General features: G+C 42.0%; 11 protein-coding genes across 20 annotated transcripts in view; 5 read left to right on the forward strand and 6 right to left on the reverse strand.

The window, feature by feature from the left end:
- Window positions 1-1498, reverse strand: part of rptor (regulatory associated protein of MTOR, complex 1) — a 256743-nt gene extending 255245 nt beyond the window's left edge. For both annotated transcript variants that reach the window (XM_084044061.1, XM_084044060.1), the window contains exon 1: window positions 1030-1498. The gene's annotated coding sequence lies outside the window, so the exon portion shown is untranslated. The remainder of the gene's footprint in view (window positions 1-1029) is intronic.
- A 20966-nt stretch (window positions 1499-22464) lies between these two features.
- On the forward strand, window positions 22465-28064 carry LOC311061329 (neuronal pentraxin-1-like). The gene is made up of 5 exons (XM_084079929.1): window positions 22465-23099; window positions 23456-23663; window positions 24825-25069; window positions 25261-25440; window positions 27157-28064. Exons 1-5 carry the CDS (start codon window positions 22671-22673, stop codon window positions 27376-27378), a joined length of 1284 nt encoding a protein of 427 aa, XP_083936055.1. The 5' UTR covers window positions 22465-22670; the 3' UTR covers window positions 27379-28064.
- A 21609-nt stretch (window positions 28065-49673) lies between these two features.
- Window positions 49674-148571, reverse strand: LOC311035788 (endonuclease V-like). The gene is made up of 9 exons (XM_084044236.1): window positions 148450-148571; window positions 146665-146836; window positions 141315-141449; window positions 140613-140652; window positions 139846-139958; window positions 128365-128433; window positions 128119-128247; window positions 100909-100993; window positions 49674-49997 (listed from the first exon to the last, which is right to left on the reverse strand). Exons 1-8 carry the CDS (start codon window positions 148494-148496, stop codon window positions 100937-100939), a joined length of 762 nt encoding a protein of 253 aa, XP_083900362.1. The 5' UTR covers window positions 148497-148571; the 3' UTR covers window positions 49674-49997; window positions 100909-100936.
- A 14372-nt stretch (window positions 148572-162943) lies between these two features.
- On the reverse strand, window positions 162944-207845 carry LOC311035772 (SEC14-like protein 1). 2 transcript variants are annotated; one of them, XM_084044204.1, is made up of 17 exons: window positions 207716-207845; window positions 205136-205225; window positions 183998-184147; window positions 183050-183181; window positions 180683-180811; window positions 178168-178423; window positions 177250-177359; window positions 176301-176490; window positions 175337-175425; window positions 175169-175239; window positions 173419-173590; window positions 172829-172963; window positions 170407-170541; window positions 168525-168767; window positions 166861-167039; window positions 166381-166407; window positions 162944-164492 (listed from the first exon to the last, which is right to left on the reverse strand). In XM_084044204.1, exons 2-17 carry the CDS (start codon window positions 205196-205198, stop codon window positions 164393-164395), a joined length of 2181 nt encoding a protein of 726 aa, XP_083900330.1. In that variant the 5' UTR covers window positions 205199-205225; window positions 207716-207845; the 3' UTR covers window positions 162944-164392. The 2 variants fall into 2 exon arrangements, with proteins under 2 accessions (XP_083900330.1, XP_083900331.1); XM_084044205.1 differs by lacking the exon at window positions 166381-166407.
- A 2868-nt stretch (window positions 207846-210713) lies between these two features.
- rasal3 (RAS protein activator like 3) lies at window positions 210714-223722 on the forward strand. Of its 2 annotated transcripts, XM_084045120.1 has the most exons (19): window positions 210714-211562; window positions 214441-214568; window positions 214898-214967; window positions 217045-217112; window positions 217447-217532; window positions 217704-217833; window positions 217939-218037; window positions 218263-218937; window positions 219031-219175; window positions 219493-219637; window positions 219747-219983; window positions 220233-220434; window positions 220974-221068; window positions 221175-221288; window positions 221503-221686; window positions 222050-222160; window positions 222252-222442; window positions 222793-222877; window positions 223505-223722. In XM_084045120.1, the coding sequence occupies exons 1-19, from the start codon at window positions 210968-210970 to the stop codon at window positions 223586-223588; spliced, it is 3444 nt and encodes a 1147-aa protein (XP_083901246.1). In that variant the 5' UTR covers window positions 210714-210967; the 3' UTR covers window positions 223589-223722. The 2 variants fall into 2 exon arrangements, with proteins under 2 accessions (XP_083901246.1, XP_083901247.1); XM_084045121.1 differs by lacking the exons at window positions 210714-211562; window positions 214441-214568; window positions 214898-214967 and adding an exon at window positions 215654-215960.
- Window positions 223723-225467: 1745 nt separating this feature from the next.
- On the forward strand, window positions 225468-235900 carry LOC311036696 (E3 ubiquitin/ISG15 ligase TRIM25-like). 6 transcript variants are annotated; one of them, XM_084045552.1, is made up of 13 exons: window positions 225468-225591; window positions 226979-227696; window positions 228044-228139; window positions 228461-228694; window positions 229180-229348; window positions 229895-229921; window positions 231482-231553; window positions 231870-231941; window positions 232379-232594; window positions 233506-233544; window positions 234140-234310; window positions 234559-234657; window positions 234751-235900. In XM_084045552.1, exons 2-13 carry the CDS (start codon window positions 226998-227000, stop codon window positions 235281-235283), a joined length of 2427 nt encoding a protein of 808 aa, XP_083901678.1. In that variant the 5' UTR covers window positions 225468-225591; window positions 226979-226997; the 3' UTR covers window positions 235284-235900. The 6 variants fall into 6 exon arrangements, with proteins under 6 accessions (XP_083901678.1, XP_083901679.1, XP_083901680.1 ...); XM_084045553.1 differs by having other exon boundaries at window positions 234559-234618; XM_084045554.1 differs by lacking the exon at window positions 231482-231553.
- A 5040-nt stretch (window positions 235901-240940) lies between these two features.
- LOC311065266 (E3 ubiquitin/ISG15 ligase TRIM25-like) lies at window positions 240941-252030 on the forward strand (the record flags this gene model as incomplete). The annotated part of the gene is made up of 10 exons (XM_084085519.1): window positions 240941-240954; window positions 241544-242207; window positions 242456-242551; window positions 242795-243028; window positions 244714-244882; window positions 245548-245640; window positions 247061-247102; window positions 250333-250509; window positions 251352-251411; window positions 251498-252030. Exons 2-10 carry the CDS (start codon window positions 241563-241565, stop codon window positions 252028-252030), a joined length of 2049 nt encoding a protein of 682 aa, XP_083941645.1. The 5' UTR covers window positions 240941-240954; window positions 241544-241562.
- Window positions 252031-254133: 2103 nt separating this feature from the next.
- dgke (diacylglycerol kinase, epsilon) lies at window positions 254134-267319 on the reverse strand. The gene is made up of 12 exons (XM_084045613.1): window positions 266692-267319; window positions 265437-265648; window positions 264408-264564; window positions 263666-263785; window positions 262725-262868; window positions 261508-261665; window positions 261237-261285; window positions 260912-261025; window positions 260620-260691; window positions 258886-259013; window positions 258110-258221; window positions 254134-257480 (listed from the first exon to the last, which is right to left on the reverse strand). Exons 1-12 carry the CDS (start codon window positions 266959-266961, stop codon window positions 257259-257261), a joined length of 1758 nt encoding a protein of 585 aa, XP_083901739.1. The 5' UTR covers window positions 266962-267319; the 3' UTR covers window positions 254134-257258.
- A 1866-nt stretch (window positions 267320-269185) lies between these two features.
- cUnh17orf67 (chromosome Un C17orf67 homolog) lies at window positions 269186-273001 on the forward strand. Of its 2 annotated transcripts, none has more exons than XM_084083836.1 (4): window positions 269186-269299; window positions 270897-270997; window positions 272065-272201; window positions 272543-273001. In XM_084083836.1, exons 1-3 carry the CDS (start codon window positions 269245-269247, stop codon window positions 272179-272181), a joined length of 273 nt encoding a protein of 90 aa, XP_083939962.1. In that variant the 5' UTR covers window positions 269186-269244; the 3' UTR covers window positions 272182-272201; window positions 272543-273001. The 2 variants fall into 2 exon arrangements, with proteins under 2 accessions (XP_083939962.1, XP_083939963.1); XM_084083837.1 differs by having other exon boundaries at window positions 272546-273001.
- Window positions 273002-274831: 1830 nt separating this feature from the next.
- Window positions 274832-278106, reverse strand: cbx8b (chromobox homolog 8b). Its single transcript, XM_084081121.1, has 5 exons — window positions 277960-278106; window positions 277791-277834; window positions 277428-277493; window positions 277253-277319; window positions 274832-276457 (listed from the first exon to the last, which is right to left on the reverse strand). The coding sequence occupies exons 1-5, from the start codon at window positions 278026-278028 to the stop codon at window positions 275618-275620; spliced, it is 1086 nt and encodes a 361-aa protein (XP_083937247.1). The 5' UTR covers window positions 278029-278106; the 3' UTR covers window positions 274832-275617.
- Window positions 278107-286871: 8765 nt separating this feature from the next.
- Window positions 286872-288358, reverse strand: part of LOC311055633 (E3 SUMO-protein ligase CBX4-like) — a gene marked incomplete at its 5' end in the record, with an annotated part of 4622 nt that continues 3135 nt past the window's right edge. The window contains one exon of the mRNA XM_084071882.1: window positions 286872-288358. This exon is cut by the window's right edge and continues 1358 nt beyond it. Coding sequence (XP_083928008.1) covers window positions 288259-288358 — 100 coding nt within the window. The 3' untranslated portion in view covers window positions 286872-288258.

Raw genomic sequence — 288358 nt, forward strand, 5'->3', positions numbered from 1 at the left:
TCTACACATCTACAGCCATCCAATGAGCATACTGATCATGTTCTACTGAGGAGAGTTCAATGCTCCTACTGTACTAGCTGGCCACGTGAACACAGCTCGAATCAAGTATATATACATATATATACCTACTCTGTTCGGCGAACCAACGTGTGCTGTTACTGTAAGTCTACCAGGCCGTGACAGCCATGTGAGCTGCTATGGAAAGGGGCACAACTTTAAGAATTACAGCTGTCCAGACAGACACGACAGCTAGCAGATAGATAGATAAATCCAGCCAACGTTAACATTATGGCTAACCTGTTAGCTAAAGCTAGCAGTCCCCCGGCCCGGCGGCTAATTGTACAGTTCTGTCTGCAGCTGCTGATATTCCGTTTCCTGTCGACTGTCTCATACTACTAGTATTGTGTAAACATTCCCAGTTAGCGGCTTGCAAAAACACCCCAATATAGTAGTTATGGTGGCCACACACATACATACTGATAATAAGATTACATGTGCAAGAAATGGCGCTTCTCGTGGAAGTGAAGCGTGCAAACAAGGGAACTGTAGGGCATTGGTTCTCAAAGTGGGGTCCGGGGACCCCCAGGGGTCCTTGAGGGAGTTCCAGGGGGTCCCCAGCTAAATGATGGATAGTTAGGAACCATATGGACCCTTATGGTTCTGTAACTCTGAGAGCGTACAAATGGAACCAAATGGACTCTAACGGGTCCATTTGGTTCCATTTGTACACTCAAGAGTTAAATTGACATTGATTTTACTATATACATTGGGGTCCCAGCGATAGAAATGCCATTAAATGGGGGTCCGTAGCCCTAATGCATGTTAAACTGGGGATCCTTGATATTAAAATGGTTGAGAATCACTGCTAGAGCCGTAAAAACAAATCTTCTCTTATGGGGGTCCCTGGCATATCTTTTCAAATGGGGGTCGGCGGGGCTAATAAGTGTCAATTTTGGGGTCCTCGACATGAAAAAGTTTGAGAACCACTGCTGTAGGGAAGGCTGCAGAGAGAGTCACAGACAGACAGACCTGGTCGGCGCTGTGTGGTTTTCCTCAATCCGGGCTCGGGTTCCTCTCCGTCTCCGGACGATGACAGACACGGTCGCGCAGACGATTCGCGTGAGGAAATGGTACGGCAGCGCCCACAGCCTGGTCAGGATGTCAAAGCCGTCGAGTCCGAGCTCCACGGGGATGTGCTTGCAGGGGAACTTGCGGGTTCTCTCCCCACGGCTCTTCGCTATGGGAAGGGGCTGGAGACGAGGCCCATCATCTTCGCACGGACACTCTGCCACAACAGCCACTACAATACAAACAAACCGACGCCGGCGACTCGAGCCCGTTGTTGTCCGTTGCTTCGGTCACAGCGTGCGGGTCCTCGTCGTGTGCGGCGGTGCGTCGTTGCAGCTGATTATGTGCTGAAAGTGTTTTAAGGTCCGAATCGGGCTGAAAATTCCAACAATTTCTCAGAGAGAGGCACTTCTTCAGCACTTCTGCAAGGGCGCAGCCATCTTGGGATAGACCCAGAATGCACCACCGCTCGCGCTGTGGGCGGTGGATGTGTCATGAAACGTCATACATCCATGGGCTGTCCCTGACTGATCAAAATACAAACACATGTAGCAGTACACAAAAATGCAAAAGGTAAACAGTGGTGGGAAAAGTACTAAAATGTTTTACTTAAGTAAAAGTATCAATACTGGAATGCAGAAATACTCTGTTACAAGTTTGCTTGAATACTTTATTAGCAGTTTGTAAAAAAAAAAAAAAAAAGCACAGCAAAGTTCAGTTCAATACATGGTCTGCTAAGAGGATTTTAAACCCAAGAAAGCCTATGGCTTGTTTCAATTGGGGTCCTTTGTACTCATTTCATAGAAACATTTAATGACAGACAAATATACACTACTATGTAAAAACATCATATAAGTAGTTGGAAAACTAAAATATGTACAGTAAACAGTTCGGGGGTGGGGGGGGGCTAGGCTTTGACATTTACAGGGGTCAGTTTCGAATTGCAGCCACCTGTAAGTGCTCCTTTAGAGCGGTTTTGAAGGAGAGTAGGGTTTTACACTCCTTCACGACTTTTGGTAAGTCATTCCACATTTTTGTGGCATAGCAGGAGAACACATTTAACCCCTTGTTAGAGCCAAATCTGGGTTGGATGTGATTAGTGGAGCTTCCCCTGGTGTTGTGATTGTGGACTTCTTTGACGTTTGTGAAGTATTTTGAGGTACATGGGTGTCTTTGTGGTGTAGTCTATCTTGTAGACCAGGTCCATTGCACGTTGCTACGTATGTACTCTGTCCTCTACCCTGAGCCATCCGACCCTAGCAAAGCGAGCAGGGGTTAGATGAGTTGTAGATGTAAGGCCAAGAAGTAGCCTTACCAGTTTGCTTTGGTATCAAAATGTACTTAAAGTACCTAAAGTACTCATTATGCAGAAGGTTCCATTTCACAATTTTTCAAATGTATAAAAATCTTTTGAAAATAGCAGATCTACAAGCTCACAATGTGCTCACGATGTGTCACAATGTGTCGCATCGTGACACATTGTGAGCTTGTAGATCTGCTATTTTCAAATGGCTTATACAATACATTTGACTTATACTTTTCATATCTCAACAATATATGGGCAAATGTACATAAGGGTCAATGTGGTTACTATTTGGTAGTTTGACATTATGTCCAGTGGTGGAGAAAGTACTCAACCCTAGTTGAGTCAAAGTAGCCTTTATCCCTAACATAGCAGACCTGTGTGACCCAGATCCGGCCTCATGCCGGCAGGTCTGGCTCAATAATGGCATCGGCAAGGTAGGCTATGTGTGCCAGACGTGGGCCAAGTAAGTCTGGCAATGATGGCACTGTTGATGTGACGGCACATCAAATGTGGGACGCTTATTGTGGTTACGTTTATGTGGCCCAGATTTAACTTATATGAAGTGGCCCACATATGGTCTCTACAGTGTGAGCCATACAGCAGATCTACAAGCTCACAACATGTCGTGATGTGACGCCTTGTTAGCTTGTAGATCTGCTATTTTCAAATAGCTGATGTGGTAAAAGGTAGCCTAGTCGCTTTTCTGGGAGCTTGTTCTCATATATCTGTCCGCTTGTTTCTCTTGCGAAATCTGGGAACACACTGATTACCTGCATTACACCCAAGACGGAAATAACAAGACTCACCATCTCCGGTTTATTTCCCGTACCTGCGGGAAGTGGGCGGACGCCTTTTAAGGAGACGGGAAGTAGTTTGGAGTCTATTGATTCCAATGGAAGAGTGAACATGAACACAGCTTCTGAACCATTCTTTAGCTCATACATGGGCAACTGGCGGCCAGGGGGCCACATGCGGCCCGCACCTTCACTTAATGCGGCCCTTAGGTTAATATCGGAATAGTGATATATTATTGATTTCAGCTGTTACAATTCCAAGCATGCAAACAAACATGACCCGCTTTAATAACTTCAGTCTGTATTAGTAGCTTAATGACTAGTATTAAAATGGTATTGTCTTTTTTATGTCCAATGTATTTGTTCATAAAGTTAACAAGTATAACTAAATGCATTTGAAATTAAATAAAAATGTTACTTTTCAGGATTCAAAAATTCCCCCCCAAAAAATCAGGATTCCAATTCAAAAGTAGCAAAAATAGCAGATCTACAAGCTCAAAACGCGCCGCGTTGCGACGCGTTTTGAGCTTGTAGATCGGCTATTTTTGCTAATTTTGTGTGACATAGAATGGCGAAGTACGGCATACATTTACCAAAAAAGTTAAAATACGGAGATAAGAGGTGTCTGCCCGACAATATATGCAATGTGGCCCTCTGGAGTGAGTGTGGAAATATAGTGGCCCTCTACATCATCAAGGTTGCCCACCCGTGCTTTAGCTCCATGGTCACTGAACTAAATATTGGACCCAATCGCCACAAGCCACACAATATTCTGAACATTTTGACACTAAAATGGCTTTTTTCAGAGCGACACATCAGGAGAAAGTCAACTTTATCATCGACCTTTATCTGTCCCAGAACATCCCTGAGGGTCATCAAAGACCCCACACACCCGCACAACAGTCTTTTCACCCTGTTGCCATCAGGGAAGAGGTATCGGATCCTCAAAGCTGGCACAACAAGCAGACTGAGGAACAGTTTCTTCCCCCAGGCTATTCACCTTAACTTTATTATCGACCTTTCTCTGTCACAGCGACACCCTCTCGCGGGATCTAGCACCAGTAAACAGAGAAACATTGGGAGATTGTGAGATTTGGCGTCAGACGCCGGCGCCCACTTTAGGAGACCATTTGTAGGATTTGTGTACCATGTCGCCTCTAGTGGCTCCAATTGGGATGGTGTATCTTCCTAAATTAACAATCTTTGGTTACACCTGTAGCATAGACCAGTGGTTCTCAAACTTTTTCATGTCAAGGACCCCCAAATTGACACTTATTAGCCCGCGGACCCCCATTTCAAAAGATATGCCAGGGACCCCCATAAGAGAAGATTCTTTTTACGGCTCTAGCAGTGATTCTCAACCATTTTAATTTCAAGGACCCCCAGTTTGACATGCATTAGGGCTACAGAACCCAATTTAATGGCATTTCTATCACTTGGACTGCAATTTATATTGTAAAATCAATGTCAATTTAACTCTGAAAGTGTACAAATGGATTCCATTTGTACACTCTCAGAGTTACAGACCCATAATGGCCCATTTGGTGCCTAATCTATCATTTAGCTGGGGACCCCCTGGAACTCCCTCAAGGACCCCTGGGGGTCCCCGGACCCCACTTTGAGAACCAATGCCATAGACATATAAAGGTAGACGCCTCCTCCGGCTCGGAGGCGTCTTTATCTCGGGCGCGCACCATCTTCCGCCCTCCCTCGGGGACGTTTCCGCGTGCGTCATAGAAGGGGACGTTCAGTTGGCCAATCAGAGGCCTACCAAACGTCCCCTTCTGTGACACACACAAAAACTTCCCGAGGGAGGGCGGAAGCAATGCAAGGTATTGCGATACAGGTTGCTCCAATGTACTGCAGAGGTCAACGAGGTATCTAGGTTTCTATATCTATGACCTGTAGCCTACTAGGGAGGAAGTGGACAGATATTGAATGAAGCAGCCGAAAAGGGCAATGGCGCCGCACGGAGAAGGGCCAAGAATAAGGTGGGCGAGACTGCTAAATAAATATGTTGCATTATGGCCTTGTATGCTGATCTGGGTTTTTAACGTGCTTCTATTAATTGCATTCAGGGCTGTTCTGATACTGTTATTTACGTATAGTTGTCTCCGCCAGGCCGAAAGGCATGGCGAGAGAGTATGTTTTACCCCCTGTCCGTCCGTCCGTCCGTCCGTCCGCGTGTGTGTGTGTTTGTGTGTGTGTGTGTGTCATTCTGTCTTGTCTGTGTACAGCTAATCTCTGGCACCGCTGGCTTGATCACAGCGAAACTGTGCACACACAGTCCCTGGATGCCAAAGCCGAACCTCTGCTCCAAAGTTTTCACATGGGCCTTTTATAGCGCCACCAGGAGGCCGATTTGTGCAAAACACATTTTTGAACAGTACTCCTACAAATTTTGGCCAAAAATCCCCCAAATCGGTACACAGTATCTCTATAGTCATTAAAAGAAACGTCTCATTTCAGATTTTTCATATTCCATCCTGATTGGCAAAAATTGTCTTTCAAAGTTTGCAGGAGTACTCTGTTTCGAACAAAATGCCTCAAATCATGAACACAGCATGCAATTTCCGTGAAATTTTGCACGCACATTCCCATTAGGCCGAGGAAGAAATGCCATTTGAAAATGTTCAAATCAGCCTCATGGTGGCGCTGTAACAGGCCGATTCGAGTTTTTACCTATAACTGCACCGATCAGTGTAAAACTTTCTATGCACACTCTCTAGAGGCCAAGGACAAACCTTTGCCCTGCATTTTTCACATTTGCCTTTTATAGCGCCACCAGGAGGCAGACTTATGTAAAACACATTTTTTGATATTAAGCCTTCATATTTGATCCTAATTTCACGCAAATCGGTACACATGATCTCTATAGTCATGTGATCAAGACGGATCTGTTTGATTTTTCAAATACATTGACATGTAATGTTTGCAGGAGTGGCCCGTTTTGAACAAAATGCCACAAGTCATGAATGCAGCGTCCGATTACGGTGAAACTTTGAACGCACATTCACACTATGTTGAAGAACAAATGCCACCCTTTTAACATTGGCCTGTTATAGCGCCACCAGCAGGTCAAATTTAGCAAAACACATTTTTAGAACAAAATGCCTCAAATCATGCATGCAGTGTCCGATTGCCGTGCAAGGCCTAGGAATAAATGGCATCCTTTTCACATTGTTTTTATTGTGATTTATGGAGCACCTCAAACCAAGTTTTTCACAGTGCATGTGACTCTCTTGAATGCTGAATGTTGAACCTGCTCTAAAAGACGGTCAGGCCGAAGTCCTTCCAAAAAGGCCTGCATTGCTATCTCCTCCTGGACAGTTACACAAGTCTCTCTTTACAGATCCGGGCTATGGAATTTTTCTATTGACATCCATTCTGGATCCCCTGTGAATTCAGTTTGGTGATTATCTTCGCTATCTTATCTATTAGACCGGGGGCCGACAAAGACACAGCACTGAAGGAATTACACCGAGCTATCAGTGAACAGGAGAATCGTCAACCACATGGTGCTATTGTAGCCACGGGAGACTTTAACCGGACTGACCTCAAAAAGGTTTTTCCAAAAAAAAGACCACACTCCTGATCATTTTTACACACCTTTCAAAGATGGATATAAAGCTCTAAGCACCTTAACCTTCATGTACATGCACTGATATTCTTCCTGCAATAATGTCTAGGAACAGATACCAGCTGCTACGCTCATACACCTTATTTCGAAATCTCATGTACATAAATGTTTGGATATGCTATGTGTAAATGTGTAGATACATTGTTGTCCCTTTTTTTCTTCCCTTGCCCCCCCCCCCCCCCGCTCCCTTCTCTCTCTTCTTTCTCTTTTCTGGAAACAATCAAAACAATGGAGCTTGCACAAAAACAAATTTCACCCACTGTTTTACACCTGTAAACCTGTGATGTGAGAATAAAGATGATTCTGATTCTGACTGCAGGGTTCTAAAAGACTCTAACAATAGGTAAGCTCTTGAGCAACAGAAGGGAGGGGTTCTCACGGCAACTCGCCCACGGTTTCACAGCATTTAGACCAAATAAAACAACATTAAGGACAATAAATCCATAACCCATCTTCCAACTCAATAACACATGCAATAACAACAATAAACAATGAGGGTGTGCACCCCGAGGCATACTGGGGAAGTCCTTCCTTGTCCAATGGCACACCCTGGGTTACTACAGTAGGTCGCTTGCAATTTAAAGGCAACCTACAGGCTACACACTCTGATATTTATAACTCATGAATGACAAGCAGTTGTCATATTTTTCAATTGCACAAAATTCAGGGGGAAAAAATGTTTCATTGGTAGAATGAAACCATACAATAGTACAGAGCAATGAATCAACTTGAAAATGGCCGCTCGGAAATGTGCCGTTAGACACGTTGCAAAACACAGCTCAATGGCTTGTTTTTTGTATTTTCTATGTGATATTCATGACATCTTTGCCTTTGGTTGTTTGGGAATATATGACGTCTTCACCATGTTGCTAATGAACAGATACACCTTTCCCCTTGAATCCTCTGTTGTCACACTTCACCCTCATTCCTCAAACAGTGAGAGAATAAGGTGTAACTGAGAGGAAAAACAGCAAAAGTTCAGTTGGCTCTGATCCAGGGGAACAAAAGTACAAATTAAAAAGTTGTTACATTACCGAAAGCCATTTAATTGATGCAGTAAATAGAACACAGATGTGTTCACACACAACAACAAACCTTCTTTTTAAGGTGTTGAAAATCAGCCAGAGCTTCAATCAGCCACAACAGTCTTTCTAGATTAGAACAATGCAGCGCTGAAATCTCAAATATGTTTTTTTTCTCCGTGCAGTCATCTCATCAGAAAACATGAAAATGCTACACCAAACTGATGGGGCATGAAAATGTCCCTCATTGCATTCACCAGCACAGTATTCATTGCAGTGGCCTTTTGGTTTGCCGTACTATAGTAACAGCTCAGTCGCAATCTGGTGAAACCCATAGATACATCGCGTCAGATCTGCTGCCCCCCCCCCCCCCCCCCCCTCCCGCCCCCGGTCCCCCAGTTTCCACTGCAGTGGGGAAAACAATCTAATCTCCTAGGTGTGATGGAGGTTGGGACCCTGGGATATCTGGCAAGGGGGGAGGTGGAGGAGGAGATTAGTCTACTTTTCCCCCCCATCTCCCCTCCTTCAGATTGGGAGCAGGGTGACATGATCAACTGGGCTGGACCCCGGAAGTTGGACCTGTTCCCAAAGCCGAATCAACAGTGGTGGAAAGTAACTAAGTACATTTACTTAAGTAACATTTTGAGGTATTTTTACTTTACTGGAGTATTTCCAATTTCCAATACTTTTACTTCTACTCCACTTACTTCTCAGAGGCAAATATTGTACTTTTACTCCACTACATTTACTTGAAAACTTTAGTTACTAGTTACTTTTCAGATATAAACTATGATATAATGAAACATACATGAACCACTTTAGCCCTATTTTATACCTAGGCTATTTGAAAATAGCAGATCTACAAGCTCACGACGCGTTGTGAGCTTGTAGATCTTTTCCACCACTGCCTGTTCCCAAAGCCGAATCAAACAAGAGGAAGAGAAAGGAAAAAAACTCTCAGATGACTAATTACAACAAGGGCGGAAAGATGGAAGAGAGAGAATGACATGGTTGGAGGGTTTATTTCACTATACTGTAGGAAGTTATGCTATCATGTGATCCTCTAATGGGATGCCAACAGAACAGTGACTCCTCTCGAGGAGGAAACTGGAGACGCATGAATTGCAATGGAGCATTAAAGCCTCTTCTCTTCTCTAATAGGCCAGTCACATAACGATACATATACACAGATCAGAGTTCATAGCTTTCCGGCTAAGCATTAACTTTCTGCATAACATGATTTAGAATGTTTAGCTCTTAGCATTTCAAGCTGCTTTGAGGAAGTCTGGGAGAAGGATAAAAGGTTACAGGATGAAAGGCCAGGCTCTCTCCGTCGTCCAGTTTTAATTATGCATGTCACTGCTGTTTTCAAGCCAAGTTTACAGTCTATCAATAAAAACATTGGTGCAGTGATTAATGGTTGGGATTCTTCCGCAGTATATGATGATCAGTATTTTCCCAACGTACAGCTACTTTCCCAGACAGCTCCAGTGAATGGTTCTGTCCTCATAACTCTCGTCCGAGGTTGATTTGGTCATAAATTAAGTCTATCGAGTCTGCACCTCAAAAGGTGATCATTGCAGCATCATTTACTTAATACACGCATCAGAGTATTTTCACGTATAAAATACAAAATCAAAATACTCAAATACATACATTTTCAGTCAATGTGGGGATTAGACATCAATATATCATTGTCCTACACAAGGTGAATAAAGATATGTTGTTGTCATTTTCAAGTCATGGCTGAAACGTATAATCATGAAAAATGTAACATGCCTTGTAAGCAGGTTCTAAAGGATAAATGCATCTATTAGAACAAATAGCTTTTCCACTAATTAGCTTTGAGAGATACACAGATAGCCTCTGTGTTCGTGTAATTTCTCTATAATCACTAGTGGCCCCAACAGACAAGACAATCAATAGCCATTTAGACATGTGTCCTGTCTTTCATGGCCGTACAGGCATCATGGATCACGTGTCCACGTATCCATTTGCACTTCATCAACACTTCCTCCTGGAGCTGTATGAGAAGCGGTGTGTAGTGAAGCCCACCGTATCATCAAGGACATGTACTGTACCACCCCAGACACACTGTTCACAGCCCTACTATGACCGCGGCCAGGCAAGGAGGCCTACCGTAGTATCAAGTGCAAGACCACCAGATTTCTGAACACCATCTGACTGCTGAACAAGGCCTCAGATCACCGCCTATCACCAGGCTGGCTTGGACTTAAAAAAAAAACTTGAAACAGACAGTTCTTTCCCCTCCCTGTGGATTTTCTTTTACCTGTAAAATGTCTTCTATTTTGCACCTTATGTCTAATCATGCACATAGCCTACTTAGCCTGCTGCTATGTGGACCTGTACCAATGTGTTACCACTTTCGCACCTTATGCTATGCTAAGCGTATATAGTGTATATACTGTGTGTAGATATCCTGATATTTTTTATGTTCTCTTTGAGATGCTTATTTAATGTTTGTTTTGTTTTGCTCCCTGCACTCTCTTTTCCTGCCCCCCCGCCTCTTCTTCCCCCTTTGTTGGAAAACAACAAATGATGGAGCTTACACAAAAACGAATTTCACCCACTTTTTTTACTGTCTGTAAACCAGTGTGACGGACCCCAGGAAGAATAACCATGCTTAGGCAAGTGCTAATGGGGATCCATGATAAAGTAAAGCAAAGTAATAAAGTTCATTCTGATTCTGATTCTTACCAATGTGAATGAGATACACCACACACGTATCTTCTATTCACTGTCAGTAAGCTATAAGCTTTAAGCTGTTATATTGTTCTACTTTGAAGAAGAAAAACATGCTTTTGAATAATAATGATGCTTATTTGAGCTCATGAACAGTTAACTACCAAAAGTGGATATTGATATATGGCTATGTTAATATCATCTGCCTGTTTTAAGTAAAAAAAAACTACCAATCTACATTCATACTGCTTATCAAATATTAACCACTATTCACTAACCCTACAACAATGTGTGTCTGTGCCACATAAAAAATCAAAACAAAATAATGGACAGATCACAAACTAGAAGAAGGACAGTCTTTGACATCAAATCTAACATGTTAAAATTAAAACTGGTGCATAATTCAGCTGGTAAACTACTTCTAACAAAAGGCGGAAAATTTGGTTCGCACACAAAGGGCTCCAGTTGAAACATGACGATCATTTATTGCACCCACAAGTGTCTGCGTGATGTTTCCAGCTACAACTAATTCTAAGAAACATTTAGTATATATACTGTATTACACCCATCCTTGCTTCTCTTTCTTTACATGGTTACTGGTTGCCTGTGAGTTTCAGAATATATTTTAAGATTTAAAGCTTTACAGTACCAGGTTCCTAGTTACATTTTTAGATATGCTGGTCTTGTACTAGTCTGAGTGCTGGGAGATAGGGTTGTTTCTTTTTTAAAAGATATTTTTGGGTTTCTTTGGGATTCTTTTCTGCCTTTATTGATAGTATAGTTCAGACGGTAGACAGGAAACAGGGAGAGAGACGCAGCAAAGGTTGTCGGGATCGGGAATCAAACCTGTGACACGCTGTCAGGCTGTATTGGAACCTATTATGTGGTATGCGCCTGGACAGCTAGGCCAGCGGGCGCCCCGATAGGGTTTTTTCTAAACTTGCCTCATTACAAGACATGGTCAGACTTTTGCGGCCTGGGGAGTAAAGCTTTGGAACACCGAGCCTGAGGATCTAAGGTTCCCCAGGCATAAATTATAAATAATCCTCAGGCAGATAATTTATTTTAATTTGTTGTCTCTCTTCCGAGCATTACTTGTCATCTATTTGTTTTTATTTGAAGTTCAGTATTTTTTATTTACTTTTATCTTTGATCTCTTCCAAGTTATGGACTTGTAACCCTGTTTCAAAAAGTGCCATACAATAATCAATATGATTATTAATTATTATCATTATTATTATTATTGTTGTAGGTTGCTGACACTTAATAAACTCATGACATTTTTTCAGAGGAGGAGTTCCTAATAGGTTGATTTGTTGATCAATAGAGGTCAGGCAAGATCAAGTAGAACAAGAAAAGAGAAGAGGAGAAAGCAGATGAATTACATTAACCTTGAATCAAAGAGGAGATATTCTAAGTGACACCAATGTTACTGTACATTTAACAAAAGGACACAGCTAATGAAAGGATATTCGACAGGCTAACATGTGAATGTCACAAAAGCAGAAATGGCTATTTAACAAGGCACAGATAAGCCGGCCACTTACATAGCTATGAAACCATTTAAATTAAAGGATAAGTCAAGTTGTTGCAAACAAAAGTTTTACTGAATAAAAGATTAAAAACATTGGCAATTAGACTCCAGCTAGAAGAGCTCACACTTCAAGCTGTGAATGACAAGGTGTTTGTGAAGCATCCCCACATTCCCCAGCAATAAAGATGAAAGTGTGGGAGAGAGAATTTCCTTATTGAATTTACGCTTAGAGCTACATGTCACAGTTTGTCACCTTAAAACATGTTACAGTTATGTTGATTTATGTGACGTGATGTTATGGATTCTGGTGATGATGATCGATAAACTAAAAATAAAAAAAAATAAATATGTAACCATGTGTTCACAATTAGAACACAGGTGTAGGGGATGTAGAGTGCTTTGTTTTGAGAGCTCATTTCAAATCAGTGTTGATTGAGATGTATTTTAATTGTTTAACTCAAAATGCATGGCTCCCTAAGCCTGCATACTATAGATGCCACTGCCTCTGAATAAATCGAAAACAATCACCGAAGATGACATGACAAACGCAAAGATCCATTTGATTAAAATAACTGTGATCATATATTCTTTGACCAATAGACTTCTTACACTTTTTGATACTCACATTGGATCTAGGAATAAGGAATGTTCGATAACATGCTTGACATTAAAGGCAGGATAAAGGCACCAGGTAAAACCATTAGTATATAACTTACATGTATTTCTCAGGGAAACAAGCGTATTGGTTGACAGAATTAAGAGTGTGATGAAGTGTGTGCTTTGTATGATATCAATCGAGAATAATGAGACGTGAAAGCAGCAAAGGGTTACGAGGAAGCTCTTCACGGTGAGTTTTTTTTACAAGGGTTCCTTGTAAAAGATGGGAGAATGTCAAGTGGCCTTTCATATCACATCAAAGGGACATGATGGAGTCAGGGACTCAAACAGATATAAAAGAGCTGCTTTTGATATTCAAACACTAACCCACTTGTCATTCAGGGTCTTTAATGCGTGCACACACACACAGTACAGTAAAAACATGTGCACATCAAGAGAAGAACCTTGTGGCTTTGTATCAAGTGAGACATTGAATACTACAGACAATAGTAAGATCTGACGAAGGGTAACAGCTGGATGGGCATATGTTGGCTGATTACAGTGTGCATTATACATGTAAACATAATACAAATATTATGGGGAAGAGCGTGACTATTCTTAATTACAAGCTGCAGCGTCTAAAGATATATTTATGGGATTCAGGGATCAACCATATAATATAAACAAAACTATTTGTTTAGTATTTGAGTCTGTATTGTTTCTCGCTGTGTACATTGTGCTGAGCGTTGGTCTCTTTGCTGGTGTTTCCTCATTGTTGTTGATGTAACTGTGCTTATTTTATATATTATGTGAAGCATATCGTGTAGCCTTTAATTGTATGAAAGGTGCTATATTTATATATATATTTGACTGACTGATTGATTGATTGATTGATTGATTAGATATATTTTTATTAAGAAATAAAATGTAGGAATCTACAAAATGACAAGGGCAATCACTAGCGCAAGTGTAAATCCAAAACTAATGACATATTTCCATTCTTGACACAATTGCTCTGCATCATTGTCACAAAGTTAATATCTGACAGATGTTGTAGAACTGTACAATTATGTCCTACCACTGGTAATAGCAGTTTAACTTTCATACAGAAAAGGAAAACCTTTTCTACGTACTAACCTTCTAAGCCTTACTATAGTTGGAAATACTGTGCACAAGTTGGTCACTGTGGCAAAATGTTCCCAGTAAAAGTAAAAGATGACATCATGTTTTCTGCTTGGCTAATTTGTCTTCTCACATTACATAAGCAAAGCAGCACAATACTGGCTCCCCTTTGGAAGACACCCTAAAGTGAGCCAATTCTCTGTGAGACGGAACCCGACTCACGTCTCCAAACGTCACAAAACAAGAAACGGGGCCACCTCAACACCTGCTGCAGGCCCAGCCATCTGCTGAGGTGCATCCTGCTGGGGTCTGTCTTCCTGGCAGGGAGGCAGTTAAGCTACCTTGAATAAAGCACTGCCTTTGGTGATGCAACTCATGTCCAAACAGGTGCCAAAACAATGTGCTGCTGAAGTTATTGAGGTGTTTTCTCCAGCAATGAAGAGGAACATGGCATGTTCATGAATCATTCACCATGGTACTGGAGCCCGAATCTATGTAGAGAAAAGTCCAGTCTGGCTTTCTCTCTCTCTGTATATTACTGACATTCTGGCCTCTCTGGTTTACACATTCTGTCTCCACATCATTACCAAGCCCTAAAACACATCTGCTTCCACAGGCCTTGCTTGCGCTTCTCCTAAATATAAGTGCCTCAGCTTGTCTTTAAAGAGCACCTCTATGGGAACTGTTGCACACTGTTATAATGCTGTATAAAAAATCTGGAGCGCTTTAGCCCATTTTTCTACATGGGCGATACTGCAGTATGCAGCAGGTTGTGAAATTGTTATGAATATGTGAACAGTTCCATATAGCCACATAGTTACGTTTTTTGCAATGCCATTTGGCACATTCAAATGCATAATACAATGAGCTGTAAGAAAGTTAACAGATCTGACTCACAAATACAACACAACTGTGAGCATAATCCCTAAGATATGAACTTTATTAAAATGTTATTACCCAGGAGACTGGAATAAAAATGTAAAGCTTGTAGAAGCAGTCTACTTATGCCAGTTTCTTGTGAATGCGACAAAGAATAATAGAGAACAATAAGGAATTGTATTTTCTTAATATACTCATTTATCTATTTGTTGCTGTAGAGTTTCTTAGCAAAAACCCATGCAAGAGATGTACTCTCTGTCTTTAAGCCAGTTTGTACCAGTTAAACTAGTATTATTTTATATGCTCTGTCTAAACAACATCATCGAAGCAAAGGAACCCAAAGTTCTGCTTGTGGTGAGGCAGACTGTTGGGAAAAAAGTACTGAAGCACTCCGTCTTCCGGTGAAAATAAATTATAGATTTATTGGGGAAGGCAACAGCTGACTGACACGTTTCTACACTTGGGTCTTCAACAGGGTCTGACAATCAGGGTGTTTAGTCACGCTTAAGTAAAGGCTGTGGGTGGCATTCAATGAATACATCACACATCAGAGGATGCCTTAACTTCCACATCAGACGTCATCGTATGCAGATCAATCAATACATAATACATAATGCACACCATAAGTGATCATCTGACCAACACCAACACCAATAAAAACTGGGGAGACAAAAAATCCCAATCATCACAATATCAGAGAATCAGCTATAAGAATGGCAAAAAGTCAACTTCAACATTTTTGCCTGGAAATGTAGTAGCATGTGGAGTGACAATCCAGAAAGTCTCCCTTGGGAGCAGTTTCTTTAATCTATCACTACCTCTATTGTCATTAGGGATGACTTCTAAGACTACAGCTTTAAGAGAGGAGGGGCTCCTATGTCCTTTTCCATTATAGTGAGGGTAATTTGGGTTATTTGTTCGGACGGCAGTTTTATGCTCACCCAAACTATCTTTAAGCCGTCTTTTTGTTCTACCTACATAGAAACAACCAGACGGACATTCAAAACGATATACTACAAAAGTAGTGTTGCAATGAGCAAAGTGATTGCTTTTATATATCTTGTCAGTGAAGACATCAGTAAAACAATATCATCATCTGTTACATCCACGGTTCTTCAGTTATCTCAAGGTAAATCGCCTATGATATACGTACATATCTTTCACATGGACCCACTATAGTGCAGAATTGTCTTTTAAATCGGTGATGATTGATGAATACTCTACCTGCTTCTACTTCTACACACATTTTGGCCGTACACTTGTTGTTGAGGTGAAGGCCTAATGGAGAAGATGTTGTTTTTGGATGGAGTCCAACAAGACTAGCACAAGCAACTTGATGAACTGCGCTGTCATAACAAAAGCGCTAATATGCAAACTCAGGAGAATTATGATGAGGTTAGCTTTAGTGCTTATGGATGCCACACAATGCCACTGGTATTCGTTAGTTTTATTTGGTATTTTAATGTGCAGGTAATAAGTTACAGAGTGACTCTCTTGTGTGGTCTGTCACATCAATAAAACAAAGCCCTGTTCCAATGTGAGATATTGTGAGTAATTGATTATAGAGTTGAAGTTTGAATCATTCACCCACATATCCACACATCTACACACATGGACTGCCAGAAGGAAAGACTCGTTTACAAGGTCTAGTTTATACTTTCCCATAATGGAGAAAAAGTAAGATTTTTTTTATTCCATCAAAGTTTTGTCATCTTTGCATTTTATTACATTTTAATTTAGAAATTGACTTAAAAAGTCTAGTTGAAAATAGTCCATGGAGGAAATATTGATTTACAAACTAAAGTCAAACAACCAATACTTATCGACTCATGTTGATTTAATTATTAAATGAAGTTCATTAGAATTTTAATATACATTGCTGCTATGCTCAGGCACCTTAGTTTTTATTATCTCAGGTACTTTGTAAATATGTAGATAACCTGTATGGCCTTCTGTTGTTCTCTTGTTTGATCTCCTTCCCACTTGCCCCCCACCCCTCTTCTTCTCCCCCCCCCTCTTCTTTCTATGGAATTTAACGTTGCGATGGGAACGATGTACAAAAACGAATTTCACCCACTTTTTTACCTTGTAAACCTGTGATGTGACAATAAACCTGATTCTGATTCTGATTCTGAATAACTTTGTACAACGTGTGAACAAATGCGACGTCTAGAAATAGAGCCATTAACGGGGAAATGGTCTATAACATACTGTATGGCCGAGGCTGTGCACAGACAATGATGTGTCCTGCATCGACTCTGTTAGTCCTTTAAACTCCTATTCTTCCAAGCCATCTCCCATGGGTTTACACACACCGGGTACCACTCCGTCAGATAAGACACTGGTGCTGATATCCGGTGGGACAGCTCTTGCCTGGCTGTCTCTTTATATTCCACCCTGTGTGGCGTGATGGGAAGGGAGATAACAATGCAGGAGGGACAAGGGAAGGACGGTACAACCTGAAACCATCACAGTGTTCTGATAGACTTCAGCTTCACTTCGCCTGCCAGGAAGACTAATGCGATGCAATGAGAAGTGCACAGATATAGTGTGGTGTGTATTAGACAGTGACAATGTCACTTATTTTGAGCTTCATGAGCAGGCCAAACGATGTGTGCATATTAACCACTTAATCACAAATCGAAATAAATTTGAAAATAACAAGCTCACAACGTATCGTGGTGCAATGCGGTACAGTAGCATGTAGATGTGCTATTTTTGAAAAATACAAATCTGAACACTCAGCTATATAGGAAGTCACTATTTGAAACCAATGCTGTGTTTTATTAACATGCCCAATGGTTACTAAAGATCCATTTTGAAGGGGCACTTTTTTTCAACCATATATACAGTACCAGTGCTCACTAATAGCCACTACAGGATGGTGTAGCCTACCATTTCCATCAACATGAGTCTGAGACACAGGCCGAGGATATCTTGAGCTTAAGTAGACAGAAATGGTACCATGATGATACCATCCTATGGTGAACATGAGGACCCATATATATGGAGACTGAGAAGTGAGAACCCAAGTACGGATCATAAATAGATCCTACTCTGTGCTTCATTTTCTGTGAATAGTACTCATATTAGCCCATTAAGACCTGGAACTGTGTCATTTTTAGATTTGAGCTAAAAAGCATTATTTTACACTTTGGGCTATTCAAAAATAGCAGATATACAAGCTCGTAGCGCGGCACCGAGTGCCGCGCTACGAGCTTGTAGATCTGCTATTTTTTTTTAATTGTGAAAATGTGTGCAAATCTTTGAATATATATATTTTTAAAGCGAACATTTTTTAACTCAAATCTTTGCTTCTGGGGGGTCCCTGGAACAAAACATTTTGATGGGGGTCGGTGGCCAAATACATATCATTTTGGGGGTCCTTAACATGAAAAAGATTGAGCACCACTGATATAGAAACATACGTTTTTCAGAAAACTGTTGAGATCTAGGAGACATGTAGAATCGGCTTCAGGTCTCAATGGGTTAGTGTATAGTGTAGTAGCTCCGTACAGTATTTTATTTAGCTCACCCCAAATATAATATAATCTACATTCAGCTGCTGCCCTCAATAGCATGCCTCTTGTTTTCTTGCTGTGTTTGCGCTGTAGAGTCTGAGTTTCATAGCCACCCTCCCTCCCTCCTCCCCGTCCTGCTATGCTGCGGATGCTGGATAAATAAGCAAGTAGAGCTCTGCCAGTGTGTGAAATGGTCCTTATCTATCTCTGCCATCAGAGAGTGGGTTCTATTATAAAGCCTTGCATTATTCAGTGAGCCTGAGAGACTGATCATTATGGATCGCAGCCCTTTTTCCCACACAGACCCTCGGGAGTCCAGCTCGGCTAAGAATGAGTGTTGGCTGAAGCAAACTGCATTGATACTGGCCCGACCTTGTGCTCTGAGCTGTGGTGTGTGTTGTAGAGCATCATCCAAGGTTCTGTGCATGTGTAAATAAAACAAGACAGTGTCTAATAACAACAGGCTTCCCTGTGCAATCTGTGGCTATAGCAAGCAGTGGTGGAAAAAGTACTCAAATGTTTTACTTAAGTAAAAGTATCAATACTGCACTGTAGAAGTACTCTGTTACAAGTAAAAGTCCGGAATTCTAAATTTACTTGAGTAAAAGTACAGAAGTGTTGGTATCAAAATGTACTTAAAGTACCAAAAGTAAAAGTACAAAAAATGTTTGAAAATAGCAGATCTACAAGCTCACAACGCGTCGCAAAGCGACGCGTTGTGAGCTTGTAGATCTGCTATTTTCAAATAGCCTATGCATAAAATAGAGCTAAAGTGGTTAATGTATGTTTCATAATATAATAATTTATATCTGAAAAGTAACTAGTAACTAAAGTTTTCAAATAATTGTAGTGGAGTAAAAGTACAATATTTGCCTCTGAGATGTAGTGGAGTAGAAGTAAAAGTATTGGAAATTGGAAATACTCAAGTAAAGTGCATATACCTCCAAATCTTTCTTAAGTACAGTACTTTAGTAAATGTACTTAGTTACTTTCCACCTCTGCTAGTAAGTTGCTGCAATTTGAAGTAGCCTACAGAAAGTACCATACTAAACCCTTAAAGGAAGTTAGAACTTAATGCTGAGCAGATCTGTTTACATTCCCAGGTCATGAAAACTGTGTGGTGATTGGTCAGGGTGGGAAAAAAAGACCAGGGGAAGTACATATGGATGTCCTGCCCTTGACACTTTTGGCTGTAATTGTTTTCCAGGCTTTTCTCCTGGCTGGGAACGTTAAATAACTGTTATGCTAACAGCTGAGTTGTAGTTCACTGTGATTGGTCTACTTTCCTTGGGGCAGACAGATGGTCTACTCAGGGGACATACACACCACAGCGTTAGACAGTGGTGGTAAAAGTAGGCTCCTACATTTTTTTTTATTAATAAAAAAGGATCAATTCTGCAATGTAGAAATAAGCCTACTCTGTAATAAGTAAAAGTCCAGAATAAAACATTTACTTTAGTAAAAGTACAAAAGTATTGGCATCAAAATGTACTTAAAGAACCAAAAGTAGAGAGCACTCATTATGCAGAATGTCCTATTTCACAAGTTTTCAAATGTATAATAAAAGTATAAAGATCTTTTGAAAATAGCAGATCTACAAGCTCACAATGTGTCGCATTGTTTTGTAATAATAAAACAAAACTACAAAGTAACTACTTACTGAAGTTTTCAAATAATTGTAGTGGAGTAAAAGTACAATATTTGCCACTGAGATGTTGTGGAGTACAAATAAAAGTACAGAAAATTGGAAATAATACTTCACAAAAGTACAGTACTTGCCACGCTGTAAAAAGAATATCTTGGAGAAGAAAAAAATAGAAAAATAGTAATGTTGAATCTGTTTGACTCTGAGAACTGCGTGTTCAAGAATGTGAAGAAGTTCAGGCTTTTTAAAGGTAGAACAATTCCCATGAGGGTAGCGATCTTTTTAAGACACTCCTTGCATCATGGTACACCTTTCTGTCTGGCTGCATCTGTGACATGTCTCCAAGACAGACATTTTTTTTAAGTTCCTGAAAACAGAGCGTGTTACTTGGAAACATTCTGCAGCATGCTTAAGAATGGCAACTATTGATTGGCATTTAGTGCAGTTTCCCCTCAACAGAATACTGGAGCAGAGTGAGAAACACATGGTGTAAGAGAGAGGAAGGCATGGGGCTGAACATATGGTGCTGCTGGCTTTTTTATGCAGTAGCTAGAAGATGAATATTGATAAGATATACTTAATATGGCAAGCTGTCTACTGTATAGTGTAGGTGTTGCTGTAGAAGTGGTGGGCTGTGGCTGTGGGTATACAGTTTGAATCCTACAGTATATCTGAACGAGGGATTATTTGCTTTCCTATGTTAAACTAACATTATATTATTCATAGGTAATGGGGGGGGGGGCGGTTTAATGAACCATTACTTGATGATCTGTGCGGCTTCAGTGCAAACTAATGGAAATAATTGAATGTGTGCATGTGCTGAGATACAGGGGATAATTTGTTACATGTATGTCTCAGGCCAGCAATTAGACTTTGCCATTAACTATTTGTTATCTCGTGTGTTCCTCGCCCTCAGCGTGGCATCTAGCTGATTACAACGCGCGTGCGATCGATAATTCAACAAATTAAAATGGACTGATGGGTCAATTTTCTCTTATTTTAGCCAGCGGGCCAGCAGCTCCACCAAGTCCTGCACACGAGCCTAATAAACGTCTTGAAATGCGAGAGGAAAAAGACAAATGACGGGGTTAGGGAAAGCGCTTAGATTGCAGACTTGTTTCCAATGTCACGTGTTTTTACTGTAATGCTGATTTACGCACATGCTGTACAGCCTACTGGGCAACTTTAAAGCAGATCTAAGAGCAGGCTAACAGCTCTATAACACTGTAATTTATGGTTACTTATACATTCCACTGGCCTGCAAGCCTATAGGCTATACTGACATACTGTTATACGATATAATATTTCCAACATCATCCATACTAACTGTTGCTGCATGCCGCGCTTCTCTGGCTGTATACCTTGTAAATATTAATGTAACAGCCTGGGGAATAGTTACATAACAGCCTGTTCAATTATTTCAAAACATTACATATTCCTGTAGCGTATGGCGAGGTTTCAGCATAATGACAGTCTACACAACCATTTCTGTTCCCCAAGCTGCGGAGACACGTCAGACGAGACAAAAGCTAAACCCAGAGGCTTTATAATGTGGTTGCTCTCAATAAATCAGTGTTTGAAATGTGTTCCACAAAAAAAAAAGAAACTACTGCAGGCCTACATTTAAAGCATGGAGGAAGCAGGGTATAAAGCATTTAAACCCGAAATGTTAGAAATGTAAGAAAACAAAAGTTATCACTATACGGCAAAATAATTCTATTCATATGGGACATGCATAATGGTATGCTAATTCAGAAATGTGGAAACTTGTAAGCTTGTCATAACATGGACCGTCCGTCATGGAGAGTATAGCCAAGGATTCAACATGATTATGAATGACATTTCACGGTACAGTAAATGGAATGGATCGGTTCACCAGACAATGGTGGGCAGTGATATTTTATAGTATTTTACAGATTGAAACTGGGGGACAGAGAGAGAGAGAGAGAGAGAGAGAGAGAGAGAGAGAGAGAGAGAGAGAGAGAGAGAGAGAGAGAGAGAGAGAGAGTCTGACTGTGGGACAGGAATGCCGCCACGATTGCTTCCTTTTAAGGTATGCCTTGTAAGTTCACTTCACATAGCCTATTGTATGGCTTACACTCGCATATTTACACAATGTACAAGCATTTAAATCGTACAAAAACTGAAAATAAATACTTTCTGGGCTTAATACTTTATATGTATTTTATATGAATACAAACATTTTCAGCGACCAGATGAAGAGGCATCATTGGAGTAATCTCTAGTGAGTTGATCAAAAACGAATTTCACTCCAGTTGCAGTCAATCTAGGACTATCAACAACACACATTGCACTGAAGTTTAGAGTGTACATTAGTCTTTAACTTCTCTTTTTTATAAAGGGAATTCCATGTTGGCCATCCGCCAATTCATGGTCCACCTTAAATAAGGGGCTGGACACTTAAGCAAAACCCACTGCCTCCCCACTGTGATGCAGTGAACGTGCGCGGGGCTGTCTCTGCTATAAAAACTGGGATGAGCGACGGCAAAGTCTCACAGTATCCTATCAGTGGACAGCTCCGTGCATGGTGCAGCTCCGTGGTGCTCACTCTTCACAGCGTCGGTGGACAGCTCCGTGGTGCTGAATTCACACAGCATCAGTGGACAGCTCCGTGGTGCTGAATTCACGCAGCATCAGTGGACAGCTCCGTGGTGCTGAATTCACACAGCATCCGTGGACAGCTCCGTGGTGCTGAATTCACACCCGCATCAGTGGACAGCTCCGTGGTGCTGAATTCACGCAGCATCAGTGGACAGCTCCGTAGTGCTGAACTCGCCCGCACTCACAGCGACCACAAACTCCACTCACGTCGTCAAACATGACTGGAGCCATGATGGACGGAATGTCTTGGAAACTTTTTTTACTTTCCTGCCTGGTCGTGGAAGGGTCTGCTCAAGACTTTGGACAGACCCAGTTTATTTGCACGTCGGTGCCCAAGGATATGGACTTGTGCTCCGCAACGATGCAGAATAGCGGTCCGGCGGAGGACCTGAAAACCACGGTCATGCAGCTGAGGGAAACCGTGCTACAGCAAAAGGAGACCATTATGAACCAAAAGGAAACAATCAGGGAACTAACGTCCAAGTTGAGCCGGTGTGAGAGCCAGAGCCTGCCCGAGGCGGGACCGGGCGGCAGGCGGCCGGGTGTGAAGAACACTATGGGGGATGTTTCTCGCGGTCCGTCGGACACGCTGGCCCAACTGGGGCAGACTTTACAAACCCTCAAGCAGAGGCTGGAGAATCTCGAGGTAGGAGAGCAAGGGGTTTAATGATCAGGTCAAACACTTGCGTTTCTTACTGTATGTATAAAGTTGGTTGAATTAGGACCTTATTACGGTATAGCCTCTATTCTGTCGAAGTATTCTGCCCATCATGTGCAGTACTTTGTCATCTCTGTGCATGGCATGCCACCGGGGTCAAATGCGTTGTCTTTAGAAAGCTAAATAAACCATGTGACGCCGAACACAACTCAACAAATAGGCAGACCAACTAATGCAAAAACGAACCAACACAAGAAAACAATTTAAGCGTTTGATTAAAAATAATACAATCGAATACAACCAATTTCCCCATCCTTTAACCGAATTCCCTCTGTCCCATTCAGCAATACAGCCGAGGTAACACTACCGTGCAAGCGACTAGCCTAAAAGATCTCCTACAAAACAAAATAGATGATATGGAGAAGCAGGTCTTGTCCCGGGTCAACACTATAGAGGACACTAAACCGGGCCAGAGGAACGACACGGACCAGCGGAACAGAGTGGAATCCACGCTGACTTCTATGCATCATCGGATAACGGACCTCGAGAAAGGTGCGTTCAGAATGATTCATATAGAAACATTAAGACATGAGAATGGACTTTAAACTCCACAACATTCAGCTTAAACAGGGACCTAATAGGCAGCTCGTTTAACTGGCCACTTAAAGCTACGGGGGCTTTATTAGGCAAGATGTCTTGACTCTCTTATTTACTCATGTAACTGGCTGCACATGTTCACAATGCCGCAGCCTTCGCGCTGCGCACACAACTGAGAGAGAGAGAGAGAGAGAGAGAGAGAGAGAGAGAGAGAGAGAGAGAGAGAGAGCTGCAGTGCTTTGCATAACTCAATGAAATCCCGATTATCACTTGTGCGTTGACATTTTTAGTTTTGGCTGTAATTTAATTAGCCTAAATTATGTCGTGCCATAAAATGGGAAGCATAATTTACGTGCATAGCTGAGAAACTTTAGGTGCTTGGTTTAACATTGAGCGCCCCGTGTCCAGCAGTAATTCACACAGAGAGGTGCGTTGTAGAACATCGATCAAGGTTGCAGGCTTGTTCAGCTCCCTGTAGGTCTACGAAGAAACAATGGAGCAACGTGTGTGTTCGCTTGTGTGTGTGTGTGTGTGTGTGTGTGTGTGTGTGTGTGTGTGTGTGTGTGTGTGTGTGTGTGTGTGTGTGTGTGTGTGTGTGTGCACACACACACAATACACACACACACAATATGCCTGTTGTGACATGGTCTTCAGCATCATGGAAAATTCAGGACCCATGCATGCACATGCACACACGTCTATACAGTATACAGAGATATACAGTATAGAGTCAAAGGCAGAAAAATGTAATTGAATAGTATATAGAGACATTTAGTGTCTATGTGAAAGGTGTGTGTGTGTGTGTGTGTGTGTGTGTGTGTGTGTGTGTGTGTGTGTGTGTGTGTGTGTGTGTGTGTGTGTGTGTGTGTGTGTGTGTGTGTGTGTGTGTGTGTGTTTACGCGTGCATGCGTATGTGCATTTAAGACTAAGAGCACACATGCATTCCTCCTCTAATTTCTAATTTCCCAAGACCATGTCTGTGTGATAGCCATGCGACAAGTAAACGTAATAAATATACTTCCCAAAGCCTGGTCTAATGGGGTTAAGAAAAATAAAAAAATCTTCAGATGTTTACACTGAATCTCTGCGATGGACTGAACATGATCTTATCTGCAGGCAAAGACACCAACAGACCAATGGACAAGTTCCAGCTAACCTTCCCCCTGAGAACCAACTACATGTATGCCAAAGCCAAGAGGACCCTCCCCGAGATGTACTCCTTCACCGTGTGTCTGTGGATCAAGTCCAACGCGTCGCCCGGGGTGGGAACACCTTTCTCCTACGCTGTCCCAGGCCAGGCCAACGAACTTGTACTGATCGAATGGGGGAACAATCCCATGGAAATTCTCATCAATGACAAGGTGATGGCAGTCTTACTTCTGAATATAGACCATTTTTATTACATTTGATGATGCAGCAGTTTGGTCATTTGAGTAGCCTAAGATAAGGAATCGAGTTCATGCATAATTGCCAAGATGCCCCTAAATGTTGATTTGATGAATACATTAATGTCAATGAGTTTCAGATTAACTGTAATTTGCCACTGTTGCAGGTTGCAAAGTTGCCATTCATTATCAATGATGGCAAATGGCATCATATTTGTATCACCTGGACCACACGTGACGGGATGTGGGAGGCCTTCCAGGATGGAGTGATGCGGGGAAACGGAGAGAACTTGGCACCATACCACCCAATCAAACCACAGGGAGTGCTGGTTTTAGGACAAGAGCAAGTAAGGAAGCCAGATACTTTCTAATATTTTCTGGTGGGGGCGGCTGACGTAATATTCACTTAGTATTCACGGACATACTATTCACTTAGTATTCACTGACTTAGTATTCACTTAGTATTCACTGACGTAATATTCACTTAGTATTCACTGACTTACTATTCACTTAGTATTCACTGACTTACTATTCACTTAGTATTCACTGACTTACTATTCACTTAGTATTCACTGACTTACTATTCACTTAGTATTCACTGACTTACTATTCACTTAGTATTCACTGACTTACTATTCACTTAGTATTCACTGACATACTATTCACTTAGTATTCACTGACATAGAATTCACTGTCTTAGTATTCACTGGCTTACTATGCACTTAGTATTCACTGACTTAGTATTCACTTAGTATTCACTGACTTAGTATTCACTTAGTATTCACTGACTTAGTATTCACTTAGTATTCACTGACTTAGTATTCACTTAGTATTCACTGACTTAGAATTCACTGTCTTAGTATTCACTGACTTACAATTCACTTAGTATTCACTGACTTAGAATTCACTCTTAGTTATCACTGACTTACTATGCACTTAGTATTCACTGACTTAGTATTCACTTAGTATTCACTGACTTAGTATTCACTTAGTATTCACTGACTTAGTATTCACTGACTTAGTATTCACTGTCTTGGTATTCACCTAGTATGCACTGACATACTATTCACTGATTTACTATTCACTTAGCATGCACTGACTTGGTATTCACTTAGTATTCACTGACTTAGTATTCACTGATTTACTATTCACTTAACATGCACTGACGTGGTATTCACTTAGTATTCACTGACTGAGTATTCCCTTAGTATTCACTGACTTAGTATTCACTTAGTATGCACTGACTTAGTATTCACTGACTTACTATTCACTTAGTATGCACTGACTTGGTATTCGGTTAGTATTCACTGACTTAGTATTAACATTATGGCCCTGGCTGTATATCAGTGGGATGTGTAACGCCCATGGGCATGCTCACCTTTACCATAGAGTCTGGGTTGAGTTGTCCAAAATTAAGGATATTTTCAGGAGATATTACAATTCAGAAGCGAAGGATTCTCCTGCTAAATTCAGGGGTGTTGGCAGGTATGAAGGAAGCCGTGGACAAATGTATTTTTGATTGTCTGTAATCCCCCTCTGTGTGCGGCTGAGTTTCATTTCACACAAACTGAGAAACAAGGCTGAACAAATTATGGTTTTTATTTAGTAAATACCAGAGTGTCATTGAAGCAAAGATCAAAGGCAGGAATATTCATGTAATGGGACTATTCCGACATTGATGGTTAAGGCCTACCAATATAATTAGTGCCAGTTATATCAGACCATCAATAGAAATCCCATTGGAATCTTATCCAGAAAAACCTAAGATTTTGGTGGAGACACACTTTCCCAGATATTTCAAAGAGAAAGCCATTTCTGCGGAGAGCGAAAACAACACTCATGGGGTTACCGGCAGAGACGTTAAACCATTAAAGTGATGGAATAATGGTCCTGTTAAATTATAGAAAGTAAAACTTTACGGAATTGTTTTTATAGACAGCAACCACTCACCATGTCCCCCCACCCCCGACTTCTACTACCACAGCCACCAATTCAAGCCTTTGTTGTACTGTGCCCGGACCAAATTAAAATAACTGACAAGCTGTAACTGTCTTATTTCACAGGACACCATTGGAGGGGGGTTTGATGCCACACAAGCGTTTGTTGGTGAGTTGGCCAACTTGAATATCTGGGATAGGAAGCTTTCAATAGGGGAGATCTACAACTTGGCCACCTGCAACAGCAAGGCGCAAGCTGGCAACGTGTTCTCTTGGACGGAGGCCAACATCGAAGTATTTGGTGGAGCGACCAAATGGACATTTGAGCCTTGTCGTTCCCTCAACTGAACTGCATTTTGCCATTTGGCCAAGGCCTCAACCTATTTCTGAGCTTTTGTCATTCCTATCTTCATTTGACATTTGTTAGAGACAATTTGATCTTTATTTGTCGATAAGCTTAAATCCGGGATTTCTATTCACACCTACTTAGATATTTGTGGGCAGCATAAAAGTTTTCATCTTGAGGGGGAAAAAAATCACATTCGTCATGGAAACCTCAGTGGCAAAGTGTTATCTGTTTCTCTTTCTTTCTTCTTGGAGGTTTCGTTGAAAGCACACCTGAGCTTTTCATTTAGCTTATTTTGTCTTGGACTGGCAGCTGGGCAATGTGTTCCTTGTGTTGGACAATTCACAACCTAAGTGAGGAATTACATGACCACTCTCTCTCTTCCCCTTTTGAGAGTGAGAGATTAGGCTGTCCATCCAATTCTTGTCAGTGTTTGGCGCCGTAAAGTGATGTTTGACGCGGTACAGCTCCCAGACCTTTCCCTCTCTCCCCCACCCTTCCGGATCTTGCACTGTGACTGACGAAGAGAAAGCCAGAAGAAGAGGAGGCTATATGTTGAAGGACGCTGCAAAGTCAGACTGTGGGTACAAGTCAGTTTGTAATTGTTCGCTTCAAGTGTTTCTGTAAGAATGTCGTTACTTGCCAACATGCTACAAAGCCTGGGTGCCTTGGGCTGGTACAAATATTCTGCACATTCATTCATGTTCTTAAGTTGCAAATTTAAATGTATTGGTTCATGTTTTCTGGGCGGGTGGAACTGAGTTTCTCGTTCTTCTGGTAAATGTTACTAATTTGTTTGGTTTGTTATCTGACATGATGTGTTTTGGCAGGCGTTCGTACTATGTATTAGGAATGTTACAGTATCTGTATAGTAACAGCATGAATGACAGAGTGCTGTGAAAGCATTGTTGGAGTCTGCTTTATGATCTTCTTTGGGTCTGGGTTTTTTACTGTATTGTTATATGCTCCAAGCATGGCAAAAAGGAAAGTTGAAAAGTTTAATTTTTGTAATAAAATTGTGATACTAAATGTTATAGTTGAGCATTCCTGACTTTGGTGGTGTGTCAAAAGGTGTGATAAAGCAAGAGGCGCGAGGGAAGATGAGAAAGAGAGCAGAGAGCAGAGATTGCAGCGAAAGAATCGCTAATCAGAATTCGTATCATGCCAAATGGTCAAAAGGGGATAATTGCTGGATAAGTAAAACGTATGAAGGCCCTGAAGGTCATTTGGGCACAGAAGCAAAGAAATTAAGAGGTGTGTGTGTGTGTGGGTGGGGAGCGGTGGGTGGGGGCAGATTTATCTTTCTTGCTGACTGCAGATGATAACCCACTTGGCGATGTGCTTTAGGTGCTGGTGTGAAATGCATTGCCTGTGTTCATGGAAGGGTGGTTGTCAGGAGAGGAAAATGCCTAGTCACGTCTCTCATTTGAGTCATCACGTTCAAGGCAACCTCAACTAACACTTCTTTCCTAATCAGTAGACTTTTAAGTCATCCTGATGAGAGTGGGGGCGTCCGCACCCAGGACCAAAATGGCCATCATGTGAATATGGTCAATAGCATACATGTTCGCATGTACCGATGGTTCACTTCACATGATATTTGCTACAGTGATGTCACACAGTAAAAACCTGATGTTAATTTAACTCAGAGTTGAATGAACATCCTTTTCACAGTGTAGTCGGGTTTTCTGGCGCACTCACACATGCATCGGATGGTATAGCCATGCATATATAGCAGGGGTCTTCAACAAACACAATTTTATATAATATAGAGGGGGTCCCTGCTTCATCTCTCTCTCAGCTAGGGGGTCCGGGACCCCTAGGGGGTCCTCAGAGTTACTACAGGGGGTCCGCCAAATCTTTGTGTGATAGGATTTTCTTTTTTAACCACTTGAACCCTAGCATCCCCTTTCTATTTTTGGCAAAGAGTTATAGGTGTAGAGGGAAAAAAGAGCTGAAAAAGTTTATCTGAAACACAATTTTATATAATATAGAGAGGGTCCCTGTTCATCTCTCTCTCAGCTAGGGGGTCCTTGTTCTGAAAACGTTGAAGACCCCTGATATATAGGATATGCATTTCTTCCAGGGACAAGTTGACAAATGAAACCCATAGTGGTTTGTACAGTTAGGTAGGCTGCATCATGTTTCAGTAAAGCTGCTAACAATAGACATCTGTGTAGGTGGTTTTGTAAGAAGGATGCAGTTCTCTTGATGAACAAGTCTACATTTAATAAAAAAAACTTAAAGTCCAGGAACAATAGTGGTGATATCAAGGCATGGTCGTTGTTGACTTTGAAGCACACTTTCTTAGGTGATGGGGGGGCCTGCAGTACCGCTGACCCAGACCTCAGGCTAGCAAATGACATACACAATATACAGTACTTTTTACTTAGCAACAGAAACATGTGCAGACCGTTTTGGGTGACGTGGTGGCACATAACTGATTTGACTCCAAAGATAAGGAATGTCCCTTTACCAACTGAAAACAAGCTAATTGTGATTCTTCCACACCATAGGCAGCATTCAACCATTACGTCATCCTAACAAACACAGTCAAAAGCACAGTTATCTTGATAACATAACACACAGTACACAAAACGTTTTGTTTCTATGTGCATCCTGCTTAACTATCATGATTATATAAAAAGTGATGGTTGTTCACCCCTGACCTACTTCAACAACAACAACAACAAACAACAACGAGAGAAGTGTTCTGCAGGTACTCGACAAATATTGGCTCAGACTCCAGCTGGGAAAGCTGATCCACTGTCAGATTAAAACAGCCTCTCCTCTGACATCACCACACACGACAGCCATGAATGGGGAGCAATCATAATCACAACAATGCTAATACCTTGCCTGCATAATGCTACTAAGCCGTCAAATACATTAGAATGTGTTGCTGAAGAGTAGGATTTGAGCAAATGCATTGTTTTGTCTTTCAATAGATTTAACCCCTAGGGACCATCCCAGGGGCTTTTATACTGTATTGTCACTGTCGGGCTGAAACCTTGTACCTCCATTTAATCATTTCGTTTTTTTCGTAATTGAATGCTATTTTATGCTTTGTCGTATGACAGTGAATCAAGAGTCAATAAGCTTTTATTTGCCACTAACTTATACAAGTGCAAGCAGCGAAATGTTGTTGGTACTTGTTACGCCAAACCTTGTGCAACATTCTAAACGTAATAATATATTCAGTAAGAGAAGAAAAATAATATAATAATAAAATATATATATGTATATATACAGTGAGAACAAATCTTGTCACAGGTACATTAGCTTATCAATATGCAGCAGTTCCACAAGTCTGCTATTTTCGCTATACTTTTGAATATTTTCGCCTATAATGACTCGCCCAACATAGGGACACCAGGTTGAAAGTTGTCTGCGGGTTTTAAATATATTTAACCAATGAAAAGTATTAGCAAGAGCTTGTGAATAACATTGGATCCATTGGATCACAGGTTAGGGTTAGTTTTAGGACATAGCCTACAGGGTTTCCACCTGACAGCAACAATATAACAAGTGCTTAACCCTGGAGCCATCTCTTATGGATCCAATCTGAAATGACTACATTACATGATGAAATGTTTGCAGTGACTCTGACACTGGTTACTGTATCATTAAAATCCATTACATTACTTTATCATTGTACTTTATATATATATTTATATATCATGAATAACCCATTAAGACCTGAAGCCGATTCTACAAATGTCTTCTAAATACCAACAGTATTCTGAAAAAACGTATGTTTCTATATCAGTGGTTCTCAAACTTTTTCATGTCAAGGACCCTGAAAAATGATATGTATTTGGCCGTCGACCCCCATCTCAAAATGTTTTGTTCCAGGGACCACCCAGCAGCAAAGAATAGAGTTAAAATGTTCGCTTTAAACAATATGTATTCAAAGATTTGCACACATTTTCACGAGTTTTCAAAAATAGCAGATCTACAAGCTCGTAGCGCGGCACTCGGTGCCGCGCTACGAGCTTGTATATCTGCTATTTTTGGATAGCCAAAGTGTAAAATAATGCTTTTTAGCTCAAATGAAAAAGTGACACAGATGCGTTCCAGGTCTTAATGGGATAAAGTATAGAGGATATGATTCACTGTAAGTTCTAAACAGCACAGTTGGTAACATATTTTGTAATTATATTCCAAGGTACAGATGATTGCATAATATTTTGCTGGCAAAGCAGCATTTTCTAGGACATCTCCTCACCTGGCAAGATAATGAGAAGGTGCCCTACTTCACTTTAAAAAGACAAACCTTTCATATCAGAAAAAAAAGTGCTTTTCAAACAGTTTTCATTTCCAAGAATCATGCCAGTATCCGTCAAACCCAAGGACCAATATTCATATGTCAGTGTCAGCTTTGCATATTTTGTATTTAGAGATTGATGATATAACCGTCTGGTGATTTGAATATATTGAATGCACAATGTAGAAAACAGCTAATAATAATACTATTGGTTAAGAAATGCAATACTTCAGAAACATTATGCACTGACCTTGCGAGACATGAGCTTCCTTCCGTGCACATTGAGTCATTGATCTAAATACAAAGACAGATCATGTGTGGTATACTGTAGGTTGCTCTTCTATACATAAACACATACACCCGTGATTTCGAACATATACTGAGCTCATAAATGTATACAAAACGCTAAACAACCATCTGCCATCGGGTCTAATTTATAAACGCTTCATAAACAGCAATTTTATGTCTCCATATTCAAATCGATATAGAAAATGCCTTGATGCCAAGAATCAGGTGGCATTAATTTACTCCATTGTTCTGCGAGATACCAAAAGATTAAGCGATTGTTATCAAGTATTCAATTTGTAAAAAGACACTTTTTGATACATTTAGAAAATGTGCCTAAAATAGGGACACCAGGGTTAATGTAGTTGAACATATATATCAAACATATCAGACAGTCTACATTTCTCAAAAGGAAATGCATGTATGGCCAGAAACAGGGATAAAACATATCCCCACCGGCCATAAAAAATGAGTGACCAAAGGTTAGGAAGGAATCAAAAGCAGAGGCATGGTCCCCCCCCCCCCCCCCCCCCAGCAAATCAAACCAAAGAATTCAACGTTTGTGCTATACAAGGCCCCCATCACATCACAACGTCGCTGTAAAATGACACCTCCAGAGTGAAGCCACTTGATATCGACACGATCCAGACAAGATCCATGGCACAACATTGTGTCACCTCCGAGGAGGAGGATTATTATTTTTCTTTTTTTTTGTGTGAGATTGAGTGGATAAAGAGATGACATCTCTGACATCTCATTAATTCATAAACTGTCCCCGGTGGCACTTGTTAGAGAGGAATAATTCCGGTGGTTTTCGAGGAGAAAAGCCATGCCTCTTGTTGACACCGGGGTATACACAACGCCATGTAACACGACTATGCACCATAATGAGAGCTTGGGGGGTACTCTGTCAAACCCATAAAATGAAAGGAAAACCCTCCTCTGAAAGATTTGTTTTTCCCCCCCTCAACCTCATAAACAATGCAAGGTCTTTTCATCTAATTCCTGCCTCTACAACAGCTTGTTTTTGTAAAGACGCCCAAGCACCTGGCTCACAGTTGATGTATGACAGTGTCGCACTGTGAAACCCTGAGGGTTAAGCTTAATTTATACACCACTGCACGATGGTGACGCTTGCCGAAAAGAACTGATTCAACAGCAGTTCTTTTCAGCAAGTAACATCGTTGTACTACTGAGTAAAAACATGAGGCTTCAGTTTAACTCTGATAGTGTAAAAATGTACCGCATTCCAGTGTGTTCTAGTTTTTTTTTGGAGGGATACGATAATCCAGGGGTCTTCAACAGGGGGTCTGGGACCACTAGGGGGTCCTCAGAGTTACTATAGGGCGTCCGCCAAATCTTTGTGTGATATGATTTAGTTTTTTTACATGAACCACTTGAACCCTAGAATTCCTTTTCTGAGGGGAACATTAGCCGAAAATAGTAAATTTTTTGGCAAAGAGGCTATAGGTGTAGAGGGAAAAAAAGAGCAGACTAAGTAAACAAAAACCTTTAATCTGAAACGCAATTTTATACAATATAGAGTAGGGGGTCCCTGCTTCATCTCTCTCTCAGCTAGGCAGGTCCTTGGCCTGAAAACGTTGAAGATCCCTGGGATAATCATTCCCTGCACGACATGCGCGTGGTCGTGGAGATACACCAGCGCGTTTTCAATGGATGAAATGGTTAGTAGAGGGCTACGCTTGGCTGCGAAAACACACTACAGTACGTATATATAGCGTAACACGGTAGAACACACCACTGCCCCATTCTTACACTATCAGTTAAATGAACACACAGGAGTTTGCTGTGTGTGCAAACATCACCTCACTCACACACACACACACACACACACACACACACACACACACACACACACACACACACACACACACACACACACACACACACACACACACACACACACACACACACACACACACACACACTCTTCCTCCTGGCCTCTCCCCCCCTGTTCTCTCAGGGAGTGTGTGTCCCCAGAGGCATTGGTGTGATGAACCCTGTGGTATTTAACAAGCAGCAGAGCCTTTTCCAGGATGGAGGCTTGTTGGATAATGAGGCTCCTTGGAAGAAAGTGTGGGAGCCCAGGTGGTGGAGGCCCACAGCAGGAGACTCCTCTGACAGTCCAGCCCTATACTCAGTGGTGGAAAAAGTACTCAAATGTTTTACTTAAGTAAAAGTATCAATACTGCTATGTATAAGTACTCTGTTACAAGTAAAAGTCCGGAGTTAAAAAATGACTTGAGTAAAAGTACAAAAGTATTGGTATCAAAATGTACTTAAAGTACCAAAAGTAAAAGTACAAAAAATGTTTGAAAATAGCAGATCTACAAGCTCACAACGCGTCGCAGCGCGACGCGCTGTGAGCTTGTAGATCGGCTATTTTCAAATAGCCTAGGTATAAATTAGGGCTAAAGTGGTTAATGTATGTTTTATAATGGAATAGTCTATATCTGCAAAGTAACTAGTAACTAAAGTTTTCAAATAATTGTGGTGGAGTAAAAGTACAATATTTGCCTCTGAGATGTAGTGGAGTAGAAGTAAAAGTATGTAGACAATTGGAAATACTCCAGTAAAGTAAAAGTACCTCAAAATTGTACTTAAGTACAGTACTTGAGTACATGTACTACCCCCCCCCCCCCCCCCCCCCCAAAGGGTAAATCAGCTCAGGTGTTGGTCCCCCACCAGTTGCATTGACCTAATTCTGTGGGGTAGTTTTTCCCACAATAGAACCCCTTCTTTAATATTCATGTGCTTCTAAGATGTTGTTGCGCCACAATAAGTGTTGACAATGTTGACAATTCAAACCCTTGTACTGTTTGAGAAATGCAAGCCTTTGAAGTGCGTGTTTGATCTGAATCCCTGCTGAGTTTTAAGCCACTCGATGTGGTTTCTTTTCGTATATAAAGAGCTCTCATTGCTGTCCTGGTCCAGCTGGGTGGTTGTGATCAGCTGTTCCCAGCTGTGTCCACTCCACACTGAATACAGGCACGTCAGATGGCCAGCTGTGTGCCTGATGACTGCGCCTGAAGTGTCAATAGGTGATGTCATCCAAACACTATATCTTCGAAAAAGATCCTTTATATGAATGCGGAATATGATGCTGATATTTTTCTGTTGAAATTATACAATGCAGAAGGTTTCAGAAGGCCTGCAGCACACCCTTTGTATACTAAATGTAGGTAATCGATTAAGTTAAGCAATATTACATATTATATTACGAGAGGGTTATCGTGATTATTGGCAAGCCAGTGAAAATAATAATAATAATAATAATAATACTACACTTTATTTGTATAGCACCTTTCATGACAGCTCAAAGTGCTTTACAGAAGATCTTTTATTTTATTTGTATCTCTGCTTCTTGTGTTTAACATTTTAAACACATTTCAAAATGTATTCATATTGCGGGACATTTCTCTCTCAAAATAACAACCTTTCCGCCAATGTTATCTCTGTTATCCTGGAAATACATGGGGTCCGTCTGACAGAGACAGACAGAGTCCTCGTTTACTCAGCCACGCATAGACAACTTTTCTCAGACTGGACACATAGAGAAACTAAACTTAACTGTTAGCTCAATCTCGTTGTATTTAAGATATGCGATAGAAATTCAAATTATTGTAATGCCAGATTTAGCTGCTACGGTTGCAAACTTCCCATGCAAATTGCTAGCCTAGCCACTTCTCTGCTCTTCGAGACTCCGTCTGATACGCCCAGCTGATTTTTATATTTTGATTAGGTGTGCTGTCATGCTTGTTTGAAGCACGGCTAGATAGCTATTTCAACCAATCAGATTGCTTCGTCGGAACTACCTATTGCATAATCAAGTTTAAACAAAGTGTACAAAACAAAAACAAAAAACACAACGTAGGCCTATTGACATGCAGTGCCAAGCTGGAAAGCTAAGGTTCCTCGGTCCAATGCCATATGAAATCCCATGATGCCACTTCTTATCTGTTTTGATTTATTAATGAGCTTAGCCGTAACCTGCCACCACCTTGGGTGATCAAACTCAATTATCCATGAAATATGCATGACAACGCATGACGACCGCATGACGACCGCATGTCGGATGGGAAGAGGGACGCACTCTGGGAGGAGGTGAGAGAGGCTGCATCCTCATGGGTCGTGACCCAGTTGAAAAGGGTGTCTGTGGCAAACATCGCTGTGGATTGTGATCAGACTCAGAGTCAGCAGCCCCAGAGTGTAGATTGTGCAGCTGTAGCCTAAAGGCTAGTGCAGGGGGGTTGCTGTGAATGAAAAACACCCTTCTCTCCCTCAAAAACAATCAAAGTGGCTTTATGCAAAACCACCAGAACTCCGGCGGAGTGGTACAGAGGCCCTCAGAGAGAGAGAGTAAGAGCAAACTCCCCTCCCAGGTGTGTCTGATTTGTCTGACAGCGGAAGTGAAAGTTTCATGAAGTTGAATGTTGAATAACAAGCATGCCCGCTCAGTAAATAGAAATACGCTTCCCTGAATACAAAATGATGTGAAGATGATGCACTAGATTGATGGATGTTCCAGAATACAGTAGTACTGCATACTAAACATACTGCATATGGAGTCATCTTCTTCTTCCCCTCTTGTACTCTCTTTTTAGCCTCATGATGTTTTTTTTCACCACACTTCTTTCACCAAATATATCTTTCACCATATATCTCTGCTGCCGGGCAGAAGAAACCTAGCCTGGTAAACCCTCCCTCCAGAAATTTCATTTCCATTTGATTTCTGGAGTGAGTCTGGCATGATCGCCCATTCTGCAATATTGGCTGCGGGCTGGAGTTGGGCGGGAGTAATACCGTTGACTGACAACCCCTTCAGCCAATGATCGTTTTTCCCTTCAGCCAATCAGCAGTTTGTTTTTACCACCTCCAGACTAATGTGACGCAACGGGACTTTTGAGACATGCCCAAAATAGGTTGCCTTATTCGGATACATGCGTGTCACTCCCCGCCCCTGCCGGTTCTCTAAATTTTTATTTTTAAATAGGCTCTGTCATGATTAATTGACCACATATATGAAGTTAAACAACTAAATTCTATCCAAACGATATCTTAATAGTAAATTCCGTGCCTCAAAAAATACGTTTGAGACCGTTTTAAGAACGAAACTAAGAAGTGACGGCACTCGGACAACAACAATGGCTGCCGTTCGTCTTTTGTCGGCGGCACTCAGGCTGCACTCGGCTTCATTCGGGCTCACTCGAACTCGCCACCTGATTGGCCAACTGTCGCTGTCAATCACAGAACGATGTGCGACGACGCTGATAGGCTCGCCAGTTTGGCGTACAGAGCCAATATTGCAGAATGGGCGTTCATGCCAGACTCACTCCAGCAATCAAATGGAAATGAGATTTCTGGAGGGAGGGTTTACCAGGCAAGAAGAAACCAGCTATGTCCAAAATATTTACTTTTCAGGAAATGAAAAAAAAAAGCATGTTCTTAGAACAACAGAATACAGCCTCATCAAAGTTGGCATGGTGACTTTATAAATTGCAAAAATGTCGAGATTCTGTCATTCTTATCAATGATGGAAAAAACAACCAATCTACAAAGTTGGAGTTAGGTGGTTTGACCGAGAAGTTTGAGGATCCAATGGAGTTATAGGAGGTTTAGTCAGAAGTGCTTTTTAAAACTTTCCATTTGTTCAATATTTGTAAAACCCACACACAGACATAAGGGTGTTCAATAGCACTGATATATATATATATATATTTAACCCATTAAGACCTGGAACTGTGTCATTTTTAGATTTGAGCTAAAAGGCATTATTTTACACTTTGGGCTATTAAAAAATAGCAGATATACAAGCTCATAGCGCGGCACCGAGTGCCGCGCTATGAGCTTGTAGATCTGCTATTTTTGAAAAATCGTGAAAATGTGTGCAAATCTTTGAATATATATATTTCTAAAGCGAACATTTTTAACTCAAACCTTTGCTTCTGGGGGTCCCTGGAACCAAAAATGGGGGTCTGCGGCCAAATACATATCATTTTGGGGGTCCTTGACATGAAAAAGATTGAGCACCACTGATATAGAAACTTAAGTTTTTCAGAAAACTGTTGAGATTTAGGAGACATGTAGAATGGGCTTCAGGTCTCAATGGGTTAAAAGTTTAAAAATGCCCGACAGCGATTATATGTTTTTGTGGCCAACCGCGCAAGAATTGTCTTCATTCTGTTTTCACCATAGCACAAGTTTATTTCTCTCTCCGCTATCTCTTCTATTTTCTCACTCTCATCATGCCTCATCCTCACCCCATCTCCTCCCATGAGAAGCAGTCCATGATTTCCATGAAGAAATACAATTTGAAAAAAGGCTGACGCCGGTCTGCCGTATTAAACTACACAGGAGAAGAGTGCAGGGAATAGAAGAGTGAGATGAGAGGAGACAAGGAGTAGGAAAGGAGACATGGAGAGGAGAGAAGAGGAGAGGAGAGGAGAGGAGAGGAGAGGAAAGAGGATACATGGATGTACGGTATTAAGGAGAAACAGGACAAGAAAAGTGATCAAAAACAAGTTTTGAGATCATCAGGTCATATAGTATTCTCTCAAAACAGATTATATATATTTTTTAAAAAGGGTATATACCAATATACAGTATAAAGGATATTTTACAGCATGCATGGGTTCCCAGATTGCACAGAAGACCAGAGGACCATTTTGATGGTAATGTAGTAGGCGATCTACAACATTGGTTCTCAAAGTGGGGTCCGGGGACCCTCAGGGGTACTTGAGGGGATACCAGGGGGGTCCCCAGCTAAATGATTTATAGGAACCAAATGGACCCCTGGGTATGTAACTCTGAGAGCGTACAAATGGAACCAAATGGACCCGTTAGGGTCCATTTGGTTCCATTTGTACACTCCATTTGTACACTCTCAGAGTTAAATTAACATTGATTTTACAATATGAATTGGGGTCCCAGAGATAGAAATGCCATTAGATGGGGGTCCGTAGCCCTAATGCATGTCAAACTGTGGGGGTCCTTAAATTACAATGATTGAGAATCACTGCTAGAGCCGTAAAAATCTTCTCTTATGGGGGTCCCTGGCTTATCTTTTCAAATGGGGGTCCGCGGGCTAATAAGTGTCAATTTGGGGGTCCTTGACATGAAAAGGTTTGAGAACAACTGGTGTAGGCTATCTAACAAGTCATAACGTAACCCGAGGCGTCTGTCTGTATAGGGAGGGAAATGATCACAACGTCAAGGTCACTGGTACCAGCCGTGACCTTATAGGTGAGTGCACAGCCCTCTGGGGGGGCTCAGTAACACTCCCTCTGAGTTGTCATAGTTCTAATGGCAGGGGGGGGGGGGGTCCCAGAAGACGGCGAGGGGCGGAACAGAACCGATAAAAGGACAGAGACAGAGAAGGAGGGAGGAGGAGGAGGAGATGAGGCGATTAAGAGGGAGACCATGCGGTGAAGGAGAGAGAGATGGAGAGAGACAGAAAGAGAAAGTGAAAGGGAATGAGGAGAGGAGAGAGAGGAGGGAGGGAGGGAGAGAGAGAGAGCGAGCGAGAGACTAAAAAGGTGTGCACAGCTAAGCCCAGCGGGATAAGCACATCACACAGTGGAGCAGAATAAAGAAAATGCAGCCGGTGGGCACACACACACACACACACACACACACACACACACACACACACACACACACACACACACACACACACACACACACACACACACACACACACACACACACACACACACACACACACACACACACACACACACACACACACACACACACACACACACACACACACACACACACACACACACACACTCCATCTCCAACTGACAAAGCTGCCTTTCTCAGGGAATACCCATGTTTCTGCACCCTCCCTCCCTCCCTCCTCCCTCCATCTCTCTGCCTACTACTCTCTCTCTCTCTCCCTCCATCTCTCTGCCTAATACTACTCTCTCTACCTCCATCTCTCTGCCTACTACTCTCTCTCTCTCTCCCTCCATCTCTCTGCCTAATACTACTCTCTCTACCTCCATCTCTCTGCCTACTAATCTCTCTCTCTCTCCATCTCTCTGCCTACTACTCTCTCTCCCTCTCTCCCTCCATCTCTCTGCCTACTACTCTCTCTCTCTCTCTCTCTCTCTCTCTCTCTCTCTCTCTCTCTCTCTCTCTCTCTCTCTCTCTCTCTCTCTCTCTCTCTCTCTCTCTCTCTCTCTCTCTCTCTCTCTCTCTCTCTCTCTCTCTCTCTCTCTCTCTCTCTCTCTCTCCCTACTACTCTCTCTCTCTCTCCCTCCATCTCTCTGCCTACTACTCTCTCTCCCTCCCTCCATCTCTATGCCTACCACTCTCCATCCCTCTTCTTGCTCGCTTTCTTCTTTGCTTAATCTTTCCTATCATTTGCTCTCCAACTCCCTACCTTTCTCTCTTCTTCTCCCTCTCTTGCCCTTCCCACTTCCCTCTCCCTCTCTCTCCCTTTCTTTCTCTCTCTCTCTCTCTCTCTCTCTCTCTCTCTCTCTCTCTCTCTCTCTCTCTCTCTCTCTCTGAGCGCTGCAGTATCAGTATGAATAATTGAACAAGCCCAAGTCAGGATTGAGAATTTCTTGTTGCGGGGGTCTGCCAGTGTGTCAGCAACTGCTTTTTTTTCACCCATGACTGAAAAACAAGGGCATGCAAAGACACACACACACACACACACACACACACACACACACACACACACACACACACACACACACACACACACACACACACACACACACACACACACACACACACACACACACACACACACACACGTCAGACCATTGCAAAACCTTGCAATTCTATTTTTACAATCTGTTCTGGACTGATCTACGTACATAGTGCGTAGGGCCAGTTTTTTGGGGCTCGTTTTTTTACACTCTCAGAGTTAAATGGATACTGAAAATTGTATTGTGTAGACAGCTCATGTAGGGTCTCCTATGGGAAATGCAGAGGGGAGAATATTCCAATGCAGACGGGAGCATTCAAAGAATGGAATAACACTGAGATGCTGTTTGGGATTCAATATACTTCTTGAACTCTGTCTCTGTGTGTAGAGAGAGAGAGAGAGAGAGAGACAGAGAGAGAGAGAGAGAGAGAGAGAGAGAGAGAGAGAGAGAGAGAGAGAGAGAGAGAGAGAGAGAGAGAGAGAGAGAGAGAGAGAGAGAGAGAGAGAGAGAGAGAGAGAGAGAGAGAGAGAGAGAGAGAGAGAGAGAGAGAGAGACACAGACAGACAGACAGACAGACAGACAGACAGACAGACAGACAGACAGACAGAGAGAGAGAGAGAGAGAGAGAGAGAGAGTACTGGCAGCTGCATTCCACTGGAGTATGTCTGCTTATTATTAGATCATCCCAGTGGAGAAGATTTTGGAAAAAAAAACTAAAACAAAATAAACCCACACAAAAACAACTCAAGGCAGACAATCATATGTGGAAGAACTGCTATGGAAGTACTGCAATGTGTCTGTGTGAGACAGACATATAGACAGACAGACAAACAGATAGACAGATAGAGACAGATAGAGACAGATAGAGACAGATAGAGAGACAAATAGAGACAGATCGATAAATAAAGAGGTAGAGAGAGACTGACTGCTAACTAACGGCAATAGCTTATCTACAAGTTCCCAGCGTGTCGCATTTTGTCGCGGTTGTGAACTTGTAGATCGGCTATAAAGTGGTTAAGATGACCACAAATAACATAAAAGATTGTTATTTAAATACCATGTCGTTTAGACAGATGCTAGTTGATGTTTACCTGGTATCCTAGTTTCTTTAACCCATTAAAACCGGGTAAAATGATCATTTTATGAGTCATTTTAGATTTTAGCGTTGGCTATTAAAAAATAGCAGATATACAAGCTCACATGTGCTGCAAGCTTGTACATCTGCTATTTTTGAACATTTTAAAAAAATCGTGAAAGTGTGATTTGGTAGAATCGGCCTCAGGTCTTAATGCACTAAAATGTTGTCTTTGCACTCTTCTTACTCTTCTTCTATTGACTAGGGTAGGGGTCTTCAACGTTTTCAGGCCAAGGACCCCCTAGCTGAGAGAGGGATGAAGCAGGGACCCCCTTTATAGTATAACATTGTGTTTCAGATTCAACTTTTTTTGTCTACTTGGTCTGCTCTTTTTTCCCCTCTTCACCAAACACCTCTTTGCCAAAAAATAGCTGATCTACAAGCTCACAACGCCTCGCGCTCGGCTATTTTTTTGGCTAAAGTTCTCCTCAGAAAAGGGATGCTAGGGTTCAAGTGGTTAAGGTAAAAAAAAAACATTATCATATCACACAAAGATTTGGCGGACCCCCTGTAGTAACTCTCTGAGGACCCCCAAGGGGTCCCGGACCCCCTGTTGAAGACCCTTGGACTAGGGTCCATGCCAGCTCACTCTGATTCCACACTTGGAATTTGCTCCGGATAAGAGCATTTGCTAAATGGCTATATCGTGTATAAGTGTATGTGCACAGTATTTATATATGTTCTAGTTCTGGTTTAATTGGCCCAAATCTGTCATTCAGTGTGGATGTGCCCTCTCTGGTGGGAGGAGACATGGGACATATTAAACCAGCGCTTCTCTCTCTCTCGCTCTCTCGCTCTCTCTCTCTCTCTCTCTCTCTCTCTCGCTCTCTCTGCTTCTCTCGCACGCACGCACGCACACACGCACGCACACGTTTTTTTGCACTGGCAGATTCATCTGGTTTCCAGGTTACACCTATCCCACCCACCCGCTATTTGCCATCTGGGAGCAAACACGAGGATGGGCATCGTAATTAGGTCCCCTGTGCTCAATACAGTGCTGCACACACACAGGTCAATGTGACGTCAGCTTACTGTAACATGCACACCCACACATATGTCATGGTGACATGAACTTACACATACACACCCACAGGAGTCATGGTGACTCATGTTGACCATAATACTGCACGTACATGTGAACTTAATTAAAAGCTGACCATCACTTAATGTTAACCTACCTACAGTACTTACTGTATACACTCTTGATCATTTATGTGAGAGGCTACCAGTGGTGGAAAGTAACTAAGAACATTTACTTACAAGTACTGTACTTAAGTACAATTTTGAGGTATTTGTACTTTACTTCAATATTTCCGATTTCCAATACTTTTACTTCTACTCCACTACATCTCAAGAGGCAAATATTGTACTTTTACCCCACAGCAATTATTGGAAAACTTAGTTACTTTTCAGATATAAATTATTATAAAACATACATTAACCACTTTAGCCCTATTTTATACCTAGGCTATTTGAAAATAGCCGATCTACTGTACGCTTGTACAGTACCCTCTCTCGCTCTCTCGCTATTTCAGTACAGTTACTTTTGGTTCTTTAAGTACATTTTGATGCCAATACTTTTGTACTCAAGTCAATTTTGAATTATTTAACTTTAACTTGTATAAAAAAGTCTGGTGTATATGTATGTTTGTGTGCGTGTGCGTGTGCGTGTGCGTGTGCGTGCGCGCGCATGTGTGTGTGAGTACGCGTCCGTGTGCATAGTACTAGCACTAGCACTGATCTAATAAAGTAAAATCAGTTAAGGAAGGCACACAGACAAAACAGAAGGTGATGGCACAGTCATTATCATATTAGCTGGTGTAGCATAACTTGAAAAGGTGCTCCTCGGAGCACTGCCAGACCCCTAGTGGTTGAAATCTGAATGGCCGGACTTCGCATGACGTGTGTGCAGAGGAAAAGAGGGACAGACCGACCGACCGACCGACAAAGCCTCCTGTAGGCCGACCCCCTGGGTCTGGCAAAGATATATATCTGTTCTATTGCAGTAGTCAGGTAGGTAGAACTGACAGTTGGGGAAATGGAGGCAAACTCACTTTCAGCATGATTAGTGGTCAAATGAGCTTTGCTGAAATGGAGTGCTATAAATCTAAATCAACATAGTGAAAGCCCAAAGAAATAGATAGCATACCAATGAGTTTTTTAACAAAATACCCTCAAGATGCTGACAAACTCATTAAGTATGACAACTGTTCAATGCGATTCATTTTTATTGTAAGACTTACTGGCAGGGATATTGTTTTTAATGCTGCCACACAAAAAAAAGGGAAAGTATCATAATATTGATTCAGTTAGCTATTTCTTACATCAGTGGCTGGGGACTGACTGAGAGCTGGTGGATGATAGAGAGAAACTAGTTCAGCCAGGCCGACTTCCAGTGGTGGAAAAATAACTCAAATATTTTACTTAAAGAGGTGGTGCCATGGTTTTGCACTTTTTCTGTTTTTCATGTGTCTATGAGGTTGATAGAACTTCATTAAGCCCCCTGGTGGTGTTTTTATGGTGTTTTATGTCTTCTCTGACTATTTTGAGTTTCTACCTGGAGGCTGAAACCTTGAGGGTCAAACGTGCCAATAGAAAAACAGCGCTTTAGTGACATAGTAAAAATATATCCTCCCCCTCATTATCATAACACAACAGGTGTGGGCATGAGGAGGAGGGGGGACTAGGACAGGTGGGTGGTGCTAAGGTGGTGGAGGAGGTGCTGAACCAGGTATACTTAATGAACTGGAGGCGTGTCCACATAAAAACATAATTTTAACAATTTAAGTACACTTTTTTGAAAAAAATCTTCCTCCTAGTATAACCATAATTCCTGATGATTATGTTTTAGGGGGGGGGGGGGGAATCACTGAAAATCACGGCACCCCGTCTTTAAGTAAAAGTATCAATACTGCAATGTAGAAGTACTCTGTTACAAGTACAAGTCCGGAATTCAAAATTTACTTGAGTAAAAGTACAAAAGTCTTGGTATGAAAATGTACTTAAAGTGCCAAAAGTAAATGTACTAAAATGTTTGATAAATAGCAGATCTACAAGCTCACAACGCGTCGCATTGCGACGCGTTGTGAGCTTGTAGATCTGCTATTTTCAAATTGCCTAGGTATAAAATAGAGCTAAGTGCATAACAAATATATATATATATATGTGCAAAGTAACTAGTAACTAAAGTTTTCAAATAATTGTAGTGGAGTAAAAGTACAATATTTGCCTCTGAGATGTAGTGGCGTAGAAGAAAAAGTTTTGACAATTGGAAATACTCCAGTAAAGTAAAAGTACCTCAAAATTGTACTTAAGTACAGTACTTGAGTAAATGTACTTAGTTACTTTACACCACTGCCGACTTCCCTCCTATTTGTGATCTAATCTCTTGTTCTTCCTGAACAGAACACACACTGGAAGTTGAGACATTCTTTCGGAAATTAACCCATTAAGACCTGGAACGCATCTGTGTCACTTTAGATTTCTTTGGCTATTCAAAAATAGCAGATCTACAAGCTCATAGCGCGGCACTCGGTGCCGCGCTATGAGCTTGTAGATCTGCTATTTTTGAAAAATCGTTAGGATTTAGAAAATGTTTAGAAGCGGCCTCAGGTCTTAATGGGTTAATCAATTACATTTTGATGTGTAAGCGTTCACCTTGCCATAGCCAACTCATAACTAATGAAAGACTCTCCTGCTCGACTTGACTTGACAGCTGAATTTACGCTCGTTGTAAAAATGCAGAGCGAGAGAGAGAGAGAGAGAGCGGGAGAGCGAACGGTTAGTTGAATAATAGATTTATAGAGGCAACAGGGTAGGAAAAGAAGACTAATTACACATTTTACTGCCACCACTGGGAGAACAAATCACAAAAGTTGGACGAAGCGAGTACATTCCAGAGCCAGCCATGTCTTTGTTTTGTCTGTTATAAAAGCTTGGCAACTTTCTGTCCAGTTATTTGTTAGGGGTTTTTTAACAACTTTGTCTTTCAAATTTCCTCCCAATTTATTCACAGCTGTTGCTGCCAGCACTGTTGGCCTAGGGGAGGGTGTAGACACCTAGCCACATGATCAGAGATTGACACCTACTGTTTTTGTTTTTCTCTCCTTTTTTTTTTACTATTATTATTATTATTACCCATTCTTCAACACCATTATCCCCAGCAAAGCTTGACACAAAGCTCCGAGACCTAGAGCTACACCCACGCATGTGGGACTGGACACTAGACTTCCTGTCAAACCGACATCAGGTGGTGAGAATGGGCACATCTGACCCCCTGACCCTCAACACTGGAGCACCCCAGGGATGCGTGCAGATGAATATACCTGCTGCAGATGCATCAGTGTCAGTGACTACCTTTTTTCACTGATGAAAACTAAATAAAAACGAAATAAAAACTAAGCTACAATGACTAAAACTAAGACTAAATATAATTGACAATTTCGCCAACAAATAAAAACTAGACTAAAATGTTAGTGAGAGACTAGTGGAGAAGAGATCCAGTAGAACCAAAAGACAAGTTGTTTTAAGTTTGGTTGCGCTAGGGTGAGCATGCTGAAAATAGCCGATCTACAAGCCCACAACGCGTCGCAGCGCGACGCGTTGTGGGCTTGTAGATCGGCTATTTTCAGCATGCAACCGAGTGTAAAATCGACCATTACGACGCCATCAAGGCACCGCCAAAATACATTTCAGTCGACTAAATCAACGGTAGATTTAGTCGACTATAATCTTATGATATTTAGTCGACTAAAACTAGACAAAAACTAAAACATTTCAGATGACTAAAATATGACTAAAACTAAATGGAATTTTATTCAAAAGACTAAAACTAAATCTAAATTTTTCTGTCAAAATCAACACTGAGATGCATATAGGTTTCCATGTTGAGTTAGTCAGGAAACCAGAACGAGGACATGGGATGCTGGCACGTCACTGGCTGTGGGAGGGATTGTTGTGCACGCATGCTTCGACAAACGGGTAATCAGTGAATGAGTAATTCAACAACATTGACTAGCCCCACCCCAAGATCCAGCAAAAAGGGAGAGAAAGAAGAGAATCAATAGCACGATTATGCACCTGAATGAAAGCCAGACAGAAACCACAGGACCTCAACCAAGACGAAGGCGGACCAAGTCCAACGGGCCAAGGCACGCTCCGGACGTCTGAAAGAAAAGGAAGACAGAGGGAAAGACATGAGACTTTCTTGTCTTCTCATCTACATATCGTGTCTGACCTCAATTCTATCGTGACCGATTTCAACTCTAAGAAGATCTGCAGGTGCAAGATGGCGAGACGCATTCGCTGTCTAATGAGAGGAAAGGTGCCCGATGGAACCCGAAGAGAGCACACCCAGGACATGACCTAATGACCACTCCATGACTCCACATGGGTCGAGGGCAATGTGATCCTTTGAGCCATTGTCTCCTAAACAGCCTTACCAATTACTCCACTGTTGTCCCCAGGAAAGAAATCTTAAGCCCCTTGCAGAGTTCCACAAATCCCTTTCCTCTCTCTACCCAGGTAGCTCACAGATTCATTAAATAGCCTTCCTTTGGGGGGTGTGTGTGTGTGTGCGTGCAAGCGTGTGTGTGTGTGTGTGTGTGTGTGTGTGTGTGTGTGTGTGTGTGTGTGTGTGCGTGTGTGGGTGGGGGTGTGTATGTGTGTGTGTGTGTGTGTGTGTGTGTGTGTGTGTGTGTGTGTGTGTGTGTGTGTGTGTGGGTGGGTGGGTGGGCGGGCGGGTGTGTGTGGGTGTGGGTGTGTGTGTGTGTGTGTGGGTGGGTGGGTTGTCGGGGGTTCTCCTGGCCTTCAAGCTCTGATGTCTTCCCTTGGGGGTCTCCCGAGTTCGGCCTCGCTCCTCCAGTTAACTAGGCCTATAACTGACCTTCACACTCATGAACAAGGCCTGGAGTTTCGTTCCAGAGCTATTTTTGGTATATCAGCCTCAGTGAGACAGATCAAAGGATGTCTTAGAAATTTCCAGATGCTGCACAATTTCTAGACTAAGTAAACTTGATCTATTGCAGAACATTCCATTGACACAAAAACATAAGGTGGTGATGTTAAGAGGATGGCAGAACAGAGGATACAGTGTTGGTCAGGGACGTGCACAGATAGACTCTAGGTGGTGCTTGAGCACCTGCCCTTTGCCCTCTTGACCAGAAGTTTTTTTTTTTTTTTCAGTTTACAGCAGGGGTCTTCAACAGGGGGTCCGGGACCCCTAGGGGGTCCTCAGAGTTACTACAGGGGGTCCGCCAAATCTTTATGTGATATGATTTTTCTTTTTACCATAACCACTCGAAGCCTAGCATCCATTTTCTGAGGAGAACTTTAGCCAAAAATAGCCGATCTACAAGCTCACAACGCCTCGCGCTGCGAGGCGTTGTGGGCTTGTAGATCGGCTATTTTTGGCAAAGAGGTATAGGTGTAGAGGGAAAAAGAGCAGACCAAGTAAACAAAAAAAAGTATAATTTACTTGAATACCTGCCCCTCAAAATGTCTGTGAACGCCACTGGGGGTTTCTATCTGTGGCACCACAAAATGGCCCGGCACTGCTATGCCCTATATAGCGTCTCCATGAAGGCACAGGCAGGCGGTTAAGACGTATGTCCCTGGAGGATTTCCACTTCCCTGAGCGGTGGGGACACGTTTGAGATTGTTTGAAGGTTAAACTACTTTAAAGCCTGGAGATCTGAAATCAACATGAGACTCACAGGATGAAAGGAACTGAAAGATTCAGAAAGAACTTTCTCTTCTGATTCTTGGAAGTCATTCATCTAAGCCATTTCTTTTTTTTTTTTCATGGGACATGCACTCACTGTGATTCTGTGCCGCAGTGCCTTTCTTTTTTTAGATTGAAATAGTACAACGGAGAATACAAAAAACATGCTTTTGTGCTTTTCAGGCCCACCGATGACAGTGTGCGGGGTTGGTCAGTGTGTTCAAACTACTTTGGTCCTGTAGCTAGAACCTATATAACTTTCTATTCTTTTTTTTTTTTTTTCCCACGATTTTGTAACCCTTTTTCACCCGGTGCCAATCATCTAAGTGATCCTGGGCACTACACTCCCCCCGCCAGCCTAGGGAGCCCAGAGCCGAACTCATGCCTCCTTCAATGCATGAGAGCCAACTGAGCTTCTTGTCACCTGACAGGGGGGGGGGAGTTTCCCCGGTAGGACGTAGCGCGTGGAAGGAACACGTTATTCCAAACCAGTTCCTTTCCCCTCCACCAGGCGCCCCGGCTGTCATGGGGGAGGCGGTATAGCGACCAGGATTACTGCATGTTTTTGTGAGGGTATTAACTACCCTAGGAGACACGGGGAGAACATGCAAACTCCACACAGAGTAGGCCCTTTCTATTCTAAAAGTGATCTTTACCTATTAAACTTGAGAAACTTAACAAGCGATGCTCTGTTTAGGTTTACACACACATACAATCACAGTTCAGTGAAGCAGTTTAACCCTTTAAGACCGGGAACGCATCTGTGTCACTTTTTGATTTGAGCTAAAAAAGCATTATTTTACACTTTGGGCCGAGTGCCGCGCTACGAGCTTGTAGATCTGCTATTTTTTTTTAAATAGTGAGAATTTGTGCAAATCTTTGAATATTGTTTTAAGGCGAAAATTTAAAACTACATTTTTTGCTTCTGGGGGGTCCCTGGAACAAAATATTTTGAGCACCACTGATATAGAAACATACGTTTTTTTTTGTTGGGATTTAGAAGACATTTGTAGAATCGGAACCTCAGGTCTTAAAGGGTTAAGGACCCATGCTTCACCCGGTGGCATGTGCAGCATCTCTCAGGTTCCCCCAAGTCATTTAATTCCACTGTAAAATATAAATTCTTTCTTCCTATTTCTGCACAGAAAACAGTGAAGGTTGGTTTTTAAATATTTATTGGAAACAACTGTGGGGCCTGCTCTGGTGCATTTAGGTGCAGAGGGAGAACATTTTAGAAGCATAAAATAAACATTTTATGAAACATTATGGAGAGCTTTCACAGGCAGGTGAGATGAAGCGCAAACAACACATAATGAATGTAATCAACTTCATCGTTGTTTGCTTCAAGAAATACAGTAGCTCAAAGTTCATTGTTGGATTTATTGATGTTTTTATTGATAAAAATGCAAATACCTGTACATGAACAATTGCGTTTGTACATAATCTGTCAAAAGGATAAAACACAATAAAGCTATAAAGGGCTTATTTCCATTGAGGTACTTGGAGCCCTTCTCTCGTGTTCAGCAAATCTGAAAGAGATGGAAAATTATAACTATTAATAATGATAATTATTCACTTTATTTATAAAGCACGTTTCAAAACAGGGTTATAGACAGGGGTGCACACACATAACTTTTTTGGTCTAGTTCTCAGGGGAGCACCTGGATATGTTACTTGGTGCGCATGCACCAAATAAAGAAATGAATACATTTTGCTGCGACACGTCTCGCAGGATGGATAAAAGAGGGATACATGGATAACTTGTCTGTGCAATAGTCTGCATGATGCGGGACCCCCCCTTCTCGTGAATGATAGGCACTCCCGACATTAACTCCAAGCCTCTTGAATGGTGGAATGTCCTCTTCAAAAGGAAAGTATAGGACGTGCATGTTTCGCTTTGTGGAAGGCCAACAGAAATATATTACACAGTGCTATTTTGCACCACATCGTGGTGCGTTCATCATCGGTGACGAGTGCCTGTAACGCAGCCAGCAGCTTGCTGCTGTGTGCGACTGACTGTGTCAGGATTCGAGGCCACACTCACACATTCACGTGCAGCGTGCGTCGCCTCCCCCTCCGCCCCATGGGTGTGTGTGTGGGGCGCGTATGGGGCGGACGTGTGCGTCACCGTGAATGTGTGAGTGTGGCTTCAGGAAGTAAATTCCTGTCCCAGCGGTCCCAGCTGTTGGTACGCGCGCGAGAGCGCCCTCCCTTCGTTTGATGTGCCGCGCAGCATGCATTTTGACGACGCATATGCGCCCTTGCGCACCAGTTATGTGCACCCCTGGTTATAGAGTGCTTTACAGTACTAAGATAAAATAAAGCCGTATGACGCAGACGTTGCATGTTTCCTCCAGCTTTTTCCTCCTCCTTGCCCAAATATCATGCTTACATCACTACGACATTGTATCAAAGCACAATAACATTGATTGTTGGGCATGCATCATTCATCCATTTGGCTCGTTTCAGCACAGAACCTTCCCCAGAGCTGTTAACCCATTAAGACCTGAAGCCGATTCTACAAATGTCTTCTAAATCCCAACAGGTTTCTAAAAAACCTATGTTGCTAAATAAGTGGTTCTCAAACTTTTTCATAATTGTCAAGGACCCCCAAAATCAATTGTATTTGGCCGCGGACCTCCCCCATCTCAACATATTTTGTTCCAGGGACCCCCAGAAGCAAAGATTGGAGTAAAAAATGTTCAATACATACACATTTTCACAATTTTTCTCGGCACCGACTTTGGCACTACAAGCTTGTAGATCTGTTATTTCTGAATAGCCAAAGTGTAAAATAATGCTTTTTTGCTCAAATCTAAAAATGACACAGATGTTTTCCTGGTCTTAAAGGGTTAAAGTATGCATCATTCATCACTCATCACTCGTCAATAACAGAGCCTTGTCCAGTACTCGAATACCACACTCTTAGGCTTACACTTTCAGCTGAAGATAACCCTCACAGCACAGTCCCTGACCTCCTCCTCACAACAGCAGATATAGCAACAGTCTAGACAGAATCACTGGACTGCATTACCTTGCTTCACAAACTCACCAGAGCATCAATAGTGTTCTGAACCCATCACCCCGGAGTGATTGCTGCCCAGTCCCCTATTGATCCAGAACACCTTCTATCTTACAATAACTGTTGAAACATGTCGTGTCATCGGGTCCTGGATGTGTTTATAAATGTGTTTTCTAAATCCTAACAGTTTTTAAAAAGAAAATCAAAAAAAATATTTTCAAGATTTTTAAAAATAGCAGATCAAAAATCTGCTATAGATCAAAATAGCAGATCTACAAGCTCATAGCGCGGCACCGAGTGCCACGCTATGAGCCTGTAGATCTGCTATTTTTGAATAGCCAAATTAGGAAGTATTAGGAAGTACAGCTTGATAGATAAATGTTATGTGTTAAAACCAAGGCAGATTGTGTAATCCATTGTGTTGACTCAGTCTTAGGCCCAGCCCAAGGATCATATGGTTCTTAAAAGCTTGTTTGCGAGTGGTCAGAAGCAGTTGTGTAAGGGGGACGGTTCTATGTCAAATGTCTGTCTGTATATAATGTGATGTTGTTTTGACCCACTTTTGGGTCTTTTCTGTTGTTTTCGTCTGATCAATGGGACCAGACAAGACAGAACACGTTACCTGTATTAACTACTACCAAAACAACGACACAAAGCCAAATGAAGGCCGTTTCTCAATGCAGAAAAAAACGGTCACAGAACATCGGAATGACGGACAAGGGAGAGAAGGCAAGGTGTGACGCAGATCAGAGTTGTGGGCGAAAGTAAAGGGCCAACACATCATTCATTCATCATTTTTTTCTATGAAAAGCACCGTTAAGCGCTCGGGTGGCGCAGTGGTAAAGTCACTGCCCACCAGCAGAACTCGAACTAAATAAAAACTAAGCTATGATGACTAAAACTATGACTAAGTATATTGACAAGTTCGTCAACAAATAAAAACTAAAAATGTTAGGGAGGGACGAGTGGAGAAGAGATCCAGTAGAACTAAGACAAGTCATTTTATGCTTGGTTGCGTCCGCATGCACTGTCACACTCAGAAAATAGCTGGTCTACAAATCATGCATTACGACGCCACCAAGAACTGCCAAAATAGATTTTAGTCGAGTAAATCAACTGTTGATTTAGTCGACTAAAAGTAAAACAGTATATATGACAAAAACTAAATGGAATTGTATTCAAAAGATTGATTAAAGACGGATAAAAAGTCATGAAAAAAACTGCGAGAAAAGAGATCAGAGTCTAAAAGCCCTTAGAAGCTGTGCGCCTTCGACCCAGACATTTTGGCCTACAGAATAAGATCAATGGGGTCACCAAAATCAGTAGGGTTCAACCTCCTGGCAAGAATGAAGTTGCACAGCAAATTCTATGGCAAGCAAACCCGTGGTTTTCGATATCTTGTTTGGAAGTGTTGGACGGACCAATGGACTGACCCAATGTAGCAATCCTTAGCTGGGCTAAAAATACATAAGGAAGTGGGGGTGGATGGGGAGCTGTCTTTGTGGAAGAAATTAATGAGATCGCTGCCCTGTCAGGCAAGTGAGTGTTTCTGGGAAGAAACCAGCAGAGCTGCTGCTAACAAGGAAGAAACGGAGAGACAGTTCAGAGAAAGCTATTGGGAAAATGGCGGCCGAACAGGCAGTGAATGAACTTACGATCAATGCACTTGTTTCAGAGGCTTCAAACTCTGACTGGAGAGAGAGAGAGAAGGAGTGTCGACCACACTCTGCTGATGAGAGGGGAGATAGAGCTGCAGTTAGAAGAACGGCAGCGCACACGGAACAGATAGCTGCTGTTGTTCTTGGATTGTTCCCTTTCCAAATGAATGTTAATACTCGCTGTAGTGTCATGTATGTCAAGAAATGTATTTAACTACTTCAGGATTTTTGCACATTTGGAAGGCAATCGTAGCCAATCTGGGAACCTATGGGCAAATAAAACTCTCCTTCAGCCCTCCTCATCCGGTGGTGCTACTTTGTTTTCATTCCTAATAACAACAACTCTACACATTGTAATGAGATTAAATGTAGCCAATTGGAATAAAATCTGGAAAATCAAACTGATGCATCTTGATCACATGACTCCAGAGATAATGTGTGCCAGTTTGCGTGAGTTTTGGACAAAACCGTTTTGAAGAAAACGCAAAAATGGTGGAAAATCTTGTCAGGTGGAAATGAACAGGGCCTACATGGGGAGTTGCATCATGATCCAAGGAATCCATAGAATAACCTTTTTGATTGTACGACCTACGATTCAAGAGTAATACTACTGGGATTGTGCATACCAATTGTCATGGCGCTTGGTCCCGCGCCAGCGGTGATTAGCTTCTCACAGATGCAACACGGGCGGATGGGCGGATACGGATAGGGGCGAAAACATCATCTCTGCCTCCGGGCCGTTCCAGCCTGGCGGAAATAATAAATGCCCTTAAGGGGGAAGATGGCAGAGGAGAGAGAGAAGAGAACAGGGAGAGGTTGCACTGCTCTTCAAACACTCCTTTTTGCCATTGATCTTTCGATTCAATTACTACAGTGTCGTGCTTTGCTCATATTGATTATGTCATGTTTTGTCCAAAAGCAGGCCCTTAATTAAATGACATTTGTTCAATTAATGTGTTATTACTGCATGGTAAAACACAAAGTACTATTGTTAGACATTGGCGGTGCATTTAATTTAAGCCAAAAGTTTTCTAAGTGGGGGGCCGCCAGGGGGTGTAATTGGAAAGGAGGGGGAAATAAATAAGAATTGATATAAATATAAAAAATGTCAATTCAAATCCAACATAAAAAAAACCCTCAGTGTTGATTAATTGAACTCTGAGAGAATGAAATAGAGCTCAGCAATTGTGTCTGGCAGAGAAGACATCACCGGTGATATTTATCGCCAGTCCAGGCCAGATGGCCGAAGGCCGAAGATTATGTTTCACCCCTTTTGGTCTGTGTGTCTTGTCTGTGAACAGCTAATCGTTTGCACCTGAGAACCCCTGATATATATATATATACAACAGTTCTTCACTGTCACTGTCCTGAGCCTGCTGTGGATCAAGACCTGATCCCCCAGTGTCGTTTGTCAGACAAGTAGAAGTTTCCTTTTGAAAACATGCAGGGAAATATACGGACTGGAGCAGGTCATGTTCGAAAATAACTGTAAAAACATCTGCCAGTTGGTCCGGGCACGCCTTAACCAATTAAGGCCTCAGGTTTTGATTCTACAAAATGTCTTCTAAATCCTTACAGTTTTTTCGAAAAAACTTATGTTGCTGTGTCAGTGGTTTTCAAACTTTTTAATGTAAAGGACCCCAAAATGTATATGTATTTGGCCGCGGACCCCCATCTCAAAATATTTTATTCCGGAGACCCCCAGAAGCAAAGATTTGAGTTACAAATGTTCGCTTTAAATATATATATTCAAAGATTTGCACACATTTTCTTGATTTTTCAAAAATAGCAGATCTACAAGCTCGTAGCGCGGCACTCGGTGCCGCGCTATGAGCTTGTAGATCTGCTATTTTTGAATAGCCAAAGTGTGAAATAATGATTTTTAGCTCAAATCAAAAAGTGACACAGTTGCGTTCCAGGTCTTAATGTGTTAAGGACTCAGCTGAGGATGCCGTCTGGGCCAGGTGCCTTGTGCGGACTCATCATTTTCAAGGTTTTACACCCTAGAATCTATTTCAAGTGGGCAAGGGGTCCTGGTCTATATTTGCATAGCCGTGGCAGAGGTCTTATCCCCAAAGCAATCCCTTGTCACCTTCCAGAAACAAAAACACACACTTCCGCTGCCCTCTTACCTGGCCCAGTGTCCCATGCTGTCAGCATCTCTCTGACCCAACGTCCCTATAAATGCCCCATCCGTAGACTGGTCCCCCTGACCTCCCTCTCCCCCGCTGATCAATACTGGCAAACACGACCGCTTCTATTCCTGGCTAGCATTCCTGCAGAGTCAGTCCCCTTCCGGTCCCTGTCCTTCCTCAACGCTCAGCTCTGTGGGACCAGCCTGGCACCATGGTGCCCCATGCCAAGTCTTACTCATTTAACCCATTAAAGACCCGGAACGCATCTGTGTCATTTTTTATGATTTGAGCTGAGAAGCATTATTTTACACTTTAACTATTCAAAAATAGCAGATATACAAGCTCATAGCGCGGCACCGAGCGCTATGAGCTTGTAGATCTGCTATTTTAGAAAAATCGTGAAAAAAATAAAATACATTTAAAACGAACATTTGTAACTCAAATCTTTGCTTCTGGGGGTCCCAGGAACAACATATTTTGAGATGGGGGTACGCGGCCAAATACATAGAATTTTGGGGGTCCTTGACATGTATATATTAAGCACCACTGATATAGAAACATACGTTTTTCAGAATACTGTTGGGATTTAGGAGACAAGTAGAATCGGCTTCAGGTCTTAATGGGTTAACAACGCTCATAGATAGAAAATAACACAAACTGTACGATGGACCCAATGCGTCCTCTGCCCCCTTGGTCAGCACATAAAGAAAAACAATTTCAGTATACACTGTAAAAATCCTCTCTGTTAATCAATGTAACTCTGAGAAAACGAATAGAGCTCGTGAATTGTGGTTTATTTCAAACAAAAGTGGCTGGCAGAGAAGACATCCTCGGTGAAAGGCACAGCCGAGAAGGCCACAGCTCTTGGAAGTTAATTTAAACTAGAAGCAGTTGAGTCTAATAAAGGTTTCCCATGCTATGGATAGCAAGTAATTACTGGGTGTGTAGCATGTGAACGAAGAACCATTGTGCTAATGTTCCAATGTGAGCTTACTGTAGCAGTGTGTGAGGTGAGCTGTATTTGGCATATCAGTGTGTCAGCTGAGCTGACTACATGCCAGCCTGACCCATAAAGACAGCACATTCATTCATTATAGATGTAACAGTATAGCAATAGATTGATATTCACAGTACATTTATATATTGATAGACAGTACATACTGTATGTTCACTCATTCAGAGATCTAGTGCAGATATCTTGGGCCAGCAAATCAGTATTCTATTTTATCTTCATTCATTTGTTATCTAATTATTATTGTTGTTTAACTTTCCTTGGCTCTTGACTCTTACCTCCTACCACCTAGGTTTATCTTATCTCAGATAGAAAACATCACACCCACACGCACACACACACACACGAGCGATGATCGACCCGATCAGTTGTGTGTCTAAATAATCTGATTTTAGTGTCGAAATGCCCAGGGCTCAATGCTCAAGAAGAGCTTTTTCTTTTCTCGGTGGCTGTCAGAGCCATAAACAAGGATGTTTTTCCACTGAAATGATTCCCGTACAGATTGCTCAAACCGATATTGCACCACGTCAAATGTACCTGCATACACGGTTATGCCTTATTGCTCACTTTATACATCCAGACACAAAGCTATCCCCCCCCCGCCCCTTGCTGCTAAAGCAGTGGTTCTCAAACTTTTTCATGTCAAGGACCCCTAAATTGACACTTATTACCCCACGGACCCCCACTTGAAAAGATATGCCAGGGACCCCAATAAGAGAAGACCACACTCACCACACTTGCATTTCGTTGCTTGGACCTGTTAGCAGTGACAAATAAATTCATTGTGTCCATACAATGAATCTATCAGTGGGTAAGAAGGGAAGTCAAATAGTAAGAAACACATTAAGAAACCTACGCCACATACTGCACTACTAAAACATAATGGATATCTTGTAAAACAGGCCCCTCTATGAAGCAGCTTTGCGTACTTTACACCACCGTGTCTGAGGAACTAGGAAGCCTCCGATCCCCACCGACAAACACTTATCCAATCTGTCACTTGAAATGGATCTGCTTCAAAACACAGAGAGGTGGTAATATTTAGACTTTGGAAACAGTGAGTTTACACCAAGGTGTTAAGACTTCCATCCCCAATATCAACCCAATTACACAAGTATATAACAGCCTGGAGCTAATAATGTAATGACTGAGCCTGTTCGAGAAGTAAGTGTCTGACATCAGCTGCCCCAAGTTCCAGACGCCTCTGTTTGGACTTCTAACCGAGCTCACATTAAGCTACGTGCTCTGATTAGCCACCCAAGATATCTTCAGCATATTTGGGCAAAAGGACAAGTACACTGGGTGGGAGAGGGACAATGAGTGTGAGTGTGATGGTGAGACCTAACAGTAGAAAGAGAAACAGAAAAAAGAGAGGGGTCAGGAAGACTGCCAGACAGAAAGAAAATGAGTTAAGAGAGGTGATATCTCATTATAGGAAACCACAGTGCCGACGGAGGTGCTGAGGAGGCAATAAAGGGCAACATAATGGACTTGGAATGGCCAGAGAGCTAGAAATCACATAAGGCTGACCTGGGATCAGGCAAGACCAATGATGAGATCTCCACGTCTCCACATCAATGGATTTGTTGTTAACCCATTAAGACCGGGAACGCATCTGTGTCATTTTAGATTTTTAGATATCTGTGTCATTTTAGATATAAAAAATATTTTAAATATTTTTTTCAAAAAACTGTTTTTGAATCGGCCTCAGGCCTTAAAGGGTTAATATACTGCAAGGTAGATTAGCTGCTCGAGGGCGGACACATTACTGTATATCATTATTATGGACCATACCTGGTTATTAGGGGGAAGTGTCATTGGCATAGCTCTGCGACAGTGTGACCTTCTGTGCTTTGCGCGCGCGTGTGTGTGTGTGTGTGTGTGTGTGTGTGTGTGTGTGTGTGTGTGTGTGTGTGTGTGTGTGTGTGCGCGTTTGCGTGTGTGTGTTTACCTCTGAAACCACAGATTAGACACGGTGAAGATTATTCAGCCAGTCATATTTTCTTTCTTTTATAGCTAAACCATCAGAAATGCTCTCATCTCTGCTAGTGAATATCCATTATACAATAGCAGTTATGACCGACAGTACTGTAATGGAGTCACCAGTGTGAGTCTCAGAAACAGAATCAGAATCAGGTTTATTGTCACATCACAGGTTTACAAGGTAAAAAAGTCTTCATTCTGGATGAAGTGTGAAGGTATGATATGTTATGTTCCATTTATTTCATAGCACTTTTTGGCTTTGATGTTATTATAAAAGTTTTTTTTCCCCCTTTGTATTAAATCATACTTACAGTTAAATGGTACAACACCTACGGTGGCAATTAAGCATTGTGTTATTTTGTGCTTTGTTTACACTTGAAATGGATCTCTCCCCCCCCATTCCCTCTGTGATGAGTTATTCATACTCGACGTACTGTAAGACCCTTAAGTAAGTATCATTCATAGTCGGACGTAAGGATACGTAACAAGCGCCGGCACTCCTTGCGTTGTCGTTTTTTACTCCCCCTCCGTCACTTATGGCTCCAGTTTTTCCGTCCGTTCAGTCGACATTCACCATCAGGCCGACGCACGTTCACTACGTTTTGCCTGTTGTACCACTGGGCTACAATGCTAGTTTCATAGCATTGTAACCTGTTGCCAGGTTTTGTGAGAGAAATAAGTAACCAGGTCTATGAAAACAAGCCCAAAAGAATCGACTAGGCCACATATGATATGAAAATAGCAGATCTACAATATATATTTGAGAATCACTGGTTTAAATAATAATTGGCCCAAATAAGCAACTACACTTTAGAAACAAGTCCAAATAAAACCGCAACCACCGATAAAAAATAGCTTGTTTGTTTACAAGCAACTATACAGAAGAATAAGCCCAAAGTCGCTTATAATAAGCAGACATGGCAACATTGGGTACGGCGTATCTCTCTCTCCTAAATAACGTGAGCGACTATGCATGTGTCCGTAAAGAACGGACGGAATCCCTCACCTCCTGATGCACGTTTCAGACCCATCTAGGGACTTTGAACGGGCCTTAAGTAAGCATAAGGAACGGAGGGGGAGACCAAAAAGGGGAGGGGGGATGGGGGGTTTGTCCGTCGATTATGTCATCCGTCAGGTTGAGCTCTGAGCTCAACCTGGCGTACGTTCACTGCTTCCCTCTGGAGGATACATAGCCTCTTGTGGCCCTAATCACGCATAAGAAACGTGTCAAACTATGAAGGCACTGAATGCGCTGACGTAAAGAACGTACCAGTTCCTCACCACCGACGTACGTCAATCCCCATCTCCGTCTACTGTAGTATGTACGCCACTTAATTAGCCGGGATGAGGAGCACATCCACAGTCTCAGAAATTCCTTGTGGGATGAATTATCATAGACTTGGAGGTATGAGTAAGAGCTTGTCTCTTGACGCGTCGTGTCATTGCATTAAATCCTCGTAGCCACGTGAATTCGGCAAAAATAGGCAAACATTCAGTAGTAATAGCACATGCGCGCGAGATTATACAGTAGATGAGCTATTTTTGCTATTTGGTGTACAACAAAGTGTATATATATATATATATATTAATATATATATATTTTTTTTATCCCCCTTTTTCTTTGCTCTTCCTCGTGGACCTACTTGGGGATTATACCAGTGTTAGTCTACTTTATGTGGATTATGCGGTCGACACGCACTGACATTTTGCAACTTAATCCCATGTTTAAAGCACTGACTTTTGTCTTTTATCGCGCCTTTTTTTCCTAAGCAACTAACGTCTATAAGTATATCATGCACAGTATAAATTGCTGCTACGCTCATGCACCTTTTATATCTTATCTCAGGTACTAGTGTAAATATGTAGATCGTTGGTTCTCAAAGTGGGGTCCGGGGACCCCCAGGGGTACTTGAGGGGGTTCCAGGGGGTCCCCAGCAAAATGTGTTAATATAGCATCACAATAATTATGACCTTTTATACTTTGGCTATTCAAAAATAGCAGATATACAAGCTCATAGCGCGGCACCGAGTGCCGCGCTATGAGCTTGTAGATCTGCTATTTTTGAAAAATCGGGAAAATGTGTGCAAACCTTTGGATATACATATATTTTTTTTTAAAGCGAACATTTGTAACTCAAATCTTTGCTTCTGGGGGGTCCCTGGAACACAATATTTTGAGATGGGGGTCCGCGGCCAGATACATATCATTTTGGGGGTCCTTGACATGAAAAAGTTTGAGAACCACTGATGTAGATAACTTGTTTGATTTTTCTTAGTTCTCTTGTTTGATCTCCTTTTCCATATGCCCCTCCCCCCTCTTCTTCCTCCCCTTCTTCTTTCTATGGATATAACGTTACGATACTATGCACAAAAACACATTTCACCCACTTTTTTACTTCAGTAAACCTGTGATGTGACAATAAACCTGATTCTATAGGGTTTAAGTGGCTTTAATGTAGCCTTGGTTCTCAAAGTGAGGTCCGGGGACCCCCAGGGGTCCTTGAGGGAGCTCCAGGGGTTCCCCAGCTAAATGATACATAGTTAGGTACGTACCAAATTGACCCTTATGGGTCTGTACCTCAGAGACCCTAACGGGTCCATTTGGTTTCATATGTACACTCTCAGAGTTAAATTAACATTGATTTTACAATATAAATCGGGGTCCCAGAGATAGAAATGCCATTAAATGGGGGTCCATAGCCTAATATGCATATCAAACTGGGGGTCCTTGAAATTAAAATGGTTGAAAATCACTGCTAGAGCCGTAGAAATCTTCTCTTACAGGGGTCCATGGCATATATCTTTTCAAATGGGGGTCCGTGGGCTAATAAGTGTCAATTTGGGGGTCCTTGACATGAAAACGTTTGAGAACCACTGATCTACAGTATAGGATGAATTAGCTTACCGTATCTTATTTCCTAACTTATTTCTTTGTACGGTAGGTAGCCTACTGCAATTGGTAAAATTGAGTTTTAGAGTAGCGACAGGACTGACAGTTGTTATGGCAGTGTGATCTCACCCATTACCCAACATCACCTGACAAAGCAGGTGTGATTCTGTCCTGACAGACTTGGGAAGGTGAGATAAGAACAGAGGAAATGAGAATGGCACTGAAAATGTCATTTATTCTGCTTGATTTTTCTCAATGTCAGGGACTACACCATGAATTTGAACTTTTCCTTCTTTTTTTGTGTGCTTTTGGTCTCCCCTACCTCTCTTCTATCCCAAAAAATACCCCAGTTTGAACACTCAGGCTTTCAGAGCATATCTGGGGTTTTCTGTAAATTGGTCTCAAAACAGACCAAACTGATTTTCACCCAGACATGACGTCACGTCTGGTAAAATCTTTCAGTTCCAACTTTTTTCTTCTTTTTCCACACAGAATCAGGAGATAACATGCATACAAACTGACTCAATAGCGGCCCGTGCCAAACAGGACAATGTGGTATTGCAGGTGAAAGTGCTTTATAAGCCAGAGAGAAGTTAGTTGGAATGAGTATATCTGAGGCTTGATTTAGGCTCAAACCTTTTGAAAAACGTTTGAGGGACATAAACAATATGATATTAAATATTATTTTTTTCCTTTAATAGGTTAAGTTCAACAATAAAATTGAAACGTAATGAGATGAATGTGGAACGGGATGGGCAGAGAGAGATAAGACATGGGAGACAAGATGCAAGTCAGATTCGTACTTGGATCCTCGTGCCTACAAAGAGCATATGGCACCAACTACCTGAGCCACCCAAGAGATGATTCACTTTTATGTTTTATGTTCACTTTTATGTGTTTCGGCTCACAGAGTCTTCAGCCCGTGGACCCTGACGATGGCTCTGCGAGCCGAAACGCGCTGGCAGCTGTAACTATTTCTAATCTTTGCCTAGCCATGTCGTAATAAAGGTTTTTATTTTATTTTTTAACCCATTGAGACCTGAAGCCGATTCTACATGTCTCAAAATCCCAAAAATCCCAACAGTTTTCTGAAAAACGTATGTTTCTATATCAGTGGTGCTCAATCTTTTTCATGTCAAGGACCCCCAAAATTATATGTATTTGGCCATGGACCCCCATCAAAATATGTTGTTCCAGGGACCCCCAGAAGCAAAGATTTGAGTTAAAAATGTTCGCTTTAAAAATATATATATTCAAAGATTTGCACACATTTTCACAAATTTTCAAAAATAGCAGATCTACAAGCTCGTAGCGCGGCACTCGGTGCCGCGCTATGAGCTTGTATATCTGCTATTTTTGAATAGCCAAAAGTGTAAAATAATGCTTTTTAGCTCAAATCTAAAAATTACACAGGTCTTAATGGGTTAACTGAACAGTGTGCCTTGGACTCTTTTTTTTAAAGTCTACCAGTACCTACCTATTTGGAAATGAACTTAAACTCTGGTTGTTATGTCATAACCCAACGCAGTGCTCCTAATTTTCTATTTTGAATCAAACTCAACTTTAAACCTAGTATACTATAAAGGAGTGGGTGAAATAATGTTTTTTTATAGACACCAGACCACCATAATAATCAATGTAGGTATAGTAATAGAGCTACAGCTGGAAAAAAAAGAAGAAGAAAGAAAACATCATCTGTGAGGAAGTGCACAGTGGTTAACTTGTGTACAGTATTTGTGTGTATTAACATGGTACTCTATGGAAATAATACCAGTCAGAGAATCCTACCAGAGAGTTGCATATTAAATGGACTGAGTCAAGCAAAGGCTACAGGTAATTTGGCAGTTATATCTGTAAATAGAAGGTGGGCTCACAGATCAACAAATTGTCAACAGACAACACTATAAATCTACTGTCACCAGTATGTATTTATAAGCCAATAAAACAATTCAACTAGCTGACAGTCGCAAAGTAAGCAAAACAAACAATGTAACAAATAATGTGTCACAGCTTGCTTATTATATCCCTCACGCAAATGTAAGGGTGATGGATAAGACAGTCCTTATCATTTTAGTTTGAAACATTTTCAGGAGAGGAAAAAACTATGCTTCTGCAGAGATCAAAGAGAGCTCCATCAAATTCAGATTCAGATTCAGATAGATCTATTTACAGTAATGCCACTTGTATGCAAATGACAATTCCGTATGAGAACTCAATAAATAGCTAGATTAATCATTTAATCAATAGATTCATTAATAGATATATGAAGTAAAATATGTTTTTATTAATCAAAAGATCCTATAAAATCACCAGTGGCTGCCAGTGCCCAGAACACCAAGGATTCTCACAACCAAGAATTTTTATTTAATGTCTTATAATTATCACTCACCTTAGCTCTTGTCCTTATTCCTTTACTGGCACCTTTGTCTTATAATAGTTTGAGAATGACACTAATATTGTCTAAAAAATATTTTTCATTTCAATGAGTCTCTTTGTAAGACTGGAGATCAATGACCTGAACCGTATTCTATGGTTTAGTTGACCTTCTTGTATCAGCTAAATATAAAACAACAACAAAAAAATATGTATATATGTTCATATTCCACATGCGCGCGCAGGCACACAGGCACGCACACATGCACGCACGCGCACACACACACACACACACGTTTGTATTACTATACTTGTGAGGACATCAACACTTTAGGACAGCCATGTTATGAATGCCATTTAAAAACAATTATTGCCATTTTTAACCGTAAGCCTGAAGCCGAAAAACAGCAGATCTACAAGCTCACAAGCTTATAGATCAGCTATTTTTCGGTGAATGACACTGGCGCGCAACTAAGTATAAATCATGTTTAACTCTAATTCCAATCTCTGATTCCAACTATAAAACAACCATTTGTCTTGTGAGGACCAGAAAAACGGTCCTCACAATGTATATGTCTTCAAATTCGACTATAGTTGGTCCTCGCAAGTATAGTAATACAAACACACACACACACACACACACACACACACACACACACACACACACACACACACACACACACACACACACACACACACACACACACACACACACACACACACACACACACACACACACACACACACACACACACACACACACACACACTTTTAATGAAGGCTTCAACTTCATACCACTTCATACTGTCTAGAGCAGGTCAAGTTCGAGTTCTGCATGGCTTGCTGCCTTGGTTACTAATAGATATATCACCAATGAAGCACTAAAACACCCTCAATCACATATTAACAAGAACATTCCATGTGTTTGAGTCTGGCTGGAGGCCTGTGCTGTATATCCTTCGCCCTCTCTCGGCCAACAATTTCCTCTCTCCTTCTAATACTGACAAATCAACGACTACAAAAGACCATTACATTTTATATCACATGGGCACTAAAGTAGAAACAGGGGAAATAATTGCTGGTGTGAAAGTAAATCTCTCCATTTAATCCAATAAGACCTGAAGAAGCATCTGTGTTACTTTTTCATTTGAGCTAAAAAAGCATTATTTTACACTTTGGGCTATTCAAAAATAGCAGATATACAAGCTCATAGCGCGGCACCGAGTGCCGCTATGAGCTTGTAGATCTGCTATTTTTTAAAAATCGAGGAAAATGTGTGCAAATTAATATATTTATATTATTTTAAAGCGAACATTTTTAACTCAAATCTTTGCTTCTGGGGGGTCCCTGGAACAACATATTTTGAGATGGGGGTCCGCGGTCAAATACATATCATTTTGGGGGTCCTTGACATGAAAAAGTTTGAGCACCACTGATATAGAAACATGGGTTTTTCAGAAAACTGTTGGGATTTAGAAGACATTTTGTAGAAATCGGCTTCAGGTCTTAAAGGGTTAATTAAAGTTATTAGTCCCTTTGACAAAACATACATCACGTATTGCATGGGAATAAAACCCCTGCTTCTAAATACATTGCCACAGTAAACAACAGATAGAAAGTATGCGATGGCAGCATACCCTTTAAATTAACTAATGCCGTAAAAGCCCTGACTGTCATCTCTGTATCTTTTCATATCGAAAGAAATAATAGTGTGGAGTCAAAACATCAAAGAGTACTCAAATATTTATGGTCCACCCCCCCAAAGGCATACAGGATTCTGTGATGAAAGACTTCAATGCTAAAGTCAAAAAGACACCGCATCTGAAATCTTAAAAAAAATAACCTGTACAATAGATGGAGAATTCCTGTCTCTCTCATACCTCTCTCTCTCACACACACACACACACACACACACACACACACACACACACACACACACACACACACACACACACACACACACACACACACACACACACACACACACACACACACACACACACACACACACACACACACACACACACACACACACACACACACACACACACTATGTTTTTGTTCTCCTGCACTGTAATTTTACTCTCTACTGTACATTTTCTGTTTTATTTACTTTTCTGTCTTATTTTTGGCGTTTTCAAATGTTCTTTTATAATGTGTTTTTTGTGCTCTGTGTCTTGAAGTCTTAATGCTTGTTTTATGTAAAGCACTTTGAATTGCCTTGTTGCGGAGATGCACTACTATACACATTTGCCTTGCCTTGGCTTATATGAAAAACTGAGGGAGAGTCAGAAGCACTACATGAAGAACTGGGGGAGAGAAGCAGCAAGGAGGGGAGAGAGACAAAGACACACTTCATTCATTCAATCATCATGTCCATTAAACCAGTGGTTCTCAAAGTGGGGTCCGGGGACCCCCAGGGGTCCTTGAGGGAGTTCCAGGGGGTCCCCAGCTAAATGATGGATAGGAGCCAAATGGACCCTTGTGGGTCTGTAACTCTGAGAGTGTACAAATGGAACCAAATGGACCCTAACGGGTCCATTTGGTTCCATTTGTACACTCTCAAGAGTTAAATTAACATTGATTTTACAATGTGAATTGGGGTCCCAGAGGTTTAAATGCCATTAAATGGGGGTCCGTAGCCCTAATGCATGTCAAACTGGGGGTCCTTGAAATTAAAATGGTTGAGAATCGCTGCTAGAGCCTTAAACAATAATCTTCTCTTAGGGGGTCCCTGGCAAATATTTTCAAATGGGGGTCCGCGGGCTAGTAAGTGCCAATTTGGGGGTCCTTGACATGAAACACTTTGAGAACCACTGCATTAAACTGTTATTCAGGTACAAATATTTTCTAATGTGCAAATCTAATATTATGAAAATGTGTGTTTGCACTGAGTGAGCCCACAAACCCTAATGTTTTGTATGTTGTAAATGAAAAAAACGAATCAATTCATGAATGAATTGATTGATTAAAAAACGTTCTGCAACATTCTTCAAACAGAAGGGCGAGGAAAGATCGAGCTATCCTCACACATGCTAAAGCTGTGTCAGAACTGAGAGAGCAGTGTAAGGTGCTCAGACATACAGTATACTGTAGGTCAGACATTATGTAGATGAACATACAGGTATAGATTTTCACTTAAAGGGTTATTTCACTTTCAAACATGTTTGGGGTCATTTTAACGTCTACTCAGGCTTTTGTGAGCACCCCGGACGGTTTTTAAGTTACTTGATTCAGTATTTAGATATTTGATATTCATTTCATCAGACACGCCCCTTTCCTATACAAACCCATTGTAACTTCAAACCTCATTTTACCCGGCGAAACCAGTGTTTTTCAGCAAAAACACCCGTCCTTGGTTCTGGTGACTCATACTGCCCACCTGATACTTGAGGGGGCCATGTTTTTTTCAATTACTTTTCTCATTAAAAAAGTGAAAAGTGAAAATGATTTAAAAAAAAGAATTCCCCCCCAAAAATCTAAAACATAAATAAAAAAGTAAGTAACACGGCCACCTCACATATTAGGAGGGCAGTATGAGTCACCAGAACCAAGGACGGGTGTTTTCGATGAGTACTCACAAAAGCCTGAGTAAATGTCAAAATGACCCCAAACATAATTGAAAGTGAAACATCCCTTTAAGTCTCTAAAAGCCATCACAGCAAAGCAGTGAATGATGATAATCATACTCACAGTTCCTTCTGACTTCACATTTTCAGTGAGAGGAATTGACTGAGAGGAATTTTTAATGAGTGCCAATATCTCCTGGTAACAGCACTCAGAGAACTATTAAAGTATTTAATAGCTCTATTAAAGTGTTTACCTAACTAGTGCAGGAGCCGTCAGCAGGCACTATGGACTATGAAGTCTGTACCCGCTGTAAGAGTACTTAGATGCCAGTCTATGACGTCAGTACTGCGGCATCAGTCATTCAGACATGTATGATGCATCAACTTGGGAGAGATTGGGGATCATATGGGCATTAAAGGGACACAGACAAATACACCTATACCGTAGATAGATTATACAGTACCTATAGCAACAGCCGCCAGCTGTCAGAAACAACATATTGTTAACCAGCATCAGTTTTCTGCTGAGAGGAAAATTATTACAACTACTTTGTCAAATGTACTGGCTTTGAACACATTAGTTTTATTAATTACATTTTTGATGATGATAAATGAAACTAAAACTCAAAACGGGCTTGCCCCACTTACAGTTCAAGCAAGGACCTGGAATTGCTAGAAAAGGATAGGAATGAAGGAACAATAATCTAATCTTTTCACCATTGCATTTACATCCAATCATAAATATTGATAATGAAACTGTGGTATAATGGCAATAATACACAAGTGTTTGTAGGCAGTAGGCATTCATGTTTATTGTTTAAATATGCCATGCTTTCAAAGCATAAATTAAAGGGATAGTTCACCCCCAAAAATCCTTTTTTTCTATCGATTTGACTTCATGGAGATGTTTTACTTTTTGTCGCATTCATAAGCCACAAAACTGAGTCTCCTACCGGAGACATTAGCATCTTTCCGCCGGTCATCAAATTATTCACTTAGGAATGCGACAAAAACTAAAAACTCTCGATGAATTCAAGGCTTCATGGGGTGTGTAATTGATAGAAAATAAGTCATTTTTTGGGTGAACTATCCCTTTAAGGAATTTGTGCTACATTACAAGGGAGGATGAGCCTGCATGATCTTATCTCCTATCTTCTTACATAAGTGAATGAAAGTGTATTGGAAGAATTAGGCCTAAAGCATGTTACTTAACGCAAGTAAGTATGCATTATGCATATGCAAACGGTTATACACTGCCAACATGTGTTCCTATGTCACTGTGTGTGGAGGTAATAAACAGATAAAGTTGGTTCAATTTAAAACTATAGGCCACTATATTGTGAAAAATAGAGCAGAAGAGAGCACAAGTCGAAGGAGACAGCTTCATCCTATCGTTGCCTGCTACAGAAACCCTCACTGCAAGGCAGGGCAAACTAGCATTTCAAAGTGAAGCATTTTATAATGCAACAATCTGTGAATTCAACTTATAACATGAAGCGTCTACATACTTATATCATGTTAAGTATTTTCAGACCATACTGTCCACTGCTCTTGGTGAAAGTCGTCAGGGGTAAAAAATAATAGGTTGGCCATATCTCAGTAATGAGCTGTTTTAATATCCAACGTAATAAAAGTGCATTGAGCCGAGTTGTTGATGTCTGCAAATAAAATTGCATGTGAAGCCCACACGCCCACACACACCCCCACATACACACACACAAACACACACAAAAGCCCTGATCTCAGCACATTTTCTGATGGTAAACCAGCTGGCGAGCTGCTTAACCATGCTGGTCAGGCTTTGAGCATTAGTCTACATAACATAAATGCATACACATACCTGTACACACACACACACACACACACACACACACACACACACACACACACACACACACACACACACACACACACACACACACACACACACACACACACACACACACACACACACACACACACACACACACACACACAGTACACACACAGTACACAGGGGCTGTAAACATTATAGGCATATCTTTCCCATTTCCTCTGCAGGCCAGGCTGGAGAGAGCAGTATGTCTTCTTGGGGGCCGGGCCCTTCACTGATAATAATCTCCTTCACACTTCACACTGCCATGGAGATGAATCATGGTGGACGGGCTCGCTGTGCATATATGATAGCACCTCTAATGCACCATATACGAAGGCTGGCTTTTTATGACCTGTGTGAAGAGTATTTGTGTGTGTTGTGTGTTGTTTAGAATCACGGGGAGAATAGGCCACAGTCCCTGTTCATGCACCGTAATGTCAGTTGATTATGGCTGCAGGACTGCTGGCTGATAAGAACCTGTGGACTTATAATGCTGAAGCAATAACTCACGAACAGGCTGTGGTATATTGTGATTTTACTCACATGTTACCTCCTTATTATGCTCTGTGTGTCTTGATCTTAAAGGTTTCATGACGTTCAGTTTTACCACACATTAAAAGTCTTTGTCATGGTCCTTCAAATGTGTATAAAAAGTTTTAACAAAAAAAATCCACTCCATTGATCCATGGCAGGTGTTTTTCTCTCACATTTCTAAAGCCTTTTCAACTGCAATGAAAAAAAGAAATCTTTGCCTACGGGTGTCGCTGTTGAGGGATTTTGCCTGTCAATCATCGCCTCTGCTCCGCCCCCCCCCAAAGGAAAGGAGAGGGGAGGGGAGGGGCGAGGAGGAGAGTGGGCGGGATTAATCGCCTGTGACCTCACTGCCGAAGGGCCAAGCTCAGATTACTTTTCAGCCTAATTATTCAGAAAACCCGAGACCACAGAAAATCCACTGAATGTTCAAAGTTCCGATTTTTGGGGTGTAATTGAGGTCATAAAACCCCCCAAAAAACATAAAAAAATAAAAAAAAGTGAAAATGAATGTCATAGAACATTTAACATTTTCTCTGCTCCCCAGAGGATGCCCCCTTACTAATTTTGGCGACAGCATGGCGCTTCATTTACTGTGGCACCACCGTAAGGCCAAAAAATTGCATTTGCAAATACGAGATCCCCAATTCTACTGGGAGGATTGCCTGCCATGACACGTGTTTGAAACAAACTCATGCTCCCCAGAGAAAAAACCCTACTGCTTTCGGTGAATCCCATGGCCTTTGCTCTAGCCCAGGGGTCTTCAACAGGGGGTCCGGGACCCCTAGGGGGTCCTCAAAGTTACTACAGGGGGTCCGCCAAATCTTTGTGTGATTTTTCTTTTTACATTAACCACTTGAACCCTGGCATCCCTATTCTGAGGAGAACTTTAGCCAAAAATAGCAGATCTACAAGCTCACAACGCTGTGAGGCGTTGTGAGCTTGTAGATCGGCTATTTTTGGCAAAGAGGCGTAAGAGGTAAAAAAGAGCAGACCACGTAAACGAAAAAATGCTGAATCTGAAACACAATTTTATACAATATAGAGGGGGTCCCTGCTTCATCTCTCTCAGCTAGGGGGTCCTTGGCCTGAAAACGTTGAAGACCCTTGCTCTAGCCCAAAAGGCAGTTTGTAGCAAAAAAAATCTTGGTACCTTATTTAATTTAACTTTTGCTGTTGTCTATAATAAGTGTTGATCCTTCAATGAATACACAGTATATACACCCCTGTACTCGTGGCGAGGTGGGATGGATTAGGCTGAATATAATATATCTCTGCGGTTGGGCAGAAACCAGCTATGTCTAAAATATTACCAGTGTACTGCTCTCAGTGTGCAGTGGAGAGTACTGGCAATGTCCACGGTGCAATGAAAGAAAAGCCATGGAAACATCATTTCTCACAAGAGCAAACTGATGCTCTTGTGCGGGAGGTCTACACCACCTCAAACAGACTGCCAAGGGGAGATGATGTGAAATTATCTTGGGAGGAAATTACAAAAGCCTATGAGAGGCGTTTATCAGTGTAAAACCCAGTTCATGAGCCAAATTCATAGTCGACAAATAAACTATGCAGACAGACGTCTGCAAAATAATGGCTGCATGAACCTACTAGCAAGGAGCCTATCCTTGACATCATACTGTAGGCAAGGCTGCGGCTGTGGACTGGTGTTATAGTTATTATTACTTAACACACTTGGAAATACAAGACAAAATTAAAGATAATACGTTAGATAATGATACAAAAAAAGATGTTTTTACCTCATATGGTTACTTTGAACAAACGTACATAGATAAGTGTACCGATAAACCGTATACCAGTTACGCATCTGTGTCACTTTTCAATTTGAGCTAAAAAGCATTATTTTACACATTTGGCTATTCAAAAATAGCAGATATACAAGCTCATAGCGCGGCAACGAGTGCCGCGCTATGAGCTTGTAGATCTGCTATTTTTGAAAAATCGAGGAAATGTATGCAAATTAATATATTTATATTATTTTAAAGCGAACACTTTAACTCAAATCTTTGCTTCTGGGGGGTCCCTGGAACAACCTATTTTGAGATGGGGGTCCGCGGCCAAATACATATAATTCTGGCGGTCCTTGACATGAAAAAGTTTGAGAACCACCGATATAGAAACATACGTTTTTCAGAAACCTGTTGGGATTTAGAAGACATTAGCAAGAATCGGCCTCAGGCCTTAATGGGTTAATGCACAGATGTGCCTGTGAGTGACAAATAAACCCCTTTTGATTCTATCTGGATTCTTATTGTTGTCGTCATAGTTGTTAAAGTAATGCTGGGTAACTTTTTCAATAAAACTAAAGTTAAATTGTATATCTTTTGCGAGTGGCAAATGTTTCACAACACCCACTCCATGAATTTCACCCCCGAAAGCCTTTTATTTATATATTTTCTATTGAACGTGGTCGGGGTTGACTGTCCCGCGAAAATGACGTCATCTGGCCGGAAAATGGAAGCGGAAATGCACCGGTTTCCTGTTTGGCCAGGAACTACTGCACCGGTTTCCTGTTTGGCCAGGAACTACTGCACCGGTTTCCTGTTTGGCCAGGAACTACCGTGCTAATAACAAAAAGGAAACTCACGCTGATTTTAACAGATTGTATGATTTGAAGAACGAAAAAAAACAGAAAAAGAAAACACAGCTCACGGTAACTAAAGCTCCACTGGCTAAGAGAAACGATCCACAGATCGTATAAAACAATTAAAAGAACGCTTTTTGAAACGCTTCCGTCTTCCGGTGAAAACGAATGGAATTCTGGGTAACGCAGTAATAAACAAACGGCCTGCAGTGACGGTAATGACCAGCAGAGGCTGCTAAAAATCGTTTTTTGGAAATCTGCACTGTACAACTTTAATTATTGTTGTTATTATTATAGTTGTTGCTGTCGACCTTGTGTCTCCCTCTCTCCCTCACCACAACACAGTTGAGGTAGAGGTTGACCTTAAAGCCTGGTTTTGCTTGAGGTTTCTTCTTGTTAAAGGGAAGGTCTTCCGTTGCCACTGTCGCTAATTGCTTCCTTGGGGAGTTGGGGGGGGGCGGCCGGATATTGTGTCTCAAGACAACTTGTGATTTGGCACCATAATAAAACAAAACATTGAATTGAATGAGTTGAGCTGCCCGTTTTATAGCATAGCTTTAAATACAGGTATGTAGTGGAAGGGAAACTGATATTCATGAAAGCAGATTAATATGACTATTTGATTTATTTTTGGTTTATTTGATTTGCACAGAACAGAATACATATACATATGCATAATATACTAGTTCTTTTCTGGGAAAGGTGAGGTAAGAACCCCTAGGAGGGCTTATAGGAGAACCTTGTCGTTTACATTACACACAATTTCTTAGTTATTAACCCATTAAGACCTGAAGCCGATTCTTTCTCCTAAATCTCAACAGTATTCTGAAAAACGTATGTTTCTATATCAGTGGTGCTCAATCATTTTCATGTCAAGGACCCCCAAAATTATATGCATTTGGCCGCGGACCCCCATCAAAATATTTTGTTCCAGGGACCCCCAGAAGCAAAGATTTGAGTTAAAAATGTTCACTTTAAAAATATATATATTCAAAGATTTGCACACATTTTCACGAAGTTTCAGAAATAGCAGATCTACAAGCTCGTAGCGCGGCACTCTGTGCCGCGCTACGAGCTTGTATATCTGCTATTTTTGAATAGCCCAAGGTGTAAAATAATGCTTTTTAGCTCAAATCTAAAAATGACACAGTTCCAGGTCTTAATGGGTTAATATAAAAAAAGAGACTAGAAATTAAAAAAAGGACTAGTGGTTGTGAAATTAAAAGGTAGACTACCCACAAAGATACTCAACCTTACACCACTGCTTAGAAGGCTGCTGAAATGTGGTGCATTTGCTTGTTTGCTGTGTTTTATTTCCAGGCTTTCCAAGCCTATTACTGTGTGTTATTAACCTAGTTCCCTTGTTGAGAATGTAGGCCTTTCTAAATCCGTTGTGATGATAAGCTTATTCAAAACACGCACACAGTGTTTGTGATTGAAATGCCTTTCAAAGTATTCCTCAAAGAGAGATTCAAAAGCCTGATCGCACTATTGACTATTGTTTTCTTTATTAGGCTCAGTTTGGTTCTATTGTGAAAAGAACTAGTAGAAAGTAGAAGACCACTGGAGACTACTGTACTTTACACGTGTGTGTGTGTGTGTGTGTGTGTGTGTGTGTGTGTGTGTGTGTGTGTGTGTGTGTGTGTGTGTGTGTGTGTGTGTGTGTGTGTGTGTGTGTGTGTGTGTGTGTGTGTGTGCGCGCGCGCATTTCTGTTTGTGTTTTAGTGTATTCAGTACAATATGTAAATGCATGTGTGACACAGAGATAGCTTATTGGTTTTTTAAATGTGTATGCATACTCAGTCATGGCCCCAAGGACAAATCCAAACCCTGTTGACTTGCTCAATCTTCATACCTTCTATTTTATTCAAGCCTTTGCCAACGCACGGAGAAGGAGAATTATTTTAATTTACAGACATTTTGTAAACGATGCTGGCAAAGTGAAAATGAAATATGTTTTGGACATGCACATGACCCTGAGAAACCCAAACTGATCTAACACTTATATTCTGCCCATTATCTGGTTAGATGTCCTCTGTTGGGTTCTGTGTTAAACTATGGCTTGCTTTTCTTTTTCAGAGATGAGATATTCTCTCATCTCTGCCACACTATTGATGGGAATGTATTTGTGTGGGAGAGAGAGAGGAAGGGTAGGGGAGGGGTAGGTAGCTATTCAAACTCGGTCACGACTGAGAGAAATAGCTATTGATAGAAATGAAAACATAACAAGACTGGAGGAAACTGACCATTGGTTGAGCAAAATCGAGCTTAACTCATTCAGTGCCAATGAGATAAAAAAATGAACTGTGCCAGCAATCTTTCAATGTTCTTATACCTTTTTCAAGTAGTCACAGAATATTTATGTCCAGTATAATCGATCCCCTGATGGGTGCTAATCACTGAGGGTTGCACTGTGTGGTTTCACAAATGTCAACGAGGTCATTGGACCTTAATTAATTGTCTGCCTTTTGAAAATAACATAATAACATTGAAAAATACATAGTAAAAAAGAAGCAAATCTATAAATGATGATATCTTGGGTTCTGAACGTTTTTTTTTTCAAAAAAGAAAAAAAAAATTGTTAACACATTGAATGCCTAAAACGAATTAACTCGTTTTTAGCTTTTCATCACTTGAGTGCCAAGATCTGCTAAAAACGAGTTAACTCGTTTTTAGTAAAAAAATAATTTTTCAAAAAAAAATATTTTTTTTTTTTTTTTTTTTTTTACTTTTTTTTTTTTTAATTTGACCCAAAGACCAAGGAGATATGAATTTTCGAAGATCTTTACTCTCATCCACTTCCTTGTTAACTTAAAACTTTAAAATTTTGTATCTCGGCTCCTGAGTACTTTTTTTTTTTCCATTGAAAAATCTCTGGCATGAATAACAATAGGCAGTGAAAATAATTCAGGCAGTCAATGTGTTAAGTTGTACTTACGTAAGTATGTAACGCAAGTGAGGTGCAAGGCATAATGTAATTTATTTTCAATATTTGTCTTCTGTGTGTGTGTGTGTGTGTGTGTGTGTGTGTGTGTGTGTGTGTGTGTGTGTGTGTGTGTGTGTGTGTGTGTCCCTTACTGCAAGTAAAAAAATATATATTACAAAGACAAATGTTTTCACAAATCTGTTTTTGATATAAAAAGAACATTTATGAAAATGTATTATCCCCCACCACATATTTTCTTCAGCAGTATAATTATCTATCACATACCCAGCCTTTATTGTCATGGGTAGGAGATGTGATAAGAGGACCAAAGAGGGTAATACTCTTGTGCCATATACGTAACCCAGAGGGGTTAAGACAGCAGAACAACCCATTCAGCACTACTAAAGTGGCAAGGCAGGCAGAACTGAGTAACCTCTGCTTAACCTTCAATAGTGGAGCTCAGCCAGATTCATTTAAGGAACTCGTCATGTCAAAGTTTCTGTGGATTGTTTTTGAGTGGTGCCAACCACTCCTACATTTGACTTTGTCCGTGTGTCCGTATGTCCGTCTGTCCGTCCGTCTGTCCGTCCGTATGTCCGTCCGTATGTCCGTCCGTATTTGAGCACGGCTGATTGGTCAAGCTTGACGTGACACGTGACAATATGTTGTCACGTGTCACGTGACAACATATTGTTGCTGATTGCAACACAAGGATGAAACCAGTTACACTTTCAAAGGCACCACTCTCTTCACACTGGGTGTGATTTCTTTTATTGTATAATTCACGGCTGAGGAGACGCTCAAGTTTATCTGTGTGCACAGACAGAGGAACAAAAACACGGAGCAGAAAACAGCGACTTTTGATATCTCATAGAATGGCTTCTTAACAACAAAGGGCAAGGCACACAAGCAGAAGCTTGTTATGCAACGTTAAGATCATTTCACAATGCCGCGGGCGGGCGGGCTTGGCCGGGGTGAAGGTGGGAAGGCGACAGGGTTTCATGTTATTTGTTGTAGCACTAGTGACTCCTACAGGTGGTCACCTGGTCCAATGCCTGTTCAGCGAGGAGTGTGACTATAGGAGGGATAGCACAATGGGTCTTCAACAGGGGGTCCGGGACCCCTAGGGGGTCCTCAGAGTTACTACAGGGGGTCCGCCAAATCTTTTATGTGATAGGATTTTTCTTTTTGCCATAACCACTCGAAACCTAGCATCCCTTTTCTGAGGAGAACTTTAGCCAAAAATAGCCGATCTACAAGCTCACAACGCGTTGTGGGCTTGTAGATCGGCTATTTTTGGCAAAGAGGTATAGGTGTAGAGGGAAAAAAGAGCAGACCAAGTAAACAAAAAAAAGTATAATCTTAAACACAATTTTATACAATATAGAGGGGGGTCCCTGCTTCATCTCTCTCTCAGCTAGGGGGTCCTTGGCCTGAAAACGTTGAAGACCCCTGGGATAGCGTGTTCCTCTACACTTGCTGTGCCCTCGCTATGAAACCTCCTCACTGTCAGGGGAAAAGGTGTTTAGCTCCATGTATATATCTGAAGAGTTGTGGGTGTCTACAGTCTCTACACCCTCCCCAGACCAACAAGTGGGGGGTTAGCTGCAACAGGGATGGAGCTTAGTTCATTGTTTGATTGAGGGGGGAATTGGGAGTAAAATAGAAAAATAACACAAAAATGTATAAATGGCTGCCTTTAGATTACTAGATTACTACTAAAGGCTCCATATAAGTGATTGTTACTTTTAAAAAATCACACCCAGTGTGAAGTGGGCGGTGTGTGATCATCACAACATGACTCACTTAAAAAAAAGGATAAGTATCTTTATTTTAAGTCTATACTGCTATTCATAGGGCTGCACATGTGTCATGTGTTTCGCTAGCCAATCACAGTCCTGAATTTGCAAAGTCAGCCAATCACATTACAGCTAGTGGTGATGACACTAGCTGTAATGTGATTGGCTGACTTTGCAAAAGTATAGATTTGCATTGAGTGTGGAAGGGTTAGGGGTGTAGACTGCGTTGTAGACTATTGGCCAATCACAGTGCAGGATTGGTCAGTGTCCAAAACTCACTTATAGGGGGCGGTTACACCGCCCCAAAAATCACACCCAGTGTGAAGTGAGCAGTGTTATTTAGAAACAACAGTGGTCATCACAGTGATGGAAGCTCACTTAAAAAAAAGAAGGATTTTTTTGAAGTGCGTGGTGATATTTATAGGTTATTATTTCATCATGCGTCTCGCTAGCCAATCAAAGCAAAGGGTCTGAATAGAGTCAGCCAATCACGGTACGGCGAAAAGGGTGTGAATAGAGTCAGCCAATCACAGTACAGGGAAAGACGAATTCCCAACCCCACTTATAGGAGCGGCTACACCGCTCAAAAACAAAGTCCTCTAATACAGTGGTTCTCAACATGTGTGTCGGGACCCCCATGATTTGGGGGGGGGGGGGGGTGTCCCCAGAGGATAGTGAAGTGACAATTTAAGGACTTTTAAGACCTTTTTAACTCTTTGACTGCCAGAAATAAAACATTGTTTGCTACGCCACTGCCAGCGAAAATCAGCGTTTTCCTTACCTTTCAACTAGTCACAGAATATTTATTTTCAGTCTGATGTCTAGTTGTGGGCTCTGAACGTAGCCTAAAATGTTCACAAAAAATACCTATCTGTGGAACCAATAAATATTGTGACAAACTCCTACAATTCCAAGTGCTTGTCAGGCTGGCTGGGGGGTCCCCCAGTTGAAATAACACGATTATTTTGGGCGGTCACGGCCTGAAAGGTTTGAGAACCATTGATCTAATACCCTGGGTAATCAGGGATTCTGTGGACTGAACCCTGAACAATGATACGTTGATCCCCCGTTGCCTCATTTCGCTCCGGCTCCCAGAGTTCTGTTCCAAATCAGCAGCTTACCGCTAGACCGTTAGCACAGCACGACTGATGCTTTGAAGATGCTAGCCGCATGCCTCATATTGAATTCCGATTGGGTTAGCCCGTTAAGACCTGGAACGCATTCGTGTCTTTGGCTATTCAAAAATAGCAGATATACAAGCTCATAGCGCGGCACCGAGTGCCGCGCTATGAGCTTGTATATCTGCTATTTTTGAGTGGTTCCAACCACTCCTATATCTGACTTTGTCTGTGTGTCCGTATGTATGTATGTCCAATAAACAAACATTGATGACAACATCAATACGGGTCAATACGGGGCTCATCAAAGGCACCACTCTCTCACACAGGGTGTGATTTTTTTTTTAAACTTGATTTTTTTTTGGAAATCATTATATATATATATATATATATATATATATATATATATATATATATATATATATATATTTAAAAAAAAACTGGTCTCAGGTCTTAAAGGGTTAGGGAAGCAATCTGAATAGCTGCTGAGTCTGACAGTCATGTACCGGAATAAAAAGGGCAGTGATGGAGAGGAGAGGGGCAGAGAGAGAGAGAGAGAGAGAGAGAGAGAGAGAGAGAGAGAGAGAGAGAGAGAGAGAGAGAGAGAGAGAGAGAGAGAGAGAGAGAGAGAGAGAGAGACAGAGACAGAGACAGAGACAGAGACAGAGACAGAGACAGAGAGAGAGAGAGAGAGAGCAGAAAGAAAGAGGAGAGAGATGCATAAACAAAAAGGTGTAGAAACCAATCAGCAGAACTTGATGTGAGGGGGGGGGGGGGGGGGGAAGGAAGGGAGCATAGCTAGAAATAGATGGAGAGGAATAGGAGTGGAAGGTAATGTATAATTGAGGATCGAGTTCCATAAGGAGAAAGAGAAATGGAGCTAAAAGAGAAAGGAAGGAGAGAGTGAGGAAGGAAGGAGAGAGTGAGAAAGGAAGGAAGGAGAGAGAGTGAAAAGGGAAGTGAGAGAGAGGTAAAGGAAGGCAAAGAGAGAGGTAAAGGAAGGGAGAGAGAGAAATTGCCCAAGAGGGGGACAGGAAAAGTGAGAAGAGGGCGAAAGGCAGGATGCAGACGGATGTTAGAGGAAGCCTGTCTGACTTCAAACGAATGGGCTTGAGATAAAGCAGCCTTTGACATTCGGGGGCCATCAGAGACAGAGGAGGTGGAAGGGGGGAGTCAGTATGGAAAGAGAGAATAAATATGAAGAATCCCTTTGATCTGCCACATCAGGAGAAGTACAGTACGGTCCAATCTCGACAGACACGTATCAAGCGGAAACCGTGGCGGATGTCAAGAGTCCATGTTGTTTACAGCCAATTTAACACTGTACACAATATGTGGGCAAAGCAGCTATGATGCGCATATCATGTGCAATTTACATACCGTATGTATGTATGTATGTATGTACATATTTTATGTATGCGCAATTGGAAGGGAAAACACGTTGATATGATCCATCAACTTGAAATTACATATGATCAACACGGATTTTCCACCTCTGTCTGGCCCACTTTAGCCCATGAAGACCTGAAGCCGATTCCATCCCAACAGTTTTCTGAAAAACGTATGTTTCTATATCAGTGGTTCTCAAACTTTTTCATGTCAAGGACCCCCAAAAGGACATGTGTTTGGCCACCAACCCCCATCTCAAAATATGTTGTTCCAGGGACGGCCAGAAGCAAAGATTTGAGTTAAAATGTTCGCTTTAAAGTAATATATATTCAAAGATTTGCACACATTTTCACGATTTTTGAATAGCCAAAGTGTAAAATAATGCTTTTTTTCCCTCAAATCTAAAAAATGACACAGATGCATTCCAGGTCTTAATGGGTTAGAGACCGAACAAATCACGGTTTCAGATCACCCAGGGTAAGAGAAGCCATCTCACATCGATGCAAATGAGCTACGCCGTAGCCGGGGATGATGCATGGAATTGGATTTGCCATCTTCAGAAACTCAGTGGCGATACGGGCAGTCACTATTCACACGGATCTACACTCCACACCAACACACACACACATTACAGCTCATGAATGGCTTCGGGAGGAGAAGGCATTATGGTGGGCTGCGATGAAATTGCCCCATAGCCACTGCTTGCCTATGGTGAGTAATGAGTGTGTGTGCGTGTGTGTGTGTGTGTGTGTGTGTGTGTGCATAAGAGTAGGACAGAGTGTGTGTGGGGGTGTGTGGGTGGGGTTCTCTATGAATCAAATGAAACACACACACACACACACACACACATTCCCTTAACCCATTAAGACCTGAGGCAAATTCTACAAATTTCTTCTAAATCCTAACAGTTTTCTGAAAAACTTATGTTGCTATATCAGTGGTGCTCAAACTTTTTCATGTCAAGAACCCCCAACATTACATGTATTTGGCCGTGGACCCCCCATCTCAAAATATTTTTGTTCCAGGGACCCCCAGAAGCAAATTTTCACTTTGCGCTATGAGCTTGTATATCTGCTATTTTTGAATAGCCAAAGGATAAAATAACGGCTATGCAGATGCCTTCCCGGTTTCAACGGGTTAACACACGGTCAGCGCACCTACCTACAGTATACATACAGTATGCATCTCCCACAACCCTGCACGCCACGGCATGCTACAGTATTGTCTAGGGAACACAACGTGGTGTAACTGAGCCTTGGATGGAACGCGAGTGAATCAAATCACCTGTGACTCAGAGGCACAGGTATATACATGACACTATACATATCCAGGCTGAGATAAGAGGCTGATGCTGCAGATCAGCATATGATTACTTCAGGACTTCAGTGTGTGTGTGCGCTGCATTCCATATTTCCACCGGGAATAGGATGAGTGTTTGCCGGCACAAGATAATTTGTATGCGTGTGTGCGTGTGTGTGTGTGTGTGTGTGTGAGAGAGAGAGTATTAACCCATTAAGACCGGGAACGCATCTGTGTCATTTTAACTTAATTGAGTGCCATTAACGTGTTTCACGTGTTTTAGCGCTATGGTGTTGAGTGCCATTAACGTGTTTCACGTGTTTTTGAAAAAAAATAGAAAAAAAACTCAAAATAACCCAAGATATCATCATCTGAAGATTTGCAGCTCCATCCACTCCTTGTTTAACTTATAACTTAAAAAGGCTGTATATCGCTTCCTAAGCACTTTTTTTTTTACTTTGAAAAAATAAAAAAATACAAATTGTAATGGCCAGAAATAGATAATAATAATTTGGGCTCTCAATGAGTTAAGATTTCTTTGGCTATTCAAAAATAGCAGATATACAAGCTCATAGCGCAGCACAGAGTGCACTATGAGCTTTTTGGAAAAATCGAGAAGAATGTGTGCAAATCTTTGAAGATAATTTTTTTTTAAGCGAACTTTTGTAAAATATTTTGTTCCAGGGACCTCCAGAGGCAAAGATTTGAGTTTGCTTTAAAAAATACAATACTCAAAAGATTTGCACACATTTTCACGATATAACAAAAATAGCAGATCTACAAGCTCGTAGAGCGGCACTCGGTGCCGCTCTACGAGCTTGTAGATCCGCTATTTTTGAGTAGGCCAAAGAATAAAAATAATGGTATTAGCTCAAATCTAAAATGACACAGATGCGTTCCCGGATTGAATGGGTTAAGTTGAGAAAAAGAGAGATGGAGTGTGCATAAATCACTTCATTGTAATGCTTAATATTTAATCCGACGGACGGACGGAGAAGCAGACAGATAGAGCGAGAATTTACCTGAGTGAGTGATGCCTTGGCTAGTTCATGGTAATGAGACCAAAAAGTGCCAAGGGCAGATGAGTATCTGACGCTCTCCCTCGACTCACACAAAATATGCACGATTGTACATGAACGTGAGCAAATGAAATCTTTCAAACTGTTGTTGTGCACCATTGACATTAACGGGACTAGACCCTGACACCAAGTTTAGGCAAAGAGCTGATTACATTCCACACCACATACATACAAGTTCTTTAAAAAAAAGCCTGCTCTGATAGACCACAATATGAGATGACAGAATGTCTTTGTATTGGTATGGGGGAATAACAAGTGTGTGTGTGTGTGTGTGTGTGTGTGTGTGTGTGTGTGTGTGTGTGTGTGTGTGTGTGTGTGTGTGTGCGCGCGCACGCACGCGAGAAGGCTTGTGTGTATGCGCAAGTGAGTAGTCGTGTATGTGTGTATGTGTGTGTGTGTGTGTGTGTGTGTGTGTGTGTGTGTGTGTGTGTGTGTGTGTGTGTGTGTGTGTGTGTGTGTGTGTGTGTGTGTGTGTGTGTGTGCACGCAAGCGAGAAGGCTTGTGTGTGTGTGTGTGCGAGTGAGTAGTCATGTGCATATGTGTGCGTGTGCGTGCGTGCGTGTGCGCGAGCACACAACCACACGCACGGCTAATTTGTAAAATCCACAGTGACTTAATCCTTACGACAAAATGTAGTTCACAACACGGAAAGCAGAAACCTCTAGCAATGTAAATGACTTGTACTGCAATGAATTAATCATTTATGATCACAGATGATAGATGCTTGGCCAAAGATCATACTGCCAAATGCAAACTCCAGGGTAATAAAAACTAAAATAAAAAGGAGACAGGGAGTGCCTGGTGGTTCAGCCAGTTAGTGCGCAGACCCGTATGCTCCTTGTGAGTGCGAGAACCCGGGTTCAAATCCAACCCCCCCCCCCCCCCCCCCTCTTGTCTCGCATCTTGTCTCTATTAGCTCTGCCATTCGTGTGCTGTCTCTCTACACTGCACTATCTGAAATGAAGCATAAAAGTGGTGCCAGACACAAAAAAAAAAACTTTCAAAAGGGAGAAGACAGGGATCTTATTCATCTATCTATGTAACAGTTAGTCATTGGGGGAAAGAAGCTATTGAGCCGTACTAAAGCACTCTCTCTCTATGAGCTTGGCATTGCTGCTGTGCTGACTGAAGTGTCCTGAAAGCACAGGACAGCAGCATATTAGCCCAGACACACTGCACTGATGGACTTACCAGAGGACCTTACACAACAGCCACTCAATGGGAACAAAAGCCGTGGTCTGACTGCTGAACTCCCTTTCGCCTAGCAGAAAAACAAATCTAATAACCAGTCTTTGCTGCATCTCCTCTGCCTCGTCTACGAGGCTGACGCGTTCTCATTACAATAGATCGGCCTCCATTGATTTGCCTTTAGAAGCTTGAGAGGGGGGGAAAGGGCCCCATTGATTTTCTAGTTTACAGTGAGTGTATGCGAGGGTTTTGAGCTCGGAGTGGAGTAGAAGGCAGGACGAGGGAAAATGCTGTGTGTGAGTCCGTACTGTACGTATGAATCCATGCATGCGCGTGTGTGCGTGTGTGTGCGTGCGTGCGTGCGTGCGTGCGTTTGCTAGTTTCTGCTAGCTAGTGTGTTTGCGTGTGTGTTTGGATCAGAGATATACAGGGCTATTTGTCTGGCCTTTGTGGCAGCTCACCTGTCATGACACTATAATTCAAGTGTCAGCCTGTGTCGGCCCCAGTCATTTATCAGTCAAACGTTGGGGTGGCTACACCACCCAATGAGAGGCTTCTGCCATTGGCAGAAATTGGGAAAACTACTTGGTCAGTTTTAGAGTGACTAGAAATGCTGAACACAGAATGCACAAGGGTCTGCAGTGCACCAGGGTCTGCACCAGGGAGTGTGGGTTTCTATTACAAAATAATGTAGTACCAGTTGATTCTCAGCTCACCAAAATGAATTAATTGTCATTGTCCTAATCAAGACAAAATGACATGGCACATACTGTAATTCAGTCACTTCTATTCTATTCAATCTTAATTAATGCTGGTAATAGTATTTATTTATATAGCACATTTCATACAAAGAAATGCAGATTAGAGTGCTTTACAATGCAAAAATAAAGATGGAAAATACAATTATACCACTGTTAGTTCCAACCCCGCACTTTGATTGGCTGAGAGTGGCCTAATGGTAGGCAATATCTCCTGATTACAGCACCACGCCTCATTTTAAGACCAACACACCCCTACGTGCAAAATCAGCACACGGCGCTGTGGTATCTAGACAACGTGGGCCGCAAAGCAGCGACGCGTGGGGAAGATACCATAGCGTTGGCGCTAAAATCCGTTCAGTGCTGCTGGCAGATAGTTCTCCTTTAATTCTTTTCATAATATATTTTAGGCTGGGCCTGTTTCCGATTAACTTTGTATCTGTACTGATGCACTCTCATCTGTGTGAGAATACAGATATCTTTGTGACGCCATTCGGTCACTGCTTTATCGGGACAATTACGTCACACAGGATGCAACTGTTGGAAGCACAGCTCGTCTACATTGTGGAACATCATGTTGTATTGTTTACTTATTCATATCATACTCTGTTCCTTTATCTATTATGACTGGCACATCTTCTGATCACATAACGTAACCGGTACTAAATATTCTCTACGTGTTTAATAAACATCAGAAGAACTTGCCGCCATGTTAACACTGCCTGGTGTCATCTTGTTCTCCGAGCTCGCTGATTGCCTACAGAGAAGTAATTCAACTGAATCATCCAGTGCACCAGTGGCGTGCACAGACATTTTGAGGGGCAGGTGCTCAAGTAAATTATACTTTTTTTTGTTTACTTGGTCTGCTCTTTTTTCCCTCTACACCTAGCTCTTTGCCAAAAATAGCTCTACAAGCCCACAACGCCTCGCAGCGTGAGGCGTTGTGGGCTTGTAGATCTGCTATTTTTGGCTATAGTTCTCCTCAGAAAAGGGATGCTAGGTTTCGAGTGGTTATGGTAAAAAGAAAAATCTGATCACATAAAGATTTGGCGGACCCCCTGCAGTAACTCTGAGGACCCCCTAGGGGTCCCGGACCCCCTGTTGAAAAAAACGTTTTTTTTTCTTTTTTTCAAAAGGGCACTACTGGTCAAGAGGGCAAAGGGCCGGTGCTCTAGCACCACCTAGAGTCTATCTGTGCACGTCCCTGTCACTCACCATGCCTTCATAGAGGGGAAACTCTTAGGACTTCAACAAAAGATAACTTAATTGACAACAGTTCTACCCTCAGTCCACATCACTCCAAGCCTTCTTGAACACAGAAACATGCACACACAGCCTGGGTAGGTACCTCTCTTTGAGCAACCCAGCAAAGAAATAGAGAGAGAGAGAGAGAGAGAGAGAGAGAGAGAGAGAGAGAGAGAGAGAGAAAGAGGCATGTGAAAAGGTCAAAGCGTGATGGGAACCTGGAGAAAGAGACAATACTGCAGATAATATTGATTACCCGTTGTATGGAGCTTGTTAAAGCCTTGAGACATAGTCTATAGTGCAGACATACTGTCAAATGCATGGTTTGATTCAAACACTGACAATTAATGTAGCCGTTTCAAGGCCCGGACAAAACTATACATGTTCATTGCCTCCTATAAATAATGGTCTGATTAATTAATAATAAAGTATGTACGGTATGTGGAAAATCACAACATTTAAACTACACTGTAGTGTATTGAATTGACGACTCCTGTGTCTCGTCTCACCGTGTAAGGTTAATGGCGAGGTGCTGTGGACCTCGCCATTAACACTCCTAGTTTGTCAGACACTCCTATTTGTCTACTTTCCAACATACTCTCAACACATCTGTTTCTGTACCATTTCTTGCAGGTACTGTATCATCCTGAAAATAAGTAGCTGAGTAAGATAGTAAACTGCTAATATTTGTAATCCAGAGATTTCAGGTTTTAGCATCTTAGCTGTTTTGGCCTCTTTGTTCCCCCCTGTGCAAGTGCAATTTAAGTTAAACTGAACTGTCTTCTTTTTTTCCCCCTCGCTGCAGGGATGTTCTGCGCTCGACGGCAGTGGTCATCTGGCATGGAGTGAGCAGCGTTGTGTCTGTCTCCAAGCGTCAACAGCAGCCCTGGACATAGCTTCCATTAGCAAATGTTTGTTTTGTTTATCCCTTCGCTTCAACACCACCACCACCACCACCACCCGCATGCCCTCCTTGTCTGTCATCTCATCTCTCAATTCTTGGGCGTTCAGTGATGGCTCTTGTTATTGCTGAGGAGTGCACAGGAGAATAAGTGCTGTCTCGTTGTGTGTGTGTGTGTACGTGTGTGTGTGTGTGTGTGTGTGTGTGTGTGTGTGTGTGTGTGTGTGTGTGTGTGTGAGTGCATGCGCGCGGCGTGCACACGTTTGAATATGAGACGGCGATCTTGAAAAATGGGGGCAGGTGGCAGCAATTTATCAACACTTCAACGACACTTGGCGGCATTCTGGTGGAGGGAGACGAGGCGACGCGACGCGACGCGACGCCATGTAACACAGAACAGAGAGGAGAGGGGGGTTTTCTGCGGCGAAGAAGCCAGGCGTGATGAAACGGCTGCGGCTTTTCTCTGCAGCGTGAGACACAAGGATAGATGGATGGAGCGAGAGATAGAGATGAAGTGAACGAGAGCAAGAGACGGAGAGAGAGAGAGAGAGAGAGAGAGGGAGGCAGGGAGGAGTTTAAGGGTCTTTCCTCTGCGCGCTTTTTGCCTCGCATCACGGAGCGGCTTTTCTCCCTCGGCGCCTCCCTCCCTATCGTCTATCCTAACATCCCAGATCACCCCCATTTAAGGGGCTGCCTCTGCAAACACGCAGCCCCCACCCTCCCCTGTTGTTCTGGATGTAGATCGTAGCTCTGGTGGTTGTGGTGACAGAAGACAGAATGCCAATAGAGGGGTGGTGGTGGGGGGTGGAGAGGAACTCCTTCAGAGAGCCCTGTTGGCTGCCTCTCATCTCTCTCTCTCTCTCTCTCTCTCTCTCTCTCTCTCTCTCTCTCTCTCTCTCTCTCTCTCTCTCTCTCTCTCTCTCTCTCTCTCTCTCTCTCTCTCTCTCTCTCTCTCTCTCTCTCTCTCTCTCTCTCTCTCTCTCTCTCTCTCTCTCTCTCTCTCTCTCTCTCTCTCTCTCTCTCTCTCTCTCTCTCTCTCTCTCTCACCCAGCCTTACCCACCAGCTTTTTATTCTTCACTTTTCCCTATCCGTTTCATCACCCAGCCTCTTAAAAGGCCCCCCCCCCCCCGCCCACAAACACACACACACACACACACACACACACACACACACACACACACACACACACACACACACACACACACACACACACACACACACACACACACACACACACACACACACACACACACACACACACACACACACACACACACACACACACACACACACACACACACCAGAGTCCCTGTGTGTGCAGTCAGAGGGATAGACAGGCGCTGGGTTCTCTGCCAGCCAGGCCTCGTTCTCTGAACAGGCCCAGATGCTCTGAGCTGCCCCAGGCCCGCTGTGCTACTCTTTCCCAACTGTGGCTCTGGCAGGTGGGGGGGGGGGGGAGAGGAGAGGAGAGGAATGGGGAGGAGAGGGGGACCTCATCACAGATGGCATCTTTTATTTCTTATAGACATCCTTAATACAGCGAATGAGATTGCCCAGAAATCCGTTTAGTGTAGTTCCGAAAATATTGACGACTTTGTCACCACAAAATAAAGATTTTTTTTTTTTTATCCAAAGGCCATCTTCTCAAACTGTGGACAACTGATGGAACTAACTGAATATATACTGTTCTCGCCACTGGGACTATGGAGGAACTCGCTCAAAAGTGTTACTACTTTACAGTTCAGGGTCATGAAAATACCTCAGGAGGTTAAATGTTTAAATGTTTTATATACAGGGGTGCACATAACTTTTTAGGTCTAGTACTCAGAAGAGCACCTGGAGATGTGACTTAGTGCGCAACAAATAAATGGTCAACGGGGGGGGGGGGGAGTCAGCACGGTGCCCACTGGATAGTTTTGTCAACGGGGGGGCTGCTGCGCGAGAGGAAAAAAAAGGACGCTCTGCTCTGCTTCCAAATTCCAAATTGTTTTTTTTTCTCTCACACCGTTTGGTCAAGCCCCCAAGGTTGGTGCCCTGTGCCGCGCTACTTTTATCCGCCAGATTGGGACGTTCACGGCATATTTTGCACCATTACGGTGCGTTCATCATCGGTGACGAGTGCCTCTAACAGCCGCTGCTGGCTGCGTGCGAGGCGATGTGAGACACTCACACAATCACGTGCAGCATGCGTCTTCTCCCCCTCCGCCTAATGGCTGTACATGGGGCCGACGCATGCTTTAGCGTGATTGTGTGTGTGTGGCTTCAGGAAGTAAATTCCTCGCCTCGATCTCCAGGCTTTTATTTTTTAGTTTTGCTAAAAAATAAAAGCTTGGAAATTCCTGTCCCAGCTGTTGGTGCGCAAAAGCGCCTCGCGTCGTCTGATGTGGTGCGCATTTTTTATTTTGGGTGTGCATGCGCACCTGCGCACCTGTTATGTGCACCCCTGTATATATATATATTTTTTTAAAGGGGTAAGGGTTATATTTAGCCCCGTCAGACATTCTGTACTGAGATGAAAGAAGCTCACAAAGCAGCAAGCAAGTTTACCATACTTTAAGAGGCACTGACAGCGGCACACGGGGGTTGAAATGAGGCGAGTTCAGGAGGGACGATGAAAGAAGAGATAATGAAAGGAGAACAGGTGTGAAGGAAGAGAGGAAGTGAGGCAGATGAGAGGAGGCTGCAGGGGATTCTCTACGCTGAGATCAATCAGCCTATCACGTCTTCACTTTCAGCTTCAACGCCAAATGAAACGGGGGATTCGTTACCTTAGGGCACACAGGCATATATACGCATTAACTGGCCACCTCATGCATGACATTATTCCCTAAAACAAAACAGCCTGGCAAACACATACAGTAAACAGTAGGGGAGTGGAACACTAAGGGAATATCATTTAATGTGTGTTTTGGTAATGGTTGCCATCTGTTATGTCTTATCTTTAAAAACACAGCAGAAAGACACACTGACATCCTGACATTGATAGCCAGGGACTGATACCATCGTCCTATAGAAACAGACATGCTCACACCAACACGTACTGGGAGGCGCGTTGCATACTACACATGACACAGAACTTGGAAGTGATGCTCCCACAACCCAGCATGAGCTGAACATGCATTGACAATCTCTCGTTGGCTCTTGCTATAATAGGTCACATGTACTCCAATCTGGGAACCCATCACCAAATAAAAAAGGAAAAACAGCGCCCTCTGCTGTTTTTAACTATTTTACTTAGCTCTGGGGGGAACAAAATGGCGCACACGTGCGCAAGGTAACCGGGGTTTTGGTTTGCCTTCAGCCTTTCACTTCCGGTGGTGCGACTATGTTTTCATTCCCACTAACAATATTTCTACACGGAACACTAACACCACTTCTCCCAGAGAACATGGATCGTTTTGGTTATAAGCCCACTTGTTTCTATGATGAAAGAGCAAGTTAAAATGTGAATATCTTTCCGTGGTTTTGTCTGCTCCGAGGACGCTATTGTTAAATTAGTTTCGGATTGTTTCTAGTGGGGAAGGATAGGTACACACGTAAATCCCGCCCACTACATTTGGTTGGGTAAAGCGCGACCTGCTTCCTGATCTGAAGGCACGCCCACTTGTAGGCCAGTGCGTACGCGATATGACGAACCCCGCCGACAGATTCAAGCGGAGAGCAGAATCTGTTCTTGAGAGATTACGTGTACTCACACACACGTGGGGTATTTTGGGGACGTGTGCTTCTGTGGGAGGAGAGGTGCTATAAGGGGTCTGTCATTTGCAAATCATCAATTTTGGGGTCAATGAGGACCACGATTTGTTGACAACTCTGCACCTTCCGCACAAGATGAGGTCGGAGGGACTTCATCAGTCCTTTGTGCCGTTTGCTATATGAGAATATACTGTATGAGAATGACTTTCCGTGACTCAGCAGCAACTCGACGTATTGTAACATCCACTCTGTCGTCATCTCTAACCTTACCTTGTTTGTACTGATGTAATAATTATGCTTACAGTAACTGTGCTAACTTGCTTTCTTGTTCCGCATCAGGCAGGAGGATTGTATAGGGTGGGTGTATAGTATACAATCAATTATATACGTGTATATGGGAGAAATTACGCTTGAGGCTTTTCTTCCATGACAATGTGAAAATGGTCAGCACGCCACTGCACAGAGCACCTAATCCTATTCGCCTTCTCCACTCCAGAAAATACCAAAACGTCTGTCGGCCATGCCCCCACCTGCCACACCATTGACTTGCCTGTTTCTTCAAAACAAGGCCCATGCAGTCAGCCTGGTGTTACAGTATTCAGTGTTTTACAAAAATGTTTGAATGGGCGAATGGGAGAGCGAGGAACGCTTAATGTTACTACTTTACCTCTGAGTCCCAATCCTCCAGGCAATGAATGCTATAGTACTATAGCAGTGGACACTTCCTCCCCAAAAAGCCATATCCTTATACCACGGGGGGAAAAAAGATTACTATAACGTTTTATGTGGGGACTCCAAGGTTGGACCAGCACCTGCACAACCCTTTACCTGACCTTTTGGAAATGTTTGAAAAAGGGCAGCATTAGTGGGTTTAACAGCATGAACTTAATTGGTTTATTAATTAACTGTCCCACTGATGGCTTAGTGCTCACTACCAGAGACGAGAGGTATTGAAGAAAGTAGTTTAAATGTAGCTTACCCCATTAAGACCCCGAACGCATCTGTGTCACTTTAGATGTCTTTGGCTATTCAAAAATAGCAGATATACAAGCTCATAGCGCGGCACCGAGTGCCGCGCTATAAGCTTGTAGATCTGCTATTTTTGAAAAATCGTGAAAAATATTTTTTTATATATTTTTCCGAAAAACTGTTAGGATTTAAAAAATGTTTAGAAGCGTCCTCAGGTCTTAATGGGTTAAAAAATAATGCAATTATCTGCAGGGGTCAATAGTTTAATGTGTATCTACTGTACGTTGAGAATGTAGGTATCTGTACCTTTGCTGTCTGGCTTTTGTCTTCAACATCTGATGGACACGTTGAGCAAAATGGTGCATTTATATATATACATATAGTACGGGCAAGGTCCCTGTCCTTAGGTCGTCTTTCTTTTTTTTTTTATAGTTTTCTTTTTCTTTGTACAGTGTGAGTGATCAATACAGCAAAATGGAGAGGAGGTTGGAAAGCATGGAGGAAAGTCACAGCTTTACTGACTACTGCTGCTGAATCCACTCATATACGGTGTAGATCAACCCATCATCAATGAGCATTATGGCCATTTCTACAGCAGGAGTCACATCTGGACAGCATTAAAACGGGAATAGCCATTTAAATAGAAAACTCTCAACTCTCTCACTTTAACGAAAGTCTTCTCGTTATCTGGTTCTTTCTCTCTGTTAGTTAGACACATTGATTTTTGCACATTCTATCACTCTTCTCCCTCATCTCCCTCATGGACTCCTGCTGTTTTCCTCCTGTCTTCAGGTCTCTTCTTCTCCTCTGCCACGCCATCTTTCATCTGACTTTTCTTTTTTTTTCACAGGGATAGAAATCCTATTTCTGCCCAGAAGGGACACACTGACGACAGACAGTTATCAGGTCGTCTCGTCTCTGAGAGTCTCTCTCTAGACCAGTGACTCTCAACCTTTTTAATTGCAAGGACCCCCAGTTTGATTTGTATTGATTATTATCTTTGGGATCCCAATCAACAATGTAAAACCCTCAATATTACTGATCGTGTACAAATGTAACCATATGCGACCGGGTCCACACTTGTACAGTCTCAGAGTACAGACCCATAAGGGTCCATTTGGTTCCTAACTATCATTTAGCTGTGGACAACAACCATGGGGACCCTCCTCAAGGACCCCTGGGGTCCGCTGACCCCATGTTGAGAACCGTGGCTCTAACCCAACAGTGGAATGTATAATATAGATCAGGGGTCCTCAGAGTTACTACAGGGGGTCCGCCAAATCTTTGTGTGATATGATTTTTCTTTTTACCTTAAACACTTAAACCCTAGCATCCCTTTTCTGAGGAGAACTTTAGCCAAAAATAGCAGATCTACACGCTCACAACGCCTCGCAGCGCGAGGCGTTGTGAGCTTGTAGATCTGCTATTTTTGGCAAAGAGGCTATAGGTGTAGAGGGAAAAAAGAGCAGACCAAGTAAAAAAAAATAATAATCTGAAACACAATTTTATAGAATATAGAGGGGGTCCCTGCTTCATCTCTCTCTCAGCTAGGGGGTCCTTGGCCTGAAAACGTTGAAGACCCCTGACTGCTGACTATACACAGTAGAATCCTCAGTGTTAATTTAACTAACTGACATTGTAAATATGGACCCATAAGGATTTTTACTGTGTCCGGTTGAAGGTTAGGTCTCACGTTTCCTATAGAATGTGTGGTGTGCGGCCTTGATCTTGGTCGGACAATGAGTTGTACATCAATAGAGAGAAAAACAGGCATAATGTTAGAATGGTCCCTGCCCAAGCTTTAGCTATCAATAATAGCAGGTTACTAGGCGAGCAGATTACAAATGAATCATGTCCAGCCGGGGATTTTTTTTTACCACTGAGGCAATAGAGCAAGCTTGCTTGCTTGCTCAGGGGAGATATAAATTAGAATGTTGACCTTCAGGCAGTACCACTTGTCAAACAGTAGTGGTCCTACCAGACCAAAGGATCTACAAACCACGCCAACGTCACTCTGACATAACCATCACCCTGGGCAAGACCTGGGATGTTGGTTGTCTAGGAAGTTGACAACCAAAAATGGTTGAATTTGGTGGAAGTACAGCCCAAGGAAATGACGTTGATGCTTTACAAATCTGTTAACATTTTCCGTGAATGAAATGAGTGTTGTGATTGGTCAAAAAGTATCGTTTCCGAGGAAAACGGAAATCCTGTCCACTCAGGACTTCCTAGACACTCGCTGCTTTAGGTCGTGACCAGGCTCTTCTTTTTGCAGATGAGTGAGGCTGGGACCGAGGTTACATAACCATAAACAAACTACGGTCACGTCACTATGACAACATAAACATAAACAAACCACGGCACTATGACAACATAACCATAAACAAACCATAGCCACATCACTATGACAACATAACCACAAACAAACCACGGCCACGTCACTATGACTACGTCGTCGCCGCCCATGTCACTACGATTCAGCCATAACCATAATATAAAGAGTTCCCAATGCAGCTACGCCCAAATATGGAGTGTTGTCTAATCTCTCTTGTGTCGCCATGGCATCAGGCGCAAACAAATCCAGAGAGAGATCCAGTTGTCCAGAGCCACTGATCCGACCACTATGCCCATACATGGTCATGTGCATACTGTATATGGGAATGGGACCGACCGACTTCAAACTCGGCGTGTGCAGCGGCAAGGACTCGAGGGAGTGTGATGCACGCCGTCGAGTAGTTGTCTCCGCCAGGCCGAAGGCATGGTGGAGAGTATGTTTTCGTTTGATTTTCGTTGGTTCCACCAAGCTAACATTGGTCAAGCTTCACGTGACACGTGACAATATTCCAAGATTGGAACTTTTTCCAATCTCTGCTGCTGGCGGAGACAGCACTTTCCAGTACAAACTGAGATTACAGCTGAGATCACAGCTGGGATCACACAATGCAACTAACTCTCATTACGCAAACTGAAGAAGCAGGAAATTATCGTCTGAAACCTCATGAAGAAGCAAAGGCGCAATGCCGACAGCAGAAAGCCAAAGCTAAGAAACAGAGACAAAGAGCCAAAGCTAAGAAACAGAGACAAAGAGCCAAAGCTAAGAAACAGAGACAAAGAGCCAAAGCTAAGAAACAGAGACAAAGACCACCAATAAGAAGAGATGCTACAGAACAGCTAAAGAACAAGAAGACGTTCAAGCTGATGAAGCTGGTGCCGCATTCTTAAAGAAGATGTCAGAAAGTGGACCCAATTATGTCTGTTTCTCCTGTGAACGTTAAAACCTGCAAAGTACACAGCAACAATAGATACTGTACATGTCATCGCTCCATTAATGTGGGGAAACTCCCTCCACAGGCTTGGGCTAACAACTTATTACTGGACGCCATACCCCGAGAACTGCAGGATTTGCACCCGTTAGAGGAAAGGTTGGTAAGTCAACATATTGCCTTCATGAAACTTGTTGGCTTGCCAAGAGGCAGACAAAAGGCAATCCACGGTAATGCAGTCAATGTGCCATCTGACGTACACAATATCATCAAAGTTCCAATCTTGGAATAAATTCCAATATTTGTTGGCGGAGACTTGTGCTCCGAGGAGCACATTTTCTAATTTGGATATGCAGTTGTCCAGAACCGCTGATATGGGCTTTCAAATATACTGTAGGGGCATATACAGTACTGATGCCAGGGATCTCCATATATGGGCATAAAAGGGACAAGGACTGACAGATACAGAGCTCTCCATATACTGTATGGGCATAAAGATAACCATAAGATATATCTCTAGATGTGAGGCCAAACCTCCAGTTCTTTAAAACTGACACTAAACAGGCATTTGTATTGCAAGTGATTCGTTTGTTTTTTGCTGATGGGAAAAGGGAAAAGGACTCGTGCTGTGATCCTACCCTCAAGTTGCAAGCAAAGAAGATCTGACTGCTGCCCCCAAGAGGTTCTGCTGTGGCAGTGAGGGATGATCCACTGAAGGCTCACATTAACCCTTTAAGACCGGGAACGCATCTGTGTCATTTTAAGATTTCTTTGGGCCATTCAAAAATAGCAGATATACAAGCTCATAGCGCGCCGCGCTATGAGCTTGTATATCTGCTATTTTTTTTAGAAAAATTGTGAAAGTGTGTGCAAATCTTTAGTTTGAATATACAGTATATATAATTTTTTTAAAGCGAACGTTTTTTAACTCAAATCTTTGCTTCTGGGGATTTTACAAATGTCTAATAAATCCTAAAGTACTTTTTTCCGAAAGTTTTAATTTTGTATTTATTTATTTTTACGGGGCCAGAGCTCTGCTCTGGACACGTATTGTTATTCGCATTATTCTGTCACTTCTTCTTCTGCCACTTTTCGCAGTTCTGGCTGAACCGCGCTGTCGCTTTTTACGAAACTCGGCCATATGGTAGATGGTCATGAAAAACGATCAAAAAATAATTCTCACAATCTTTCGTCCAAAGGTGGCGCTATAGCACTCAATTGAAAATGCCAACTTTGACCAGGTACAACTCATGCCCTGTTTGACCTAGAGCCATGAAACTTGGATACACATATGCGTCTCCTCATGCTGAACAACTTTCACCCTCTGACTTTTGACCTCTGACCTTTAGATCTCCCACCATTTTGAATTATATGAAAAACAGTCATTGGCTCCTAACTTCTGCATTTTTTCACTTATGGAAAATCCGTTGGAAATTTTTGTAGAAAGTGGTCCAAAGTTCAAGTGTGAAACGTTTCGTGCAGATTGCTCAAAAATCCCAGGAGGAGATAGATTTTAACTATTACAGTTTTATGAAAATTATTCATCTGTGCCTAAAACATACATGCAGACTCACATTTCTTTGAAACTTTGCAGAAATGTACAGGGTCATTCCAAATATCACTGAAACCAATCTTACTCCAATTGGCCAAAAGGGGGCGCTATAGCAATTTTTTGAAAAGGCAGACTTTAAACAGGCATAAGTCATGCCTCGTTTGGCCGAAAGTCGTGAAACTTGCTTACACATGTGCCTTGACTCATGAGGAACACACGTATCGATTTGACCATTAAGCTCCGCCCTTAGATTTTCCGCAATTTTGAGCAGTTTGAAAAATACTTGTTTTTGCCAGTTCTGGCTTAACCGTGCATACGCTTTTTACGAAACTCGGCCATATGGTAGATGCTCATGAAAAACTACCAAGAAATAATTCTCACACTCATTCGTCAAAGGGTGGCGCTATAGCACTCAATTGAAAGTGCCAACTTTGAACAGGTACAACTCATGCCCTGTTTGACCTACAACCATGAAACTTCGATACACACATGCGTCTCTTCATGCCCGACAACTTTCGTGGTCTGACTTTTGACCTCTGACCTTTAGATCGCCCACCATTTTGAATTATATGAAAAACAGTCATTGGCTCCTAACTTCTGCATTTTTTCACTTATGGAAAATCCGTTGGAAATTTTTGTAGGCAGTGGTCCAAAGTTCATGTGTAAAATGTTTTGTGCAGATTGCTCAAAAATCCCAGGAGGAGATAGATTTTAAATATTACAGTTTTATGAAAATTATTCATCTGTGCCTAAAACATTCATGCAGACTCACATTTCTTTGAAACTTGGCAGAAATGTACAGGGTCATTCCAAATATCACTGAAACCAATCTCACTCCAATTGGCCAAAAGGGGGCGCTATAGCAATTTTTTGAAAAGGCATACTTTAAACAGGCATAAGTCATGCCTCGTTTGGCCGAAAGTCGTGAAACTTGCTTACACATGTGCCTTGACTCATGAGGAACACATCTATCGCTTTGACCAGTAAGCTCCGCCCTTAGATTGTCCGCAATTTTGAGCAGTTTGAAAAACACTTAAACCCAGAATTTTTCAGCTATTTGCGTGAAACTGTATCATCTGTGTGATCTCCTTTTTCACAGTTACTTATCTGTTGGGCCAATGGCGTCTCCCTTAAATGAAGGCCTCACAATCTCAGGGTCGCCAGTTCAAGCCTCACTTGATGCAGACTTAATTTAAGTTGAATTGCAAACAACATGACTGTATCATTGAATACATGTGCAACTGTTAAAGGTAATGATGAAATGCTTCTTGGAGAGAGTATGTTTTTTTAATGTATGACAAACTTCATTGTGAAAATAACCGATCTACAATCTCAAAACTTTTCAGATAGCAACATGTTTCTGAGCTTGTAGATCGGCTGCTTTCACTGGTTCACTTTTATCTTCAACAGATGACCTCAGCCTGGACAAAGCTATAGCCCTATAGGTAGTGTCTCAGCCTGTGAATCCAAAGGTCGAGAGTTTGATTCCTGTCAATGGCAATAGGTTGAGATGTTAATGGGTGAGGTTTTTCACCTGGGATCGCCCCCCTGCGTCCTATATATGACCACCTCAGCTGGGTTGGGCTGAAAAGAATATTCGCCTGTTGGAATCATTTGCTTTGTCTCAATTTCAATCTATTCCCTTTCCATGTCTTATTGTGCTATTATTACGGGGCCAGAGCTCAGCTCTGGACCTGTTTTGTTATTGGCAGTATTCTGTCACTTCTTCTGCCACTTTTCGCAGTTCTGGCTGAACCGTGCATACGCTTTTTACAAAACTCGGCCATATGGTAGATGGTCATGAAAAACGATCAAGAAATAATTCTCACAATCTTTCGTCCAAAGGTGGCGCTATAGCACTCAATTGAAAATGGCAACTTTGAACAGGTACAACTCATGCCCTGTTTGACCTAGAGCCATGAAACTTGAATACACATATGCGTCTCCTCATGCTGAACAACTTTCACCCTCTGACTTTTGACCTATGACCTTTAGATCTCCCACCATTTTGCATTATATGAAAAACAGTCATTGGCTCCTAACTTCTGCATTTTTTCACTTATGGAAAATCCGTTGGAAATTTTTGTATGCAGAGGTCCAAAGTTCAAGTGTTAAACGTTTCGTGCAGATTGCTCAAAAATCCCAGGAGGAGATAGATTTTAACTATTACAGTTTTATGAAAATTATTCATCTGTGCCTAAAACATACATGCAGACTCACATTTCTTTGAAACTTTGCAGAAATGTACAGGGTCATTCCAAATATCACTGAAACCAATCTTACTCCAATTGGCCAAAAGGGGGCGCTATAGCAATTTTTTGAAAAGGCAGACTTTAAACAGGCATAAGTCATGCCTCGTTTGGCCGAAAGTCGTGAAACTTGCTTACACATGTGCCTTGACTTATGAGGAACACATCTATCGCTTTGACCAGTAAGTGCCGCCCTTAGATTGTCCGCAATTTTGAACAGTTTGAAAAACACTTAAACCCAGGATTTTTCAGCTATTTGCGTGAAACTGTATCATCTGTGTGATCTCCTTTTTCACAGTTACTTGTCTGTTGGGCCAATGGTGTCTCCCTTAAATGAATGCCTCACAATCTCAAGGTTGCCAGTTCAAGCCTCACTTGATGCAGACTTAATTTAAGTTGAATTGCAAACAACATGACTGTATCAATGAATACATATGCAAATGGTAAAGATAACCTGAAATGCTTATTTGAGAGTACGTTTTTTCAACGTATGACATACTTCATTCTGAAAATAGCTGATCTACAATCTCACAACTTTTCATGGTTTGTGAGCTTGTAGATCGGCTACTTTCACTAGTTTTGGTTCTGAGGAGATGTACAATTTCTTCATTGGTAAATGGTTTGTGAACGAGTGATCTTAGTGTTAGTGAAACAGGGGCTTGGTTCATGAAAGAAGGCAAGAGTTTATGATCTTCAACAGACAATATCAGCCTGGACAAAGCTATAGCACTATAGGTAGTGTTGCAGCCTATTAGTCTGAAGGTTGAGAGTTCGAATCCTGTTAATGGCAGTAGGTTGAGATGTCCAATCAAACCATTATGTTTCCATCTCTCTCTCTCATCAATCTATTGTTTCCATGTCACTCTCTCTCTCTCTTCAATCTATTCCGTTTCCATGTCTCTCTCTCTCTCTATTCACTGGCCCCGTATTATCGCTGCTTGCAGCTATATTTTTACTTATGTTGCTTATCAATGGTTTTCAAACTTGTCAAGGACCCCCAAAATAATATGTATTTGACCGTGGACCCCCTCCCATCTAAAAATATTTTGTTCCAGGGACCCCCAGAAGCAAAGATTTGAGTTAAAAATATATAAAGATTTGCACAAATTTTCAGGATTTTTCTAAAAAATATCAGATCTACAAGCCCATAGCTTGTGAGCTTGTATATCTGCTATTTTTGAATAGCCAAAGAAATCTTAAAATGACACAGATGCGTTCCCTTCCCGGCCTTAAAGGGTTAAATCATCCACAGTCACAGTTACTAACTGATGACACACTACTGTGTGATCATGGTCACATCAAACAATAAGGTTTCTTTTAAAGGACGGAGCGTGACAACATTGTAATGAATACAGTATCTTTCAGTTTAAAAAAAACGTATGTTACTATGTCAGTGGTTCTCAAAATGTTTTGTGTCAAGGACCCCCAAAATGTATATGTATTTGGCTGTGGAACCCCCATCTCAAAATATTTTGTTCCAGGGACCCCCCAGAAGCAAAGATGTGAGTTACAAATGTTCGGTTTAAAAAATATATATATTCAAAGATTTGCACCGATTTTCACGATTTCTAAAAATAGCAGATCTACAAGCTCATAGCAGATCTACAAGCTCATAGCGCGGCACTCGGTGCCGCGCTATGAGCTTGTATATCTGCTATTTTTGAATAGCCAAAGTGTAAAATAATGCTTTTTTAGCTCAAATCTAAAAATGACACAGATGCTCATGTTAGTACACAATCAGAAGAATACAAAGCGCAAATTCCTGTACCACAAGCTTATTTAGTTGACACTGACGCAGAGAGTCACAAGTTACAGTTCTGCTACTATATAGCTTCAATTAACAGGCCACATTATACATAATCCATATATGGAGATTCTATAGTGGACGAGCCTTTGCAGAAATTCTCAGGGGTGAAACACGAAAGGGTAAAGTTCGGTTACGGCCGCCAAGAGGAATGTGGTGGTGCAGCCCCATGCCTACTCAGCATAAAGCCTCCCTACGCTGTGTGAGTCTCTGTAGAGAGGTTGATCAAAGCAGAGAGAGACCGTTCACAGGATTCTGCACGTCAGAGCAGATTCTGAAGGGATGAATACAGACATACCATTATGTTTCACAATAGGATATGGGGATAAAAAAAAGTAATAAAATGTGTGTGTGTGTGTGTGTGCATGAGTGTGTGTGTGTGTGTGTGTGTGTGTGTGTGTGTGTGTGTGTGTGTGTGCGTGTGCGTGTGCGTGTGTGCGTGTGTGCGCGTGCTAGAGAGACCCATCATTGGTAGAAACCAGTTTGCATGTGTGGGCAAAAAAACCTCCGAAGTTTGTGTGCAGTGAGATTGATTATACTTTATATTATACTGGGAGTATTTGTGAAAATGAGATTGGCTGAAGGCGTGTGTGTGTGTGTGTGTGTGTGTGTGTGTGTGTGTGTGTGTGTGTTTCTACGTGCATACTTTATGGTCTGCAGCTTTGATGAATAATGAGGAGGGTGGGTTCGCTGTGGAGTTGGGGCGGTGCCGACTGTTATTCCGGAGGAAGAGATGGCGAGATCAAACCTGTTCTTTTTGCTGCCCTTTGCTGCTTTGTTTCATCCCTGCTTCCGTCTCTCTCTCTCTGCATTCAACATCAGGTGCCTCTGCCTCACCTAATGCCTGACTTATACAGTATACTGGGTTGGCTGCGCATCGCGTCGCGCACCGAAAATCTACAAGCTCACAACGTGTTGCGCCGTGACGTGTTGTGAGCTTGTAGATCTGCCATTTAGACAAACTTGGTTGATCTATCATTGTTTTCTCCAAAGACACTGGCCAGTCCATCAAGTTAATCTAGTGGTTTCTCTGTCTTTAACCAATTGAGATTTTTGATTTGAGCTAAAAAAGCATTATTTTACACTTTGGCTATTCAAAAATAGCAGATATACAAGCTCATAGCGCGGCACCGAGTGCCGCGCTACGAGCTTGTAGATCTGCTATTTTTGAAAAATCGTGAAAATGTGTGCAAATCTTTGAATATATATTCTTTTAAACCGAACATTTTTTCACTCAAATCTTTGCTTCTGGGGGGTCCCTGGAACAAATCATTTTGAGATGGGGGTCCGCGGCAAAATACATATCATTTTGGGGGTCCTTGACATGAAAAAATTTGAGAACCACTGATATAAAAACAGTTTTGATTTCAGAAAACTGTTGGGATTTAGAAGACATTTTGTAGAATCGGCTTCAGGTCTTAATGGGTTAAGACAAACTTGGTCGGTCTATCATTTTGTTCTCCAAAGACACTGGCCAGTCCATCAAACGTAATCTACTAGTTTCTCTGTATTTCAAAAGTAGACACCTGGTGCAGTTTCCTATACAGTGTTTTTGTACGCCTGTACTTACTTACTTGTAAAGCACAGACGTCTTCCATTCTCTCACGCGTCTTCAGATGGGAAGTGTACACGAAGGTATTCTCTGGAGCGAATGTCAGCCTGCACGGCAAAATAGAGGAAAGGGAGAAGAGAGACAAGGAGAGGAAGAGGGAAGAGAGAGAGCAAGAGAGAGAGGGAGGTGTATTTAATAAGTTGTCACAAAACCGTTGTTTGACAATTTGTCGTGAATGCTTTTTCCTTGTGGATGTGCACCCTCATGACCACATATAAGAGCTCCACAATGCAAACTGAAAGCCCACGCTGTGATGCATGATAATGAGCACAAGCACAAAAGCACACTGTTCAAAGACACAAAAAAAGAGAGCTCCAGGCAAGAGATCCTCGACAGTGGCGGTCAATCCAGCCATCAAATTGCTTTAGAGGAAGTCCTTTTGAATGTGTGTTTAAGCAAAGCCCCTGTGTCAGATATGCTGATGACAGCCATCTCACTGCAAACTCCACAGGGGGGGTTTCTCAGCGCACGAATCAATCAACGCTATGTGAGCCACTGCATTTAGAGGTGAAGCCCAGGGATTACACACACAAAATGCATGTGCGGAATTCCACGCACGCACGCACACACACACACACACACACACACACACACACACACACACACACACACACACACACACACACACACACACACACACACACACACACACACACACACACACACACAAAACATAGCCTAAGTCACTATAAATCATCAAACTGTGATGGACTTTCTCAACTACATCGTTAATGTAATTAGCATGGATCGGTACGAAAATCGTTCACTTTTTCATAAAAGTATGAAATTTGGGCATTTTACTTTCCGCCATTACCAAGTAATGTATTTTGCATCAGAACTCCTGAACCAAACATGATAATACAGGATATGTGATGTCAACGCTTACAATAATATAATCTACAACATCATAAACTGTTCAGGTGAATAGTTACTGGTCAATTATACCTGTGGAACGACGACATGGCCACCACTGCTATGCTCCACTGGCTGAGAATGAGGGTGTCTGTTCCCAATTCAATGCGCTAGACCCCTAGCTTGCTGAGGTGGTGTGTAACGCCAACCAACATCTCTCAGTACTTAATGCACGTCTTAGTTATCCAAGCCATGCTACTCATACGCCGAGGTTCCTTGGGATAGAACCCAGAACCTTGTGGTCCAAAGGCAAGTGCTCTACTGACTAAGCCAGTGGTTCTCAAACTTTTTCATGTCAAGGACCCCCAAAATGACACTTATTACCCAACGGACCCCCATTTGAAAAAATAAGCCAGGGACCCCAATAAGAGAAGGTTTTTACGGCTCTCTAGCAGTGATTCTCAACCATTTTAATTTCAAGGACCCCCAGTTTGACATGCATTAGGCTACGAACCCCATTTAATGGTATTTATACCTCTGGGACCCCAATTCATATTGTAAAATCAATGTTAATTTAACTCTGAGAGTGTACAAATGGAACCAAATGGACCCGTTAGGGTCCATTTGGTTCCATTTGTACACTCTCAGAGTTACAGACCCATAAGGGTCCATTTGGTTCCTATAAATCATTTTCCTGGGGACCCCCTGGAACCCCCTCAAGTACCCCTGGGGGTCCCTGGACCCAACTTTGAGAACCAATGGACTAAGCTACAGTACCTGAACACAAACAACGTAATTGAATTCACCATTAACAATTCACCTGAACAGTTTAAGATGTTGTATGGTATCATTGTAATCCTTGACCATAAAAACATAGAGGAAGATAATAATTTGGTTATGGCGGAAAGTAAAATGGCCAACCACGAGGCGTTTTTGCAATGGTTTTATTTGGTTCAAATGTTCAGGACCCCAAGTGCAAGTATAACAACTTTCATGCTTTTATGAAATAGTGAACCTGTCACATATTCTCTGGACTAACTATCAACCAAAATAAATATTTATTGTGTACAGTACACTTACATAGTAGGCAATTCTGGCCCCAGTTAGGGGTTATAAATTAAATATTACAGGAAATAATGCTTGCAATGTCATTCTGCATAATCTCATACTGCGATTTCATTGTAATTCTCACAATGTCACTCTATTCACCATGAACTATTCACCTGAACGGTGATGTTACACATGATACTATGCTTTGATGATCTAGTAATCCTAGACCATCAAAACATAGGTATAGACATCACATATTATAAAGTTTGGTTCAGAAGATACGATGCAAAATACATCATTTGGTTATGGCGGATAGTAAAATGGCTGCCATGGACACCAGGGGGGGGGGGGCGCTTTTACGATGGAAAATGTTCAGGGTCCCAAACTGTACAAGTGTCATGCTTTTATAAAAAAAAAGTGAGCTATTCTGGGACCAATCCACCTGACAAAATGTCATTTTTTGGTCGAATTCACAACGTAAGCTGATCGATAGCATATGAAGTTCAACCTTTAAATCTAGCATGTAATTTATTGCTATGTCCTCTGATACCAAAACCCTGGTGATGATCACAGCTCCGTGTAGCCACACAGATCCTTCCTCCGTCAGCCAGTGAGTAAAAATATCCCATAACTCTGAGGAGAGGCAAAGCCAGAAAAAAAAAGTTGGGAGACAAGGGTCTGTGTGTCTTGCCAAAAACAAAACAGAACAGAACAGAGCAGAACAGCAGGTGTGAGAACACTCATTTGCATATCACCCCAAATGTCCCTTGATGCACACACAAATACTGTGTACGGTCACTCATATACCGTGTACACGCACACACACACACACACACACACACACACACACACACACACACACACACACACACACACACACACACACACACACACACACACACACACACACACACACACACACACACACACACACACACACACACACACACACACACACACACACACACACACACACACACACACACTTGACAAAGGCCACATTGTGCTGTCTTGTAGATACTTTCAAAGAATAGTTACCACTCACAAATTAGGCTCAACAACCTGGAACCAAAACAGAAGTGTTGCATTCCACTTGTGCTTCATGCCTTTGAATGTTCACTGCTGTACATTCATGTGTCTGATTTGCACCCATAGTGACCGCAATTAAAGCCTCATTAACCCTTTAAGACCGGGAACGCATCTCTGTCATTGTAAGATTTCTTTGGCTATTCAAAAATAGCAGATATACAAGCTCATAGCGCGGCACCGAGTGCCGCGCTATGAGCTTGTAGATCTGCTATTTTTTGAAAGATCTTGAAAATGTGTGCAAATCTTTGAATATATATTTTTTAAATATATAAAAAAAATCTGGGGGTCCCTGGAACAAAATATTTTGAGATGGGGGGGTCCACGGCCGTTTTTGAGAACCACTGATATTATAGCAAATATATTTTTTCAAAAAACTAAGGATTTTGAAGACATTTGTAGAATCCCCAGAAGCAAAGATTTTAGTTACAAATGTTCGCTTTAAAAATACATACATCCAAAGATTTGCACACATATTTCACGATTTAAAAAAAAATAGCAGATCTACAAGCTCATAGCGCGGCACTCGGTGCCGCGCTATGAGCTTGTAGATCTGCTATTTTTGAATAGCCAAAGAAATCTTAAAATGACACACAGATGCGTTCCCGGTCTTAATGGGTTAATACTCACTCGCGTAAATAATAGATTTTCCGTGACGGCACCATCGCACGCGGAAGAACAAATTGGGCTGTAGTGTATAACACGATGTAGATTGTCGACTATTGAACTAGCTAGAAACTAAACACAGCAAACACAAAATGGGTGTGTGCATGATCTGTGGTATTTCATCTGTTGGAGGCAACAGCTCTGTGGAGAAGAGAGTTACTCATCACTGCTTTGGGAGATTGCCTCATAATAAGCAAGAGAATGAAAGGGACAGGGAAGTGAAAGAATAAATGAGTAATGTGGTAAAAAAAAAACGTGGAAAAAGTAAGACAGCTGCACTGGGGGTTCATTTGGCTAAAGGCAGAGAACTTGATTGAATTTTTTGCCCGTCGGTTCCAACCCGGATTTCCTTTCTCTTCTTCCTGAGCGCGTTCCCTGGCAACTTGTAAATCCGCAAGAGGACAGGTGCGAGTCACTGGTGTGGAATGGGTACCTTTGGCACACACACACACACACACACGCGCGCGCGTGCATACACACACACAAACATATGCACGCTTGTCTTAGTATACTGGCTTGATTCCGATGGCCTGGGGCAGGACTTTGCCTCTTTCCCCTCTGAGCCCTGAACCCCTGCAGCAGAACCTGTCTGGCCCTGTCCTAATCTTTATAAAAGTTCTCTCTTTTTTTTTTTCCAGTTGTCTCTTTTGCAATGCTCCATCGTTTCTCCACTTTTTTTCTGACAACTTTTATTCCATTCTGGCCATTAATCCATTATGACCGGGGAACGCATCTGTGTGTCATTTTTAGATTTATTTGGCTATTCAAAAATTGTGAAAATGTGTGCAAATCTTTGAATATATAAACTTTTTTTTTTAAGCGAACATTTGTAACTCAAATCTTTTCTTTTGGGGATTCTACAAATGTCTTATAAATCATAACAGTTAAAAAAAAAATCAGTGGTCCTCAAACTTTTTCATGTCAAGGACCACCCAAAATTATATGTATTTGGCCGCGGACCCCCAACTCAAAATATTTTGTTCCAGGGACCCCCCAGAAGCAAAGTTTTGAGTTACAAATGTTCGCTGTGAAAATATATATATAAGATTTGCACACATTTTCACGATTTTTCAAAAATAGCAGATCTACAAGCTCATAGAGTGCCGCGCTATGAGCTTGTAGATCTGCTATTTTTTTTGAATAGCCAGAGAAATCTAACAATGACACACAGATGTGTTCCCGGATTGAATGGGTTAAACTTTTACCTTTGTTCGACATATTTGCTTCCCTCCCTCCCTCTACGATTTCATCTGCTCATGTCCGCCAAAGTCTCAACCTCTCTCTCTCTCTCTCTCTCCCCGATACCACTTCAACCTCAGTGTTTGTTCCCACCGTGCACGTATCTCACTCAAACCTCCATCTCTGTCCACTCTCTCAGTCTTTGCCAGTCTGACTGTAGTGGCCCAGGGAGACTCAGAGAGAGAAGTACAACAGCGGAATGTCAGACAGTAATATATTAACATTTAAAGAGCCTCGAGGGGCAAGGGGACCGCTACAGCTTGAACCACTTGAAAGAATAGTATATAGTACTCTGATGCATGTCAAATAGCGAGAAAATGCCAATCTACAAGCTCGCAATCGATCTACATTGCCGTACATGTACTGTACAAGCTTGTGAGCTTGTAGATCTGCTATTTTCACCAAATATTTGCTGAATGTTCGCCTATTTTTGCCAAATGTTTACTGTGATAAGTGGTGGAAATAACTAAGTACATTTACTTAAGTACTGTCCTTAAGTACAATTTTGAGGTATTTGTACTTTACTTGAGTATTTCCAATTTCCAATACTTTTACTTCTACTCCTCTACATCTGGCAAATATTGTACTTTTACTCCACTACAATTATTTGAAAACTTTAGTTACTAGTACTTTTCAGATATAAATTATGATATTAGGAAACATACATTAACCATTTTAGCCCTATTTTATACCTAGGCTACTTGAAAATAGCAGATCTACAAGCTCACAACGCGTCGCATCGCGACCCGTTGTGAGCTTGTAGATCTGCTATTTTCAAACATTTTATTTTTGGTACTTTAAGTAAGTAAGTAAGTAAGTAAGTACATTTTATTTGTATAGCACATTTCACAGAGAGGACTCCCAAAGTGCTTTACATAAACAGAAATAAATACAGCAAAAAACAATCAAATGAAAAGAAACACAGAACAAAAACACAATGCATCTCAGAGAAAACAAAAACAAAAAGCAGACATATTTCAGCATTGGAGGAGAACCTCAGTGACATTACCCGAAAGCATGTTGAAACAATAGAGTTTTTAGCTGATTCTTAAACATAGTCACAGAAGCTGCAGCTCTCAGGCCAGGCGGGAGGGTATTCCAGAGTCTATAGGTGCTACAGACTGAAAGGCTCTGTCACCTTTGGTGATTAACCTGGTACGAGGAATGACCAATAGACCCTGGACTGTTGACCTCAGGGACCTGCTGGGCACATATGGTTCCAGCAAGTCAGTTACATATTCAGGTGCCTGGCCATGCTGAGCCCTAAAAGTGAGCACCAGGACCTTGAACTGAACTCTGAAAATTACCGGAAGCCAGAGCAGAGATGCCAAAACCGGAGTAATGTGACACCTTCTGCTTGATCTACACTGCTCAAAAAAATAAAGGGAACACTTTGATCCCTTAATTCTTTTGAGTTTTTTCATGAACTGTAAAACTCAAAAGAATTAAGGGATCAAAGTGTTCCCTTTATTTTTTTTAGCAGTATAGTTAAAAGTCTTGCAGCAGTGTTTTGAATGAATTGGAGGCGGTCTATGGATGTCTTATTGAGGCAGGTGAGAATCGAATTGCAATAATAAGGCATGTATAATAATTTCTAGATCAGAATGGGAAACAATCGACCTTAACTTCGCAATGTTCCTGAGATGGAAAAAACAGGTGCGGGTCACCGATTTAATGTGCGTGTCCAGGTGCATGGCCTGATAAAAAAATGACCCCAAGGTTCCTGAGATTGGGGCTCACATTACTTTTGAGGGACCCAATACAACTAGCCACCTTGGATGCAACACCATCAGAGGCCACAATGAGCACCTCGGTTTTGGCCTCATTCAACTGGAGGAAGTTACTTGCTAACCAGGCCTTAATGGCAGGCAGACACTCATTTAAAACAGCAAGGTTAGAATTAAAATCGTCAGTACATTTTGATACCAATACTTTTGTACTTTTACTCAAATACATTTTGAACTCCAGACTTTTACTCGTAACAGAGTACTTCTACATTGCAGTATCGATACTTTTACGTAGTAAAACATTTGAGTACTTTTTTCACCACTGACTGTGATATTATTCTCCAAATGTTCTCTTGGTTTTACATGCCCAGAATAGGTGACGCTATGGTTCACAACGTGCTTAAAATAGTGGCCCTTCTGCCACGCGCTGAAAACACTCACATGGGCAGCGTTGGCTCAGGAGGTAGAACAGCCGCTCCTACTGGCTTTGTGCCGAAGTGTACTTAACCCATTAAGACCGGGAAAGCATTTGTGTCAGATTTTATACTTTGGATATTCAAAAATAACAGATCTACAAGCGCATATTTTGTGCCGCGCTACGAGCTTGTACATCTGCTATTTTTGAAAAATCGGGAAAATCTGTGCAAATCGTTGAATATATAAATTATATTCATTTTTTTATGCGATTTTTTTTTTACTCAAATCTTTGCTTCTGGGGGTCTCTGGCACACAATATTTTCTGATGGGGGTTCGCGGCCGAATACATATAATGAAATGTTGGGCGTCCTTGACATGAAAACGTTTGAGCACCACTGATATACTATAGCAGTGGTTCTCAAACCTTTTCATGTCAAGGACCCCCAACTTGACACTTATTAGAACACGGACCCCCATTTGAAAATATATGCCAGGGACCCCCATAAGAGAAGAGCTTTATGGCTCTATAGCAGTGATTCTCAACCGTTTTAATTTCAAAGACCCCCAGTTTGACATGCATTAGGGCCACGGACCCCCATTTAATGGCATTTATATCTCTGGGAACCCAATTTCTATTGTAAAATCAATGTTAATTTAACTCTGAGAGTGTACAAATGGAACCAAATGGACCCGTTAGGGTCCATTTGGTTCCATTTGTACACTCTCAGAGTTACAGACCCATAAGGGTCCATTTGGTTCCTAACTATCCATCATTTAGCTGGGGACCCCCTGGTACTCCCTCAAGGACCCCTGGGGGTCCCCGGACCCCACTTTGAGAACCATGGTACTATAGCAACATAGTTTTTTCAGAAAACTGAAGACAACATTTTTGGAATTGGCCTTAATGGATTAAGCAAGACAAGATGTTGCCTTGCATGATTACCTCCTCCATCGGTGTGTGACTGGGTGTATGTAAGGTACAGTAGATTGTAAAGCACTTTGGATAAAAGCAATGTAGGCCATTTAACATTTACAAGCACACGACAGCAGAGCAGGGTGTTAAATGCAGATCATCCGTCTTCCCAGACATTTCATGACCTCTTGAACTTTTGATTGACATAGGACATGACACTGAAAGGTCTTTCTCCTCCCTCCCTCCCTCCCTCCCTCTCTCTTTCTCTCTGTCTGCCTCATCTCTCTCGCGTTCCTCTCAGATTACTGGCTACGAACCACTCTCAGTGTTGTTCTGTCTGTGAAGTAGATGTGGTGCAGGCGTCTCGAAGCAAAAAAATGCTCTTGAGCTCAAGAAGTGGATAAAAAGTACTTACCACACTAATTCAATCCATTTTATGCTTTTATACTTTTAGAGGCCTTTTACTGTAAGTAATTGCATTTATTTTTTTTGCCTTACATAAAGCAATTGTGTGTGAGATGTGCTATACAAATATACCCGTCTCGCTTGGCCTAAATTAAACTACGTTTTGACTTTCAACACATAGCCGTGACTCCGTGAGTATATCATTTTAAAGTCACAAAAGGTAAAAGGATGAATTGCTATGATCTGTATAGGACAGTGGTTTTCAACCAGTGGTCCGGGGACCACCAGTGGTCCTTGAGGGAGTACCAGGGGGTCCCCATGCAGAGAAATGAGTTAACATATAGCGTCACAATCATTTCAAGCACTTAGCTTTGGCTATTCAAAAATAGCCGATATACAAGCTCATAGAGCGGCACCGAGTGCCGCGCTATGAGCTTGTAGATCTGCTATTTTTGAAAAACCTTGAAAAAGTGTGTATAATCTTTGAATATTTATACTTTTTTTAAAGCGAAAATTAACTGATATCTTTGCTTCTGGCGGTCCCTGGGACAAAACATTTTAAAATGGGGGTCCGCGGCCAAATGTATATCTATTTAGGGGTCCTTGGCATGAAAAAGGTTGAAAACCACTGGTATAGGACAGAATGATAACATGAAAACCATAGAAAGAATAATGTTCACACGTCTGCAGCCTCATATACTGTACTATGCTTGCAAGTGCACGTATTGCGCGTGTTGCTATAATACAGCATGTGAGTATTGTGTTAATGCAGAGGTAACAACAAACAGTAGTACCATACAGTACAAACTCTGTGCATTATTCAATGAGTAGACAGGAGAACCAGCAGGGGGGTTAGTGATAGATGGATGAATAAGACAGAAAGGTGGAAGACAGTATAGAAGGATAGATGGATGGATATGACAAGAGAGAGGGTGACACAGTTAACCCATTCAATCTGGGAAGGCATCGGTGTCATAATTTCTTTGGATATTAACAAAAACTGCAGATATACAGTAAAAGCTCATAGGCACCGAGTACCGCGCTATGAGCTTGTAGATCTGCTATTTTTTGAAAAATCTTGAAAATGTGTGCAAATCTTTAAAAATATATATTTTTAAAGCGAACATTTGTAACTCAAATCTTTGCTTCTGGGAGGTCCCTGGAACAAAGCATTTTGAGATGGGGGTCCGCGGGCCAAATACATATCTAAAAATGTCTTCTAAATCCTAACAGTATGTTCCTATATCAGTGGTGCTCCACCTTTTCCATGTCAAGGACCCCCAAAATGATATGTATTTGGCCACGGACCCCCACAAAAAAAAGATAGTTCCAGGGACCCCCATGAAGCAAAGATTTGAGTTACAAATGTTCGCTTAAAAAATATATATATATTCAAAGTTTGCACACATTTTCCACGATTTTTCCAAAAACAATCTACAAGCTCAAACGGCATGAGCTTGTATATCTGCTATTTTTGAATAGCCAAAGAAATCTTAAAATGGCACAGATGCGTTCCCGGATGGAATGGGTTTTAAAAAAAAGGATCCACTCAAAAGGTCCTGGTAATAAAATAGAGGGCACCTGGCCCAGGCACAAACAAACAACAACAGACATTTGTTCCGGTGAGTGGCTGTCCCCGTGGGGCAGGCTGGCGCTTTGTTGCATCTGAACTGTCTTTCTGAAAACACGCCTCGCTGTTAAAACAAACTCAGTCTCAACAGGATACCTTGCGTACAGTATACAGTATGATAAACCTCCGCTGTCACAATGTGGTTCGTGAAGCTGTAGGACTCATAAATGCAGAGCGAACAGGCACAGGCAGAGAGCAGTGAATTTGCAAGGTTTTGTTCTCAAGAAACCCACACTGGGAAGTCACAAGGAATCAAGGAACTTCACTCAGATGCACTAGAAATTACACAGGGAACTGACCACATCACGTACAACCGACAAACAAGGTATCTAACACACAAGACAGGGGCACAAAAATAGTCATGGACTAACTAGACAGTAGACACAGGTGATCACAACTGACAATCAACACTGGGATAGGCTAGGGCAGGGGTCTTCAACGTTTTCAGGCCAAGGACCCCCTAGCTGAGAGAGAGATAAATGGTAAATGGTAAATGGTGCATTTATATAGCGCTTTTATCCAAAGCGCTTTACATTGATTGTGCCATTCACCCATTCACACACACATTCTTACACCGATGGCGGAGGAAACCATACAAGGCACCAACCTGCTCATCGGGAGCAATTAGGGGTTCAGCGCCTTGCTCAAGGACACTTCGACACTAACTCTAGGGGAGCGCCCCAGCCCGGGATCGAACTGGGAACCTTGCGGTTTCCAGTTCACACTCTAACCGGCCACTCTCAGGGGTAGCTCAGGGGGAGATGAAGCAGGGACCCCCTCTGTATTGTATAAAATTGTGTTTCAGATTTAACTTTTTTTGTTTACTTGGTCTGCTCTTTTTCCCCTCTACACCAAACACCTCTTTGCCAAAAATAGCAGATCTACAAGCTCACAACGCCTCGCAGCGCGAGGCGTTGTGAGCTTGTAGATCTGCTATTTTTGGCTAAAGTTCTCCTCAGAATAATAAAAAATCCTATCACACAAAGATTTGGCGGACCCCCTGTAGTAACTCTGAGGACCCCCTAGGGGTCCCGGACCCCCTGTTGAAGACCCCTGGGGTAGGGGACGAAGAGGACACAGGTGGAAACACCGGCAAATCACAGGACTGGTTAGGCAAGACCAGAGTGTAGAAGATAGAGTAACGTCACGCTTTGATCTCGTCGCAAAGCGGGCTGCTATGGGCTACAGTTCCAAACATTGGAAGTATCTCGTTGAGATAGACCAGTGGTTCTCAAACTGTTTTGGGTCAAGGACCCCCAAATTGACACTTATTAGCACGTGGACCCCCATTTGAAAAGATAAGCCAGGGACCCCCATAAGAGAAGATTTTTACGGCTCTCTAGCAGTGATTCGCAACCATTTTAATTTCAAGGACCCCCAGTTTGACACAGGGCCGGACTGGGACCAAAATTCAGCCCTGGCATTTTGGTCCGTACCGGCCCACCCCCCCATTTTGTCAACGGGGGGTGGGGGGGGGGGGGGGGGCGTTTCACTGAGCCAGCCCAGCCCTGCACATGAACTCTGCGGCCGCACTGAGGCGCCTGCTGGAAAGCATCCCAGCCCAAACATTAACATAACTAATAATTGGGCCGCGCGACTCGGATATGACCGTAATAACCCTAAGACATTTTAAAAAATATATTAAAAAAAAAAAAAAAAATGTTTTTTTTTTTTTTCTTTTGGCCCAGTGGCCCACTGGGCCAGCGGCCCACCGGGCATTTGCCCGGTACGCCAAATGGCCAGTCCGCCGCTGGTTTGACATGCATTAGGGCTACGGATCCCCATTTAATGGCATTTATATCTCTGGGACCCCAATTCATATTGTAAAATCAATGTTAATTTAACTCTGAGAGTGTACAAATGGAACCAAATGGACCCGTTAGGGTCCATTTGGTTCCATTTGTACACTCTCAGAGTTACAGACCCATAAGGGTCCATTTGGTTCCTGTCCATCATTTAGCTGGGGACCCCCTGGAACCCCCTCAAGTACCCCTGGGGGTCCCCGGACCCCACTTTGAGAACCAATGAGATAGACAGAGCACTTCCGCATTTCCATTCTGAAGACATTCCTATATGAGTCCTATTACCACTGGGTCCTCCTATCAGTGTGTGCATGAGGTTAATGAGAGGTCAAGTATAGAGTCTGGGCATAATGTCCAATATAGAGCAGCAGCGGTAGACAACCACACACACTCAAGTCTAGAGACACACAGCATACTAAAGAAGTGTCAAAGGTGCACACACACACACACACACACACACACACACACACACACACACACACACACACACACACACACACACACACACACACACACACACACACACACACACACACACACACACACACACACACACACACACACACACACACACACAGCATGTACAGATGATGTGAGTCACGCAGCGGTTACATCAGTGTGGTGTTTGTAGAAAGAACCCTCTCCATTGTCCATTGTTGGTGCGAAAACCCTGAGGTTGCCAGGGTAACTAATCTGGTTGTCATCCTTGCTAACCCTGGTGTCTGTGTTTCAGAATGATTGGAGCCGGGGCGGAGTGTGTCATCAGTGGAGATCTGGCCCACCTGGATTGTCCTCTATAAAAGAGGTGGGTGGGCCAATATTTCTCTCTCACCATGCAGCTCACTGGGGGCACTCGAGCCTTTTGGCTGAAAGGATTTTGGTTGTATAGTTAGTTTTAATAAAGTGATTTAGACGCTCTTTGTTTGCGTGAGCTTCCTAATTTTGTTGAAAACTGAGCCATTTGTAACATTGGTAATGCCTTCTCCAACTCACTTGTGGTGTTCCACAAGGGTCTATCCATGGACCATTATTATTTTTTGATTCATATGCTCCCCCTAGATCATGTAAAAAACTCCACCTCCATTTACCTAGCTTCGCTTAAAGGAGTAGTTCATCCAAAAATGACTTATTTTCTACACACCCCATGAAGCCGTGAATTGATGGAGATGTTTTTGTCGCATTCCTAAGCCAATAATTTGATGACCGGCAGAAAGATGCTAATGTCTCCGGTAGGAGACTCCGCAAGTCTCCTACCGGAGACTCTGCCGGACAAATGATAGGATTAGGAATGCGAAAAAAACAAAGAAATCTCCATTCATTCAAGGCTTCATGGGTGTAATTGTAATGTATTTTTTGGGGTGAACTACTCCTTTATGGTCTGTCCTAGCCAATGCCAAGAGAATTGTGTAAAAATGATGTCTGTGGTTCTCCGGTTTGGCCCATTCCAGTTCCCATATAAAAGATAGGCTTCATGTCAGCTAATGTGAAACTCGTTGCAAAAAAACCTAGGTGGTATATTATTAGACTCTGAACTTTGATTTAAAGGAGAATTCCGTTCATTTTAAAGACGCACTGAAGTGACATTTTCGGTCATTTTATTTTGAAGGTTCAGCCCTAAACGTCGGCTCAACGACTCTAAACCAATCAGAAGGTCCCATCCCTTCAGGCTATGGGACGTTGGATCTCAATCACTTCAGCCGTGTTGGCACACGGCTAGTGTTTGTTTACAAGTGAGAGAGAGACGGCCAGTGAAGCACGTTTGCTACTACCTGGCTTATTTCTAACCTATAATGTTTTCAGATACATATTTTAGTGTGCAGATGAAGTTTAAAATGAGTAATACACTCATCTTCAATGAGATTCAAAACGGAGTATCTCTGTAATTAAAATCAGCTGTGTTTGAAGAACGTGCAGCTATGGGAATCAAACAGGTGCATGTAATCAAGATTCATTTATATTCGTGAAGGCTGTATTATGTCATCACGCAGCACGTTTTCGTTTACAGGAAGTAATTAAGATTGGCTTTTTAGGGACTTTAGATGTAAAAATACACAAAAATGGGTTTTTTTCATTTTTTTTGGCATCTATTGTAAGGTATGCCCATATGATGACCACGGATATGCTCTAAAAGTGTGAAAAACATATTTTTCATTTCACTACACCTTTAAGTGTTATGTTTTTGTGTATGGGGCTGCTTATCTCTCTGCATGGCAGCCCCAGGTTGCCAGGTCGGGAGAGAAACAGGCAACCAGCATTAGCTCGTTCTGTTATTAGCCGTTAGCTTCTCAGAGTTTTAGCGCCTGTTACATTATCATGGGACTCAACAATGAGTACTAGAAGCAAAAAAACAGACTTTGCATTTGTTAAAATAGGCGAATTTGGGCTATCCAGCATCCTACTATCATGACAACGGTGGGGGTCGATAGGGGGATTTGTGGAGTCACGCGATTTTCATTTCTACGTTGGTAAGTGATTTGACGCACATCAAACATAACACTTAAAATGAACGGAATTCTCCTTTAAGGCTCAAGTAAAGAGGGTTGTTCAATCTCAATATAGTTGCTAATGCCCTCTGTCCTCCGTTATGCGTGGCATATTATTCCTGTATTTAGATACTGTGTATCATCATCTATTTGATAACATTAAAATGGACATTTGCCACAAAGTGAGGGTGGAGGCCGACTTTTATGGTTCAACTTCAGAAATTAGATATCCATAAATAGGGCGTTGCACTGGCACAGGGGTAAAGTACCTGTCCACCATCACAGAATCAATGCGTTCGAATCCACCTACGTGCATCTGGCTCGCCAAGCATCTACTACACCATACATGGGCAACTGGCGGCCCTAATGCGGCCTGCAGGTTAATATAGGAATACCGATATATTATTGATTTCAGCTGTTACAATTCCAAACATGCAAACATGACCCACTTTAATTACTTCAGTCTATATTAGTAGCGTAATGACTATTATTACAATTCTTTTTGAAATTAAATAAAAATGTTACTTCTCAGGATTCCAATAAAAAAAATAGCAAAAATAGCAGATCTACAAGCTCAAAACGCGTCGCACTGCGACGCGTTTTGAGCTTGTAGATCTGCTATTTTTGCTATTTTTTGTGTGACATAGAATGGCCCGACAGTATATGCAATGTGGCCCTCTGGAGTGAGTGTGGAAATCTAGTGGCCCTCTCCATCATCAAAGTTGCCCACTGCTCTACATCAACACGATTTGCCGGGGCAGGGAGGGCAATCTTTGTTTGCTCCACCAGTGACTCCCAACAGCTGGGGCAGGGGGTTGGTGAACGGCAGGAGTAGGATGGAGGTGCTACGTTCTCCTGCTTGGGGGCTCCTCACAAGGAGGTGGGTTAGTAGGGTACGACAACAGTGGCAAAACACAGGAACGTGTGGGAAAGACTAATAGGCAGAACGCCTAAATTAGGAGAAAATAGGGGTAAAGAATTATTGGCTACTCTATATTTAAGGGGAATATTATATACGTACATATATATATATATATATATATATATATATATATATATATATCCTGAAATACATATTTCTATGAACTGAAGTGTGGGCTATCAGTGAAGTGTGAGAATTTAATGGAGCGAGAGAGAGAAGGAGAGAGAGAGAGATACGGAGGAGACCACAGCTAGTGTGGGTGTGAGTTACAGTGTTGGTCTACTCTGCGCCGCGCGTGTCTTCACATGTGTGGTAGGCAGCTCTTCCACTGTGGGTGCGTGATATTCTGCTGCAGTGCATTCACACCATCAACCCTTCCCTGCAGAATTCAACAATGATGTCATCTTTCCCTTTCATCTCTCTCTCTCTCTCTCTCTCTCTCCCTCTCTCTCTCTCTCTCAGGCAGTGAACGGGTTTTTTCCACCGTGATGAGAGGCAAGAGAAGAGAACCACATTTGATTTGGACAGGGGAGGGGAGGAACATTTTAAAGAAAACAAGATTAAATGAAAGGAAAAGTAGAAAAGGGATAAAGTGTGTTGCATGAGATGCTTTCGGTGAGAAGAAAATCTAATCCCTAGTTAAAAAAAAACAACTGAAAAGACGTTAATTCTGTGCTCTATCCATTGAGCTACACAGAATCACAACCTCATATGACAACACAACCCAGGTACCTCCATCTACGGATGCAGCATCACCTTTTCAACGGCCCAGTTTGCCCAAAACAGACTCATTATTTCACTGAACTACAAGTACATTAATTTTTTATCCCACGATTTTGTAACCCTTTTTCCCCCAGTGCCAATTGTCTAAGTGATCCTGGGCGCTACACTCCCCCCGCCAGCCTAGGGAGCCCAGAGCCGAGCTCATGCCTCCTTCAATGCATGAGAGCCAACTGACCTTCTTATCACCTGACAGGGGGGAGTTTCCCCGGTGGGACGCAGCGTGTGGAAGGAACACATTATTCCAACCAGTTCCTTTCCCCTCCATCAGAGTACATTAATTTTTTAACACAATAATGCTTTTTCTTTCCAACATCCATCCATCCAGACATTTTTACACAATTCTCTTGGCATTGGCAAATGCTTAATTCTATAGCTTTGGTTGCCTTTGGTTGATATAATACCAGTAACACATTAGTATAGGGGAACGTCTGTAACACTGACCCCCTGTTTCTAGCTAGCATTGACACTCTTTATTGGTGTCTGTTTGTTTCCACCATCGCCACATCTGCCGTTTACATTGATACCTGGAACGCATCTGTGTCACTTTAGATGTCTTTGGCTATTAAAAAATAGCAGATATACAAGCTCATAGCGCGGCACCGAGTGCCGCGCTATGAGCTTGTAGATCTGCTATTTTTGAAAAATCGTGATTTTTTTTTCCGAAAAATTGTTAGGATTTTGATTTTTTTAGACGCGGCCTCAGGTCTTAATGGGTTAACCCCCTACTCCAGTGCCCTAGTGCTTTAGATGCCACCATCATATAAACACAATGTGTTCCTCCTCTACTGAATGCATAAACAGTAACGCTCTGCCCTGGCAACTCACAGCCACTGCTCCCAGTGGTGAACCTCAATTAGACACAGGCAAACCACCACAACATACTGCTCTGCTGCCAAGAAGAACAGGGCAACCTTTTGCTGCTGCTGGCGGCAAGCAGGTGTGTGTGTGTGTGTGTGTGTGTGTGTGTGTGTGTGTGTGTGTGTGTGTGTGTGTGTGTGTGTGTGTGTGTGTGTGTGTGTGTGTGTGTGTGTGTGTGTGTGTGTGTGTGTGTGTGTGTGTGTGCTAAACGCATCAACCCAGTGGCTTGATGAAATGAACACACAGTGGAGGGGTTGAGTTGACATTACTGCAGCTCCCTGGCTGAAACTGATAGTGGCGTGCGTGCGTGCGTGCGTGCGTGCGTGCATGCGTGCGCGCGCGCGTGCGTGTGTTCCACAATGTGTGTGCACGCGTGCTTCTGAGTTTTATTTGTGCATGCATGTGTGTGAGTACACCACAGTATGTGTGCTTGTTCACGAGTCAGTGGGTGTATTTAAAGTGTGAGTGTGTGCCTACACACAATGATTAAGCGCTAGTTGGCATCCGAGTGGCCTGTCAAGAGTTGGCCTTGATAACCGTCTGGTGAGAGGGACAAACAAAAGTACAGCACAGATAATGAAAAACATGTCAAGTGTTCAGTTCATTTGGACAGTCATTTTACCAGCTTTAAAACCATCACCAAGCCTTAAAATGCCAAGAAGAGAACATGAGCAAGAATCCCCTCAGCCAGCTGGTCCTGAGACTCACCTCCACCAACCCTCCCCTAACTCAAATAATCTGGACCAGGGGCGGGCAACTTTGATGATGGAGAGGGCCACTATATTTCCACACTCACTCCCAAGGGCCACATTGCATATACTGTCTCTCTGTATTTTAACCTTTTTTTCACCATTCTATGTCACACAAAAGTAGCAAAAATAGCCGATCTACAAGCTCAAAACACGTCGCACTGCGACGCGTTTTGAGTTTGTAGATCTGCTATTTTTGAATTGGAATCTTGAAATGTAACATTTTTATTTAATTTCAAATGCATTTAGTGAAACCTATGTTAACTTTATGAACTTAAATACAAATAAAAAAAGACAATAGAATTGTAATACTAGCCATTAAAGGGGCTACACCATGAATTTCATTTTTTTTTTTGGTTTTTAGTATTTTTTGGGCTCCCCAGTGTCTCTTGTACCCAAAAAAATATTTTTTTTTAACATTCAGTCATTCATGCTCATTTCATGGATTTCCTGAATGGGCGTGTCTGAACAGGCCATTTCAGAATGGCAGGGCAAGTGATGTCACTTGCCCTGATTTTGCATTGATGATGGCCAGACAGAATTGCTCAGTAGCTCCCCCCTGCCCAATAGGACGTTTTGGTATTGCAGCTGAAAAAGCTTGGAATGACAGACAGTCAGATTGTGAGAAAAAATATCTGGATGTTTTTTAGGCTTACAACCTGTTTAAAACGTATTAGGGGGCAATATTTATATATAATATATTTTTTTTTAATTCATGGTGTAGCCCCTTTAACTCTCTCAGTGCCACGCAACGAGATATCCCGAGTTTTTTCTGAATGCCCTCAGTGCCAAGAACGAAAAATCCTGAGTTTAAAAAAACTAAAATTGGAAAAAAATGTTCAGAACCCAAGATATCATTATCTGAAGATGTGCAGCTCCATCCACTCCTGGTTTAAGTATAACTGAAAAAGGCTGTATCTCGCTTCCTAAGCACTTTTTTTTTACTTTGAAAAACAAATAAAAAATTGCTGGCACAGTATGAACATCTTTTTTTATTTCATTGGCACTGAGAGAGTGAAGCTACTAATATAGACTGAAGTAATTACACTTCATGTTTGCAAAAGCAAAATTAAATCACCTATTGGACAAACACAACAAACCCCCACAGTAAATTAGAATGCTATTTGGCCCTGAACCGAGAATTCGCAGGGGCAGATGTTGACTATGTACAGACTCAGTGACCGCCACCTGGCAATAGAAACAGGCAGACACAAACAGAACTGGCTGCCTAGAGAAGACAGACTGTGTTCACTCTGCTCTCAAGGGGAGACAGAGCTACACGTCCTGTTACAATGTGACAAATATAACTAATAGAGCATCAGAGTTATAGAGCATCAGAGTTATAGAGCAGGGGTCTTCAACCTTTTCAGGCCAAGGACCCCCTGGCTGAGAGAGAGATAAAGCAGGGACCCCCTACTCTATATTGTATAAAATTGTGTTTCAGATTAATGTTTTTTTTTTTACTTGGTCTGCTCTTTTTTCCCTCTACACCTATAGCCTCTTTGCCAAAAATAGCCGATCTACAATGAGAGCTTGTAGATCTGCTATTTTTGGCTAAAGTTCTCCTCAGAAAAGGGATGCTAGGGTTCAAGTGGTTAAGGTAAAATATATATATATCACACAAAGATTTGGCGGACCCCCTGTAGTAACTCTGAGGACCCCCTAGGGGTCCCGGACCCCCTGTTGAAGACCCCTGTTATAGAGCATAGAGTAATACTTCCTGTTACAATGTGACAAATATAACTAATAAAGCATCATTCTTCCCTAAAATTAAAGAAAAATATAAAGAATTTGAATCCACCATGAATAAGCCATCACTTCAACATGTTCTAGGAGAATAGTCTAAATGGACCTTTTTGACTGCACAATATGTGTGGAGTTAGGGACAGCCAGTGGATAGAAGAAGAGCCAAGGCCATCTGGCTAAACATTTCACTGTATCACTGTTATCATTGTCTCATTGTTTGTTATTCACTTGTTTTCATTATTACTATATTGCTTGTTATCCATTATCCCATAATTAACAAAACCTCTGTGGACAGGATCTGTCTGTTCAGAATCTCTGTCCTGCCCGTTTCTCCTCAATGGCTGGAGCAATTGATCTGAATTTGCACACGGCAATTGTCTATTAGCATATGCACCAAATAACGGCGCCCGTTTTTTAACTTTCCCAGCAGCAGTTTATTAGCATTTTTATGTAAAAGAATTCGACGGCCGTCGCCATGGTTACAGCCCCCCAAGCTATGGGATGAATGATTAAACTGCGCATGCGTCGACACACTCTGTTAGACAGAGAACGCTGCAATCTTATGAAGGACTTTCATTTACGCCCCGTGTCCACACACACACACTGCATTTCATGAGAGGGAGGATGCTTTGGATATCATCTTCATGCCACAAGCATGCAGATTCACACGCGCCACGACGGCACGCGCGCGGCATGTGTGAACTGTTGCAGGTAGGTACCAAGTACAAAGTCACTTTCCATCCCTGATATACTGTCTGTGCACAGCGCATAACCCAAACTGCACCTACTTTGGGTGCTCATATCCCCAGACGGGTAAGGTCTAGTTGTTAGCGGGCCCGGCGCCACGGGGGTGCCTGAGGGGGCCTGGCACCCTCAGTTGCAAATTCTGCCCCCTCAGTTTATGCTTGACCAACCTTGGGGGGGGGCACCAAACGGCGTGGAGAAAGTGAAAGAAGACAGAACTATCGCCATTTTTAACCAGCGGCTGCTGAAGGAGCGCTAAAACAGTGAAACGCCCGGTGAAGCGACATTTTTTTCCCACGCTGCACCCTACCCATTTTTGTCCCTGGCCAAGGAAGAACCTCCACGCCAAGTTTTTCAACTCGGCCTCATGGCGGCGCTATATCAGGCCACTTTACGTTTTGGCCTATATCTCTTGAACCGTAGGACGTACAATAAAAAACATTTCCAAAACAGGCCATGCTCATTTGCCATTTCCTTCAAAATACACTTTTTGCTACTAGAAAAGATTGTGTCCAAAACAGCCCACATTATCTCTGGTGTCATGTGATAAATATGTATCACTCAACTTATGATGTCCTTCCAAAGATTGTGAGAGGGGCCTATCTAAAAGAACTGTCCGATCTACTCCAAATTTCAATCACACATTGAGGTGCTTATAAATAACATATAGCCAAAAGTGACTTCACTTCCACCCAACTGGAGCGCCACAAGTACTATAAATGTAACTGTTGAAACATGACCTTTTCTCCTGTTCATGAGTCATAGTAAGTCATGTGACAATTTCTGTCAAACAGTGGTTTAAAAGATGTGTGCGTGGGCCCTATTTCTTACAAAAAAACAATATACTATGGAGTCAACACAAAATTGGAATCACATGTTGAGGGGTTCTCTATAGAGCACACCTCCAACAATTATTTTACTTACTACTACAAATGCATAAAGTTGAACTGTACAGTATGTTGTAGAAATGCTACCCCCCCCCCAGCTTCCTCATGCCCTGATGGCCGCAACCCACGGCTTACACAGCCCTCGCTAAGCAACCCAGTGGAGATATGCGCTCAAAGGAGTGAACTTTTGTTGTGGGATATATACTGTATACTATGTACAATATACAGTATATTATTTCACCTATAGTCTATCAAAGATCTTCACCGCCAAGTAAGAACACCAAATGGAGTCAGCTAGTTTGCAAATAGCTGCGTTTACAGGGTTTTCCCTTGTGACAGCAGCGATAGAGAATAGAAAGTGAATGTGATACAGAGAGGTCACAAAGTAACTGCAAGACACTGAGAAAGAAAGAAAGAAAGAAAGAAAGAAAGAAAGAAAGAAAGAAAGAAAGAAAGAAAGAAACAGAGAATGTAGAGGACATAGACAGGAAAAAGGAAAGAACGTTCAGAGGGGACAGGGGAGTTATGTAATATCTGTGTATTATTATACAGAGTGAAATGTGTGTTGAGTAAAATGAGTGTTAGTTTAACTCTGAGAGTTTAACAACTAACATTTATACTGTCAGTGTTATTTTTTACTGTGTTCGCCTCCATGGTGTCCACAATCAATTCCTACTGCAGGTATAACCCCTCGCCAGCTAAACGCATCAACCCAGTGGCTTGATGAAATGAACACACACACAGTGTGTGTGTGTGTGTGTGTGTGTGTGTGTGTGTGTGTGTGTGTGTGTGTGTGTGTGTGTGTGTGTGTGTGTGTGTGTGTGTGTGTGTGTGTGTGTGTGTGTGTGTGTGTGTGTGTGTGCGCGTGTTCAGGCAGGCACGAGCATGCATGCATCGATTTGTGTTTTAGCTCGTTTTGTTTTTTTCAGTTTTTTTGCAATTGCGTGTTTGCGTGTGAGATCAGAGTGATGGATTGCATGGGTATGAATGTCCTCAGTGCAGCTGGTTGGGAAGAGAAGACAAGAGAAGACAAGCCCATAAACTGCAATCAGCAACAAACATACGGACAGACATACGGACACAGTCAAATGTAGGAGTGGTTGGCACCACTCAAAAATATAAAGAATTTGCATTCACCATGAATAAGTCATCACTTCAACATGTTCTAGGAGAATAGTCTAAATGGACCTTTTTGACTGCACAATATGTGTGGAGTTAGGGACAGCCAGTGGATAGAAGAAGAGCCAAGACCATCTGGCTAAACATTTCACTGTATCACTGTTATCATTGTCTCATTGTTTGTTATTCACTTGTTTTCATTATTACTATAATTGCTTGTTATCCATTATCCCATAATTAACAAAACCTCTGTGGACAGGATCTGTCTGTTCAGAATCTCTCTGTCCTGCCCGTTTCTCCTCGCCCGTTTTTTAACTTTCCCAAAATGTAAGCTGTTTATTAGCATTTTTATGTAAAATAATTCGACAGCCGTCGCCATGGTTACAGCCCCCCAAGCTATGGGATGAATGATCAAACCCACTCTGTTAGACAGAGAACGCTGCAAACTTATGAAGGACTTTCATTTACGCCCCGTGTCCACACACACTGCATTTCATGAGAGGGAGGATGCTTTGGATATCGTGGCGGTGACGTCATGCGCGCGGCATGTGTGAGCTGTTGCAGGTACCAAGTACAAGGTCACTTTCCATCCCTGATATACTGTCTGTGCACAGCGCATAACCCAAACTGCACCTACTTTGGGTGCTCATGTCCCCAGACGGGTAAGGTCTAGTTGTTAGCGGGCCCGGCACCACGGGGGTGCCTGAGGGGGCCTGGCACCCTCAGTTGCAAATTCTGCCCCCTCAGTTTATGCTTGACCAACCTTGTGGGGGCACCAAACGGCGTGGAGAAAGTGGAAGAAGACAGAACTGTCGCCGAAAAGCGGCACATTTTTTAACCAGCGGCTGCTGAAGGAGCGCTAAAACAGTGAAACGCGGCGGTGAAGCGTCATTTTTTTCCCTGGCCAAGGAAGAACCTCCACGCCAAGTTTTTCAACTCGGCCTCATGGCGGCGCTTATCAGGCCAATTTACGCTTTGGCCTATATCTCTTGAACCGTAGGACTTACAATAAAATACATTTCCAAAACAGGCCATGCTCATTTGCCATTTCCTTCAAAATACACTTTTTGCCACTGAAAAAGATTGTGTCCAAAACAGCCCACATTATCTCTGGTGTCATGTGATAAATATGTATCATTCAACTTATGATGTCCTTCCAAAGATTGTGAGAGGGGCCTATCTAAAAGAACTGTCCGATCTATTTGCTTATAAATAACATATAGCCAAAAGTGATTTCACTTCCACCCAACAGGAGCGCCACAAGTACTATAAATGGTCAACACAAAATTGGAATCACATGTTGAGGGGTTCTCTGAGTCTATAGAGCACACCTCCAACAATTATTTTACTTCTGTTCATAGGGGGTGCCACAAATGCATACAGTTGAACTGTACAGTATGTTGTAGAAATGCTATCCCCCCCCCAGCTTCCTCATGCCCCGATGGCCGCAACCCACGGCTTACACAGCCCTCGCTAAGCAAACCCAGTGGGGATAAGCGCTCAAAGGAGTGAACTTTTGTTGTGGGATATATACTGTATACTATGTAAAATATACAGTATATTATTTCACCTATATTAATATAGTCTATAAAAGATCTTCACCGCCAAGTAAGAACACCAAATGGAGTCAGCTAGTTTGCAAATAGCTGCGTTCACAGGGTTTTTCCTTGTGACAGCAGCGATAGAGAATAGAAAGTGAATGTGATACAGAGAGGTCACAAAGTAACTGCAAGACACTGAGAAAGAAAGAAAGAAAGAAAGAAAGAAAGAAAGAAAGAAAGAAAGAAAGAAAGAAAGAAAGAAAGAAAGAAAGAAACAACATTCAGAGGGGACAGGGGAGTTATGTAATATCTGTGTATTATTATACAGAGTGAAATGTGTGTCGAGTAAAGTTAGTTTAACTCTGAGAGTTTAACAACTAACATTTATACTGTCAGTGTTATTTTTTACTGTGTTCGCCTCCATGGTGTCCTGAATCAATTCCTACTGCTGGTAACCCCTCGCCAGCTAAACGCATCAACCCAGTGGCTTGATGAAATGAACACACAGTGTGTGTGTGTGTGTGTGTGTGTGTGTGTGTGTGTGTGTGTGTGTGTGTGTGTGTGTGTGTGTGTGTGTGTGTGTGTGTGTGTGTGTGTGTGTGTGTGTGTGTGTGTGTGTGTGTGTGTGTGTGTGTGTGTGTGCGTGCGTGCGTGCGTGCGTGCGTGCGTGCGTGCGTGCGTGCGTGCGTGCGTGCGTGCGTGCGTGCGTGCGTGCGTGCGTGCGTGCGTGTGTTCTGGCAGGCACGAGAATGCATGCATCGATTTGTGTTTTAGCTCGTTTCGTTTTTTTTTTTTTTTTTTGCAATTGCGTGTTTGCGTGTGAGATCAGAGTGATGGATTGCATGGGTATGAATGTCCTCAGTGCAGCTGGTTGGGAAAAGAAGACAAGAGAAGACAAGCCCATAAACTGTGGGAGAACAGCCCCGCCTAGTGGCTGGAGGACAATCACCCATCAGAGATGGAAAGAAGAGAGCTCGGTTCTAAACATAAACACTTAGTGGGTGCGTTTACATGCACAATATTTATTCATTCAGAATGAACTCATTCCGAATAGAAATGTATACCCAACTGTTTACATGGCACCTGAATAAAAATATTCCTGTTCCTCAATCGTTTACATGAGCAAAGCATTCATTCGGAATAGAACTCTGGTCATGCGCAGAGTGCTTCGGGCCGGGTTGGGGACGGGGGGAGGGGGAGGGGGGGGGGAGGGGGAGGGGGGGGGCGGGGGTGTTTGACAGGTAAACATATGTATTATTTACCTCTGGCAGCCTTGGTAATGAATAATAACAATTTTGGCTACACGTACATGGATCTTTTTCTAAACGCACATTTTTGTGTGCGTTTGGGCCTTCCAGCCACACGCAAACGGTGTTTTTGGCCGCTAAAACGGATATTTTTGTAAACGGATAAATAAGTGAAGGTTTTCCAAAACATGCGTTTCAGTGGATCTGTGTGGACATGTAATCCGGAGATTTTGAGAAACGATGACGTCATCGCGCATTCGCACATGGTCATTATAATAATAAATAGTACAATAATAAATAAACCGGACCGCTCATGGTCATTATAATAATAAATGAAGAGAGAGAGAGAGCAACACTTACAGTCTATGAAACAAGGCACGCTCATTTATGGCTAAATAATGTCATACTTAATAATAAGACAGTGGTGGGAAAAGTAGCTCATTCACTGTGTGACGAAAACCCTCTTTCTCTGCGCCAAGTAGAACACACGGCGCGCACACAGATTGAATGTGGGGTCTGTCGTCCTAAAACACAATCGCCCCGGTGCCGAGAGTCCCTGCTTTATAGTGGTGTTCGATGTTTTTACATTGCCAACTCTCACATGTACATAAACGTTCAGATTTCAAATATAAAGTGCTTACCCCTGAGCCACGGACATTACAAGGCGATCCGGACCGCGATAAGTACCCGTATCTCCCGTATTGTTCAATAAAAAGCATTTTAATCCGATCGTCGGCCATTTTCTCCAAATTTTCTCCGATGCTTTCAACCATGCGACACCAATGGTTGGAAGGTGTATTGCACTCTGATACATTACCAAAATAAAAGAACAGAAAAAGAAAATGGCTGGCGATGGGATTAAAATGCTTTTTATTGAACAATACGGGAGATACGGGTACTTATCACGGTCCGGATTGCCTTGTAACATCCATGGCTCAGGGGTAAGCACTTTATATTTGAAATCTGAACGTTTATGTACATGTGAGAGTTGGCAATGTAAAAAAAAAACGAACACCACTATAAACCAGAGACTCGACAGCGTCATGTGAACCATGGCTACTGTTTGCGCTGCAGCTGAGCCCTAATAATGTTGTTTTCGTTTATGTTCACGTATGCTATTAAAATAATGCAGCTATTGTATTTGGCCCCTCATATATATAATTATAAAATCAATGTAAATATAAAATCTGATATAAAATTGAAACATGCAGCTGATCGATGCGTTTCTGCGTCTACGTGTGGACAGGGATTTTTGTTTATCTTTGTCATATGGCCAGGGATTCTTTTTAAAAACGGAGGACTAAAATATCCGTTTAGTAAAAGATCCATGTACGTGTAGCCAAGGCCTTAAGTCACGGCTGCCAGAGAGAAATAATAACAAGCCACAGCTCACACTCAATCAAAGCTGCCAGCTATATAGGTAAATGAGGAAGAAGAGAAGAGAGACAATAAAACAAGTTAAGATAGAGAAGGTAGAGAGAAGGTTTGATAATGGAAGCACACCGCATCCTGGCTACGGCCATTGGTCTGCTATTGATGAGTTTAATGCAGCAAAATCAGCTCCTGTTATATTTGCTGCTGACCCGGAGGAGGAGCCGGTCGGCGGAGAACTACGCGCGTCTGCGACTTGGGCTTGGAGCGCCAGACTCCACATGGCTTGCGCCTCTCCCCCCCCCCACCCAGAAGCACCGCGCTAGCCAATGACACATGCGCAAAAGAACAAATGTATACCAGTCTGATACCAGTGCGTTTACATGGGCAATGTAGCCCGATTCTATCGGTATATACCAGCCCTTCAAACCCGAATGAAATTTCATTCGGATCAGACCGGTATGGCCATACCGATGCGTTTACATGAGCAATTATATTCTGAATGAGCATTCATTCCGAATTGAAGTGGAATAAACCTGTCCATGTAAACGCAGCCATTTTTTTTCATGAAGGAAGTACAAAATCTGATGAATACAAAGTAACATAAGACTGCAGATGTTAGGACAGCTGTGTGATCTGAGCAGACCAGCTGTGTGAATGTTGGAAAGAGACAAATGTCTCAAGACATATTGTTGCTTTTGTGAAACTCATCAAGCACCAAATAATCCTTCATAAAGTGGAATGCACAGAAGAACACATGCACCGATCTCTCTGTCACATGTCACTGTGAGTGATGGAAGACCAAACAGGCACAAAGAAATGACAGTGTGTGTGTGTGTGTGTGTGTGTGTGTGTGTGTGTGTGTGTGTGTGTGTGTGTGTGTGTGTGTGTGTGTGTGTGTGTGTGTGTGTGTGTGTGTGTGTGTGTGTGTGTACCTGTCTGATGGGCTCAGGAACTCGATAGCGACAGCACGAGTATGTGAGGCGCACTGCTGTGTCCAGACTGATCTTGTGGCCGACTGACACATACACCGGTTTAGTACTGCTGTCCGAGCTACGCAGGGCCTAGAAAGAGAGCAAGAGAGAGAGAGAGAAAAAGAAAGAGGGGGGGGGGGTATATTGAGGTCAGCAACAACTCCATTAGAGTTTTTCTTTATTGTTTGTGTCTGTCAGCTTACATACCTTGCCCAGTATTTTTCCTGAGGCTGCTGTGAGTGGGAAGCAGTCCCCTCCTTTCTGCAGGGCAGCTATCTGTGGAGGAAAAGAAAACAAAGTAATGCTGCTGTCATAACAAAGCAAACATCCACCGTCTCAAGACACTGACTAAAAAGTTACAATCCATTAAGTTTTATTATTTAGACTCGGCAGTCGAACCCGGGTCTCCCGCATGGGAAACCAAACATCTCAAACAAGAGGGGAGTTATTTTGTACTAAAACACTCTACAATGCAGAGTGTTAAAAAAAAAAACATTTTATTCCATAAAAAACAAGTTCTGAATTGAAGTTTAAAGGACCATACCGGCATTCATATACTGTAGATCATTGCATATTCACAGCGAGTGAATAAACCAGGAAAATCCTAGCCTGGGACTAGACGAATCTGCCAGTGCAAAAAAAAAATTGCCCTCGGCGATTTGGGTTTGGCCCGCTCCGTTGTGAATCCATTTCCCGCTCCCGAAGTCTGGGGTGACCAATCAGGGCCCAGTATTCAAATATGGGAGACTGTAATTGGTAGTTGGTTGTAGGTCTAACCAATTGCGTCCAGAGCCATTCTTTTGATCACGCCCCTAGGAAAAAAAACGTCCGACTCCTCATAGAAGCACCAGACTCATATCCATGCAGTGATATAGTCTGGCCACACAAGGCTAGGAAAATATGACACTTTTGCCATGTCACAATATTGTGACAATATTGTATCGTCCCACGATATATCGCGATACGTTTTCGTGACGATATGTATCGTTTTGGGGGAAAAAAATATCGTTTTGAAAAAGAAAAAATGTTTTAACTTTTTTTTTTACAATCATTATAATCAGGCATGCAAACAGCCCCGAGGTGAAAAGGGTGACAACATGTTTTGTTTTTTTCGGGTCAGGTGTCACACTATTGCCCTATTTGGATTGAAAACGGCTATTGTAGCTGAAAAGCTACAAGTTTGCATGTCTGAATAATGCAAAAACAGAATTATTTGTTTGCATTTACTTTTTTCCTCCCCCATATATTTTCATAATAAAAAAAGTGTGTATCGTATCGATATCGTATCGAAGTTGTGAGCCAAATATCGTATCGTTTGGTGAAATTAGTGTATCGGCACACCCCTATATACTACCATAATACTGTATATTGCCCAGCCCTAGCTTGAATGCAGTCAGCAAAATAACACATGCCAATCTCTCCATTAGATTTTGAGATATCTTGTGTGCAAGTGGAAATTTTGTCCTAAAGGGGAACTAAAGGAAAGGCCACTGGGTTATCAAAATCACTTACATAGCATAAACCTTGACAAAACATAACTTCACAATGATATGAGTGTATCGGATGGATTAATTATCTCAAGCAAGTTCCCAATCTCTGCAAGCTGCATATTCATACTGTACTGAAATGAATGGAATCCAGTGGCTTCCTTGAAAATCAATCAACCCTCAGTATATTTTTGGCTAGACTTAGCAGTAAGGCCAAGTGTACCATGGGTCATAGTCAAGGGATGAAACATGCCACATATTGTCCTTAAAGTCTTTCTTCTCATCACTTTACACTTGCCTGATGGCAAATATTTAAAAACATAAATAAACAAGTAAAAAGACCAGGAGACCTGGTTCTGCCAGACCCAGGCTAAGTCGGACTTCACATGACGTGTCAGCCTGTGTCTATGCCCATGTATGGACGAAAGGGGTACAGACCTTTCTGGCTGGGACCTAAGGACAAACGGACGGGGCCATGTTTTTTGCCCATGTATGGAGAAAACAGGTACAAAACATGCCCATGTATGGACGAAAGGGAGACAGACTTTTTTGGCTGGGACCTAAGGACAAATGGACATGCCCATGTATGGACGAAACAGATACACGCGGCCCGAACGTCTAGCGTGACGCGTCGTTCACTTTGCAGTGCCACCTTACAGGCACCTCACAGTGTGAGAGAGAGTTTTGTGCTCTCCTAAATCCACGGCAGGCTTTGAAAGTACCCACTGCTGTCGTGAGATTACGTCACACTGGCGTTGTGTCCATATTCGGGACGACCGTCTCATCGTGATGTCACGACCGTGATGTCATGCTGTCGTGAGATGACGTCACACTGGCCACATACAACGTTACAACGTACATACTGACAACCGACATGGCGCAGGATTCAAATTGTATATATAGATACCCTTCGGGTCTGGCAAAAATCACACCCAGTGAAGTGAGCGGTGTGGTCATCACAGTGATGGAAGCTCACTTAAAAAAAAAAAGTGTTTTTTTTTAAGTGCATTGTTCCAATTATAGGTTATTATTGTCTCCGCCAGGAGACTATGTTTTCACTTTCCGCCCCCCCCCCCCTCGGCCAAGCTAACATTGGTCAAGCCTCACGTGACAATACGTTGAAAGAGTGTGCTCTGATTGGCTAGTGAGACGCATGACGTATAGCGGCCTATAAATAGATGTGTCACTTTGAAAGAGTCTGGGTCTCTTTCAAAGTGAGGTAAGACAGGAATAATCACGAAATGGCTGAGAAATGGCGGAGTAACACTTAAGACAGGATTAATCAAGTAACACTTAAGACAGGATTAATCAGGAACAGTACTGGCTCCGAGGAGCACATTTTCTAGTTTCATCATGTGTCTCGCTAGCCAATCACAGTGCTGAATAGAGTCAGCCAATGAACTGAGATTGGACATGACTTGAGAGGAGTCTTTCTTTTTCTTCAGTAGAAACTTAAAGCTTTTCTTCTCCACAGTCAAAGGCACACATCGCAATGTCAATGGCACCACCATGACCAGACTGGCATTCACAGGTGTGCTTGTGCATTACGGGCCAGGAGGATGAAGGCAGCTTAGCCTCCATGATGGATGCGATGTCTACACCTCTATGACTGATTACAACCCAGGAGCCACTAGGGAGGACAGGCAGGCAGGCAGACGGTGCCAGGAGCAGCCACAGAGGACCTGGGGCCATGGCTGGTGCTAGCAGTGTGGTGGAAGAAGTACTCAGATATTTTACTTAAGTAAAAGTAGCAAAACCGCAATGTAGAAATATACAAGTAAAAGTCAAGAATTCAAAATGTTACTTGAGTGCAAATACAAACGTATTGGTATCAAAATGTACTTAAAGTACCAAACGTGTAAAGTACTCATTGTGCAGAATGTCCCATTTCACAAGTTTTCAAATGTATAAAAATCTCTAGAAAATAGCAGATCTACAAGCTCACAATGCGTCGCATCGCGACGCATTGTGAGCTTGTATTTCGGCTATTTTCAATCGGCCGAAATGTATATAGGGCATAATAATAAAATATAATAATAAAAATCTACAAAGTAACTAAAGATTTCAAATAAATGTAGTGGAGTAAAAGTACAATATTTGGATCCGAGATTGTAATGGAGTAGAAGTATTGGAAATACTCTCAAAATTGTCCTTAAATACAGTACTTGAGTACATGTACTTAGTTACTTTACACCACTGCTGATGCTAGTGCACATCATCGCTGTCGGGCAGGAAACCTTGTATGCCCTCAATCGTTCCTTTTTTATTGTTTAGTTTTTTTTTTTTATAAAATAGTGAAAATATCTGATCCGCAAGCTCATCACACGTCGCAATTCGATGCGTTGTGAGCTTGTAGATCTGCTATTTTCACTAATTTTGTGTAACAGTCTTGAATGATGAAATTGGGCATTCATTTAAATATGGAGAATATGGAGATACAAGTTTTCTGCCCGAAAGCAACGATGTGTCTTTGAGAGTGTGTGTGTGTGTGTGTGTGTGCATGCGTGCGTGTGTGAGAGAGAGAGCCATTATCAGAGAGACACTTAACCACTTAAACCCTCTATACTTAACTCATTCAGTGCCACTGGACGTCTAAGACGTAAAAAAAAGAAAGAAAAAAACTATTTATTCTTTTTTTGAAAAAAATGTTCAGAACCCAATATATGATGATTTGCTGCTCCATTCACTCTTTGTTTAACTTACTGAAAAAGGCTGTATCTCGGCTCCTAAGCACTTTTTTTTTACAAGGACTTTTGGCTGTGGCACTCAGAGCCAAAATTCCATAAATAAGCTGGGCACTGAATGAGTTAATAAACTAGCACTTAGTTGATTGGGGTCGGCTCTGTACTTGGTCCGCTCTTCCACCCACCCCACTCTACACCAAATCTCTTAGCCGAAAATAGCCGGTCTACAAGCTCACAACGCGGGTAGCTGTTTTCGGCAAATGTTTCCCCCAGGGTTCAAGTGGTAGGTCACTTAATGCCAGTAAGGATCGTTTTAATTGAACTGAGAGAGTGTTAACCCTTTAAGACCTGAGGCGATTCTTAAAAATGCTTTCTAAATCCTAACAGTTTTCCAAGATTTTTCAAAAATAGCAGATCTACAAGCTCATAGCGCGGCACTCGGTGCCGCGCTATGAGCTTGTAGATCTGCTATTTTTGAATAGCCAAAGAAATCTAAAGCGACACAGAGGTCTATCTATGGCGTCAGTCCTCTGTGACTTTTCTATGACAAGGTTACAGCCCCATCCAACTGCCATTGACTTCCATAATAAAACAAAAAACGTGGCACTGATCAATTCAGCATGTTTGAGAGAGAGTGAATGCATAAATAGGATTGACAGTGGATAACAATGCAATAGGGGTGTGCCGATACACTAATTTCACGAAACGATATGATACGATATTTGGCTCACAACTTCGATACGATTTCGATACGATACGCACTTTTTTTATTATGAAAATATATGGAGGAGAAAAAAAGAAAATGCAAACAAATAATTCTGTTTTTGCATTATTCAGACATGCAAACTTGTAGCTTTTCAGCTACAATAGCCGTTTTGAATCCAAATAGTATGACACCTGACCCAAAAAAAAAACATGTTGTCACTCTTTTCACTTCGGGGCCGTCTGCATGCCTGATTATTATGATTGTAAAAAAAATATATATATATATATTTTTTTTTTCAAAAACGATATTTTTTTTCCAAAACGATACATATCGTCGCGAAAACGTATCGCGATATATCGCGGGACGATATATCGGCACACCCCTACAATGCAATAACAACAGTGGTGTTAAGTCTCATCTCATCCATTAATAGCAAAATCCAATGCATACGCATTAAACAACATCAATCAATGGATCAGCACCATGGAGAGCAGTACTGGGTTGACCGGTCAATCCCAAAGCAAAACATTTTCAACACCTCCTTCAGGTCCAACGTTTACGCATGAAAACAGAACCAGAATAAGAATACACTGGGTATGTACACCCTGGGGCTTTGACCAGGCTTAAGGACCCCCACCCAGAAGCAAACATATCATGGAGTTTCAGCACCAAAGACAGCGCGCCTTCATTTTAGCCTGACAAAAGGCAGAATAGAATCCATTCGGTTACATTAAATGCTTGTCATATACAGCTTAACAAGTTCTCTACAATAATATATGCACATTTTAACAATCCTATTAACCCACATGCGTGGGTGTGGACCTAAACTTTCAGTCAGAGCTGAGAAGTCTGCAACAGCATCACTGAATCCCAGTTCCTTTAACAAATAACTTTCCAAAGACATGCGAGTCAGATGACTTATTCGCTTTTGTCCCATGGTTGATCCAATTTAGTTTCTGATCAATGAACGTTCCCCTTAGCCTGGAAAATATGGGGTGGGTTTATTACCACAGGCATTTTTTTAATTTGCCCCTTGGATATGCAGGTTCCACGCAAGTGATATTAGTCTGGCCATGCCAGGCTACGTTCGACTGCCAACATCTGGGAAAATGTGTGTGATATTCCTTTTCCTTATCCGCAGATAAAGGAAAAACATTCTTCACTTAAAAAATTGTTTCAGGCCCGGACCGCAGGCGTAGCAGTCCGGGCACCTAGGCTCAATGTAGCCAGACAGTGCGTCGCAGGTTCGAGTCCCGTTCCCGGTCACTGGTCAATTTCCTAATATGCTTGATATCTTCTAATTCTGCAATAGTTTCTCAACTATTACACCGAACACATTCATGGAAAAACTTTCTTTTCCGGACATATTTTGTTGACCATCAGGCCCTGGCGGACTGTTCATCAGCCTGCCTTGTGCCCGCTGCTCTCTTCGTCCCTGCCCACGCGCACACAAACACCCACAAACACATGCACGCCACGCACACACAGTCGCAAAGACCGCTTCAGTTTGGAGCGCAAACAAATATAAAAGATGAGTGTGCGCCAAGCCTCCTGGAGCTTTTGGCTCCTGGGCTGCAGCCTTGCGAGCCTGTGGATTAATCTGGGCCTGCATGAAAGAGTCACTGGAAGAATAAGTGAACAGGTGATTGACAGGGAAGACATGAAAAACAGAGACACAGGTGCTGAGAGAACGCGATAGAGACAGACAGACAGACAGACAGACAGACAGACAGACAGACAGACAGACAGAGAGAGAGAGAGAGAGAGTGAGAGAGAGACCAGAGGACAGAACAGCTCCAAAGTATGGGGAGAAAATGGTAGGTGCTTTTACCAATGCTCAGGTCCATAGCATACATGCATGACTGCATACATTTAGCCACAACCTCACCCATTCACACACACCACATTTACTTGTTGTATGCAACACACTCCAAACCACACCAGAAGCCAGAAATGGTGGATGGTTGGGCTTTGGGCTAGCCCTAACTTCTAAAAAATCCCATATGTTATTATAGAAACAGAACCCCCAAACCCCAAAGTCTTGGAAAGGAAGACTCTTCAGTGTCTCACGCCCCCCAAAAAAATGACTTACATGGGAAACTGCAAGTACTGTAGACTGACCCCTACACAACTTATCAACATTTCTACATGGAACGTGAGGACCATGTATGCAAGAGGAAAGACAGCAGTAATAGGATTGGAGGGCACAAGACCGGAGAGGATAGAGGAGTTTCATTAATGGCCTATCTTTCTCAGAGAATGTGAAGGCCTAAGCAGGCCTAAACACGAATTATAAGAAAAGACGAGCAGGAGTCCAGGGTCTTCCTCAAAGACACTTTCACTGGACACGTGACCGTTGACAGACAGATAAACCAGATTACACAGATTGAACCTGTGACCTTCAGTACATTATAACCACTAAGCCGGCTACAGATCAACCATGCCTCAGTATGATGTGTCAATGTGTGAGCCTTAATCCGTAAAATGGATCTACCAATAATCAGTCCACCTTTACGTTATGTAAGACATCTTCCACACGAGAGGGATTGTTCGAGGTTATACAGATGTGACATTTTCAACAAGCAACTTATTTTCACAATGGCAACATCTTTTACAAAGAACAGGAACCTTTGAGTTCACATTTTCCATTCCATGACCCACGTTTCCATAAGGTGTTGTGGAAGCTTCCCAGATTGTTACAGTACCAGCTAGTTTTTAAAAATGAACTGACACAAACTGGTCGAATACATTTTTGTTTCAGTTGTCACTAGTGTCTGGCTATGTGTGTATTAAGCTATTAACCCATTAATACCTGGAACTGTGTCATTTTTAGATTTGAGCTAAAAAAGCATTATTTTACACTTTGGGCTATTCAAAAATAGCAGATATACAAGCTCATAGCGCGGCACCGAGTGCCGCGCTACGAGCTTGTAGATCTGCTATTTTTGAAAAATCATGAAAATGTGTGCAAATCTTTCTATATATATTTTTTTAAAGCGAACATTTTTAACTCAAATCTTTGCTTCTGGGGGTCCCTGGAACAACATATTTTGATGGGGGTCCGCGGCCAAATACATATAATTTTGGGGGTCCTTGGCATGAAAAAGATTGAGCACCACTGATATAGAAACATAGGTTTTTCAGAAAACTGTTGAGCTTTAGGAGACGCGTAGAATCGGCTTCAGGTCTCAATGGGTTAAGCTATTAAGAACTGGTTAATCTTATTTGAAAATGGCTAACCTTGTGATAGTGCTCGGGAGACGGATATGGCTTGTGAGACATAGATTAGTCCAAAACTAATTTCACACAAAACAGGAAAATTCTATAGCTGCCGTCGACGTGTCACACACTTGCACACGCCTGTAGACAAATTGCATGGAAGTCCCTTGAGGAGAGACAATGGTACTAATATGAAAAGGAAATTGTGTTTCATTTAGAAAGGCTGAAAGCCAAATCCCAAAGGGGCAACATGTACATTACTGCTGAAGCCACATATAACCCCAGAAACATTGGAACAAAGTGTCTGAGATGCTAGCTTAACAGTGCAACATAAATGCCTCACCATGTCTCATATTGATGCAGGGGCGCCGATATTTATAAGCGCGAGCGGGTGCCCAACAAGGCACACATGCACGCGCGCGCAGCGCGCGTGCATGTGTGAAAAATTGTGCGGGTTTTGGTCGGTTAATTGACTTTTTTGGGGGGGTTTTGTAACTTTATTTCGGTTAATTCGGTTGTTCAGTGACGATCTGAACCAGGCGATCTGATTTTGAAAAATATTTTTTTTTTTAAACTTTTTTTTTTTTTTTTTGACCAGCACCCAGTGGGTGCTCCTCACCCACAGTGGGTGCTTTAGCCCCCGGGCACCCACGGTTTCGGCGCCCTTGTATTGATGAGATATTGATCTACATTTTCTGGTACCAAAGTCACAGAAGGTAATGAGGAATGAAGTTACCCGTATAAACTTAACATGAGCAGTTTATTGCCCGAGTTGACTGTCAAACTCATTATGTGGCATATCCCACATAACATGCTGTCATTGGTCTTATGGAACACATCCATCATTATCTTGTCTGAATGGATGATCTGCATCCATCATCTAGCCACTGATATCATATTTTTTGCCTTTACATTCAACCCTTCGAAGACACCATTCGCCTTTATCATTCAATCTGTACTTAGCACACTCAAATGAGTTTTTGTTAGAGCAGCAATATCCCATTTCCAATCTGTCTGAAGGCTATTCGTATGCTAAGGACCGCCAAATGTTCTTATTAACGGCAAAGACACCATCCACCTTTATCATTGTCTCCACCTGTGTCCTATAAACCGTAGGTCGTACAATCAACATTATTTCTTTTCCTGCATTTCTTGGATCATGACGCAATTTATAGGCCCTGTCTGTGCCAGATTACATTTTCTGCAATAGTGCGTTTTCTTCAAAACACACTTTTTTTGCTACTACTGCCATTCCAAGTGGCTATGACCAAAGTTTGCGAGCCCTGTCTAGGCAACCTGGCCTGGCGGAGACCGGTGCTCAGAGGAGCATACTTTTTTTAGTTTAATATCATAATGTACTCACCAGTGCCAGTGATTTATTGTTGTTTTTTTGTTTTTTTCACGTCACCACAGACCTTGCTAAATACCTTAAGATCGCACGTTAAACTGTTTGTAGGCACACAGGGTAGCTGTGTGAGTGGCCCAGAGAAGACCGTTTCAATCGGCGACATTCCATTTTGCGGTTTATGTTAAACAGCGTTCAGCGAGGAGAAAAAAAAAGTCAGAGATAATGGCGGATTAGGGGAAGATTTAGAGCGATGGTGGGTGGGAACAAAAATCTCCGGATGCGGATATTTCCATTTCCGGGTGTGCTACAATGAAATGTGTCACTGCGAGGGAGGCCTACAATGAAATGTGAACCTGCGAGAAAAAAAAAAAAAAAAAGACCACTTCGCGTAGATCTACGCGATTGGCACGCAATGTGTTAGGAGTTCACCCAAAAAATGACTTATTTTCTATCAATTGCACACCCTATGAAGCCTTGAATCCATGGATTCTTTTTTGTTTTTGTTGCATTCCGAAGCTAATAATTTGATTGCCGTCTCCTACCGGCTAATGTATCCGGTAGGAGACACAAAGTAGATTATTTGTGTCTCCTACCGGAAATACACACGGTCATCAAATTATTGTCTTAGGAATGCCACAAAAACAAAAATAAATCCATGAAATCAAGGCTTCATGGGGTGTGTAATTGATAGAAAATAAGTCTTTTTTTGGGTGAACTCCTCCTTTAAACTATTCTTGCATCAAGGCTACAAGTGTGACTGCCTTCCTTCACACTTGTACTTTCATCATGGTCAGTACCTCTCTATCATTGGCGTGCGCTCCTCCCCTATCCTCCTGTAACCTCAGAAACCTCATCACGGACAGTGTCCAGGGTATGTGCTACTCTGCTGGACACTGTGTGCTAAACTATGTGCTAAACAAGAACGAGCAGAAGTTCATTTGCAGAGCCTGCTGTCATACCTACAGCAGCCAGACATCTGTTCATAACACACAATTAACTTCTACTTGTTTTTCTTCCTGTCCCCGACAGGTCATTGAAGCTCCAGACTGCAACAAAATGAATATTTGCATATTAATGAAACCCAAATTTTTGCTTTCCCCACAGGTATGCTTTGGCTAAGAGGCATTTGTTCCAAGTTGATTTGTATTCACAAGTCACATTACAGAGAGAAGCCTTGGCTTGTAACAAAACTATCAAACAGTAACACATGAATGAACACAGAAACACACACACACACACACACACACACACACACACACACACACACACACACACACACACACACACACACACACACACACACACACACACACACACACACACACACACACACACACACACACACACACACACACAGAAATAGAATTTTCCGTCCTTTGTTTGTGTACAACACTTCTCAAATTCTGAGTGCAGTACACAACTAGAGAAGGGTGCTCCGCAGAGCGCATATCTCCACCAGGATGGGTTGCCTACCCAGGGCTGTGTACTGTTAAGTTGTGGGTTGCAGCAGTCAGGGCCAGAGAAAGCTGTGGGTTGCCAACATATACGGTTCAACTTATGTTGAACCGAGGGGGTGCCAAAGTGTCCCTGTTTGTACTGTCAAAATGTCCTTCATCATGACCGTGAAACCCATCTATTCATTAGTTACCCAGGATATTTTTAATACAGTATATATTTTGTGATTTTATGTTGTTTGGGAGCCCCTAACCAAAGACAATTTTCTATTACTATGTGATGGACAATACAGTTTTTAGCTTCAATCTTCAGCTACATGCCCAGAGCGGTACAGCAAAAGTAAATGGTCAACTGGAGTACTGATGCTCAGTGGCGTGCACAGACATTTTGAGGGGCAGGTGCTCAAGTAAATTATACTTTTTTTTGTTGACTTGGTCTGCTCTTTTTTCCCTCTACACCTATACCTCTTTGCCAAAAATAGCCGATCTACAAGCTCACAACGCCTCGCGAGGCGTTGTGAGCTTGTAGATCTGCTATTTTTGGCTAAAGTTCTCCTCAGAAAAGGGATGCTAGGTTTCGAGTGGTTATGGTAAAAAGAAAAATCATATCACATAAAGATTTGGCGGACCCCCTGTAGTAACTCTGAGGACCCCCTAGGGGTCCCGGACCCCCTGTTGAAGACCCCTGCTGTAAACTGGAAAAAAGGGCACTTCTGGTCAAGAGGGCAAAGGGCAGGTGCTCTAGCACCACCTAGAGTCTATCTGTGCACGTCCCTGCTGATGCTCTCACCTGTGACAGGTGCTCCTCACTCCTGGTCACGCCATGGACCTGCAGTAGGTTCTTGGCCACACCTACACAGGGCAGTTCTGACAGGACTCCAAGATGACACGCAAGGCCAAACTCTAGAAGGTTACATTAACAGCATTCTTAGTTCCAAATATGTAGTTAAGACCACTTCAGTCAAGGCAGCAAGGCAAAACTTTTAAAGACAGAAACACTGAAATAATTTGCAATCAAGCCTTTATTGGAGCCTATATTTTGAGTGGGAGAGGGGAGTGATAAAAAGGTCAGAGGTGATCATCTGTATCAGCCCTGAGGGCTGACAACAGTTATCAATCCCAGGGCTTATCAAACATGGATGACCACTGACCAACATACGGTACATGTGCAAAGGAAACAAACTACAGAGTAAAAACTGCTTCAGTAAGTAGCCACCTTTGACAGTTCACTGAATGGCAGCAGGGTACAAACAAGGGTGCCCACCAGCAATACAGTACATTATATTACAGTACCTAATTCAAAACATCCCAAATTGTCTATTATTATACTGAGGGCTACTACTGTAGTGTGAGGACGAATTCTAGCTAACTAATAGTGACGCTCTAGTTTGTAAAGAGTACAACAGTGCTGTCTGTCTGTCTGTCTGTATTTATGCATGAAGAGACCAGTCTAAAACTGAGAATGGATTATATGAAAGCCATGCTTAAATCAAACAGAGGATATCAGGAATGCAAACCTATACTAAGTCAGTGAAAAACATTAACAGCCACACTCACCTCTGTAGTGGAAGATACCATTTCCATCTACTAAGACCACCTGTGGAAGGACAAATGACGAAATGAGAAATGGATGAACAGATAGTAGAACAAAGAGTATAAATAGGTCATAAGCGCCCCTTCTGTACTTCTTTGGTCACAGCCACTGACTTTGCTGGGACTCCCGATGGCGCTTATTGCTGTGTAAACCGTATAGCCAACACATCTTTATATCGAACAAATGCGTCACGAAGGCCTCCTTAGATTGATTACTTCAGACTCTCGGCCTTTCTGGGCGCCGTCTTACCCATTATCCCTAAAATTCTTTGCCATTTTTTACTATTTTCAAAAACATTTTTGTGAAATAGCAAATCTTATCTTAGGGATAATGGGTAAGACGGCGCCCAGAATAGGGCCGTCTGTGTCTGACATAGCACAGTGTTGCTATGAATGGACATATCCATTCTATACATTTATTTCTATGGGATGAAGTAAATGGATGAAGTAAGTGAACAAGGGAGGCATATATGGTCTGGATCTGGATACTCTCTCTAGCACTGCACTATTTTTATGCCCACTTTACAGTGTGCTGACAGAAGACATACCCTAGTTATGTCTAAAACTAACATCAAAGACTGACAAAAATGCAAGACAGATGCAGTCCACTCTGCATGTTAAAATGACTTTTAAATAAGAGATGGTCTCTCCACTTTGTTAGCAGACCTGCGGCAGAAGACTGGGCTGGCTCTTCTCTAGACGTTGCAGGGCCTCCAGGAGGTATGGGGTCTCTCTGAAAGCCAAGAAGCCAGCGATATAAGGTGCAGTAAGGGTAACCATCTTCGTGTCCTCATACAGCACCTGGGAAGAGGGGTGGGGGGCAGATTAGAAACATTTTTTATATGCAGTTTTGATATGCGTACACTGCTAGTAGCTGAACTGCCTAGTGCATACACAGTTACGATGTTAACTTTATCCTGTTGGATTTATCCAACTAGAGGTTCGGGACGCTACGCGGCCCTCGCGTCTAGAGTTCGAGACGCTATGCGGCCATCACACCTACGCTGCACAGCCGATCCGACTGATATGGCCATATATGGAGATCTCTGTATCTGTCAGTCCTTGTCCGTTTTATGTAGGGCATAAATCGAGATCTATATGGCCATATATGGACCTGACCCCTTTTGTGCCCATATATGGAGCTGAGGGATTTGTTTGTGCCTGATGCCACGATGACACATTGAGGTTAGACAACACACTCCATATTTGGGGTGTAGCTGCTTTGGGAACTCCTTAGTATACGGTTATGGCTGAGTCATGGTGACATGAGTGTTATTATGGCGTGGTCTGGCCCGCCTGTCCTCCCTTAAGCCAAGTGTATTTTATTATTATTAGTAACTTTTAATTGAATAATAATTATAAATAACAAATGAGAATCTAGAATAATAAAACGTTTAACATATTAATAATATAAGCTTTACGTTTTATCAGCTGTCATTGACATTTTCAGATTCTTCTTTAAAAAGATTAGTTAACATTCTTTGAAAAGTTAAGATTTTTTCCCATTCTAAGTGGCCATGACTGCCTTCCAAAGTTTGCGGGCCCTGGGTAGACAACCCGGCCTGGCAGAGATTGGCGGAGATCTGTGCTGAGGAGGAGCGCACCATTCTAGTTAAGGCAATCAATTCTACATGGTTCAGCCCTTCAGTAACTGTTCCCTTGCCTTCATTTCGCATACATCGCTGGCACAATTTGAGCACACACTTGTGCTCAAAGAGGATCACAGCTTGTAGTGGTTCTAAAACGCTGTTTGAAAGTTTAAATCCGGCCTTCTCCACCACAGAAAATGCGAGTCATTTCACACGGGGGGGGGGGGGGGGGGCAACCTCTACGTAGCTGTAGTGCGATGGCTGTTCTTTTTGGCGAATGACACCGACGTACTACAGAAGTATAAATTAAGGTATAGAACTGCAACTCATAGAATGTGGACTAGCTGTATCGTGATCTATACGATTTCTCTGAAAAGGCAGATCGCATGCCTTAAAGTTTAGACTGTTTTCTGTTTGGAAAACTGTATTGACTTACAGCTGTAAGAACTGTGTCCCTCTCTCTCTGTGTCTCTGTGTGTGTGTGTCTGTGTCTATGTGAGACACACACACACACACACACACACACACGCTGTGAACTGCAAAAATGTGACGTATATCGCATCATAGGACTTCCGGCACTGGGGTGCTAAATTATTGCGCAATCATGGAGTTTCAAACGATTGTACATCGTGCAAGTACATTAACGGTGCGGGAAGCAGCTCTAACTATAGGCAGAACACTGAGCAATAAGTGTGCAAAATGTGGAGTCAGTAGGAGCACCCGTGTGGTGTGAGACCCTCTCCAACACTGACTCCGAACTCCATGGGTGTCGTGCCAGTCGTGTAGTTCTACGCGAAGTGGTCTTTTTCTCTTTTTTTCCCCTCGCAGTGACACATTTCATTGTAGACCTCACTCGCAGTGAAAACCGCGACAACTGCAAAATGGAATGTCGCCGATTGAAATGGTCTTCTCTGGGCCACTCACACAGCTACCCTGTGTGTCTACAAACAGTTTAACGCGCAATCTTAAGGTATTTAGCGAGGTCTGTGGCGACGTGAAAAAAACAAAAAAACAACAATAAATCGCTGGCACTGGTGAGTACATTATTATATTAAACTCTGGCGTAGAATGTGTTAAGGGTAACGATCGCTTTGTATTCTACAGTACATATAAACAGGTAAGTTTCATTTTTGTTTGTTGAGACTTCTAGTATTACCACACAGCAGTAGAAAAACATTTCCAGAAAGACAGATGACTGCTTAACTTTATTTGGACACTGTTCACCTCATCATCTCGCTCTAATGAGACTGCTGCTGGCATCGCTGTGTTCAAACAGGCTACTGGCGTCAGCTGCGCTACATACAGTATGATACCGTTGGTGTGTGTCCCAGGCTCCTGACATGCACTGACAATGTTAATTTGTTTAAATACGTGTAACCGCGTTTAGCCCCGGAGCGCTCCACGTGTATACGTTTTAACCCATTAAGACCTGGAACTGTGTCATTTTTAGATTTGAGCTAAAAAGCATTATTTTACACTTTGGGCTATTCAAAAATAGCAGATATACAAGCTTATAGCGCGGCACCGAGTGCCGCGCTACGAGCTTGTAGATCTGCTATTTTTGAAAAATCGTGAAAATGTGTGCAAATCTTTCAATATATATATTTTTAAAGCGAACATTTTTAACTCAAATCGTTGCTTCTGGGGGTCCCTGGAACAAAATATTTTGATGGGGGTTTGCGGCCAAATACATATAATTTTGGGGGTCCGTGACATGACAAAGATTGAGCACCACTGATATAGAAACATACGTTTTTCAGAAAACTGTTGAGATTTAGGAGACATGTAGAATCGGCTTCAGGTCTCAATGGGTTAAAGAAAAATGCCCAAACTCCCATCCCAAAATAAAATGTTACTCTCCATGAAAAACTGGAGAGCAAGCCAATAGAATAATATGGAAAACGGAATATGGACATTGTGCTGATACAGTATCTAGGTTTTGAATTCAACAGCATTGCATATAATAGACTGTACTTTACCACCAGTAAATGTGTTGCAAATGGACTTTGCTGTCAGAGGTAGAGTAGATTACACAGAACCTAAGAACAAATCACATATTTGGAAAGCCCTTTCCAAACTACATTTCATTAACCCATTAAGAACCTGAAGCCAATTCTACAAATGTCTTCTAAATCCCAACAGTTTTCTGAAAAGCCTATGTTTCTATATCAGTGGTGCTCAAACCTTTTCATGTCAAGGACCCCCAAAATGATATGCATTTGACCGCAGACCCTCATCTCAAAATATGTTGTTCGAGGGACCCCCAGAAGCGAAGATTTGAGATAAAATGTTTCGCTTTAAAAAAATATAAATATATTAATTTGCACACATTTTCTCGATTTTTCAAAAATAGCAGATCTACAAGCTCATAGCGCGGCACTCGGTGCAGCGCTATGAGCTTGTATATCTGCTATTTTTGAATAGCCAAAGTGTAAAATAATGCTTTTTTTAGCTCAAATCTAAAAGTGACAAAGATGCGTTCCAGGTCTCAATGGGTTAACTTTGTTGTACAGTATATTACCATGGAAATGAATCATGTACTAACAAAGTATGCTGACAAAAGTCATTAATTATGAATGGCTATGCTGCAGAGCACAGCAGCAGAACCCCGTCATAAGGTGCACATAGAGGGAAGGCCGGGGAAATGGGTCTGTAAGGCTGCCTGCATTACAAGAACATTAAATACAAATGGAAACTCTCAGGATTACTTTGACTCAAGATTGAACAGGAATTTAGACATGAGCTTTAGGGCTTCATGTTAAATGTTTATTTAGCTGCTTAGGCTGTAATTGAGATTAGGGTATATATATATGTTGATATGGACACAATCAACATATAGTTGGTACCAAATACCTACATATTGACCATTTTTATTGTGACGATATGACTATTGGTGATTTCACAAAATATTGACAATGAGATTTTTTATAAATAATCATAAGTGATGCCTATATAATAACTAATGACTGGGTAAAGGTAAATAACAGGCACATAACAGCTAGAACAGTCAGGTACAATAAGTACTGAAAATTACTCCCACTTTACTTAAGTAGACGATAGTTATTTTCATAATATGATATTGATATTATATAAAACATATTGCCCGGCCCTACTGTAATTGAGATAGGCAACTAATTAAATTAATATTTTGAATGTCTTTCAATTCCTATTTGGAATTCTGTGAAGGAACATAATTTTTTATCAAGATATAACCATGCACCCTACTGTATGTATGCATATATCAGGCATATTGTGTATGGAACTTCTGACCTGCCTGTATATTTCACTCTAGTCAAATCAGAAATATTTGAATATCTGACCTGTTTTCTTCGTTCTTTCTTTCTATTTTTCTTCCCTTTATTATTTTTTTTAAATTAGCAAAAGGTCAAGATCACATCACACGGTCAAAGTTTATCCATATTAGAATGACTCTAACAAAGCATGTACATCTCTCTGAGTACTTTTCTAGTGGAATATACGATGGGATTGTCCTAAGACTTTACAGCGATAACAATCCAAAACCACACTTGACAAAAATAATTCTAAATCTTTTGACTACTTCTACTGTGCAATTGAACGTTTGTATGTTTCTGTCAATAAAAAAGACAAACGATAAATCAATCGATCAAGTCACGCACACGGGCACACACACACACACACACACACACACACACACACACACACACACACACACAGTTGTCATCTGTAACGTCACCTGTTGCTCATTGTGTGATGTCATATTAACTATGCGTAACTATGCTTGCTTACTTTCTTTCTTGTTCCGATTCATGTAGGATGACTGTATAGGGTGTATTATGTTTGTATACTTTTATTGTATAGGGTCAGAATCAATCTTTATTGTCACATCACATTACAAGTAAGGTGGGTGAAATTCTTAGTTGTGCAGGCTCATCATTGCAGTTAAAAGATAGAGTCACATCATAAAAAGAGAGAGGAGAGGGGGAGGCATAATATATGACTAATCTGCATAATAAATTAATCATTAGTGTCTACGTTCGTATACTCTGCATTAATAATTGATAGTGTCTTTTTATGATGTTACTCTTCCTACGCTTGGATCTTACTGTACTCCTAATGCCCTGTATCTGTAACTTAAACTGCTGTGCTCTCTGGCGCCTGAATTTCCCCGCAGGATCAATAAAGGTAGGTAGGTAGGTAGGTAGGTAGGTATCTATCCATATACACACACACACACACACACATATACATATACATATACACATATATATATATATATATATATATATATATCTGCTATTCAAAAACAGCAGATATACAAGCTCATGGCGTGGCACCGAGTGCCACGCTATGAGCTTGTAGATCTGATATTTTAGAAAAATCGTGAACATCTTAAAGGTCTTAATGGGTTAAATAGCAGTGAGGCTTTAGTAGTGAATGGTTCTCACCTCCAGGTCAGGGTAGCTCAGTACCACAAGCTGGGCGCAGGCATTGACATCGTCCCCTTTGATGAAGGACAGGTCCACCCCACCGATCCTCTGAAGACCTGAGAACTCTGGACTCCTCTGCCAATCCTCTGTGTCCTCTTCCACTAGCTGCTCCCTCAAAGTGGCCTGCTCACTGCACATGAAACAGGAGTGGACAATTATGCATCCATGAGCACTTGGTGGAGTGGTGTGTCTCCATATAAAGATGTAAACAAACAGCTTGAATGTTTACACACACCAAGTGTGAGTCTTGAGTTTTTCTACGCTTTGACCCTCTCGTTTTCGTTTCCTTCCATTGTGGGCCTGTAAAGCTATGAGACTGTAACCGTGACTGAGGGTTACATCAAAAGGGGGTCCGGGACCCCTTGGGGCTCCTCAGAGATACTACAGGGGGTCCGCCAAATCTTAGTTTGTATGATATTGGGGAACACCATCCAAAAATATCAGATCTACAGTACAAGCTCACAACGCTTCGCAGCGCTATTTTCGGAGAGTTGGGGTAGAAGGGAAAAGAGCAGACCAAGTACAGAGCCAATGGTCAAGGGTTAGGGTAATATTGAGGGTTTAAAAGGTTAACTGTCTGAAAATACACATTAGCATGAATCCAACTATCTATGAAAACGTTTTTTTTTTAAATGTTATACAATATGTTCTGGGGGTCCCTGCTTCATCTTTCTCTTAGCTAAGGGGTCCTTGGCGTCAAAAACGTTGAAGAAAGTTGATGAAAGAAAACACGATTGCACATGTGCAAGGCTCTACTTAGAACGCATACAGGTCGAGTGGGCACCTAAACCTAGTGGGAAACCTCAACTATAATTCACATTTTTTCCCCAAATGTAAAAAATGTAATATGTGTATGCTTTGGAAAATGGTCGTAAATAATGTAAAGTATACATGATTTTAACAAGCACTGTACATCATTACTAGACCTAAATTTACCCATCAACTTCTTGATTATCCCCGAAATGTCTAGATTCATCACAGTAACAGGAAGGGTGGGCACTAGGACAAACTGGGCACCTTGGATGAGTGGATACTATGGAAATGTGGGCACCAGGTCTCTGAAGAATGGACGCTAGGGAAATTTGGGCACCAAAACAGAGTTGGCACAGGGAAAATGTGGGCACCAAAACACAATCACAGGTTTTGTAACAATGTGTAGACATATTGGTCGTTAAATGTGATTACAAAATATTACATGTATTTGACCCCTCATTTGTAAAATACATGTAGACATAAAATCAAATATAAAATAAATAATTATTTATATTTTTTAAATGGTGCCCAATCTCTTCTCTATCACAATCACTGTTCTGGGGTTACCCTTATAATTAGGTGATTCCTGCTTCTTCTGCTATTGAACCTATAGCTTCAGTCAGACAAAAAGATGATTACATAACATGGAATCATATCTGGACTGGCAGGGTCCGCCTGCTGGCTAGTGACTCCATAGCTGCTGGCAGAGAATTGCATCAGCATGGGGAAATAAAATAAACCTGCTTATTCCAGGACATCACTGACCAAAGCTGTCTTTGACAGTCGCCTATTCAAGCGCTAGAGGCGACAACTTTCACTACAGCTAATAAGCACCTTGTGTGACCAACAGGGACACGTCATTAAATCAGACCAGAACGCAATGGGTGTGTGTGTGTGTGTGGGAAGCGGGCAGGACTGAAAAGTTGCTGCCATATGATTCCGTAACTAATTGTGGTACGTGTGCCTACACAAAAACAACCGTCTTCTGACCTTTCCCATTGCTTGACCAACTCTTCGTCGGCTGAAAGAACAGACATGTGATAAATGTATTGGCGCAGGAGAGGATTCTATCCATAGAGTTATTCTATATCAGTCACCAGCTTCTTCCGTGTTTACTAATGTATGGTGACGTGTCTGCAGGGGCGGAGTAACTCAGTCTGGAATCAACTGTGGCGCTGTGATCATAGGTTGTGATGGTTGTGATAGACTACACTGCCATCTAGTGGGTGTTATTGGCACTGGCAGGCAAATATGTACTGAGCTAAGTCCCCTCCCTTCAATCAGTGGGGTCAAATAGTGCTGGCACTGTGTCTGTGGGGCTGTTTCACAATTTAGGTCTAATATTTCTACAATTGCTACAAATACAAAACCTGTATATCCAATCATTTGGAGCATAAAGTAGTTGAAGGGCATAATTTAACGTCTGGTGCATGTTCAAATCATGTATACTTTCAATGACCCAAGACCATTTTTTAAGTATATATATTTTTGCCTTCATAGTTTGATTCCATGTTAACCTGTTTTATGAGTTCCTGTGAGGTCTGGTGTTTGCTGTTAATATGTGAGCTGCAATGCTGTGTGTGCACTGTACATTAAAAAGGAAGGAAATATATACTGGTGGTTGGTGTGAGTTGAAGAACCAAACCAACCCCAATAATAATCAGTTTGGTGGAGGGGGGGGAGAGAGAGAGAGAGAGATGTCCAGCTCACCACTGTCCAAGAAGCGCTGCTTGTCAGGAACAGAGATGAAGACGGGATCCCACTGCTCCTTCCCTCACTCTGTCAGAACAGAAGATATATGCCACACACCTTGCCAACGGCATGGCCAAGAATCCCGATGCTGAGATTGATGAAGGCCTGTTTACACTCGGACAATTTTATGTGTGGGGCCATGATGCTACGAAGTGCATCTCCAATGTCCCCTCTCATCTGTGGCATGAGCTTGGAGTGGAGATCACCAAGAATGTCATCCTGGGAGCAGTCAAAACTGTCATTGTGCAGGAATGTACCACTCACCTGGTCTGAGAAAAGGGGGGGGGGTGGACATTTCCTGGCATTTTTGCTGTATTGCCGAATAAAGTTCCTTTAACTTCTGTGTTGCACAGAGTGGAGAGACTTCACAATAGGCTCTATGCACAGCAGCCATATTGGAAAGAAATTGGGCCTCTTCTTACTTCCTTCACAGGTGTTACCAATGATACTAACGAAGGCTCTGTTCCATTCTGGTCAGGGTGCTGATATTGTGCATGTTGGCTCACTAGAAACACTCCATTTTGGTTCCCAAATGGCCCCTTATGGTGGGTGTGTAACTCTGAGAGTGTACAAATGGAACCAAATGGACCCGTAAAGGTCCATTTGGTTCCATTTGTACACTCTCAGAGTTATGGGGGCCTTTTCAAATAAGACAACCACTATGCCACACTAACTGGAACAGAGCCTTAATTAGTATTATTGGTGACACCTGTGAAGGAGGTAAGGAAGGGGCCCAATTCATTCTCAATATGGCTGCTGTGCATATAGCCTATTCTACCTGCGGAAAGGGGACATGGTGGATTTAAGCTCCCATCCATTGATGGCCTGCCTAAGTGCATAGTGACTATGCACAGGGGTGCAACACACCCCTGCCAGGAGGATGTCGAACTCCTCAATGTTAAACAAGAAGGGGGCTCGCAACTCCCTTTTAAAAAGCTCCAATTTTATTCACAGCAACTGTTGCTGCTGTGAATAAAATTGAGGCTTTTTTTAAAAGTGAGTTGCGAGGCCTCTTCTTGTTTTGCATGATTCTGCTGTTTTGTAGTTTGGCTCAGCACCAAAACATGGAGGATGTGCACGATAAAAAAAAAATCTCTGAACCTCAATGTTACCAACTGGGAAAAAAATATTTCACCCATAGTTTTTTTTACACCGGTAAACCTGTGATGTCCACTGGCGAGGGAGTTGCCGATAGAGCTGCTGCCATTAGTGCATTTTACTGTAGAAATTATTAGCCACAGAAATACAGCACGTATTATGCAACTTACAAACCAACTTAACCTAAAATACGACTTATTTTCTATCAATTACACACCCCATGAAGCCTTGAATTTATGGAGATTTTGTTTTTGTCGCATTCCTAAGCCAATCATTTGATGAGCGGTGGAAAGATGCTAATGTCTCCGGTAGGAGACTCAAATGCAGGTCATTTGAGTTTCCTACCGGAGAGTCCGCCGGTCCTCAAATTATTAGCTTAGCAATGTGACAAAAACAAAAAAAATATATCCATGAATTCAAGACTAATTGATAGAAAATAAGTCATTTTTTGGGTGAACTACTCCTTTAAAGTGAAATTTAAATGTTTTTTTTTAAGTTTTGACTGCAATATTGATGAAAAGATTGTATGCTTAGAAACCACTCTCCTTACTCTCCTTTTTTACCAATCATGACCAAAGATTATACAATGAATTGGACATGAACATAGAAGAACACACACACAATAGAAAGTGCTTTTTGGAGGTGTGCTCTATTGATAACTCTCAACTTGTGATTCCAGTTTGGGGTTGACTGGATGTTCATGAATTATAGCGTTTTATAGGCCCCAGAATATCTTTTCATGGTTTGACTGTCATTGTCATGTTTCTGCAACAAACAGAGACACTTGTATAATTTGTGTCACTCCCCAAATTTGGAGTAGATGTTGCCTTTGTTTTTTCTAAGTTTGATGCCGATCAGTCCAACAGTGTCTGAGATTAGCTGTGCACAAACACACACAGGCGAAAATGTAGTCTTCACCTCCTGGCCTGTCGGCTAGGCGAATAAAAAAAATGCCAAACACATCTACACAGCTAATTACCAGATATAACCTTTTGGTGTTTGTGGTGCCAGTCGTGACAGAATATCTCAGGACAATGCAGCAAAGCTTGGACGTACAGTAGTAACTGAACACGTGCACCAAGTTTGCTTACATTAGCTTAAGCCATAAGTGTAAAATTTTACTTAACATACAGGTTTAAAGAAATATTAAAAAGTCCTCAGAATGTTTTTTTTCCCGGCTTGGTCCAGATATGCTCAAAAGTGGTAGTAGCAAAAAACAGATGACAAAATTAGAAAAACTAGTAGATGGAAATGGGTGTGGCCTATTCAGATAGATGTGGAACAAATCTAGGAATCCACATTCTAAGACCTACGGAAGTTTTAGGCCAAAATGTATAGCGCCAACATGAAGCCAATTGATATGGATTTTGTAACCTGAGTAGTGGCAGAGACTTTGGACCTATCTGCTAAGTTTGCTAATTTTGGTCTTGCGGTTCCTGAGATCCAGATACTTTTAGGGATGGACAAATCCTTACAAAAACAATAAGGTTCCAGGACCTTTGGTTCTTAGAACCCTAAAAAAATAACAAGTTGTACAACCAATCAAACAACAGACAATCTGGGGCAGAGATGGCCTGGAGCTGAGAATGTGCATCCTACATTGGCTGGAGAGATAACGTAAAGCCCTGGTGCTAATTGTGCTCCAGTCCTGGGATCCTTCATGCACTGGGGGAGTGGCTGATCGCATCCTTGGCACATTTATCCACCAACTAGCGCAGGTCAACCATGAAGGTGCCCATTACTCTTCTTGGCCATGAGGGGCAAAAAAAGGATTAAAGTGGCTGAGCCAGGAAGTTACTGTGATTCTGGCCTTGGCTTCAACCGCTCTCTGGTGCCGCCTGCACCACCTGTGTGGATGGAGCCAGGTTGTACTCTACTGCGAGATGTTTTTCTGCCTTTTCTTTTAGGCCTGCGTCGGCCGCTGGCCATGGCCATGACGGGGGAGAGAACAGCGAAGGGAGGTTTACCAAACCGTGAGCACAGGGCATTTCTCTCCTCCTTTTGACGAGACTGCAGGGTCTGAATCTCCACCATGTGTTTCTCTCGGAGGCTTCTGACTTCCCTTTGGAAGGCCTCATCCTCGGGACCCAAGTTGTCGCCGTCTTCGTCACTGCTGCTGATGTAACAGGGACATGGGTTGTTTGGATCCGAGGGTGATGACGAGGGACCATTCTGCACACTGGAGCTCTGGGAGGGACTAGAGACCGCTGCTGTGGCCTGAGTCTCCATTACTGAAAAATGGCCCACTTTGAATTTGGGCTTGGTGCTGGTGTTAGCACTCATGGACACCTGAAAGCGTCCATTGGTGGTAGGCTGATTGAGACGAGTAGCGGAAACCCCCTGGACTCTTTTGGACAGAGGGGTTGACCAATGGAGGAGGTTCTCTGGACTGGAGAGAGATGACGATGAAGAGGAGGATGTGACAGATAAAAAGGATACTGCATTTGATGGGTGTGGGATGCTGCTGCTGGCGCCATCAGGAGCAACATTGACTTGGAAGCGTCCCAGCCTGCTGAAGCCTGTTTCAGGAGGAGGAACTTGATTGCATCCCTGAACATTTTCTGGGTTCAGAGCACTACTCAAATGGGCAGCTAAATTACCCAGTGGCTGTTGGACCTGAGCTGGTCCAGGGTATGGAGGTATAAGCTGTGAGGGAGAAACCTGATTGAAACCAGCTGAAGTCACTGTTGCTGCGAAATGGCCCACTTTTAGGTTGGGCTCAGTGCTGCCGCTAGCACTCATGGATACCTGGAAGCGCCCAGTGATGGTAGGCTGAGAGGGAGGTGTAGTGGAAATGGGGGGGACTGCGTCTATAGTGTCGCCTCCCTGGACTTCTTTGAACAGAGGGGTTGACGGATGGAGGGTGGTCTCTGGACTAGAGAGAGGAGACCGCAAAGATAAGGTTGAAGATGTCCTGCATGGGTCTGGGATGCTGCTGCTGGCATCATCAGTAGCAACAGAGACGTCCTGTCCTGCAGCTGAGGTTGGGACCGGCACTGCGGGCTGGGGCACATAGGTCTGTGTTATGGGTTGGACCAGTTGAGGAGTGTTATAGATGGGTGTCTGAATGCCCAGCTGGGATGTGGGTTGAGGAGCCATCTGCTGAGTAGGTGGTTGGCTCAGCTGAAGTGGGACATAGGATGCAGGCTGCTGCCCAATCTGTGAGGCTGGTGGAGGAGCTTCTGTGCTGGGTGGTGGGCCTGGCTGTTGTATTGGTGGCAACTGACCCTGCTGTTCTTTGATTCTCCTGTTCTGCCTCTGTGCTCTGATGAGGGCCACCCTGTCCGTTATGGGCGTGGCTATAGTTTTATGGTCACCTTCACACACATAGCCACCCTCCACCATTTCCTGTGCCACGTCCTCCGGCAAGTGCTTGCTTAAGGTTGAAGATGTCCTGCATGGGTCTGGGATGGGATCCCAGACCCATGCAGACTCCTGCAGCAAGCTGAAGCCTGCTGCAGGAGGATGAACTACATTGCATCCCTGAACGGTTTCTGGGTTCAGAGCTCTCAAATATGCATCCAAATTACTCAGTGGTTGCTGGGACTTAGCTGGTCCAGGGAATGGAGGTATAAGCTCTGAGGGAGGAGTACTAACGTGATTAAAACCAGCCGATGTCAACTTTACTGAGAAACGTCCCACTTTGAAGTTGGGCTCGATGATGCCTTTAGCAATCATGGACACCTGGAGGCTCCCAGTGGTGGTAGGCTCAGTGGGAGGAATGGTGGAATCAGGGCAGACTCCATCTATAGTGTCACCTCCCCACACTCCATTGGACAGAGAGGCAGACTGATGGAGGGTGTTTTCCAGACTAGAGAGAGAGGTTGAAGATGTGACAGATGATGAGACTACGTTGCATGGGTCTGGGGTGCTGCTTCTGGGACCATTGGTAACAGGAGGAGGAACTTGATTGCATCCCTGAACATTTTCTGGGTTCAGAGCACTACTCAACTCAGCATCCAAATTACCCAGTGGTTGCTGGGACTGAGCTGGTCCAGGGAATGAAGGTATTAGCTCTAAGGGAATACTAACCTGACTGACAACAGCCGAAGTCAACGTTACTGAGAAACGGCCCACATGGAAGTTGGGCTCAGTGCTGCCGTTAGCACTCGTGGACACCTGGAAGCCTCCGGTGGTGGTAGGCTGAGCGGGAGGAGTGGAGACGGGGCGGACTCTGTCTATAGTCTCGCTTCCCTGGACTCCTTTGGACAAAGAGGTTGACAAATGGAGGGTGTCCTCTGGACTGGAGAGAGAGGACGACGAAGAGTAGGTTGAAAATGTGCTGGATGGGTCTGGGACACTGCTGCTGGCATCATCACTAGAAACAGAGACTTGGAAGCGTCCCAGCCTGCTGAAGCCTGTTGCAGGAGGAGGAACTTGATTGCCTACCTGTACAGTTTCTGGGCTCAAGCCTCTCCTTAATTGGGCATTCAAATTACCCAGCAGTTGCTGAGACTGAGCTGGTGGAGGAGTACTAACATTATCAAAACAATTATGTAAAAGCTGTGCTCTGGGCTTGGTTGGAAGAGTCTGAGCAATGCCCTGCCCTGGTGTAGATGAGGGGCCAAGTGTACTCTGTACTCCTGGGGTGAGGAGATTGGTTGGAGGTATCAGGCCTGCTTCAGGTGGAGGGGAAGTAGTTAAGCAACTTTCCACGGAGGGTGGCACTAATACAGACGTTCCTGCTGTCTGATCAATACTCACAGGGGTCTGTAGTTGCTGAGCTCCAGGCTGTGTCTGTGTTAGAGGAGCGGAGCTCTGAAGAGAAGCGCTGCCCTCTGGCGGATGTGTGGGGGTGGCACTTTGTGCTTTAAAAAGGGATTGGAGCTTCTTATCCAGAGCATGAATGGGATCCTTACTCTGGGGCTCAACCTCCTCTGGCTCCACTGGTTGGGCCTGGGACAGGGGCTGGACCTGGTTCTGGCTGGTAGACAGTGGTGGTTGGGCAGGCTGAGCAGCGGGGATGGAAGTTGGAACAGGCTGACAATAAGAGGTGGTGTATTGGGCCACAGCACAGGTGGCAGGCTGTTGCTCTGAAGCAGACACAGTCCCAGGGGTACTGGCTGTAGCAGTAGCTACAGAGGAAATGGGGACAGCAGCACTGCTCAGCAGAGGCCCAGACACAGGAGGCATAGAGGCCTGCTGGGGGATTTGGGACCAAGCTGAGGGGGCGATGGTGGAAGAGGGGGGAGGGATGGTGGCAGATGGTTCTGGCTGGGAGGGGACCGTTTGGTGACAAGGCTGCGACTGTGGGCTCAGATCATCAGTGGCGGGTGTGGAGGCTGGGGACAATGTAGGGATAACCCTGCCAGCTGATGGGGAGAGAGAGAAGCTTGGCGTGGAGGTGACAGACCCAACGGGCAGGGTGAAGGTAGTGATGGTGGGAGAAGCGACCTGCGGAGAAGCCATGGCATGGCTAGAATTTGGGTCGAGTTCAGCCTGAGAGGACAGAACACTCAGCTCTGGCTCAGTGGGAGGTGGGGTTACAGTGGCGTATTTTTCTCCATGTGTCTGTCTCATCTCACTGAAGACTTGCTGCACAGTGCTAGATGGAGCAGACAGGGAGAGACCCACCCTCACTGGGCAAGCTGTAGGGGGACCCATTCGGAGATATGAGTCTGGAACAGGGCTGACTATGAACCGGCGCCCAGCTGAGTGAAACACCTGGGCTGGAATGCTGGTAGCAATGCCTGTAGGAGTTAGCTCTGGTTGCTGCTGATCACTCATCTGAGTGAAGCCTTCTTTCATGCTCTCTCTTATCTCATCAGCCATTTCTATGACCTTGCGGACCTCCTCAATGAAGTAATTCCGCTCACTCTCCAGGAGGAAATCATTCTCAACCATGACCTGTGCAATTTCCACTGGATTATCACCATCAAGATCAAATTTGAAGGTCACCATCTTCATGTTGTGCGTTTCCAACTGGCACTCTGCGACTCTGTCTCCTTTAGAAATATTGAGAACATTGAGCTTAGCCTTGGCAGTCTTGTCATGGCGAGAGCGGCTGCGCACGGACTGCCGTTGATGGCCCTCATGGCGGCGTCCTGATGCAGAATTCCCCTCATAGCCATCGCTGAGACCTGAGGCTGCATCTGACAGGCAACTTCCCAAGGTTGTATCTGACATGCAACTTTCCCCAGGCGGTGGCATTAACACAGACGTTCCTGCTGGTTGCTCCACTGGAGCCTGTAGATGCTGAGCTCCAGTTTGTGTTAGAGGAGCAGCACTCTGCAGAGAACTGCTGCCCTCAGTCGGAAGCCCTGGCCTGGCACCACTGTAGGGAGGATGTGGGGCGGTCAAGGGTGCAGTGGGGCCAATGGTACTCTGTTCTCCTGAGCCGAGATTGGTTGGAGGTACTATGGCTGCTCCAGGTGGAGAGGAACAAGTCCCAGCAGAGGGAGAGAGAGTGCCAGCATTTTGAGAGGGTTCTGCTGAGGAAGTGGTGGTGGCAGAACTCTGGTCCTTAAAAAGCGAAAGGAGCTTCTTATCCAGAATGTGAATGTTATCTATACCAGGGTCCTTGTACTCAGCCTCCTCTGGCTCTACTGGCTGGGCCTGGTTCTGGCTGGTAGACGGTGGTGGTTGGGCAGGAACAAGCTGAGCAGCAGGGATGGAGTTGTGAACAGGCTGACACTGGGAGGTGGTGAGCTGTGCAACAGCACTGGTGACAGGCTGCTGCTCTGAAGCAGAGACAGTCCCAGCGGTACTACTGGCTATAGCAGGGGCTACATGAGAAATGGTGACTGCAGCACCACTCAGAGGCCCAGACACAGGAGGGATAGAGGCGTGTGAATGCTGGAGGATCTGGGACACAGCTATAGGAGAGATGGAAGTGGGAGGGATGGTGGCAGATGGTGCCGGCTGGGAGTTGACCGTCTGGTGACAACATTGCGATGGTGAGCTGTGATCACTGGCGCCAAGCATGGATGCTGAGGACAGCTGTTGCTGTATCTGCTCTGTTTGAGTATGAGTGTAAGATGCCTGGGAATTAAGCTGCTGATTGGGCAGAGAGACGTATGACATCACGGTCTGAGCAGGCTGGGGCTCTGGGAGAATATAGGAAATCGGGGGTCTGTCTGTCATTTGACTGGCTCCACTGACATGCTGTGACTGTTCATCCAACTTAGACTCCTCCGACTCTGGCTGGATGGGGTCCACGCTTTGGCCCTGTCCTGCAGCTGAGGTTGGGACCGGCACTGTGGGCTGGGGCACGTAGGTCTGTGTTGCGGGTTGGACTAGTTGAGGAGTGTTATAGATGGGTGTCTGAATGCCCAGCTGGGATGTGGGTTGAGGAGCCATCTGCTGAGTAGGTGGTTGGCTCAGCTGAAGTGGGACATAGGATGCAGGCTGCTGCCCAATCTGTGAGGCTGGTAGAGGAGCTTCTGTGCTGGGTGGTGGGCCTGGCTGTTGTAATGGTGGCAACTGACCCTGCTGTTCTTTGATTCTCCTGTTCTGCCTCTGTGCTCTCTTCCAACAGATGAGGGCCACCCTGTCCTTTATGGCCTTGGCTATGGTCTTATGGTCACCTTCACACACATAGCCACCCTCCACCATTTCCTGTGCCACGTCCTCCGGCAAGTGCTTGCTTAGGTCAAAGGAGAATTCGATAGCCTCACTGACATTGTAATTACCCTTCAGCTTCTCAGAATCCTGAATCCTCAGCCGCAGCATGATGGCCTCCATCTCTCCATCATCCTCCTCTGCCAGCTCCACGCGCAACCCCGTCTCCTCTTGGAAGAAGGCATGGTTCAGGAGGTCCTTGATTGAGTACCTTTCATTTTTGTTCTGGCAAATGCATCCCTCAATGATCTCCTTCAACTCAGGAAAGGCCACCTTGTCAAAGCTGCATGGCTTCACCCCACTGGTGACTTTGCGGTAGATCTGTGCAGCATTCTGACACTCTTGGTAAGGGAACTCGGAGGTGGCCATCTCCAGCAAGCACATTCCAAAGGCATACACATCCACCGACTCGTCATACTTCTCTTCATACATTTCAGGTGCCATGAACTCAGGGGTTCCTATGACACTCTTGGCGAACGATGCCCGCTTGAGTGTGGCCAGTCCGAGGTCTCCTATCTTGACAGACCCTGAGGGACCTGTAATGAAGATGTTGTCACACTTGAGATCCCTGTGGATGATAGGAGGAACCCGAGTGTGCAGGAAGTGTAGCCCCTTGAGGATCTGTAAACACCATTTCCGTAGTGGTTTAATCTTCATCACCTTGAACCGCTTCAGATATGTTTTGAGTGTGCCAGAAGTCATGAGTTCAGTGACCAACACAATGCACTTCTTGCCTTTAGTGGGGTCCTCCCAAGAGTCACAGAAACGGACAATGTTTGGATGATGCAGTCCCTTCAACATTTCTGCCTCCTCTTTGAACCGCTGTCTGTCTGACTTGGACAGCTTATGATCGTGCAGCTCGCACCACGCAACCTCAATGTTCTCCTGAGAGTCCACTCCCTTATAGACAGTCTTGAAGGAACCACGACCAATGTCTATGTCAAACTTCAGGAAGCGCCCATCTGGCGATGTTCCCACCGCTTTGGTCTTGGCCTCCTCGATGTCTTCCTTAACTTTTCTCTCGTGTTCTTTGGTCTCTGCCTCTGCCTGTGCCTTGGCAGAATCCTTCTCTTCGTCCTCTCCCTCTCTCTGTACTTTCACCTCATCTGTGCTCTCTTCTTGTCTGGACTGACCCAGCGCTTCTGCAGCTAGACTGGGTGCCGAGCCTTCCTCCACATCTCTGTCACAGGTGTCTTGCGCTACAATAGCCTGTTGTTCATTGGTGGCCGTGTCCACTATAACCACTTCTTGTCTGTTTCCTTGATCACTGATTCCCCTGGCAGAGTCCTCTGTCAGGGGCACGCTGGGTTCAATCTGAGATATGCGAGCTGTGGCAGCAGCCTGTACCGTTCCGGGAGCATCTTCGTGGAAAGGAGGACGTTGGGGAGCGAGGACAGGTATGTTGCTGGGTAAAGGAAGGTCCAAAGCCGTAGCAGTGGAGTCGCTGATGACGTTGCGGCGTAAGAAGCGGTGTTCTGGGTTAGACCGGTTCCTAGGTCGTCTCTCTCTAGGTTGTCCACGCTCCATGGTGTGGTGGCTACTCTCTTGACTCTCAATTTCTTGACTCTTACGTCTAACTTGCTCTTTTCTCTCTCTCTCGTCTGTCTCACTCATCTGTCTCTTATCTCTTTCAGTCGGTCTGTCTCTTATCTCCCTGTCTCTGTCAGTCTATATATCTGCCTCTGTCTATCTCTATCCCTAAGACACAATAAAATAAACCCTATATAATGGGCTGGCTGAGATCTAGTTGACACTAACCGTTGCCTAACAACACCGATTTGTGCAGGCCTGTCCACGGCTTACAAGCCAGCACAGTGGGAAAGAAATAACCTTCCCTTCAGTCAGTTTGTGATTTAAGTGTAATGGCTCGTCAGCCATAGCAATGTCTTCAAGTTTTTGAATTCAGTTGAACACAACCTCCAACTATAAATGCGCGAAATCTCTGTGTATGTTTGTGTCTGTAGTTACCGAGGGAGTGCGGTGATCGGAGTTATTCGGATCTAATCGATATGCCCATATATGGGTACAAGGGGGCACAACAGCTACAACGTAGTGGGGCATGCATTTCCAACTTGCATCGCAAGTCAAAAACTTTAAAGGCACCATTTTACATAATGATTGTATGTCAAAAGATGAAGATACAATGTGAGAAAGGAAGCAAGAAATGAAAAACGGGTACGTTGGACAGTGTAACGCATTATAGCACTCATCTGTAAATGAGACTCGATCGGAGATCGCCCCCTACCTATTGGACTCTTTTAAATGCAATGAATGGGCTAGAACAACGGCGAGAACTGGCGCAAACAAACCTATGAAGGACCGTTCTAAAGATGTGTACAGTCACATCTACATCACCTGCTGAAAATGACAAATCTTCAAGCTAGCAATGATATGAATGTGTCAGCAAGTGACACTGGTGTGCGACCAAGTATACATTAGGCCTTATTTTGGCATATGACTGTCACCTGACAAAAACAAACAATAGACCTACTTTGTCACATGACTTTATTTTTATTTATTTTTGTGACACGAAAACTGCTCAAAGGATTAAGTGATCAAAGTATTCCCTTAATTTATTTGAGCAATGTATGATGCATGTGCATTGTGCAATATGACTCCATATTCGGGCAAGGTTTCAGCCAGATCCGATCCCCATCGACTTCCATTATAAAATCAATCAATATTTAAATATTTCAAAGAATATACACACTTTTGGCCCACTGGCACAAGAAAGTTGGTGATGGTCGGTCCAGCGATTTGCAAGGATTAGCCCTGGACAGACAGACAGGGACGAAATAATAATCTCCCCATTACCTTTGTCATGGCGGAGATAATTAGCCATGAGGGACAGCTAGGTAACACATGGGGATTTAGCTATGGCTTCAATGCTACACTTTTGTAAGCCAACTTTTCCAGAGCATGTACCCACACTACTTGAAGGCCTACATAAAAAGTTACTTGAAAGAAAGTTGGAGTGCATGTGTGGTAAAGACAGAGATAAAAAAAAAAAAAAGATTTGAGTGATTGTGTTTAGAACTGATGCCACTTATTGGTTCATGAGGAGAACCAATGAATGAGATCCACCAACTACTGATCAAATCCCCTTAACCCTTTCAGACCGAGAACGTATCTGTGTCATTTTAAGATTTCTTTGGATATTCAAAAATAGCGGATCTGCTATTTTTTTTGAAAAATCGTGAAAATTTTAGCAAATCTTTGAATTTTTTTTTTTTTTTTTTAAGCAAACATTTGTAACTCAAATCTTTGCTTCTGGGGGGATTCTACAAATGTCTTCTCAGTCCTAGTTTAAACAATATATATATATATGTTGCTATAATAAGTGGTTCTTTTTCATGTCAAGGACCCCCAAAATAATATGAATTTTGGCCGCGGACCCCCATCTCAAAATATTTTTTTACAGGGACCCCCCAGAAGTTGTAACAGAGTTAAAAATGTTTGCTACGGTAAAAAAGATATTCAAAGATTTGCACACATTTTCACGATTTATAAAAAATAAATAAATAGCAGATCTACAAGCTCATAGTAGATCTGCTATTTTTGAATAGCCAAAGAAATCTTAAAATGACACAGATGCGTTCTCGGCCTGAAAGGGTTAAAGAATTGTAAAGAGAGGGGGAAACTTTAGACTTAGACGTTTCAGAAAGTTAGATAAAAGTAGTTTAGAAGCATATATTCTCACCGTTTTGAACATACATCCTCCTCATCCTTTCACTCCCTCAATCAACAAACAGCCCTCATTCTAAGCAGCTTTTCTTAGTAAAGCATTTCATGTTATTGCGAGTAATGACAGATTGGATATCACAGAATCATCAACCACTGACCTTTTCATTACATGGTTTGAAAACAGCAGCGTTCCTGTATAGGAGTTAAGAACAAGCTAAGAGGGAATGATTTATGGAAATGAGTCCCCTATCTGGGAAAATCCAAGTCCCAAAGTTGCCGTTACATAAGGCGGTGATACACAAGAGAAATGTTTGTGTAAGTTTGAGGGGGAAGGGGGATTTCCAATAAAATGTAAATCTGTAAGCACAAAATGTTTGAACCAATTTGTTGTCCATTGCAGGGACCTGCAGATAGACTCTAGGTGGTGCTAGAGCACCGGCCCTTTGCCCTCTTGACCAGAAGTGCCCTTTTGAAAAAAAAAAAAGTTTTTTTCAACAGGGAGTCCGGGACCCCTAGGGGGTCCTCAGAGTTACTACAGGGGGTCCGCCAAATCTTTATGTGATATGATTTTTCTTTTTTACCATAATCACTCGAAACCTAGCATCCCTTTTCTGAGGAGAACTTTAGCCAAAAATAGCAGATCTACAAGCCCACAACGCCTCGCGCTGCGAGGCGTTGTGGGCTTGTAGATCGGCTATTTTTGGCAAAGAGGTATAGGTGTAGAGGGAAAAAAAGAGCAGACCAAGTAAACAAAAAAAAAAGTATAATTTACTTGAGCACCTGCCCCTCAAAATGTCTGTGCACGCCACTGGTCCATTGTAAGGAGTACACATCGGCATTGTCTTCAAAACTCCATTATCACAGTTCTACTGTTGAAATGGATGTTTAGCCCAGTGTGATACGATGTGCTTAACTTTAGGCTTCTTTGACTGAAACACATCATGTAGGCAACTGTGTATAGATTGACCTAGTATTTATGTTTTGCTTAGACGCAGTATCATTTATTCCACAGTTGATCTACCAAAGTAGTAATCCACAAGAGAGAAAAACAAGTTTGGCTAAACTCACACATGGCTCTCAAATCACTAGAAGTATTTCGGAAATGTAAACCCCCATTATCGTGTCCGCATACAGCAACACACAACACCGCATCAACCTCCCAAAACAGTAACAAACTTAATTAAACACTAGTACATGTACAGTATCAATACATTTCTAAAAAGGCGCAGTAGCAAATGATAAGCTCCATCTAAACATAACATTCGTTTTATGCATGCTCAATCTACATTGGCAAACCAATCAGTAGCACAATCATATAAATCAATGACAAGGTTGTCTCTCTCTCCTTAGCATCTTTACAGGAACGAAACAGTGGCCATTCCAATAATGATCTGGGTTAAAAATATATTTTATTAATAAATAAATGTTATTTCCCATTCAGTTCGGATTCAAATGGAAACCGCATGATAGCAAATTTGAGATATCTACATCACATAATGTATCCATTTTCCACATTAGCTGGCCGACCTCTCTGCCCATCAGTCTGCCTGTGATTGCCACATGACTGGAAGGTCTCTGTTCTAAGCACCCAAGTGAACAAGCCTCTCTGGACATTTTTCAAGATAAATAGAAATATTTCACAAAGTACAAACTCAGGTTATTGCTTCTAGCAGATTACCTCGTCAAGAACCATTCCTGGGTCAAACAGCATTAGAAAAAGCATTTCATCGTTGATTTTTAGCCTACTCCTACTCAGCTGCCAAATGGTTGAGGTTCACCACATGAGACCACATTATGAATGCCAGGCTTAAACTCTCACAAGGAAGTATTGATTTCTTGTCATTTTTTAACAACTTACTTAACTGTATTGATTTGTTGTGGTAAATTCCTCCAATCCGGTACTCTGTGTAGGTTTAAACAAATGCTAAAAAAAAGTATTAGCAAATGCTATTTAGCCCAAGAGTGTATACCAACCACCCAAACCCAGGTTAAACACACCCCACTGGTGATATGGCAAAGACTGTGGATTTTTGCACGTGTAGCAAGTATGTACAGTATCTGTGTGTGTGTGTGTGTGTGTGTGTGTGTGTGTGTGTGTGTGTGCGTGCGTGCGTGCGTGCGTGCGTGTGCATAACATCCCATCCAGTCTTCTTAGTCCCATGCACAATGAGATGTGTATGTGTATGTGTATGTGTATGTGTATGTGTATGTGTATGTGTGTGTATGTGTATGTGTATGTGCATGTGTGTGTGTGTGTGTGTGTGTGTGTGTGTGTGTGTGTGTGTGTGTGTGTGTGTATGTGTGCGCGTGCGTGCGTGCGTGTGTGTGTGCGCGTGCGTGCGTGTGTTTAAGTGCAGATGGATACACGTAACAGTGCCTCCTGTTTCTTCAACGGGTCCCACCGTTTTCCGCAGAAGAACATATTGCTTCTTTCAGTGCCCTGAAGGCACCAGACTATCAACTAAGTTGATAGTCAATAACTTGTTAGCCTTTCTCTTGGCAAGAGACACAAAGCAAACTTGTCCCGATTATGTTCAGATTCTACCTGTATCCTGAAAGAGATGTCCAGGCGAGAAAAATACATGGCCTTTGTGCAAAAGAACAGCCCTTTAAAAACGGTACACAGTCCGTGTTTTAACTTGTTTCCCTCTGGATTTGTTCTCTTTCTCCTCTGTTTGTGCAAGCATACTTCAGTTCCACATTGTGACTGACTAGAAATACAGAGTCATAAGAAGGAGGGAGGGACGGAGAGTAGTTGGCTTGAGGGTGAACTAGAAAAAAAAGGAGAATGGGTTTGCGGGTGTCGCAGTCCAGAGGCGTAGTACTCCGCTTCCATTATCTATCTGGAGACCAGGGAACTAGACTGCGACTGGCTGGAGGAGGTGGCGCTGAGTTGAGAGAAGCCGCTGTGGCTCGACTCCAGGCTGGTCATTGAGCCCCTGAGGACAGATGGAGAGGATGGGGGGGAGAAAAGGAACGACGGGAAAGAGTGCCGTTAGTTTGCATGTTACCACTTTAGCCGTTTACATTTCAAATGTCTCCAAAACTTGAGCTACAGTACCAAGTCTGCCAGTGAACCAACTGTGTGCATTTGTTCTGTGCACAGCCCGTGCTCTATCCCATTTGGTTCTCGAAGTCCAGACCAGAGGTCCTTGGCGGGGTACCAGGGGGGGGGGGGGTCCCCAGCAGAATTAGCTGATATAGCATAACAATCATTTTAACCACTTTAACCATGTTTTATACTTTGGCTATTCTAGCAGATATATAACTGAGTGTCGCACTATGAGCTTGAGCTGCTATTTTTGAGAAAAATCGAAAATGTGTGCAAATCTTTAAATCTTTTTTTTTTAAAGGCGAACATTTTGAACTCAAATCTTTGCTTCTGGGGGTCCCTGGCACAACATATTTTCAGGTGGGGGTCCGTGGCCAAATGCATATAAATTTTTGATATCATATCAAAAGTTTGAGAACCACTGCTCTATATCCAACCCAGTGATCATGGTGCAGGCTGAGAACCATGCAGCCACATTGAAACAGAAGAGACATTCAAGGTTCAGGCTCTAACAGAATATGGATACCAAGACAAAACACTGGTATTGGGTGAGATTGGATACCAAAAGAGTCTCAGGTTTGGACCTCAGGCAGACCTTTGCTGCCTGTCACTCCCAACTTTTTCCCTGTTTCCGGGCAATCTCCACTGTATTATCAAATGATGGCAGAAAAGGCCCAACAAAATTTAAAAATAAATAAATAAAAATGTATTAGGCCTACACTGGATAATTAACATCTATATCCATTATGTGCACAATCGTCTATTTTGAAACAAAACAAAAAAAACTTGATTTAAATTGTGAGGAAAATAATCTGCCATATCAGCATCCTTAGCCACCGATCCTGATATGGTGCAAAATGCAAATATCTGCCAGATATATCGGTCAATCTGATATATCAGACAACCTCTATCAAAATACAGTGAATGAGAGACTTGGGTTCTGATTGAATTCATTTATCAACAATACCCTCATGTAATACCTCGTTATATAACCCATTAAGACCTGGAACTGTGTCATTTCTATTTTTGAAAAATTGTGAAAATGTGTGCAAATCTTTGAATATATACTATATGTTTTAAAGCGAACATTTTTAACTCAAATCTATGCTTCTGGGGGTCCCCTGGAACAAAATATTTTGATGGGGGTCCGTGGCCAAATACATATAATTTTGGGGGTCCTTGACATGAAAAAGATTGAGCACCACTGATATAGAAACCTACGTTTTTCAGAATACTGTTGAGATTTAGGAGACATGTAGAATCGGCCTCAGGTCTCAATGGGTTAACATTGTCAAAATATCCTGTTGAACGAGTTACATGGCACTCACTGTTTGTAATAGTGCTAAAACAGCAAAGTGGGGTTTGTTAGGTTGGTAGTGCAAATTAGATGGTGGCAGAACAACAAATACAGTTGATATAAGTGTATGTGGGTGGACACACATAATTGACTCAAACCATCAAGTACACTTATATTGTTAGTCATGCAAGCAATTTGGCTTTAATAGGCCAGCAAGTGGATAGTAAGACCATAGCCTCAGTGCGAGGACCTTTTCTCCAATGCAAGCAAGGTGCATTGAGAAAGCATTGAGAAAGGCTATGGCAGGACTCTTAGCTGACGCTAATGAGCCATTTGCAACAGGGATGCAAACGAGCATCTCCTTTCCTGTAAACTGCTAGAGAAGGGCCAATGAAATTAGCAGCCACAAAAAGCAGCAATGACGCTAAGCTAAAGATAACGGGGAACAAAAAGGGGGCAAAGTCACTGGGCCACTTACAAACTCTGCACATCACAGCAAGCCGTTCTTCACAGGAAGAGACAGAGAGAAGGAGGGGTTGGTTGGTGAGTGAAAGAACAGAAGAGCATTGAAAAGAAGAGGCTGGTGGTGCTACATAAAAATAAGTCTTACAGGGAGGGGAAGGATCCTATTTCATAGGTCAGGGCTTATGGACAATTCCTGATGCTCGTGAATTTGTAAAGTCATTTTGCAGATTTAATTCATGGAAATATGATATTTCATAATGGTACTATGTGGTAGATTGTAACAAGACACAAGTGAGAAATTAAGAGTCAAAGAAGCCAGTGTCATAATGTCAATAATAATAACACAATAAAAACAGCTCTACGACACCATAGTGAACAAATCTGCATAAATATATTACCAACGTGTGGCTTAGATATAAAGACACATCTTTTCTCTCTCTCTCTCTCTCTCACTCTCTCTGTCACACACAAACAAAAACACACAGTTACCAACCTGAAGTCCTCGGACCCGAGCACCTCGGTATAGTACATGACTTTACACTTGTGCGAGGAGACCTGCAGGGAGGCCAGCACCTCGTCCACACGGGGGAGGTTGGTGGCGGCGCAGGCTGCCATGTTATGGAACTTCCACTGCAGGATGTAGAAACCTGGCCACCGGGTTATGTGGGAGCCCTGGGGACAGCATGGGGGGAGAGGGTTCATCGTTATGTCTGAAATAATCCCACTACTATCACTTTTTTTTTTTTTTTTACAATTAGTTTACCTTAGTTTTTAATTACCGTTTAACACATTGGGTGCCAAAACCGTATATATACTTCTTTTAAATTACAACCATGGAGTGCCAAAACCGTATATATACTGTTTTTGAAAAAAACAATGAAATCCATACCAACAGGAGATATCATTTTTCGAAGATTTAGACTCCCATCCACTTCCTGGTTAACTTATGACTTCAAAAGCCTGTATCTCGGCTCCTGTGTACTTTTTTTTTTACAATGTATTTTCAACTGGCTGCAACTATGGAACGGATTTCCGAATGTTTTTAATTTTTTCCCCCCGATTGTACGAGACCTCTATATAATGAATGGATGCTTTTTTTTACATGGATTTGCTCGTCGTGGATTCTAGAGCTTTAAACAGTAAAGCGCAGTCAATGGGGAGAATGCTGGCACCCAACGTAAGTTGTTATGAAAAAATGCTGGCACCCCATGTGTTAAGTGAGCTTAACACAACGTATCTCCGAGGACCCCCTCAGAGATACTGCAGGGGGGCCGCCAAACGCCAAATGTTTGTGTGATAGGGACTTTCTTTTTTTAATTTAATTTACATTAACCACTTGAACCCTCGCATCCTTATTCTGTGGGAACACTAGCCCCGAAAATAGCAGCTCTACAAGCTCACAACGCGTCACAGACGGGACAGCATCGGCGAAGAGGTTTGGTGTGGTGTACAGGGAAAAAAGAGCAGACCAAGTATAGGTCAAGTTTACAAAGTATTGAAGGTTTAAGTTGTTAAATGTCAGAAAATACACATTTAACACAAATCCAATATGTAGTGGAGGTCCCTGCTTCATCTCTCTCTCTCTAAGCTAAGGCCTTGGCCTTGGCCTTGGCCTGAAAAGCGTTAAAGACGCCTGCATTAGAGGGTTCATGCTTTTGCCACTGCCGCCCTTCTGTGTAACAAACTCTCTAGGTCTACTATCCCTACCCAATGATATAAATCCAGCTTAAAAGCCCATCTACCGTATATTCCCTAACCTCTGAGACTCCCTGAAGGTCCTGTTTGTTTGGCCCTTGTGTTCTCGTCTCTGTTGCTTTGCCATTTAAATGTAATTTCACTCTGCAATTTATGTTGATTTTGTAATCCGTCACAAGAATGTGACAAAAACAAAACAAATCTCAATTTGAATTCAAGGCTTCATGGGGTGTGTAATTGATAAAAAAATAAGTATTTTTTGGGGTGAACTACTCCTATAAAGCCATCTCAAGCTCAGGCTGATAATTATTCATACAACACAGAACCAACACACACACACACACACACACACACACACACACACACACACACACACACACACACACACACACACACACACACACACACACACACACACACACACACACACACACACACACACACACACACACACTCTCTTACCTGAACACTCTCTCCCTCCTTGCAGCTGAGTGGGGACTCCACCATGCTGTAATCCTGGCCCAGGGTCCACGACCTTTCGATGAGCTGGACATTGTTGCCTCCCGGGGAGCTGACCCCCACGGGGTCCTTGCGCAGTGGCTGTGGGGCCCGCTTGGAGTGGAAGATGTTGAACACCACGTCCCCTTTGCACACGTCAAAGTCCCAGGTGACCACCGAGGAGGCATCGATGATCTCTATCAGCAGCTGCAGGAGGTGGAGGGAGGAAGTGGACATAGGAGGAAAGGAGGGAAGGATGAAAGAGAGTAGAGAGAGATACAAGATGTGAGCGATGAGAGTAATGCATTTTGAAAAAAGGAAAGATTAACCCATTAAGACCTGGAACTGTGTCATTTTTAGATTTGAGCTAAAAAGCTTTATTTTACACTTGGGGCTATTCAAAAATAGCAGATATACAAGCTCATAGCGCGGTAGCGCGGCACCGAGTGCCGCGCTATGAACTTGTAGATCTGCTATTTTTGAAAAATCGTGAAAATGTGTGCAAATCTTTGAATATATATATTTTTAAAGCGAACATTAACTCAAATTATTGCTTCTGGGGGGTCCCTGGAACAACATATTTTGATGGGGGTCTGCGGCCAAATACATTGGCCCTTGACATGAAAAAGATTGAGCACCACTGATACAGAAACAAACGTTTTTCAAGAAAATGTTGAGATTTAGGAGACATGTAGAATCGGCTTCAGGTCTCAATGGGTTAACGACCAATTAATGCCAGAATATGTAATGAGAGACATGTTATACAAGAGAGAGAGAGAGAGAGAGAGAGAGAGAGAGAGAGAGAGAGTGAGAGAGAGGATGTGGACGGCAAAGTGAACAGAACAGAGAGATGGGAACATCTGTTTGAGAGGTCATAAGCTCATTAACCTGAAATAAAACAGGTTTCCAGCAGAGTGGATCCATATGGCGCACGGCGGCAGCACGGACCGTTATGGATTGCATAATGCTGCCTATACATTACTGAGGGCAGTCTGCGAAAGAGGGGGGGGGGGGGGCATGCTTTTAATTGGTTGCGTAAGGAGTCAGCGCCCCGTTAAAGGCTGAATTCAAGGTCCCATTTCTCTTAGGGCATTGGTTCTCAAAGTGGGGTCCGGGGACCCCCAGGGGTACTTGAGGGGGTTCCAGGGGGTCCCCAGCTAAATGATGGACAGGGAACCAATGGACCCTTATGGGTCTGTAACTCTGAGAGTGTACAAATGGAACCAAATGGACCCTAACGGGTCCATTTGGTTCCATTTGTACACTCTCAGAGTTAAATTAACATTGATTTTACAATATAAATTGGGGTCCCAGAGACATACATGCCATTAAATGGGGGTCCGTAGCCTAAATGCATGTCAAACTGAGGGATTAAAATGGTTGAAATCACTGCTAGAGAGCCGTAAAAATCTTCTATTATGGGGGTCCCTGGCTTATATTTTCAAATGGGGGTCCGTGGTCTAATAAGTGTCTATTTGGGGGTCCTTGGCACGAAAAAGTTTGAGAACCACTGTCTTAGGGAGCAGGTTAAGAACCTTGCATGCAAAATCCACAAGGGGTTACATGCTAAATCCACTAGGGGGCAGTCATAGACTAGAGAAATAAACTGAAGCACTGGACCACTGAAGCGCTCTCTGGACAAACCACAGTGGCCATTATTGTCATGAACGATCAAAACTGATCTACATTATACATTACCGCCCCCCGCCCACACACAAATCTGGCTCGTGTGACATTGTTACCTCCCCTCCCTAGTGATTCCCTTCACAGTTTGAGACCCGTGTTTTATGCCCCCCCCCCCCCCCCCCCCGTGTGCTAAGAGGAGGTGTTCTATGTTGGGCCTGACCTCGTGTGGAGCTCCCTTGAAGACGCTGGCAGTTTGGTAGATGGTCTCGGTCCACAGGCGGACATCCTCGTTCTCCAGCTCCTCAGCTGTGCGGTACATGGACTTGGGAACCAGGCCACCCTCTGGCACCTCACACTGCCAAGGACAAAATGATCAGAACACACACACACACAGGTTTGTATTACTATAATTGTGAGGACATCAACGCTTTAGGACAGCCATTTTATGAATGCCATTGAAAAATACATATATTTTGCCAGTTTTAGCCATAAGCCTAAAGCCGAAAAACAGCAGATCTACAAGCCCACAACGCGTCGCGCTGCGACGCGTTGTGAGCTTATAGATCGGCTGTTTTTCGGTGCATGACACTGGGAGCACAACTAAGTATAAATCATGTTTAACTCTAATACCAATCCCTAAACCTAACCTCTAAATGTCTAATCCTGACCTGAATGTTTTTCTTGTAAACGTATCTCTAAAAACTTTTTTTTTTAACTATAAAACAACCATTTGTCTTGTGAGGACCAGGAAAACGGTCCTCACAATGTATATTTCCTTCAAATTCTACTATACTTGGTCCTCGCAAGTATAGTCACACACACACACACACACACACACACACACACACACACACACACACACACACACACACACACACACACACACACACACACACACACACACACACACACACACACACACACACACACACACACACACACACACACACACACACACACAATCAGGTCAGTAAAAGACATTCTAAGGTGGTTGGTATTCTACACTGTACTGATTGCTTCTCCCTCAGCGGCAAATCATTTTACAAAGTCTCCCAGTGTGCGGCAGATGTAAGTTGCTTAAGGTACTTTCAGTATTCTGAAAAAAACGTATGTTTCTATATCAGTGGTGCTCAAACTTTTTCATGTCAAGGACCCCCAAAATGATAAGTATTTGGCCGCCGACCCCCATCTCAAAATATTTTGTTCCAGGGACCCCCCAGATGCAAAGATTTGAGTTAAAATGTTCGCTTTAAAAGAATATATATATTCAAAGACTTTATTCAAAGATATTTTCAAGATTTTTCAAAAAATAGCAGATCTATTTTTGAATAACCAAAGTGTAAAATAATGCCTTTTTAGCTCAAATAGAAAAGTGACACAGATGCGGCCTCAGGTCTTAGTGGGCTAACCCACACATTTTGGACATGTCTTGTGTTTCAATGGTAATCGGTGTTTCACAAATACAGTAGCTCCTCACACACAAAACGCTTTGCTTGGACAATTCACTGTTCTTTGAAGCACTCGACCCCAGCAGCAGTACTGTACTGTACTGTATGGTATGAACATTGCCAAGAGATGCATTCTGACGCTGTGGAAATCAGACTCTGTGCCACAGTTTGACTCAGGGCTGAGAGAGCTAGTTGGCATTGTAACATGTGGAAAGACTGAGTTTCCAACTTTCTGGTAGAATTCTGTGGAATATGGGTCCTGGTGCTACAGAAGAACATGATGTTGTAAATGAGCAGTGGTGTAAAATGTCAGTTTAGTTTTGTTATGTATTTTTTTCTTATAGTTGTTTCATTGTTACCGTTTGTGTCTGTTATGTACATATTGGTTACTTCTATTGGTCGTTTCTTTCCTATTGTCTACCTGTTTAGTTTTTTGTGTGAGGTGGGAGGGAGGGACTGGTTTACGGTTGTTTATGTAATTTTGGTTGTTGTACTTGTCCTTCTGTTGTGTAGAAAAATAAACCATACATTTTAATAAAGATACGATAAAAACAACAAAAATAATTACACCTCAATTGTGTCTCTTGTCTCATCAATTAAAGCTTTTGAGCAGCGATGAATCGACCTAATAGTGGGTGTTCGACTAGATAACTACATCTCTGACCATGGAACAAGTAGTGAAATTACTAATGCAATAGCAAAACTACAAGTATATTTATCAAGAAGTAATGCTGTTATTATCTTTAACACTTAACCTGCCTGAGTTATTTCAGATGTTTTGCAGTTGTCTGCCAGAGATTTTTAATTGAAATTAAGTCATTTTCTGCCAATCATCCATATATGCGTTCTATTGAATCCATCACTTGCCTGCCAATAGTACTTTTTTAATTTCAATGAAAAATCTCTGGCAGACAACTGCAAAAAAATCTGAAATAATTCAGGCAGGTTAAGTGTTAAAAAAGTACTCAGGAGCCGAGATACAGAATTTTTAAGTTTTAAGTTAACAAGGAAGTGGATAGGAGTCTAGATCTTTGAAAAATTATCTCCTTGGTCTTTGGGTCAAATAAAATTAAAAAAATGTAAAAAAAATAAAAAAATAAAAATTGTCAGGCAAGTGATGGATTCTAAAGAACGCATATATGCGTTATTGGCAGAAAATTAGTTAAACACACACACACACACACATACACTCACCATGCACTCTCCCCCCAGGAAGTCAGGAATGATCTCCTTGTCAATGTAGTCCACCATTCCTCCAGGGCCCTGGTAGTCATTACCGGCGTAGATCAAAAACTTCTTGCGGGTGTTCTCATCGATGAACGGACTCACCTGGCATGGAGGAGGGACAGAGGTTACTCATGTTAACCCATGAAGACCCAAGGCCGAATCTACAAATTTCTTTTTTCTGAAAAACGTATGTTGCTATATCAGTGGTGCTCAAACTTTTTCATGTCAAGGACCCCCAAAATTATAGATATTTGCCCGCGGACCCCCCCGTCTCAAAATATTTTGTTCCAGTGACCTCCAGACCTTAAAAAATGCATAATTTTCATAAGTTTGATACAAATTCAAAGATTTTTCAAAATAATTGAATACGAAAAACAAAAAAAATCCATGAATTAGAAAACAAGTGTTTCAGAAGTAGTGAAAATAGCCGATCTACAAGCTCACAATGCGTCGCATCTTGTAGATCGGCACTTTTTTTTGGGGGGGGGGGGATTTGAGCTAGAAGGTTTGGGAACCAGTGCTGTACACGGTGCATGCATCTCCTTCCTGGGTCTCACCAGTGTCCAGAGGACGGGGAAGACTCTGGGAGCCCTCAGTATCAGCAGACGGCCCAGTGTCTCAGGGTAGTTGGCCTCCACCACCTCTATGATCCTCAGCAGGGCCTTCACCCCTGGCCTCCATAGGTGACGCATGTTCAGACCCTCCAGATCCACCACACATGTCCAACAGCTATATACACACACACACACACACACACACACACACACACACAAAACTATGAATAAAACTTTAAGTACTGTATGAGCCAGTGTTGATTTCGTCGACGAACTGCCTTTTTTTCACTGACGAAAACGAAATTAGGGACTAGTGCAGAAGAGATCCAGTAGAACTAAAAGACACGTCATTTTATGTTTGGTTTCGCTTTGAAAATAGCAGATCTACAAGCTCACAACGCGTCGCGCTGCGACACGTTGTGAGCTTGTAGATCGGCTATTTTCAACGTGCAACCAAGGATAAAATCTGCAATTACGGACTGCCAAAATACATTTTTGTCGACAAAATCAACTGTAGATTTAGTCGACTAAAACTAGACAAAAAGTTAAACATTTCTGATGACTAAAACTAAACAGAATTTTATTCAAAAGACTATGACCAAAACTAAATCAAAATTTGCTGTCAAAATCAACACTGGTGTGAGCAATGTCACAAAAAAGAAAACATGATTTTTTCTATTCCATGTAGTACCAGGTTTTCAAGCCCGTTAGTTCAAGACGTTAAACAGCTTCATCAGGAACAGAACACAGTGTACTATACAGTGGCCAGTCTTAACCAGCCCCCCCCCTCGTACCACTTAGTAAACATGTCAAACAGACATGAATTTTAAGTGTTGAAAGCGCCTCTGGCTAACACTGTAAGCCCCCCCTCCCTCGTAGCTCACTTCACATGCATTCCTGCAAGGCTTCTCTTCCAGCCACCTCTCTCACTCACTCCATTCTGATACTGTACGATCTAAGAGATACCATCTCCATTAGGTCTATCTGTCTCTCTCTCTCTCTAGTGCATACTTTAGATTTTTGTAGCAGTTCAAACTCTTCTGGACTTGCTCACTGTAGATGTTAAAATCATAAACCTGGGATGAACCCAAATAGCTTAAAGGGATATTTCTTCACTTTTCGCTTTCAAACATGTTTGGGGTCATTTTGATGTCTACTCAGGCTTTTGCGTGCACCCCAGACAATCCTTGATTCAGTATTTAGATATTTCATATTCATTTTATCCTTCCTACAACACCTATTGTAACTTCAAACTCCATTTTAACCATGTTAGATTGATTGAAAACACACGTCCTTGGTTCTGGTGACTGATATTGTCCTTCTAATGTGTGAGGGGGACGTGTTTTTTCAATTACTTTTTTCATTTATGTTTGTTTGGAAAATGAAAAAATAGAAAAAGAAAAGAAAAGAAAAAGGCAGTTAAAACAGCCCCCTCATGCATTAGATGGACAATATCAGTCACCAGAACCAAGGACGTGTGTAATACCATATTATTGTTAACATTGTTTGTATTTGTACAATTTTACAGTCTCCTGACAGTGAGAAAATGTATATGCCAATCGTATATCAAGATTCACAAAGATTTAAAAATACTAAATACATCTTTGGATTTGTTTTGTTTATTAAGTGAACAATATGTGGTTTGGATTGGATTAGTCTTTATTGAGCGACTGTCAAGTATCTACACCAATGCTACATTAATACAGCTCTAAATCAAAATAGTGTTAAAAAGGAGTGAGCACTGCAGGTTTACCTGATGGGTCGACCAAACACCTTGGTGTTTTCCTCGCACCGTCTTAAGCCCTCTTCATTGATGGACAGCACCTGCAACAAGAGAACACAAGAGGGTGGTTGATGTTCATACAGCCTTACGGGATCATTTGGGTCAATTTTTAATGCACGTTGCAGAAATGTTACTCACATGTCTAAGCAGAGATTCCTCCCCCAGCGCACGGACCAGTCCTTTGGTGTCCATCTGGCCCAGCCTCAGGATGTACATTGGACGGCCATCTGGCAGAACACACAGTTATCAGGCTACAGTATGTAGTGCATACTATAGGCCCTTAATAGAGGATTTCAACCAAACGCTGTTTGACACAAGCCAAAGCCTTAACACACATCCGGTCGGCTGTTGGTTGGTAACTGCTGTATATTATCTTGTTTTTCCGGCACCCAGCTCTAATTGTGCATATCACAACTTTTTTTTTAACCCATTAAGACCTGGAACTGTGTCATTTTTAGATTTGAGCTAAAAAGCATTATTTTACACTTTGGGCTATTCAAAAATAGCAGATATACAAGCTCGTAGCGCGGCACCGAGTGCCGCGCTACGAGCTTGTAGATCTGCTATTTTTGAAAAGTCATAAAAATGTGTGCAAATCTTTGAATATATATATTTTTAAAGCGAACATTTTTAACTCAAATCTTTGCTTCTGGGGGTCCCTGGAACAAAATATTTTGATCGGGGTCCGCGGCCAAATACATATCATTGTTGGGGTCCTTGGTGATTGAGCACCACTGATATAGAAACATGTGTTTTTCAGAATACTGTTGAGATTTAGGAGACATGTAGAATCAGCTTCAGGTCTCAATGGGTTAAATAACCTCATCAGTAGAAACCATGTAGGCTGGAGGAAACAAGAAAACGAGGCTAGTCTTGATGCATTTCTGAGTGTGTGTAACTCGAGCCTTGGAGGGTATTTGGAGATCATCGTCTCCAATTACGTCTCCATATCCATGTATGACAACATAGACATGACCAGCTATGAAGTGACCTATATCCACACACATGCATAATATTGTTAAGTATGTCAGTGTGGGTGCAGTGCACCCAAACAGCAACACCCCATCCCACCCTCTCACGTGTTGGTGCAGCTGCTGCCTACCTCTGTCGTGGTGGTGCCAGCCTCCGGTGTAATAGTCATGGAGGACCTGTGGTGAGGTCCAGGTCTCCAGCAGGTAGTCCACCTGGTGCTGTTTCCTCCAGGTCAGAGACTGACACAGGAACTCCCTGGCCTTGTCCATGTTGAAGTCCCTGGCCCGCAGGAAACGCAGGATGTGCTCGTCCTTAGGGATCTTGACAAGAGTGTTAAACAAAGATAGTGGGATGTACAATATACAAACTGAGGTAAACATACAGAAGTCATTTAGAGGCTTAAAGGAGGAGTTCACCCAAAACATTACTTATTTTCTATCAATTACACACCCCATGAAGCCTTGATTTCATGGATTTATTTTTGTTTTTGTGGCATTCCTAAGACAATCATTTGATGAACGTGTGTTTTTCCGGTACGAGACACAAATAATCTACTTTGTGTCTCCTACCGGATACATTAGCCGGTAGGAGACGGGAATCAAATTATTAGCTTAGGAATGCGACAAAAAAAAAAATCCATGGATTCAAGGCTTCATAGGGTGTGCAATTGATAGAAAATAAGTAATTTTTTGGGTGAACTCCTCCTTTAAGCAGGCAGGGGTGTCAAACTGACGTGTAGATTAAGTGGCTTCATTAAATGAATCCTAATTCATTCAGGTGTGTGTGTGTGCTATAACAAGCTTTTTACAAAATAAAATAGTAAACTCAACTTCTGTGGTCACATGGTTAGGACTTAAGCTAAATTCCAGTGCATAGTCAAATTGTAAGTGTAATATAATGTTCATACATGTATTCAATATTGTCATTGAAAACTGTGTGTGTGTGTGTGTGTGTGTGTGTGTGTGTGTGTGTGTGTGTGTGTGTGTGTGTGTGTGTGTGTGTGTGTGTGTGTGTGTGTGTGTGTGTGTGTGTGTGTGTGTGTGTGTGTGTGTGTGCGTGTGTGTGTGTGCATGAATTACCTTGCCTTTGTGCATCTCCTGCAACCACTGGCGTAGTCTGATCAAACAGCTCTCCTGTAGAGGGGTTAGGTCGCCCAGGTAACGTTTAATGTAGTCTGCATCCAGCTTGTCTGCACCACACACAAATATCATGAAATATCTGACGTGATCATAGCAATGTCAAACACCGCAAGCAAAAGGTAATGAAATGTGATCCCAGTGCAATTCTTCTATTCACTTGACTAACCAAAAGAGAGCATTACGTTATATTACCCATAGCTCTGGTTCAGAGCGTTAGTGAGTTCCCTCTAACGCTCTGGTAGACCCCTCGCTCTGGCCATGTACAAGGAATTCCACTGCCCTGCCAGCGCTCTAGAGTAGTGAAAATAAACTAAACCATTTCGCTACTCACCGAAGCAAAGGCTGTGTTGTTGAATGTCTATTCTCCAACCCTGCACGCCTAAACGCACCCCACCTACTCTGTAAAATACACTTTTTGGGCAGAAAATAAAATATGTCAGCGAGACGGACATTATTTGTATTTACTCCACAGTGCCCTCTACATTCTGGTTAATGGTAAGTTCAAATCCCCCAGATCTGTAGAGGGCACTGTGGAGTAAATACAAATAATGTCCGTCTCGCTGACATATTTTATTTTCTGCCCAAAAAGTGTATTTTACAGAGTAGGTGGGGTGCGTTTAGGCGTGCGGGGTTGGAGAATAGACATTCAACAACACAAAACAGCCTTTGCTTCGGTGAGTAGCGAAATGGTTTAGTTTATTTTCACTACTCTAGAGCGCTGGCAGGGCAGTGGAATTCCTTGTACATGGCCAGAGCGAGGGGTCTTCCAGAGCGTTAGAGGGAACTCACTAACGCTCTGATCCAGAGCTATATTACCCATAGATAAAAGAGAGAGCCCATTCAGCAGTGATTACCAACCTTCAGCCTGGCCCTCCGTTAGGCTGTCTGCCTGGCTGGCATTGACCTCCTTGGCGGTGTCCTGGGTGGCGCCGTCCTTGGCACTGGCAGGCAGGGGGGTGGCGATGTCCGGCGTGACCACCAGGACAGGTGGGCTGGTGGAAAGGGGGCTGGCAGGGGGGGGTGTCAGGGGAGGGGTGGACGGTGCCCAGCGGGGCACGTGGGTGATTCCCTCATCGTCCAGTTCCTTCAGGTAGAATTCTATGATCTCTTTGCCCTGAGGTGAGGGAGAGGAGGGAGGAGTGGTGCAATGGAACAGTGGAGGAGGTGGCGATGAAGAAGGATTTAGAAGTGGGAGGACAAAAAGTAAACAACTATGTCAGACAAGCAAGGGCACAGGTATGTTAACAAAGATCAAGTTTTCTTCATCTACTACATCCACTATGATTAAAGACTTTTCTGGCTCTTACTGAACACACCTGTGGATTATACCAGGGAAAAATGACTTGGACTTAGCTCCCCCCTCGGACATACCTGTAGACTACACCAGGTACATATTACTTTTTTTTTTGTTGCTCTCCCTCATGGAGCTACTTGCGGATTATACCAGGGTCAGTCCACCCTTAGGTGAACACGCACTGACCTTCTGCACCTTAATCCCATGTATAACGCACAAACTTTTTTTATTGCGCTCTTTTCTCTCTAAGCACCTTAGCGTCTATAAGTATATCATGCACAGTATACATACATTGCTGCTATGCTCAGGCACCTTAGTTTGTTTCTTTATCTCAGGTACTTTGTAAATATGTAGATAACTTGTTTTTGGCCTTCTATTGTTCTCTTGTTCGATCTCCTTCCCACTTGCCCCCTACCCCTCTTCTTCTTCTCTCTCCCCACTCTTCTTTCTACGGAATTTAACGTTGCGATGGGAATGATGTACAAAAACGAATTTTACACACTTTTTTACCTTGTAAACCTGTGATGTCACTGATGTGACAATAAACCTGATTCTGATTCTGATTCTGATTCTGACAAGAAAGTCCTGTGTGCTCATTCAGTCAAGTGGTTGTAGCAAGTAATGGGGACATAGAGGTAAATGACAGGAGGTGTAATTATATTACCAGTATCCAGCTCAAATGAGATCAGCAGGCGGTTACACAAGCTTGTTTAAGCTATACGACGGCATGGGCCAGATTATCTTATGCAACAAGTAACTCTTACACCAGTGCCCAGTTGCAGAAATTACATTACGTGTCAAACTTAAGCCTCTCTTCGGTTATCTTTGTTTTGACCAAGGCTTTCATAGTAGATACTGTCGTACGACGGCACAGGTACACTTCAGTTACTATGGTTACAACAAGTCATTGGCAAAAAAAGAAGAAGTTCTGCTTCACTCACATAATCTTTAAATGTTAACGTACAGTACGTGATAGAATCATTAACAGTGTTAGTTAGCATCTGAAAAACTGCCAACAAAGAGCACACAAAAAAATAAAAATAAAGCCAAACTGGACAGAAGAGGAGAACGTTTTTCTACTCGAAGAATGGAAAGCACAAATCAATCATGAAAAGTCCATTTAATCCAGCCATAACAACTAGTAACGGACAAAATCAATGCTAGAAATGCTGCTATGTGATTGGTGGTATATGTAGGTCTCTTAAAATATTCTAAGGTCCTTCTATCAAGTATGGACAAACACTTAGATGTTAAAGGAGTTTCCTTTACAAACGTCCTAAGGAAATCCTTATGGTGATTTTATGCAACTCATTTTGTCTCCAAGGCATCCTTGAAAACGTAAGGGCCTCCTTAGACTAAAGCCTGATTTATGCTTAGTTACACACCTGTGATGCACGCTGAGAAGAGCCGAGCCAGAAGCTCACACTCAACGCATCACAAGTAGATCTGCTATTTTTTGACACGTGACACTGGCGTACAGCCAAGTATAACCGTGCTTTAAGTGGTTTTCTGCCACTGTGCTCGGGCTTCTCCACTTACTGCACAGCGAAGGAGCGCTATGTCTGCAATAACAATGCTGCTGCACTCAAAGTTAGGGAAGGAAATAATAAATATTTCAAAACATTTGGTTTTCCCGCTTGTTGTTTTTTGGTGTGTGCGTGCGTGTGCGTGTGTGTGTGTGTGTGTGTGTGTGTGTGTGTGTGTGAGAGAGAGAATGCCTGGCAGTGTTGAAATGTTAGAGGTACCGTACACAGTAAAATCCTCAGTGTTAATTTATCCGAGTCCATGTAGTTCCATTTGTACACACTGAGTAAAATTAACACTATAAGGATAATTCCTTTTAACAGGTCGTTCATGAAAGTCCTTGCGGTCTTGTTTCCAATGAGAACCTGTGAGCAATTAGGGGTTAAGAGTCTTGCTCAGGGAGAAATTTCATTTCATCGACACATATGCTGGCCTGGCCTGGAATCGAACCTGTTAGTGAGCCCAGCTCCCTAGGCGGGCTCACTAACCACTCAGCTATGGCCGCCCCACTGCATGATTTTACAACGTAGGTAATTAGTAGTTGTGTTAACGGACCTTGTTGATGCTAGTAGCATACTGCTTCATAGCGATCTTCTCCACAGTGCTCTCGAAGCCGAAAAAGGACTTGATGTCCAGGCTGGCAGTCTGCTCGAAACACGTCCACTCTTCATTTTCAGGGTGAACCTGTGTACCACACACACACACAGTGCACAAAATGACCATGTTACTATGGTAACCACAAACACGCAGCTTGACTAAATGATGACTCACAGAGAGAAAATTACACAGTGGGAGCTGTGAGTGGGAGCAGCTATCACACGCGCACATCTCCGCATGTAGTCGTGGTCGCAGCAGGTGATTTTGTGTACACACGCCATGCGTCTGAATGCACACAGTAAACTTTTGACTGTTAACCACTTTCAACCTGGTGTCCCTATTTCATGCATGTCATTATAGGCCCACAAATACCAACAGAAATAAGACAATTTAAAAGAAAAGAAAATAGAAGATCTACAAGTTCACAGGGTGAGGTGTAAGTGAGCTTGTAGATCAGCTGATACTTGTGTGTGGACAACGTCATCTCCAGATTAAAAGCACCAAAAGCTAGTCGAAATAATAAGAATCCAACAAGGCTGGGCTGGGGAAAGCCACAGAAGCTTTAGCCTAAAGCACCTGTGAAAGGAAGAATTTGGTTGTCACGGAAGACAAGTTCTTTGTAAAGTCTGATGGTGATTGCCAGCAACGCCAGTGGACAAAATGGAAGGGCAGTCGACCAAGTTCAGTGGGATGTAAGTGACCTGTGGAAAATGCCTCTAGTGTGGTGCCGGGACGATCCCATGCCCAATCCAACTGCCCAGGCCCACACAGAACATCGCGCCTGGCCCCAGAGAGTGACTCGTCAATGAGAGCGCACCTCGACAACAAGCAGCTATGTTTCACGACATCACCGCCATGCTGAGACCTGACATCGTCCTGTTGTTGTTGGCAACTTAGAACCGTGTCCCTGTGTCGACAGTTCCATGGGAGCAGAAGGGCATTCAGGAAGTATACGAGAGGAAAAAGTTGCGGTATGGCGAGTTAGTGGCAGAATGCCAAGACTTATCTAGTCTTTCTGTGTATGTCTCATAACAATTAACCAGGGTTCCCACACATTTTTAACAATGAATTTTCAAAACTTTTCCATAACTTTTCCAAAGTATTTTCCCCATTTCCAGGACTATAGAAATCATACAGTGCAATAATGAGACTCTTAAACCAGTGTGCCATCAATGGCCCAAGACGGACTCGAGCGAAGGTGTCACGTGACAAAAAGAACAGATCTACAAGCTAACAACGTATCAAGTAGCACTGCATTTTACCACATTTTACCTGTCTTTCAAGTAATGTTTGACAAAAACAATGTATTTCGTTGCTGTCGGGGAGAAACCTCTCAACTACAGTGTCACACAAAAGCATCAAAAGTAGCAGATCTACAAGCTCGAAACGCGGCGCGAAGCGACGCGTTTCGAGCTTGTAGATCTGCTACTTTTGACATTTTAGAATTTGAATCCTGAAAACTAACAGTTTTGAACATTTTCCCAAAACATTTGATTAATTCCAAACCTTTTCCAGGGCCTGGAAAACTGTTTTTCTAATTTCAAAAATGTCCAGGAATTTCATGACCGTGGGAACCCTGATTAACATACTCCTGTAGTACTAGCTGTCCCCGTAAGCCATTTGGTAAACAGCTTACTGATTATCATAGGTGTGCTGCATACAGTACATGTGCTAACACACTTGCAGCTAGATTAGCCGTAGGTATCAAAACATTTCAGTTCTGGCCAAGTCCATTAGCTCAGTCTAATTGTGAGTCTATCAGAGTTAATGTCTGCTACTGTATGCGTGCCAAAATCACATGATAATAATTACCCCCGTGTGCAGCCTTGGACGGTGGACCTAAAATTGTTTGGAGGATAATACAGCGTGTGCTTGACCTCATTCATTCAGAGCGAATCCATTAACTCAAGAGCAGGCCTCAGGTCAGAGTTTAGGATACTAATACACAACAGTGGCGTGGGCCTGAGGGTTGAGCACAGGCTGTGCTGGCTTCAGATCTGTGTTTGTCTGAGTCCATTCGGGCAGAATGTGTGTGTGTGTGTGTGTGTGTGTGTGTGTGTGTGTGTGTGTGTGTGTGTGTGTGTGTGTGTGGGGGCGCTAAATTATTCAGCAGAAAGATGTCTTGGAATAGCTAGTGACAAGTGGGAACACAGCTTTCTCTGTCTATTTAGAGAACGCTTTGAAAAGGAGGCAGGAAGGAAACAAGGGGGAAGCGAGAACATTAACATCAGCGCATTGTCCACGGCTGGCTAGGCGGAGGCTGAATACAAATGTTAGAAGGCGTGTTTAAGTGCATGCGTGTGTGTGTGTGTATGCGCTACTGACCGAGTAGCAGCAGGTTTCGTGGATGATAACCCTATTGGAGAAGGTCTCATTGTGGGACTCGATGTGAAGCGTCCTCTCCCGTCGGTTCAGTGTGTTCCTCTGGATGAAGTACACGTAATCCACCCCCGCAATCTGCAACACACACAAATAGTGGCAGTGAATATCTAACATATATAACACCCAAGAAATTCACTTTATTTTGAAGGCAGCAATTGTACTGTCAGACTAGTGGAGGATGCAAACAAGTTGTCCTTCCCGGCTCCGATCTCCTCTCGCTCTCTGTCTAACCCTTTAAGGCCGGGAAGGGAACGCATGTGTGTCCTTTTAAGATTTCTTTGGCTATTCAAAAATATCAGATCTACAAGCTCATAGCGCGGCACCGAGTGCCGCGCTATGAGCTTGTAGATCTGATTTTTTTTTTTTTTAAATCGTGAAAAAGTGTGCAAATCTTTAGTTTGAATATATATATATACTTTTTTAAAGCGAAAGTTTTTAACTCAAATCTTTGCATCTGGGGATTTTACAAATGTCTTCTGAATCCTAAAGTACTTTTTAACTAAAAAAAAAATGTATTTATTTTTTTTACTTATGTTGCTATATTATCAATGGTTTTCAAACTTTTTTCATGTCAAGGACTCCCAAAATAATATGTATTTGACCGCAGACCCCCTCCCATCTAAAAATATTTTGTTCCAGGGACCGCCAGGAGCAAAGATTTGAGTAAAAAACATGTATATAAAAGATTTGCAAAAAAAATCATGATTTTTCTAAAAAATAGCAGATATACAAGCTCATAGCGCGGCACTCGGTGCCGCGCTATGAGCTTGTATATCTGCTATTTTTTATATAGCCAAAGAAATCTTAAAATGACACAGATCTTAAAGGGTTAAGGAGGTCATATTTTGCAGGGTGTCAAAGAGGGTTCTCAGATCTGTGCGCCACACACACCCTTTTGAGGAGGCGCGGGGCGTCCACGTCCAGGGCGCAGCGCCGCTCCACCTTATGAGTGGATCCATCCTCACTGGTCTCCTCACTGACCACGTCGCTGGCCACGAACATGGGGATGAGGTGGCATTTCGGGAAGCGCCTCTCATAGGCCTGAGAAAGGAGCGTTAAGAAAGAGAACAGTCGTTTAATTGGTATTCTCTGACATCCTCTGAAATCTTAAAATTCACAATTTACACAATTTTAGAATGGCAGGAGGCGTGCCTGCAAATAAACTTCATTTAGCGGAGGTTCAATGTAAGACCAGTGGTGGAAAGTAATTAAGTACATTTACTTAAGTACTGTACTTAAGTACAATTTTGAGGTATTTGTACTTTACTTTTTCATACTTTTCCAATACTTTTACTTCTACTCCACTACATCTCAGAGGCAAATATTGTACTTTTACTCCACTACAATTACTTGAAAACTTTAGTTACTAGGTACTTTTCAGATATAAACTATGACATAATGAAACCTACAGTAACCACTTTAGCCCTATTTTATACATAGGCTATTTGAAAATATTTAGTACTTTTACTTTTGGTACTTTAAGTACATTTTGATGCCAATACTTTTGTACTTTTATTCAAGTAAATTTAGAATTCTGGACTTTTACTTGTAACAGAGTATTTTTATATTGCAGTATTGGTACTTTTACTTAAGTAAAGAATTTCAGTACTTTTTCCACCACTGTGTAAGATAGATGAAAACACATGGGCAGAACAAAAACCAAACAAAAGTCTATTCTGCATCTTTCTGCACTGCTCTCGGTTCCCAAGGTTCTCTGTGGAGTAGAGCCAGAGCAGCCAGTGGTGTTGGCTTGCCTACAACAACAAAAAATGGTTCAATACAAAATAATTGTTGCCGTTCCCCAGGTGTAGCAGCACAACCATGTTCTCATAAACAGAAAACAGAGACACGCTATTGTGCAGACGCCAAAAGCGAGCTGTTACGCAACAGGGCCTTTTGCCGGTACACACAGTGTCACACACAGTAATACTGCAGCAGTATGATGTTTGGATCCGATTCGCACGATGATACAGCTGCAAGCATGGGTATGGCAAGTCTAAACATCAGACAGAACTGGTCTGCTGAGGGCGAATAGGGTCATGCCAAGTTAAGAGGTTGGCATCATTATTAAAGCTTCTATCCATGAGTTTCATCATGTCCTCCCTGGGATTTGAACCTGGGCTGAACCGGTGTGGGAGACCAAAACTCTACTGCTCTGCGAGACGGAATCCCTGCTTGACCCATGGGTGATATTGCACAATTGTTGTGAGTTTGAGGCAGTACTACTTGTCAACCAGTAGGTGTTCTACCCGACACCAGGGTCTACTTTTCTCAATGAAAGACCACTGCAGATGCGCTCTTTATATTGTATTAGCTAGCATACGCTACCCCCTTTTATCCCAAATGTACCGTCGTTCGTTATGCCAATTAATTCCTCCCCACACACATTTCTGTGTGTTGTCACTGCTGTTGTATCTTACTGGCTCACCTGCCAGTGAGGAGCCCCCACCGGGAGGACGTAGAGCCACCGTCCTACTCCATCCCGCCCAACAATCCCTAGGGACAGGTGCCGGCCCAGCCTGTAGAAGTATGTGCCGTGTGACAAATAGCACCCTCTCCACCCGGCTTCCCTCCCCCAAACACAAGCCAATTGTGTTTGTATAAACACTGGACAAACCCTTGATGCACCGCGATGATTTTCAAATAGCCTAGGTATAAAATAGGGCTATAGTGGTTAATGTGTTTCATAATATCATAATTTATATCTGAGAAGTAACTAGTAACTAAAGTTTTCAAGTAATTGTAGTGGAGTAAAAGTATAATATTTGCCTTTGAGATGTAGTGGAGTAGAAGTAAAAGTATTGGAAATTGGAAATACTCAAGTAAAGTACAAATACCTCAAAATTGTACTTAAGTACAGTACTTGAGTAAATGTACTTAGTTACTTTCCACCACTGCCGCGATGGATCATGAGGCCTTTTCTAATAGTTTGACTAATTACTGTGAAACTCCTTGACTGAATGTGAAACATAGTGAAGCAATGCAATCTGAGACTGCAACGCTGAGAAGGATAGAGACAAGAGTGAGAGAGAAAAGAAAAGAAAAAGAAAGAAAGGAGAGGAGAAGAAAACAACAAAAGAGAAAATGGAAGTGCAAAACCCGCCGCTTTCGTCAAAGGGAACAGAGCATGGAAACATACTGTACTGTAGTGTGTGACTGAATGCAGAAACTCCCTTTCAGAGGAGAAAAGAGGGAGAGACCAAAGAGCCAGTGCTGTTCTCAAGGGGGGGGGGGGGGGGGGTGGTGAGCCCTTATAAACTGTATTGTCTGAGATCAATTCAGGTGCTGTGGAAACTATAACAGGACCGTTAGGTCTTCATCAGGCAAATATTGAATATTTGCCTGATGAAGACCTAACGGTCGAAACGTTGCAGTAATAATAAAAGGCGAGTTTCTTGGAGCTTGAAACAGTGTGCGGACCTCCTCCTTCTTTTCCTCGATTCCTCCTTGATGTCCAGCACCTGGCCTAAATACAGGCGTGGGATGTGCACACAACCTTCTCTCTGCAAAAAAATACACACCTTTTTTGTGTCAATAGCACATTCATATTGAGTGGGAAAGACATGTCACTGTGTTTGGCAACGCTTTTATTTGTATTGTAAATTTGCAATATTATGTGAACAGAATAATACTTGAATGTTCACAACTAGGTCAATTGTGGTAATCGCTTCTTTGATTGTGTAAAAAAAAATCCATGACCCGTTTTGCCTTGACAAGCATAGCATTTACAAGAGGGTTTGGACCATAGAGGTATAATATAACTAGAGGGCGGATTGCCCCGCCCCCAGCTATCATTTCAATGAATGTGCTCACTGGCGTTTTGAAGCACCCGGAAGCCTGCCGGAAGTAGAATTATTGAGTCGTTTTTGGACACACACAGAGTTATGAGCATGCGCACTAGTGTCCTTTTTGCGTTCTACGGCAGCCTGTGTGTCAAGGATTGAACGCGAGATATTTATTAAATACACTCGAGATGCCTATTTATATGTAAATGCATATGTATTTATGTATAATATGTTTACATATTTATATCTATATATATAAATATATCTCGGTATGTTTTGCTCGTGCATGTATTTCTCCCCGCCTGCAGTTCCAGCTTTGGCCACTGGGGTGGCGGCTTCAATGTTTCTCAGCAACTCTGGGGTCTTGGTTTGGACTGATTAGTATGTGAGCGGTATCAGCAGCAGGATACTGTTGTGGCATTAGTAGGCAGTCAGCAGGGTACAGCGGTTTCTGACATACCAGTGTGCCAGGGCTATTGAGCCACTGATGACTCCGTGCCCTCTCTGCCCACTGGCTGAGTGAATGCTGATCTCTGTTGTTCAGTGCCTGACACTCTAGAACACAATGTGGCCCGTCCTTTGTATAGCAGTCAGCACTACAGTACAGCACTGGCCTGTAAACATCAGCTGTCCATTAGATCAACAACAAACAAACAGCCAACTCGACCATAGCAAGTGCCATGGCATCCCCAACATGGGAATCTCTTAACAATCCATTGAGACCTGAAGCCGATTCTACATGTCTCCTAAATCCCAACAGTTTTCTGAAAAACGTATGTTTCTGTATCAGCGGTGCTCAATCTTTTTCATGTCAAGGACCCCCACAGTTATACGTATTTGGCCGCAGACCCCCATCAAAATATGGTGTTCCAGGGACCCCCAGAAGCAAAGATTTGAGTTAAAAATGTTCGCTTTAAAAATATATATATTCAGAAGATTTGCACACATTTTCACGATTTTTCGTGCGCGGCACTCGGTATATCTGCTATTTTTGAATAGCCCAAAGTGTAAAATAATGCTTTTTAGCTCAAATCTAAAAATGACAGTTCCAGGTCTTAATGGGTTAAACAAGTCCTTCTAAAAAACACTTAATATGGTAAACACATTTTTTTTGGGGAATGTTGAGAGCTCTGTGTTGGTGTAAAACTGTGAAAGAAAAAAAGCTGATGGTTTGAAAGGATTCATTGTATTATATCAATTATGAATCAAATATAAAATCCCCCATCCCCTCAAAAAAAACGATGTTAAAATTAGCCCGAGTTGCATCTTCGAACACAGCCTCGCTTTTAAATGGGATGAAAAACAGGAAGCCTAGTAAAAGGTCATCTTTCCAGACTATTCTTCACAGAGAAATGGAGTGGCATGCTGCTTTGTTCTGTCAATAGACGCAGGGGAGTGAAATCAAAGTCCCATCCAGTTATTATAGTCTCATAGATTGGCAAATGTGTTCTCATTACGAGGTTTCTTTGATGAGAGACATTGTTGCATTCGATTTCTGCAATGTCTTTCTGACATTGGCACTGAGCACACATTTCAATAGAGAGAATCATTCAGAGCATTGCTTTTACCAATCCCCATAACACAATGTGTACGGGGATCAGCACTAGCATTGGCTAAAGCCCCTAAAAATAGAAGTGACAAAAACACAAGCCTGCTTTTGCTTTGCCAGTGATGTAGGTGGCTGTAAAATGTAACTGGAAAAACTAATTTCCACATCAACTTAATTATGTATACTGCTTGAAAATCAGTTTAAAAAAATATATATATTATTATACCGATAAAATATATTGGGGAACTTAATAGTAGGGAGGGAATATATATATATATATATATATACACACATACACACTTTTTTTTGTTGTTTTTACCTTACTGTATTTTATGTAGTTTGCCATGTGATGAGTGACTGTCTGCAGCCAACATGTTGACACACTGGGTCTGGTTCTGTCCTCAACACAATTTAAAATGTAGGAAGAAACAATCTGGACCTTAGTGTAGAGCCCTGCACAGCTCCAAGAGAACCAACTTCAAGCACAACTGTTGGTTTCCCCATCATGCATTAATTAGAGGAAGTAATGCTAATTTCAAGTTCACAGCTAAACCAGAACCTTACTCAAATGGGTGGTTTGTTTATAAACAAAACAGTTAAAGCCTATCCGGGGATATCTCCACCTCCAACAGGATCTGACAGACAGTGTTGATCCTGAGTCACAATTTAAACTTAAGTAAGGTTCACCCCTCGTGACTTGTGTGGCTATGTGTGTAAATATACACACAACTGAAGGTACATTTTGGGAGTGAGTCAGTGAGTCACGACATCACGTAGTTATACAAAACAGCATTACTTGATCATTAGCATTGATTAAAAATAAGAATACATAATGCAAGAAATGGGTCACAAAAAGAACTGATATGCATCTGTTCTTGATCTTCACAGCATACAGCAGGGGTCTTCAACAGGGGGTCCGGGACCCCTAGGGGGTCCTCAGAGTTGCTACAGGGGGTCCGCCAAATATCTGTGTGATATCATTGTTTTTCACATTAACCACTTGAACCCTAGCATCCCTATATTCCAAGGACAACTTTAGCCGAAAATAGCCGATCTACAAGCTCACAACGCCTCGCAGGGCGAGGCGTTGTGAGCTTGTAGATCTGCTATTTTCGGCAAAGAGGGAAAAACGAGCAGACCAAGTACAGAGTGAAAGTTCACCAAGTATTGATGGTTTAAGTCGTTAAATGTCTGAAAATACACATTAATATGAATCCAACATCTATGAAAAGCTTTAATCTGCAACACAATGTTATGTAATATATAGTGGGGGTCCCTGCTTCATCTCTCTCTCAGTTAGGGGGTCCTTGGCCTGAAAAGGTTGAAGACCCCTGGCATACAGTATGATCAGAGTCTCCTCAGACCTGTCTGCAAATCTCCAGGTACATCAGGCGAGGTGATAATGCTGTGAGACTGGTAGGTTCAGACCCAGGCCCCAATGCTTAGCTTGAGCTTTGAAACCAAAAGTAATCACATATCAAAACATAAGCACAAGCTCACAGCAGGTTCCTTGTAGTGACTACTAGGCTTAATTAAACAAAACATCTGTGATGGGAGGAGCACACTTAAAAGCCACAACAATATATACCTGCACTTATCCACCCACAATGATGTCCAGCCAGTTTTATAACACGTGATTAAACCAGACCTTTTGTATGTTTTCAAAACCAATCTAATCTAAAGTCACATGCTTTAAGATACTGTAACACCCAGCTGTTGTCTTAAAGTATAAATCAACCGAAAAAAAGGGCAACCCAAACTTCACGACAGCAAATATTTATCTTTCTCTGATTCAATACTTTAATGAAAAAGAAAGTTATGTACTGTATAACCTTGGTTCTCAAAGTGGGGTTCGGGGACCCCCAGGGGTCCTTGAGGGAGTTCCAGGGGGTCCCCAGCTAAATGATGGATAGTAAGGAACCAAATAGACCCTTGTGGGTCTGTAACTCTGAGAGTGTACACTCTCAGAGTTAAATTATCACTGATTTTAGGATATAAATTGGGGTCCCAGAGATAGAAATGTCATTAAATGGGGGTCCGCGGGCTAATACGTGTCAATTTGGGGGTCCCTGACATGAAAAAGTTTGAGAACCACTGCTGTATAAGTCAGTCTAGCTAGTCCTAAGCGAAGCAAAAGACTGGCTAAGCCATTTGGGGTGTGCGTTTGTGCGTGTGCGTGCCCTTGCGCGCGCGTGCGTGCGTGTTTGTGTGTGTGTGTTCCTGTAGTTCCCATAGCGACAGGATACATTCCAACACACCTCCACAGGCCAAGATGTGAGCAATCTTGAGATGTGGGAACCCTTGAATTTGCCTGGAGATGTTATGTTTTTTCCAGACACGCATGAGAGAAAATATTAAAACAATCCCCTGTTACTCCCTTCCTGCATACAGAGAACTATTTCGCTGTATTTAAGAGATTCAAAGAGGGCTTAAGAGGGCTTTGTCACTCCCTCTATGTCATACATGTACAAGCAGCGAAATGTTGGTGGCATGTTCTGCAAAACTGTGCTAATAACACAATATAATAAGATAATAATAATGCTTAACATTCATGTAATAAAATAACTAAAATAAGAAGAATAAAGATAAAATTGGGAAATAGTGTAGGTCAGGGGTCTTCAACAGGGGGTCCGGGACCCCTAGGGGGTCCTCAGAGTTACTACAGGGGGTCCGCCAAATTTTTGTGTGATTTGATATATTTTTTTATATTTTTACCTTAACCAATTGAATCCTAGCATCCCTTTTCTGGGGAGAACTTTAGCCAAAAATAGCAGATCTACAAGCTCACAACGCCTCGCGCTGCGAGGCGTTGTGAGCTTGTAGATGGGCTATTTTTGGCAAAGAGGTGTTTGGTGTAGAGGGAAAAAAGAGCAGACCACGTAAACAAAAAAAGTTGAAACACAATTTTATACAGTATAGAGGGGGTCCCTGCTTCAGCTCTCTCTCAGCTAGGGGGTCCTTGGCCTGAAAACGTTGAACAACCCCTGGTGTAGGTAAAACTAAACTACTTTAGCAGCAATGCACGGATACATAAGTACATGTTATGTTAGCGCGTGCAGTACTGTACTGTATGTACTACAGGGAAAGAGCGTGTTGATCTTACCGACAGGCAGCTATACAAGATCTGGCCTGCTAGTAAGAGCAAAATGGCCACTATGTGACTGTGACTCTGGCCAATTCGCCGACTGAGAAGTAGTAAAAGCACAGAATATGAAAACGGTTGCACTATACAGTATATATACATGACTGACTCAGGTTATTGCCCATATGTAGAGTAACACAGGAATACGTTTCTGAGTCAAGATGCAATAATATGAAACTTACAAAGTGTACAAAACCCAGTGCAGAACAGATGAGCCGTACTATCATTTTATTGTGACTGTGACGGTAATAAATAAACGTGTATACAGTACCAGGACACAAAGTCCTTCCCAGCCTTCTGATCAACTGCACACGAAGTACTGTATGAGAGAAAAGACCAATTGGGCATACATCTACAGTGGGTTTTGTTATCGCCATTTGTCATACAACAAATTATACAGCGCTTAAGTGGTTAAATTGTGGCACCTGTTTACCTAGTCAACGCTGAAAATGAGACATGGGCAATAATCCCTTTATGTATCAACAGGAATCCATGGTGTGTGTGTGTAGGGCTGTCACGATTACAAATTTAAGTTGATGATTAATTATCACCCAGATAATTGCAATTAACGATTTAATTGTGTTTCTGTCGTTGAAAATTAATGGAACATTATGAACAAAAAATACATTTCTGTTTGGCTTTTAGCTGAATTTTAGTGAATTTTACACAGGGCAGATATGACAAACAACACATTTAATTACTTTATACTTAAAAATAAACATTAATAGTGGAAATAGCCGATCTATAAGCTCAAAACGCGTCGCATTGCGACGCGTTTTGAGCTTATATATCGTCTATTTTCACTATTTTTGTCATTTTTTTGATATATGACATTTTTTAACATAGAATTGATTATGACGATTATGCAAAAAATAATTGCGATTACATAAAACAATTGCGATTAGACAATTATGAAATAATGGTGACAGGCCTATGTGTGTGTGTGTGTGTGGGGCCTGGGGCCTGGGGCTATCCAGCCAACCACAGAACACTTACAAGCTGGGTGCGAGCCACATCTCGTATTTGGGCCCCATGTACTACAGTATAATGCAGTGGGTTGTATAACGAGCTGACCAGAGGTCAACCGCCGCTATTTTTATCATCAGGTTTTTCTGGCGTCTGGGAAAGTGGAAACATTTTGGTTGAAGGCGATTTCACGATTAAGATCTTTGACAAGGACACAGAACAGCTTGTTCGTCAAGCGATGTCAAAACAATACAGCAACAAAAGCCCCCTGATATTGGTATTCAGTGGTCGTGCTGATTTTTCATGACAAAACACAGTCGGACCCCTCTGAGAGGAAAACTTAGCCAGCAGAAAAGTAATTAATAATAGTGTATAAGCCTATGCTTTTCAAACAAAACGTTAGGCTACATAAGCAATGTTGTTTGACAGACTCAAGACCCAGGTCGTTGTTTTAAACAGTGAAACACCTTCACACCATTTTTCACGCCTTCCACTTCCTTCCTTTCTTGATTTCCAACACAGACAAATGTAAACAAAATGTATCTTCCAATACTAACAGCATTTTCACAAAGCATTCTAATATATAGAATTAAAAAAACGATGTCGCTATTTTACTGGGGTAGAAAAACAAATAGGCATGGATGTCATTTGTTAAATCTAGTATCGCCCAGTAGATTATTCAGCGAAGTATTTTTAAGCGTTTAAATATTGATAAATGAGGACCACTGTCAACAGAGACAGGGCTCCAAGCCGAGGCATTGATCGACCTGTTAAAGACATCATTAGGGGGGTTGGGATCACACATTAGCCCGGTCACATACACCCCGGTCATGTTGTGGTGGTGGTTAAGAAGCAATTGAACATTGTCTAGCATCAGCATGCCAATAAAAGATTGGATTGGCTGGCTGCCCTGCCCTGGGTCACTCACTTTCATTCAACACCCCAGGATATTAGGAGGATGCTGCAGAACCGGAACTGATGCTCAGGATAAGACCAAATTGCAGAACAATATGCTAGCGTTGTGTTGACTGAACTTAACTGTAGGGAATCGACACGTAGCCTTACATGCTGTTGAATGCATTAGTCAGTAAAGGTCATTGAAGTGCCACCACCATTATTGTTTTGTTGTCATTTATGGCACATAATAACCAACCTGCAAATACTTAAAATAAAACTAAACGCGATACACAAGACCTTGTTGATTATGACCTTGCATACAGCCGATTATGATTATTATGAATTTGACTATTGTCGGAGCTGGATTGGAGGTGAGAGCAGCAGAGAATGATGGGAACCGAACAAAATGACATGGGGGACAAAATTTCCTCTGCATTTTCATTTCAGAGAGTGAGAGAAAAAAAAACAATAAACCCCAAACTGGGTCATCATGTGAGGGTTGGGACTGACAGAGATTTAAGTTACTGAGAACTGAGCAGACAGCAGGAATGATTCTAATGCAGAGGAGAGAAGAACAACTGGCAGAAATGGGTTCCGTCTTTAAAACAGACTATAGGCGTCGGATACAATTGCGGCCTTTCTCGGATAATCTGCTCTATGTGACATGGAGTTTGTGATCAACATGCTTCCATCAATCCAATGCCAGCACTGTGGCTAAATGTGGATATATCCCTTTTAGACAACAGAAATAAATACATAAAACAATCATCATATACTTAAGACCTGGAACTGTGTCATTTTTTGATTTGAGCTAAAAAGCATTATTTTACACTTTGGGCTATTCAAAAATAGCAGATCTACAAGTTCATAGCGCGGCACCGAGTGCCGCGCTACGAGCTTGTAGATCTGCTATTTTTGAAAAATTGTGAAAATGTGTGCAAATCTTTGAATATATATATTTTTAAAGCGAACATTTTTAACTCAAATCTTTGCTTCTGGGGGGTCCCTGGAACAAAATATTTTGATGGGGGTCTGCGGCCAAATACATATACATTTGGGGGTCCTTGACTTGAAAAAGATTGAGCACCACTGATATAGAAACATAGGTTTTTCAGAAAACTGTTGAGATTTAGGAGACATGTAGAATCGGCTTCAGGTCTCAATGGGTTAATGTGAACCGGCAGTAAGGCCAAATGTTCAATATTTCAGGTATTGTACAAGGACATCTCGTTCTGGTCTCCCCATTCAGGCCTTTTCAAACACTTACATTACAATGCAAATAATGTGCACTGGCTGAATATTTGAATAAGGAGCACTTCACCAGGGCTGAAGTACATGAAGCTTTTCCATTGGGAAAAAAAGATCCTGTAAGTAATGCATCTCGTGCCTCCAACAACTCCCTGTTCACTGTAGCCGGGCCAAACCAGTTACGCAGCTTTAGACTGGCAAGCCGACAGGGACAACAACAAGGACACAATGGATTGGAAAAGGTTTTGAAAAAGAAGAAGGAGCTAGAGCAGTACAGGGCGTCATAACACCAATAGAACATAGGCCTGCTACGTTGTATTTGTACAGCTGCACCATAGCTCTCTCAGTATACTCAAAGTGAGCATGATGACATCTGAGTAGAATACAGAATCACAGCATTCAAGAACAAAACAAAGCATAAAGCAGAATAACAAGAAAATGTTAAATTAAAAGTTCGGATTAATAAGATAATGTTCATCATAGAGAAAGAGATAAAACAAAACAAATGTATCTTGGAAATGGGTGCGGTTGTTTCCAAGTCACTCAGGGTGATCAGGGTGTCTACTCTGCCAAATGCCTACATTTTAATTGTTTGAGGCCTCGAGGGCTTATAAGGCTGGTCTGACTCTGTGATCCTGATATGTAAAAGGTAGCGCGATGGGGGGAAAAAAAAGGTTTACATGGGAAATGATGCCTCATCATGGGACCAGTTACAGGTAGGCAGGATGCAAACAGATGCAAATCCACAGCCACACAGATTTCATATGCAAATGCTGATCATTGCATTGATGCAGACAGTGAATTTGCTGGTGAAAACTGCCTGGCAAAACGTTAACACAAACTTGCTTGCGTGTCACTGGATTTCTGTGTTGATTTCCCTTGTTAACCTGCTAACTAGATCACCCACTTGCAGACTCTTTCATTTGTCCTTGGATCTGCTACGAGTCCCATCTGATCCGAGTGGAGGCTTGATACTCAATTGGACAAAGAACACGTTTTTGCAGTGTTTAGTCTCTGCACATGCCTCAACACCCACTTTACTACTTCCAATGATTTCACCACAGAATGCATTGTAATGGCAGAATTGCCTCACACAAAAGCAAAAGTGGGGGCTGGGGATTGGCCCATGTCAACGCAGAAATATATAGCCATAAGCGTTTTATATTAAATGCATATTAATATAAAGCTCAATAAGTTCATACAGTACATAAATGTGATGAACATATACCATATGCTGTGCGGCAGGGCTAGTTTATGCATGCCCGAGTGGATGTGTGTGTGTGTGTGTGTGTGTGTGTGTGTGTGTGTGTGTGTGTGTGTGTGTGTGTGTGTGTGTGTGTGTGTGTGTGTGTGTGTGTGTGTGTGTGTGTGTGTGTGTGTGTGTGTATCACACAGGATGCTGAGAGCAGTAGGAAGCCCATCTGCCAACTACCAAATGCTCTTCCGAGTCAATCTAATCAGGAGTGTGTCCAGTGATGCTCCAGTGGTTAAGAGGAACCTCGCTCCCAGGAACCACATATTCCCCTGCTGTGATGTTCTTTCTTGTCTCTCCCCTAATCTGTGTGTCTCTCCAAACTGTTCTATGGCCCATAATCCTTTAACCACTTAACCCCTAGTTGATACTTCATCGTACAAGAGTAGCAAAAATAGCAGATCTTGCAGATTTGCTGTGCATATATATAAAGTATATATGTGTTTTTTTTTACAATTTTGAGCAATTTGCCAAAAATAGGGACGCCAGGGTTCATGTGGTTAAGAAGAAAGAGAAAAAAAAGAAAGGCAGGGGGAAATGCAAAACCCAAAATGCCCCCAACCTCAGGTGTGACTCGAGGACACCTTTAGTACTGCCAACACTCCAATCCAATAATGCATCATTATTGCATTTTCCATGTTTAATTAGTGCTGCTGTTTACGGGGCTACTCTAAACGTGTTCAGTCTGAATAAAATGGTAGTTTTTAGGCTCAGTGTTTTCGGATGCCAAGAATATGCCCACTGTAATCAAACAGGCCAAGCGAGTAAGTGATGAGTAGGCTAAGCTCTATAACCGTGATTCGTGCAACCCTCCAAAATAAATCACATTGAACTCTGGACCACCCTATTTGAACTGGGGACCCCCCAAAATAATCATATTTGAGCTGGGGACCCCCCAAAATAATCATATTTGAACTGGGGGAAATTCTATTTTCTATAGAGCAGCTCAATTCACTAGAAGCGTCTAGCAGTGACCACTGAGTTATGGGAATCTGCATAAAATCATATCCTCTTTTACAACAAAGGAAATCAGTAATGGTGCTAAACGCTACAGTGGCTTCATTGAGCAACTCATTTGTTCCGGGAAAGCTTGCATCAAAGCGAACAGCGATGAACCAAAGGATGGCGGCGAGGAGAGTAGAGGTGGTGTTCAGTGCAAGCGATTTGTGTTCATAAGGTCGTCCAAGCTCTGTGTAACAGCAAGTCTGTGAATGCAGTGATACGGCTGAGGTTGAGGGGGAAAGAAGCATACAATAATACAGCCTATGTAAGCGCTATGTAATGCCCAACTAATATTTAATCGAACGACGGTGTGGCTCGCTGAAAAAACGAACTAAATTTCAAGCAAAAACCGTGATAGACAAATGTGAAACTAGGCCTACATTAGCGATAGAAATAAAGGAGAAAAAAGGTAGGTTACTGGTAAATAACAGTGTCGAGAAGCACGTAGACAGATGGATATACGTCAAGTCTCCTCCATTCGCGTCACCTCCTACATTAATTATGTCTGTAGTATGAGTCACCACACACACACACACAAAGCTGAGGCAGGCCTTACAATATGGATGTAAATACACACTATTGGTCATTGTATAAGCGGGTAGGCGTGTGCACACATCGTGCGTATGTGCGTGTCACTACAGAGCCAAGGAGAGTGGGGGAGGGGGATGTCACTGTGGCAGCATCTCGACCTTGCGGTGGGAGAGAGAGGGAGAGAGAGTGTGTCCTCCTTAAACCAGAACGAATTCAGCTGCAGAATCATTATGCGGTTTCCCGGAACCACACGTAAGCAGGGCATCGTGTATAAAATCCTAATCTCTTTGAATGATTTTATATTGCCTACAATTCACAGCCATTCAACAGTCCTGAAGCATTATCACATTTCAATGCCAGTGTCTTTGAAAATAATTGAGATGTTGATGTAATATGCTGAATTAATGCAATAATATACCAACAAATGTTCTATGAAAACGTCAAATCATTATTAATGAGCGAGATGCTGATATCTACCAAAATAATGAGGATTCAAATTTCTGTCATTATCGGTTTGATCAGTGCAGCTCCTGGCAGCCTGCAGAAAGATACAGCATGTCCTTCTCCCAAGGCAGACCATAACTCTTGAAATGTCTCTTTCTTTGCAGACAGCGTGTGCTGCAATAAGTGAATTGACATAGCAGGCATGGCTCAGAGAGATTCATTCATAAAATTGGAGCGAAAATTCTCAACCTGAATCTAAAGAGACAAAAATCTGAGAAAGTGAGTAATCACATTAATTAATCACCAACCATCATCCAGGTCAAAAGATAAGAGGTTATGATAAAGAAATTGCTTAGAATGTGTCGGTATTTTAAGAGGTACGAGTGATGCAAGAGGCTTATGTGCAGATTAAGAGCAACAATGGGGGTAAAGCACTTCAGGGCCGGAGAACTGGGCTGTCAAGCCTTAACCAGGCCCGAGTAGAAGTGGGTCAGGACATGGTGAGTCAATTAAAATGTATAAGCCTGGCAGCCGCAGAACTATTCATTCCTGAGCTGTAGGGAGTCAAATCAGTCTCAAAATTAATCAATATAGAAATGTATTTTGATATTCATATATAAATGACTATCCACGAAAAAATCAATGCACACAATATAGTATATTTACTGCTGCAAAAAAATGTAAGAAAGATTTTGCTACGGATCTGATTCCATAGAGTGGGTCACATTGAGAGAAGCAGGATGAGACAACTTTGGAACCGTGGGCTCTGGTACAATACAATGTTTTGATTCACTCGCAAAACCTGCTGTGTGTGACCCAATTTAACTGACAGGGATGGGAGGCACTAAGGACCTGAACTAGTTTGGCAAAAAACTAAGTCAACACGCCTATTTTGTTTTATTTGAGTTTGTTGGTAATGTTACTGGGCATCAACCTTTTAGTAGCAGGTGTGCCCTCTGGTCTGCCTGCACCGGGAACAAGGGGACAACTTTGAATGTTGTGTTTACCAACAGCAACCGACAAGTCCTAATTGTTATCCCTTTAAGTAAGTGATTATCTCAGCCAGAGCTTCATTAACTAAATCATAAAGTAGAGTATTAACTAAGGCCTATACAGGAATTTGTCTTGGTGATATCGGTGCAGACATAACACAAACGGTACACAATGACATACATTACAGCAATTCACATACACACAACCATTCAAAATATGCCATGGAGAGAGCACTGCCTTGTGGTACCTTCTGTTTCCATGAGCTGAAGGGCTTGTTGTGGTATAGTTGACCGCTTAAGCCTCATTTTATAAATGGTTTCATGACTGCGTTGCACAGCGAAAAGAGCCCATCTATAAGCTCACAACTTTTTTGTAGTTTAAAAAAAATGTATTAGCCTATAATGCCTACAGTATAAAGACGTGCCTGAGATAGGTATGCAACCCAGCAAAACGAAACAATACAGCCCAGTGCCGTGGTGCCCTGCCAAACCTCACAGGCATCAATGTGACGAGTGTCTATTTCATTTGGCTGGCCAAAGGCCTTGTTCTCACACTGGCAGCATTTCAGTGACAAACACCTGGTACATAGAGGGGACAACAAAGGAGGGGACAGAGAAGTGAGATGAACTCAGGGGAATAGAACGGGTAGGAGCTGAGGAGACGATCCGGGAATAGTGGTTAAACACAGTAGTTCTTATCATTATCGTTGAGTTATAGCCAATTCATACTTCCTTGTACAACGTCACTTTGGACAGAACTTATTTTCAACCAAAAGTAGTATTACTAGATACCCAAATTATACAAACTAAACAGAGTTGTTTAAAAGTCAATTGGCCCGAGTCTACCTACTTGACAGCACTTTGTTTAAATGTACTCATGGTCTTCAGAAATTAGCTCTGCTTATACTGTTACAAGAATCCCAATTAGCCTACAGTAACACCTCGTGTGTTTCTGCAGAGAGACTGGGCCCCAGTGGCAGAAGACCAAACGGATATGTTATGAAATCTGTACTGATGTCACTCGTTGGCAGGCGAGTGACTAGACAGGGGCGGGGCGGGGGGCTTATCCGAATAAGTGGCTAACATAATCTCTGTCACTCTGTCTTTTTAGCCCTTAATTATCTTGCCTGCTCGCCGCCATGTCCATGTGTCACACAATTAAGTTCTATTCCCCCATCTTACCCTCACCGTATAGCTTTTAATTTTAAAAGGTTCTTGAGCCACTCATATGTGCACAATTGTATCTCTTTTCAGCATCAAAGGGGCTTTACCAACGACATGACATCCAGTCAACAAATCCACTTGATTTTGAAAAAAAAGAAAATGAGTGGCGTGACAGTGTACGGTCAGTGGATGCTATATGTAAAGCCATAATTGTCCTGGCGAATGTGAAACATACACATCAATCTGCTGGTGCAGATGATGGGGGTTAAAGAGGATTTGACAGTAAATTTCCGCTTTTGTTGATAATGCCCAGATGTGAGTCAGGGCATCACACTGGCATGGGAACGCTCTGTTCTTTCCGTTCTAGCAGTTAGATACACAGGGACTTTAGTTATTTGTCCCTCAATGGATTACAATGTGCACATTGTATGGTGTTGGCTTTCAGTCACTCAAAACCCTCTCTAGCATGTGTCTGTCTTCTTAACCCATTAAAGACTTGAGGCAGATTCTACAAAGGCCTTCTAAAATCAGTAGTTCTCAAACTTTTTTGTAATTCAAAATTGTGAATTATTTTTCAAACACTTAAGATTTTTCAAAATGTATCCAAAATAGCAGATTTACAGGCTTGCAATGCGGCACGAAGTGACGCACTGTGAGCTTGTATATCTGCTATTTTTGAATAGCCAATGCTAAAATGAAAGAAAGGGATACAGGAAGAGTGGGCACCGCAATAATAAATGGCCCATTTCTTCAAAAAAGGAAAATAAATAAATAATTTGGAAAGTAAATGAAGTAATGTAAAGTATACATGATTTGAACATGCACGGTACATCATTATCAGACTTAAATGTACCCAACAACTTATTGTTTATGACCAAAATGTCTGGATATACAGGTTTGATTGATTGATTACTTTATTAAGAGTTTGCAAAAAGTACAGAGGTACAGTTGTACAATAATGCTAAAAGGATAACACAAAAAGCCCTGAGGGCTTGTTTCCATTGTGGTCCTGTGTATTCAATTCATCAAGACAGGTTTTGTATCAATTTGTAGTAATTGTAGAAATATTCGGCCTTTATTGTTGAATGTTCAAGAATGTTCTAATCATGTATAGCCTACTTCACATTACTTAATTTTCCAATTTAAAAAAAGATAGCCAATTTAACATTGGAGGTGCATTCATTCAAGGTTAATTCCCGTCTCTCTGAATGCAGCTCTGATGTTGCAGCTATTCTACTGTAAAAATCAACGTCAGGTTGAGTTTTTCTCCACCGATGGTGAAGTCCTCCTGCGTCAGTGGATGCATTTCCACCACCATGCACTTTTCTCTCGGGAGCCGAGATAATAGTTTGAGCGATTGGTTGTGTTTTTTTTACATTCCTCTGTTACTCCCAGAGGAGCTGTCGATCATGGGCTATGCAAGCGGACTACTGCAGTAATAGCAACAACAGACTAGAGTACACTTCCTGTTATTGAGACATGCCGGGTGATGGCGAGGGGCAGTGGCGACTGGGTTGGGACGGGTTGGGACGGGGGGGGTGGGTGAGGTGGGCAGGGGCTGTCGATAACCACATTGTTGCTGGACTTCCTTCCGATCGCTCCCTCTTTAAAACAGTTCAACTTCCAGGACAGATTAGATGATTATCACAGCACAAGTCATTTGCATGCACACATGCATGCATATATTTCACTGGAACTCAAACAGTCCCCTGGTTGCTGTTTTGATACAAACTGTTTTGATAAAAAGGACAGCAGTGTTGTCAACTCAGTTTACATTATCAACAGATGAAGTTCCACGTTTTGTACTGAAGTTCAGCAAGTTGCATTTCTCTCCACCGCCATCAGTGTATGCAATACCTTCTAGGCTAGGACCTTTCCGGAATTTTCGTAATATTATGGTGGACTTTTGCAAGTGTTGGTTAGCTCATCCTCAACAGTAAACAATAGGTTGTTGTTTTTTTTAAAAGAGAGAGAGATGCTGTACCGTGTGTCCACACGCTTCCATCAAATGCAATGTTCAATTTCATAGACTTAGCTCATCGTCATCTCTCTTTCATGTGCACCTTCATTTTGGGTTGTGCAACAGATTCCACATACTACTTAGGCTATAATCTACAACTTGACACTGAGAAAACGGCCAGCACACAGTAAATGTCCTTTTCACATAACACCACGGACAGAGCAACGTGCTGGCTGTTTTCTCAGTGTCATGATATTGTTGAGGCTTAAGACTGTTGTTTAATCTGGAGTGTTGCAGCGTTCTGCATTGCAGTGCTTTTTCTATAGTCTACAACTTAAAATGTGCACTGAAGTGAGATTGGTTAACAGGGGGAACAAATGCTGTGGCTCCAGTCCAAGTCAAATTGCATAACTACAATTAAGGTTAGAAAATCAACTGGCAATTTGCCTTCCGGATGAAAAGCTACTGAGAAGCAGTCAAACTGGAACATTAATTATTGGATTCATTATGATATTGGCCTTGAGTACACTAGCTCATAAAGAACAGAAAAAGGTGGATCCAAGTGCACATTCTTCTATTCCAGTGACAGCAATGCTAGATATACATTGAAACAATTCTCTAGTGTCTGTTAGTGAACAGAGCAGCTCATTGAGGCCCAGTTCAAAGGGTGAGTGCATTTCATCTAGACAAGAGGAATGTGTTTAGAGGCTTTAATAGGTATGTAGCACCTTGTCCTTGGGTTCTTTCCCCTGCAGAGGAGTGAAGAACTGACAGATTTCCAAACAGCAGAGTAAAGAGAGGGAGAACACCAAATGCCTCAAAGAGAAATGTCAAACATAATCCCCCGACATAAGAAAGAGAGAAGCCATTACTGGAATATATCTGAGAAACCTTAACAGGAAATGTAGACTATAGAGTGACAAATGACAATTAAAAATAAATGGCAGGCCTTCCTGCACAAATAATTCCGTAGAGTCAGTGTCATACGTTTATGTCTATGGTCTAAAATCATTTCAGCTCAACAACAACTCGCAACGCAAGGACAGGATGCAAAGGTTGCGCCAGACTGTCGTCATCATTGATCCTGTTACTGTAAGACCACAATTGGGGAAGTAAAAAAGGAGACATTTCACTGCAGTTTCAATAATGACGAGCAAGTGTTGTGACACACCATTTCACTGGAGTTTCAATAATGAGAACGAGAAAGTGTTGTGACACACCATGAAGTTTCCTCTGGAGTGTATGCAAAAATAGTTTTTTCCCAGCAGAGAGAGCCACAAGACGGGACAGAACCTGTGTGAGGCTGTCAACCTCTGCTCCTGGCACATTCATTTAGTCACTCGCTAATGAGCCTGCTGGTTCTCAACAGATTGTGAGTCAATCGTTATTTCATGCTATTTTTGACCAAGTGCAACACATTATCTCCACAGATGTCCGTGGCGAAACGTGCCCTCATCTGCATCTCCCGTTCTACTTCATCAGAGCTATGGGCCCATTCCATCCAACCCAAATGGACTCCATCCACATAAGCTTGTGCGACAGAAGTGAGTGAGCTCGGAGCCCATGAGAGGGTGATGATGTACTATTCTTGCCCTTCTCTACCCTCAGCGTAGCCCCAGGTGTAACGATCCAGAGCCCCCTATTTATAGACATGCTCAATCTAGCCTACTTTAAGGGGATATAGCCTTCCCGTTTCCTCCATCAGTCCAGGTGAAGACTGTTAGCACCTGTCTAGAATCTAATGTTTGTTCAACTCACGTGTGCCGTTTGGAAATTAAGCGTTGAGTGCTCAATGTTTGCCAACTAACTCAAAATTAGATTAGTAATCTAGTCAGGAGCCAGTCTATCCAAAAGGTGGAAAATACAGGTACACTGAAATAGACAAACAGATATGATGCAATGGATTAATGCTTCACATAGTAATTGATTCAGCTGCATGTTTCAATCACTTGTTTTAATCACAGCTCATCAGGCTAACTTCCACACTCACCGTAGGCCTGACTGATGGGCCAGATGAGGTCAAAACATTCATAATTACTTGACTAATAGAGCATAAATTCATTATGCAGACATCCTGTCATATCAGAGATATCAGCAGAGAAAAAAATCAAAACATCCATTTTAAAGTAATACTTGAAGTATATGTGTCTGTGTTTTATTTATTTTTTACTTTCCTTATCATTGTCTGAACACATTTTCAAATAACATCAGAGTAACATCATGTAGTAATTTATATTCATAAGCTATGATAACTAGACATGTGTAAATTTGGTTTCTTTCACAGGACAGGACATGAATGTAAAGACAAACTAGTTCATTATGGAACAATACAGTAAACACAGACATGTTTTGGCCACAGACTGGCCTCCATCTGATAGAGCCTGTGACAAAAAAAAATCACTTTAAGTAACACCTCCTAAACTCTAAGCTGCCCAAAACGTTCTTCATACCACCGTGCAAAAGAAGCTTTCTAGTAGCGGTGTGTGACACAAACTACACCACTGATATGTTCGAGTGCGACTCATTGAAGTACAGTATTAAGCATTCATTCTCCACTCAGCTCCCAGTACCAGCAGCATCAAGAAGTCATTGTAGCGAGGTGGTGAGAGGGTTTTTTCCACACTAACTGGTTCTAAGAATATTTACCAGGAGGAGCATGCATGAGCCCAGAGCTCTCTCCATGACATCCTTTCCATCTACTGTCCTCCAGCACTATGGGACGGATAAGATAGCCAATTGGAAACGGTGAGAGTTTAGGGATTATGGGAAAGGAACCAAATAAAAGGATGGGAGAAGGGAGTATGTGTAGAACGGAAATGGCACTCATAGGCGCACATTTTAAAACAAGATTTGTCCAAAAAATGACAAAAAATGTCTTAACACAGAATGACATGCCTGCACTACAGACTGGGGTCTGTCCACGGCAGTGGCACTTTCCTCTGTCAGAGAAAATCGTACACTGCTTCAATCAATTCTTTCTGAAGGTGATCTCTGAAGCACCCACACATCACGGTTACATAACTCCACATTTTGTGCATGTAATATTCATGTGGAGTAGAGGTCAGAACTCTGCAGACGGGTAAACACAGACACTTACCACCATCACAAGCTCAAATGGATGCTTGTACACCCGCACAGGTGATTGGTATTTCTGCACCATGGTGGGGATTACGATGGCACCAACAACCTAGAGTTAAACAAAAAAAAAAACAGTGAGAGAGAGAGAAAACAAATGGCTTTCGACTTTTAAGTGCAATTTTAATCATAGGCTTTGGTGGGAAAGAGACAGGAGATGGTGATCTATTCTAGAGAGATGTATTTGACTGGGTGCCAAAATAACAGCAACATCGCTGTGTCTGTACGCACAGTCTCCCCTCTGTGTGCTTGACACGTAATTAGGTAATGGTATGATTGGGATGTCTGTTTGGAAGCGTGTGTGTGTGTGTGTGTGTGTGTGTGTGTGTGTGTGTGTGTGTGTGTGTGTGTGTGTGTGTGTGTGTGTGTGTGTGTGTGTGTGTGTGTGTGTGTGTGTGTGTGTGTGTGTGTGTGAGTGTGCGCGTGCCAGAAGCCTGCTTAACACTAGCACTACGAACTGCCTGTGTGCTGATATACTACTGGGAGCTGTCCTGACTCCTGAGCCATGGCCTTGGATCCATGTCCCATTGATCAATGGATGCAGCCCCCCCATTCATCACAGACAACGCACAGGGACCACTGCAATGGAATTTCACTGCCAGAAAACAGGGGTTGAACTAGGCGAAGGCAAACTATCAGTTCTAATGGGGAAGTCGTACTAGGACAAGGACAATTTAAGGGAAACAGACCTACAGTACGTCAACCGTACTGGTCAATGTACAAAGTCCAGTATTTGTGAGGTCAGAGCAATTAGGAAAAACATATAGGCCAATACAGTGGTTTTCAACCAGTGGTCCAGGGACCACCAGTGGTCCTTGAGGGGGTTCCAGGCGGTCCCCAGCCAAATTAATAATTAGGAACCAAATTGACCCTTATATGTTTGTAAATGGATGTAACGGGTCCATTTGGTTCCATTTGTACACTCTCAGAGTTAAATGAACACTGATGATGATACTACTGTGTAGATTGGGACCCCCAAGTAATCAAAATGGTTGAGTCCCTGGCATATCTTTTCAAATGGGGGTCCCTGGGCTAATATGTGTCATTTTGGGGGTCCTTGACGCAAAAAAGGTTGAAAACCACTGGCCTAATACTATGGTTATAATTACTGGTCTGTAGATAAATTCCAGTGTTGAAATTGACTGAATGGAATACAGATATCAAATAAAAAATAATGACTAAATGACCATGTTCAATTCATTGTAGGCAGTGCATTTCACTAGCTCACCTCAAACGCATAACAGAAGCCAGAAAACAGGACCTGGCTCTGGCTCTGGCTGTCTGAATGAGTGAGCAGGGTGGCAGGTGTACAACAGTAGGAGCGTTCTAGATCTTGTTTTAAATTGATACGGGGGTTGTTTTGTACATGTACATGTACATGTACATTTACAACCAAAACAAACGTGTGAATGGGGATGCTGGTGCTTAAAGGGGGCATGTCTGTCATTCCGGGTAAAATGTACAGAGACAAAAATGTGAGCCAAGCTAAAAAGAAAGGTACGCCAAGGACAAGCTGTTTTATAGCTCAGCTGTTTTCATGCTGATACATGAGTTTATGCTTTATATAACTCCTGCAGCTGCAGTATAGGATAATGATGCTCTAATGTAAGTGTTAAATTAACACTAGAGCATTATTTCACAAAGGGATTATCAGTGTAGAAGCGGGAGGACTACCATAAACAAACTAACACGAAAGGAACACAAAAACACGAGTCTCAGCAGTAGTGTCTCTCTCTACAACGGAAATGTTATATTTACCGTCATGTTTCTGGTTCTGTAAGCAACTTCCCAAACAGATCAAACAACATGAGAAACATGGAAGCTGTGTTCAATTAAGAAACAACACAGCTATCCCATCAAGTTGAACAATTAACATTTCGTGGCTCGCTTTTAAATGACTGCATAACTACTAGTGCTTCTTGTCATCATCATCTGTCATCAAGAAAGGGGACATGTTGCTGCTAACATCTTAACCAGGGGTTCTCAACCAATGGTCCGGGGACCCCAGTGGTCCTTGAGGGGGTTCCAGGGGGTCCCCAGCCAAATTAATAGTTAGGAACCAAATTAACCCTTATGTCTGTAACTCTGAGAGTGTACAAATGTACTCTGATTTGTACACTCTCAAAGTTACATGAACACTGATGATGGTGATACACTGTAGATTGGGACCCCATATAAACCTAAATGGTTGGGTCCCTGCATGCATATCTTTTCAAATGGGGGTCCGTGGGCTAATATGTGTCAATTTGGGGGTCCTTGACACGAAAAAGGTCGAAAACCACTGATCTTAACAGATATATGAATTGAATACACAGGACCCCACAATGGAAACAAGCCCCCATGGCTTTTTGTGTTATCCTTTTTTAACAATATTTGTCAACTGTACCGCACCTCAGTCTGTATACAATCTGCAAACTGTTGATAAAGTATTCAATCAATCAATATCTTTCCAAGGTAAGATACGACAGTCAGAGAGAGCACCTCTGCTGTCCAAATTCACTGACGATTGCAATGAACTCAAATCACAATAAAAGCTACTTACCAGCAACTTGACGGCAACAAAAAAATCTTAAGTTTACACCGATTCGTGTTCCTCGGTTCTTGTGAAAATGGTACCCGAGGAGGTAACTCTGTCCATTCCAAGTCCTCCAGCCGAAGCTTTCTAGTTGGCCGGCCGGGCGGTGAGCAGCTCAGCACCGGGGGAGGAGCAGCTTTGTTATGCTAAACCAGTGTGTGTCACCACCACCAAGCCATAATATGACGACTAGCAGTGTTGCCAGGTTCGCTTAGTATAAGCGACTTTGGCCTTCTTTATCTCCGCCAGGCCGAAGGTTCAAGTTCTACACTGAAAACCCTTATTTTACACATTTTGATGCGACAACCATCTTGGATTTTTTTTGTTGGCTATCGGGCTTTTCTGAAAAAGTAGGTCCTAGCCATTATTCATGCCAATTGTTTTGCTTGTATCACAAAGTGAACGATTGTGTCACACTGTCACCACTCACTAATCTGCTGCACTATAGACCTGGTTGCTTGTTTCTCTCTCAAAACCTGGCAACACTAATGACGAGTTGTCTTCAGCACCAAAAGCTACACACAGGCTGGATTTGATAGTTTCTGGATTAGATTCGTACAGTAACAGCATCATAACCCACGGGGCTTTTTCACGGAGCTCGGGCCTTTCACGCCGTGATCCCCATTCCTTTTATTTTTTTAAATTTTGTCTATAAATCCCAATCCCATAGCTCGGAGCCTCGGAGGGTCGGCCACTGTGGCTATGACGACCATCGCTCTGGTTTATTTACACGGGTTTAGTTTAAACCAGCCATTTATGCCTGCGACTGACTGACAACCAATTAACCAATCAATGCGCGAGCGACCACTGATCCTTCAGCCCATGGGATCTAAACGGATTCTTTCCCACAGTGCTGCCTTGTGTTTAAATAAAAGATTCCACTGTCTGTCACTTGTGTTTTCACGTGTAGGGGTCGAACCATTTGACTCCAAATACCAGCTGGATTCAGTGATGGAAAGTAACTAAGTACATTTAGGCTACTCCAGTAGTTAAGTCAGTGCACTTTTTGAGCTACCATTACTTTAATTTGTGTTTTTTCATTCTTTGATACTTTATTACATTTGCAGCCCATTCTAAAGAAAACAATGTCATCATGAGCATAGCATAGAAACAATATTAAAACTGGCACATCCACTGGATGGCAGGTGCAAGACCAACAGTGGAAATATATAAGAAATAATAAAGCCTGCACACTGTAATTTAAAAAGAAGCTCCCAGTCAAGGCTTTATTAAGGTCTTCTTCATATCATATCACATCTTAGAAACAGATTGTATTGTATTATTAATTATTATGATTACAAAACAAGCGAAAATGATTAGGCCTTGTCAGATCAACATGGTTAAGAGAGGGCTGTTAAAACAACCCTTCAAGAATTGTAATTGTGTGGATGACAATTGATATTGAAAATATTTAAAAGATTCCACTGTCTGTCACTTTGTCACTTGTGTTTTCAACCATTAACTCCAAATACCATGGTATGGTAATTGGAATTGATGGTAATTGGAGGTGAAGATTTACCCAGTAGCCTAGATCATACCATTTAAAATGTCTATGGCGCCTTCTATTGGGTAATAGTTGTCATTACAACAACTTACTAGGCAGCAAATCAAAACTACATACTAAATGTGTTATATTATATATGGTGCTAATTATGCTAACTTCTGCACACTCATAAAAAAAGGTGAAACCCCTCACACAGTCAGATTAGCTGCATTATTTACATTTCCTGGTTCCAATTTCTATAGTGAACCACTGGCAGAATCGTGACTTTCCCTAGGGCTACACAGAGACGACACAAAGAACAATATTTTGACTATAGAGATCAGTCATGGTTCAATTCTAATACCATCTGAGCAACTACACCTTCAAAACTATGTTATTTTGAGCCACAAAGTGATGCAAAGCTAATTTGTAGTTTAAACTACATGTAATAGCTCACACACTGTTGTACAACAAAGTATCAAATGGGGTTTAAGTGGTTAAGATCATCTTTGACATTGGATAATAATTAGAAAAGTTGTAACACAAGGGTCTAGCTGTCATTTGTTAAGTCTGGATCCAAGAAGCAAAATAAAAGAAGCAAAAAATAAAAGAATTCCAACAACCAAAATCCAATTTGTCACCTAATATTGATTAGTCTCTTAAAAATGGATTAGTCTGTTAAAATATGAATGTTGTCTAGTAACTATTAGCCATTGAGGCTGCAAGTTGTGGCAGTAGTCATACGCTTCTAGGCAGACAAAGTTTTCTAGCCTACAGCAGGTGTTTGAAGCAGTGAACAACATCAGTACAGGAAGTGGTTTCATAGATTCTGAAAACCTGGCCCAACAGGAAGTGAAGTACTGTTCTGACAGGAAACTGAACCGTTGCAAAGTACACACACCCATAGTTGTCCTATTAGATGGGTAGAATTATGTTCTGTTGGGTGGAACAAATATTCAGTGAAGTATTTGGTTATATGAATAATAATAATAGCTTGAACTTATATAGCGCCTTTCATGAACCCAAGGACGCTTTACAATCAAAACAATGAACAAACAAACAAACAAACAAACAAACAACCAAACGTGAATCAAGTGGGTCCTGTTATTTTCACAGAATGTTTGTACCAGAATAGGAATGCTAAGGTTCAAGTGGTTAGGTCTGTTGAAAGGCAGCTGAGAAAAGTTCTCCATGACTGATACCTCTTAACAGAGGTATACAACATCATAGCCTACCAAAGAAACAGGGTTTACTGAATAATACTTTAACATATCACTAAGACAAGGACAAAGAACAGTGAGAGGAAATGTGATTTAAAAAAAGAAGGAAGAAACAGAAGTGAGGAGAAGTTGTAGGTTAAAACAGTAAAAGAGAAAAAAAGGAGGATGAAGTGCAACGTATAAAGGTTACCGTTTGAGGAAGCATTCATACAGTGAAAGATGATAGTGCTGCATGAGTGCTGCCTACAACGCAGCAAACCAAATACAGAGCAGTCAGCCTTATGCTTTCACCGCATTTTGCAAGACAGGAAACAAGAGAGAAGAATCGAGATACAACCCACAAAGGACACAGACATTCTTTTCACCCAATTGCCTCACAGAGGGATCTATTGACAGACAAAAACAGGAGGTGAATACTAACTGAGTTCTTCCATGAAGGTACTGTGTATCCACACATTAATACAAAAAACGACTGTTTGATAGTGAATATCTTTGACAAGCTGAGAGAAATTCTAAATGGGCACTGAAGAGAAAGATTCGGAGCCCACGTCTCAACAACCAGCGAAGGAAATGGAGCCAACAGAAAAGGAAAACGAACCGGCAGCAGAGCTGGGCCCAGCATCTGAGAACACTGACCCCCTGAACACATACAAGTGGCAGCACACTGGATCCAAGGGAACCACAACCACCGATGAAGTGAAAGCAGATGGAGAGGACGTAATAGCAACATCAACGATGGAGAAGGCCGAGAAGAGCTCCACCATGAAATGGAGCAAGATGCAAAGCTGGCGCAAGGCCCTAAGTGAGGATCAGGGAGACAAGTCTTCATCCATTGGAAAAGGTGGAGATGCACCAAAGCCAGCTACACGAAAAAACCCATTCAGAAGAACCCATTCTGAGCCTCCCGGATCACTTTTTGCCACCCGGTCCCAGTCTACCAACCTGGTGAACTCGGCCCAATCCTCAACGGATGCTTTGGGAAGCTCCCCTACAGATGTTCCACCTAGAGCTGGTGGAGGGGCACTCTTTAGGAAGTATCTGAGGACCGTGTCCCAGAAGTTCAAGAGGCCCAAGCTGCAGAGTCAAAACAGTAGCTCCATGCTGCTGTCAGGTGAGGTGCTAGAATACATTCAGTCACGTTGTCTGCCAAGTTTATCAAACTACGTTCGTTATCCTTCAACTTTACCTGCTGAATTAAAAATAAATTATGGTTACTATGAATCCTGCATGTAGGGCAGACAGTGGGATGTTGCATAATTTGCAGATCAAAATGCTAACTAACTACTACACTGTAAAATCATCATTAATTTCATTTAACTCTGAAAGTGAAATTGTATCTGTACCATACACATAGTAAACCTTTAGTAATACTTTTCCAATGTGGCTTGATTCCCCATTTAGCGTATTTACTGATGAAGAAGACCGAAATGCACTGCCATTTATGAAATGCACCACTTACAGTACACATTACCAAATGCTTTCAGTCGGTAAAATGGTGTCCTCATTGTGGTGTAAGATGTTTTTTTTTGTGAGGGACCAATAGTATTGCAGTACGTGTAATGGGCAGATCTAGTATAAGAAAACAACCTAAGAGTAAAAAGTCCACATTGTGTCTGACATTTAAAGACAAACGTGTAATGTGTTATGAAAATGATGCATGCAATATAATACTGATAAAAGTGTAAATAAAATTAAAAAACAATATATATATATATTAAAATTGCCTAGAGGGTGTTTGGGCGGACCGACGGTGGACGTTACAAACGTAACATTCGGGCTTGCAAGGCTCACCGTTGGTCCGATCCGTACCAAACTTGGCACAAACACTAGTCAGCAGTCTGCCATCAGAATAGCCACAGGGGCCATGTGTGGCCCACAGGGACATATACAGCAGTATTACAGCAGTGTCTAACATTTCAAATGGGCATAACTCATGACCATTGCTCTGATCAGCGTAATATAGGCCCGAAGGCAGCGTAGCGTCCTGAAAATCTAGTAGTCTAACAGCCCATCATCAGCAGCCCTTATATATAGTACCTTTATTAGAAGGATAACCCCTTGAGATGTGTCTCGTTTTCGAGAGGGTCCTTATGACAAAAATACAGAAAGTACAATAGACAAAACAATGCAACAAATACATCCATGCATACCGTACATAAACAGGACAAAACAAACTTGACAAAACAAAAGCTCTCCTGACACTGTCCGCTCCCACCCCACCTGAACACCTACAAAATAACAGACTTCATGCATTAATGTATCCAAGGGAACCACAGCAGCTACAGACCTAACTGAGCAGCTACAGACCGTGACACACGTACACATACATGCACATGCGGTAACCTTAGAGATCATGAAGCTCCTTAAAATAAACTATTATAGTGTAAACACTATTATAATTAATATTGACTGGTGCTAGAGGAAAGTCTATCACCAAAAATCTGTAGGGTTAATCCAGCAGTCTGCCTTTTAGATTATGAGATATGTTGTGTGAAAACTTAACATGTTGCCCTGAGGAGCTCTAGGGCACTCTAGAGGAGAGGTCATGGGGTCACTCAAATAGTTGTTGTTGTTCTTCATTCACAGGGCATGAATGCACCCAGCAAGTTTCATGGCAATCTGCCCATTAGATTATGAAACAACCTGCGTGCAAATGGAGAGTTTGGTCTAAAGGTGACTCTAGCTAGAGGAAAGGCCACCCCACAATGGGGTCACCAACATCATTAGGGTTCATCCTCGCTGCACGCCTTGAGCGCTCAAGACTCCAGGAAAGGCCATTGGGGCACCAAAAATAGGAAGGGGTCATCTTAAGGGCACCATGAAGTTGCAAAGCAAAGTCCATGATAATTCAGCAATAGGTTCCAAATTATGTTTTTTGGGAGCAAAATGCTGGGCGGATAATCAGACATAGAGACCAACTGATGATGGCATACTTATGAAACGATAGACACTGCAGCGTGTGCTGTTCATTCTAGTGTGTTATGAGGGTAAAAGAGGAAGATAAACATCAGAACAGCTTCAACATGGGAGTGGCCAAACTGTGTGAGATAACTGCCATCATTACATGAAATGAAAAACAAACATGGGTCAGCATGCGCACGTACTGTAATTGTCTTCCTGTAATGTGTAAACCCATCATTTATCCGAGCTTTTCAAAAAAAATCTGTTTAAAAAAATAAAATAAAGGAAAAAAATCGTTTGGTGTGTTTTGCAGAATAAATACTGCTAACATCCTTTGTCACGGTGTGAGGAACATAGCTTGGGAAATTGGGTAGAGATAAGAGGAAGTTATTACACTGCATGCGTTTTTGGTGTCCCCAAATTGATTTGATTCCAGTTCGGGTTAGACTAGTTATATTATGGTTAAGTTAGGTAAAAGAGTCTGATTCCCAATAGCTACAGTTTATGTAGCTATTTACAGGGGAGGAGGTATAGGTTATGAATCAGGTTAATGTTGGGGTAAGGGAACATGGATTAGGGGTGGAAAAATGCATTGATGTATCATGATGCAAGGTGGGAATTCAACAGCATCGATTTTGAATGATTACATGATACGTAATGTAATCATGTGATACATTTTTTGGGCCAGAATAAAATGCAATGAAATATGGCACTTACAAATAAATGTGCTGAGAACTTGTCGCTTGCCGGAACATTTTTATTGTCTATATTCCACAACTATTGTCCAATACAGACTAGTAAATCAGTTTCTCGTGTCAAATGTATATATATATATATATATATATATAAAATAATCTCTATTCAAATGGATGAATTGTATCAAAATAACAGAATTGATTCATGGTGAAATAAGAGATTTCATGATCTACTGAATACCGAATTGTGAAGTCAATGCAAATGTCCACAAATGTTTCTAAAACCAAAGTGTGTGTGTTTGTGTGTGTGTGTGTGTGTGTGTGTGTGTGTGTGTGTGTGTGTGTGTGTGTGCGTGTGCACGCACACACGTGCATGTGTACTTTCCTCATCAGGTGTGGGTGAAAATGCAGCTACTGAACTACCCAGGCTGCAGTGGTGCCCGCCCCAAGAAGTTCCCCTGTGGGACATCAGTACCTGTATCCTGGAAGATGGACAGATCATTATCTCCCCAGAGGAGGAGGTACAGATATAAACTTACCTCTTCCAAGTCATTGATGGTGAAACCCTTTAGTAAACAGAAGGAAAAAATAAATTTTAAGGCCAGGATTACAATTTTATCCAATGAGGAGAGAGAACAGGATAAAGGATAAACAAATGAAACTGGAAGTGATGAAAAAAAAACATTAGCTAAAATTGGAACTGGAGCACTTAATAACTTTCTTCCCTTTTTCTTCTTTTACAAAAATATATTTTTTGACCACCTTAAAAAAAACTATATGCATAATTCAATATGGTAACAGCTGTGATGATTTGATAGAAGAACAGAGTTACAGAACATGTCTCTTTCAGCCAGTGATGTGGACACGCAACAGAGTCAGCAGCTGCTTGTCCACCGTCAGCGTGCAGAACCTACACGAGGGTCAGTGCGCACGCACGCACGCACGCACGCACGCACACACACACACGCACACGCACACGCACACGCACACGCACACGCACACGCACACGCACACGCACACGCACACATATTAAAATTTGATCAAAATATTGTTATTATAACTACTGACAGTCTCAAGGAATACTTATACTGTAAGCAGTGGTGGAAAGTAACTAAGTACATTTACTTAAGTACTGTACTTAAGTACAATTGTGAGGTATTAGTACTTTACTTGAGTCATTCTAATTTCCAATACTTTTACTTCTACTCCACTACACCTCAGAGACAAATATTGTACTTTTACTCCACTATAATTATTTGAAAACGTTAGTTACTTGTTACTTTGCAGATATACATTATTACGTTATAAAACATACTTTAACCACTTTAGCCCTATTTTATACCTAGGCTATTTGAAAATAGCCGATCTACAAGTTCGTTGTGAGCTTGTAGATCTGCTATTTTCAAACATTATAGAACTTTTACTTTTGGTACTTCAAGTACATTTTGATACCAATACTTTTGTACTTTTACTCAAGTACATTTTTTATTCCGGACTTTTACTTGTAACAGAGTACTTCTACATTGCAGTATTGATACTTTTACTTAAGTAAAACATTTGAGTACTTTTTCCACCACTGACTGTAAGTATGATTGTTGACATCCCCGGACTGTGTATGCGTGCTGGTGGCTGTTAAATTGCTTCCTCTCAATTCTGTGGAAGATAACATCGTGCCCGGGTGGTGTTATTAAGACTGACGTGTGTGTGCACCACATTCATAGTAGCTACAGCACGGGCAGGAAAAGCACTGAGGTTGGAGTTAGTTCTACATTGGTTTTGGTTGGTGGGGGGGGGCGCCAGTTCATCAGCAGGAGACGGCCATGCTAAAAGGTTTGATTTGAATGACGGTTTCCACAGACCTCTGCACTAAATGACGGGCTTTAGGCGCTGGATTGTATGTGGTGGCACTCTGGGTAAGAGGAAAAAATATACATTTATAAATTATGGAAAATTATTTTGTATGTTACTTTGTATATCCAAATATCATGTTATCTTCCACAAATAGCCGAATGACAAAGAATCCAATCAGGCCAAATGTATTGCTACTATTTCAAGGTCAACATCTGGGGGTCATCCTGCTTCTGCTAATAATTCATTTGTTTTACCTTTCTTGGGAGGAGCAAATAAGATGCATTTGTCCCACAAGACACTATAATAGTGTATTTTAAGTCATTTCAGCATACCTTTCTGTACGTAACTAACTACTTATTGACATTGGTGCATTAAATTGCAGTAATAAATAAATAAATACAATTTGATGGATCTGTTCTGTTTTGGTCCAGATCTCCCTGATCTGCTCTGCTCAGAAGTGTTTCAAGTATGGCATAAAAGTAAAGTTTCTTTACAAAGAAAACTAATTTACAAAAGATTACCAGCTAAAACCCACATCCTGTGATAGTGTGATTTGATTCTGATTTTGAGAGAATTTCAAGAGAATATTCAGGCAGCAGACTCATTGACTCATTCCACCACTAATCTCAGTGAAATCTTTGCTGCATGCTAATTATTGGAGAGGTTTGAAATGAAACCAGGAAACGGAGAGGCATGGCTGGGCAAAAACATATCAAAATGAATTATTGATATAAAATACAAAATACCCCAAAAATAAACGTATACAAATAAATACTGCAGCCCAAGGAAAGCTATCAGAAGTTTGAGAACCACAGATTTTAAGGGTATGCAGGCAATGTATGAACTTAGAATAATTATTTGCAATAACAAAAACCGTTGGCTGGAGAGAGGGTGGTGGCGGAGGAGTGACTTCATTTCCTCTGATGTTTCATGTAACCTCCCTCGGTAGTTGTTATGTAAACAGGAAAACATATACACTAGTACATGGAGTAGATGACATTGATAACAACAACTGAACTAAGCCTCATTTCTGGTCTACCTTCACATTTAGAACTTGGAAAATGAATGTTAAGTCCAGCAGAATGCCTACGATATATAAGTCACATGCTTTTTGGTCTCTAAGTGCGTTTCTCCTCCAACTTTTAGAATGTAGCCCAGACCACATGGGACAGGCAGGTGGGCCTCGATTAAAAAATCAAGATGGAGGAGTGAGAGTGAGTATTATACAGTACACAGTAGAAATATGAAACCCTTACATGCTACTTCCTGTCTGTGTGATTCAGAGTTTTGATATTACACTCAAAAGCTCATGACATTCACATTTTAAATGTCAGTCTCTCTTCATTTTAAGAAGCTTTTCATTCAAATAACTTATTTTCTATCCTGCTGTTAGTTACCTTTTAAATGTTTTGTGAAGATTTTACGCAGTTAAGCTTTGTATGCTGTCATGCCACGACAATCTATCAACACTAAACAACACATTATTAAACTGTTTTCTGCTTCCACTATTTTTACTCAAACTTTTCTATGTCTCTTCTATACCCAAAGGCTCTGATCAAGAGACGACTCGAAGGTCGAACAAAGAGGAACAGCACCACCCAATTAAACACCATTGGACTGAGCAAAGGCAGCAGGTACAATACTGCATGGATTGTGTGTGTGTGTGTGTGTGTGTGTGTGTGTGTGTGTGTGTGTGTGTGTGTGTGTGTGTGTGTGTGTGTGTGTGTGTGTGTGTGTGTGTGTGCGTACTGGTTTGAGCATTGCACAAGCATTATTGATGGAACCTTTTTATGTATTTACCTTAGAATCTATGGTTCCCGGGAGTCAGTGTCCATTCCAGTGAACGCAGCAGGGAATCTGGATCTAAGTGCAGACACCAGCACTGTCATCAGGCCGGTCCACAGTTCAATTCTAGGGGAGAAATACTGCTTTGAGGTAGACCTGATCTTTAATATTTGCATACCTTCATCGTCTCAGAAACAAATTTGGAATCTCGCTAACTTTAAAATAATGTACTTGGCTTCCATTCAACTTTCCTAGGTGATAAACTCTGAAAATAACCATTGCTTTGGCTGTACCTCAGCCGCTGAGCGTGACCGATGGATTGAGGACTTGAGGCGGGCTGCCCAGCCCAATAAAGTGAGTTAAAGTTCCACAAAGAAAGACTACACTACACACACTACACTGATTAATCCTAATAAATACATACTGTAGTGTACAGCACTACACCTTTACTTTTGACACAGTATAGACACTTCCACACATATAAGACACTTACTGATGAAGGCCAGGTGGCTGAAAACATTTTAGTTTTTTAATTAAAATCTCAGTGCAATGGAATCACTTAAGTCTCCTTATTCTTAGGATAACATTGAGCGCACAGAAAACTCCCTGAGTCTGTGGGTGAATGAAGCCAAGGATCTGCTCCCCAAGCGGCGTTACTACTGCGAGCTCCACCTGGACGGGACCCTGTTCGCCCGAACGACCAGCCGAGCCGTCGGCAAATCTCCCAACCATCCTAGCCAGGCAGGGGAAGGCTCTACCGGGGCCACGGGAGGCCAGGGAGGCAGCGGTGGAGTGGTCGGAGGCTGCCAGTTATTCTGGGGTGAATTCATCGAACTGGACAACCTTCCCTCGGTCTCCCAAATAACCCTGCACCTTTTCCGCGACGACGATCCCAAGAAGAAGCGTCATTCCCGGGACGAAATCAGCCTGCACCCGCTGGGCAGCGTGACCATACCGTTAGCCGACATCCGCGGGAGAGCCTTTCAGGAGAAATGGCATCCCATCATTCCATACAAGGCCTCTGGCAGCGGGGGGACCAAGGAACTGCTGGGGCCACAGGCTTCGCTCCGCATCAAGGCTCGTTTTCAGAAGCTGCAGGTTCTGCCCATCGAGAAGTACAAAGAGTTTGCAGAGTTTGTGACCGTAGACTATGAGGAGATGTGCAAGAACCTGGAGCCACTGCTCAACGTGAAAGAGAAAGAAGAGCTGGCAGGGGCACTGGTCCATGTGCTGCAAAGCATCGGTAAAGCCAAGGTGAGTAAGTAAATAGGAGCCACAAATGAACAAATGAACTGCTGAGCCCACAATGGGAAATGGGAAGCTGTATTATTGTTCTCTGTGCTTCAGGAGTTCCTCATTGCTTTGGGCAGTGCAGAGGTGCAGCGACTTGGAGAGCAAGAGGCTCTGATCTTCAGAGAGAACACACTCGCAACCAAAGCCATAGACGAATATATGAAGTTGGTTGGGCAGAAGTATCTCATTGACACAGTTGGTAAGCAAACCTAGGGACACAAGCTCTTCTTTTAAAGAACATTCCATACTGTACATAAAGGCAAATCAAAAGCCTAAAGACAAAAAAAGCATTAAAACATAGATAACAAAGGTCAAAGTGTAATTCCACTCAGTTAAGTTGCACACTAGCTTGTGTGTGCAGCATATATTTAAAAAACACTTTCCTAGTCATTGTGACCATTTTGATATTCTTGAATTATTGAGTTGTTATTGTTCAATAGTCCAGTTTGTATATGTTTTGGTTAATGTCAGCTTGGGTTCTGATTTAATCAAAACATCTTTTCTGTCACTTTGCAGGTGACTTCATCACCCGCCTGTATGCGTCAGTAGAGAGCTGTGAGGTTGACCCTCGCAAATGTCCGGCCTCCGACTTGTCAAACAACCAAAAGCACTTGACAGAAAGCTGTCAGGAAGTGGTGCAAAAGATTACTGAGATGCAAGGGTGAGGATAAGGGAGCTCACAAGTTAGAAGATATGAGATGAGTTGCTACAAATGTTAACCATCCTGATGCTGAATATCTCTATTTTCTGGAAACATCTCTTTTCTTCAGATCATTTCCAGAAGAGCTGAACCGGATCTTCTCCAGCTGGGTGGAGCTGTGTGAGGACCAGGGCAGACCAGAGATTGGCCATCGTCTTATTTCTGCCTCACTGTTCCTTCGTTTCTTATGTCCCGCAGTCCTTAGTCCCTCCCTGTTTGGTTTAATACAGCCCTACCCTGAGCCGGCCACCAGCCGTACCCTCACTCTGACTGCTAAAGTCATTCAAAACCTGGCCAACTTCACCCTGTGAGTGACTCCCCATTTCTAGTATATTAACTACAGTGTGTGTAATGAGAACTATTTTGTGATCTGAGATATGGTATGAGATGAGATAAGATGAGTTAAACTTCTTCTATACTGGAATGCTGGACAAAAAGTTCCAGTCCTGAAATAGACGTGGTGTTGGAGAAGGCATCTTTGCTCAGTGTACTTGTAGATTGGCTAGTTTACTATTGGTTAATAGTAAACTTAAGGAACTTTCTTCCACTAACGCAGGTTCGGAGAAAAGGAAGAGTATATGCTCTTCATGAATGACTTCTTGCAACAGCACTGGGAGGGGATGAGGGCCTTTCTACAGAGCGTGTCAAACCCAGACAATGAGGTCCCCATGACCTCGTTTGACGGCTACGTTGACCTGCCTCGGCGCTTGGCCGTGCTTCACAGCCTGCTGGTAGACATCATATCACAGAGGGAGCAGGTAGGAGACAACCTGATACACAGCTCAACTTTGGTTTGTTTGTGGACTCACACTTTTAGAGCCACCAGGGGGCGCCAAGGAAGGCCAATTGTAAATTGTAAATGAGTAAATAAATCATGATATTCTGTGTGTGTGTGTGTGTGTGTGTGTGTGTGTGTGTGTGTGTGTGTGTGTGTGTGTGTGTGTGTGTGTGTGTGTGTGTGTGTGTGTGTGTGTGTGTGTGTGTGTGTGTGTGTGTGTGTACACGTACGTGTACAATATATATTTATTGTGCCAGTTCAACCACTTTCAACCTGGTGTGCTCATTTTAAAGTGAATAGAATTCAGCAATAGCAGATCTACACGCTCATAAGCATCACAATGCGACATGAGATCACTAATTTTTGTTATTGACATTTTTTAAGCAATTTTACAATGGGGGGGGGGGGGGGGGGGGGGGGGGGGCAGCCCGAGGCTATGGCTATTTGGGGTCCTTGGCCTGGAAAAGTTTTGGAAATCCGGAACTAACTGACCTAACGGGCAGCTTGTCCCTTCCCCAGGACACAGTAGACATGCTGCATCCACTGCCTTCCATTCTCAACCAGATAACAGAGTCGCTGGGCCCTAACGCTACACGCATCAGTGTTAACAGCAGGTGAGCTCTGGAGGCTTGTCATTCAGTGCAGTGTGATGTGTCTTATTGTTTTCCTCTACATTGACAAGCATCACTTGTTACTAAAGCATCCTTTCTTTTAATGCAGCAACATGGGACAAAGCAAACCGATGTATGTCCCTCCCAGAGACCTGAACAAGTACAGTCCCCTCCAGTGCTCGCTCCAGAGGCTTCCCATAGATTCTAAAGGCCTAAGTGACGGGTATGATTTCTGATTGGTTTACGTGTTCTGTATTTACTAAATGGGGACATATAATGTTTAATGAATATAGTACATACAAGCACACACATGCCCTCTTTCCTGTCTCTCCTCCCTGTACTGTGAAACTAAGCAATAATGTCCCAAAATGTTAAAGATTCTTATTGACAGACGGCCATGTGGGTTGGTAATCAATTTGTTCTTTCGATAATGGTAGGACTATGAAGAACGCCAGAGAGAGGAAGGCAGTCCAGAGGACTCAGAGCGCTCCTCACAGGCGACCAGGCCACGCCAAACACGTACTGAAGAGGCAGATCAGCACTGAGAATCTGTCCACAGACAACCTTGACGAGTCTCAAGAGATACTGGATAGTGAGCTACTTATCTCCCCGCCACAGCCTGTGAGTAAATAGAAAAAACCCAAAAACCTCACCTTACACTTTATAAGGTTTTCCACTGCAAAAATGTCATCATTTGGCTTAGTTTTTTTAATCACTAACAAACACATTGTTGTGTGTTGCGGTCTGATTTACTGTCTGGAATGATCTATCTGGCATATTGATACCTTTATTAGCCATTGTGTTCCTGTCTTCTCAGGGCCATTCTAATATGTTGTGCTCTTTTTTATAGTCTTAATAAATATTTACTTTGTTCTGCATTCAAGGAGCTTGCACTATTTATATATTTGATGGTTTTGGGCCATCAAATAATTCTTCCACCCACTGTTAGCTGGAATTGTCTACAAAAATCTAATTTTGTTTCAGAACATTGGTACTAAGCCTCCTCCTGCACCAGTTCCTTGGATCAAAGACATCCACAACATGGAACCAAGTCAGATAAAGGCTCAATATCAAGAGATAAACCTACTAGAGAGAGTAAGACACATATTTTACATGCTATATTGACTACAATATACAGTATGAGTGATGTATCAAAAAAAATAATGATTTCAAATTCACCTACCAGCACGCTCAGGAGCTCTCCGAGCTTCGCCTAGGAGTGGAGCAGGTAACGGAGCGTGAGCTGGAGATGGCCAAGCGGTTGGAGGACTTCATCGCCCAGAGCCAAGACCAGAATGCAATGCTGCAAACGGAGGTCAGCGAGCTGCGGAATCTACTGGCCATACGAGAGGACCAACTGGCCAGTGCCACCTTCAGGTGAGGCTGTTAAGTTTGAGATGAACAAAAACACACATCACAATTATGTTCATCATAATATACTGTGTGTGTGTCTAAAATGATCAAGATCTGGTACATTATTAGCCGCATTAACCACTTTCAAAGTTTTTCAAACATACATTTTCAAGTAAAAGCGATAATAGCTATACTAGTACTGTACAAGCCCACAACAAATCGCATCGTAACACCTTGTGGGCTTATAGATCTGCTATTTTCACTATTTGTCTTACAAAAAAATATACAGGGCTTACAGTAAGTGGCTAAATGGCATGCAGATGTCTGTGGAGCGGCATGGTATGCTCATCTTCATCACTCTGTGTCTCTCATAGGTTGGGGGTGATTGAAGAGGAGAGGGAAGAGGATGAGAGAAAGCTGAGTGTTGCCATCGCAGCTGCTGAGCGAATGAATGTACTGGTAAGAGAGAACGACAGTCAAGCAAATATTATTCAATATGCATGTATGTCACTATTATGCTTAATTTATACTTAGTAGTACGATGGAGTCGCGGGCCGGAAAAAGATGATCTACAAGCTCACGGTGCATCGCGATGATGCAACATATTGAGAATATATGAATTATATATAAACTAAATGCCCTAGCATCTGTTGGGCATTTTAGGAATTTAGGTAGGCAGCGGTTCCGGTAGGAGACACAAAGGAGACTCTTTGTGTCAACTACTGGAACCGCTGCCGATCATCAAATTATTTACTTAGGAATGCAACAAAAACAAAAAAAATATCCAAGAAAGTCTCCATGGGGTGACTAATCGATAGAAAAAAAGTCATTTTGGGTGTGAACTATCTTAATAACCTGTAACCTGCAACTATTTTAACTGATTGCTGTCAACATGGAACTGTTTTCACTGATTGTTGTCAACATATTGTCTTTCTTTGTTGTTCTTATGTTATTTATATGTGTAATCTTGGCATCATTGTAAATGAGGGTCTGCCTCAATGATCTCTCTGAGAATTTTAAATAAAGGTTGAATGAATGAATATAAATCAGACTTTAATAGCTATATTGTTATGTCTATGTACATAGGAGGAGCAGTTTGCAGGCCTACTGAAGGATATCCGGCAGCTCAGTGAAGCCAACAACACAGTGCACACCAATTCGCACAATTAACTGAATTACAAATTGAAATGTAATTATGTTTGTGTTACATTTTCATTTAAAAAGACTGAAACTCAAAATGAATTGTTTCACAATGACATTGCTTATTATGTTTTTGTAAGTAAAAAATAAATAAATAAATAATATGCTGTTTGCATGATTATTCAACCGCTATGCTCTGAGATTTTACTCCACGATATCATGGGTGACGTACACTACAGTATACAGTTCTCAACCCAAGACAGAGAAGACAAGCCCTTAGTGCAGCTATTGTGGTTAGATAAGGTGCACTGCAGAGACGTTACAGTCAACACACATGTTTTATGTGCAAGTTTAGGGTGTACGCAACACTTGCATAAAGTCTACACTTATAACATGCAAAGCTTACTTACATAAGGGTCTGTTCATACAAGCAGTATCAATATTATTCATGATATTATTCCATAATGGCAAAATGCAAAGCACGCAAAGAGACTTGTGAGATTCAACAAAAGTGGCACGACAAAAATCAAATGGATCAGTCTTTGGCAGGAGCCTGAAGACTATTGTAATGGTACTGTGCATGAATCTACCTGGCTCTATATATGGTACTGACATTTAGTCAAAGTCTTCAGTTTGAGGAGATGGGATTGGGAAGCACTTGACAGGTTTGGGAACAGAGCATGTATGGCCTAGCTCATGGGTCAAGTTTATTATTCGTCCCAAATTGGGCAATTTGTGTTACAGCAAGTTCAGAGCATTTACAAACATAACAATAAAAACACACTCCACACACAAGATAAAGATCATTGTCCACAACACAACATCCCCCTGTCCCCCCAGCCAGACTACATTGCACCTGTTCAGTGGTGTAAAGTAACTAAGTACATTTACTCAAGTACTGTACTTAAGTACAATGTTGAGGTATTTTTACTTTACTGGAGTATTTCCAATTTTCAGTACTTTTACTTCTACTCCACTACATCTCAGAGGCAAATATTACTCCACTACAATTATTTGAAAACTTTAGTTACTAGTTACTTTGTAGATTTGGATTATTATTATTATTACAAAACATACATTACCCACTTCAGCCCTATATACATTTCGGCCATTTGAAAATAGCAGATCTACAAGCTCACAATGTGTCGCATCACAATGTGTCGATCTTTATACATTTGAAAAGTTGTGAAATGGGACATTCTGCATAACTAGTACTTTCTACTTGGTACTTTAAGTACATTTCAATACCAATACACTTGTACTTTTACTCAAGCACATTTTCAATTGCGGACTTTTACTTAACAGTACGTAACAGTATTTCTACATTGCAGTATTGATACTTTCACTTGAGAGTGCTTTTTCTACCACTGGTGGTCTGGCTGGTCCCCCCCAGCCAGACCACTTTGCACCTGTTCAAAACACCACCAGCTCATCATCAATAAGTCGTAACTTGCTGTACAACAGACCTTCGGAATGATGAATCCAGTTTTGTTTTTTGATGGGTCAGCAGCAGAGCTGTTGATATGCCATTGCCATATGTTATCATGATACAGTATGTGCTGTGCTGTGCTGTGCTAGGGTAGTTGAAGTTTATGCAGGATATGAGAATCTAAGCAATGAAATAACTGTAAACAGCTTGCTGAAGAGATTGTCATAGGAATGAATTCCAATTCTAAATGGAATTGATGGAGTTTACTTTTAATGTTTGTTAAATTGACACATAATAAGAGATCAGTCAGCTGGTGTGTACTGTGTCAACATAAGAAATCAGCTGATGTCAGGTGCGTCCATTCGTCCAATAGCGTGGGCGTGCCGCGAGAGAGAGAGAGGGAGGGGAGAGAGAGATAGAGAAAGAGAAACAGGGAGGGAGAGAGAGAGAGGGAGGAGGGAGTTGGGGTGAGAGAGGGAGGGAGAATCATAGATATTTAGTGTTAAGTGACCAACCGTGTGAGTACCATTTCCTGCTGTGACGTGACCTACACCTCTTCACAACCTCTGAACTTCCACCGACCTCAGTCTCATTTGGAAAGAAGGTACTGTGACAAATTATATTAATATATTTATGTAAATTACACCAGGGAAGGGAGCACTTTATTCCCAAACTTCCCATTATTATTATTATTTTGAGCTAGGGGCTATGTAGCTCCATAAAGAACCTCTCACTCAGCGAGGTTCTTTATGGAGCTAGGGGCTATGCTAAGAAGCTGCCAGATATTTTTTATTATCGACAGAAATTATACAAATGTCTGAATCGATCAAATAAAATAAAAAAAACTCGGCCGGTTGTTGTCCAAGGCTAATAGGTAACCAGTAGGGAAGATTTCAGCATGTTTATCTCCGTGGGACCGTGGCAAGACGAGGCTACATTCAACAAAATCTTATCAAAAAAACGTAGCCACGGTTCACATGACGCTCGTCTGTGGTCACAAGCGTCATGGAACCACTTGTTCCTGGTTTGAGAATGTTTTACATTTACAACCGGTACATCTACATAAACGTTCAGATTTCAAATATAAAGTGCTTACCCCACGGCCACGGATGTAACAAGTCAAAGCGCCCGGGTGTAAGTACCCGCATCTTCCGTATTGTTTAATGAAAGCATTTAAATCCGATCCGCGGCCATTTTCTGTTTAATTTTTGTAAGTATCAGAGTGCAATACACCTCCCAAACGATAGGGGCGCGTAGTTGAGAGCGTATGGAGATAATTCGGAAAAATGGCCACCGATCGGATACAATTATTTTTATTGAACAATACGGAAGATACGGGTACTTAGACCCGGGCGCTTTAACTTGTTACATTCGTGGCTTTGGGGTAAGCACTTTATATTTGAAATCTTAAGGTTAATGTAGATGTACCGGTTGTAAATGTCAAGCATTCTCAAACCAGGAACAAGTGGTTCCACTGACCATGAGAATTGACTCACTGCTAGTTTCGGTTCTGTAAGTTTCGTTTCTCCTTGGCAGCGTGTGACGTATAAGCTCCTGTGTAGCTACCAGTGTGTATAGTACATTTACTTAAGTACTGTACTTAAGTAAACATTTTAAGTCATTTTACTTCTGGAGTATTTCCAAATTTCAATACTTATACTCCACTACATCTCAGAGGCAAATGTACTTTTACTCCACTACAACATACATTTACCAGTTACCACTTCACCCCTATTTAAACCTACAAGCTCACAACGTTGTGAGCTTGTAGATCTGCTATTTTCAAAAAATATATATACATTTTAGACATGTATAAAACAATGTGAAACAGGACATTCTGCATAACAAGTACTTTTCTTTTGGTACTTAAAGTATATTTTGATGTCAATACTTTTGTACTTTTACTCATGTAAATTTTGATTACCGGACTTTAACTCGTAACAGAGTATTTCTTTATTGCAGTATTGATATTTCCCACCACTGCTCTGTAGGTACTGTGCATGAGCTCCCATGATGATGATGGCCGACGTGGATGATAAGCTGTCTCTGATGGGTCTGGAGGAGGAGCTGACCTGCAGCATCTGCCTCTGTCCATTCGACTGTCCGGTCACGATCCCCTGCGGACACAACTTCTGTCAAGACTGCCTCCTGACCACCTGGAGAGACAGCTACGTCTGCCCCCAGTGCAGGACCACTTTTGCCACAAAGCCCAAGTTGACGAAGAACACGGTGCTCGCCACGGTGGTCGAAGCCTTCAAAATGAAGTCCAACCAGAGCGAGTCGGAGGACTCGGAGTCTGAGCCGGACCTGTACGAAGAAGCGGAGCCGGTCGACGCCGAGAAGGGAAAAAGAAGAGCAAGAGGAACGAGAGGGAAAAAAAAAAAAGCAGCAGAGCCGGTGCCACTGCCAGTCCCAGCCGCCATATTGTGTGACACCTGTATGGAGGACGTGGCATACAAGACCTGCCTGACCTGCATGGCATCCTACTGTGCTGTCCACTTGAGGCCTCACCACGAGAACCTCATTTTCCGCACGCACGAGCTCGCGGAACCAGTGGGTGACCTGGCCGAGCGCATCTGCCAGGAACACCACAAGATGATGGACTTCTTCTGTGTCACTCACAGCCGATGCATCTGTAGCTTCTGCCTCCAGCAAGTTCACAAAGGTTGCACTTTCTCCACCCCTGATGAGCAGAGAGCGCTGAAACAGGTGTGTGTGCGTGTGTGTGTGAGAAAAGTTTACTGTGTGCATTCAGACGCATGCGTGTGTACTCAAAATCACCTGCTGCGACTACATGCAGAGATGTGCGGGTGTGATTGCACGAAAAGGGGGGCGGTAACGCCATCAAAAAAAGCTCCCACTCACAGCTCCCACTGTGTAATTTTCTCTCTCTGAGTCATCATTTAGTCTGTGGTTACCATAGTAACATCATTTTGTGCGTGTGTGTGTGTGTGTGTGTGTGTGTGTGTGTTGTTTGAGTTTTTAAATAATCACCTTTTGTTTCGGAGGCAGCAAACACACCCATGACATGACACATTTTGCATTTGTTGTTTTAGTCTGACTTGAGAGACAAGTTGTCTTTGCTGGGTGGCAAGATCAAGAAGAACCAGAAAGTGATATCTCAAATGAATGACATGGAGACCAAGATAAAGGTAACGCCCCTGATATTTCCACCATCACCATTTTATTGACATATGTACAGTATTTAGGCACATATGCAATGTGTTACACAGCAAAATCCTGAGTGTTAGTTTAAAAATATGTTAGTTTTTTAAAAATGGACCGTTGTAGGGGTAAATGTTTACACTCTCAGTTAAAATAATAACACCAACCGGCTCAGTAATGCGCTCAAAATATTGCCCAACATTTTTGAACGATCAGTCATTTTCATGTATGATTCCTACTCATTTGCAAACTATGTATAAAAGAGCATAATGCATTTCTATTTAACTATCTTCTCTGACTGTCACTAGGACTCAGCATCCAGCAGGAAGAGCGCTCTGGAGTCTGAGTATCAGCAGATGCGAGAGCTGTTGGACAGTGAGTTCCGCACAGCGCTGAACGCCGTGGATCAAGAGCAGGAAACTGCTCAGACGTCGCTCCAGCGCCTCGTCAAGAGGTTTTCTCAGAACGTGGAGCAACTGAGTGCTGCCAAAGATGGCATCAACGGCTTGTTGGGTCAGTCCCAAACCGTGGCCTTCCTTCAGGTGAGATGACATTTGTGACAAGGAAATTGCAGGTAGATTAGATTAGTTATAATTTAAAAAAAAAGCATCCCGGAAATAAATTGTATGTTGAAATTTTCCCAGGATCAAAGGGGTAGTAGTTCACATCCGACCACTTGACAGGTGCTGGCCCCAACGTGAACTCGGATCAAAGGCAACAAATTTAAGCACTGTATATGCTCACATAGATGATTTTTTTATTTAAGCAGATTAACGTTTCGATGCCCATCTTCAGACTGAAAGTTGCTGCCACTTAAGCCTGAAAGCTTTGTACAATGAAAATAGCTGATCTACAATCTCACGCTTTGCCATGTGACGCGTTGTGAGCTTACATATGGATAAATTAAGCACGTAGGCCTAGGCTGTTTTTGAGATTTTTCGCCTATAACGACGCCAGGGTTAATGTGGTTAAAAGAAAGAGCGACAACAAAATAAAACAATTAATATTTTTCCTTTTTATGCTACAGGCCTCAGTTGACCTGCCCTCTGTAGTAAGCTTTGACCCATACACCCCTCGAATCACCCTGGACTCCAAGGCAGTGACGGGGTCGCAGGCCTTCGCTGCTGTGCTGAAGGAATATCTGCTGTACATATTCAAACAACCCATTGAGGCCAGGCTGCAGATGCTAAAACCAGGTAAGTGTGGAAAATTGTGAAACAAAAGAAATACAAACGGTACAGGTGAGGAAAAGAATGCTCAACGTGTGTCTAAAAACATCTTAACTCCATGAGAGAAAAGGGGAGACAGGCCAGCTAATTTTGCACAATTCCACATCATCACAAAAAACTTTTGATGGATTGGAGTTGATAAAATAATTATGAGTAACACTTTCTATGAAGCCCATAACTATTATGCATGCATTATAATGCATTATAAAGATATACTGTATATAAAGCATCATATTTAGATAGACATTTAACCGCAACAAAAAGAAGAGTGGATGGTAGAGCGCATACTACATCAAAGCTTAGTCCTTCCCGCAGCCGGCCCGGGTTCGAATCCGACCTGAGGTCGTTTGCTGCAAGTACTTGCCCAAATCTCACCGGCCATTTCCTGTGTCTCTCTTCTGTTGCTATAAGATACAGGCTTAAAAAAGCCACCCACAAAAGGCCAGTGTACTCTGAATGCTTCATTAACCCTTTATAACTCAGACTTAAAAGTGCTGTCTGTTTTCATTACAGAACTCAACATTGGCATGTGTGTAACTGGTGAGTTGGCGTCAATTGAGCCGTTCCGAATAATTAAAAGACGCTTTTTCGCTTTGCTTTTTCGCTTTTTCGCTCCATGTACGGAGCCATTGACTTTATAAGGTTTTAAAAAAAAACGTATTATTCGCATGAAAAGATCGCCCCGGTGTGTAAGGACCTTTAGGATTGCGCCAGGGGTGCGCTCTGTGGATTTGTCTATAGTGCAGGGCTCCTCTAATTGGTGCTAAATTGGTTGGTGATGGATAGCTACAGTATTTTAAATTCCATGCATAAAGAAAGCCTCTTGTAATGAGAGATTTGGTATCAACAGGTGAAGCAAGTGCTCTCACTTGCAATAACAGTTCCTCAGCCACTATTTGCTATTATCATTTCAATTCTGACTCACAGTTTTGGCGATTACAATTTTAAGACATGGCTTTGTGCCGAGGTAGTAAATGACAATATTTGCATGGCGACCATATTGTCCACCCCGTGGTGGACATCCCAGATCCCACTTCAGTTCTAGGCAAAACCCGCTGTGATTGGCCTGTAGTCGCTGTGATTGACAGTTCTCGTTTTTGTAACTATGCCTAAATTTAACCCTAACCACAGTAAGACTATGGCTAACCCTAACCTCAGTAAGACTATGGCTAAACCTAACCCTAACCTCAGTAAGACTATGGCTTAACCTAACCCTAACCTCAGTAAGACTATGGCTTAACCTAACCCTAACCTCAGTAAGACTATGCCTAAACCTAACCCTAACCTCAGTAAGACTATGCCTAAACCTAACCCTAACCTCAGTAAGACTATGGCTAAACCTAACCCTAACCTCAGTAAGACTATGGCTAAACCTAACCCTAACCTCAGTAAGACTATGGCTAAACCTAACCCTAACCTCAGTAAGACTATGGCTAAACCTAACCCTAACCTCAGTAAGACTATGGCTAAACCTAACCCTAACCTCAGTAAGACTATGGCTTAACCTAACCCTAACCTCAGTAAGACTATGGCTAAACCTAACCCTAACCTCAGTAAGACTATGCCTAAACCTAACCTTAACCCTAACCTCAGTAAAACTATGCCTGCCAGGGAGCCAATCAGACAGGTAAGGGGGTCTATATCCTATAACGTTGGTGGGCTTCAAAATCACACATGCTGGACAATAGTCTCTGCGTTCTCAGGACATCTTTATGCTTTCTGTACTAAATGCCTGTATGGAAACTTGAAAAGGGTGTTTTATGTATTCTGTAGGCTAAGTGTGGAATACATTGCAGAAAAGACTTGAAACTCAGTGAATTGATTTAGGTTGAATGCTTTTAAATCCATAATGAAAGAAGAGGCAGATTATTTAATATGTCAGTGTTTTCTTTTTTTATCTGGTCACAAAATTTACTCTGATTTCTTTTTTTATTAAGTTGGTGTCAATTGAGCAGTGATGAATGACAATCAAATGAAATGAATCCTTGTATGGCGCCGTACTTGTCGTAATTGGTGCTAAATTGGTTGTTGGATCACTACAGTATTTTAAATTCCATGCATAAAGAAAGGCTCTTGTAATGAGAGGTTTGGTATCAACAGGTGAAACAAGTGCTCCTCATCTTGGATTTAGTGTCTTCTCACCTGCAAGAACAGTTCCACAGCCACTGTTTGGTATTATCATTTACATTTCTGTTTCACAGTTTTGGCGAGTACAATTTTAAGACATGGCGGCCATATTGTTCACTCCGTGCAAGACGGTAGTCTTTGCGTTTTCAGGACATTTTTATGCTTTCTGTCCTAAATGCTTGTATGGAAATAGGGTGTTTGTGTATTCTGTAACAGAGGCATGGAATACATTGCAGAAAGACTTGAAACTCAGTGAATTGATTTAGCTTAAATGCTTTTAAATCCATGATGAAATAATCAGAGGTAGATTCTTTAATATGTCTTGTTTTCTTTTTATCTGGTCACGAAATTGACTCGACAGGTGAACAAAATGCTTCTCATCCTGGGTTAAGTGTCTTCTCACCTGCAAGAACAGGTCCACAGTCACTATTTGGTATGATCATTTCTGTCTTACAGTTTTGCCGAGTACAGTTTGCTTTGTGCCAGAGTAGTATTTGACCATTTTCACATGGCGGCCATTTTGCTTGGGATTGTTAATCCCAGGGTCGGCAGTGGCTCAGGTGGTAGAGCGGGTTCCCGGTTAGATCCCCGGCTCCCCCTTGGTTAGTGTAGAAGTGTCCTTGAGTAAGACACTGAAACCCAACTTCTCCCAATGAACAGGTTTGTGCCTTGCATGGGTTACACAGTGCTTTGCACTGTGCATGACATAAGAGCAAAATGGCTGCTGTGTTAATATGTTCCACGCTATTGATTGATTTGAATACTTTATTAGACAGAAATGTAAACAGCATTAGCCGAGGTACAGTCAGACATTTAGGCTAAAAGGATAACCTTTGGAAGAATGCTTAAATGTTTGCTGCTGGGTTACAGGTGCAGGGCCACCGCACCAAGGACAACAAAGACCCTTCGGGCCACCGCACCAAGGACAACAAAGACACTTCGGGCCACCGCACCAAGGACAAGAAAGACACTTCGGGGCCGGGCCACCGCTCCAAGGACAAGAAAGACACCTCGGACCACCGCTGCACCTCAGGTCCCCAAGTCCAGGGGCGCCGCTCAGGGCTGGCCAGGCCAAGAAACCACCAAGTAGGAAAATGCTGTCAATGACTAAACTCAGATCTAATTATTGTCCTTATTCTGATGATGAGAATAATTTGATTAAGCTGCTTACTTACTATGTCCGTAGAAAACATGCAATGCAACTCTAACACATTTTAATATTCCCAATTCCATTTATTGTGTGTGTGTGTGTGTGTGTGTGTGTGTTAGAACTGGGCTCGGGCCAACTTTAAACCTGACTCGAACCTGACCATTAATTATTATTATGCGTCTGACCTGAGCCCGAGTCGACGCAATTATTATTTTATTTTTGTAGACACTTCGTTACACTTAACACTGTCACAAACGTGTTAATGTTACAGTATGCCTGTTTACCCCGATTGAACTTGTGTGGGCTTGAAAATTATCATGAAAAGGCATAATTTTGGTAGATTGTACTCCTTTATAAGAACATTTCAGTCGTGTTACCATTGATGATCGTCAACGCAGGCTATTCATCATGATATGGTCTCAACTGTTGACTGTTTGTTTTTGGTAGTTTTTAAAAAAGGTCCCCAAGACAAATTTAGTTAACTCCTATCATCCACTAACAGCTGTGTGTGTGTGTGTGTGTGTGTGTGTGTGTGTGTGTGTGTGTGTGTGTGTGTGTGTGTGTGTGTGTGTGTGTGCTTACATATCAAAGCATTTTACATTGCGTTCCCTTCCTGTGAACACAGCCGCGTCATTGTCTGGACCACAAAGTGTTATCACGTAAACCAGGAAGTAGTAGCCTGACACAGAGACTAACAGTGCAGCAGTATTCTATCATTTTTATAGATTTTTACACAATATGAACAACATGATTTTAAGGATGCATCAATGGGATGCCTTCTTAAAGTCAAACTACAATATTTTGTTACTGATGCTATAGTTTTGTTACTGTTGCTTTTCCCTTTTAGAACAAAACAAGGACCAAACCAAGAAGAAAGAAACTGACAGTATGAAATCTTCATTTACCATGCTTGTGTTTCCTTGATATATTTCCTTAATTTTTTTGTGTGTATATAGATATACTCACTATGTCATAAGGGAAAAAGCTGGAGCATACTGATCATCTTAAAAACCTTTAATAGCTATAAAAAGGAGGATTACTGAATGATGTTTTGACAGCAGTGTCCTTGAAGACGGAAACCCTTTTTGTACCTATCTAAATGTTTTTAAGATGATCCGTGTGCTTCAGCTGTTTCCTTTTTGATGCTGCTAAAGTGGGTCTTAGCATGTAAACTTTCTCAAGTTTATATATAGTGTACAGTATGTACCTGTGAGGATGGTGTCAATACAGAGCATTCAATTAACACTTCCACAGTTTTTAATGTTTAAGCACTCAGTCACTTAATACGACAGGCAGACTCATGCTATAAAGACCATTGCCAGACCTTCTGGCATACACCATGTCAACTACACTAGTCGCAGTCTCAATAATTATATATTTTTCATATAAATCAAATCAATTATTGTTACTATTGGGCCACTTGCATTTAACCTGGATTTTGATTTTAGAATGTATTCCAATAAAACATTATGTTTTTGTAGAACAAGGCAAGAAGCCACCCTGTCCTCAAAAAGACGGTACAAGAAATATGAAAGCAGCCCATTCCACGGAGAACCTATTGGATTTGACAATGACTGAGTTGGATGTTACATTGAAAGAGACACCCAGAGACCGCCCCCAGTCGAAGGAACCTAGTAGAAGAGGAACCCCAGGTAGAAGAGCCTGTCAACATTTAAAATAGAGAAATGGAATACAATTTGGCAATTCCAGTGCTCTCCATTACTGACCCATTGTCTGTAATGTGGAAGGTTTTGAGTGATGTCACAATACAATATCTAATCAAATAAATATTATGTTATGTAAGAGTTTTTGACATCTTCCCAGATGCAGTGGCACAATAATCAATCATGTTTTGACTATATTCCCTTTCCCTCTCTAATTGATTTATCCTCTTATCTAGAACCCGCAGGAATCCCTCCTAGCATTACATCTGCTGCCAAAAGAACAGAGCTTCTACAATGTAAGATTGTGGGCATGTTAAGAACAGAGCTTCTACCATGTAAGATTGTAGGCATGTTAAGATCAGTATCATCATGTCACATGTGGAGCTGCAGTACCTCAATGTTAACTTCCGTTTGTCTCCCCAAAATAGATGGCACAGTGCTCACCTTCGACCCAAAGACGGCCCACAAGCGCATTGCCCTCAGCGAGGAATTTACCAAGGCCACGGTGTCCGACGAGCCCGCGACCTACCCAGACGGCGATGCGCGTTTCACTGTCTGCACCCAGGTGCTCGCTTCCAAGGGTTTCGCTAGAGGGCGTCACTACTGGGAGGTCAAAATGAGTAGCAACAACTTCATTGGCATAGGGATAGCGTACAACAGCATTGACCGTAAAGGCCCATCCAGCAGAATGGGTCGCAACAGGCAGTCGTGGTGTGTCGAGTGGTTTAATGTCAAGCTGTCCGCCTGGCACGCTAGCAGCGAGACAGTGCTGGCAAATTCCAGTCCCAAGCGTGTGGGTGTGTTGCTGGATTGTGAGGACGGGGCAGCCACGTTCTATAATGTGGCTGACAGGGCGTATCCCTTCCATACGTTTGTGTTCCCATTCACTGAGACGGTGTACCCAGCCTTCTGGATCTTCTCCAGTGGTTCATCCGTTAGTTTGTGCAAGATGCAGGCATGACACCCTAACATCCCCATATACACATCTACACACTAAAGTAGTTTGTTTTTGTAATTACACTGCAAAAATAACTGCAATCTAGATGATGTACTGATATACAGCATGCTATAAAGTTAAACCAATGTCTTAAAAATTACAATAAGTCTTAAGTTGCAGTTGCTGTTCAGATCTCAGTTTTGCCATAATATAGGAATCATTGTATTTGCTTATTGGTCTTGAGTCAAGATGACTTCAACAAAAGCAAGTGTGATCATACTGCATGCCACACTGAGAGGAACTAGATGCCCTAAAATAAGAATGTGATAGTGACCAGTATATGTAAAATAAGAATATGTTAGTGACCAGTAAAATTAGCAAGTGTGACTCTGAGTCACTTCTTATTCATTAATATGATTCACGTTATCTCATGACCGTTGGTTAATATGACATGCTCTCTTTTTGAAGGATAGAGGTGTTCATCTAGTGGTAGTTGCTTTCTGCAGTTGCCACGTCGTTCAGAGGCTAAATGCATGTACTCCATGGCAGCAGATGGTGGTGTTTGTCTCTGGACCAAATAAAGGTATAGACTAAACACTTACTGTACAGTACATGCAACGTGCAGTATTTGTGTTTACCGACTTGACTATACCAATGTTAACCTGAAGCCTCAAAATGTGTCATGATGAAGGAAGCTAAATTGATGACTTGTTTGCCATGTGCAATTTGAATGGGGTATTGGGAGTTTACATGTGAAGATAGGCTTAATCACTCACAATTTTCACAATGGTGTTATCTGTGGTGGTGATCGGCTAGTAAGAAAATCTGCAATAAGTGCAACAAACAAAAAAAAACGTTGACAAAGGAATGCCTGTGTTAATTTTCTCCGAAATCACGGAATTTTGTGATATAAGATACCATGGCTAATTTACGGCTTGGTGTCTTCTGTCTTGACTTAGCTTCACATAAGAGTGCATCAGGAGTTATGATTCTATATCTTCTCTAGAGTTCGCAAAAGCTAAGCTGTTCAATGCATTAAGTTGGGTGTCAATATGCCCATCCTAAAGGACAGGCATGTTGATTTTGTTGTACAGTAAGCCTAATGGCATATAAAGTGAAAGCTGTTGCTGGTCAATGCAGAGTTCTATTAAAGATGTTTCTTTTGCTAGACTGTTTACCTGTGGTTACCTGCAGATAAATGCAGTAAGGTCAAAGATTGGTTGAAATAACAACCAACTACATCCGACTATAGGACTTAATCTACAGACTGGGTAATTTCATTAAGAAGATTCCCAGTGGGCATTGCATACAGCATAGTTCCATTATATATATTGGTACAAACTAAACAAGGGTGCTCCTCAGATTTAAGATTTCAAAAAGCAAAAGATTACATTTAACAGTTATCCCATGTCTTTCATTGTAAATGACTGATCTATAATGAAAGAACAAGTAGGATTTCAATATTTTGCTATTGAAATCAATAGTCTCTGTAACCACTTGTGTATATACGATATGTACTGGTATATAGGTAACATGCGGCACTTCACTTTATTGTATACTACTGCTGGTTGTAATCGGAGTGGGAAATCCCCATAGTGTTCCACATTATGCATGTTTGTTTGGGTGTCTTTGGTTTTGGATAAACTACTATAGATGTGAAAATATTTACGTCTGCTTTGTTTGTTTCCTGTTTTTGTGGAGTTTAATGACATTTTGCATTAAATAAAGTTGTGCAAGTTCATTCTAAAATGTGTGTTAACATACTTAGTTTTACATTCCATAAATTGTTAGTACTGCCATAGTGCTTTACTGTATATTGTCATGGGATCAGAGGCAAAGGAAAAACACTGGTTACATGTGAAAATATTTATGGACACATCTTCAGATCCAAATGATAATTCCAATACATTCAGTTAGACTGATGTCCGTTTTTGACCTGTTTTAGCAAATGTACCAAATCAGTTTGTTGTTGATTACTTTGATTGTTTTCAATAAAAGCTAGTTTACACAGTAGTGCTAGTTCCATTTTTGACTGACTTATACAAAATGTACTCGACTTCCTTCCCACAGCTTAACATGCCACAAATTCTGACTCAATAGTTGCTTAGACACTCGTCTCTTAGTTTCTTACAGTAACTAATAAACTTGTATTAATTGTATTATCTTCTAGCTCTGACAACAATCTGTATGCACAAAATATTGATAAGATTGGAGAGCATCAGATTAAATTGAGTTTAACACAGTGGCCGTCTTTCTAAGATTGTACACACATTCCAAGACTTTATATCAGCCACCTGAATCCTATCCATGTACTGTAGGAGGAAAAAACAACCAACCACTCCCTGTGATTTTCAAACGAATGGAAAGAAACTCTCATAAGATAAATGGAATCATTGAGCAATAAACCTAGTATGACATACAGTATGCACTGCATCTGTATCTGACTGTTGTAAACAGACAGGTCAATGTTCAGATTGGCAACGAGACATTCACAAACACAAGTTAATCATCACAGAAGTTAATCGTCATGGCTAAACTACCTGCAGAATTGCTGCAAATTCGTAGCCATTATTCGGGCAACAACTGAAGTGCAAGCTAAGCGCCACAACAGTGCAACACAAACGTAAACAGGGAGAGAGAAAAAATGGAGTGGATAATATTTCACCCAGGGTAGCTCATTAGTAGCAAAATATATATTATACACTCTGGTTGGCAAAGGGTCCTTCTACTGTAACTGTAGACATGTTTTAGGACTAACCAGTGCTGGTCTGACACAGCATAGTAATTTGGGCCTGCATCTTCTCTTGTGACAGTGCATTGTGAAAGTAAGCCAAATCTGTTAAAATCTCCAGTGATAAGACAACATAAAAATATATTCTCTTTCATTGTCAGTTAAAGTGTCGGAGCCCTTGCTCTCTCCTGAGTCAGAGATTTTTGCCTACATATATCACCCATTTCAGAGCCAGAGTGCTGATCTCCTGAAGCAAAACAAGACAATATCACCATTAAATAAATCTTAACACCTATCCAGAGCCTAACTTTACCCATTTTATTACTTAGAATATGTCTGTTAAAAGAACACTACAGTGCACGTGCCTGCCTGCACGGCACACATTGTGCACAAAATAGTGCGCACACAAAGTTCAGTACTACTGACAGTGATCATCATTTTGGAATCCAACCCATTTCAACTAATGACCTACTGTAAATGAACAACTACAAAGTTTAGAAAATGTGCATGGTGACACTGTCTGTTCATCAAGTACTCACCAGTATTTGAAGGGCAGTATAAGTAGTACTGCCTCAATGCGCCTATGTTCAACTTCCCATTTTCAATAGGCTCTATGCACAGCAGCCATATTGGAAAGAAATTGGGCCTCTTCTTGCCTCCTTCACAGGTGTTACCAATGATACTAATGAAGGCTCTGTTCCATTCTGGTCAGGGTGCTGATATCGTGCATGATATGGCTCACTAGAAACACTCCATTTTGGTTCCCAAATGGCCCCTTATGGTGGGTGTGTAACTCTGAGAGTGTACAAATGGAACCAAATGGACCCGTAAGGGTCCATTTGGTTCCATTTGTACACTCTCAGAGTTATGGGGTCCTTGAAAATAAGACAACCACTATGCCACACTAAATGGAACAGAGCCTTAATTAGTATTATTGGTAACACCTGTGAAGGAAGTAAGGCAGGGGCCCAATTCATTCCCAATATGGCTGCTGTGCATAGAGCCAATTCATACCATGTTCAATCCACTCAGTCCAGAGTGTATGATTGTCCCATGAGCACCTTGCACGAAGGGCCTTGGATGGAGGGCCTTGGATGGAGCCAGCTCTGCCAGATCGAACGCCTAGAGAGGAGAATGTAAAATGGACATGATTAAGACTGTATATTGTGAGGAAGTGAATGTATGATGATATACCTTGTGGTCCACTGACTGTTATTAGTAGATAGGCTATACAGGTACAGCACAGAGTACCGAAGTCTGACATCAAAACCATGCCCCCTGGTTTATGAAGAAATGTTCTCATTCAACATTATCTTTGAAATCACTTAATAAGAAACTGTACTCCGGGGCATTCTGCCAGAGAGGTGGCTCTATTGGTTGTGATATTTTTTTATATTTGATACAGTCTATGATTAAGTTTTTTGGCCTTCTTGTAGCCTAAACTTCCTGGTTTTGATAAGCTTGTAGACCTAAATAAAACAAACTAGTTTCAAATGAGCCATCATAGTAAGCAGTTAGCAACAATTAAAAATCCATCGCAGTCAGTCAGTCATGGTCATCAATCTTTATGTACAGTAAAGTATGTTATTATTACACTATAACTACTAACGCATCTGCAGTGGCTGGAGGTGGATTCCCTACTCTTCCATTGAGAAATTTAGAACCTGGTGTCATGGCAGGATACCTACTAGTTCATGAGCAGTATCCTAGGCTACTACCGCCTGTAGCTCATATGCGCTATCCCCTGTTGGCCATGTAGGGATTACCCCTTGGATCTCAAGAGAACAGATTGCAGCAATTATTAGCAATTATTTTGCATAATCATCATAATCGTTTCCATGTTGAACATTTTTCATATAGAACATTTTCAAAAATAGTGGAAATAGCAGATCTAAGCTCACAACGTGCCGCAGCAAGACGCACTGTGAGCTTGTAGATCGGTTATTTCCACCATTAATGTTTTTTTTTTAAAGTACATCATTAAACATGTCAGTTAGGCCTATGTATTTGTATATTTAGGTTATTTGTAATTTCTGCCCTGTGCAACTTCAAAGCCTATTATTATTATTTTGTTTACTCCACTGCGCCCTCTACAGATCTGGTCAATATAAATGACCATTGACCAAATCCGTAGAGGGCGCAGTGGAGTAAATAAAATAATTTCGGTCTGGCGGACATATTTCATTTACTGCCCAAAAAGTGTATTATACAGAGAAGGTGGGGTTCACAGAGGCTTCCCACCCTGGAGAATAGACTTTCAACAACACAAAACTGCCTTTGTTTCGGTGAGTAGCGAAATAGTTTTGTTTATTTTTTACTTAAGCCCTGTGTCAGGGCGCTAAAGAGAAATCACTAAAATAACGCTCTGGACCAGAGCAAAGGATAGGTAACCGGTAGGGTAGCCCCATTACGAACCTCTCACTCCGCTATACAGCTCCGAGCCGAGCTGTATAACGGAGTGAGAGGTTCGTAATGGGTCCGGGTACTAAAGTATATTGGGGTCCAGCGTCAAGAACAGAACCGGTAGGGAAGATCTAGGCAGTGTATCTCCGTTACTCCGTGACAAGAAAGACGTGGATACATTCTGCAACAAAATCTTATTAGAAAGCGTCGCTACTACTACTACCATGGATACTTGACCATTTTAAAATAACATTTAAGTATAGGCGGCTATACTTAAAGCCTATAGCCTATCTGTAGACAATATTTATTTACCTTCGTTTTTAGTCCCATCAACTATGGCTAATCTAAGGTACCCTTATTTACTTAAACATTTTTGACCATGAGAATAACTTGGCACCATAGAGTTAATCTCTCAAGAACAGTTTATGTTTTTCCTTTTTATTTGACGATGGGTTCCCAGATTGCCATAGAGTTATCACCAGGCAGTTATCACTGAGTCACTGGTACTGCTCTTTGCAGATGAGTGAGGCTGGGAAAGAGGCTACTGCTAGTTTCGTTTCTGTAAGTTTCGTTTCTCAATCTCTTTCCCATCGTGTGACGTATATTTAAGCTCCTCTGGAGTGGTGGAAAAACATTTTTTACTTAAGTAAAAGTATCAATACTGTAATGTAGAAATACTCTGGTATATAAGTTAAAGTAGGCTACGGAATTTAAAATTATAGGTTTCAAAATCTACTTGAACTACCAAAAGTAAGTAAGTACTCATGTAAAATTTCCCGTTTCACATGGTATCATTATAGGCCTAAAATGTATTATTATTATTTTTTTTAGTATTAACATCTTTGAAAATAGCAGATCTACAAGCTCACAACTTGACGCGTTGTGAGCCTGTAGATTGGCTATTTTCAAATAGCCAAAGTTTAAATAGGGCTGAAGTGGTTAATGTTTGTTTTGTAATAATAATTCAAATCTACAAAGTAAATAGTTACTAATGTTGTCAAATAATTGTATTGGAGTAAAAGTACCATATTTGCCTCTGAGATGTAGTGGACTAGAAATTGAATTGAACATTTGAAATACTCAAAATTGTAATTAAGTACAGCACCTGATTAAATGTAATTAGTAACTTTCCACCCCTGCTCCTCTGTAGCTACTGTGCATGAGCTCCCATGATGATGGCTGACATGGACGTGGATGATAAGCTGTCCCTGATGGGTCTGGAGGATGAGCTGACCTGCAGCATCTGCCTTTCTCCAATTGACTGTCCGGTCACAATCCCCTGCGGACACAACTTCTGTCAAGACTGCCTTCTGTTTCTGACCGCCTCTGGAGACAGCTGTATCTGCCCCCAGTGCGGGACCCACTTTGCTACAAAGCCCAAGTTGCTCAGCACGGTGGTCGAAGCCCTCAAAATGAAGTCCAACCAGAGCGAGTCGGAGGACTCGGAGCCAGACCTGTACGAAGAAGCGGAGCCGGTCAAAGCCGAGAAGGAAAAGGGAAAAAAAGTAGAGCAGGTGCCAGCCGCCATATTGTGTGACACCTGTATGGAGGCCAAGGCATCCAAGACCTGCCTTACCTGCATGGCATCCTACTGTGCTGTCCACTTGAGGCCTCACCACGAGAACCTCATTTTCCGCACGCACAAGCTTACGGAACCACTGGGTGACCTGGCCGAGCGCATCTGCCAGGAACACCACAAGATGATGGACTTCTTCTGTGTCACTCACAGCCGATGCATCTGTAGCTTCTGCCTCCAGCAAGTTCACAAAGGTTGCACTTTCTCCACCCCTGATGAACAGAGAGCACTGAAACAGGTGTGTGTGTGCGTGTGTGTGTGTGTGTGTGTGTGTGTGTGTGTGTGTGTGTGTGTGTGTGTGTGTGTGTGTGTGTGTGTGTGTGTGTGTGTGTGTGTGTGTGTGTGTGTGTGTGTGTGTGTGTGTGTGTGTGTCTGTGTGCGTGTGTGTGAGTGACTGTGTGTCATTTGCGTTTTAAAATAATCACCTGTGTCACGTGGGCAGCAAACACACCCATGACATGACACCTTTTGTATTTGTTATTGTAGTCTGACTTGAGAGAAAAGTTGTCTTTGCTGGACGGCAAGATCGAGAAGAACCAGAAAGTGATATCTCAAATGAATGACATGGAGACCAAGATAAAGGTAAAGCCCCTGATATTTCCAGAAGAAGGGGTCCATTTTTACACTTTCAGTTAAAATAATAACACCAACAGGCTCAGTAATACACTCAAAATATTGCCCAAAACCTTTGAACGATCAGTCATTTTTATGTATGATTCCTACTCATTTGCATTTCTTCATTCTTGAATAAACTGTGTATAAAAAGAGCATGCATATATATTTATAATGCATATATATTTAACTATCTTCTCTCACTGTCACTAGGACTCAGCATCCAGCAGGGAGAGAGCTCTGGAGGCTGAGTATCAGCAGATGCGAGAGCTGTTGGACAGTGAGTTTCGCACAGCGCTGAACGCCGTGGATCGTGAGCAGGAGTCTGCTCAGACAGCACTCCAGCGCTTCACCAAGAGGTTTTCTCAGAACGTGGAGCAACTGAGTGCTGCCAAAGATGGCATCAACGGCTTGTTGGGTCAGTCCCAAACCGTGGCCTTCCTTCAGGTGAGATGACATTTGTGACAATGAAATTGCAGGTACATTAAATTAGTTATAATAATTTTAAAAAGCAACCCGGAAATAAATTATATGTTGAAAGTTGCTCAGGATCAAAGGGATTGTAAAGTTTGCAACCTCATAGTCGACCAGGTGTGCTGGGGGGTGTCTTTCTCTCTGTGGACCCTGTGGGCGTAAAGACTGGGACTGGGGAGCCGGATTAGAGTACCATCCAAAGTATGGAACCCACAGATCCAGTTCTAGGTTAACATCAATCTCCGTAGGCAGATTCCCTTCTAATACACTCTCAGCGCTACAAGCAGCCCTGCCCGATGAGCGAGCTAAGCAGATGGAGCTCGAGCTGTTGCAGTGACAACATGAAGAGGAACAACATGCCGGCATTGAATGTCAACGACTCCAAGCTCAATCCAAAGAGGGTCAAAGGTTGCAAGAGGAAGCCCTTAGAGCTCAAGAGTTAGCAACCCGACAACTGGAATTGAGGCGCCTGATAACAAAAGAGAGAATGAGCTTGTAATAGCCAGATGCATCACTTCTTGCATTAAAGAGGACATGGAGGAGGACCCAGATGGTGCCAGAGCCCCATCATCTAAGTCAGATGACGGGGAAGCAGACCCCACTCCTGCAAAGATAAAAAATAAAAAAGTGAAAATGAATGTCATAGAACCTTTAACGGATTTGGCATGCTGGTTACTACATATGAGACTAAGGACTGTAAGATGTGGTACAACAAACACTTTGCTGGTAACATACCAACAAAGCTTATAAACTACACATACGGTGTGTCAAACAAACTGCAATGTCTAGTAGTCTAGAAAACACATACCTTTGTGCATCCACACACATCAAAGAATAAAAAGGGACTGTAGCACACTGTAAAACTGAAGAGAGAGAGAGGGACAAACTCCCAGCTACTGTAGGTCAAACTAGAACTGAACCAAACACAATCAGTAACAGCTGGTATACATAGCTTAATTAAATGAGGAGCACCTGTGATCAGAGTGAACTAGCATGAAGCAATACTCAGAATCAGGAGGCAATAAACACAATTATCAAGTAAGGTCGAAAGTCAACACATTTAAGCACTGCATATGCTCACATAGATGAATCTTTTATTTAAGCAGAGTAACGTTTCGGGCCCATGCCCATCTTCAGACTGAAAGTTGCTGCCACTTAAGCCTGAAAGCTTTGTACGTGTTGCCATGTGACAGGTTGTGAGCTTATAGATCAGCTATTTTCACCACACGAGACAGGCATACGCATGTATAAATTAAGCGCATAGGCCTAGGCTGCTTTTGAGAATTTTCGCCTATAATAAAAGTAGGTCGGGAGGTGGCTTATTGTCGGTATCAGCCGAGTAACACGCAGGAGTCTGTCCCTGTTACAATGCGCTAGACCCCTGGGAGATGGATTGCTGAGGTGGAGCGCCACACCTATCCTCAGCTCCCAGTACTTACCGCACGACTTGCCGCACCCAAGTCGTGCTACTCATGCGCTGAGTTGGCGGTGCCCGGGATTCGAACCCATGACCTTTTGGTCTGAAGGCGAGAGCTCTACCGACTGAGCTACCCGGACACTAAATGACATGCCCAAATTGGGAACACCAGGGTTAATGTGGTTAAAAGAAAGAACAACAACAAAATAAAACAATTAATATTCTTCCTTTTATGCTACAGGCCTCAGTTGACCTGCCCTCTGTAGTAAGCTTTCACCCACACACCCCTCGAATCACCCTGGACTCTAAGGCAGTGACGGGGTCGCAGGCCTTCGCTGCTGTGCTGAAGGAACATCTGCTGTACATATTCAAACAACCCATTGAGGCCAGGCTGCAGATGCTAAAACCAGGTAAGTGTGGAAAATTGTGGAACAAAACAAAATAAATACAAACAGTACAGGTGAGGAAAAGAATGCTCAACATGCATCTAAAAACATCTAACTCCATGAGAGAAAAGGGGAGAAAAAGGTTCACAAACAATAGCCATGTTTCTGTCCAAATGCTAATTCTAAGAGAAATATTGTGTTGCATTAGAAACACTAACAGGCCAGCTAATTTTGTACAATTCCACGTTATCACAAAAACGTTTTATGGATTGGAGGTGATAAAATAATTATGAGTAACACTTTCTATTAAGCCCATAACTATTATGCAAGCATTGTAATGCATTATGAAGATATACTGTATATAAAGCATCATAATTAAATAGACATTTAACCGCAGTCCACAGTCCACCACAGTTTTCTGTCCTAAATGCCTGTATGGAAATTGGAAAAGGGGATTTTGTGTATTCTGTACCCTAGGCATGGAATAAATTGCAGAAATACTTGAATTTATTTAGCTTCAATGCTTTTAAATCGACTCAACAGGTGAAACAAGTGCTTCTCATCCTGGGTTTAGTCTTTTCACCTGCAAGAACAGTTCCACAGCCACTATTTGGTATTATCATTTCTGGCTAAAAGGATAACACAAAAAACTTTGAAAGAATGCTTAAATGTTTGCTGCTGGGTTTCAGGAGAAGTGCCACTGCTCCAAGGACAACCAAGACACCTCAGGTCCCCAAGTCCAGGGGCGCCGCTCAGGGCTGGCCAGGCCAGGAAACCACCAAGTAGGAAAATGCTGTCAATGACTAAACTTGGATCTAATTCTGATGATGAGAATAATTTGATTAAGCTGCTTACTTACTATGTCCATAGAAAACATGGAATGCAACTCCAATACATTTTAATATCCCCAATTCCATTAGTGTGTGTGTGTGTGTGTGTGTGTGTGTGTGTGTGTGTGTGTGTGTGTGTGTGTGTGTGTGTGTGTGTGTGTGTGTGTGTGTGTGTGTGTGTGTGTGTGTGTGTGTGTGTGTGTGCGCGTGAGTGTGTGTGAGTGTGTGTAGTGCCTGAGACCGACTCGAACCGGATCATGAATTATTAATATATATATCTGATCCGAGCCTAAGCTGACACAATTATTATTATTATTTTATTTTTGTAGACAATTCGTTACACTTAACACTGACACGAACGTGTTAATGTTACAGCATGCCTGTTTACCCCGATTGAACTTGTGTGGGCTTGAAAATGATCATGAAAAGGCATAATTTGGGGTAGATTGTTACAGATTATACATGCCGTTATTATAATAACATTTCAGTTGTCTTACTGATTACCGATTTGTCTTTTTTCCCCCTTTTTCAACTTTGTGTATAATAAGTAACAAGTCCCCAGGACATTTTTGTGTTATCCTTTTAGATCAAATGTCTGACTGTACCTCGTGCTGTTTACATTTCTGTCTAAAAAAGTATTCAATCAATCAATCAACGCAGGCTATTCATCATGATATGGACTTAACTGTTGACTGTTGTTTGTTTTTGGTAGTTTTTTTTAAAGTTCCCCAAGAAGACAAATTGAGTTAACCCCTATCATCCACTACAGCTGTGTGTGTTCACATATCAAAGCATGTCACGTTGCATTCCCTTCCCGTGAACACAGCTGCGTCATTGTCTGGACAACACAGAGTGTTATCACGTAAACCATGAAGTACTGAAGTAGCCTGACACAGACGAACAGTGCAACAGTAGCCTATCGTCTTTATTTATTTTTACACAATATGAACAACATGACCGATTCGAATCCCGACCATCAATTATGAATGCTTCCGACCCGTACCCAGCCTGTCGAGTACCGCCGGGTTTCAGTCGGGTATCCCAACTTGTGTGTGCGTGTGCGTGTGCGTGTGCCTATGTGTATGTGTGTGTCTGTGTGTGTCTGTGTGTCTAGGTGTTTGTATCACACATACACTGTATATAGGCTACTTTCAGAAATTAAAATTAATAAATTAATAAAAAATAGCAGATCTACAAGTTCACAGTGTCAGAATACGGTGCATTCTGAGTTATTTGTTATTTTGTTTGAGAGTACCCTTTGAACTGGTTTTAAGATTTTAAGAATGCATCAATGGGATGCCTTCTTAAAGTCAAACTACTGTATTTTTTTTTTACTGATGCTAATTGTGTTACTGTTGCTTTGCCCTTTTAGAACAAAACAAGGACCAAACTGAGAAGAGCCAAAAAACTGATGGTATGAATACTCTTACAAAATCTTTCATTTACCATGCTTATGTTTCCTTGATATGCCTCCTGAAAACAGGACCCAAAGAAAGTGTGTATATATATACACACATTGTCATAAGGAAAAAAGCTGGAGCATACGGATCATCTTAAAAACCTTTTAATAGCTACAAAAAGAATCATCTCTCAAGAACAGATTCCGAGCTGCGCTACTGCATCTGTCGGGAGGGGCCATTCAGAATGTGTGAACATTGGCCTACAAGTGGGCGGGCCTTAGATCAGGAAGCAGGCCGCGCTTTACCCAATCAAATGTAGTGGGCGGGATTTACATTTACATGTTCCCACTAAAAACAAACCAATTTATCAAATTCTTAAAACAAAAGTGCTGAAGAGGTTTTACATGTTACCTTTTTGTTACCTTTTTTTTTAATATATATATATTTTTGGGGCCTTTTTATGCCTTTATTTAGAGAGGGATAGTGAAAGTAGGCTGACAGGAAATGGGGGGGTGACACGCAGCAAAGGTCGTCGGCATCGGGAGTCGAACCCGCGACACGCTGCCAGGCTGGCATTACAGCCTAGGACCGTCACGCTACGGCCCAGGCCCCAGAGTAAAATTCAAAGGGGAAAAAACAGCGGGCGAATGTTTTCCCTTTTTTCTGATGATAGGTTCCCAGATTGCAAAAAAATCAGTAATCCTTTTTGTACCCATTACGTTTTTAAGATGATCCGTGTGCTTCAGCTGTTTCCTTTTTGATGCTGCTGTGGTACCTGTCTGAGAGGCACCGGCTCTCATCCTTACAGTGGGTTTAAGCATGTGAACTTTCTCAAGTTTATATATAGTGTATACTATATGTATGACCACTCTGTCACTTTAAACTACGGGCAGGCTCATGCTACTGTATAAAGACCAGTGTCAGACCTTCTGGCATACACCTCGTCATCTACATTAGTAGCAGTCTCCATAATTCTATTTCTTTTATATGAATGAAATCTATTAATGTTACTTTAAAAAAGAAGAAGAAGAAACCAGCGAACACCGGCATAAACAACAGAGGCCGCCTCGCAGACGGAGGCATGGTATGTCCTTTGCCCCTACACACAACACCTCCTTGTTTAATACCAGAGTCGATCTATTCTGTTATCGGAATTTACATTTAAACACTTTTTATCACCATCAGGGAGGACAATCAGGACATACACATAATCGACCCAACCCAGTCGACTCGCTCCCGACCTCCTCCACAGACTCTGATTCTACTGTGTCTGAGATGCCATCTGATGTGTTTCCTGCTCCTGGTCCTGACTTCTCTTTTGTATCTCGTTTTGCCCCTATTGTGTCTAATCCCTCACTTTTAGCATTCACCAAAAAGGTGGACTTTGAGATTGAGAAACTGTTTGTGGGCTCTCCTATTTCAGGCGCCTTGCGCTTGATGAATTTGCAAAAAATGACACAATTATTGTTTGACCTGCCGATAAAGGCGGTGCCACTGTGATCCCGTCTAAAGAGAAATACATTTCACAATACATTTAAATTCCAAACATTATACTAAGCTACCCACTAACCCATTACCAGCTATGCAAATTCAGTTCCATGATTTTGTGGTCAAAGCCAAGGAGGCTCAATGGATTTCTGAGAATTAGTTCATGTTTCTTGTGGTAGAACATCCTATGTTGGCTTCTTTCTATTTACTCCCAGAAATACACAAAGAGCCCTTTGATAATCCACCTGGTTGTCCTATTATTTGTGGTATTGGCACGTTAACTGAACCGGCCTCCAAATGTATTGATTTTGATATCAAACCATATGTTCAGAAGCTTCTTTCTTTCATTGAAGATACCACTGATGTTTTAAATAGGATATCGGTTCTTCTCACCAATGTACAATCCCAGTTTTTGGTCACAATGGATGTAGAGAACACTAATATCGATCACAATGATGGGTTGGATGCGTTAAAGTTTTTTCTTGCTGATAGAGATAGTTTGCCACCTACTGATGTTATTATTGAACTTACAAACTGGATCATCCATAATAATGTTTTCATGTTTACTGACGAAATGTACTAACAGTGTGTTGTTGTTCCTATGGGTTCCTGCTTCTCTCCAAATTACGCCTGTCTGTACCTGGGCTACCGTGTACCGATTTGTGTGATGTTTGGACAACATTTTTGGGAGTAATATAAAATAAAATGTTTTGCAAAGATTGGCCTCCTGGTGGCGCTATAATAGGGCAATGTTTAAAGGGTGGCATTTGTTCCTCAATGTAGCGCGAATGTGCGTGCAAAGTTTCACCGCAATCGGACGCTACGTTCATGATTTGCAGCATTTTATTCAAAACGTTTATTCAAAATGTGTACCGATTTGCGTGAAATTTGAATAAAATCTGAGGTAGTAATATAAAATAAATTGTTTTAGATAAGTCGGCCTCCTGGTGGCGCTATAAAAGGCAGATGTGAAAAGTGCAGGGCAAAGGTTTTTCTTTGGCCTCTAGGGAGTGTGCATACAAAGTTTTACACAGATCAGTGCTTCTTTGTCCCAAGTGGGACATAAGGCTTCGATGATTGACCTACATCGGGACCTGTCTTGTGCTGCATGTTGTGCCTCGTAGTTCATCTCCTTAAGCTCAGCTGTCACGGTTCGTCACCAGGTGATTTGGGGTCAACCTTGACATCCCTGCTGGGGTGCATCTCAGTGCAACCTTTGGGATTCGATCTTGGGCCATTCGGAGCACATGTCCCAGCCATCATAGACGGCGGCGTTTGATTTCTGACACAACATTGGAGCACCTGGTCATCCTATGCAGCTCTTTATTTGAGATCTTCTCAGGTCAGAAGATGCGGTAGATTTTACGGAGGCATCCATTGTGGAAGGCATTGATCTTTTTCATATCACATGTTGTCACTCGGCAGCATTCCGAGCCATACATCAGCACTGATTTTACGTTATACTGTTGTACAGTCAGACCTTTGTTCTTAGGCTGTACTGCTTCAACTTCCAGATAGGATGGAGCCTTGCAAAAACACAGCGAGCCTTTCCTAGCCTTGCTCTGATGTCCTTTTTTGTTGTGTTGTCCTTGCTGACAAGACTTCCCAGGTAGGTGGACTCTTCAACAAAGTCAAGGGTTTCCCCATTCACAATGACTGGAGTGGCATTAATGCAAATCACTTGTGTTTTGGAGCCATTGATGTTAAACCCTGTAGTTTTTCCTTACTGGTTAAGTCTGTCAGTTTTCTCCTGCAGGTGGATATATTTGGAGAGAACAGCAAGGTCATCGGCAAAGTCTAGGTCTTCAAGTTGGGAGAACAAAGTCCACTGGATGCCCCTTGGTTTATCGGCCGTCTTCCTCATCGCCCAGTCGATGGCCATTAGAAAGAGAATGGGAAACATGGTGCAGTTCAGTGATCAGTGCAGTTACAGGTAAAAAAAAACGTATCGGCCTGTTATAGCGCCGCCATGAGGCTGATTTGAAAAAAATCAAGTGGCATTTCTTCCTCAGCCTAGTGGGAATGTACACGCTGTGTTCATGATTTTAGGCATTTTGTTCAAAACGGAGGACTCCTGCAAACTTAGGAAGCCAATCTTAGCCAATCAGGATGGAATATGACAAATCTGAAAGACACGTTTTGTTTAATGACTATAGAGATACTGTTACTGTGTACCGATTTGCGTGATGTTTGGACAAAATCTGTAGAAGTTAAGAAGACCTTAACCTGTCGAAACATGTTGGCATTTTTATAGAATCAAATTTGTTTACTTACTCTCCTCCACATTCTTTGAGTGCTCGGATCTCTTCTTTTTTTAAAGTCTACATTCCCACTGATCCTAGAAGCGCCATACACCTTTAAGACGTTTGTATCTCCTGTGTGCTCCCGGTTGGCCTGGCCTCTGTGTTTTTTCTCTATTAATGTATGTACTATTGGACCACTTGCATTTAACCTGGATTTTGGAGCCACCCCGTTCTCAAAAAGCCGGTACAAGAAATATGAAAGCATGCAGCCCATTCCACGGAGAACCTATTGGATTTGTCATTTAAAGAGACACCCAGAGGCCACCCCCAGGCGAAGGAACCTAAAGAGAAGCCAGGTAGAAGAACCTGTCCACATTTAAAAATAGAGAAATTAAATAAAGTTCCAGTGCTCTCCATTACTGACCCATTGTCTGTAATGTGGATGGTTTTGAGTAATGTCACAATAAGATCTAACCCAATCAAATAAACTATATTGCTTTTCCCTCTCTAATTGTTTTATCCTCTTATCTAGAACCCTCGGGAATCCCTCCTAGCATTACATCTGCTGCCAAAAGAACCGAGCTTCTACAATGTAAGATTGTGGGCATGTTTAGATCAGTATCATCATGTGGAGGTGCAGTTCCTCAATGTTAACTTCCGTTTGTCTCCCCAAAATAGACGGCACAGTGCTCACCTTCGACCCAAAGACGGCCCACAAGCGCATTGCCCTCAGCGAGGAATTGACCAAGGCCACGGTGTCCGACGAGCCCGCGACCTACCCAGACGGCCCTGCGCGTTTCACTGTCTGCACCCAGGTGCTCGCTTCCAAGGGTTTCGCTAGAGGACGTCACTACTGGGAGGTCAAAATGAGTAGCAACAACTTAATTGGCATAGGGATAGCCTACAACAGCATTGGTCGTAAAAGGCCCTCCAGCAGAATGGGTCGCAACAGTCACTCGTGGTGTGTTGAGTGGTTTAATGTCAAGCTGTCTGCCTGGCACGCTAGCAGCGAGACAGTGCTGGAAAATTCCAGTCCCAAGCGTGTGGGTGTGTTGTTGGATTGTGAGGACGGGGCAGCCACGTTCTATAATGTAGTATCTGACAGGGCGTATCCCTTCCATACATTTGTGTTCCCATTCACTGAGACGGTGTACCCAGCCTTCTGGATCTTCTCCAGTGGTTCATCCGTTACTTTGTGCAAGCCGCAGTGAGATAGAGTGATTGTACATGCCCAAAGTAACGGATGAACCAAAATGAGTAGCAACAACTAATTTTTATCCCCATATACACACATACACTCCCCACACACACACTCACCGTTATCATTCCTCTCAACCAAAGATAATCAGTATAATTGAACATAACTACTTAATAATATTCAAAATAATCTATTAATAATATTAAAACTACGTATACAATATGTTGTGCTCTGAACTTCGGTTCTAATAGACAGATATACAGCATGCTATAAAGTTAAACCAATGTCTTAAAAATTACAATAAGTCTATGTTGCAGTTGCTGTTCAGATCTCAGTTTTGCCATAATATAGGAATCATTGTATTTGCTTATTGGTCTTGAGTCAAGATGACTTCAACAAAAGCAAGTGTGATCATACTGCATGCCACACTGATATGAACTAGCTGTCCTTAAATAAGAATTTGATAGTGACTATTGACCAGTATTTATAAAATAAAAATGTGTTTGTGACCAGTAAATATAGCAAGTGTAAGTCACTCCCTATTCATTAATATGATTCACGTTATCTCATGACATGCTCTCTTTTTGAAGGATAGAGGTGTTCATCTAGTGGTAGTTGCTTTCTGCAGTTGCCACGTCGTTCAAAGGCTAAATGCATGTACTCCATGGCAGCAGATGGTGGTGTTTGTCTCTGGACCAAATAAAGCTATAGACTAAACACTTATTGTACAGTAGCCTACATGCAACGTGCAATATGTGTTTGTGTTTACCGACTTCACAATACCAATGATAACCTGAAGCCTCAAAATGTATCATGATGAAGGAAGCTAAATTGATGACTTGTTTGCCATGTGCAATTTGAATGGGGTATTGGGAGTTTACATGTTAAGATAGGCTTATACTTTCCTTTCAATGCTCCTTTCAATGTTTACGGTCTTGTCCTATGTGGCTTGACTGATAAGAACATTTGAAACACAACAAGTTCTCTGTGGAAGAAATTGTTTTATACACGATGCAGCTCTGCTTTGATGCTGAACTTTAGACCCTGCCTCTGTATACCGTGCTGGAATAGTGATTTTGCCACCTGGATCTGATTCTGGAAATAAAACAAAATAAATCACGGTAATCACAATCACTCACAATTTTCACGATGGTATTATCTGTGGTGATGTTCGGCTTGTAAGAAAATCTGCAATAAGTGCAAAAAAAAGAAGGAATGCCTTTGTTAATCTTCTCCGCAATCAAGTCAAACTTTGTTCCACAAGAAGTATGCTGCAGCCTTTAGTTGGATTTTGCTGTGTGTTATGAATGGGCTTGTCTTAGGATGCCAGTGATACCATGTCCATGGCTCATCTTCTCTAGATTTCGCAAAAACTAAGCTGTTCAATCCATGAAGTTGGGTGTCAATCCGCCCATCCTAAAGGACAGGCAAGTTGATGTTGGTGTACAGTAAGCCTAATGGCATATAAAGTGAAAGCTGTTGCTGGTCAATGCAGAGTTCTATTAAAGATGTTTCTTTAGACTTAACTGTTTACCTGTGGTTACCTGCAGATAAATGCAGTAAGGGCAAAGATTGGTTGAAATAACAACCAACTACATCTGACTATAGGATTTAAACTACAGACTGGGTAATTTCATCAAGAATTTTCCCAGTGGGCATTGCATACAGCATAGTTCCATTATATATTGGTACAGACTAAACAAGGGTGCTCCTCAGATTTTAAGATTTCAAAAAGCAAAAGATGTTTACATTTATCACTTATCCCATGTATTTCATTGTAAATGAAATATAATTATAAATCTATAATGAAATAACAAGTAGAATGTCAATGTTTTGCTATAGAAATCAATAGTCTCTGTAACCACTTGTATATACACAATATGTACTAGTATATAGGTAACATGCGGTACATCAGTAGTGTATACTTCTGCTGGTTGTAATCTGAGTGGGAAATCCCCATAGTGTTCCACATGCATGTTTGTTTGGATGTCTTTGGTTTTGAATAAACTACTGTAGATGTGAAAATATATATGGTCTGCTTTGTTTTCCTGTTTTTGTGGAATTTAATGACATTTAATTTTTTCAATTAAATAAAATTGTGCACATTTAAGTCTAAAATGAAAAATGATTTAATGTGTTAATATACTTAATGTATACATTCCATAAATTGTTAGTACTGCCATAGTGCATAACTGTATTTTGTCATGGGATATTTCTCAATTCAGAGGCAAAGAAACACACTGGTTACATGTGAAAATATTTATGGGCACATCTTCAGATCCAAATGATCATTTCAATACATTCGGTTAAACTGATGTCAGTTTTTGACCTGTTTTGGCAAATTTACCAAATCAGCTTGTTTTTCAATTACTTAATGATTGTTTTCAATAAAAGCTTGTTTACTCAGTCCTAGTTCATTTTTGATTGACTTCAACAAAATGTACTCGACTTCCTTCCCACTTAACATGTCACAAGTTCTGACACAATGGTTTCTTAGACACTCATCTCCTAGTTTCTCTTACAGTAATTGTAACTTGTATTCATATATTGTATTAATATCTTGTAGCTCTGACTGAAATCTGTATACACTAAATATTGAAATATAAGATTGGAGAGCATCAGATTAATTTGAGTTTTACACAGTGGCCGTCTTTCTAAGATTGTACACACATTCCAAGACTTTATAACCAGCAAGCCACCTGAATCCTATCCTTGTAAAGGGAAGAAACCTCAAACAATCACTTTTTCAACCACATGGAAAGAAAGTCCCATAAGATAAATGGAATCGTTGAGCAATAAATTTAGTATGACATACAGTACAGTATGCACTGCTCTGTATCTATGACAGTGTTGTAAACAGACATGTCAATGTTCAGATTGGCAACGAGACATTCACAAACACAAGTTAATCATCACAGAAGTTAATCGTCATGGCTAAACTACCTGCAGAATTGCTGCAAATTCCACAAGCGTAGGCATTATTCGGGCAATAACGGATCCCTGTTCAGCCTTACGTGCAGCCATATTCTTAGAGATTGATTTAATTCTGTATCATAAAATAGTTCTATGCCGGTGGCCTTTGATTACATAGTAAAGCGATTAACATTCTGTAGACGTTTCTATTATGGCTGTAAGCACCAGGCAACCATTTTGGTAGAAAGAGGAAAACATCCATCCACCTGTAATTTCTGAAATTATTTACATTCTCAACAGGTAGGCTACTCAAATTCTGAACTGTGACACATTCAATAATTTGAAGTGTACACATTGCAGATCTGAGGTAACCAGTAAAAATAACAATAGTCACAAAACAATGTAACCATGAGAGAAAAGAAATGACTTTTCAGGAACTGTCATACAAAATACTAACTCTAGGACAACCACCCTGTGGTTAATGTTGCCAACTGCATGAACAAGGAACATATGGGGCGGGGGGGCTTAAAATACAGGATACTTGACAAACATTAAATAAGAACACATTAGTAACAAAATTTCACGAACACTAACTTATAGCAGTTATAGTTGTTTTAGGTGGTCTAGTCTTGACAATTTTAACGATTATAAACCGTTTTCTATGCAGTGCAAGCGCCACAACAGTGCAACACAAACGTAAACAGGGAGAGAAATGAAATGGAGTGGATAAGATTTCACGCATGGCAGCTCATTAGCAGCAAAATATATATTACACACTATGGTTGGCAAAGGGTCCTTCTGGAATATACTGTAACCGTAGACATGTTTTAGGACTATATGTAACCAGTGCTGGTCTGACACAGCATAGTAATTTGGCCTGCATCTTCTCTTGTTACAGTGCATTGTGAAAGTAAGCTAAATCAGTTAAAATCTCCAGTGATAAGACAACATAAAAATATATTCTCTTTCATTGTCAGTTAAAGTGTCGGAGCCTCTCCTGAGTCCGAGATTTTGGCCTACATATATCACCCATTTCAGAGCCAGAGTGCTGTTCCCCTGAAGCAAAACAAGACAATATCACCATTAACTAAACCTAACACCTATCCAGAGCCTAACGTTACCCATTCTATTACTTAGAATGTCTGTTTTTCTTTTTCATTTACTGTATATGCACCCCCCCCCCTCCACCAAGGTTCTAGAGGATGATAGTCTTCTGTTTTTGTCCTAGTCAAGAATCGAGAATAGCTTTGCCCAGAAGTTCACAGAGACAGTGACACAAGCCTGGTGTAGCAATCCAACACCGTAAGGCCTGATATACTTAGCGACGGTGGTAGAACTTGTAGATCTGCTTTTTTAAGTGTGCGACACAATGCGCAACTAAGGATAAATCAGGTGTTAACAGTCTGAAAATGTTGTGAAATATGAGCCTCTGGTCACTGCTGTGCAGCACTGGGCTTTCTGTCTGCAAAGGCGGTATTTTCTGCTAGGGACTACTTGGACTATGGCAGAAGGTATCGGTGCAAAAAGAAACTTCGCACAAAACATTCTTCTCCTGACTTTTACCACCCGTGACAAGGTAATTGAAAGAGCTCTGGGTTATAACATAATTATGTGCGAGTGAAGGTATACCGGTATACAAAGAATATACACTCAGGCCCAATACCGAACTAATCCCTGGAACCAACTGTCAGAAAACTGTCAGTGAATCCTTTAAAAGGATATGTCAGAACCAAAGTTATTATAGTTTTGAATTTTTCTAGTTAGTTTACATTTTTATTTTGTTTTGACTTTTCGCTTTCAATTTCAGTTTAGTTTTGATAAATCTTTCAAGCGGATTTGCTGGTTTTGTTTTGTAATATTTTTAAAAAAGGCTTAGTTTTAATTTAGTTTTTATTAGTTTCAGTGTTAGTTTTATTGAAATATGTATTAGTCAGGGGCAATACTCAACAAGGTCAGAACATTTTTAAAAATAGCAGATGCAATACGTTTTGAGCTTGTAGATCTGCTATTTCTTTTAAAGATTTCTGACAAAGACTAAAACTATATGGACATTTTCTCTATGATTTTAGTTAGTTTTGTAAACACACAATATAGTTTGTTTGGTAACTAAAAAGGTTTTTCCAATTCTAGTTGTCATTATTTTGTTAGTTTTAGTCAACTATAATAACCCTGGTGCAAACTTGAGATCCTTTAAATTAATACAAATAATAACAAGGGACAAACAAAGAATATAAAACATAGGGGTTGAGTTGGAAAATGGGCTAAACTAAGGCAAAATAATAAAGCAATACAGCGGGAGCTTCAGATCACCAGATGTTGGGGCGTGGGTTATGCGCGGGCGTAAACGGGGACCCCCGGCTGGCTGGGCGAGTCATGGGGGGTGACACTTTCGCCCTCCGAGGCGCTGGATTCGTCGTCGTCGTCCGTCTGCTCCGCGCTGTGGTACAGCATGAGGACCTGGGTCTTGTGAGTGATGGTGATGGTGCAGGGGCCCTGGGCCCATGGCTCACCATCCACCTGCATGGGCATTCTGGAACTCTTCAGAACCAACTGCAGGAGGAAAAACAGCCAGAGGGAAACATTCCGTCACAAGGAATTCCTTGTAAAATGTATGCTGAGGAAAGTGAGGGAATTAGCAATACATACTTGATCATACTAGCACTCCCACAGTATACTGTGGCATAAAACACAAACAGGATGTGTTACAGTGACGTCACGGGCTCTCAGAAGGTGGGGGGGATGGACTTTCGGTGGACTATACCCCTTACTTTACACTTTGGCTATTCAAAAATAGCAGATCTACAAGCTCATAGCGCGGCACCGAGTGCCGCGCTATGAGCTTGTAGATCTGCTATTTTTGAAAAAGCATGAAAAACATTTGCAACTGTCAAATGTAAACAAATTCTGTATTTTCAAAAGGTTGCGTTTTTTGGGCGGATTTTGTTAGTTTTTTTTTCGTGTTTTGGTTACTTTATTTCGGTTTTAGGGTTAGAGTTAGGTTATTTAATTCTTCTTTTTTTATTTTTTCAAACAGTGGGGGGTATGAAATCACGGATCTGTGAGAGTGAGGGTGTCGCGTCGTACGCACAGTGAATGGCTGTGACGCCCCTGATGTGTTGTGTGGTGAGGCGAGTATGTACATGCTTGCGTGCGCGTGCGTGTGTGTGTTGTCACCTCACCCTGACAGTGTGAGCCTGCCCCAGCCGTACAGGGTTGGCAAGCTTGACCTGGATCTGAGCACAGTGGAAGGAACCAAACACCCCCACCACCTCCAGCAGACCATCATCCAGCCTGGGGAGCCAGGGATTTACACAAGAGGAAAAGTGTGAGGAACCAGGAAAGATGGTGAGATACATAAACAACAAACTACAGCAGTGGTTCAGGTTCTTCTCAAACTATTTCATGTCAAGGACCCCCAAATGAATATGTATTTGGCCGCAGATCTGATGTGCCAAGGACCTCCATATAAGATTTGTAATAAATCACATTTTCTTCAAGATTAAAAAAAGGATATAGCAGGTCGTAGCTATTTTCTAATAGCCTATGTAAAAGGGGTTAAAGAGGTTCAACAGATTTTGATGCTATATCAACATATTTTGGTAGGGACCCCCTGGAACACCCTCAAGGACTCGCCGGACCACACTTTGAGAAGCACTGACCTACAGTACAGACTACACAGCTATAGTTGCATGTCCAAGTCGCCACATCTTTGCATGAATCTCTGAATCTGAAATGGGTGTGTTCTCTGTTCAGAACCCACCGGTATACTACGGTATCTGCCTGAAATTCCAGAGCTAAAAACAGGACTGAGCTATAATTACTAAAACATCAACCACATCCTCATTATTAAGTACAAAAAAGTATTATGATTTCCTCTTTAACTATGGTCTTTATTGTCCAGACATGGCTCATACAAGGTGCATGTAATTCTCTTGTAGGTAAGTGCAGGTATTACCGTGTTGGGGGGCAAGGCTCATCTCCCATGCCTTCCCACAGTCTGCAGCCCCCTCCCCAGTAACCTATGTTACAGACAATGATGCCCTCCAGACTGGGCAGTGCCACTCTCTCCCCGTCCAGCTCCAACTGTGAGAAATCACATACGAAATTACAAAATTAAATACAAGCTTCAAAATTATACAGATGGGAGGTGGAGGGAATTTGAAAACAAACAGCAGCAGGATCGGAGCTGTGCCCAATGCTGAACACAGTGGTTTAAAGTAACTAAGTACATTTACTCAAGTACTGTACACTTTTGAGGAATTTGTACTTCACTGGAGTATTTCCAATTTTCAGTACTTTTACTTCTACTCCACTACATCTCAGAGGCAAATATTGTACTTTTACTCCACTACAATTATTTGAAATCTTTAGTTACTAGTTACTTTTCAGACATAAATTATGATATTATGAAACATACATGAACCACTTTAGCTCTATTTTATACATAGGCTATTTGAAAATAGCCGATCTACAAGCTCACAACGCGTTGTGAGCTTGTAGATCTGCTATTTTCAAACATTTTAGTACTTTTACTTTTGGTACTTTAAGTATATTTTGATGCCAATACCATTCTACTTTTAATCAAGTACATTTTGAATTCTGGACTTTCACTTGTAACAGAGTATTTTTATATTGCAGTATTGGTACTTTTACTTAAGTAAAGAATTTTAGTACTTTTTCCACCACTGAGCATGAAGTGTGAACAGTGATCTGCTTAAATAGACCGCCTAAGACAAGTGAACCATTAGATTGAGGGCGTATGTGTAAGCTTGTTAGCAAATGGGAATGAAGGGAGCTGAGTGAGATGAACGCTGAATGAATGAATGAATGAATGATTGGGGGGTCCGGGGGAGAGTGAGGCTAACAGTGTACACCTTCTCCTGCCTTCCGTGCCTACCTGAACTATCGCTACGCTGGATTCATTAAAATAAGTCCTGGGTTCATCATAGCTTTAATCTATTAAAATGTTCTCCCAATGTACTTGGTCCCCATCGCTGCCCTCTGTTGGCCTGGGGAGGGAGTAGACAACCACATGTATGTGCAGTGAAATGTTGGTGTAATTACTTTCAAGGCCTGTAGGACATTGCTTTCCCTTGTGAGATATTTGCTTTCATGCTAAATCCTTATTTTCGGGCGGTGTAACCGCCCCTATATGTGAGGTTTGGACATCGACATTCGCTGCACTGTGATTGGCCACCATTGTACCCCCTAACCCTGCACTGTGATTGGCCACCATTGTACACCCCTAACCCCTACACATTCAATGCAAATCTATACTTTTCTTTAAGTGAGCTTCCATCACTGTGATGACCACTAGCTGCAATGTGATTGGCTGACTCTATTGGCTGACTCTATTCAGGACTGTGATTGGCTAGCGAAACACATGACACATGTGCATAGCCCTATAAATAGGACTATGCACTTATTTTTTTTTAAGTGAGTCATGTGATGACCACACACCGCCCACTTCACACTGGGTGTGATTTTTTTTATGTATGTCAGTAAATGGGGGTAGTGCACGAGAATCAGAAATATAATACTTGGTAGAATTCATAGACTTCATAGATTCTTCTCAACCCAGAATACAACAGAAATGGAGAGAAAGGTCTGCTGCTTGCAAGTCACAGAGGTCAAAGCACAGAAACAAAGGGATATTGATCATAGTAATTTTGTAACTTAGTTACTATACCTCAATCCTCTTATCCAGATCCTTGCATTCCTGCACTAAACAATCTTTGGTGCCGTAAAGGAAATACACAGCCTGGGAACACAGTGGAAAATACATTAATACGGTGTATACTCTTTTGTTTACAATGTTTCCAGTCTTTGAAACAATGTAGCTTTGTTTACAATATATCTATGTTTGTCTTATCACTATTTGCAAAACACTGCCATGGTCTGTGTCCTTGAATTTACATTAACATTTTAATATTCAAATTGAATATTTGAATATTTCATATGGAAATGTCTCCCTTTCTCACCTTATTGATGATGCGACTAGAGAAGAAGGAGGGTGTCTTTTCTCGGTGCGTGTGAAAGTTCAGTGCCATCAGAGCATCTGGCCCCATCGAGAAGTAGTTATTCATAGACAGAACCTGGAGAGAGCATATGCCATCTGTATCTTTGTATAGTCAATCAGTCAGTGTCATTCTGTGATTGTAGGTAAAGAGTCTCTTACATACACTACTACTTCTGCAATATGTTGATTGCTATAATGAAGCCCAAAATTCAACACTTGAATAAAGAGTTTATAAATGTATTCAATACAAAAGTCCAAAATGAATACTGGACAGGACTGCACCTCACCTTTGGTTTACGAAAGTAGAGGCCTTTTGAAGCTATCTGTACTTTCCACCTGAAAACATCAACAATTAACAACTTCAAACACAAACATTTTCAAAATTATTTCAAAAATAGCAGATCTACAAGTTCCCTTTCTTCCAGCTATAACAACATGCCCAGAACTGGGAGGCCAGGGTCAAAGTTTTTAACAGTAATGCCACATATACAGTAGTAACATGAAAACAAAGGCGACCATTAGTCTGAGTGAAAGTTGTGCCTAGTATCATTGTCTCACCTGTCCATTTTAACCACCTCTGCATCCAGGACGTTACGGAGCACCTGTTCAACAGGGATCTCCCCAGCGTATCCAGACCCCCAGCCCAGCGTATTAGACAGATCATTTCCTGTCCCCAGGGGCAAAATCGTCACCCTAGGAATAAACTGGTCGTGGCCCTAACAAAATAGGAAATTGAAAATATAAGAGCAGCAGTAAAGAGGGCAAGGCGTGTTATAACGTATGCAGAGGTCATGCTAGAATTTTAACCCATTCAATCCGGGAACGTATATTGTACTGTGTCAATTTAGATTTTTTTAGCTATAACCATTATTTTATACATTGGGCTACTCAAAAAAAAAAAGCAGACCTACATGCTCATAGCGCGGCACCGAGTGCCATGCTACGAGCTTGTAGATCTGCTATTGCTTTTGAAAATTTGTGCAAATCTATATATCTTTGCTTCTGGGGATTCTACAATGTCAAAACTGTTTTTTTTAAAGAATTATGTTGCTATAATATCAGTGGTTCTCAAACTTTTTTCATGTCAAGGACCACCCAAAAATGATAGCTCATAGCGCAATGAGCTTGTATATCTGCTATTTTTGAATAGCCAAAGAAATCTTAAGTGACACAGATGCGTTCCCGGAGTGAATGGGTTAACATGCCGGCATGCTTAACTGCGGGACTTAACAAGCATTGATGATGAATTCAAATCTGAGAAATCATCACAAATCACGCAGATGACCACTGCACAGCAGAGGTCTTACAGGACAAACAGGGCTACATAAGGTGACTAAATGCTATTAGACCATTTTGTTTTGTATATTTATTTGATTTGTCTTATTAGATGATTGATAATGATTGATTTCTTAAAATGGACAAACAGTTAGAACCATAGTTATCTTTCTGTTTTTAGCTACACTATCTTATCCGTCATGCTCGCTGAAATTCACTCATTGAACTAGTTAACAGCACTGTTGACAAGTGATTGGATTATTTTGGTAGTTATTGATGACAGAGAGGAGGAACAGACAATTTGATTTGTGTCCGATTTGCTGCGATAATAATGATACAGTAAATTACTGTCAGATGTCCGGATTAAATGATATTCTGGCCTTTGTCATCAAAAACAATGCCGGCAGTTGCTGGCTCAACACGACCTTTGCTAATGACAGACGATGACTGGAAAAAAGCAATACAACATTTGCACTCATTCTGTAAGCGACATATCTCACCTTAAGCTTCATGGTGTCAATGGCATCCAGCACCCAGCCCACAGTGCCATCCCCTCCACATACAAGCACCCGAACACTGCCAGGGGGAAGCAAGGTGCACAGCTGGAGGGCCTTGGATGGAGCTAGCTCGGCCAGATCGAACACCTGGAGAGGAGAGGAGAAAAACTATGTAAAAAATGCTGTACAGCAAAAGGGACATGGTTTGTGCAGTGTAAGGGAATCAAAATGATAACATACATCAATATTAAGAGGTCAGGAAAATCAAGCATCATCATCACTCACACAGTGGTTTCCCTTGTAAAGACTGTATATTGTGAGGAAGTGAATGTATGATGATAGACCTTGTGGTCCCCCCCCTGGTTTATGAAGAAATGTTTCATAAACCATGCCTCCTGGTTTATGAAGAAATGTTTCATAAACCATGCCCCCTGGTTTATGAAGACATTTTTCATTCAAGATTATTTTTTAAATCACTTTATATAAGAACTGTACTCCAGGGCATTCTGTCAGACAGTGCTAATTTTCTCAACTAAGACTAAAAGACTAAAAGCCTAAGGTTTTGATATTTAGTCGACTAAGACTAGACTAAACCATTTCAGAAGACTAAAATAGGACTAAAACAAAATGGTGTGTTATTCAAAAGACTAAGACTAAATCAGAATTTGCTGTCAAAATTAACACTGCTGTCAGAGAGGTGGCTCTATGTTTTATGATACTTTGTTATATTTGATAGTCTGTGATTTGTAGGCAGTAGACAGGCTTGTAGTTTTTGGATTCTTTTTGATAATTTTGTACAATTACGACATAAGTTTATGCTTGGTAACCACCAAGTTACTTCTAACTAACCTTAGTTCCTTCCTTTTTCTTGTATGGGAACATTTCTTTGTGACCCAGGGAGCATAGCTTTGACATAAGCGGACTTGCGCAGCAGGGATACTGACCTGAACAGGGTTAAGGACTGTACGGAACTCTCCCAGCAACACCTCCCCCATGTTGTTACCGCTTCGAGTGTTAGCCAAGACTAGCACTGGAGTCCAGCCACTACCACAGGCAGAGGCCAGCTACAGCAACACACAAACACACACATACACACACTTAATACCAGCATTGCATGAAACATCTATAATATGTGAGCAAGTGCTATCCACAGCCTTAACCCTTTGAGGCCGGGAAGGAACGCATTTTAAGATTTCTTTGGCTATTTTTTAGAAAAATCGTGAAAATGTGTGCAAATCTTTTATATGCATTTTTAACTCAAATCTTTGCTTCTGGTGGTCCCTGGAACAAAATATTATTATTACATATTAGACAAATACATATTATTTTGGCAAGAAAAAAAGTTAGAAAACCATTGATAATATAGCAACATAATTAAAAAAGAACAAAAAGAAAAAAAAAACTTTAGGAAAAAAACCTGCTAGGATTTTGAAGACATTTGTAAAATCCCCAGAAGCAAAGATTTGAGTTAAAACCTTTCACTTTAAAAAAAGCATATATATATATATATATTCAAACTAAAGATTTGCACACATTTTCACGATTTTTAAAAAAAATAGCAGATCTATAAGCTCATAGCGCGGTGTATATCTGCTATTTTTATATATAATAGGCAAAGAAATCTTAAAATGACACAGATGCGTTCCCGGTCTCAAAGGGTTAAAGGTGCCATTTATAACTTCAGACCTTGCTGTATTCATCAGGTTGTCTACGGCGGAGCTTGTTGACTTGGTGCAGGTAGAACGGGGGGATGATGAGGCTTCGGAATTCGCCCAGGTCACAGGCCTCGGGTGCCAGGTTGTCCATGCAGTCGTCGTGCACCGTGGTCTGACACCACACACACCTGTGAGGGGAGAGAGGGGGACACAACAGTGTTACACATACAGTACTGACCTAAATAAAACAAACTACTTTCAAACGAGCCATCATAGTAGGCAGTTAGCAACAGCTCATCCATTTAACTAAGAGCTCAATTAAAGCTGCAATCCATCAGTCATTTTCATCAATCATCATGTACAGTAGAGTATGTTATTACACTATAACTACTAACACATTGGTTCTCAAAGTGGGGTCCGGGGACCCCAAGGGGTACTTGAGGGGGTTCCAGGGGGTCCCCAGCTAAATGATGGACAGGAACCAAATGGACCCTTATGGGTCTGTAAATCAAATGGAACCAAATGGACCCGTTAGGGTCCATTTGGTTCCATTTGTACACTCTCTGAGTTAAATTAACATTGATTTTACAATATAAATTGGGGTCCCAGAGGTAAAAATGCCTTTAAATGGGGGTCCGTAGCCTAATGCATGATAAACTGGGCGTCCTTGAAATTAAAATGGTTGAGAATCACTGCTAGAGAGCCGTAAAAACCTTCTCTTATTGGGGTCCCTGGCTTATCTTTTCAAATGGGGGTCCGCGGGGTAATAAGTGTCAATTTGGGGGTCCTTGACATGAAAAAGTTTGAGAACCACTGTACTAACACATCTGCAGTGGCTGGAGGTGGATTCCCTACTCTTCCATTGAGAAATGTAGAACCTGGTGTCATGGTAGGACAACTACTAGTTGACGAGCAGTACTGTCTGTAGCTCATATGCGCAATATATCCCCTATTGGCCAAGTAGGGATTCTCCAAGGGAAACCCCGGAATCGGATCCCGGGGCAAGACATAAGTAACAGATTGCAGCATTAACATTTAGGATTTTACTGTGCATTATTACCTGAAGTCGCACAACTTGGGCTGGGTCCCGCACTGTTGCTTACACACCGCACAGTAGCTGGCGAGGGGCACGTTTCCCCGGGCCCAGCGGTGCTCCATGGTGCCGTGCTCGCCGGTCGGGGCCATCATGATCTCCTTGCAGGGAAGGCTGCGGTCGGCCCGCCGCAGACACTGCTCGTCGGCGCACAGCCCGCAGCAGTCGCAGAAGGCGCCCTGCATGATGTGCCTGTCACAGTTATTACATCATCGCCTAATCGCAATTATTTGAGATCATGTCGTTTCATATATTTCCGAAAATAGTGGAAATAGCAGATCAACACACTAAAGTGAGCTTGTAGATCGGTTATGTCCACTATTAATGATTTTTAGTATAAGTATTTATTTATTTTTACTGAATAATAATAATCAGGCATGCAAACAGCCCCGAAAAGGGTGAAAAGGGTGACAACATGTTGTTTTTTTTTCGTGTCAGGTGTCACACTATTGCCCTATTTGGATTCAAAACGGCTATTGTAGCTTGCTACAAGTTTGCATACGTCTGAATAATGCAAAAACAGAATTATTTGTTTGCATTTGCTTTTTTTCTCCCCCATATATTTTCATAATAAAGAAGTGCGTATCGTATCGAAATCGTATCTAAGTTGTGAGCCAAATATCGTATCGTTTGGTGAAATTAGTGTATCGGCACACCCCTAATTTGGTTGTATATTTAGGTTATTTCTCATTTCTGCCCTGTGCAACTTCAAAGCCAGAACATGAAAACAGAAATGTAGTTTCCAGTGTTCAACGTCAAAAACACAATTAAATCGTTGTTCGCAATTATTTCTGTGATATAATTAATCGTCATGTAAAATGTCATAATCGTGAGTCACCGATTATGACCAGGGGTGCAATGCTCACTGGACGGCCTTGCACGCCGTGCCGGAACTTATTTGACCAGAAGCACACGCAGGCACACGCATAGATTTAAAACTACTTTAAATTCGCACCTCAACAAAGTTTTCAAAGGCTTCCGACTCACACCTAGCGAATTAACAGAGGAATAAGCCTAGATGCATATCAATTGTCCATTGTGACTTGCAGTGTAGGTGTTAAGGGACGTGCGAGTCACGTCATTGAAATAGAGTGCAAGAACATACCAAATGAGCATCGCATGCCTGATTATGACATTTAGCAGAAAGACCCCCCCTGACTGTTTGAGGCCCCCGAACCTTGCCTACAGCAAAGCACGGCCCTGATGGTGACAGCCCTAGTACCTGCATGATGTGCTGGGAGCACACGCAGCAGTACGTGGGCTTGTTGAACAGGTCGGTGACGTGCCAGCCGTGCTTGCTCTTGCGGAAGAAGTCCCTCATGTGCGTCTTCCTCTTGGAGCGCTGGGCGCTGCACCACAGCGTGATGACCACCGGCACGATCACCGCCACGGACGTCCAGAACAGCAGCGTCCATTCCTCTTTGGAGGAGCCTCTCTGGTGGTTCTGGTGGTCGTCGTTCACCTCACTGCCCGGCCCAGCCTCCCCGCACATCGTTCAGACGAGACGGGGGTGGTGGGATGGGTGGGTGTCTGGTGTGTGTGTGTTCGCGGTGACGGCGATTTTAGGACGAAACGATCGGAACCACGCACGAGATCAATCTGAGCCCCTATGTAAACAACACAGCCGACTGTGTGTGGGGCGCGGGCATTATCGTCCCTACGGTTCCCATTGTTATTGTTATTAAGTTATTACCGTGACGAGGACGAATAGTGAGTTCCCAAATGACCACTCCGATGTAAAACAAATAAAAAGAAAAGAAAAACCTTGCTAACTCGCCCCGGCTAACCTTAGCATCTCCAGCTCCAGCGCCTGATGTTGGCTGCTGTCTGTCTGGCTGCTCTGCTGCTCAGAGATAATCTACCGCCTCACTCTCTCATTTAGACACAACATCTCGCGAGAGTGTCCCGTGCCAAAAAAGGACAGATCTACAAGCTTACAACGCGTCGAATCGCCGTGCGTTGTCAGCTTGTAGATCTGTCCTTTTTGGCACGGGACACGGAAACGGAAACAATGACGCAGTTTTATTCTCTGATGTTCCTAATCAAATGATTGATTCAAACAACAAGACAGATTCAGTTGAATAGAACTAAAGTATAAACACTATATTGACAAACTTGAAATGATTTAGCTAAAGATTTTAAAGCGGGTGATATTTTTGTTGTATCAGTAGTAGTAGTATTGAACAAAAATATCATCCACTTTAAAATCGTGGATAATGGTCGTGGATAATAGCCCCCCTTTAAAAAAATAAAGTTAACTAGATTTAAATATGTCGTCAAAACGTTAACATGGAATCAGGATTGTATCAAAAGGCAATACAAAAATATACTAATATCTCTAATTTAGTATACATTTAGCTGTGGCAGGCAGCCAGACTAGCTCTGCTTTGGACGGCCACTTCAGAAAGGGAAACCCAAAACATGATAATGTGGCTTTGGTCGCCATCTAGTGGTCAACATCGTAGTTGCCGTGATGCTTCTTAATGCAGGGGTCTTCAACAGGGGGCCCGGGACCCCTAGGGGGTCCTCAGAGTTACTACAGGGGGTCCCCCAAATCTTTGTGTGATATGATTATTTTGTTTTACATTAACCACTTGAACCCTAGTATCCCTGTTCTGAGGAGAACTTTAGCCAAAACTAGCAGATCTACAAGCTCACAAGGCCTTGCGCTGTGAGGCGTTGTGAGCTTGTAGATCTGCTATTTTTGGCAAAGAGATATATGTAGAGGGAAAAAAGAGCTGCAAAAGTGTATCTGAAACTCAATTTTATACAATATAGAGGGGGTCCCTGCTTCATCTCTCTCTTAGCTAGGGGGTCCTTGGCCTGACAACGTTGAAGACCCCTGTCTTAATGAAATCCGTGAATCTATGTCCCAGGGGTCATCAATCAATATGTCAATACATACACGGACAAATGTGTCCGTGGCGAGACTTGTCGTTGTACGTGGCAAATATTAGATTTTGTTTTTAAATAACATTATAATGTTCTTAATGTTCTATATTTTATAATGTTCCCAATTACTGAATATCAGTCTCCATTTTTCTTCAGAATATGTAGGCTATATGACACTGATTTGCTACGGTATGACACTGTCACTATGGCACAGGAGTGCACTAGGACAGTGGTTCTCAAACGTTTTACTTCCAAGGACCCCCTTAACTCCTGAGAGTGTACAAATGGAACCAAATGGACCCCTAGACCTGTAACTGTAATGGTCCATTTTTTGCAAAAATAGAATTTTGACAATAATGTCCACCGCAAGCCCGAACTGAGCGATGAACCATGCCTACTCGAGATTTGTAGCACATAACGAGTTTCTACCACTACGTACCGAGACGGAATTCCGGACTGGTCGGAGAGATATCGCACTTATGAGCTTGAGGCAGTACTACTTGTCAACCAGTCGGCGTTCTACCCGACACCAGGGTCTACACATTAACCCCGCCTCACACTAAGAAGAGTAGAGAGACCACCCACTGCAGATGTGCTGCTAGTTATATAATATTCTATTAATATAGGCCTATAGATTGGTTTAAAATTACGTTTTATTATTCTAAATAAGTTCCGGGTTGCAGCTTTAAAGTAAAACATTAGGTATAAGTATTTATAATGAGCTGAATTATTTCATCTTTGGCATTGAATCGATTATGTAACCACCAGTAATAGCAATAGGTGTAGATGACTTTTTGGGTGACGTAGGAGGGAATCTTAACTTAACCCCTTTCTGAGCAGAACCTCAGAGCAGAAGAGCCAGGACAAGAGAAGTGAAGTGAACATGAAGAAGTTTGTCGTGTTTTTCCTTTGTGTGGTTCTGTTGGCCATCTACACAGGTAAGACTATATTTAAGGCAGAAAGATGGGACGATTTTGGATTGTGCATTTTGAAATGGAATTAATCTATTCGCAGATTAAACTGAATTATTATTTTTTGCTTATAGTTTTACATGTGATTTGCTTTGCAAAGAAATAAAAACATGCCTGTAAAACATTGTGAATTTTGACTAACAACAAAATGGTAATTTTATCTGTTCTGAAATTAAGTATCTAATTTGATGTTAAACAGTGACCATATTATGTATATATTGAAACAACAAACTTAACTATCATTAAATGAAATGAATTAAACATTTTCATTTATTAACATACATATCACAACTTACATGCTTGATGCTTATGCATTTCATTCCTTTTATTTCAGTCCAGACATTCCCCCATGGAATGAATATGCATTGCAAGTAAAAAACTCCCTTAGAAAATGTGGATATTTGAAAAAGAAAAAGGAAAGAAAAAAATAAACGAAACAATAATCTCTGACTAGCTTAAGTATGTTGAATGTGTTCATGTTTTGCCACGTCGCTGTGAGTAAGAGGCAGCTGTACCACTGGCCTTGTGTTGACAGAGCCTGGTTCATTTTCACAGAAGCTCCCTCTGGCAGAGAGGAAGAGTGAGCCAGCTCTGGTCTGCCTGGGGTCACGTGCTTCATGGGCCATGCTCCCTGGGGAGAGGGGAGGATGAATGGGCACTTTGTTGCCTTCCCCTCAAAACCCTGCCTCCTAATGCAATACTGTGTAGAAGAGAGAGACAGAGACAGAGAGTCCTCGCTCGGCTGAGACCTCTGTGCATGCATGTATTTGTGCGTGTGCAAGTGCGTGTGCGTGTGTGTGTGTGTGTGTGTGTGTGTGTGTGTGTGTGTGTGTGTGTGTGTGTGTGTGTGTGTGTGTGTGTGTGTGCGTGCGTGCGTGTGTGTGTGTGTGTGCGTGCGTGCGTGCGTGCGTGCGTGCGTGTGTGTGACTGTGTGTACATACGTGCACCGTGTGTGAGGGCAAGTCCCCTGGGACTAACTCTGTGGAATAAACAGACATACATGGACTGGCTAAACAAATCACCACGGCCACAGCCGGTCACCCCGTCCACCCCTAAAGCCTATGCATCCCTGACAGACAGAGGTGTACATACATGGGATTATGTTTACACAGTAAAATACTGAGAGTGTACTCATGTAACCAAACATTTGTATACTCTCTCAGAGTTACTACCGGATAAATGAACACACAGGAAAATCCTCAATGTCCATTTAACAAATAAAATGCTTTCCAAACAGCATTCACAACAGTAATTGATAGACAAGGTCTTAATTAACACGGACAAATGATAGACGATGTGCACCTTACAAATTGGTGCTATGTGCTACATAAATTTGGTGAAAGCTGAACAAACAAGCCAGGTCATGAATAGAAAGCACATCAGGCCTGGATCAAGAAGGCTGCATAAATTCCTCACATACTGTACACACGGGTGGGAAAATGACTGCTGCTGAATGGTTCCAACATGTGAATAATCTTCTTTTTTTTAACGTTAAAGTCCACAGATTTAAGCAGAAAACGATTGCAGTAAAAAAATGTATTTTTTTCCCCCATATCTCTACAAGATGCTAACCCAATCATCAAGGAAAGCTTTGCCAAGCAACTTCTCCGCAGCAAGAGGCAAGAGAGGCCAAGGAAAGCCGGCCACCCTGATGAGCCAATGAGGGTACGGTTTAAAGTGCAAAGAACACAGATACACTATCAGAGCTGAAGAGTGTACATAGTAAAGTCCTGTGTTCATTTAACTCTCAGAGTTAAATGAACACTCAGAATTTTACTGGGCAACACCTTTCTGAGATGACTTATTTTGGATTTAAGAGGAATTATTACAATGTTGTTGTTTTAAACTCTAATGGATTAGAATAGCAGGACTTATGGGAGAATTGGGTGAAATATACCTGCTTATAACTACTGTACAAGTTATTGTATGCTGTACATTCTCTTAACATCTACTCACTTCTGAATATGATACCCACTGTTTCTGTAAAAATGGGAAATTGCCCTATACCATTCTGCACCTCAAATGTTGCAATACAGCACATTTTTCTTCCGCGCTAGTTCACATCCATTTCTTTATTGTATCGGGTGTTTTAACTTCAATGATCAAATTCACACCTTCACCCCTGTTTCTTTACCTCTTTCCATATCCTCCATCTCTGATTGTTACAGTGAATATCCACTTTCACTTTCACTGACAAGAACCAGATCGAACCAGGGCAAAGGGAAATGCTAAGCTGCCACCCATCCTTTTCTTGCACTACTATGCCTGAACTGCACCTACTGTACCTAATCCGCTGTATATAGAATATACTGTGAAGTTGTTTACACAAAGTTAGGTGGCAGCTACTGAAGAAAACAATGCTGGTGGTGTATACAACATACCAAGTTTTTTCTTTATTTTTATGCACATGTACATTTGATTTGATGATGCTCTTTTTCATTCTCTTTTTGCTCTTTTTGCACTCTCTTTCTTTAAATCTTTTACGTTTTCATCATTATTCTATTGTTATTACCTATGCTGCTGCATTGTCTGAAGGAAGCCAGACCAAAATAAGTTGTACTCTTATGTACCTGTACACAAGATGTAACAATAAAGTACAACCTTGAACCTTGGTGTCCCTATTTTGGGTTAACGCTCAGAATGTCACTATAGAGTTCCCTCTGTCCCTTACCATCTCTCTCTCTCTCTCTCTCTCTCTCTCTCTCTCTCTCTCTCTCTCTCTCTCTCTTTAGGAACATATGCTCCACATGCAGGCTCTGGATCAGAGGGCCCAGGAGACCAATCTTGAACACTGGTTGAACCCACACTGCTATCCACGCTGTGACAGGAACTATGGATACCCAGTCTAGTGACGACAAAATACATATAGGTCACTATACTCTCCACTCAGTACAGGATATTATCTAACAGAATGTCAAAATGATCATGTGTGTCACTCACACACACACACACACACACACACACACACACACACACACACACACACACACACACACGGTCAAACTCCATGCTCTCTCTCTCTCTCTCTCTCTCTCTCTCTCTCTCCTATCACACATGCAGCACACACAAACATTTGTATTTATTGTAACTACATTTAGGTTATTTTGATTGCTTATTCTTTGGAACAACGTTTTAGCAACAATTCGAAAAAAGTGCAATGGATGGAGGTACAAAGACTGATCCCCCCCCCCCCCCCTTTTCTTTCCACAGGAGAATGACTTGGCCTGCGATGACCTCGGTGATGACAACAATCATTCAACATTGACAACATTAATTGTTTTTACAGAGTGAATATTGTGTCAGATTACTTCCCCTCTTTACTTTCTAAAACCTGATTTATATTTCTATACGACGGTGTCGCGTGCCAAAAATAGCCGATCTGCAAGCCCACAACAACGTGTTGCGTAAATCGGCTAGATTTGACGCGCGACACCGTCAATATGTCATACTACGGAGCATAAATTAGGCCTAGTATGCACCATGGCCATTTAGTAGAAACAATGGTGTTGGACAAGCAAATGTCCATGCATGCATAATATGCTTATTGCAGAAAGCTTACTTATACTTTAGATTGTTTTTAATCTTGTGTCATATAAATGATTTATTTTAGGCCTATATATGGGAAATTATACAAAAGTGTAAACCCTGAATAAACGTAAATGCACGAGTGCCGAGCCTGTGGTGTTTGTATCTTTTTAGACGTGAATACAGAAAAGCCATGCCCAGACTGGTCCGGGGACCTCCAGGGGTCCTTGGGGGGTATCAGGGGTCCCCAGCTAAATTAGTTAGTATAGCGTCAGTGACGCTATATTAACTAATTTAGCTGCGTCACAATCATTTTAACCACTTTAACCATATTTTATACTTTGGCTATAGCCTACAAGCTCATAGCGCGGCACCGAGTGCTGCCTGCACTATGACCTTGTAGATCTGCTATTTTTGAGATGGGGTGTCAGCCAAACACATATCATTGTGGGGGTCCTTGCATGAAAAAGTTTGAGAACCGCACTGGCCTAATGACACTTCTGAATTCATGCGGTAATTGAAGAGGGAGAATCTCAATCTACGATGGTGAAGTTTGGATCGTTGTGAAGTTGTGTCCCCAACCCAACCTCCAGAGTCCTGACAGTTCGCTGTTCCTTCAGTTCAACAAGAATTGGCCTCTAGGCTATAGGCCTATACAGGCTTAAAGGGCCATTATAGAGTTAATTTATTAAATCAGTCTGTTTCTAAACATAGGCCTATGCATTTGTATAAGGTAAACATGACTGTGAGCTGTAAGGTCGCTACATTCAGGGGTATTTTCTTTTTCTTTTCTTTTTCACATAAGACAATTAAATGACTAAAACGAACTAAATCCAATGAAATGAATGATCAAATGTTCAGTCTATGGGCCGGATATGTATTAAAGAAATCCCAGTGATTGGTCTATTGAGGCAAATCAACAGTTGTGGCGATCAACTGAATAGGCCTATATAAGACATCCGTCGGCATTTATGTTTGTTTGTTTAGCCATAACTAAAACCAAATAATAGACATGAACGGGCACAGACACGACTGATCTATGAAATTAGTTAATTAATTGTCTTAGCATAATTTGGACTTCTAATAGACGTAACAAAATAAGATGTTTTGTGCGTGCAACGCAACAGATTGAAATCTGTGAATATCGATGTAGTGCAATAGGCCTATACACATATGGAAGACTGAAGACAAAGTAATAGTTGGCTATTAATAAGATAATCCAGCCTATGTTGGAAATGGTGGGATCAGGATGGCAGGCTAACGAGTTAGTTTTCATTAAGCACTACACTGTGTAAATGTGAACCAGCTTAAACCCATATGGTTGTAGTGACTTTTATTTGTTCATAATATTTGATTCCATGGCCGCTCTCAAATGTTTTCCGATAGAAATTTCCGCACATTTAGATCTACAGTGTTTCACTTTATTTTTGAGCTGCCGTCTATCAGCTCAATCAATGCATGTGTTTTTTACACTGGCAGATTCGTCTGGTCCCAGGCTAAATAGTCCAACCAATCCCATTTGTACTTGCCTTTTCAGTATTGAATCATGAGCTATAGCCTATGCTCTGAAATCAGATCAGAGCGAAGGCAAAAAAATAAAGTGAAACTGCATAGATCTAAATGTACGTTCAATCATCTCTTTTATCAGGTTGCTCATAGATGCCCTCATGCAGCAAAGATATAGCCACTAGCCAACTGGGGCAGTGGTCATCCTCCATTAGCCTTTTACGATTTAAAAAACTAAATCCACTGAGGAATTACCAAACCCAAATTATAAACAAAAGATCTGAACTTGCATTGAATATATCAATATGCTAAATAAGCGTTTATAGCCTACATGCTAAAAGCTAGGCTGCTACTCAACTGTCCGGCCAAACGTGGGTCTCGCCACGCAACCATGAGGCCTGAAATATAGGCTGCCATACGGCTTTTTTTGTTTCTCTAATACATAAATAAATCATGACAGGAAAATGATAGGATTTCAAAATGTTTTAATGAAAAATGTCTTGAAAGCAAATTAACATCAGTGATTATCTTGTTACATCAAGAAAGTTATCTATAAAAAATAGGCCTACTGTATTAATGTAGAAATGTGCACCTATAGAAAAACGCGGAACGGGTCTTGAATATTGGTTTACTATTTTCTTTTCGAGTTAAAAAGGTAGAACAAAGAACGCATAACGGACTGTCCTATAACACGGACTCAGTCAGACTGATTAATCGTTAGACGAAAAAGTGCTTGAGAAACTTCAAATTAAATGGGAGACAAGTAGGCTAAACCTTTGTTTTAATGGGAATAGCGCAATAATATTATCAATAAGGCATAATATAGTCTGACCGTTGCCAATTTGTCTTTTGAATTTCCAAAATCGATAATGCTCCAATTCAACTGTCAACTTTACAATGTATAACTACATTATTTTGTAAATAAGTATTTTCTGACATTTGACACTTGAAAACTGACCAGTAGCATCCACAAGCTCTGTACAAAAAGGTAACTATTTGCAGCAAATGAAACATGCAAGTTGCAACCATTGCATTTCAACCAATGAATGTTAATTGACTTCATTTAATTTGGTCAACACATTAAATAGATGTCCAGATTTATAATATAATATATACACATTCTGTAATTTTCCTTTATACATTAGATACAAAGCTGTTATGTTTAATCACACTATATTCTTTAGACATCAAAATGATTATGGTACAAGCTATAAAAAAAAAAGAAAAGAAAGTGACACGTTGAAATGAAATAAATCATCTTTTGTCTTTGAAGAACCCTTGAGAAGTGCTGCTCTCCTTGATCGTGACGGTCAAGAAATTGGTCGTCACATCTGTAACCAGGACCTTCTCCATGTTGCTACGGGATGGCCTCCACGTCACTTCGTCCATGTCACTGATGAGTCGGGTTGGGGAGGGTCTGTCCAAGAAGCAAGGCTTTCCCGTTTGACAAAAGTCGTTGGACTGACCTTGGTTCATTTTGGACTGGTGTTTGAAATGTGCAGGCACTAGGTAATTGGAGCCGTCTTTAGCCCTGTGTGTCTCTGAGCCCGTTCTGTGTTGCTGCAGGCCGCGGTCTGCATAACGCTGCTGGTGTGAGCTTCCGAGGGAGATGGCCCTGTTCTGAGAGTGGTGGTGATGCTGCTTATGTCTGTAACCGTGGTTCTCCTGGTGTCTGTGGCCTAGTTTGATCAGCCTCATTGCCGAGCCCCTATCTTCGTCCCCGTGAAGCTTGGCCACTTTGTGGGGGCTGTAACTCACGAGCTCCTCCGCTCTCCTCTTGCTAGGCGCGTCAGAGACTGGAGGTCTGGTGGCGGTGTCCTTGAAACGGAGCTTAGGCTTTGGCCCTCTCTTTTTGGGCATGTGAATGAATCCATCTGGGCCCGTTTGCTGGTCGCGGGCCGACTCTGGAGGGCGAACGCGTACGCTCTCACCGCGGTTGACGGTGCTGGGTGGGAAGATGGTAGGAGGAACAGCTCTGAGGCCTTCTCTGGCCCTGGGGGTGACAACTGTCTCTGGACTGGAGTATGTGTTACGCAGCCCTCTGACTGCCTCACTCCTGAACTCATAAGACTTGGCTTTAGCTTTAGCCTCTGCCTACATGAGGGGAAAAAATATATAATAATTAGACAAATTACAAATAATTGACAGGTATACTGCATTTGTCATGTTGTTCACTTAATTGGTAATTAACTGCAGATCCTAAAGAATGAAGGTCATAACCACCTTTGAGTTTAAAGATTATTAGAATACTGCTAAGAAACCAAATGTGTATAAAAAGGGTGAAGGGTTCATGACAGTCCACCTTTTCTACAGCAGCTTTCCTAAAAAGATTCTGGTATGACATTTCTTGTTAATTAAAACAACTATAAATACACCTTCTCATGGACAACTGGGAGCACTTAACAATCTACATATTTATTCCGTTTAGTTCACGTCTGGTATTGCAACAATGGGATCTATTTTAGTGCAGTTTCAGCACGACAAATTTCAATTAAAAGAATACCCATTTACAAAATGAACAGGACATTAACAGAGCATCCCTTCACGGGATAAAGGCTATTTAAGACCATACGTTATTCCTAATAAGCTTTTGATGAGTGCCAACAGCCATCGGTCAGATTTGACAGACAAAGACCGAAATACACACAATGTTGAATAGGTAAGATTGATTAGCATAACGAAGCACGTTCATGCAAGGAACATTTAATGGAGCATGAATGAACCGTTGTCAATTTGCAGGTGCGTGAAGTGAACAAGATCATAGTGTATAAGTAACCCGAATGAGTGATTGAAATTATTGGGTGAACATTAGATTTATGTATATTTATACAGAAAGTCGCTCCTATAATAGTAACGACTTGTCAATGCATTATGTCGCCTAAAACGTACCTTGAGCAAGAACGTCTTGGGTTTTGGTCCTCTCTTCTTGGGCCCGTACAGTTCCCTTTCGCGCTCCCTACGAAATGATCAAAACACACCCATGGTAAAAATTAGTGTCAAAAGGAGAGAGACACGCATTTAATATTTTGTCGTCCGCCTGCAAAGGCCATTCGTCCGATCTCACCTCTCCTCGAAGGCGACGAAGAGACGCGAGTCCAGGATGTTCTCCTCGGGTTCCCAGGTGCTGTATCTATAGAAGAGAAACATCAAGAGTTGTTTCACGGTCCACTGGTCGATGCACTGGAAAAACAAGCGGACTCGGCCACACACACACGCACACACACACACTACCTCAACGGCCCTAGCAGCATTAGCTCGCAAGCTAACCCATTTCCAGCGTGCTGCAATGACTTTGCCACTAATCCACAAACCTTTGCTAGCCTTTAGCGAGCTAACGAAATACAGACAGAATGCCCCCAGACACATAAAATGCGACGTCCGCGGGTTATATGTAAATGAGATAGAATAATAATGTAAGCGGACTTACTTGGGAGACCAGCCCTTCCATTTCACTAGATATTCCACTCGACCCTATAATACATGCCATCGGAAATAGAAACACAACACTTGGTTAGCAGGCAAAGTGTGGTTGGTGGTGCTGGTGGTGCGTTAAATACAGCAAAACGGTGCGATCTGATCCATCTCGCACTCCTTACCCTCCTGATGCGCCGTTTGATGATGGATTCTGCGGCGAACACCCGCTCCCCGACGGCAGACAGCTCCATGTTGACTACCGTTAGCCTGCTGAACGCTAGCTGGGCTGTCTGGCTGCTGGAAAGATCTTTTTCTCTCCAGCCCCCTTCTTACTCTCAGCTCGCTGACTGAATTCCAGTGTTGCCAGGTTTCGCGAGAGAAACACGCAACCGGGTCTAGGAAAACAAGCCCAAAAGAAGCAACTAGGCCACAAGCACTAGAAGCAACTAGGCCACAAACCTATATTGATTGAATACTTTATTTAGCAGTTTGCAAAAAAAAAACAGAACACAGAAAAGTAGGCTACAATACTATGCAAAGGGATGCTAAATATCAAAAATAATATCCATCGGCTATTTGAAAATAGCCAATCTACAGTACAAGCTCACAATGCCTTGTGGTGTGACACGTTGTGAGCTTGTAGATCTGCTATTTTCAAAAACTCTTGCCTTAAAATGTGGGATATATGGATTTTTTTTGTGTTTGAAACATTCTTTCTACAACACAAATGCTCCAGTCCCTGCCACACAACATTTTCATGAAAATATTTGGGAACCACTGGTTTGAATAATAGTTGAAACATTTGGATGCAAGCCCAAATACGCAACTACAGTTTAGAAACAAGCCCAAAAAGCCACAACCCACAAACTACAAATATTTACAACTTTACAGAAAAAGAAGCCCAAAGTCACTTATAATAAGCCGACATGGCAACACTGCTCTCAGTTCGCTGACTGAATTCCCGACAGACCATAATACTCTTGGACCGAGACGACGTCATCACATTTTTTACCGCGTTGCTAGGGAACCGCAGTCGGTGGAACCGTTTGCGGGATGCTCATTGGCTCTGCCGTTGCTACGTGCTCCGAGTTGCTAAGTGAGGAGGAGGAGCCACCGCCGACGGACTGTGGAGGAAAATGGTGGCTTGTTTCGCGCGGTGGTTCGATTTCGCGCAATATTTCGGAGGTTTTCCAAAACAAGCCGTCGTCAAAAAGACTAAAGAGCGCATGTGACGTTTTCCGTCACGCAAAGAGTGGCTTTTGAAAATATGAGACCTGTCTGCTTTAAACGAAGAGAGAAACGGCAAATAAAATCACCATTAGTTTTGTCTTTATCAGCTAAATCGAGAGGGTTGGCAGAGGTTTACACATTAGACCAGCCTTGTCGGGTTTTATTAATGTCACTATGATATTTCAGGAAATCCCACACCTGTGTGAAAAAAGACAGCGAGCATACATTTCACTTCACATAAATCAATTCTTAGACAAGGGCAGAAAGCACCATGCAGGCTAAATAGGTAGGCTATTTGTTTATGACTCACATTTGAAACCACTCATCTCAAACCCTGTATAGTCCGTGTGGTATAGAATAGATTAACCTTCAAAACGACATTTGGATCACAAATGTCAAGGACTTGGCTAATCTAAATCTAGACGGCATGGTTTTAAACAGCCGCAATTTATTACAAATATTTGGCTACATGATAGGTTGATTAAGGTCGCATTCATTCAGGGCAAAACTGTGTGTGTAAATGTATTATAATGAATAGCTATTAGCGGAAGCTACGGGATACATAAATTAAACCGAAATAGCGCTCCATGGTAGCCTTCATTCTAAATGTTGGGACAGCACAAATAGGCCTAGCCTATCCTATGACCTTTGAGAAAGTACAGGCATATTTGATTTTAGGCCTATATAGGCTTTCACACCCGTTACAGGTTTTTAACGTGGACTAAAATACGTGTTTGTGGGGAAAACCCGCATCACAGGCAGGGATGCAAAGGTCTAAATGCTGCATGTTATCTATGGGCCTATTAGCTGTCTCTCTGATACCGCCCAATTAAACAGATGTAATAAGGCATAGTCTGCCTGTGTGGTCTCTTCCTCCTTTGCTTTAGCGGTTAGCCTACCTATCATTATTATTGTTATTATTTTTATTATGTTTATAATTGTATGTATTTATTCGTTTGTTTATTTATGAATTTACTTTGTTTTTATCAGGACGATCAGCATGCATAGGTTAGTGTTGTTTTCTATTCAACAAAGCAATGACCACAAAAGGTTAATCCAGCCTATAATAATAAGATAATTGCCTTATAAAAATACATACATATGTTTTTTTTTCCTAACTTGGCAATCGGCCAAATAGCCGCAAAACGCTCATACGTTGATTTAAATTATAAAGTGTCATTTTAACCTGAACGCCCGCCTACAGACACGTGGGGTGGGTCTAGCAAAAATCTATCACAACGAGGGAAACATGTTTAACCAATAAAGAAATATCATCCCTGCCTGGAATGTGACAAGTATAGCCTATTTATCAATCCCGACCTAACATGACATAAATCACTTTTGTTTACAAATCATAATCCAGGCTCTTGCTGTTTTATACGCACGGTGCTAAAAGCAATTAGGAGGAGATTATTCAAATCAAATCACAGAAATAGCCTACAATTTCGAACAAAATCAAGTATCAGAGGAAGATCCTATAAATGATAGGGTCAATGTAAATATAGTGTAGCCTAATATTAACTATATATTAATATAACGTCTAAGATAGTTAAGTATTTTGGGACGAACTGCGTCTCGCTAAATAATTAAAAGTAATACAAGATATGATAAAGTTCTTAAAGGAGTAGTTCACCCAAAACATGATTTATTCTCTATCAATTACACACCAGATGAAGCTTTGAATTCATGGATTACTTTTTTGTTTTTGTCCTATTCCGGATGACCAGCGGAGGCTCCCGGTCATGACCCGGTCAGATTGGCTAAGGAATGCGACAAAAACAAAAACATCTCCATGATTTCAAAGGCTTCATTCATGGGGTGTGTAATTTTTGGGGTGAAATCAGAACTACTGCTTTAAATTGTAGGCTACATTTCAGATTTCCACCGTTGTTTTGGCAGACAGAACATGGGATGTCAATGAATTAGCATATATATGAACACGCCGTAAATGATACAATCAATTATTACATAATAATAAATATAAAAAAGGAAAATCGTATAAGTCCTCTAGCCTAATTTCCCATTTCTAATAATTTACTGTTCACTGTTCAGGTAGCCTATTCACACCAACATTTTTAAACACAGTTTCTTTATTTTATTGGTGTATCGGCTGAATAGCCATGGGCTGTGAGGTGCGCGCCAATATCGCTTTACTTTTTGTGAGAAAAATGTCCCTTGCCATATCATATGATATAGGATATGGATGCCCATAAGCCATGACACATCCAGTGATTCGCAAAAATATAATAGCTATAGCACACAATTGAGATTGCACTGAAAGAAAGGTTTGAGAAGCAAGTTAATTTAAACATTTACATTGCAGCAAACTCGCTCCCTTGTTATACATAGAGTATAGGCTATTCTGATACCTGTTTATTCAATATATAGCCTATACTTTAAACACAACAATGTAGTTCTTGAACTTTGGAATGGTAATGATTTTTCTAGACTAGAGCAATGCGGTCATTTATTTTTTTCTTTTATTTTTTGGCCTGTTATTTTCAAATATAAATATGGTATATTTAATTCCTGTGGAGCCCCCATGCATTCAATCACTCAATAAAATATAGGCTTTTGTTTTAAGAAAGAAAATTGTCTTAAAAATACGTTTTCTTGTCTCACGATGTAAAGATATAGGCTCATTAAACACCGGCATATCCAACATGCCCACTGTATAACAGGCTATAGGCTACAGTGTAGGTCTGACACATTTAATGCCAATCCAATCCATTATTTAAAACATTTGTTTCTAATTTAAGATAGGTTTTAAATTAAGTTAATTGATTTAATAATAATAATAATAATAATAATAATAATAATAATAATACAAATAATAATAATAATGATAATACAAAAAAAGGATAATCCCAAATATCAAAGGACCTGTGTAAATTAATGGTAATTATTTTCATGCTGTATAGATAAAGCAGAGGCCTTTTTTAATAGGCCTGATGTTTTCTCAGTTGATGTTGCTTTTTGATTGATTGATTGATTGATTGATTGATTGATTGATTGATTGATTGATTGATTGAATACTCCATTAGACAGAAACGTAAACAGCACGGGGTACAGTCAGACATTTGAGCTAAAAGGATAACACAAAAAAGTCCTGTGGACTTGTTTGTTTCCTTTTGTGGTCCACATTATTCAGCGCCGCCTTGATGTCAGAGGAAAGAAATGTAGAGGCATGCATTTTCTGAATTTCCCCACAGTATTTTTCCATAAACAAAAGAATTACACTAGGCTATAATAAAATGTACCGCGATGGTGATGAGGGCTGCGCCTCGGGAGTCGGCGGCAGTGAGAGTGGACGCTATGATTGGTCTCTCCGCGCTGCAGTGCAGCAGCGCAGCTCCAGTATGAGGGAGCGGCGGTGGACCTGGTACAACATTATTGGTTGGCTTGTATCTGGGCAACCGCCAGGGATTCTAACTGCCGAGACTTCCAGGGAAGACAGGTGGTTTTTTAACCACTTAAACCCCGTATGGGTAACCGGAGTCCCTCAGGGCTCAATACTAGTACCTTATCTTTTCCGTTTTCTGTTATTGTGGGGAAAGCTGTCGCTGAAAATAGCCAATCAACAAGCTCACAAACGCATAGCACTGTTGCGAGCTTGTCGATCTGCTATTTTCAGCAAAAGCCCACAAGGATGCTGGGGTTTAAGTGGTTGTTTTATGTCAAGGACCCCCAAATGAATGTGTATTTGGCCACGGACCCCCCATCTGAAAATATTTAGTGCCAGGGAACCCCATACTACAAGATTTGTCTTAAAATATTATTTCAAAAGTATTCAAAATTGTTCAGAATTGTCACAAAAAATAGCAGATCTAAAAGCTCTATAAGACCCCCAAGGACCCCTGGGGGTCCCCAGACGCCACTTTGAGAACTCTATTTGGTCCTCCCGTATCCATCTTGGTAGGGGAATCAATTTGACGTGAATGATTACATTAACCGTTGGCCTTTTATGTCGTCGATGAATGCACTTAATGCAGTCATCTGAAGTCGTGTATTTTTATTTAAAGCATAAGCCTATGCTAACCAGAAGGACGAAATGTTAGGCCTATTAGGTTAAACTATCGTGTGTTTACGTTATTTCAAAGCAACAGTTCCATGTTGGAAAACAACCGAGGCAAAGTCTGACTGCTTAACTGTAAACCGGACTAGGACTAGGCAAACTACACAGTAACCTATACAGTATGTAGGCCTACAATATATCCGTACTTATGGGTAGGCCTACGCACAACACACTTTCCAACCGCAGCGTCAACTTGATGTGTCAGCTAATGTAGCTGTGTGTCGGTGTTGTGGTGTTTTAGGACTTTGATGAAACCAACAACACATTATTGTAATTATTATTATTATTATTATTATTATTATTATTATTATTATTATTATTATTATTATTATTATTATTATCATTATTATTATTATTAAGTACGTTAGTCCATAGTCCATACACACGCAACAAATTAAACTGATATGGGTAGAGAAAGAAACAAGCATTTACAGTTTGGCCTACACGCATATATGTTTCAATGCATTAAAAGGCTATTAATCATTACCTTTATTATGATCAATAATTCAGATCATAATGTAGGCTATAAGCTTCAGGTTGCATAATGATTGCATGCGTGTACTATTGAGAAACCCAAGGTGGTGCAGTGCAAGTGAGTTGTTCTGCAATGTGGTGGTCAACATGCCCTTTTGAGAAACCTGATGTACACATTTATGTGTCAACTGAATTGCATTATTATGCTGCCGTTTAACCTGCAGTCTCAGTGTTACAAGATATCGGTCTACTTTCTGGAAACACTGGTATGATTGTCTCTTGTAATAGCTGATGTTTTTATGGTATAGGGGTGTTTTTTATGTAGCCTATGTATAGTGTTTTTTTCTTGTTTTCTTGTTGTTTGTTTTTTAATGGACCCCTGAGTTTCCACATATAAAGTTGATTGATTGATAATGGCGGGATAAACCTATTTTCAGAACGAAAGTTAGGCTACTATGACAATTTCTGTCGTTTGTTCATGTTTGCCGTTGAGCGACCCATGCGTGCAAATGAAAATGATAATAATAACGAATTGGGAATCATGTCGCCTCATAGGATATTGTAATTTCCCCACAATTTGAAACATTAGCAACAAACACTGTAATGTGTCTATAGTGCAGCTCCCGAAGGCGTTTCAGAGAGGCACGGTTGAAAAGAAACTGGATCGAGAGGACAGCCATTTTCTCTGCGGATCTCACATTAACGCACCGACCGAAAGCACTTTGATTCTACAGCAGAGAAAATGGTCGAGAGCTCCAACCACATAGCAGCGATCGGGCTGCTAGCCTGTCATTAGTCTAGCCTACAATAAGAGTTTTGAAATGCATTTGTGGACAATCTTTGCATTCTATACTTCTGCTTTTTTGTCAGACTAATCATTTCCTATAGCCTACGCGGCACGGAGTTTAGGCTATACTTGTTAAATCTATTAATGCGACCTTATATATCATGTCTTTAAACCGAAACAGTGACAAGATCTTTTAGAATGTTTCATTATGTTTGTGGTTATTGACAAGGTCTTGGGGGAATAGATAGCCTACAATTGATAAGAAAATGTTATAGGCCAATATGTTCACTGGTATATTCTATCCTATTCCTCCCCGAAAAAATGGCTTGGTTGGTTAGCTTTTTAAATCCCATTGAGAAATGGTCTTCTTATTTCATTAAGCCAGTGTTAAATGACTGCCTGCATGTCGCCACATGCAATAGTCACATAAATGTTGCCTATAGGCTATAAGCCAAAAAAAAGGATTAACGTGAAAGATGAGAAATAATTAATTAAAGAATGAAACTATATAGGTCTCCTCTCCGCCATCTTCAATGCTCAGGTTGCAAACGCCTTGTAGGCCTGGCTGTAGGCATAACAGGGACACTGCCAGTGGTTCTCAACCAGTGGTCCGGGGACCACCAGTGGTCCTTGGGGGGGTTCCAGGTGGTCCTCAGCTAAATGATGGAGAGTTGGTATAACCAAATGGACTCTTATAGATCTTGAACTCTTGAGAGTGTAAAATGAAACCAAATAGACGCTTACGGGTCCATTTGGTTTCATTTTACACTCTCAAGAGTTTACGTATTGCTAAACATCAAAAAAAATGTTAGAATTGTTATTTTGATCAACGTTGGCCTGTTATCTCTCCTAATAGCCAATACACTACAGCATGGCATTGTGGACAAAATCGTATCCAATTATAACAAAATAACAAAAGTCTTGGGTCTGAGAGACTAAATCACATCAAATGGTGGTCCGTGGCTCAAATGCCGAATAAATGATATGAAAAGGGTTGAAAACCACTGCTATATAAGCTATCGTCCAATAGAGATCTATAGCATGCAGTTATGTTTCTCATTTCAGAATGTAAAGCTATATAGGCCTATGTCGGCATTTCGGCAATGTCGCATTTCAGTGTTGATCCCACAGACAGCTTCAAATGCTTCTCACAACAAGTCAAGTGACGCGTTTAACAGCAGACTGACCCACCGACCTGAGTTTGAGAACTGCATGTAAGGTGACTGCTGTTATTCCTCATAACTTCATATTGCCCAAGGTCGGCTTCAAGGTCTCGTGATATATCATAGCCTTAGGTCTATTTGCCTTTTATAGTTCAGCAAACATTGTTGAACAATCAAACAAGTATAGACTTCACTGCACAACCTGTTACCCTGGCGGCTTAACCTATATATTAATGATCGCTGATGTTTTAGTATACGTCTGAGCAAACAATGCAGACAATCAGACAATTTGTCCAAATTCTTTGCAGGAACAAGTAGCCTATTATCTAAATCACAAGATCTCTTGCATTGTCGTAGGCTACATTGTAGCACTTTAGTGGCTTTGGGTTATTGGGGAATAAAATAAATACATGTAGAATGTCAGTATAGGCTGTCAGTAGCCTATAAGTTACAAACAGCCAACGTTTTCACATGCGATGGTTTAATCTAGCGAAATTGTTGGTCTTGACAGCCTACAGGAGCTATAGTTTCGTCTGAAAAGATAGTTAAAACAATATAGCGTTGGTTCAATAACAGGTCTCTGCAGCTTATCCCTTTAATAAACAGTGAACAGTCTACATTTTCAGAAAGGGTTGCCAATTTCATCCTATCAGGACTCAGGAGAGGGTACCCATTTATCATTTCCAATTTTATAGTGTTCCATTTTCAATTTTGTCTGCCAATTTCTTTGTGCATTACTTCCAACTTAATTGTATCCTGTAGATAGTAGTCTCTCCTGATTGGGGGGAGACAATCAACTCGGAGAGACAATTTTTCAGGTTGGGCCGGCCTGAAAATGTTTTATTCTGAGTTGGAGAGACACAAGGAGACATGTCGCATACCAACCCGATCTCACATTGCACGGAGTGTCATTCCGTGCATAGACAACTGGAAAACCCCAAAATCCGTGCATAGCCTCCTCGCATCTCCCCCAATGACTAAACCAGATCAGGCTGCGCACACACACACCACACCAAGGCAAAGATTGCTAGAATAGAGCTACTGTATTTAACACTTATTGTAACAAAAATAAAATCACTTACTGCATCTTTAAGCCAGGAAGATGCCGACTTTGCGATGTCGGTAGGATCCCGAATGACCATCACAATGTACTCAACCCCTAATCCATAACAGGGCATGTGCCTTTGGCAACTAGTAACCAGTCTCTTCGGTATGACCCTGTCGAAACTTTTTTTCTGAGAAGCCGGTTTAATACCCTATTAAAATCCCGTGTCATGTGCAGGTTCTGCATTTTGTATGAGGCAGGTATGTATGATTAAGTATTGTAAAGGTGTAGCTGTGCATTAAACCACTACTTATTGCAAACGTTTTTTTTTTATTGCAAAACTTATCTCGAGAAGCTTTTCAATGTAGTCTGAACACAAAACACAATCAAAGTGCCTCAGATCACCTTCTTAAAGAGCAAATAAAATCCATCTCCAGACCACATTTAGGTCTAAAAAAATAACATCAGAAAAACGGTACATTAAGAAGAAGCTGTGTGACATTAACAGGTTTGATTAGGCCCAATGTGTGCTTGCATTACAGCTGTCTTGCACATTAGCACAAAGGATATTACAAAGTTCCATTTTTGACACCTAGCATATTCTTTCTTATGAAAAAAGAAAACAAAATTAAAGTCATACACTTCTCACGAAATCAAATGGCATGTAATCTCCCCATCTTGGAGGGTCTAATTGAGATAATACATTTACACTGTTCAATAATAACAGAGATAAGCAGAAATCAATACATTTAAATTACAATGACACGTTTTCAGGATGGAAGAGATGGGACAGTAAGCTTATACTAAAGTATTTCAAACTCTGTTAATTGTGTTGTGGGCAACGTGATTAATATTTCAGAGGCAATGGTTGCATTCCTTTCTGTCTTGTGCTCAATATCAGGTCTTCAGGAATCTTGACCAAGAGAAATCCCAAACGTTGAACAGCTATCACTGATAATCATTCATTTGAAAAATCTAAATGACATACCGTTTTTCTCCCCCTAGTTTATACTCCATGGTACAATGAATCTGGGAAATTCCAGATCGTCCCAACAAGTACGACAGTCGTACAATCAGGCTTTTCATTTACTTATTTGCTTGTGTAAGCAAGTCTAATGACAAGAACCTGTCCTACTATAGAATGCAAATACATACTAGATTAAATTTGTGCATCTGTTCTCTCTTCCCTCACTCTCTCTCTCTCTCTCACACACACACACACACACACACACACACACACACACACACACACACGCACAGTGTAATTTACCATTTTTCAGTATAATTTCTCTTCCTTACATAACTTCAATATACACATTTTACCCATTTTCTGAGGTGTTGACAGTTAAGTATAAATCAAAACGGATCTAGATCCATAGAAAAAGTGAGAGATTATTTACACACAACATTAAGTGCTTCTTCGATGAGCCCTGACACTACTGGTCAATTAACATTTTCTAATTAGTTTTTTAAACTCAATTTGAAATAGCTGAAATTAGATACTGCACACGATTAAATCTCAAGAATAATAACAGCCAGAGCGTATAAGAAATAATAGCATATGCGGAATAAGGTTTTCAAACAGAATTAATTCTGGAAAACCAACAAGGGCTCCTTTTGTACATTCAAGCAGCAGAAAATATCAATATAATCCATATACATTTTCTTCAACTTCACACAGACGTTGCTGCGTTGGGATCATCTTCACTATATCGTTACATATTCCTTAAATGTAACCGTGAGGCAATTTGTGGTAATGTCTGTGATGATTATATTCCCAAGGAAAGGCTTGAAAACAGGAAATGTC

This window comes from Gymnoscopelus microlampas, assembly GCF_963454915.1.
Source record: "Gymnoscopelus microlampas genome assembly, chromosome: 2".
In the NCBI taxonomy this organism is placed as follows: Eukaryota; Metazoa; Chordata; class Actinopteri; order Myctophiformes; family Myctophidae; genus Gymnoscopelus; species Gymnoscopelus microlampas.

Bases quoted from the DNA above. Each gene is read 5' to 3' on its own strand.
- LOC311061329 (XM_084079929.1), top strand. From the start codon at position 22,671: ATGACTGGAGCCATGATGGACGGAATGTCTTGGAAACTTTTTTTACTT. The intron at 23,100-23,455 runs GTAGGAGAGCAA...TGTCCCATTCAG, and splicing joins AGAGGCTGGAGAATCTCGAG to CAATACAGCCGAGGTAACAC. The intron at 23,664-24,824 runs GTGCGTTCAGAA...TCTTATCTGCAG, and splicing joins GATAACGGACCTCGAGAAAG to GCAAAGACACCAACAGACCA.
- LOC311035788 (XM_084044236.1), bottom strand. From the start codon at position 148,496: ATGTCTGTTCTTTCAGCCGACGAAGAGTTGGTCAAGCAATGGGAAAG. The intron at 141,450-146,664 runs GTGAGAACCATT...CCCTCTTCCCAG, and splicing joins TGAGCTACCCTGACCTGGAG to GTGCTGTATGAGGACACGAA. The intron at 128,248-128,364 runs GTATGTAAGCTG...CTCTCTTTCTAG, and splicing joins CAGGAAAAATACTGGGCAAG to GCCCTGCGTAGCTCGGACAG.
- LOC311035772 (XM_084044204.1), bottom strand. From the start codon at position 205,198: ATGGTGCAGAAATACCAATCACCTGTGCGGGTGTACAAGCATCCATTT. The intron at 178,424-180,682 runs GTCCGTTAACAC...CCCTCACCTCAG, and splicing joins ATGCTACTAGCATCAACAAG to GGCAAAGAGATCATAGAATT. The intron at 170,542-172,828 runs GTGAGTGTATGT...TGTCCTTGGCAG, and splicing joins TCCTGGGGGGAGAGTGCATG to TGTGAGGTGCCAGAGGGTGG.
- rasal3 (XM_084045120.1), top strand. From the start codon at position 210,968: ATGGGCACTGAAGAGAAAGATTCGGAGCCCACGTCTCAACAACCAGCG. The intron at 217,113-217,446 runs GTGAGTATTATA...CTATACCCAAAG, and splicing joins ATCAAGATGGAGGAGTGAGA to GCTCTGATCAAGAGACGACT. The intron at 222,878-223,504 runs GTAAGAGAGAAC...CTATGTACATAG, and splicing joins CTGAGCGAATGAATGTACTG to GAGGAGCAGTTTGCAGGCCT.
- LOC311036696 (XM_084045552.1), top strand. From the start codon at position 226,998: ATGATGATGATGGCCGACGTGGATGATAAGCTGTCTCTGATGGGTCTG. The intron at 232,595-233,505 runs GTAGGAAAATGC...TTTCCCTTTTAG, and splicing joins CCAGGCCAAGAAACCACCAA to AACAAAACAAGGACCAAACC. The intron at 233,545-234,139 runs GTATGAAATCTT...ATGTTTTTGTAG, and splicing joins CAAGAAGAAAGAAACTGACA to AACAAGGCAAGAAGCCACCC.
- dgke (XM_084045613.1), bottom strand. From the start codon at position 266,961: ATGTGCGGGGAGGCTGGGCCGGGCAGTGAGGTGAACGACGACCACCAG. The intron at 261,286-261,507 runs GTGAGACAATGA...TGATGTTTTCAG, and splicing joins GAGGTGGTTAAAATGGACAG to GTGGAAAGTACAGATAGCTT. The intron at 257,481-258,109 runs GTGAGGTGACAA...TTCCTCCTGCAG, and splicing joins GGCAGGCTCACACTGTCAGG to TTGGTTCTGAAGAGTTCCAG.
- cUnh17orf67 (XM_084083836.1), top strand. From the start codon at position 269,245: ATGAAGAAGTTTGTCGTGTTTTTCCTTTGTGTGGTTCTGTTGGCCATC. The intron at 269,300-270,896 runs GTAAGACTATAT...TATCTCTACAAG, and splicing joins TCTGTTGGCCATCTACACAG to ATGCTAACCCAATCATCAAG. The intron at 270,998-272,064 runs GTACGGTTTAAA...CTCTCTCTTTAG, and splicing joins ACCCTGATGAGCCAATGAGG to GAACATATGCTCCACATGCA.
- cbx8b (XM_084081121.1), bottom strand. From the start codon at position 278,028: ATGGAGCTGTCTGCCGTCGGGGAGCGGGTGTTCGCCGCAGAATCCATC. The intron at 277,320-277,427 runs GTGAGATCGGAC...ATCATTTCGTAG, and splicing joins TTCGTCGCCTTCGAGGAGAG to GGAGCGCGAAAGGGAACTGT. The intron at 276,458-277,252 runs GTACGTTTTAGG...CCCCTCATGTAG, and splicing joins CCAAGACGTTCTTGCTCAAG to GCAGAGGCTAAAGCTAAAGC.